General features: G+C 38.7%; 4 protein-coding genes and 1 non-coding gene across 23 annotated transcripts; 1 reads left to right on the top strand and 4 right to left on the bottom strand.

Moving 5' to 3' along the window:
* The first annotated feature begins 7989 nt into the window (after window positions 1-7989).
* CCNE2 (cyclin E2) lies at window positions 7990-21797 on the top strand. 6 transcript variants are annotated; one of them, XM_042973622.1, is made up of 12 exons: window positions 7990-8024; window positions 9921-9960; window positions 10055-10157; window positions 10237-10290; window positions 11226-11377; window positions 12481-12616; window positions 15033-15179; window positions 16208-16303; window positions 17585-17719; window positions 19296-19407; window positions 19885-20042; window positions 20418-21797. In XM_042973622.1, exons 2-12 carry the CDS (start codon window positions 9947-9949, stop codon window positions 20529-20531), a joined length of 1221 nt encoding a protein of 406 aa, XP_042829556.1. In that variant the 5' UTR covers window positions 7990-8024; window positions 9921-9946; the 3' UTR covers window positions 20532-21797. The 6 variants fall into 6 exon arrangements, with proteins under 6 accessions (XP_042829556.1, XP_042829557.1, XP_042829555.1 ...); XM_042973623.1 differs by lacking the exon at window positions 7990-8024 and adding an exon at window positions 8488-8727 and having other exon boundaries at window positions 10058-10157; XM_042973621.1 differs by lacking the exon at window positions 7990-8024 and adding an exon at window positions 8489-8727.
* A 94-nt stretch (window positions 21798-21891) lies between these two features.
* On the bottom strand, window positions 21892-74590 carry INTS8 (integrator complex subunit 8). 2 transcript variants are annotated; one of them, XM_042973617.1, is made up of 27 exons: window positions 74299-74590; window positions 72799-72973; window positions 70235-70399; window positions 69837-69908; window positions 68862-68913; window positions 66472-66654; window positions 62341-62448; window positions 60810-60965; window positions 59234-59334; window positions 58650-58791; window positions 53793-53863; window positions 53265-53440; window positions 51269-51402; window positions 49932-50042; window positions 45042-45243; window positions 41204-41325; window positions 36288-36472; window positions 35848-35881; window positions 34545-34601; window positions 34392-34453; window positions 31686-31804; window positions 30756-30859; window positions 29972-30022; window positions 27939-28012; window positions 27794-27858; window positions 27618-27661; window positions 21892-22011 (listed from the first exon to the last, which is right to left on the bottom strand). In XM_042973617.1, the coding sequence occupies exons 1-27, from the start codon at window positions 74426-74428 to the stop codon at window positions 21895-21897; spliced, it is 3012 nt and encodes a 1003-aa protein (XP_042829551.1). In that variant the 5' UTR covers window positions 74429-74590; the 3' UTR covers window positions 21892-21894. The 2 variants fall into 2 exon arrangements, with proteins under 2 accessions (XP_042829551.1, XP_042829552.1); XM_042973618.1 differs by having other exon boundaries at window positions 70235-70375.
* A 21493-nt stretch (window positions 74591-96083) lies between these two features.
* DPY19L4 (dpy-19 like 4) lies at window positions 96084-169491 on the bottom strand. Of its 8 annotated transcripts, none has more exons than XM_042973010.1 (19): window positions 162654-162769; window positions 158353-158463; window positions 150042-150166; window positions 147751-147841; window positions 146782-146903; window positions 146534-146679; window positions 136310-136433; window positions 132754-132888; window positions 129936-130067; window positions 129741-129839; window positions 129232-129305; window positions 123352-123510; window positions 122577-122696; window positions 116750-116870; window positions 114176-114232; window positions 110070-110152; window positions 105997-106129; window positions 98847-99005; window positions 96084-98586 (listed from the first exon to the last, which is right to left on the bottom strand). In XM_042973010.1, the coding sequence occupies exons 1-19, from the start codon at window positions 162667-162669 to the stop codon at window positions 98422-98424; spliced, it is 2172 nt and encodes a 723-aa protein (XP_042828944.1). In that variant the 5' UTR covers window positions 162670-162769; the 3' UTR covers window positions 96084-98421. The 8 variants fall into 8 exon arrangements, with proteins under 8 accessions (XP_042828944.1, XP_042828945.1, XP_042828947.1 ...); XM_042973011.1 differs by having other exon boundaries at window positions 147814-147841; XM_042973013.1 differs by lacking the exon at window positions 162654-162769 and adding an exon at window positions 152396-152411 and having other exon boundaries at window positions 158353-158431.
* A 751-nt stretch (window positions 169492-170242) lies between these two features.
* LOC122235177 lies at window positions 170243-170432 on the bottom strand. Its single transcript, XR_006213311.1, has one exon. It is a non-coding gene; the product is annotated as a U2 spliceosomal RNA (small nuclear RNA).
* A 4278-nt stretch (window positions 170433-174710) lies between these two features.
* On the bottom strand, window positions 174711-239094 carry ESRP1 (epithelial splicing regulatory protein 1). Of its 6 annotated transcripts, none has more exons than XM_042973439.1 (16): window positions 238625-239094; window positions 237983-238111; window positions 236612-236725; window positions 233466-233580; window positions 220793-220891; window positions 220601-220655; window positions 219058-219168; window positions 218815-218947; window positions 218674-218716; window positions 216218-216519; window positions 212912-213130; window positions 210491-210689; window positions 206215-206383; window positions 190901-191051; window positions 186108-186217; window positions 174711-175876 (listed from the first exon to the last, which is right to left on the bottom strand). In XM_042973439.1, exons 1-15 carry the CDS (start codon window positions 238754-238756, stop codon window positions 186143-186145), a joined length of 2046 nt encoding a protein of 681 aa, XP_042829373.1. In that variant the 5' UTR covers window positions 238757-239094; the 3' UTR covers window positions 174711-175876; window positions 186108-186142. The 6 variants fall into 6 exon arrangements, with proteins under 6 accessions (XP_042829373.1, XP_007073339.2, XP_042829369.1 ...); XM_007073277.3 differs by having other exon boundaries at window positions 210503-210689; window positions 238625-238782; XM_042973435.1 differs by having other exon boundaries at window positions 206215-206353; window positions 210503-210689; window positions 238625-238782.
* Between the last annotated feature and the right edge of the window lie 2070 nt (window positions 239095-241164).

Here is a 241164-nt window from a genome sequence, read left to right as displayed (position 1 = left end):
GCTCGTATTGTGCACCTATCCCTGTTGGTGGACGGTGGGTAGGTTCTGACAGCAGAAGAAAGGGAGAGGGAGAAATGCATGCTGGCTGAGTCACCAAAACAACAGCTACCACACAGAGGCCCCTGAAGGGAACACTGCAGCCATGGAAAAAGCAGGAACACAGAGAAAGAAATTGGCACGATGAGTTCCCGGGATGGTAGGTAGACCAGTTTGGCCGGAGCAGTGGTCACACCAGAGAGCTGGGAGGACAACCAGACTGTGGAGGGCTCTGAATCCTTGCCCATCGGCTCCAGAGCAGCCTGACAGGGGCATGTTGACAGCTTTGTTCAGAGTCTTTGCAATTCTCCTGAAAACCATTCAGCAACAAGCATGAAGGTGTGAAACTCCTCTACAAACTTACATCTTCAGAGAAATGAGGAAATGAGAAAGGTCCCAAACTTCATATTGTGTGTGGCGTCACCCCTGAACCAGCAGAGTGAACTACAATGTGTGGTTTGCCAGCTGCCACAGGGAAGACCAGAAACCGCATGGAGGTCCGGGTGGTGCAGGTCCCAGCAATCCACAGTGAAAATTCAACCCCAGGAGGAGAGGACCCAGTCTGGCTGGGAACTGCCATGAGCAGGACAAGGAAAGAGGAGGAAGAAAAAAATCAAGTGCCTGGAGGGCTCACAGGTGCAAGTTAGGAAAGAGTGAGGAGCGTGCTGGCAGGAAGGGCAGGGCCCTCGTTGTCAGGGGCTCCATCAGGGGAAGGAGCGGTCGTAGGAGGCCTCCTGAGCCAGGCTGGAATCCTAAATAAAGAGGAAGCCCAGCTACAGAGGCACCATGTAGTAAAGAAAGTGGACATCTCCGTGGGAACACCGGAGGGAGCCCTTGAGCTGAGAAACGAAGACAGCCTGTGGAGGAAGGCTTCCTCACTCCAGGCACCAGCATTCTCTTGCGAATCGCTGGTTTTGAAAAATCCAACGCATGTAACAATAAATGATAAAAAGTTGTAACTCAACATCCAGTCAGAGGCACCGTAAGAAAAACATCTGTACAAAGGTACTGTCAGAAAAAAATCTGAAAGGGAGTAGCAAAACTTTCCCGCAGACTATGAAAACTCATCAGAAAAATGTTGCCAAAAAGCAGAAGAAAAATTTAACCAATATCCTATTATAACATTTAAAACACGTAACCAGGCTGTGGCCATGCAAGAAGCTGAGGGGCAGAAATAACTCAAGGAAGGGATGGTCGGGCAGTAGAGGGCCACAGACAACAGGAAGACTTGAAACAGGAACTGGTAGATTTAGAAAATAAGAAAAACACAACGTTTCAGAAACCACATTACAAGAAACACAAGAGAGAAGAGGCATCACGCTAAAGGACACTGTGGAAAACAAGAAAAGTGAAGAAGATAAAATAGAAATAAATAAAATCATTAGAGAAGGCATGATAGAGAAGACAAAGGAAATCGCACAAATGTAAACTGAGAGTCCCTGAAGAAAAAAAAAAAAAACCCGAATGGAACAAAACATTTTAAGATACAGCTCAGTTTTAAGAGGGTTTGTACTTGGGGTTGGGTGGAGAGCTTGGGCCAGATCACAGAACTAAGTTTAGGAAGTAGGTGGGAAGGAAGGGCTGGAAGTCATCTGGAGGCTGCGGTAGCGGGCAGGTCAGGGGCGGCCTCCGCCAGGACCTGCCCCGCTGGGGCCTCCTGGGGCCCCTCCAGCACCATGCTGCCACCAGAGGGGGCTCAGAAGCTGAGTGAGCAGCTCCTGTTTCCTGAATCCTGATTCTGCCCAATCTTAACTAGTACAGAAGTACAGGCCAGGGGTGAAGGAGTAAATGAGATAAATACTTCAGGAGAAGCTCCTTAGACAAAGTTAGAAATCAGAGAACCAGAAAGTATGATATGATCCCGTTCATCTTCCTGACCCATCCCAAGGTACTATTACCTTTGGATAGTAAAAATCAATGATTATTTTTGCAAAATATGCTTTTATGCTATTCTAAGTATGTACCAGTAACTATATGTGATATTTGTTTCACATGCTTTTGAACTTTATATAAATGGTATCATACCGAATGTTACAATTTACTTTTTTCCCAAACATTATATTTTTGAAACTTATCCATTGTTGATACATGTGGTTCTACTTCATTTTAACTATAACACAGTATTCCATAATAGGACTATACCACAATGTATTTACCTATTCTTTTGTAGATGGACCTTTCAAAAAAAGTCTGACAGGTTTTGTTTTTGTTTTTTTCAAGTTTTTATTTAAATTCCAGCTAGTTAACATACTGTGTAATATTTCAGGTGTAGAATTGATTCAACAGTTACATACAACACCAGTGCTCATCACAAGTTGGTTATTTTATTTATTTCATATTTTATTTCGAGAGAAAGCACGAGCAGAGGAGAGGGGCAGAGGGAGAGAAAGAGAATCTTAAGCATGGGACTTGATCCCATGACACTGGGATCATGACCTGAGCCGAAATCAAGAGTCAGATGCTTAACCGAGTCACTCAGGCACCCCGTTATTTTTGTTTTTTAAATAAAACTAAAATATATACCTACTCTATGACCCCAAAATTCCAATCTTAGGTATATACCCAAAAGGAATGAATATGTTTGTCCACAAAAAAGTGTTCACAAGAATGTTCACAGCACCTTTATTTGTAACAGCCAAAAAATAAAAAATAAACTGGTGTATAGATACAGTGGAATACTACTCAGCAATAAAAAGAAAGTAATGATATATGCAGTAGCATGGATGAAAGTCAAAAACGTGTTAAATGAAAGGAGTCACACAAGAATATATATGTGTGTTGGGAATGCAAGCTAGTGCGGCCACTCTGGAAAACAATATGGAGGTTCCTCAAAAAACTAAAAATAGAGCTACCCTACGAGCCAGCAATTGCACTACTAGGCATTTACCCAAGGGATACAGATGTGCTTTTTCCAAGGGACACATGCACCCCCATGTTTATAGCAGCACTATCAACAATAGCCAAAGTATGGAAAGAGCCCAAATGTCCATCGATGGATGAATGGATAAAGAAGACGTGGTACATACATGCAATGGACTATTAGTCAGCAATCAAAAAGAATGAAATCTTGCCATTTGCAACTACGTGGATGGAACTGGAGGGTATTATGCTAAGTGAAATTAGAGAAAGACAAAAATCATATGACTTCACTCATATGAGGACTTTAAGAGACAAAACAGATGAGCATAAGGGAAGGGAAACAAAAATAATATAAAAACGGGGACAAAACAGAAGAGACTCATAAATATGGAGAACAAACTGAGGGTTGCTGGAGGGGTCGTGGGAGGGCGGATGGGCTAAATGGGTAAGGGGAACTAAGGAATCTACTCCTGAAGTCATTGTTGTACTATATGCTAACTAATTTGGATGCAAATTAAAAAAAAATTAATATATATGTGTGATTCCATATCACATATACACATATAGTACACACATAATATATATATACACATATAATACACATATACACATATAATACAATTTATATAGAATATGAAGTTCTATTACAGAGCTAGTAAAACCAATCTATGGTGGAAAAAAATCACAACAGTGGCTCCCTAATGGTGGTAGGTGGAAATGGGCATTGCCAGGGAAAGGAAGCTTCCGGGGGATGATGGTAATGTTTTATAACTTGACAGGAGTTTGTGTAACACAAGTGTATCCATTAAGAATGTATAGTTAGCATTTGTACTTTTCATCGACAGTAAGTTTTATCTCAAAAAACTAAACAAATATTGAATTCTGCTAATGCTATGTATGCATACTAAAGTATTTGAGGGGAAGTATACTGATATCTCCAGTTTTGTTGGAAATGCATGAAAAAATAAGGTGGAATAATGGATGGATAGAGGTATGGACAGACGGAAAGAATCTGTGATAAAGTAAGCGCAGCAAAATATTGATGGGATTTAGGTGGGGGGCATATGGCTATTCATTATAAATTCCTTTCAACTTTAATGGATATTTTTAAATTTCATAATAAAATACAGGGGAAAATTTTAACATTTAACCCGTCCAAAACCAACTCCTAATTTCATCCTGCCCTAAAACTGCTCCTCCCTTCATCTACCCAGCCCAGCACCAGTAAATGACACTCAGCTAGCTGTTCACTCTTGAGCTGTCCCTGTCCCATTCATCAAATCCATCACTACATCCTTTCTGCTATACTTTCAATATACATCCTGAATGCAACCACCTTTCATCACCTTGCCACCCTAGCCTGTTCCAAGCTGTCACTAGCTCTCACCTGGGTCACTCCAGTCCACTCACTCCTCTCCCTGCTGGCATCTCTTCTCCACACAGCAGTCTCATGGGTCATTTTTAAATGGGAGCATTTAAAATGCTGCCCTTCCTCCCTCTCTCACTACATTCCAGCCATACTCACTTCCTTGTCCATTAAATAAGCCAAGGTCTCCTGGACTTCCTGTTCCCCTGCCTGGAATGTTCTTCCTCCTTACCTGCATGGCTGGTTCTCTCACTTCACAGTTCTCAGATCAAATGTCACACCAAGAAGTGTTCACTGAACTTGTATCTAATGTAGCAACTCACATCACATCCCTTATGCTGTTTTTATTTTTCTTACTTCTTATTACTGCTACGTGTTTGTTTTCTATTCCCCCACCCCTGCCCACACACACACACACACAACTAGAATTAAGCTCCAAGGGGGCAGTGATTTTTGCTTCACTACTGTGTCCTAGTGTATGTTGAATTACTGAAATGGATAAAATGTCACCTCCTGAGTCCTTCCCAGATCACTTCCTACCTCCTACAGCTTAATAGTCTCCTCTGTCATATTCCGTTTTTTTCTTTTCTATATTGCTTAATGATAATTATTCGCTACACATTTATTCTGTCCCCCACCCCAGTAGATATATGAGCTCTTACAGATAGGGGCGATTTCTTAATTGTCATGTCCCCAGTAGTTAACAGAACAGTGTCTGGCCCTGAGCAGGCTGATCCACCCTGCATCCACCTGCCAAGTTCAACCTCAACCTAGAGCTTCTGGATTTCTAATACTGCCCTGTTTATCCCTGTTCTTTCTCTGCACTGTGGAGTATCACAAATCTTGCAGGCCTGAACCGACCATCTTTAAAGGGCTCTAGCTTCCACACCTTAAGATGCCTCTCTTCTCCCCCCAGACCTCTAGCAGGTAGCCAAAGGCAGCTCTCACAGAGCCAGGCTCTCTCTGTCTACTCTCACAGATACCAGATCATGAAGTCAGACACTTAACCCACCAAGCCACCCAGGTGCCCCTGAATCTAAAAACTTCTAAAAAAGAGTTGATTCATTTTTTAAAAACCTTATTATTCATTGGGAACAATTCTACCATCCATCACTCTAGCCTTAGAGAATTAAAGTTCTATAATGGGATATCCTATGCATAACTCAATTCAGTATTTACCAAGGTCCTCTTTGTATGCCTCTGAACTGCTGGGTAGCTGCTAGAAAAAGATGAACAAAACAAAATTCAAGGACTAGTTGGAGATAAAAGACATTTTCATAGGTAATTATTGTCCTGTGAGGTGAGCAGAACTGAAGAGCACAGAGGCAGGGATTTGGAAAGCTTTCACAGAAGGTACGGCAAAGAAAGGCATAGAAGCAAGAAATAAGTGGGCTGGGCCTGATTTTTTTAAACCTGTGCTTCTAAAAACCTTTGTTTTCTCCCTGTTTTTTCCTGAAAATGAAAGCACTGTAGAGGCCACTACTTTATTTACTATGGTATTTTAACTTTGCATGAACCATGGGGGAAAATACTTCAGAAAATGCCCAAATTTCTAAAATTATTACATGTATGTATGAAAGAATTTCATACACTTCAAAGTGAATTTTAAAACTAGGGTCAGTGGGAAAAGAGGGAGCTAAAGGAATGTGTAAAAATATGAAACAAAGAGGGGCACCTGGGTGGCTCAGTCGGTTGGGCTTCCGACTTCAGCTCAGGTCATGATCTCACACTCTGTAAGTTCGAGCCCCGCGTTGGTCTCTGTGCTGACAGCTCAGAGCCTGGAGCCTGCTTCAGATTCTGTGTCTCCCTCTCTCTCTGCTCCTCCCCTGCTCATGCTCTCTCTCTGTCTCAAAAATAAATAAAAAACATTAAAAAAAAATATGAAACAAAGATAACATATTGAAAGATGATGTCTATGGGGCCTGGCTGACTCAGTCAGAAGAGTGTGGGACTCTTGATCTCTGGGTCCTGAGTTCAAGCCCCCCTTGAGTGTAGAGATTAAGTTAATTAATAAAACTAAAAAAAAAAAAAAAAAAAAAAGACGATGTCTAAAGTAACTACCTAAAAGGACAACTACATGAACAAAACTCTGGGAAACAGCAATTTTATAATTCAGCTTTCTGTGTTATTCAGGATCCTTCAAACTCAATTTCTACAGGTGTAAATGAGTAAGGGAGGTGGACAGGTGAGCAAAGAGCACTGAGCATGTGCTCTGTGACAGTTACATACACAAGAGAGGGTCTCTAATACATTATCAAACGTAACCTTTAAAAAGAGCCTTGAAATGGGTGCCTTCTATCTTTTCCAGAGAAAATCCATGCTCAGAGGAATTCAGTAACTTGCAACAGAGCAGGGCTGGAATCTGGATCCATCTGAAAGGTAAACTCACCTTCTTTTTAATCCCACTTAACTATTGGTCAGGTACTTGTAACATGGCAGAATTCACCCTGTTGGTTTCCAGACAAAGCAGTCTTGAGATGGCTTCTAATTTCTCCTTTACTATGACTGTACTCTATTCACTTCCTAGTCAAGGGCACTTACCAAAGTACACTTCTAATTACAGTCTTGTTTACGGGTAATATATTAATTAGCCCAGTGCTGAGCATACAATACATACACCAAAGTTAATCCTACAAATATTAATCGACGTACCTAGTTTTCTGTACATTTTATCAAATTCATTCATTTAGGCCACACCAGTTTTGCTTATGTCAAGGTAACACATTTGTTGGAAGACCTCCCCTTTCTTACTATCTCTAAGCTTTACACCGAAAGTGTTTTGAGGTGACTGCGAAAGGGAGGCAACTCCTCCCCTAACGAGAGCGCCATCAGAAGCATTATAAATGGTATCAAGCTTCTGGGCACTGACAAGATTCTGGGCCTCTCCTAATTCTATGGCACCTGAGGCAAGAAAGACTCTTACTATTTCCTCAGGCATAAAGACGGGAGAAAAAGAATTACTTTGCCGGGGTCCCAAGGCTGTCGCATGAGTAAGAATCCAAAAGGAAAGCGTGAAAAAGAGTTGGCCTTGCGGGCCCAAAACCCCGCAGAGCAGCCGTTATTTCCAGGCTCCGCCGAACAGGCGGAGCGGCACAAAGGGCGCGGGGCGGGGGTGCGGGAGGGGTCCCGGGTCGGTCCCGGACGCCGCCTCCTGGTGCATCTCGGGAAGGGCTCCTGCCTGGGCCGCGCCGCAGCGCCAGCCTCGGCACCTGGGTCTCCCCGGACCTACCCCGGCGGCTCGCGCCGGGCCAGGGCAAAGCACCCAACCTGGTCGCTCAGCGTCCGGCCCGAGCTGCCGCGAGTTCCAAGGAGCCTGCGCTCGGCTCCTCCACCGCGGGGGTCTTTGTTCCCGTAGGCGTCCCCGCCCCACTGCTCCCGCCGCAAAACCTGTTTGCGAAGTATCAACGGCATGTCCTGCTGGGAGATGTCCAGTCTTGGGTCGCGATGGAGCGGGGCGGTAATAAGGGCAACGAGGGTTCCCCCAGGTTTAGCCATGGGGGTAGGTGGGAAGAGAACGAAACGCGTCGGCCCCGCCTCCTGCCATTATAGTACGGAGGCGGGCGGCTCCCTCCCGCGCGGGCAACTCGCGCGGGCTCCGCAGGGCGCGCTGGCGGCGGCGGGGCGGGGCCGGCCGGGCGGGCCCCGGGCGGGCACGTGGTGGGGCAGTTTTCCCGGTCAGACCCCAGAGAGCTGTGGGGTGGAATCCCGCCCCCGGCCCTGCTCTTGAGAGACATTTTACTTTTGGGGAACCCCGGAACTGCAGGTCCGGTAGGCAGGAAGGGAGGGTGAAGCCTAGCGCGAGCGTTTCCTGCGCGGGGACTTCGCAGTGGGAATCCGCCTGGCAGAGGCAGGGCGGCGGAGTGCAGAGAGACCCACCCCCGGGAGGCAACCGGGTTGGCGGAGCAGGGAGCGGGAAAACAGGGTTGATACGAACCTCTTCCGTCGGCGGGCTGGAGCAAAGTGCAAGACAGACATCCCTGAGTTTGGCTGTCCTGGGGCGCCACGGCTGGCCCCGGTGGTCCCAGACCCGACGGGCGGCACGGAGACACACGTGGCTAGCCGTGCGCCCGGCTGTGTTTACATTCTGCAGCCTCTCCACGTTGTGCTGCCGTCCTCGCCTCCCATTGGCCAGTTCGGCAGCCAAAGTGGCGCTCCTCCCTCAGGGGCGGGTCCTCCTGGTCCCGGCGTCTCATCCGCAATAACCGGGTTTCTTGAACACTTAGCGGCACAGCCACAGAGCACCACAGGATGGCCACTTCCTGGCTACTCTGTGCTCACCCATGTCGCCTCCACCTGGTCGTAAGCCGGGATTGAGCCGCTGCCCGACACTGAAGGGATCCGGGAGTTGAGGGCGGGAGGGAATTGGAAACTACTGGCGGGAGACGCGGAAGCAGGGCGGTGGGGAGCCGAACCTTGGAGGAGGGCCCTCTGAGAGACTCCCTCCCGCCGCCAGGCATCGCAGGCAGGTGAAGTGGAGAGCAGGTGAACGCGAACTGAGGGCCTAGGCTAGCAGGCCCTTGGCCTCTGGGGGTGGGCGGGCGCGGACTGAGAGCAGGGCGCGGCGCGCGGGCCTGCGGGGCGGGCGCGCGGGAGAGGGAGCGCGCAGTCCGGAGGTGTCAGTCTGAGGCGCATGCGTGCGGGGCGGGCCCGGCCCGGCCTATATATTGGGTTGGCGCCGGCGCCAGCTGAGAGAGGAGCGGTAGCGGGTCTAGCGGTGAGGAGCTGCTGGGCGTAGGGAGGAGTGAGGGAGGAGAGAAAGCCCCCAGGGCCGATTCTTCCCGCGGGCGGGAGCCTGCGGGAGGAAATACGGGAAGGCTGAGAATTAGGCGGCTGGGGGGTCGGGAGGATGGCTCCCCGCGTTCCGTTCCTGTCAGGATCTTTGGCAGGGGGCCGGGGAAGTGGCGGGGGTGGAGGGCTGCCCGAAGGGGAGGCCAAGGAAAATACCCTCATTGCAGGGGCTTCTCCCTCCCACCCGCGTTAGGGGAGCTCTACCGCGCGATAGAGGATCGGGGTCTGGGTCCCCTTCCCGGAGAGAAAACCTCCCCGACCAGCCCAGTTTTCCCCTTTCTTTAACTCGCTTTCCTTCGTTCCCACCCCTTATCTGGAGTCGGGGTCCCAGTGCCCCTCCAAGCGACAGGCAGGGCCCAGTGGGGCTGGGAAGGAGGGAACGGAGACTGAAGGACGTGACACAAGTCTCAGTTCCCTCCTCCCCCTGCTTCCCCGCCACCGCCGCTCTCCAAATTGGCGCGGAACCGGCTTCTCCACAGCGTTTCGCCTCCACAACCCCCTCTCTCTCTGCTGCTTGTCCAGGATGGAAGGGGGGGACGTGGGGGCGCTGCCCAGGCCCCTCTAGGAGTTATGGGAGAGAGGACGGAGGGCGCAGAAAAGACCCATTTGGGGGAGATCTCCCTCCTTGCTGGGGGTGCTTTGTAAATTCTCAGACACTCGCGTCCCGACTGTACGTTCAGTTGAGACGCAGGCATGTGTCCAAAATTAATCCCGTGAAATAACCATTGTAGTGCGTAAGACAGCACGGTGAAATGACTCAGGCCACCTCCTGAAGGACTCAGCTGTAACCCCTGAATGAGCATCTGACTGGCACCTGGGAGAATATGGGTGACAAAATATTTGACTCTCATTTTTCCTCTCTCCTCTCCAGAGCTTTCACACACCTGAAAGAAGAGAATGTCAAGACGCAGGTAACATTATTTGTCTTGTAGATGTGTTTAAAAGTTAGCTGCTGCGTTTGAAACTCTTGACTTATAAAACTTCCTTTTAAAAAATTCACTGTAGTAGCCGTTTACAAGCTAAGCAGCAGCAGCAACCCCAGCCCAGCCAGACGGATTCCCCTCCAGAAGCCCAGATAATTCAGGCCAAGAAGAGAAAAACAGCCCAGGTGAGTTAAGGGGAGAGGGAGGAGAGAAGAACTTCTTTGCTGGGACTTTAGTTTAACAGTGGTCTTTTCTATTTTCCAGGATGTCAAAAAAAGAAAAGAGGAGGTCACCAAGAGACATCAGTATGAGATTAGGGTAATGCAGAACTGGACTGGGGGGGGGGGGGAGTTGGGTGAAACGAATGCAGGACAAATAAAAATTGAATTGGGTTATTGCTGTGCAACAGAAAGATACCTCTGACACTTACTCGGAATGACCCGAGGTCAGCAGGAAGGTGCTGATCTTTAGGTGGTTTGTATGTGCCTAAATCCTACTACAGCTGCAGAGTAAGTTTGCCTTGAAGCAGCTGGTTCCTCTTTGTAAATCCCTCCCTCTTGGAATCGCCTGGTGCACCAGGGCCCGCCTAATCTGTCCAATGTACTGCTCTTTGTTCCCTCTCTGGCTAGTGGAGGGTCCTAATAGCTGCTCCTTTGGGCATAAATAGGATGTGAAGTCACTGACAGACTGGCACCCAGCCCCTTGCTACCCATTCTGTGTGTGGTACAGAGAACACTAGAGACGTGGTTCTCTTTGAAACCAGCATTGGTTGGGGAAAGGGTCCTTTAAATATTAAACTAATTGACTTTGGTTGATTCCATTTTTAAGGTTTTGCCTTATAGTACTCTGAAGTATGGGAGCAGGCTTAAAGGGTTGGGGGGTAGGGATGAGGGAGGAGCTTTTTATAAAACAAGGTGCCCTTGCTACTATTGTAAAAAGGGAAGAACTTCAGTTTTTTAATCTTGAAAGTGATAAGTGACCACAGATGAATTTTTATTCCTCTCCTCCCCCAATGCCGAATGTCTTGTATTTTCAGAATTATATTGTTTTCTAAAACACCCCACCTGTTAAAACTGTTTGAAGATCAGTAGGAGCTGTATGGCTTATTTATAAAATGTCAACTAGATTATCAGCAATGTTAACGATGGTGTTTGGGAAGAACTATAGTCGGTTTAGAGATATTAGCTTCTATTTATGAAAGATCCAAGACAAAAAGGTGATTTTCTATTGCACAAATTCTTCTTTAATGACAGAATTGTTGGCCACCTGTATTATCTGGAGGGATCAGTCCTTGTATAATCATTGAAACACCCCACAAAGAAATAGGAACAAGTGACTTCTCCAGATTTACAAATTACAGATTTAAAAATCTTTTTATTAATCCTTCACCTTTGCCTGATTTAAGGTAAGAATATTTTTTTGAATTTAATGTCAATTAAAATTGTACTAATTTAATATATTGTACTATTTTGAGTCCTATTTTGCCTTCACTATAAAAACATACAAAAATTGCTCTGATATTTATGCATGTATTATTTTGAGAATACTTTGCTGTTCACAAAGGATATGGGTGTTTAAAATACTGATTTTTTTAATTTATTTTCATTTCTTTGAATACCGCAAGCCTCATTAGAAGAGCTGAACACCTTTAAAAAAATTTTTTTAACATTTATTTTTGAGACACAGAAGACAGAGCACAAATGGGGGAGGGGCAGGCAGAGACGGGGGAAGACACAGAATTCGAAGCAGGCTCCTGGCTCTGAGCTGTCAGCACAGAGCCTGATGCGGGGCTCGAACTCACAAACTGTGAGATCATGACCTGAGCCGCAGTCACTTAACCAACTGAGCCACCCAGGTGCCCCCTCCCCCACTAAAAAAACCCAAAACTTTTTTTAACATTTATTTTGAGAGCTTGGAGCGAGACTGAGCATGAGTGGGGGAGAGGAGCTGAACACCTTTTAAATGGAGTTTAAATGATTTTTCTAAATTAAGATGGAAGCATTTTAACATACGACATTTTCATTTGATGTATCAACCGTATTTACTTCTTACCAAGCTTAGTAAGGTCTATATGTTTTTTAGTTAATGAATAGGACTAAGAGGTACAGCTTATACAAAGCACATAGTGTAGTATTATTTGGCTCTATATGCAAATTAGTGGACTAAGACATTTAAATTTGCCAACCTTCCCCTTCACTATACTCTGCCAGCCTCCACCACTTTAGGTGATTCTACTATTGATGATCTGTTTGGAGATGATGAGATTTGTCTCTACTGGGATTATATGCTTAAATGTTTAAAATTTCAGTGTTGCTCTGGGGAAAGTACTCTTGAAGTCTAGTCTAAGTTCTTGCTGTATAATTTCAAGCCTCTGTTTTTTCATGCTAAAGAACTGGTTTCTAAAGAGCTCCTTTCAAGTTCTAATTGAAAGTTGGATTTCAGTGTCTGAAAATTTATGTTGTATATTATGTAGGTCACATAGTGATTCTTTTCTACCCCTTTCCATAGTTGGGGATGCTCAAATGATGTTTGGCTAAACATGCTAAAAAAAGAGACTAGATATGTTCATGACAAACATTTTGAAGTTCTGCATTCTGACCTGGAACCACAGATGAGGTCAATACTTCTAGACTGGCTTTTAGAGGTATGTTCCATTAATACCTTTCTCTCTGTAGGATGGAAAAATATTTAAGATGTAAATGTGCTTTTCAGGTGCCCTTGGTATATTATTCATGGCCAGCAGCAAATATTTTTGGGGGGTCCTTACTGTAGTTGATGGTACCAAAATGGCAAATGTCTACTTTGTGAGAGTAAAATCCTAACACAGCCACTACATCCCATATAACCCAAACCCAATTAGGAATTCCTGGTACCTGTTAGTATTGCTGTGTACCAGGCACTAGGTGCTGAGGATAATCAAGATGAACAGAATATGTAATTGACAAGGTTTTACATTCTGCTATACAAAGTGAAGAACCAGGACTAAGCTTCAGGGCCCTCAGAAGTCCTTTTCTGCATCACCAGAATCCAAATTATGATTTGGGATCTTGATTTCTAAATCCTAAATAAGGAGGCTTTAAATATCCAGAAGTACCAAGCCCTCTATGCTCAATTGTTTCCCTTTATTATATACTTTTATTCCTTTCAGAAATACACTGTACCATTAATCTAAAGGAATTACAGTGATTTTGAAGTCCCTAAAGATCTATGCCCAAAACGTTCTCTTGTTTAAGCCCATTCCCATTCTTTGGATAATAATTCCAAGAATTTACTTGTGTTGATAACAAACCTATTTTCCTCCAGCCTTTGGATATTTGTTCTGTAGTCTCCCTGTGTTTAAGATAGAAATGAAGCATTCTAAGGGAGAAATACTCGGCTTTTTGGTGCAACAACGCGAGAGTAAATCTCAGAAGCTATCAGAAAAGTTTTTTTAAAAAGGACTATAAAATGGTGTTCTTTGCAGTCAGGTTATCTTATCTCTTACTCTGGAAGACAAGATTATATTTCAATCATATGGGTACAAGAAGGTGGTTGGGTTTTGACTTTTGGGAGTACCTAGTGATCATGGAAGCAACCTAAACACAATCATACAGATTTTTAATTTTTTTCCTTTTTGTTACATTGACTTTTTATCCAATCTGAATTGGATTGGACTGTCCAAACTTATTGCTATTTTCCCTTAAATAGGATTATATGCAAAACTGGGTAGAATAAACAGAGTAGAGCATTACATTCTTTTTCTTAGTATATCTTTTCAGTCTAGAAACATAAAGATAGGTTAAATGTTACCATAATAGTTTAAAGGAGAAAAATCATCAAGTCTCAATAGATGTGAAAGACATTTTTTGAAATTCAGTTTCTATTCCTCATTTCAAAATATGTAGTAAACTAAGAGATTTCCTAAACACATTATTAGAACTTATGTATTTCAGGGCTCCTGAGTGACTCAGTTGGTTATGTATCTGACTCCTAACTTCAGCTCAGGTCATGATCTCACGGTTTGTGAGATTGAGCCCCGAATCGGGCTCTGCACTGACAGCCTGAAGCCTGCTTGGGATCCCTCTCTCTGCCCCTCCCCTGCTCGTACACGTACGTGCTCCTTCTCAAAATAAATGAACATTAAAAACAATAACAAAACCCTCCTGTATTTCTATCCCTGTTTTCTCATCCTCAAAATGGGGATAATGGTCACTTTCTGGAGTTATTTTGAGAATTTAAAGCTTTGCCTATAATAAGTGTGGAAATGACAGACATTGCTTATTATTAAGAACAGTAGTGAAACATTTGGGAAATTCCCAGTACAGTCAGAAACAAGGGATGTGATCAAGACTTTATATGTCACCAATGTTGTTCATCCAGTTTTTGTCTATAAAAATTCTTAGCCAATGCAGTAAAACATGGAAAAAAGAAGTTAAAAAAATATTAAAGGGAAAGGTTATTTTGTCGTTAAAGGTCTGCCTAGAACAGTGAAGACCATCATTTAGGGCTGTTAGAATTAAAAATATAAACTAAGCATGAGAACTTACCCATTTATCAGCAATAAACAGGAAATTAATAGAAAAGTTTGCTCACAGTCAGTAAAAATGTAAATGAATCTGGGAATAAAGTCCATGTGGGGCAAAAAAATAAAACAATAAAACTAGTAAATGAGGATGGTAATAGATTCTTTTTATCCTATTAGTACATGTTAACATCTGTCTCCCTCCTCGCCCTTGCCCAATCTCAGCTTTGATATCCTAAAAAACAAAGTTGGGCTTAAAATTTCAGGGGCACCTGGGTGGCTCAGTCCGTTAAGCCTCTGACTCTGGATTTTGGCTCAGGTCCTGATTTCACACTTTGTGAGTTCGAGCCCTGCATCAGGCTCTGGCGCTGACAACACAGAGCCTGCTTGGGATTCTCTCTCTACCCACCCTCCCACTCCACTCCTACCCGCTCCCCCCACCACTAAAATAAACATTTAAAAAAAAAAAAGTATTCTAAAGACTGGTATGTTAGGATCTAACTTTCTAATTTGAAGAAATTCATCAAATGATGATGTAAATATTTGGATCCTTCTCTAGGTATGTGAAGTATACACACTTCATAGAGAAACATTTTACCTCGCACAAGACTTTTTTGACAGATTTATGTTGACACAAAAGGATATAAATAAAAATATGCTTCAGCTCATTGGAATTACCTCATTATTCATTGCTTCCAAACTTGAGGTAAGTTCTCAAAGTTTATCCACAGATAGATTTACCTTAAACTCTTTTTACATCACATCAATCCCTACAACTTTGGATATGAACTCTAAGATAAGTGGATTTATTTTTCCCCTAAAACATTTTTTGAACATTCTTGATTTGTATGGAGGGATAAATATACTTCCTTTTGTAGTATCTGAGCCTATTCTAAGTGTCTGGTTTAGATTCTGGAAATGTAATGTAGGCAAATAGTCCATGTCTCATTCTGCCAAACAAAATATACCAGTGTGGTCCCAATACATAATTATGGCACTTGGATTCAATAGAATGGTCTTTGAAAACTAACTGACCAATCAAATGAAATAAATAGCTCTGCTGGGTTAGAATAATGGTCTCTATCTGTGTCTGCTGGCGGTGCCAGGATAGAAAGCAACTCTTTTCTGGCCTGAGGTTTTCCTTCACACAATCTCCATCTGGTTTTCTTAAACAATGTATTTTGGATTATCATAATTTCTTTTGAGATTTTTGAAACCTTTATCATCTTGAGGGCAGGAGGAGGACTGTGAAACATGCCTTAGTTTCCTTGAATTTATTTTTTTCTTCCATATTTTTGTTCTGAGCTTTAAGGGCTATCTCCCAATCCTGCCAAATTTGGTGAATAATTTTATATTTAGTCTACCCTTCTCTGGAATTCAACTGTGTTTCAGGTAGCTTTCTAGACTGAAATCTTGATTTTTAGCCTGTTCTCATCTGTAACAGGCCTCTCTTCTACTCTGATCATTCTATTTGTTCTCTGGACTGTTCAGACCGACCTAATATTCTAGTTGCTTATTAACTGAAATTCAAGATCAAGCCTATGAAAATAAGTTTCAATGTAGTTGGCTAATTTCACCTCCTACATCTGAGAAACGTTATCATTACTAAGATTTAAAATCACTTTATGAAGCTGTCCTTAAAAACAAAGCCTGTTAAGTGGTTTCTGTAGAATTCTTTTTGTTTTAATCTCGGTCTCAACTACACCTAATGTTTTTTTAAAATCCATTTCAAAGGAAATCTATGCTCCTAAGCTCCAAGAGTTTGCTTATGTCACTGATGGTGCCTGCAGTGAAGAGGATATCTTAAGAATGGAACTTATTATATTAAAGGTATTAAGTGATTCTAGTTGCAGTTTTAGTAACTTAACAGTTAGCTACTCAATCTCAAAGAACACACTGTAAGTAGTCAAAACAGATTTCATTCAGCATTAAGATCCAGTTCAAAGAGGTTAATGCATCAATATATTGACAATGGTATGGATAAATGGGGGTGGGGGGGAGAATTTACTTAAGCTGTAGACCATTTTTCTGTGTCTTTCAAGTTTTCTATAATGAGAATATACTGCTTTAAAAGTGATTAAGGAAATGCTTTGAAAAGTATAATTACCATACCATGTGTATATATCAATGAATTCCAACAGTGACACTCAAATATTCTGATTTTCCCCTCTTCCAACAGAGAATGAGAATTATTTCACTGCCTTTTTTCCTTTCTATATGCCAAAAAGGACTATTAAGCAAAATGGTGGAGAAAAAAACCCAAAAGGTGTTTAATCAGGCTCTGAATTAGAGTAAAGGCTGAGTGTTAGCTACTAGAAAGTATGTTATTAAATTTGGACATCATAACTTTGTATACAGGACACACAAGAAAACACCACTTTCATTTACTGTGTTGTAAATTACAAATTTATGTCTTCTAAATTATGCTTACAGTCTGTAAACATTCATATTGATAGCTCTATTAGAATGGGATCTTGCTGGCATGTTGATATTGTTCTAACAATAAACTTACTCAGATTCAGACGTGAAGCACAGTATGAGGATGTAAAGAGAAGACGGAATTCTCTGCAATACTCTTGTTCTCCCCTAATTACTTTAGACTGCTTGTAAATGGTAAAGTCCCAAAGCTTCATGAAGAAACAGATATGATACATTAAGATTTGCCTTTTTTGTTTTGAACTTTTACATTTTGACCGGAGCCATTAAAGATCATGGAAAGAAAAAGTCTAGATCAGTTTTTGGAAGATCTGAATGGAATTCGCTTTGTTCACTGAATATAATTTTAAAATGGCAGTTTCAATAAAGTAGAGAATAGATTTGGAAGACCAGGGGCTGCAAGAAATGAGAAAAGAAGGAATGAATATTAGGCTCAATGAGCTTATTAAGTTAAGATAGAGAATAAAAAAGGGAACTAGATTAATAAACTGTAAAATATAAGCAGCTTTACATTTTGAAGTATCTATAAGTACTTTTAATAAAATAAGGGTCAGAATAAAATTCCTAGAATAGGCCTAAAGCAGAAAGCTTTTAAAGGACTACTAGTAAATTAGCTATATATTACAGTGTATATATACTTACATTTACTAACAGGTGTTTTCATACTATTAACAGGCTTTAAAATGGGAACTCTGTCCTGTAACAGTCATCTCCTGGCTAAATCTCTTCCTCCAAGTTGATGCTCTTAAAGATGCTCCTAAAGTTCTTCTACCTCAGTATTCTCAGGAAAAGTTCATTCAAATAGCTCAGGTATTTTCACTGCAGATATGCTAATGTTTATTGTAACTGTTTAGTGCATTTACAGTCTTAAATAAATTATACAACAAAAATCGTAATGAATTAAATTCACTCCTTAATTGACTAGAACAAAACTGCTGATGCATAAAATTCTGTTCCCAGTATTTACATTGCTTAATAATTCTAGAGAACAGACTTTAAACTTTCAGTTTAAATGTATTATGAGTACTCTTCATTCTTTAGGGGTTTAAAGTAGAGTGTTAAATACCTCTTTTTGCTATTTAGCAGCCAGCTGTCTTTAGTATGATAGGAAATTATTCTCTATGATAATCTTATCCTCATATTTGAACACACTGTACCTATTTTATACATTAGAATTAAGATTAGTTATAACATTTTTAAAAAATCTAATTTCAAATTATGCTTTTGTAGGCCAACATAGCAAATGTTCTTTCCTGCTTGCTTCTCGTATGTATCTTAAAGGTTGCTGTACTACCATATATAAGTGAGAAAAATCTATGTTCGAATTCTATGTAGAATATGAAAAGCTTACATAAGAAACTGAAGGAACTGTGGTATTTTGGGTTGGGTTTTAAATAACCTAGGTTGAAATTTAATTTGTATTTTAAATCTAGTAAACACCTTATGAACTAAAACTGAATTAGAATTGGTTCATTTTGTAAAACTTTCTAATGACGGCTTATTTTTTCTGTCAGAATTGCCAGCATCCTAAAGTATCATAAGCAGCTATCGCCTTTTGATAGAGAACAAAAATTTGATAAGCTAATAATTACTATTTCTACATTGTTTATTTCTAACTCTTCTCATGTTTCTACCTTCTGGACAATGGGAGCAAACATAATTTGTTTATTCCATGGACAGTATTACCTTAGCCTCTGAAATCTAGCCCTTTTACACAATTCTACTATACTCTTTATTACCTAGATTATTTAAAAGGCAATATAATCTCACTGTTTAGATTACAGTAAAGCAGATACACAGAAGGGAACATGTTTCTAAAGGATCATTCTTAAAATGTATCTTTCCTGATTTAAAATGTTCCAATAATTTCAGTAATCAGAACTAAATTTACAGACCCTTTATGATCTAATCTAGGCTAATCTATGATCTAATCTGTGCCTCTCTACCTACGCCCCTCTCCCTTTTAAAATAAGGAATGAAGGAAAGGAATTCCTTTGTTCTGAACTAGAGGTCCCAAGGGAAAGTAATATTTCATTTATCTTTGCAAATGCTATTCCCTACACCTAGAATACTCTCTACCTCCCAATCTTCATGGCTACTGCGTCTTTTAAGATTTCAGCAGCACAGGTCTTCCCCACTCTGGATTAGGTGCCTTTCCTACTGCTACACACCACGCTGCATCATAACAATCCTTGCCTATTCACTTCCTGGCTTGAGCCACCACTCTGAAGGAAATTATCTTTGGATCCCTGTAGTTTTAGCAATTCTTGGCACATGGGTCCACATCATAAGTACTCTAAAATTATAGCTGACTGATCTTTAGTAGCAACATTGATTACTCATCCTTTCTCCTAATTACATGTACGTTTGCTTTTTCCTTTGCTAGCTTCTAGATCTGTGTATTCTAGCCATCGACTCATTAGAATTCCAGTACAGAATCCTGGCTGCCGCTGCCTTGTGCCATTTTACCTCTATTGAAGTGGTTAAGAAAGCCTCAGGTAAGGCACTATATTTTGTTATCTTCTTACATGTTCACAAGGGACTATTAATTTATCAACTTTAGCTTCCTATTAAACAGCTTAAAATTTTAATGGAAAACATTAGGTTAGCAATTACCTTCTCTTTTGTTAGAAGTCCTTCCTCATCTTCAGTATATATCCATAAACAAAAAATAAGGTCAAATGGAATTTAAATCCGTTTGAAGTCAGTCAGCTTGGTCACTGCCCTGCTTTAAGAGTTCTTTGGGTTTTGACAACTTCAGTTTCATATGTAGAAGGTACGGGTTAAGAAGCTCTAAGTCTTTTTCTCCCACAAAATAAGTCACCTTATGAACAGTTATTAGAAGGCCAAAATCCAATTCTAAGAAGTTAAAGCAGATTAGCATTCTCAAATTATCTTTAAAATCGGAAGGACAAGCCAATATATTGACAATTTCTCTTGTAACCTTCACATTTTCCTAACTTTCCTCTATCTAGGTTTGGAATGGGACAACATTTCTGAATGTGTAGACTGGATGGTGCCTTTTGCCAGTGTAGTAAAAAGTACTAATCCTGTGAAGCTGAAGATTTTTAAGAAGATTTCTATGGAAGACAGACACAATATCCAGACACATACAAATTATCTGGCTATGCTGGTATGTTTCTTGTGGGGCTTTTCATTTTATATCTAGTAAGTTACTGAAACTAATAAGGATACTAGAAATACTTTAGGGCAGTGATACAAGATAGAAAGCTCTAATGGGCACACTGATGTCACAGCAAAATTTGTAGAATGTCTCAAGATTAATGCCAGTAGTCCAAGTAAGAGTTTTTTAAAAATACAGCTATATTCAGTTCAAACTGTTGCAACCTCTAGAATAGGACTAGTCATGCTTGCAAAGACATAAAGAGACCATTTCATGAGGTCTAAGTAGTCTCAAATTAATATCCAAGTCTGGTTTGACTTTGTTTTACTCTATCAGTGCTTTACCTTACCTGTTAATCTCTGCATGATTTCTTCACATGTATAGGATGAAGTAAATTATGTAAACACCTTTCAAAAGGGGGGACAGTTGTCACCAGTGTGCAGTGGAGGCATTATGACACCACCGAAGAGCACTGAAAAACCACCAGGAAAATACTAACGAAGGTTAACTAAGCAAACAAGTTGGAATTGACCATTGGTAGAATTTCCTAGAACTGAACTACTAAAGTTTTCAGGAAAATAGTGCTATGACTGTCCTAGCCAATTCAGAAGTTTCACTGCCATTCTTCGATTTTAAAAAACCACTTAAAATTGGCATTAAGGAAGAAATTCCTACATTAGCTGTTTAAACAGCGGGACTTGTTTACAAAGATGACTTCATTCCCAAGGTGACTGGATAGAAGATAGCCACGCTTTATGCCATAATTTTTTTTTTTTAATCCAGTATTACTGTGTTACCTTGATAAACTAAGAATTTTATCATTGGAGTTTTAGACTAGGTAAGTGCCACCTTAAAGGCGACATTGAGTAATACAATACTTTGAATCTAGTTTTTAGATTCTCAAAATTCATATTGTCTTGACTAGTGCAATTTGGTTTTTGAAAATAAAATTTAAACTTGTTTACAAAGATTTAGTTTTGTAATAAGGTGACTAATTTATCTACAGCTGCTGTAGCAAGCTATTATAAAACTTGAATTTTTACAAAAGGTGAACTTTAATCTGTTTTTTATTTCATCTGCCTTGCCATAACATTTTTTAACCAGTAAGGCTTAAATGAACATGGTGTTTAAACTGTGGTCTAAACAGGGGGAATACCAAAGAAATTTTAAACAAGATAAACGTGTAGCTCCTACTTTGGGCTTTGACACAGAGGTTGCTTTATAATGACTTTTTGTACATCACAATTTAAGTGAAAAAGTACACTTTCAACCTATTTATATGAGAAAGTCACTTTACTAACTCCAAGACATCCCTAAGGATTTTTTCTTAATTTAGTGTGACTAAGACTTTATTTATGTTTGCAAAACTGTTAAGGTCGTTTTTAAATTCCTACACTGAGTTAAGGACAAAGTGATAAAGCTTAACACTTGGCCTAAACTTCTGTTTTCATAAGGCAGAAAAAGTAGTAAATGTATACTGACTCCTAGATTATTTATTAAAAACAAAACAAAACCCTGACGTAAGAACTTGCTGTGTATAGACTAGCTACTTCTACATATTTTAGTTTGTTTTTAATGAAATTTCAACCTCGAAAGTGGGTCTAGTTAGAAAACAAAGCATACCAGATTGCTAGTTTATTCTCTTACTGGATACATGAATCTCTTCTTTTGAAGAAATTATAAATTTAAGCTGTGGTTATGGTATGAAGTCTTCTGTACAGTTTTTGTTTTTAAATTGTTTCAGTATTTTGTCTGAAAAGAAAACACCACTAAATGTGTAAATATGTATTATATAATCTAATACTGTTTATTTTTAGCCCATTGTTTAAAAAATAAAAATTAAAAATTTTTAACTAACTGTTTAAAAGTAAAGTTTTGCCATTGCTTGGAGAAACTTTTTTTTCCTTCTCTGCGCTGCCAGCTGTAACACTTCTTCTGGGTTGCTTGCGTTCAATTCTGTCTGACCGATGGCTTTGATCTTCCAAAACAGAAAGGTGATGTTATTACAGGTGTGGTCAAAAACAAAGTCTTGCTAGTATACATAATACAAAACTACCTACATGCTAACAAAGTCAACTGTAAATGATGGGAGGTGTAGAAGAAATTAACAAAGACAGACTCAGAGCCACTCTTAAAGACCAAATGCCTAGCCACTGTTCATGGAATTACAGTAGGTTCCCCCTTATCTGAAGTCCAGCATGGTCCAGAAGATGATCCTCCTCCTAACAGGTCTCAGAGTCCAAAGTAATCTAATGCTTTACCGCAATGCCTACATCATTCACCTCACATCATCCCAAGAAGAGGGAGTACAATATTTTGATATTTGTAATAATATTTGTAACATTTGTAACAATATTTTTAATAATTTATTACATAAATATCTATATATAGGGTTCAGTACTCCCTATGGTTTCAGGCATCCACCTGGGTCTTACAACATATCCCCTGTGGATAAGAAAAGACTATCTACAGGAACATTAATTCATGTAAGTTTATTTGACTAAAAATACCAGCAAATAAGCTCTACATATCATCCAACACATTTTTACAGTTAATTAACGCTCCTACAAAATAGTTTGAAAAATCAAAACTCATGTTCCAGGAAAGGCTTTACTTTTTTAATATGCAAAAACAGGTAGTTGCTCAGCATTATGATAGCCTATATAAGTGGTTCATTTCTTTCATAATTAGAATACCTCAGCCTACTAAAAATCTATAGTATAATCTGCCAAAGAGCATTTTGTTAGAATGTATTTTAGGATCTTAGAATTACCTTTAGATTAAAAGGCAATCTACATCTTTAGATAAAAAAAGAAAGAAGCCCAGGGGTGCCTGGATTGCTCAGATGGTTAAGTATCCAACTCCTGGTGTCAGGTCATTATCTCACAGTTCAGGAGTTCCAACCCCATGTGGGGCTCCACACTGACAATGTGGAGCCTATGGGGATTCTCTCTCAAATAAATCATGTATTTTTTAAAAAGAAACCCTATTATAACTTCTTTAAACAACAAAGACTAACCGTCAACACCGTTTCAACATGAAGGAGTGCATGTGGAAAAACCTAGTCATAGGGTATATGACTAAAGAATGATTTCCAACAGATAAAATAACACAAAGATGACTGGCTATAAAAATCCAAAGTATAAGACAGAAGTTGGAATTGGAGCCAGAGATTTGAGAGAAATAATGTACACTGTGGGTAGTTAAACCCATGAGTGGATGAGACTACCTAGAGAGAACGTAGGGCAATCTGAAAATAACCAAAGGACTAAACTCAGAGGAAACCAAGATTAAGGGGGAGACAGAGGGAGATGCTCATGAAGAAAAGGACAGAAGAAAAGGCAGAAGAGTCAGTGAAAAAAATTGAGAGAAAATAATGTCAGGGAAGCCAAAGGAATAAAGAATTTTAAGAAGTGAAATGTCAACAGGATAAAGACTGAAAAGCATCCACAGACTTTGATATTGGTGATCCTTGAGAGAACTGTTAAGAGTGATAACAGCAGAAGTCAAATTACAATGGGTCGAGAGCTTCACAGAACTGGGCAGAGAAGGGACAAGGGACGTAGAGGTACAGTCAAGGATGAAATAGTTTATAAGCTATGGGAGAGGCTGACAATACAGGAGAGGAGACAACCAATTAATGGTCACTGAACAGGTTGAATCAAAAGCCTAAAAACTTGCCTTCATCAAGGAGTAACATTACCAACAATAGTCAAACTATGGAGAGGGCCCAAATGTCTATTGACTAATGGACAAAGATAATGGTGTCTGTGTGTGTGTGTGTGTGTGTGTGTGTGTGTGTGTGTATACACACGTGCACGCACACACATACATATATATACATACACACACACACAGATATACATATACACGTACAATGGAATAATCGGCCATCAAAAAGAATGAAATCTTGCTATTTGCAACGACACAGAGCTAAACTGTATTATGCTAAGTGAAATCAGAGGAAAAATGCAACAGGATTTCACTCATATATGGAATTTAAGAAAAACAGATGAATATAAGGGAGGGGAAGAAAAAAAAGGGAAACCATAAGAGACTCTCTTTTTTTTTTTAAGTTTATTTTGAGGGGGGGAGGGGCAGAGAGAGCAAAAGAGAGAATCCCAAGCAGGCTCAACACTGTCCACGCAGAGTCTGATGTAGGGCTCAATCTCATGAGCTGCAAGATCATGACTTGAGCCAAAATCAAGAGGCAGGTGCTTAACCAACTAAGCCATCCAAGCACCCCAACCATAAGAGACTCTTAACAATAGAGAACAAACTAAGGTTTGCTGGAGGGAGGTGGGCTTAGATGGGTGATGGGTATTAAGGAGAGCCTTGCTGGGTGTTGTATGTAAGTGATGAATCACTGAATTCTACCCCTGAAACCAATATTGCATGTATGTTAATTAGAATTCAAATAAAAATTTGGGGGGAAAAAATATACGTACCTCTATGTTTATGTTTATAGCAGCATTATCTATAATAGCCCAATTAAGGAAACAGCCCAGTGTCCATTGACTGATGAATGGATAAAGATGATGTGGTATGTGTGCATATGTGTGTGTGTGTGTATGTATATGTGTACATACATATACGTATATGTATACATGTGTGTGTGTATATATATATGTATAATACAATGGAATATTAGCCATAAAGAATGAAATCTTGCCATTTGCAATGATGTGGATGCAGCTAGAGAGTAATATGCTTAGTGAAATAAATCAAAGATAAATACCATACGAAATACCTCACATGTGAAATTTAAGATACAAAACAAATGATCAGAGGGAAAATAGGGAAAAGAGAGAGAGGCAAACCAAGACACAGACTCTTAATTATAGCAAACGGATGGCTACCAGAGGAAAGGTGGGTGAGGGATGGGTAAAAAAGATGGGGATTAAGGAGTGCACTTACTGTGATGAGTTCATTATACACCTGAAGATAATATTACATTGTATGTTAACTAAGTTGAATTTAAGTAACTTAAAAAACCAAATACCCTTTCCTCCCTTAATAAATTTCCTTTAAAAAAAAAAAAAAAAAAAAGTAACATAACCTCCTACTAAGAGTACACTTAACAATGAGCACAGAGGTAGAATTTTAAGGAGGGATTTGAAGCTGGTACTTATAAGGCCACAATTCCCAAAACTACAACTCCCATGTGGACAGGAGCTGATAGTCTTTTCTGGTCTATTCCAAACACAGGCAAGGAAGTACGGAACAGGGAGAAAGGAGAGGGGGCTGAACACAGGAAATGTCTAAAATAGTCCCTGAAAAGAAAGCAGACCACTGACTGCTGGCCCATAACACAAAAGAGATAAGAAGCCAGCTAAGCTTTGAGACCATGGTTTGGTAATGGCACCACAGTTTATATGGTGGCAGGATTTTTTCCAACCAAACTCAGTGGCTCGGGGAAAAAAGCAAAATTTTTGAACCGATTCAGGATTGGAATATTTCCAGGTGAAATGAAAGACAAAAATGCAAAGATGCTGAATATACATTTTTTTTTCACATTTTACTTATTTAAGTAATCTCTACACCCAGTGTGGGGCTCGAACCCACGACCCCAAGATTAGCACACTCCAAGTGAGCCAGCCAGGTGCCCCAAAATGCTGAAAATATTGACCAAAGGGTAGCTTTGACAGTCAGTCATAGATAAGCAGGGGTTCCCAAACCTGGTTTGTCATAATCAGAACTGGCTGGGAAACTTAAAATTTGGATTCCAAGACCTTATCTCAGACCAGCGGAATCCACACCTCTTGATAGTGTACACATAGGTATTTGCCATATTCAAAGTGAGTAGGGAAGGAAGGGAAGCTGGGAAGGGGCTGACAGACTGGGGAAAAATTGGTCATTAACCTGAATATCTCACTGACCATGAGGAACATGGGAGCCAGGAAGTAAGAGAAGGATAAATTACTGGCAGATGGATCTTAGGTAGAACAATTCTGACAATAAGACACGGCTATGGGTGTGGGTGGCTGATGCTAAGTAAAGGTAACAATCAAACTTGGAAAGCTACGGATAAGGATGTTGGGTAAATAATCACGTATATTTTGATGCATGTGGAGGAATAACCAGTAGCTTGGTTAGATGACCTACTAAAGAGACAAGTGTAAACTTTTAAGGAGAAAGGGCTTAAAATGATACAAGTAGAGACGGTCTGGAAATAGCACTGGAGACGTGACAACTTCAGTATGCCTACCAGCTGTGGATAAGCTGGAAATGGAGAATGACTTGCCTCCAATCAAGTAGGCTGGCTTCATGTTCTTTTTCCTTTTGATTTTTAAAAAACATACTATTATTTTCCCCCTCCAAATAATGCCCATACAACTTAGTCCATGCAGAAAGCTTTAAAAGATATACAATAGCACATAATTTTGTTAGCATGAGCGAAAGCAACAAGAAAAATTATCTGTGGTGATACTGATGCAGCAAGTATTAGTCAAGTAAAAATGGCCATAAATTTATAATGCTTTGGGGCGCCTGGGTGGCTCAGTCCGTTAAGCACCTGACTCTTGATTTCGGCTCAGGTCATGATCTTACGGTTTGTGAGTTTGAGCCCCGTGTTGGGCTCTGCGCTGACAGTGTGGAGCCTGCTTGGTATTCTTTCTCTCCCTCTCTCTCTAAATAAACACTAAAAAATTTTAGAATACTTTGGCTTATAAGTCAAACTTAAAAACAGATAACTCATCTATCAATAACTACTGAGCATCTATAATGTGCCAGGCACCATTCTAGGTATCAGCTATGACAAAGCCAAGTTTTTGGTGGGGAAACAGCCAATAAATTAGCAAACATATAGTATGTCAGATGTAAATCAGAAGTATAATGGAGGACATTTTCAAAAGGGAAATGAGAAAAAGTGTTGGAGGAAAAAGGGTAGATAAAGACATGGCTATTTTATAAGATGCTCAGGAAATGATCACTAAGATGACATTTTTTTTTTTTAATTTCTTCTTTTTAAACATTTATTTTTGAGAGAGAGAGAGCGAGCGAGCACGAGCAGGGGAGGGACAGAGAGACAGAGGGAGACACAGAATCTGAAGCAGGTTCCAGACTCTGAGCTGTCAGCACAGAGCCCAACGTGGGGCTCAAACCCATGAACTGTGAGATCATGACCTGAGTGGAAGACTAAGATGACATTCCAGGAGACCTGAGGGAAGTTAAAGAATGTTTATAGAAAATAAAATTTCAAAGGCCCTTCAGGTGGTGAATGTTTTCAGCATGTTCAAAGAACAATAGGGCTAATAGCGTAACAAAAGTTAGCAAGAAAGTCGGATGGACAGCTAGAGGTCATATGCAGGCTTGTAAGCTATTATAAAGACTTTGAGATTATAGGAGATGGGAAACCATTCAAAGGTTTGGAGCAGAGAGAGGATGTGATCCAATATTTTAAAATAAAAGAGAGATAAAGCTCTAGATGAAAATAGGTCTGTTAAAAAGCAAACACTGATAACCAAAATCTGGCAGTAACTAGGCATACAAAATCTTTTTTTGGGGTGGTGGGGGGGTCCAAATCTTAACGACGGTTTAAAATCAGGGAAATTAAGTGTATTACTGAAGAAAGGCATAACTTACCGCAATTTGTCTTTTATCAGTTTCTCCTCTTTTATGATGAAGATCTAAACAAATCAGTTAAGAATAAATCTGATATTATTAAGTACCATGACAAAATCTCAACTGTTTATTTACAGTACTTTTTTAATTTACAGAAGTGAACTGTCCTAATATCACATATGTTGATGGAAGGATACAGGTCAAGTATTCCAAAATGGTAACGTCCCATATGTAGTCATAGTAGGAGTCCATAGCATCATGACTGAAAAACAGATTTTAGTTACTTCCTCTTTATTAAGCAGAAAAATTTCAACTTCATTTTATTTTAAAAATCATTCATACCTGTTTTGTTCCTGCAATGATTTAAAGGCTGTTTTGTAGTCAATTTCTCTGAGGAACTGACATAAGATTGCCACCTACATAAACAAAGAAAATGATTTAACGTAACCAGTGTCAACAAGGACTCTCCTGATTTGGGAGGCCTAATTTTTTTTTTTTTTTTTTAAGTTTATTTCTCTTAGTAATCTGTACACCCAGCATGGGTTTGGCTCTTTTGACTGAGCCAGCCAGGTGCCCCCGGGAAGGGAAATTTTTAATGATTCTTACATCAAGAACACACTAAAGAGGGCTGGCAGATCATACTGAGTAGATCAGCTCATAATTATGGATCCCATCTAATTTTTAATTACAAAAACCTTTACATACGCATCTGCCCATTTAAAAAAATTTTTTAATGTTTATTTTTGAGAGGAAAGAGACAGACTGCAAGTGGGGAAGGAGCAAAGAGAAAGGGAGACACAGAATCTGAAGCAGGCTTCACGCTCTGAGCCGTCAGCACAAAGCCCGACACAGGGCTCGAACTCACACACCAGGAGATCACGACCTGAGTCAAAATCAGATGCTTAACCGACTGAGCTACCCAAGGTGCCCCTGTCTGCCCAAGTTTTAAATGAATGATCTAAATAATAAATTTTTAGAGCTTTGTCCATTTTAAAAGCCCATTCAAAAAACTAAAAGGAATGGAAAACTGCGAAACAAAAGTATTACATAATGCCTTTCAAGGACATACAGAACCTGCAATCAGACCTGTCACAGCTAGTCCATTTCTCCACCCTCAGTCTCTGGCAACTGCTAATCTACATTCTGATTATAGATTTGCCTATTCTGGACATTTCATATGCATGAAATCATAACAAGGCCATGTGTATCTGGCTTTTTTTCACTCAACCTAATACTTCCAAGATTCACCCCTGTTGTAGCATGTATCGGCACTTCATTTGTTTCTCTGGCTAAATAATATTCCACCGTAGGATCTACCAAATTTTATTTATCCATTCCTCAACTGATGGACATCTGGGTTATTTCAACTTTTTGGCTATTATGAGTAACGCTACTGTGAACATTCGTGTGCAAATTTTTCTGTGGACATGTTTTCAATTTTCTTGGTTACAAACCTAGGGATGGAACTGTTAGGTCTAGGTCACATGGTAATTTTATGCTTCAATTTTTGAGGAACTGCCAAATCGTTTGGCAGGTCATGCCATTTTATATTCCTACCAGCAACGTATGAAGGTTACAATTTCTCCACACCTTCACCAATACTGGTTACTATTTTTTTTAAGTTTATCTTCAGAGAGAGAGAGAGTGTGGCTGCACGAGTGGGGGAGGGGCAGAGGGAGAGACAGAATCCCAAGCCGGCTCTGTGCCATCAGCACAGAGTGCGACATGGGGCTTGAACCCACGAGCCATGATTATCATGACGTGAGCTGAGATCAAGAGTTGGATACTTAAGTGACTGAGCCACCAAGGCGCCTGCCTTTCAATCACAGCCATTCCATTAAGAGTGAAGTGGTACCTCATGTGGTGCTGATTTGTATTTCCCTAGTGACTCACATGCATATCGACTCTTAAATATTAAAAAAAAAAAACCCACACACCTTAAAAATGCTTCTTTTCCATTTAGAAGGTTCTAAGACCAATGTTTTCTAATTCATACTTTCATTTTAGTTAAAATTTCCTAGAAAAAAAATTAAGGGGTGCCTGGGTGGCTCTGTTGGTTAAGCATCCGACTCTTGGTTTTGGCTCTCTGGTCATGATCTCATGGTTTCATAAATTTGAGCCCCACACTGGGCTCTGGGCTGACAGTGTGGAGGCGGCTTGGGATTCTCTCTGCCCCTCCCCTACTCACACTGCTTCTCTCTCAAAATAAATTAAAAAACTAAAAAAAAAAAAAAAATTTAATATGCCAAATTCTTAAACACCGTAAACTTAAGCAATTATGGTAAAGAAAATAAAGGCGATTTCCCAGTCCAATGCTTTATATTTACTGCAAATTCCAATATACATGAAAATAAACCAACATATCATAAACTAACCTGTGTGTGGCAATTCAGCAAAGAACAGCATTTTATCATTCGTTTTATTACCTACAAAAACAAATCCTGATTATTTTCAAAAACTAGTTAACACCAATTGTAACCAATGCACTGCTCTGATGTGGAATGGCAACAGTGGTGAAAACTGTGCGTATGTGGGAACAGCAGGTATAAAAAACTCTGCTTTTTGCTCAATTTTGCTGTGAATCTAAAAATGCGCTGAAAAATAGAATTTTTAATTAAAAATAACACATTACTAAAATATTTAAGATCTAACTTAAAAGCCACGTATTATAATCTACCATTTAATAGATTCTGACACCGATGGCATAAAACAGAGGAAAGAGTGATACGTATAAAAGAAAATGAAATAAATTTGAGATTTAGGAGATAGAATCACTGTCTTAAAGGCTGAATGGATTTCAGTGGGAGCCATCATAAAGAAAAGAGGATACTGAGGATTTGGGCTTGGTCAACTTAAATGGCTGAAGAAGGTGTTTGGTATTTTGGCGTGTGTGTGTGTGTTTTCACGTATGTGAGAAAAGGGCATCAGGAGGGAGACTGTAAAATAAAATGCTGAAATCAGTTTTGGACAGGTTGAGTTTTAGGTGTTTTGAGAAATCAAAGCAGCAATGATCTATGGGCACTGGAAATATGGAGAGCAATCAGGTCTAGAGCATTCAATTTACCACATATATGGAAATGAATCAGCTCACCCAAAAGGGGCCTGGGAAAAAGGAACATGTAAAGGTAGACAAGAAAGAGAGCCCACGCGACAACTTACCTGGTCTGTATAAACATCAGGAGGCACAGCCTTATTGAAGAAATCAGAACACACGGCTCCTGCCTGTAGGTAATAGTGAAGAGCTGCCGAATACTGGTTTGTTGCTGAAGCAGAAAATAGAGAATGACCTAACATTAGACATAACGGCCGGAAAGACAAACATGGACTCTTTTGTGAAGAGCAGGGTATGATTATTTCATGAGTTGACAAAAGCAGATTCAAACCACAGGGCTAGGGATAACACTTATCTGGGACAACACAGAAAAACCACATTTTTTAAAACTACTTTAAAAGAAGTAATATATTCCTTGCTTTCTAAAACTGATGAGCCAAAAATTTAGCACAGATTTCTTGTCAAACTTAGTACTGGAGGTATTTGTTTCCCAAATGCCCATACTAGAAACATACCTGAATTTTATGACGTAGTTTAGAATCAGTAAATCTATTTTAAACATAGATATTAAGATCTTGATAACAAATTCTTTGGAGGATCAGGATGAAAATGAGCATTAAAATTGGCAATTTTCAGGGGCACCTAGGTGGCTCAGTCGGTGGAGCATTCGACTATTTTGGCTCAGGTCATCATCTCATGGTTCGTGGAAACAAGCCCCGTGTTGGGCTCTGCACTGAGTGTGGAGCCTGCGTGAATTCTCTCTTGCCCTCTCTCTCTCTGCCCTGCCCCTTCCCCACTCACACACACACACTCTCTCAAAATAAATAAACTTAAAAAAAAAAACGTAGTCAACATAAAAATTCGAAGTATCTGAACCAAAGGCACAATACAGAAAATGAATATATAGCAATGTATCTAGGAAGAATAGACATCAAAAACAAGACCAGTTTAATAACTATTAGGAAAAATATGTATTTATTTTCACTTCTAAAAGTGCTACAAAAACAAAATGCAAAACAACCATACATCTCACTTACCAAAATAAATGTCTGCCTGAATAATTAACCAGGAATGGTTGTTTGGACTTATACTGAGGGCATACCGAACTAGCTCTTTCACTGTGATTGCCACAGCTTCAAAGTCCACTGACTGGAGGCTTAAAAAAAAAAAAAACAAAAAGACAACGAACATTAATCTCTATTTTGCAACTTCAAATTCCATGCACATTTATTAAAAACAAAAAGAGTTAGCCAAAATTTAAGTGACCATAAATATAATGCCAATTATTAGTAAAAGTAGTTTATTAAAACTATAACAGCTGAGTCCAGGAAGTATGAAGTGTGATAAGCTTCACTTTTTATAAGAAGTTGAAAACAAATCTGGTTTTTGTTTCCTTTTTTCCACCCAAATGTCACTCTTAAAGGGCCTGAATACTAACAATACTATGCAGCCTCGAGTCCACCTTATGACTTCTAGTGAGAATAACAAAGTCCCCTGGATTAGAGGCTTCACTCGGCCCTCACAGGGTCGGGGGCCACCTGTGGCAAGTGTACCACTTGAGTATATTCAAGTGCCTGTAAAGAAGCAGAGGAGGGGAGGGAACGGGGCCAGCCGCTGTGAGCCTCGTTAAACCTGGAAGTCCTGTGATACAGAAGTAGAGGATGGAGCTGTAAGGATAAAAGCCAGCCCAGCACACAAGAAACAAAGCTCACAGTGCCTATCTCCCGGAAGCAGTAAGGCACAGAGGTAGAGAACGTAGGCTCTGGATTCAGACACATAAAAGGTTCAAGTCCTAGCTCTGTCGCTTACAAGGTGAACTTGGACAAAGTCCTCCTGTTGCCCCAGAGTTAGATCTAACCATAATTCACCAATGTTCCCAGTGTAGTGGGAACAGAACTGTGGTATTATTAGCAAATACTCAATTATTCATTTACAGCTAAATGAGTTAAATTGGTTTGTGATTTTATAGAAATTTATAAAATGTTAACAAGAATTCGATCTACATATCAAACAACTGATCTTAACATAGCAATGCTCAATCCATACCATTCTCACACTATTCTTAGAGTTAATAAAAACTCGTGCTCAAGAGAAATACTTTTTCTTTTCAAACATTTAGTCACATTTTCTCTGTGTCAACTTACATTAAAGTAACTTTATCACAAAGGTAACAGTTAAGCCTATTACAAGCCAGTCCTTATAAACACCTACCTTGGAAACGTATTATTTTATTTAATCCTCACAAATCTGAGGTAGATACTCTTCTTATATCCATTTAATAAATGAGGAAACTAGCAAAGAAAGCAACTTATACAGGGTTTGATACCAGGTAAGTGAAGAAGAGGCTGGGACTCAAACTCCACCAATCTAGCTCAGAGCCTCTATGGTAAACTATTCTTTTGCCTCATTTATAAACACACACTGAAAATCAACCATTGGGATAAAGAAGCAACACCCCAGAGATGCTACCAACCATCAGTTAGGCAGAAGGATCTCTATCTGATTTTTGGACTGCTATGTAACATACTAAATATTACAGAAAAACCTGCAGTCAGAGAACCTGGCTGGCCCTGTCAGTAGAGCACATGACTCTTCTCATTTGTAAATTTGAGCCCCATCATGGGTGTAGAGATTACTTAAAACTAAAATCTTAAAAAGAAATCTGCAGTTACAATGTCATTTAGGATGCACATTTGCTTCTGAAGCATGGTGATCCTTTGGGAAACAAGCCTCAATATGAGGTCACTCACTCACTTTTGACCTTCCAAGCCTCTATAGGAGATGCACAACTGCTTTCAATCTCTAGGATTAAGATGAAAGCAAATTACTCTCATTCTATTGCCTGCTTATCTACCTACTAAAATCTTTTCTTCTTCAAAGATGCCACTAAGGGCAATAAAATAAGGCCTAGTCCTGCCCTTCAGGCACAAAGTAAAAAAAAAAAAAAAAAAATTGGGGGTAGGGAGGATAGGAAAAGTAACTTTTAGGAGGGAAGAAATGGGACTCTTGAATGAGAAGTTGCTATGTGTAGGAAAAGAAATATGTAAATGGTTTCTTCTTCCAGAAAAAGAACGTTTTCTTCTCCCCATATTACTGTGCTTTTCAGGAGATGAAAGAAAGAGGGAATATTTCTTAAAGTATCCAAGAACTTCTTAGTAACTAAAAGGGGTTGGGACCCTCTGACAGTTAGTGTTAGAAGAGACCTACAAAGAATAATTATAAAGAAGTCATTTTCGGGACGCCTGGGTTAAACAGCCGACTCCTGGTTTTGGCTCAAGTCATGACCCCACAATTCACCAATCCTGCATCAGGTTCCACACTGACCTGTGCTGACAGCACAGAGCCTACTTGGGATTCTCCCTGCTCTCTGTCCCTCCCCCACATGCACACTATCTCTCAAAATAAACTTTTTTTATTGATGCCCTTTTCATATAGATATTTATAAAAGAGGTAAGATGAAGGAACCCTAACAGAAGATCGTTTTTGCCTCGATGCTCTAACTCTACCCACTGACAAGTCATCAGGACCACTTAGGGATCTTTTGTTCAACTTAAGGCTGGTGTACCTTAGCTCTTAGAGTTATGCCTTATTCATTTTTAAGAAATAATTACTGCAACAGAGAAATGAAGTTGGCTGTAGAATCCTTATAGATTGCAGCCTTTTAGTGAAATTATTCAAGATTATCTGTATCAGGATGATCTCTAAATACATAAAAACTAAATTCAAGCTATAATACTTCTTACTTCGGGATGGAGGATGGCCAAATAGAAATATGTTCAGCTGTAATATCGTTCACGATGTCCTCCTAAAAAAAAAAAAAAGTGATTTTTAAGTTGATTTTTTTTTAAAGGAAATTTCTTTTGAAGATTTTTTTAATGAAATTATGAAATACTGACCCGAACATTGTGAAGTTTCACAAAGAGTGATAAAATAATAGTCAAAACCAAAGGTTCCTATGAGAAAGAAAATACAGAATCATTAAATACTATATATATTTAACATTCCTCCTGTCAACCTCAGGGATACCAAGGATTTTTTTTTTTTTTTTTTAATGTTTATTTTTGAGAGAGACAGTGTGTGAGCGGCGGTGGGGCAGAGAGAGGGAGAGACACAGAATCTGGAAGTAGGCTCCAGAACCTGAGCCAAAGTTAAATGCTTAACCAACTGAGCCCCTCCATGTGCCCCCCCCCACACAAAGTCAAAAGACTTTCTGTCAAAAGACTCTAGGGAGCCTGGGTGGCTCAGTCAGTTAAAAGTCCAACTTCAGCTCAGGTCTTGATCTCACGGTTCAGAAGTTCGAGCCCTGTATCAGGCTCTGTGCTATCAGCACAGAGCCTGTTTCAGATTCTGTCTCCCTCTCTGCCTCTCCCCCACTTAGCCAGCATGCACACGCACTCACTCTCTCAAAAAGACATTTAAAAAAAGATTCTTTCACTTTTGAAATCTACCATCTGCTTTAGTTTAAAGCGCACACTACAGGTCAACTTTATTTTTAATCTCATGAAAGAAGTCACAGCACACAATTACACAAAAATTAGCATATTTAGGTGACTGGCTTATGGTGCTCAACTCCTCAAATGACTTTTGAAATTGAGTAAATACATCTCTTTCCAATTAGTACTTCCAGCTAGCTCTAAAAAAATCAAATTTTTATTCCTTAAAATAATACTTAAAGGATGGAATCTAGGTTACGTCAGTAAATAAGTGTAACATTAATCCTATCATCAAAAATTAAGGCTAGGCTTCACACATCCTGCCCTATTATGAAAACTTCCTTAAAATTAAAAAAATACCTCCTTTGGGGCACCTGGGTGCCTCAGTCAAGCATCTGACTCTTGGTTTCAGCTCAGGTCATGATCTCAGTGTTTCATGAGTTCGAGCCCCGTGTCAGGCTCTGCTCTCACAGTGCAGAGCATGCTTGGGATTCTGTCTCCCTCTCTCTCTGCCCCTCCCCCACTCGTGCAGTCTGTCTCTCTCAAAACAAACTTAAAAAAAAAAAACCTAATTATTCACTAACACATGTTAAGATAAATGCAAAATAAACCTCTCCATTTAGACCATCCCATCTTCAGAAATGATCACTGAAGATAATGAGCACATCATACAGAGAGAGCACTTAAACAACCAGCATTTAAGCACTCAATATTTTCAGTCATATTTTACAAAAATAAGAATTAGATAACTTTTAATGAAACTTACCCGTAATTTTTTGATAAAAGAAAGTAGTTCACTCCTACAAAAAACAAATTTTGTACATATTTACTATCAGAAATTAAAAAGAAAGTAAATTATAGGTGAAGGTTTATACCTAACTCTCCAATTCTGCATGTATGAAAGAGTATAACATTCTATTGTCATAATAACCTAATACAATTTCTTCTGTCTTAATCACATGACTTCTTCAGTACTATGCAATCATAGACATCAACGACTTTGAACTCCAGTAGATATTAAATGGTTAACAATCTCTTAAAATAACATATAAATAAGAGGTATTTCCAAAGGTGACCATGTTAGTCCATCAGAGATCAGCACCAGAGAACTCTTACACTGTCCATCTTTAGGATATACAAGGATAATGGTAGATGTTCTTGAAACAGTACAAACTGAGTACAAAAAATAAACTGATAGAAACGTACCGGTACATTATACCTAATGTAGATTCCCTCTGCTTTATTAAACTAACTCTGCCATCATTTCCTCGTTTGTGTTGACTGGATACACTACAGATCTGAACAACAACTTCCCAAAGGTCTTTAGCAGTCCGTCTACTTTCTTTAGGGCCTGGAAGTTCTTTGCATGTAGCTGCTAAAAGCTGTCCAAGCTGTAACACGAAAAACAGAAAATACACAAAAGATAATCTGTAATATACGTGTAAGTTCTATTTTAAGGTGCACTTGAAGAAAGGATAGTGGCCCAAACATACCAACACGTATGTTATGCTATACCTTCCATCCAACCATGGAGGAATTTATTTATTTATTTATTTTTTTTTTTAAATTCTTTTTTCAACATTTATTTATTTTTCGGACAGAGAGAGACAGAGCATGAACGGGGGAGGGGCAGAGAGAGAGGGAGACACAGAATCGGAAACAGGCTCCAGGCTCCGAGCCATCAGCCCAGAGCCTGACGCGGGGCTCGAACTCACGGAGTGCGAGATCGTGACCTGGCTGAAGTCGGACGCCCAACCGACTGCGCCACCCAGGCCCCCCAACCATGGAGGAATTTAAAGTTCACTGTCTAACAGACTGGAATCTGACTGGGGAAGAGGATGCTCTGGTTCTGCCACATTATAAAGCTCACTGTTTCCTTCAACAAAAGTCTAATCAGGGCAAAAACAAGTATAGTCTAATAAGAACAAAACTGAGACAATGCAAAGAGGTATGTGATTTATTAAGAGTGTGTGATGGAGGGGCACCTAGCTAGTAAATAGCATGATCCCACTTAAGAAGGGGGCAGGGTATGTGGAGTATGTAATGCGAAGTATATATACACACACAATGTTAACTGTGGTAAAAGCCCAGAGGTGCAATTAAAATAGTGCTTTAACTTTACACACACTGTAATCATTTAAAAAAAAGTTGTGGTGGGGGAGGTGGTACAGCTGGGTGGCTCAGTCAGTTAAGCATCTGACTTGGGCTCGGGTCATGATCTCACAGTTTGTGAGTTCAAGCCCCATGTCAGGCTCTGTGCTGACAGCTCAGAGTCTGGAGCCTACTTCCGATTCTGTGTCTTATTCTCTCTCTGCCCTTTTCCCACTTGTGCTCTCTCTCAAAAATAAATAAATGTAAAAAAAATTTTTTTTTAATAAAAATAAATTTAAAAAATTCTTTTTTAATGAAAAAATAAGGGGAGAAATCTGGAAACTGAAGTTGGCAGAATAAGGGAATAAGATGTGGAACCACCTTTCTCTAAGAAAAATGGGAGCAACTGGGGATGGAGTTACTGATGTGAGGAAGAAGGAAGGAAGGACAGCTTACTGAAAGTGAATGATCTGAATAAAGGCGACTTTAAAAGGACCAAAAATGCTGGAAGAACACACAAATAAAAGAGTGGAAGGGCTAAAAGCAAAAGGCAGAGAAAAGACAGGCCCAAAATGCAGAGGAAAAAAACAGGCTTATGTCAAATTCAGTGTTTCTCTCTGTAATTTCAAAACAAAAGAGGGCCCCTCTATCCTTTGTTCATATTAACTCTTATACATCATTGCTCTTTTCAACAGTGAAGCGGCAAAGATCATTTCAAGTCCATCAGGAAAGCCCAGATCCCTAACTGGACCTAGAAAACATTCATAAGGAGGTCCCCATCACCTCAGGTAACTTCTTTAAGGAGGCAGCAGTATTATGACAAAGATGAAAACTGATACTTTTCCCTATTTTTTATAATAAAAAATTACAAACATGGAAAACTTGAAGAATTCAGTAATATCTGTATATTGGACTTACTGTGAATATTCTACTGTATTTACTTTATATACCTACATATGCTCTTTGTTAACTAATAAGCCACAGACACCACACCTCATCCCTAAAGACTATGTATCTTCTAAGGGCTAGAAGATTCTCCTGCGTAACCATAACTCCATGATCACACCTAAGAAAATTTATAACACTCGTGCTTCCTAAAGGTAGTAAAAACAATGTGAAAACCCTAGCTGTGCTATGTGAATGTGTTTTCTGTGCTGACAGCTCAGAGCTGCAGCCTGCTTCAGATTCTGTCTCCGGCTCTCTCTGCCCCTCCCCCATTGGTGCTCTCTCTGTCTCTAAAATAAATAAACATTAAAAAAAAAAAAACACAAGAAAATTAAAAAAAAAAATTTCATCTTGCATGCCTACTGAATACAAGTCTGCTCCATCAACTAAGACCACCATATATGCAGCTATTTACTGTAGTGCAATACAGGGCTAGAGTAGCTCCTTGTCTCCATTCATTTTCTGTTGTTAAGAATCACATGCTTGGTTGAGGTCACTGCACTAATTTACTTAAAAGTAAGAATTTTCAGAAGTTTTAGGCCCCAGGGGCATCTGGCCAGCTCAGAAAAAAACCTATGACTTGATCTCAGGGTCCTTGAGTTTGAGCCCCACACCGGGTATAGAGATTACTTTAAAAAAAAAAGAAAAGAAAAGGAAAGAAGAAAGTCTTAGGCCCCTCGAAGTCAACTGAATTCCACAAACATTCTTAAGCATCTACTATGTGTGGACATCAAATAAAGCACTGAGAATATAAAAAGTAACTGTCCTCAAGAAGCTCACTGTTCTATAAGAAGACAAGTGAAAAATAACTTATTACATAGTGTAAGTGCAACAAAAATATATGCCTCCCCAAAAGTAGCAGGACTACTTAGTAGCACAGTTCAAAGGTAACAAAGGAGAAAGTGATTTACTCCTTTGCAGAGAAAGAAATAAGGCTAAGCTTCCAAGAAACCACACCAACAGGCAAAAGTGGGAAGGGCATCCTGGCTAAGTGATTCACAGCACATGCTCAAGTGCAGAAGCAGAGAAAGCATCCTGCATAGAGAGCTGTGAGTAATGTGGAACCACGAGCACAGAACAGCAGGACAAGGAGGAAGAGAGAGCAAACAGAGGAAGAAGCACCTGCACCTTAAAAGGCCTTGGAGGCTACATTACAAACTTTGGTCTTTATCTGATATTACTACTATTACCACCGAGCTCCGTAAATCCTGTGCTTTTTCCGATATGCTAGCTACGCTGCCTCCTATCCTGATCCAAAGGGGAGACTATACAGTTCTGTGTTATTTCAAAAGGTCATATTTTAGCTACATGTTTAAGATTTTTCCCTTTCCTTTTGTGGTTACAGAATATTCAAATAAGTCAGAAAATAAAATGGAAAATAAACTGATTAAAACCACCTACTATTCCACTATCCAGAGATGGTAACTGTTAACATCCTTCTAAACTTTTCCCTATGCATATGTATATGCATTCCACGCCAAATTCCAAGTTTGGAAATTGCTCCAAATTATAGCATTTCCAAAACACGATCCCTTACTCTAGACCTCTTTCTCTGATTCCTTTTTCCCTGACATAAACAAGGGAGCACAGGGCCAAACTAGGAAAGGGGACACATAAACCCTAACCAGATAAGATGATGAAATACTTCAATGACTCTTCAGCAAGGTCACCACATATCCTTCCTCCTTTTGGGCGAGATCAGGGGGCTACAGGAAGCAGTGACATAACCCAGCCCAAGTTCAGGCAATTTCCAGCACAGTATCTCATACCCTTCCACACTGCAGGCCCTGAAACACGCACCCAGCCCTGCTGGTGCACAGCTCCACAGAATTCATTGCTGAGAAAAGCAAAGAAAAGCTACTGTACGGTCCTAATGCTGAACAACAAGCTATGATCCTAAGTGGAAATTACTGTCTTGGAACGAAATGGTTCTTTCATCTGAGGGTTTAGCAAAGACCAAGACTACTGGGCATAATCAGACAAGTATCCCAGATAGGAGGAACTCACATTTCAGAAAATTCAGTGAAAAAACAGATCTAATCCAATGTCTAAAATTCCAAAGAGAAGGATGATTCAAGTTATGAGATAAATTTTGTGAACAATTATAGAGAAGACAAAAAGGAGTAAAAATACAAAAGAAATCAGCAAATCTTCAAAGGGCTGAAATGAAATGATCTCAGTTTTTTAAAGGACATATAGGAAATTAGGAGGAAAAAACAACCAAAACAAATGTAAAACAGGGAGTCTTGCAAGAGTTCTCAGATAACCATTGACTGAAGAGACTATGTACTAAAGGTAAGAGGAGATAAACATAAAGCATACAAGCAATAAGGAAATCTGAAAAACCAAACGTACACACAAAGAAATGTTAAATCACTACATGTTTTTTTTTGTTTTTTGTTTGTTTTGTTTTGTTTTAACTGAAGACCAGAAAGGGAGAAAAGTCCACTGCTTGTTCAGGTACACATAATATTAACACATGACAAACATAGTCTTAGGGGAAAATTCAAGTTTCTGTTTTTATTTTCTCTATCCAGAAACATTTTCAGTTGCACAAGAGAGATATAATTAAGAAAGGTGAATAAACAACTCACCACCAATTCACTGAATGGATTCTTTCATTTGGGTGTAATTACTAACAAACATTTACATGCCCAAGGACCACGCAAAATCGAGAGGAGGAAATAAGCTCTAAGGAAGGGTCAGGTGCTCAGATGGAAAAAAGCTGGAAGTGCACCCCTCACATGCAGGTACACCCATGTATTCCAGAGGTTAACACTAGAGTTTGATTATACTGATCAAAACAAGAAGAGAACTAACCTCTCACTAGCTTACGGTTATACCAAAATGTCCGTTAACTAATTTTTGTTTGCATTCTCATGAACTACTGGACATTGAAAAAAATATCAGAGGGCAAACCCAAGCACCCAAATTATCTCAAACTATACTATTAACCACACACCAACAAACATTTGTCCCATCTTCCATTGTATCATAGAAATTGGACAAGTTGCCTTAGTATAGATCTAAAGAAACAGGTACAATGATCTCATCCTAATAATCCTTTTAGATTAAACACAAATTACCTTTACATATGGATTACTCTGAAGCAGAAATGCGGGAACTTGCAGTGTAAGGTATTCATTTTCCCTCCAGTTTAACATAAAAGCAACACATTCCTCAGCTATAACTTGACGAAGAGGAATATCTAAAAAGACAAAGAAAATAGTTGGAATTACCATCATAACATTAAAACAGAACAAAGCAAACATGTACTCAGATTTCAGTTGAACAAATTAAAAACAACAGTTACAGATGAAACAACAGAAAAATTCTAATGTTTTATACTTTTCTTTAGAAAGTTAAGGTTTCTCAGGGTGCCTGCGTGGTTCAGTCAGTTAAGCATCTGACTTTGCCTCAGGTCAGAGTTTGAGGCCCGTTTGGGATTCTGTGCTGACAGCTCAGAGCCTGGAGCCCGCTTCAGATTCTGTGTCTCCCCTCTCTGTGGCCCTCCCCCACTCTCTCTCTCTCTCAAAAATAAATAAAATGTTAAAAATTTTTTTTAAAAAGTTAAGTTTTCCCAACAACAGACTGAATGGTCCCTACTATTTACTAATTAACAAACTCACCTACTAAGAATACTTTACACTCTCTTGTGGAAGTCCGCGTTACCTGTCCTCTATAAAATTTGTAACCCAAATGAGCAGAGAATAAACACACAAAACAAGTATGATGGTACAGTATAAACTTTTAGCACATTTAGAGCACAGAAATAGCTATACCATATAATAAAACTAACAAATCTGAGTGAATGTATCATTTTAAATATTTCTTCTGATTAAAATGTAATAATAAGCATTCTATGAAATCATTTACTTTCAAAAAATATTTACTGTACCAAAAACATTTTTAGTTTTCAATTTTTTTAACATTTATTTTTGTGAAAGAAAGAGCGCACGCGTGCACGCATGGGGGAGTAGCAGAGAGAGGGAGACAGAGGATCCGAAGCCGACCCAGCACTGTGAGCAAAGAGCCAGATGTGGGGCTTAAAGTCACGAACCTTGAGATAATGACCTGGGCCAAAATCAAGAATCAGCTGCTTAACCGACTAAGCCACCCAGGCACCCCAGAAACAATTTTAAGCAAAAGTAATGAGAAAAAAAAAAAAATCACTCAGAACTTTTGGACCAAAAAAAAAAAAAAGTTTCGCACATCGTTTCCTTTGAAATAAATAAATATACCTTAGTATTAAATATGTTGCAAATTTTTGTAGCTCAAAGTATATAATATTCAGGTTTAAACATACTTCAGCAAAAAGAAAAATCCCAAAGAATGCTAAATAACAACGTTCACTTGAAATAGGGAGAGCTATCAAACTTCTTAGGTAAATATATTTTGTTTAGTCTTTCTAAAAAAGAAAAAAAAAACTGCCTATGGCTATTTGTTTACATCTCACCTTACCCAAAAGAGGATTTGCAACGACAAAGACAGGCATAGGAACACAGCAAAACAAAACATACTATTTGCATCACCTTCAAGAACAAAGACAGAAGTGAAACTGGTATCTCTAACACATGCAGGTCATTGAGTTCTTTACATTTTGCCAAAGGTAGACCACACAGCATTTGACTCCAAGGCTTCATTTATTCACCCACATTCCCCATTAATAATACAGCAATGGTTTGGATTTTTTTGTTAATTTTAATTTTTTTCAATCTTTTTTTTTTTTTTTCCCCATAAAGTGTATTTTGAGAGAGAGAGCATCAGCAGGGGAGGGGCAGAGAGGAGAGACAGAATCCCAAGTAGGTTCCATGCTACCAGCGCAGAGTCCCATGCAGGGCTTGATCTCAATGACCGTGAGATCAGACTTGACCCGAAACCAAGTGTTGGAAGCTTAACCAACTGAGTCACCTAGACGCCCTTAATTTTTTTTTTTTTTTTTTTTAAGAGAGAGAGAGAACGACTGCACCCATGTGCAGGGGAAGGGCAGAAGGAGAGAGAGAATGTTAGCAGGCTCCACACCCAGCATGGAGCCTGATAGGGGGTTCAATCCCACGAACCATGAGATCATGACTTGAGCTGAAATCAGACACTTAACGAACTGAGCCCCCAGGTGCCCTTTTTTATTTTTTGAGGGAGCATGAGTGGGGGAGGGTACAGCAACAATTCTTAAAGATAAATCAGAATCTAGGGAGAATTCTGATACAGCCTGAGAAGCAATGATTTGGAGATTAAACTTCCCTTTAAGCATCTGCAATATACAATTCATCATCTCTACCAGGCCTAGAATTCAAATTTGCTGAAATCCAAGGAACATAACTAAGACACGTGTCTCAACACAAAGTTACCTTTTAGTACAAAGTATTAAAAGTTAGGGAATTTCTCCCAAAAGACATCAGTGGTTTTAGAATAATTAATCTAAATAATTAATTTAGAAGAAGTAGCCCTTATTTATAAATGAAGGTTGGATTTGTTGTCAATGAAGACCACTTCCTCTTCCTTTGGATGCCTGGGTGGCTCAGTGATAAGTGTCCAACTTCAGCTCAGGTCATGATCTCATTGTTCATGAGTTCGAGCCCCACATAAAGGACTGCTTGTCGCTGTAAACATGGAGCCTGCTTTGGATCCTCTGTCCCCCTCTCTCTCTGTGCCCACCCCCTCCCTCATGCTCTCTCAAAAATAAACACACACACACACACACACACACACACACAAAAAGATCACTTCCTGTTCCTGATAGTAGAGCCAAACCAAGCCACGTTAACACCCTCTGTCTTTTACAGAGCGTATGCATTTAATTTGATCAAAATCAGCCCAGTATCACCAGGGAACAATTTTTTTCCCTAAAAAGAGAGGGAGGAGGTGATGGCAGATAACACCTTTTTGCACCCCTCCCTTATCCTGACCCATGGTTGTAATTTCTGCTAGAAATCAGAATGTATTAACAATTAACTTACTCCAAAAGACCCAAGAGGGCCAGTGGCCATTTCTGCTTTGACACATTACTAGCACCTTCCGTTACACTTCAATTTTACTGCTTACAGCTTTAAATGTGTATAGTATGATTTAATTACTCTAAAACATGTAAAATTAAGAAACTACTTTAAGTAAGATTTACATACAACAGAGATAATTTTTATGATAAGCCCTTTTCATAATGGCATATTTATACTTAGAGCTGGACACACAAGGTTTGTTCCTGAAGTGACAATTGAGTTCCTGACCCAGTGGCAACCATTCTGATTATTTCTATGATAGTAATGAGGAATTAAACTTTCAATCTGTACTTTCAATGACATTTTGATTCTTTAACAAAGTATCTTAAAACTGCAATATAATTTTGTAATGTGTTGAACAGTGTCCCCTCAAAATTCATTTCCACCTAAGACCTCAGAGTTTCCTCACTTGACAACAGGACCTTCACATATCTACTTAGTTAAGATGAAATCATACTGAATTAGCACACACCCTAAATCCAATAACTGGTGCCTTTGTAAGACACACACACACTCACACTCTCACTCCCTGAGAAGGCCACGTAACAAAGGAGGCAGAGATGGGAGTGAATAAAAGATTGCTGGGAGCCACCTGAAGCTAGAAGGCTTCTTCCCCAGAGCCTTCAGAGGGAGCATGGCCATGCTGACACCTTGATTTCAGATCTCTGGCCTTCAAAAGTATAAGAGAATAAATTTCTGCTGTTTTCATCATCTAGCTTGTGGTACTTTGTTATGGAAATTCTTGGAAATGAATAGTTTCCTACATTATCCTCAATGTTCTCAAGTGAACTCCACGACAGATTTCTGTTTTAGGAGAGAGGTAACTTTTTTATAGATGGCAAAAAGTCAAGCAAATGTTTTTTTTAGATTCTTCCCCACAATTACCTGAGTACTGTATTTCTGAACTTTGGCTTTGTGAAAGTCTTACCAGGAAGCCTCATTTCCAGATATCCTCGCACCCTACTAATAAGATCAGAAGGAGGTCTCTCTCCTGACTGCCCTGTTCCAGCTTCATGCGTATGAATATCCAAAAGCAGCATCTCATTCAGCATGACCTGACGGAGTTTTGGCGAGAACTCTGTTACCAACTCCAAACAAGCAGCAAACAACTGTTTGGCGTGGGAAAAGTCCTAGAGAAAGAAAGAAATCACTGGATTGCTTTTCCTCTGGAATCGAAAAATGTGCATCTTTGTGAGAACGGAGCAAAGAGAAGGAGGATTAATTTAAATGGTTAACACCGGATCTTGGAAAGAGGCCAGATTATCTTTATCATCTGTGTCACTGATTTATTCCAATACTTAATTCTTTTGTAGTCTAAAAAAAAATCCGTGGAATTTAAGAAACAAAAGAGATGAACACAGGGGAAGCGAAGGAAAAATAAGATAAAAACAGAGAGGGAGGCAAACCATATGAGACTCTTAAATACAGAGAACAAACTGAAGGTTGCTGGAAGGGAGGTAGGCAGGGGATGGGTTAAACGGGTGATGGGGATTAAGGAAGGCACTTGCTGGGATGAACATCTGGGGTTATATGGAAGTGATGAATCACTGGGTTCTACTCCTGAAACCAATACTATACATGAGCCTAGGGGATACAACATTGCTCAATGCCCTCTTAAAAAGTTTTATATAATATTCACTTCCTGATATAAGTGGTATGTTAACTAATTTGAATTTAAATAATTTTTTAAAAATATCCAATAAACAGCATAAAAATATGCTGTATTATCAAACTAGTTTTATATAAATGGTAAAACCAAAAAAACTTTCACATAATTATATACACATCACATACATACATTTTATATAAGCTACACATATTACATATACATAATGTATATTATATACCTATATGCCTATCTTACACATACGAGCCATACATGTTATATACATATATAGAATACACATAAATTATACATCTTCTATACATACGTATACACAAAATCCATATAGATTCCATGACAAGTACCCTTCTATACCTAACCTATCAAGAATTGGATCTTATACTCTTCAACAAGGTTTTACATTCTAGAAAAATTTTTTAATGTTTATTTTTGAAAGAGAGAGCATGAATGGGGAAGGGCAGAGACAGAGGGAGACACAGAATCTAAAGTAGGCTTCAGGCTCTGAGCTGTCAGCACAGAGCCCAATGCTCGAACCCACAAACCGGGAGATGATGACCTGAGCCAAAGTCAGACGTTTCGCTGACTGAGCCACCCGGGCACCCCAACAAGGTTTTACATTCTAAAATCTCTGTACACGACCTTAGTCCACATAATTGACTAAAAAATCAAACTCACTACAATCCAATCCCTTTCTTACACGTCCGCTTCTAATTTTTCCGAAGAGCAGTCTTTGTTCGTTCTCTCTCCCTCCCCACAGTTTTCTCCTTTACTCCTACCCCCATCACGATGAAGAAATAGCTCCCACTAAACAAAGACCTTCTAACTGTTCAACTGACTAAACACTCTTTAGTTATCTTACAGAACCCAGGGGCTACATCCCCGTGCTGCCCACTCCCTTGTGCCTGACATTCTCTCTATTCCCCTGGCTATCACGACTCCACCTGTGTCTGGTCCTCATACCCATCCTGCCACTGTTTCTGGGACACAATGTCGTATCCCCTAGGCTCTGTATATTCTCCCTGGGTGATCTCTGATGTCTCCCAAATCTCTATATCTAGCCCAGACCATTTCCCAAGCTTCAGGCTGTTTCCAACTGCAGGCCCAAACTAAACATTTTAAAATGGATAATCAGTCCTTCAAAAATGTTTTTCTACATATTCACAAGCTGGCAGAAACCTAAGCAGAAATCTGAACATCTCTCTCCATTCTTTTCTCCCTCTTGCCTTCCACAGCACATGAGGAAACAATCAATTCTAGATTTTACCTTCTTAACATCTGTCTGTTCGCTTCTACCCTAACACTTGTGCCACTTACTAGCTGTGTGACCTCAATTTATTACCTTTGAGTCTCTGATTTTTCACCTATAAAACTGAGCTAACACCTTCTACACAGTTGTGTGTGTGACCAATAAGTCAAAGAATAAATATATAAGAAAACTGCAGAACAGTCTCCATGCTCAATAAATGTTAGTTATTTTAGGGGTGGAAGGAGAAAAGGGGCTAATGGCATGCCCCATTATAAACTTTTCAACAGCTCACTACTGTCTAGAGCTGTACGTTCCAATATGGTAGCCATGAGCTACATGTGCCTACTGAGCATGTGAATTGTGACCAGTCCAAACTGGGAGGAGCTCTGAGCATAAAACACTGGATTTTGAGTGAAAACCTAGCACACCCATTTAAAAAAAAAAAAACAAAACTCACTAATTTTTATATTGCTTATTTGTTGAAACAATAGTTTAGATATAGTGAGTTCAAATGTATTAAAATCACTTTTGTACTTCTAAAAATGTGGCTACAAGAAAATCATAAATTACATATGTGGCTTGCATGGCACTTCCACTGGACAGTACTGGTCTAGAAATAGTGCTCAAACTTTAGCATGCATCAGAAATTACCTGGAGGGCTTATTAAAACAAACTGCTGTGCCCCATCTGCAGTTTCTGATTCAGTAGGTCTAAGTGGGGTCCAACATTTTGCGTTTCTAACAAGTTCCCAAATATAGCCAATGCTGCTAGTGTGGGGGTCAGACTTTGAGAACCTCTGGTTTACAGCACTATCTACAAAAGGTTCTTTGTTCAACGCCCTCTCAAAAAGTTTTATATAATATTCACTTCCTGATATAAATTTTTAAGCTTAGAAGTAAGTTTGGAGGGATGCCTGGGTGGTTCAGTCATTTAAGCATCCATCTCTTGATTTTGGTTCATGATCTCACGGTTCATGGGATCAAGCCCCATATCGGGCTCCTCGCCAGCAGCTCAGAACTTGCTTGGAATTCTCTGTGCCCCAACCCCGTACACATGCACTCTCCTGCTGTCTCACAAAATAAACTTTAGAAAATAATAACAATAAATAAAAAGCATTGTTTTAAGAAGAGTTTAAGGAGATGCTAAAGTGTAGTGCAAATACTTTTTGAATAATGAACTACATTATTTTTATTTTAAAATACACATGCCTTTAGGGATAGATCTAACAAAATACATGCAAGATTTGTATGCTGAAAATTACCGAACTTAACAAGGACATAAATAAATAGAGGCCTAAATAAATGAAGACCTATACCAAGTTCATGGACTGAAAGACATAATATTGTTATCAATTGTCTCCAAATTGATTTATAGATTCATTGCGATCTGAATCAAAATCCCAGCAGGCTTTTTTTTTTTTTTTTTCCAGTAAATACCGAAAAGCTGATTCTAAAATTTATATTAAAAAAGCCAAGGGGAGGGGCACTTGGCTGGCTCAGTTGGTAGAACATGCCAATCTTCATCTCAAGGTTATAAATTTGTATAAACTCTACACATTTGGTGTAGAGTTTACTTAAATAAAATCTTAAAAATAAATGAGAAAGCAAAAGACCTAGACTAGCCAAAATCATTTGCAAAGGAAGCCTTGACAGCACTTGGTTTCAAAACTTACTATAAAGCTAAAATATGGCCCCCCCCTTTTTTTTAAAATATTTAGAGAGAGAGAGAATGAAAAAGAGAATGAGAGAGAATGAGAAAGAGAGAGAATGTGAGAGAGAGCAAGAGCGAGCAGGGAGGGGCAGAGAGATAGAATCCCAAGCAGGCTCCACACTCCATTCGGGGCCAACATAGGGCTCCATCTCAGGACAAGGTCATGACCTGAGCTGAAATCAAGAGTTAGACGCTTAACCGACTGAGACACCCAAGCACCCCTCCCTCCACCTTTTTAAAGTAAGCTAGAAGAGGGCAATTGTGAAAAAAGAACGGAATGTGAAAAGGAAAAACAACAGGACACATGAACCATAAAGAGTTTTTCAGGCAGATCAATTTTAGGAAAGACAAGAAAAAAGGCTGGATACCGCTTCCCTTAAAACTGTAATGTCTAATGGGCACTGAGGAGAGCACTTGTTGGGATGAGCACTTTGTGTTGTATGTATCCCAATTTGACAATAAATTATATCTAACAAAACCAAACAAACAGTGATGTCTACACACTTGACTTCTAGCTAGAAGAGTGCTCATCTAGAAAAACCAACCACCTTAGCAATGCTCACGGGGTCTGTACAGGCTACATCTTATTTCCCCTTCTAGCCTCACTTACCAAATGATACTCTTAACATCAGCTTACTGCTTCCGGTCCCCTTGTATACCATCCTATTTCTTATCTTTGAGCTTTTCCACATGGTGCCATTCCCCCCCTTTACCTCACTAACTTATTCATGCTTCGGGCTTTAGTGCAGGATTTCTGCTGGAACTAAATTTGGAAATGCTATTAACCTGCCTATAGAATTTACTATACTATTACTCGTGCAATTTTACCATCTTGTATCATTTAACATTTCACTTAGGTCTCAACTTCCCAAACAGTTACAAACTCCTTGTGTAAAATAAACTACAAAAGTAATCTTAAGGGATTTTGTTTTGTTCTTACAGCCTGGAACACAATTTTACTAAGTTAATCCTAAAAGATACACTAAATAATTTTCATGGTCTCAAGGAATGGAGCAGTATCTGTATATCCAAGACCACTTTGGTACAGTTGTGAGGGTAGAGGAAAAAGAACCAAAACACCTTTTAAAATATCCTTTAAGAGCGGGGAGAAAAGACCCTTTAGGCCTAGGGCTGTATTTTTAAGATCAAGGAAAATATAGGAGATTCTGATTCCTGGGTTTCACGATAAAATTGATAAAGCATATTTTAACCAGTAATTGACATATGCTTTTACTCACCTTAACAGTACTGCAGTGTAAACCTTTGGCCAACAGAATGTAAACCAAATCTCTTGTTAAATTGTCTTTAATTCCCAGGATGACCCCACTATAAACAGAAGGTACTTCCCACTAGAAGAAATAAAAATACATAAATACACATGCACACAATACACACACAGAAAGCCAAATCTAGAGAAGAATCTTTCAATCATCTTCAATCACATTTAAAATAATCATGCAAAGATCACTTTCATAGAAAAAGGAAAATGACAGCTCTAATGAAATGTTAATCAAAACAGACATATTCACTATAAGCCAGTAATAAATTAAATGGGTTGGAACTTTCTAAAGGATAGTCCACAGGAAAAAAGAAGGAAAAAAAGCACGAGGACTATATATTAACTTATGTGATCCTCACCACAACACTATGAAGTAGGTACTATTAACCTCATTTTACAGATAAGAAAAGTGAAGCACACAGATGTCAAATTAACTTGCGCAAGATTGATTATACAGCTAATAAGTATAGAGGCTGGGATTCAAACTCAGGCATTCAGATCAGAACTCCCTCTATGCTATTCTACTTCATCTATAAAATGAGCACTAACAATGTCAACACTAATGATGCCCAACACTAATGTTCAGAGAAATTTTTCATTTCACTGCACTTTTGTGTTCAAATCCCATAAAATATACATGAATGCCCGGCTACTTTTCTCCTACATTTTCAGCAGAGCGGTACGCAGTGAGTTAGAAGTACCGCCATACTTCTCTCCTGCATACACGGACTCTTTCCCTGTAGCTTTAGCTCCGTTCCACTGAAATGGTGTTCGAAAAGCTATCTTCATCCGCACTTTGCATGCAGGAAAGGTTTTAAACACATAACTTCAGAATCAGGTAAATACATTAGCTGGGAATTTTTAAATGAACAGGTAAAGCCAGAAATGCCCTATAAAAAAGTTTTAATGAATCGGTTCCAACCTTTAGGTTTTAGACTTCAAGAGGGCATTAATAAAAACAAAAATACTCTATAAACACATAGGAAGTAGCAGCTACAGACTGCGTAAATATACCTTATACATACACTTACAGCTGTATTTAAAATATATGGAGATGCCACGACAATATAACAAACTTATTTTTAGAGGTTACGGATTTAAAAGTATCCTTTTTGACATTTTGTATTTTCTCCAACAATGGATGTTCAAAGTGTAATTATTGTCATGTAAAGGTCCTAATATTGTTGACAAATAGGGGTCTTTATTCTTAAGAAGTTCAGGGAATAACTCTTCTATTAAATTACATCAGAAAAAAAGAGTAACTTTCTTATCTGCTGTTGACAAAGCGTTTCTAACCTTGTTAGACACTGTCCAGAACTGGCGCTCTGAAGTCATACCATGTAATTCAATTAAAATCTGTCGAATCCTCCAGGGATCCACTGACAATATCAGCTGATGCTCCAACTGACCAATGTTGACACTTGCTGAGGCTAAGAAAGAAAGATTTGTTTCAATATGACAATTCAAAGGAATCCTACAAATATAAGAATAATTTGTTGAAATTGTGTTTAAGTATTTTATCTATAAGTGAAATACCACTCTCATCTTGAGAACTCAATATAGAGAATTTAATATAGTATAAATTATATATTAATTTTATCCTCACATAGAAAAATGTAACAATATGTATTAGGTCTGCATTTAATAAAGATGACACTATAAACGAAGACAAAAATTAGTAGTAACTGGGGGGCGCCTAGGTGGCTCAGCTGGTTACGGGTCTGATTCTTGATTTCAGCTCAGACCATGATCCCAGGGTTGTGGAATCAAGCCTTGCATCGGGCTGTAGGCTGACAGTGCGGGCCTGCTTGGGATTCCCTCTCCCCCTCCCTCTGCCCCTCCCCTGCTCACTCAAAATAAATAAATAAACTTAAAAAAATAAAATCAGTACCTGGCTATAGAAAGAACTAGGTGGGCTACATGGAAAAATTCACTTATGTAGATAGTCTCCTACTTTCAAACATAATGTGTTAACAAAAGCATGTATAAATATATTTTCATTTTAATAAATATTCTCTCAGTCACCCCCCCCCCCCACTCATGCTCGCTCTCAAAAATAACCAAACGTTAAAAAAAAAAAAAAAAAAATTTTTTTAAAGGGTGGGGAGGGAACCTCGCGGGCTCAGTCAGTTAAGCGCCTGATTTCGGCTCAGGTCATAATCTCATCGTTTGTGGGTTCGAGCCCCACATTGGTGCTGAAAACTCGGAGCCTAGAGCCTGCTTTGGATTCTGTACCTCCCTCTCTCTGGCTCTCCCCCACGTGCGCTCTGTCTCCCTTCCCCTCCTCAAAAATAAACATTAAAAAAAAAATTTTAAACAAACCCTAAAAATGTTTTTTAAAGGGAGAGGAAGAGAAGGAGGGACTGCCTTCCCAGAGAAACCAAAAAGATCATTAAAATCCCTAATTACAACTCAGCTTTCAGATAGTCTTCATTAATCCATCCCCAGCATTTTAGGTCTAATGTCATTTTCCTTTACAACTGGTCAACCAGTTTAAACGTAGCGAGGTTCACAGCAGCTACAACTCTGTTTTGTTAAACTGACTGAATTCGGTCTCATTTATATTAAGCTCTAAAGCTTGTGTTTCTTATTAACAAATAGCACTACGTTTTCTACTTGTATTTGTAAAATAAAAGCAAAAAGGAAAAAAAAATCATCAAAAAAACAAGGTAACAAATGGCAATGTTGCCCAAGTGGAAGCTTAGCCAGCAGATCACAGTGATGCAGGCTCAAATCCATGAAAGCCTGTACTTTCCCTGAGTCTCAGGACTCCCCTCCCAGCTCTTAATTGTTTTTAATTTTGAAAAAAATTTAATGTTTATTTATTTTTGAGAAGGGGGGGAGGGCAGAGAGAGAGGGAGACACAGAATCCGAAGCAGGCTCCAGGCTGAGCTGTCAGCACAGAGCCCGACAACGGTCTCAAACTCATAAACCACGAGATCAAGACCTGAGCTGAAATCAGATGTTTAACCAACTGAGCCACCCAGGCACCCCTCCCAGCTCTCATTTTACCTCCAAGAATGTATCAGCAATAGAACCTTGGTCTATTTTCACCAGCTAAAACTTTTGTATATCTAGGCCTCAATCTCCATTAAACACAGACTGAGCAGCATCCCAGCACTTCACTGCTTAGACAGAAATAGGACTACAGAAGACTGGTAAATTTCAAATTAATTATGGACATAAACATAAACTAAAACACATGAGAGGGCATCCTCAAATACACTGAGGGGCGAATATAACAGAAGTGCAAAATGTGCCAACATTTTTGCTAGCAGACTAGAGAGCTAACCTGGGATATCATAAAATGAAGTTACAGGTTTAATGCACAGATTTACTCTAGGGGATCTCTTCCTCATCTGATCAACAAGTAGCTTTCGTTCTTCATCTTTCAACAATGTAATGAAAAGCTCATGTGAAGAAATCATGAAAACATACTGCAGATCTTCCAACCCCAGACACACATTCCTAGATCAGTAAAAATAGTGTAAAACAAAAAAAGTTTATAATTTAGTTTGGGAAAAACAATCATATTAACGAATCTTTATTAATAAGCCATTTAACAAGCTACCATTTCATAAACTATGTAACAAAATTTGAAACAGATTTAAAAATTTTTTGGTCCTAAAATTGTGATGTCCATGTCACGATACACAAAAAGAGTAACAGAATTCTAAATTTTGTGTCACTATACAAATCTGAACTTAACTGGCTCTCAAATGACTGCCTATTTATAAGACATGCAGGACAAACACAAAAAGTAACAAAAGTTATTTTTCTCAGAGGACTAAATTCAAATTAAGGAGAAAAGGGCACTTACTTTAGAAAAGCAGCCATGTTTCCTTTCAAAGAATCTGAAGCTTTTTCTAAATTTATTGATCTTGAACACACCTAGGAATTTGAGTAATTTTTATTTGAATACTGGCACTTTTAAAAATGCACGCTACAGTCAGAAAAGCTTCGATTTAAAAACAACCAAATATTCCTTCTTCAGCCACCTATCAATCACAGATTTAGTTCAGTAATTTAAAAGATGAGACTGTGAATTAAGAATCATCATGGGGAAAGGGAGTGGAATGTGATCATTTCAACAACTGCTGTCATTTCTATGAAATAAAGAAGCAGCTATCTAGAATGGTATAGAGTTCTCCCAGAATGTATAAAGTACACTAACCAATTATATGAGGTGATGAACTCTGCAGCAGCTCCAGTCAGAAAAGTGAGAGAAGATTCATTTTAGAGAACTGAAGGATACGTAATGGCTAATGTACATAGACCCAACAATTAAGAGTAACCAAGGTTTTAAAATAACCAGTGAAATGAAAAGAATAACAGAAACTAGTCATGGAAATATCAGTTATTTACAAATAACAGTCTCGTAATATTCTGAGTTTATTCATCAGATTAGGATTTCTCCCATAGATTACTTACAAGAAGCCAAAATAAAGCAATAAGTATCAAAGTCCCTAACCTAAGGAAATTGTCAAATATTCTCTAACATGTTAACATAAAAAAATAAATCCTAGAATGTTCACAGCCGCATTATTCGTAATAGTCAAGAAGTGGAAATAACCCTAAAGCCCATCAACTGATGGATACACAAAATGAACAATGAATAGTATATCCACTTAATGGAGTATTATTCAGTCATAAAAAATGAAGCACTAATACATGCTATAACATGGATGAACCTTGAAAACATTTAGTAAAGAGCCAGCAAAAACAAAAACAAAAACAAAAACAAAACACCACCTATATTTTTGTTTATATGAAATGCCCAGCATAGGCAACAGGCAAATCTAGAGACACAAAAGTGGATCCGTAGATGCCTGAGGTTAAGGGACTAGGAGAAAATGACGGACGACTGCTAACAGGTAAGAGATTTTGTTGTGGGGTAGAAGAGGGAGGATGAAAATGTTCTAAAACTGAGGTGGTGGCTGTACAAATCAAGGCACACACTAAAACATCACTGGATTGTACACTTTATTTTTTTTAATTAAAAACAATTTTTTTAATGTTTATTTGTGAGAGAGAAAGAGAGAGACAACAAACGAACACGGGGGAAAGGCAGAGACCAAGGGAGACACAGAATCTGAAGCAGGCTCCAGGTTCTGAGCCATCAGCACAGAGCCCAATGCAAGGCTCAAACTCACGAACCACAAGATTATGAGCTGAGACAAAATTGGAAATTCAACTGACTGAACCACCTAGGCACCCTGGGTTGTACACTTTAAATGGGTAAACAGTATGATATGTGAACTATACCTCAATGAAACTGTTACTAAAAGGAAAAAAAAACTAATTTTTAAATAAAGTACCATACTCAGAAAGAGTATTGTAAAAGTACTATGTTCAAATGAACAGGTTACCCTAATAGCATATATCACATCTGAGCATCTTGATGTATAAAATATTTACACTGTAATAATTGTGCTCCACACTATAAATTAGTATTAATGATCGTAATATTAATAAGTAATAATATTAATAATACCCAAATATGCTTTTGTAACAACTTATTCATACATAGTGATGCACTGTAAACATGTCATGAAACAAAGGGAATAGGTGTTACTTTTAATAAGCGATAGAACAAATGTTAATTAAGCTCAATTCTTTACTTAGAACATGAAATAGGGGACATCTTTATGAATGCTGTAAACATTAAAAAAAACTTAATAAATATTTAGATTAAGTGTGCAAATTCTTTTTTTTGATCAGTTATTGTTTTCATTTCTTATGATTTTATTACTTTTCAATTTAATTTATTGTCAAACGGCTAACATACAGTGTGTAACATGTGCTCTTGGTTTTTGGGGTAGATTCCTGTAGTTCATCACTTACAACACCCACTGGCACTTGCTCATCCCAACAAGGGTTCTCCTCACTGCCCAGCACCCATTTTCCTCTCTCTCCTATCCCCCGCATCAACCCTCAGTTTGTTCTCTGTATTTAAGAGTCTCTTATAGTTTGCCTTAAGTGGACAAATTCTTATAAAACCTCTTAAAACTAATCAAGAAAAATATACTACCTCTCTGCCCCTCCCCTGCTTGTGCTCTCACTCGCTCTCTCAAAAATAAACTTAAAAAAGAAAAAAAAGCTTAGCACAGTAGTTGGAAACAAAATCATTACACAAAGTTCAATTCTACCTCTATGCCAATGCATAAATTACTTTCATTTTCAAGTTCATAAACCAAAAAAGACTTCTATGGAAAAAATTCTAAAGCTCTGAAGGACATCAAACAATGTCTAAATAAATGAAGAACTGTACCAGTTCACAAAATTCTCAATACTATGAAGATATTAACTTTTCTCAAACTGGTTTTTAAACATTACATAGCTTCAAACAAAAATCCAACAGGCTTATTTGTGGAACTTGACAATTTGAGTCTATGCAAAGAAAATGCAAAGGATAAGCATAAACCAATACAACTTTGAAAAACAAGGCTTATGTTTAAATGTTATCATGACAGGGATGCTGACCTGTGAACAAACAGAAAAGTGGTACAGAATAGATCCCAGTAACAGGCCCACACATGCATGGACACCTGGCATTCCATAGAGGTAAAGCACTGCAGATCAGTAGGGAAAAAAAAGCCTTCCAAAATAGTGGTACTGGACGGGCCCCTGGGTGGCTCAGTTGCTTAAGCGTCCGACTCTTGATTTTGGCTCGGGTTCACAAGATCAAGTCTGCATCGGGCTGTGTGACGACTGTGCGAAGCCTGCTTGGGATTCTCTCCCTCTCTGCCCCTCACCCATGTACGTGCATACTCTCTCTTAAAAATAAACTTAAAACAAAACAAAACAAAACAAAAAAAACTGGCGCTGGAAGAAATGGATAGTCATAGGAGAAAAAAATGACACCAGACCATCTACTTCACATGATACACAAAAACCAACTATAAGTGGATTAAAGACCTAAATGTGAAAGGAAGGCTAAGCTACAAAGCTTTTAGAAGATATAACACTATCTTCATGACCACAGGATAGGAAGCTTCCTTAAACAAGAGAGAGTTCACTAATCTTTTCCTTTATGGGAAAGACTGATAAATTTTATTATACTAAAATTAAGAGTTTTTAAAGCAATATAAAGAAAGTTAAAAGAGAAGTCAAACTCAGAGAAGATACCTGCAGTATTCAAAATCAGTAAGGGACAAAATACACGAAGAACTTGTACCAAAAAAAGACAAAAACAGACAATCCAAAAGAAAAAACGAGGCATTTCACTTGGAACAGGTACCTCAAAAGACAAAATTCATTATGAGCAAAAAGTGAAAGAAATGCTGCTAAGTTCCTTAGTAATAAGAGAAATGGAATTTGAAATCTTAATGACCTCATAGGTAAATTTGACAATACCAAGTGTTGACAAGGATGGTGACCAATGCATGCTGGCGACAAAAACACTGATATTAAGAAGTAATGTTAGAGATATATTTTCTGTAGACATCTGATACATGTGTACACCAAGATATACATAATGTTCCAAGCAGCAAAATAGCCATTTACATTATGTAAACAACATAAATGTCATAAGAACGGATGAATTGCACAATAGTCATGTTGTAACACAACAATGAAAAAAATCAAACTATAAATGCATACAACTTGGAAAAAAAGCTCATAAACCTGTTTAGTGAAGGAAAATTAAAAAAGTATTTTGTATGCTTTTATATCAAGTTCAAAACAAAGAATATTCCTTAAGGATGCAAAGGTGATACAAGTACAAAGAAAAACAAGGAAATGATCACAAAAGGCAGGACAGTGATTTTCTGAAGCAGAGATGGAGAGGGTTTAGTAAAGAGCATTAAAAAAAAAAGGACTTCTAGAGGGTTTCCTGGCTGGCTCAGTCAGTGGAACATGTGACTCTTAGTCTCAGGGATGTAAGTTCAAGCCCCCACATTGGGTATAGTGATTATTTAAAAATAAAATCCTTAAAAAAAAAAAAAAAAAAAAAAAAAAAAGGACTTCTAGAATGTTGACAATATAATATTTTTGAAACTAAGTGATATTAACTATGCTTATGTATTTCTCTCAGTATCTTTTATATTAAAACAGTTAAAGACAGACATCAAAAAACCCAACAGAAACACAGATTCTGGAGCTCACAGGAGAGGTCAGAATTATAATTTGGGAATGTTCAAAAAACAGATGACTGAAGCTTTAATGTTTATTTATTTCTGAGAGAGACTGAGACAGAATGCGAGTAGGGGAGGGGCAGAGAAAGAGGGAGACAGAATCCGAAGCAGGCTCCAGGCTCCGAGCTCCCAGCTGTCAGCACAGAGCCCGATGCGAGGCTCGAACTCATGAGCTGTGAGATCATGACCTGAGCCGAAGTCGGGTGCCCAACCGACTGAGCCACCCAGGCGCCCCTGATGACTGAAGCTTTAAATGAGAATAAAAAATGATATGAGAAGATGAGTGCACCAAAAACAGAACTACTATAAACAGAAACACTAAAGAGAGAGCAAAAGAGGTCTTGATGAAGGATGAAGGAAAACGCAGTAACAGAGAACGAGCAAAGAGCTCTGGCAGAAGAGAAGGTTGGAGAGTCTGTAAGCAGTATCAACTATTAGCAAGTCAGATGAAGACAGAAAAGAGGGCACTAGATTTGGCAACTAAGAGGTCACTGGTAAGCTTACAGCAAAATTACAAATCAAAAAGGGAAAAAATGTCTTACCTCAAGAAGAAAGTCTATTTTCTCTTTATTAGGTCTAAGAAATAGCTGGTTAAATTGAACACTAATCGTTCTACCTTCCAATATATCACGGACTGTGTTACAGGCACAGACTTTAAAACAGATTTCATCTAGAGCTTCATTTCTGTAGAATACAAAAGTAGATCTACTAATACATTCTCTTTAATAAAAAAAAAAAAAAAAGTAAGGTACATTTCACAAAACCAAAATCACTCACTAGAATGAGTTATTTATTCTTGAGAGGTAAGAGTTTAGGTTATTCAGGCGCACACGGGGTGGGGGGGTAGCGCAGAAAAGGAAAGTTTTTAATCTGTCAAGGGACAATTAAACTCCAGATTAGGTAACAGAATCAAATTCCACTGATTTCTGTCCCCCAAATGCTTTTACTAAGGATCAGATGAACATTAAAGTGGCTCTTCTGGCTATGTTAATTTCCCATATACTAACAAAGATGAAAGTACTGTCACAGATTTACAGGTGATTTGGAGGTCTATTGTTATACACCCAAAATGCATTTGCTCTTTTATTCAAAAATAAGAAGGTAGTTCTTCAATTTACTTACTTACCCCTGTTGAGCTTTCTGAAAGAGTTCCCTTAGTACTGACTGCCGGAACTGGACAGGTAAACTGAAGGTTAAGTTATCTTCAATAAAAATCTTTACTACATCCTACAACACAAGACATAAAATTGTATCCAATTCAAAAATCATGGCGAAGCTTGTTTACTTTAAAAGTCTTCCCAAAAAGAAAAAAAAGTCTTTCTACAATGGAAAATATATATTGAAGAAAATCATGAAAGTAACTTACTACAAAACTCTTTTCTAAAATATTAAAATGAAGATTGAGGGTAAAAATCTCACCTGCCCCCCAACCCTGCCTTTTTAAATTGAAGACTACAGACCAAAAATGAGAGGTGAAGAATCAATCGATAAGAGGAAATTCAAGGGGCGCCTGGGTGGCTCAGTCGGTTAAGCATCCAACTTCAGCTCAGGTCATGATCTCATGGTTCGGGAGTTCAAGACCCTCTTCGGGCTCTGTGCTGACAGCTCAGGGCCTGGAGCCTGCTTTGGATTCTGGGTCTTCCTCTCTCTCTGTCCCTACCCCACTCACTCTCTCGCTCAAAAATAAATAAATATTTAAAAATTTAAAAAAAAAATTTTTTTCTTAGAAATAAAGATAGGCTGTAGCTTTGTCATTTCATGACTCCTACTTTGAGTGAAGTAACATGAAGGCACTATTCATTTTCTAGCATGAAGGCTTTCTGATAAAGATTTCAAAAGTACAAGTTTTTTTTTAACATTTAAAAAAATTAAAAACATTTTTTTAATATTTATATATTTTTGAGAGAGAGACAGAGAGAGAGAGAGACAGAGAGAGAGAGAGACAGAGACAGACATAGAATCTGAAGCAGGCTCCAGGCTCTGAGCTATCAGCACAGAGCCCGACATGAGGCTCAAACTCACGAACCATGAGATCATGACCTGAGCTGAAGTCAAACACTTAACTCACTGAGCCACCCAGGTGCCCCTGAAAAGTACAATTTCTAATTCCCAGTAATTTTCATTACAAACCTAAAAATATATATCCACAGAAGGCAATGAACATAAACAGATTAATTTAAGTGTTTTCCATGGGTAAAAATCGAGACGATAACCAGGCTCACTGGTAAAGCAGTCTCTAGAATAGACCATCCAAACCTACAAATACCGCTTTGCTCATTTTTACCCCCAGTCTTACAGTGGCTAATAAGGCTGGGCTACAAAAGCCACACTTTCAAGTCAGACACCAGACTTAAGGCTCCATAAAACTAACAATTCTTTACCTGTAATTTTAAAAGTTAAAAGTCCTGCTTACAGTTTCTTGAAGAATTTACTTAACACAGGTAAATTCTATACCTTCAAGAAAAATTATCAATAATGACTCAACATCTCTACAGTGCACTGCTTAGACTTTATAACTTGTCACTTGATTCTCCTAAGACCTATGAAATGGGGTAATTATTACCATTTTATAGGCCAATCTGACAGTTTTACATGCCCCAAATCACACAACTGGTAAATGGCGATGCCAGAATTTAAAATGAGTTCTGTCTGTCTTCCAAAGCTTTCCAAGCACCCTATTACTTCCCCATCAGATATCTTACCTGATAGTTGCCAGATCTCAAACAAATATGGACTTGACTATATGGTGTCAACTGTTGAGATGTACTATCAGAAGAAGGTACAAGAACATCACACGCTTGACAATAGCCCGCTAACCGCTTCTCATCTATGGTACAATGAAGAGATAATGAACCTATCTGTAAAGTAAGAGGTATACATCATTATCCATCAATGTAACAGAAAACAATAGTATAGTACCCATTCAATGCATTTTAACAGTACAATAAAATGTAATGGAAAATTCAGGGCTGGAATTACCATAAAAAATGAAAAAGTTGAAAGTTTAGAGCAAGGGTCAGCAAACTATTGTTCACAGGCATTTGGCCTGTGGCCTATTTTTATACAGCCTTTGAGCTGAGAATCATACTTAAGGTTGTAAAGGGGAAAAAACATAGTAACAAATGAGATTATGCAACATAAACTGCATACAGCCCACAAAGCCTAAAATATCTACTATTTGGTCCTTTACCAAAAAGCCTGCAGACTTCAGGCCAACATACAAAAGGTAAACATCATCATCAAAGTATGTATAACAATTTAGACATTAAAAAAGAGTGAACACTGTTTAAAACAAGCTTAAAACATTAAAAAATATGTAAGAACAGAGCAAATCTGATGAGCTGCCTGGGCAAAGTAAAATGTGGATTCCCAAAAAATCTAGAATAGATTTAAAGCAAATCTCTTGAGCATTTAATCAATTTTTCTGAAAAGGAGAGACTGAAGTGGGAGTTTTTCTAGGCACCAAACAAAAACCTAGTTACATATTTTAAAATTCAGTTGTCAGAATCATAAGAAGAAAAATGCAAGTGATAAACATATGAAAAGCTCACCTTTACCAGGAATTAAGGAAATGTAAATGTGTTAAAGTTCGTGTATTTCACCCACCAAATTAGCAATTGGAGGAAAAAAACAAAAACAAAAACAAAAAAACCCTCACTGCTGATCGGAGTACTGAGAGAAATGTACCTGGAAAGCAATTTGGTTTTATGTTTCACAGCCTTTACAAAATTACTGACATGATGATTACTGACATTACAATTTACTGACATGATGATTCTACTTGTAGGAATTTAACTTGAGAGCATCTTAAAACCAAAAAAAGTCTTACGCTTGGAGACAGAAATATTATAGCTTTATGATAAATAAAAACAGTAAACATAAATGCCCAAACATTAGAGAAATGAAGTAAATCACAGCACATCTACATGAAGATCTTTAAATGTCTATTCAAAGATTTAAGCATGATAACAATATAGTATATATAGTTAATATAACCTTAACTGTATAAAAACAAAGACTGAAACCTGGAAGAAAATAAGCTAAAATGGCAAAAGGGGTAATTACTAGGCAGTAGTAATACAGATTTTCAAAATGCTTTTGGTACTTTCTAAAACTTGCCAAATGTACCACAATGAACATTTGTTTTTTTAATCATCAGAAAAATTAAACCCAAAAACATATATCGACTCTTTTAAGAACTAAATATTATGTGCCTGTTATCACTGTATTTACCTCTGTAATTAGTTCTTTGGTTCTAAAAAATTTTTCTCTGGCATTTTCATAAACAGCTGCATTTGTAGAGCCTTGCTGGAAGTATGCTGCACCCAAATCATAACACACCTAAAATGGTAATGAATACCAATTTGCTTAGTAAATTTTCATGAACTGAAGAGCTAACAAAACTCGAAATTATGTTTATCTCAGCAAAACACTAGTACATATACAGGAAAAAAACTGTATTTCAGCAAGCAATGGAATAGTCAATGTTCTTAGTCACAAGCAACAGAATCCAGTGGACTGATTTAAGGAGAAAACAGATTTAAATGGTAAGATTTAGGGTGGTCTACAGAATTACGTGGCCCAAGGATCGACCTTTGGAAACAAAAGGGCAAGGGAGGCAAAGAGCCAAGATAAGAGCCAAAACTGACCTAGTGAGTGCTGCGGTCATCTCAACACTGGACTCTTATCACCTGCAGCCACCAGCACTACATGCCAAGAGCAGCAGCTAGCTATACTCTTGCTCAGGCTGCCCCTGTCAACTAGATTTTACTGTCACCGTTGCTGCTACTCTACATCACGACAGATTCTCTATCATCTATCCTTCTTTCAAAGTGGGGGAGAGTAACTGCCTGGCCAGAGTGAACACTGAGAAAAATCTGAATTAATGACAATGAAAGGATAGAAAAAGACAACTAAAAAAGTACTAATAGAATTTGTGAATTTCTGGGACACCTGGATGGCTCAGTTGATAGGGCATGCGACTCTTGATCTCAGGGTCATGAGTCTGAGCCCCATGATGGGTGTGGAGCCTACTTAAAAAAAAAAAAAAATTGTGTATTTCTTCAAGAACCTTCTTCAATCGATGCCTAGACTCACTAAATGCAGAATTCAAGGACTCAGATTGTTTAATTCAACTTGAACATTTTATGGACAGGAATAAAGCTCAGAAGTGACAATGTCTGCTAAAAGGCATATAACCAAGTACTGGCAGAGCCCAGGCTCGAACCCAGATCCCTAAGGCTCCTAATATCCTGCCTCAAAAGTTTATTCTACACAGTGCTGACAGATCTGACTTTCTTAAAAAGTCTTCAAATTATCCCAAGTAGGATAAAATTCAAACCCCTTGGGCCCGATCTTTAACGATCTCAGAATCTGGACTAACTTCTCTCTTCAAAACTCTCTATTCTCCTCTATTTCAACCACACCAGTCTTCTCAATTCCCAATTCTTATCAGATCCTGGAAATAAACTTCACTCCCTATCTCTTATTTCCATCTACATCAAACCAGTCTTAGCAAACAGATACTTATTCCTCCTCTAAACTTCTAACCTCTAACAGTCTGATACACATCACAGAACTACTCTTTACTGATATGTATCATATATACACATTCTGTCCTCTTGAGCTAATCAAGATGAATTCTTCTCAGCCTGTAGGATACTGCTTCTTACTATTTAGTCCACATTAAATGTGTGGCTGATTTTCATTCTAGAGTGCTTCCTCCCATCTGGATCAAAGGGTAAGAAAGAAAAGAAAGAAAGGAAGGAAGAAAGAAAAGAAAGACAAAGAGAAAAAGAAAGAAAGAAAAAGAAAGAAAGAAAGAAAGAAAGAAAGAAAGAAAGAAAGAAAGAAAGACAGACAAGAAAAGAAAAGAAAGAAAGAAAAAGAATATACAGGTATTTATACACACACAGACATTACAGTTACATGTAATTCCCCTTTCCGGGCACACAGTACAAGATACCAAAAAGGTATTTTCAAGTATCACTATACTAACATTAAAACAAGGGGTTTTTTTGTGGGTTTTTTCAGTTTTTTTTTTTTAATTTTTTTTTTAACGTTTATTTATTTTTGAGACAGAGAGAGAGACAGAGCATGAACGGGGGAGGATCAGAGAGAGGAAGACACAGAACCTGAAACAGGCTCCAGGCTCTGAGCTGTCAGCACAGAGCCCGACGCGGGGCTCGAACTCACGGACCGTGAGATCATGACCTGAGCCGAAGTCGGCCGCTTAACCGACTGAGCCACCCAGGCGCCCCTCAGATTTCTTTTTTAAGAAATCTCTATACCCAAAGTGGGCCTCCAACTTACAACTCTGAGATCAAGAGTCAAATGCTTTACCAACTGAGCCAGCCAAGCACCCCCATTAAAACAAGTTTAAATTCTAGGCATGCCCGGCTGGCTCCATACAGCATGTAACTCCTGATCTCAGGGTATGAGTTTGAGCCCCACATAAATACATAAAACAAGTTTAAATTCTATAATTAAGAGGTAGTTAATAAGTTAAAACAAACAAAAAGCCTGATAACAAAGTTGCCCTGACAGCAAATATTTTCGCTTTTACTGGGAAAAGAATTTAAAGATTTTCCTTTAGAATCAGGTAAATTTTAGTAATGTAAAGAATGTGCTTTAAATATTAACGTGCTGGGAAATAAGTATTGCTACTAATTTGCCATTCAAGGCACAGAATTAGGACTCAGCTATATAATTAAGAAAGTATTTGAGGGGCGCCTGGGTGGCTCAGTCGGTTAAGCGGCCGACTTTGGCTCAGGTCATGATCTCGCGCTCCGTGAGTTCGAGCCCCGCGTCGGGCTCTGTGCTGACAGCTCAGAGCCTGAAGCCTGTTTCAGATTCTGTGTCTCCCTCTCTCTGACCCTCCCCCATTCATGCTCTGTCTCTCTCTGTCTCAAAAATAAATAAACGTTAAAAAAAAAATTTTTTTTTAAATACAAAAAAAAGAAAGTATTTGATAGTTTACCTAGCACACTGAGATGTTTTATTAACAGCTGTTTTGTTTTTCAGATTGTATCACCCACTAGATAGTGAAAATCAGAAACATTACCAATTATTTTTAAATAGACTCTGTGACTACAATATAGTACCATAAACCCTCTTATATGTAAGTTCCACTATTTAAAGATGTTCCCAAATGTCAATTCTCATTACTCCTATTCCAACTGTGACTGCCATCTCATCAGGTACTGAAAAAATGATTATCTTCAACTCTACAACCAGCTAATCTGAAAAGGCACCTCCCAACACGTTGTCATAGCTACTTCTGCCCATTTCAGGAATGGGAAACAGTGACTGAAGAAATCAGCAGGTGCCTGGACGGCTCAGTCAGTTAAGCGTCCTACTCTTGATTCTGGCTCAAGTCATGAACTCACGGTCCATGGAATCGAGCCCCACAACAGGATCTGTGCTATCAGCGCAGAGCTGATTGGAATTCTCTTTCTCTCACCTGCCCCTCTCCTACACGTGCACTCTCAAAAGAAATAAATACACTTAAAAAAAGATATCACGCAAGGGGTGCTTGGCTGGCTTAGTCGGTAGAACACGTGACTCTTGATCTCAGGGTTGTGAGCTCAAGCCCCACTTTGGGGGCAGAATTTACTTTAATTATTAATTTACTTAAAAAAAGAACTGCCTGTTTAAAAACAGAAGATGACGCGCCAACTCCCACAAAGAAGAGAATACAGAATATAAAACACATTATCTTCGTGGCCCTTTTTACGCAGTTTTTGAATATTTTAAAATTTGTTGTACCTAAGGTTCTCTGCTAGAAAGTGAGGAAGATGCAAAATACACGTTAAAATAGAGAGAGATTTCAGAGAGTTTACGATCCAGCGGAGAAAAAGACAACACAAATACGCAGTATCTCACAACAATATCAACTGAAAGCTTTCAAAGGAACTAGAGCCCAGAGTTACAGAACCACCTTCAATGAAGACCCTTGAAAAACTAGTTATTTTCTCTAGGGGCCAACATTTTTCAAAGTCTAGCATAGTATTTGTTTTGGGGTTCAGGGGTTTTTTTTGGTTTAATTATCTAACAATATGAATGAACTGTAGAATTGTTTACATACTCACTGCATTCTCAGTATTCAGAGTCTGTCTCTTAAACACAATTGGGAAACTATCTCAGAGACCATAAATCAAATGAAATTTCCCTTCCATTTCTTTCAGGAAAATTTCAAGTGAAGTCATAAAATTTACAAATTAATTATGAGTCAAAATTTTAATAGCATCTTAAGTCAAAAATCAAAAAGACAAAGGGAGGAATTCTAATTAAAAATACTAGAATGACCTCATGTAAGATTTTCCAAAACTTTGCCATGCATTGATTGAATATTGAAATAAGTACCTGGCACTGCATCTCCTCAGTTCTGATTTTCAATCCAGCAGTAGAACTCTCAGTTTCTCCATTTACCATGCCTGGCTCCATTGCCAACAAATCTAGTGTTCTCATTGTGTGGACATAAAGATCCTTGTCTAATTTAAGGGCTGCCTCTAGTACCAAAATAGAATCAGAAGCTTGCTCTTTTAGCTACAAAAATTCAATAAACAAATTATTAAAATACAAACATCACAGAAAACTAACCAAAATATATACACAGGACACTCAATAACTTGGTGTACTAAGCTATTAAAAAAATTTAACACAGCAAGAGTGCAATTAAATCTGTTGAAATAGTTAGATTTTTTTTTTCAACATTTTTTTTTTTTTTTTAATTTATTTTTGGGACAGAGAGAGACAGAGCATGAACGGGGGAGGGGCAGAGAGAGAGGGAGACACAGAATCGGAAACAGGCTCCAGGCTCCGAGCCATCAGCCCAGAGCCTGACGCGGGGCTCGAACTCACGGACCGCGAGATCGTGACCTGGCTGAAGTCGGATGCTTAACTGACTGAGCCACCCAGGCGCCCCTGAAATAGTTAGATTTTTAAAAATACAGTAAAAGTTCCTATTTAGAAATGAGAAAATACAAAGTAGAAAAGGTACCTTTTTATTTTTTTTACAAAACAAGATAAAAGTGCTCTAAAGATTTGCTTCCACTGATTTATTCAAGAAATGTTTATATGCATCAATGTGTCAGCCACCGTTTAAGTAGGCACTAGTAACAAAAATAAAATGATGCAGGGTTTTTTTTTCTCCACATTCAAAATACTACAGCATAATGGGGCGCCTCGGTGGCTCAGTCGGTTAAGGGTCCTGGACTCTTGATTATAGCTCAGGCCATGATCTCGTGGTTGTGAGTCAAGCCCTGCATCAGGCTCTGTGCTGACAAGAGGCTCTCTCCCTCTCTCTCTGCCCCTCCACTTGCTCTATGTCTCACAAAAAATATAAATAAGCATTCAAAATACTACACCACATTAACTTTATATAAATATAGAATGTTTCTCTCCTCTCCCAGCCCCTAGACTTTACAGTGTTTCTGGTGCACTGTAGGGGTCATGGAATTACAGAGATCATTTTTAAATTATGGAAACTCCCACATTTCCACTTTTATATTAACTACATTAAAAAAATAACTGCTATAGGGGTGCCTGGGTGTCTCAGTCGGTTGGGCGTCCAACTCCCGGTTTTGGCTCAGGTCATAATCTTCCGGGTTTATGAGATCAAGCCCTGTGTGAGGCTCTGCGCTGACAGCATGGAGCCTGCATGGGATTCTCTATCTCCCTCTCTCTGCCCCTCCGTTGCTCACACTTTCTCTCTCAAAACAAGTTAACTTAAAAAAATTCTTTTAAACAATAACTACTGTATTTTTGTGACTGCAAAGTAATTTTTTTAAATTTTTTTTATGTTTATTTAGTTTTTGAGAGACAGAGAGGACGCGTGGTGGAGAGGCAGAGAGACGGGGAGACACAGAACAGGAAGCAGGCTCCAGGTTCTGAGCTGTCAGCACAGAGCCTGATGCGGGGCTCGAACTCACAGACCAGGAGATCATGACCTGAGCCGAAGTTGGACACTCAACCGACTGAGCCACCCAGGCGCCCCTGCAAAAATAATTTTAAAATATAATACATGTGGGGGGGGGGGGGGGGAGGGGAAAGTGGCTGATGGGCATGGAGGAGGGCACCTGTTGGGATGAGCACTGGGTGTTGTATGGAAACCAATTTGACAATAAATTTCATAAAATAAAAAAATAAAATAACATAAAATAGAATAACATAAAATAGAATAACATAACAAAATAAAATAACATAAAATAAAATAAAACATAACATAAAATAACATAAAACAACAAAATAAGATAAAATAACATAACATAAAATAACATAAAATAACGTAAAATAAAATTACGTAAAATAAAATAAAACATAACATAAAGTAAAATAAAACATAACATAAAATAACATAAAGTAAAATAACATAAAATCACAAAACATAAAACAGAACATAAAATAACAACATAAAATAAAATAAAATAACATAAAATAAAGTTTTGTTGTAAAGAAAAATAAAATAAAATCTGTTAATTGTAAAATTTTGGGGAAAAAATATGAAGATATCATCTGTAACTGTGATTTCTCTTATCTGCTAAAGTATAAAAATTGAACAACAGAATTGGTGGTAAAGCACTACACTGAAAAGCTGTATGATTTACAATTGTTACCAAACTATGTTCTAACAATAAAAACCTATACATAACTGCTTCCAGACCCTGCCAACTCTTGCATATCTAAGGTTAGAGGAAGCATGTGAACATGCTCTGAATGCACCCCAGAAATGTGTAACTGATGCTGATACTCACTACTTTCAAAATATTTTCTGTTAGTTCTTTCTCCTGTTGCATCTGATTCATGCTAAAAGAGAAAAGATTGAGAAGTATTTAACATTTTTCAAGACTAAAAATTCTTAACTTCAGAGCATGATTCTTCAAAATGAGGCAGAATTTAAATAAAAATGTTAATACTACTTCTTTTCACTCTTGAAAAAACAAAAACTCAATTATGATGTTCATTTACCATTATTTTTTCATTTGCTTTGTGTTGAAAAAACAAAAACAAAACCCTCAATATAAGACTAAACCTTATTGGCAGCAAAAGCTCATTTCTATCAAGTTAGAAACTATGCTCTCTAGCTCCAAATTTGGGTAAGCTGCTAACCCAGAATTTAAGAATTAGGTTTAGGGGTGCCTGAGTGGCTCAGTTGGTTAAGCATCCAACTTTGGCTCAGGTCACGTCCTCATGGTCCACGGATTTGAGCCCCATGTCAGACTGTGCTGAAGCTCAGAGCCTGGAGCCTACTTCAAATTCTGTGTCTCCTTTTCTGTCTCTGCTCCTCCCCTGCCCGTGCGCTCTCAAAAATAAACGTTAAAAAAAATTATAAGAATTAGGTTTAAAACTCCACAGATGATAACTCTGGTAATTTTTCGTATTCTAAACTAATTTTACATATTAAAACAATTTCCCTACATACAGAACAAATATATCTTCATGTAAATTAAATGAAAAAAATCGTAATACTTTGGAGCAGGGGAATTAACACTAAGATGAAAGGCACAAGTCACAATGCATTCCTTTTTCCAGAGCTCTCTACTATAGATATCCAGAGCATTGCCTGATTCTGTCACCCTTCTAACTCCCCAAACCTACCTGCACGTAGGCCTTGTGCCCTCCTCTAACTCTACTCCTTCGGTACCAGAGGTTATTAAAAACATGCAAATAAAATTTTTTTAATTCTGATGACAAAAAGTGTCAACCAAGGGTCCCATCTGCCGACTTACACACTTAACTGAGGAGGTCCAGGTTTGGCCTGCTTGACAGGAAAACTGCTTTGAACAATTGTCCTAATTGCCCTGAAGGACAGACAAGAAAAAGAAAATTTAACACACTGCAAATGTCACTTAAATTATTTTTTAAGTACTACTTAGAACATTTGTTATTATAAATTAGCTGAACTTTCAATCGATATGGATAAAACCTTCATAAATCATCCACATTTTTATCAGAATGCTTTTCTCATATATGCAGTCATAATTTTCTCTACCATCAGACTCCCAGTTTCCAAGATCCTCCAAGAGCTCTCCAGGGTATAGGGGACCCTTAAAAGCACATCCCTGAAAGCCAGAGGGCAATTACACACAGGCTGCCCAACACATTTGAGGTCTATGAAAAAATTTACCATCTGTTGTAGAGAAGGATAGCCATGGCAGTGGTCGGAGGTAAAGTGGCCAGATCCATATCCACATGCTTTGTCCCAGGAGGAACTTTACTGATGCACAGCAGTTCATTTAGCAGCATATTCAATACTGGAACAGACAAACTTAAAGAAACAAAAGGTACACATCTGCATAAGAAGCATAAAATACACAATTCAGTATTTTCACTGAAAATAATTACATTGTTAAAGGACTAAATCTGAGGCTATTTTATTAATCTGTCTCAACAACTTGTATGAAAATATTAAATTTCAGGGGTGCCTGGGTGGCTCAGTTGGTTAAGCATCCAACTCCTGATTTCAGCTCAGGTCATGATCTCAAGCATGGTTCATGAGATCAAGCCCTGCATTGCCTGCTTGGGATTCTCGCTTCCTCTCTGCCTCCAAATGAACCTTTAAAAAAATACTACGTTTTTAAAGATTTTTAAAATTTTCTTTATGAAAACAACTTAAACATACACAAAAGCAGTCAGAATATAATGAACCCCCATGTGCCCATCATCTAGTTTCAACAATTATGGACTGATGGCTAATATGCTTTCATCTCTACTCTTGCTCACTTCCTCCCCTTCCCATACTATCATAAAGCAAATTTTTAACATTAAATCATTTCTTCCCTGTTTCAGAATTGATCTCAAAAAATTAATTCAACAGTGGCACGTGGCTGGCTCAGTCAGAAGGGCATGCAACTTGATCTTGGGGTTGTGAGTTTGAGCCCCACGTTGGGTGCAGAGTTTACTTAAATAAAACTTTTAAAACATTAACTCAATATAGTCACTGTATTAATTTCACATCTAAATATATTTCAGTTGGGGGTGCCTGGGTAGCTCAGTTAAGCTTCTGACTTCAGCACAGATCATGATATCACAGTTTATGAGTTCGAGCCCCACACAGGGCTCTCTGCTGTCAGCACAGAGCCTGCTTCAGATCCTCTGTCCCTTTCTCTCTCTCTCTCCTCTGCTTGTTCTCTCTCTCAAAAAAATAAGTAAAAATAAACTTAGAAAGTCTTATGGGGCATCTGGGTGGCTCAGTTAGTTAAGCGTCCAACTTCAGCTCAGGTCATGATCTCAAGGTTTATGCGTTCAAGCCCTGCATCGGGTTGTCTGCTGTCAGCACAGAGCCAGCTTCAGATCCTGTCCTCCTCTCTATCTGCCCCTCCCCCCACACATTCTTTCTCAAAAATAAACATTAAAAAATTTTGAAATACCTTACAAAAAGTTTTCAGTTGCTTATCAAATATCCCAGTGTTCAATTTCCAACTGCATCATATACATCATACTTTTTGGGTCCACATTACTACCTCTTGACAGGCCTCAAGTCTATTAATGTATAGCCTCAACTTAGATTAAAGAATTCTTTAATCTGGAGAAGGGTGGTGAAAACCAAGTGTTTAAACACTACCAGTGAGAACGTGAACTAGTACAACTCTCTTGGAATGCAATCTGGCAGTATACATCATGGGATTTAAAAATGTTTATACCACCTGAGTCAGCAACTTAATAATCTGTACTAAGGATGTAACCAAAAACTCAGATGAAATTTAATGACAAAGGTATTTAAGGCTCTGTGATTTATTAAAATTGAAAAGTAGAAACAAACTGAACATCAATGGAAGACAGTTAATCAATTATCCACATAACGGAATTATCTCCAAAAAACAAAATGGGGAAATGTTCATGTTACTGTTATATGGGAAAAAAAGAAACAAAGAAATCACAACAGTGTATATAGGTTAGGGTATGATCACAACTTTGTTTAAAAATATAGGAAGAAGGGTGCCTGGCTGGCTGTCAGTAAAGCATCCAACTACCGATCTCAGGGTTAGGAGTTTGGACCCCACAGTGGGTATAAAGAGTACTTCTAAAAAGTAGAGAGAAAAACAACAAAAACTACACAAAAATGTTAAAAGTACTTGTCTCCCTCCTCTATTATTTCTGATTTCTGAATTTTACAAGGTACTTTTTTTTTTGTTCTTTTAAGTAGGCTCCATACCCAGTGTGGAGCCCAATGTGGGGCTTGAACTCATGACCCTAAAACCAAGACCTGAGCTGAGATCAAGAGTCAGATGCTTAACCATCTGAGCCACCCAGATGCCCTTACAAGGAGTTCTTTTAAAATTGTGAGGGGGTGCTTGGATGGCTCAGTGTGTTGAGCATCCAACTCGATTTTGGCTCAGGTCATGGTCCCAGCGTCATGGGATCGAGCCCCACATCAGGCTCTGTGCTGACAGCTCGGAGCCTGAAGCCTGCTTCAGATTCTGACTCCGTCTCTCTCTGAGCCTCCCCTGCTTGTGCGCTCTCTCTCAAAAATAAACAAATTAAAAAAAAAAAAAAAAATGAAAAGGTGATTTAAATTCACATAACATTCAAATACTTTTTTATACCTTTTGAAAAACAGGTGCATATATTACCAGGAACATACAGAAATAGAAGTTGCATTTTAGGGCTGGTATCAGAAAAGCATATATAAAAATAAAACAAAAAATCTAAATAGTATTTCAAAATAAATTTCTTTTAAATCTTGAATACCTTTTCTCTAATATGTCTAAGTCCCACTTCAGATGTGCAGCAACTTTAAGAGCAAGTAGCTTTAAAATACGATTTCTCTTGTTATCAGGTGGAGGCTGCACCTGGTTTTGTTCATTTACTGAAGGTTTGGAAGCCTGTTCCAAAAACTGAACAATAAGTTGAACTGGTGCAGGATCTAGGGTTTAAAAGAAAATAAATTTAACTTTAACTTTCAATTACAAAGATGCGAAAGGTTTCACTATACTGGCTTTTGGCCACAAAAAAAATCCCAACAGCTGTGTAGTTATGATGACTAAGGAATATGATTTATAAGAGTGCTTAGGGATTACATGAAAGATCAGGAAGGGTGGTAAGTAAGGAGGAAGGGTGGTACGTAAGGAGGAAGGGTGGTACGTAAGGAGGAAGGGTTAACAGAATCATGAAGAAGAAAACACTTTAGAAGTAAGAACATGATGACTATAGATTTCCAGTTTAGCAAATAACCAATATCAATTAGAGGAAAGAGAACAGAGATGTCATCTTTGGAATTACTGTTTTAACAATTAGTGCGACCTGCATCAAATTACCTCTCTGCACCTGTTTCCATCAATGCAAATAGAGAATACCACCACCTACCTGTGATTATGAACACCGAATTAAATGAGATAACAGATGTGAAGTATTAAGCATGGCACCCAGAACATTCAATAAATATGAAAAGCAAAGAATTAAAGGAACATAACATCATACAGGTGGTAAAACTGCTTGAATGAAACCACTAAAACTTCTCCCACAGTTGTCTCCATCAGTTAAGGCTAACATAGATTCAACAAGCTACATCTGGATTTGAACTGTATCAGCAAAATACTATTCAAGAAACCTGGTCATACCAGTACCTCTTTCCAGAAATGCCTGCCGTTTCTCTCCTTCTCTAACAGCACCCACTAATTGGGATATTAATCATGATCATCATTAAACAACCATGTTACAAATGTATAACATTCCCTGCTCTCGGAGGTTTTCTCCTTTTAATTTATAGACCAACTTGGGGGAAAAAAATAATTAGGAGTCGGTAAAATCCCCTCGTTGAGAAACAAAACATTTAAATAAGAACCTAAAATATAAAGAATTAGCATCATGATCAGCACTAGAACAGCAATTACTCTCCGTCTCTAAATTGATCACAGCCCGGAGTTCCGTAGGGGTGTGTCAGATCCAGCCTCCCGGACGCACTCAATCTCACAAGACCACCTCAAAGGAGCTAAAACCGCAAACGGTAAAAGGACCAAAGGGGAGGGAAGCGGGAGGGCCTTTGTTTTGCGTTTTTAAACCCTTCCCGGCGGTGCCCCCGCACTGGGAGGCTTAATGTTTAGCGAGGGAACCCCGCCAGAGCTTGGCTCGAATTCGCGCCTCCTGGGCCCCCCAGCTATGTGGCCGAGGAGGCGCGGGTCCTGAGAGCCCGGCGAGCCAGGTGCCGGTGGACGGGTCCCGCTTCCCTCCGGGTGTAGGCGCCGCGCTTACCCGGGCAGGGCTTGCGCAGATGTTTCTCCAGCAGCGACTCCTCTAGCAGGAACTCGAACCAGCAGGTCTGCGGCGGGGTGCAGGGCCGGCTGGAGGTGGCTGCCTCCCGGTCCGCCGCCTCCGCGCTCATCCTGCCCCCGCCGCCGGTACCCCCAGGGACGCTTCCCGGCTCCAACCTGACACTCGGTCGCGTACCACTGGCCGGCGATTTGCGGAACCTCCGCGGGCGAGGCCCAGCTCAGAGCGTCTCGGAAACCCACACAACCCAAAATGGCGGCGGGGCCCAGCCTGAGCTGAGGGGCCTAAGCCCGCCTCCTTGCGCCAGCGCCGCGCCTCCGGACCAATCGTTGTTCGATTTGTAGAGAAAGAGGGCGGGACCAATCCGTAAATAACTCCTCGTCCTGGTTGCCATAGGAGACATCTAGCGAAGAAGCTGGATTGCCAGTGGAGTTTCCCCTTTTCCTGGGGGATTCTCAGCGAGAAAATGGAACAGTCTCATCTAGGATTACAGTGGACCTCGATGTCCTCATGAAAGACAGCGAACACTACATGTTTAAACGTGATCCAGACAAAGCTTGTCTTCTTCGGTGCTTTAATTTCCCTATTTCCATTTTCTAGATTTCTTTGCACTTAGGTCCTCTAGGCGGAGGCGCCCTGCTGTCTTGGGCACCTGCGCCCCAATCCCCTTACTCGAAGGATGAGAATGATGGCCCAGCTTTTCTGTTATTTTTCAGGACCATCTCTCAATATTTAGCGCCTAATTAATCCTTTTGATATACCAGCTAGGGATATTGTTAACCCCATTTTACTTTTACCTCCATTTTGTAATGTTCTTGTGTTTTTTAATTACCAATTAAAAGAGGAAAAAGTGTATTCAAAGATGGTGCACACGCCCTAAGAGCGTGGACTCTAGGTTAAGCTATTTAACCTCGCTGGACCTTTGTTTCCATATTTGTGCTTTATCTTAGGATTGATAAGAAAATTCAAGGCGGAGCTTGAGATAATACAGGTAAATGAATTAATATAGTTCAGCTTTTTAGACAAGGCCTGGCATCTAGAAGCATTGATAAATATTACCTGATCTCATATAGTGCTGTTTTTGCAAATTATTTTCATACAAGAGTCTAATTTTCTCCCATAAACAAACTCATTACACACCTTTTAACCAATGAAGAAACTGAGGTTTCAGAGTTATCATTTGCCCAAGATTTCCCAACAAAGAAGGGGCTAAACCACAGCTTTGATGAACTTTCAGTTGTACCCAGGCTGCTTCCACCATAGGATAGCAAGGATAAGATCAATCACTTATGGTCTTTTCCAGAATGAAGAAGGAAGGCATTCACAAGTTTTAAGAAAAATAAATGGAAGTAACTCCTCCCTAAGTGAAAGTAAATCCAAATGCTTCAGTGGCAATCATTGCCTTATTCTCTTCCTGCTCAGTCCTCTTTCTGGGCTGTGTGCTGCGTCTCCTCTTTCATTTTAGTGTTCCCTGGGTCCTGTGCCTTGCCCTCTTCTAACTATAGAAGCCATCCCTGGGTCACTCCCCCCCAACTCCTGCAATTCTGTCCTAGCCTCTAAAGAAATCATGTATTAGACTAATAAAAGCCTGAAGACTAAGAAGATACCAATAGGGAGATTAAAAAGTTATTTTCATGGAAGATTTGGTGTGTTTTACTCAGGCATAAAAAGATGAGGGGAGAAAGGATGGATCCCATGTTCCCCACTCCAGTGAAAAGGGTAGATTACCTATGTGTCGATCCTTTATCAGTATAGTGAATAGCTAAGGGACAGGTTTGAAATTCATGTTGGAAATGTTTGAATATGCATCACTTGCGGGGTGTCAGAATGGAAATGTCCAGAGGGTACTGAATTTTAGATAACTAGTATATAGGAAAAAAAAATCTAAGAGTATCACCCGCTCATTTGTGAACTCACTACATGTGGATACTGATTTATGCACTGTCTTAGTCTATCCAGGCTGCTATAACAAAATACCATAAACTGAATGGCTTGTAAACAACAGAAATGTATTTCTCACAGTTCTAGAGACTCAGAGTCCAAGATCAGGGTGCCAATATGGTTAAGTTCTAGTAACAACCCTCTTCTGGAGTGTAGACTACCAATTTCTCATGGTATCCTCAATCGACAAATCAGAAAGGGAGCAAGTTCTTTCAGAAGGACACTAATCTCACTCACTCATCTCAATCAGATGAACTCATCTAATCCTAATTATTTCCCAAATAAAGGTTCTGCCTACTAATACCATCAGTTAGGTGGTAGAGTTTCAACATTTCAACATATGAATGGCGGGAGCACAAACATTCAGTCCCTAATATGCATATTCTCTTATTCAAGCCCTGTGAGGTGGGTTTCATTATCATCTTCTTTTTCAGGTGATAAAACAGGCACAGAGATATTTTTTAAAACAGTTCCCAAGGTCGCATAGCTATTAAGTGCCAGATGCTAAGCATGAATTTAAGCAGCATGACCTCAGAGACTGAAATCTTACCCCATGCACCAAATATATACCTCTCTAAGAAAAGACCAAAAAAAAAAAACAAACAAACAAACAAAAAAAACACACCAAAAACAAAAACCCAAAAACCCAGTCCAATAGAAAACTGGGCTGAGGTCAGGAAAATGCAATCTACAAAAGAAGATATATGAATCCCAGATAAACACTGAATGAAATATTCAGGCTCATCAACAATCAATAAGCAGAGTTTGAAAAGTTAATTGACATGATTGCAGATTCCAAACTGCAACTAACCTTCTTTTTTTTTTTTTTTTTAATGTTTATTTATTTGAGAGAGACACACATACAAGGAGGGGCGGAGAGAGGAAGAGAGAGAATCCCAGGCAGGCTCTGGGCTGACAGCTCAAACCCACAAACCATGAGATCATGACCTGAGCCAAAATCAAAAATTGGATGCTTAACTGACTAAGCCAAGAAACGACTTTTCTTGAGTTTTGGTGTAGTGTCAAAGAAGAAAATCCATAATTATCTGAAAAGACTCTTAATGAGAGTCCATTTTCAAAAAAAAGTTTTAAGTAAGTTCTATGTTCAATATGGGGCTCGAACTCATGATCCCAACGTCAAGAGTTGCACACTCTACCAACTAAACCAGGCAGGCACCCAAAAATATTCCTTTTTCAACTACCTATCTATGTGAAGCTGGATTTTCTTCATATATTTCTACCAAAAGGACACATAGTACTAGTTTGGTACAAAAGCAGATATAAGAACCCACTGATTTCAATACATGAGAAAGAGATTAGCAAAAGTGTAAAACAAAGCCATCTTACCAGATTTTTTAATGAAAATAAAGTTATTTTGTATAAACTTATGTCAACATATAATAGGCTTATTTTTTTCCTTATTTGTATTTATTATCCATTATTTATTTATTTTAATTCCATTATTTATTATTTATTATTTATTATATATTTATTATATTATCATTATTTATTTATTTTAATTCCAGTGTAGTTAACACACATTGTTATGTTAATTTCAGGTGTACAAAATTATGATTCAACAGACTTTTTTATCTAAATTTTTAAAAAATGTTTATTTATTTTTGAGAGAGAAGAGACACAGAGTGCCAGAGAGAGGGAGACAGAATTTGAAGCAGGTTCCAGGCTGTGAGCTGTCAGCACATAGCCTGACGTGGGCTGGAACTCAAAAATGGTGAGATCAGACCTGAGCTGAAGTTGGATGCTTAACTGACTGAGCCACCCAGGTGCCCCAACAGATTTTTATTTTTGATGAATTCAGGATCCCCAGCTCCACTGGGCTATGCCACCATTTTGGATTGTGTGGGTTTCCAGCATGTCCTAAACCTGGCCTTCATCCCTAGATCCCTGAGGTTTTTAAAGGATTAAATATATTTTTAAAATATTTATTTTTATTTTTGAGAGAGAGACAGAGAGAGAGAGAGAGAGAGAGAGGGAGAGAGGGTGAGAGTGGGGGAGGGGCAGAGACAGAGGAAGACAGAGGATCCAAAGCAGGCTCCATGTTGTCAGCGCAAGGGCCAATGCAAGGCTTGAACTCACAAACTGTGAGATCATGACCTGAGCCGAAGTCAGACACTTAACTGACTGAGCCACCCAGGTGCCCCAAGAATTAAATTTTGTTTTAACTTCTCAATTTTAGTTTTTAATATGGTAAATATCAATAGACATAGCTCATAAATAAAGGCTCTTTATCAGTTATGAAACAGGCACTGTGCCAAGTATTTCACACACACCATCTCATCTAAGCCTCATAACAACCACACAATAAAAAGGTACTATTAATAGTACTATGCCCACCTTATAAATGAGAAAACAGTGTCTCAGAGGAGTTAAGTGACTTGCCCAGTATCATACACCTATTTAGTGGTAAAATAGGGATTTGAGTCCCTGTTTTATCTGATCGCAGAGTCCAAACTTACCATTCCATCAAAAAGATATCTTGCTGTTGACTTTTTTGTTTTTTAAATAGTCATAAGCCTACGAAAAAGTTGCAAGAATAATATAAAGAACTCTTACACCCCCTTTGCCCAGATGTCTCAGTTGTTAATATCTTACCACATTTTCTCCATCACCCTCTCTCTACAACCCCTCTGTGTATCACCCTGCTTCCTTAGATACCAACTTATCTTCATTTGGCCAGGCCTGCCCCAGTTTTAACAGTGAAAATCCTACATCCCAGCACCTCCTTCCCCTCCTTCCGGACAAACCCTAGCATTAGGCATGTTGCCTGTGCAACAGCACCCCCTCACTTTGCTTCCGGTTGCTTGGGTGCTGGGGGCTGCCATCTCTACTTGGAGAAGGAAGATGGGAAGTAAAAGGAGGATGGGAAGAGAAGCCTGTAGTTAATTATTAATTAAGCAAAGGGCCTGAAAGGTGCCAGAGTGCTTAACTCTAGCTAGAATAAGGGAAAATCACAAATTCAATGGTTCCAGACTTAGTAATATCATAAGCATGAGTGAAATTCTAGCAAACATTTTTACAATGATCATTATGTAATTACAGAACACCTTGCAAGGTTCATATGCTGTCTGTGTTCAACAATTATTCAAGTAGGAGTCTCTGTTTTATGCTGGTAATAAACTGCAGTACCTGGTCATAGTCTCCTCTTCCTTCTTTAGGAGAGTTTAAAGTATTTTCCCTTACATCCTCCCAGCATTCTGATTCTTCAGGTAGGTCACAAACTCTTCCCTTCTGAAATTTGGGCCACTGACAACACAGCATAGGAAACTAGAGCTGCAATGAAAAAAAAAAAAAATGCATAGAGATATTATTACTATTATGCAACCTAAAGATGAAGATGTTTTTTACATCATCTGAGAATCACATCAGTAAAAATCAATTTGAATTCAGTTCAGATGTTTAACTTTTTTTTTTTTTATTTTAACGTTTGTTTATTTTTGAAAGACAGAGAGAGACAGATCATCAGCAGGGGAAGGGCAGACAGAGAGGGAGACATAGAATCCGAAGCAGGCTCCAGGCTCTGAGCTGTCAGTACAGAGCCTGACACGGGGCTTGAACTCATGGACCGGGAGATCATAGCCTGAGCCGAAGTCGGATGCTTTACTGACTGAGCCACCCAGGCGCCCCACATACTTAATATTTTTTAAAAAGCAAATGCACTACAATTCAATATGAACAGCTAATTTAAAACTTTATTCAATAAGTATCTTGGGGGTGGGGCATCTGGATGGCTCAGTCGTAGAATACACAACTCTCATCAAGCGTTCAAGCCCCACGTTGGGCATAGAAGTTACTTTAAAACAGTGTTTTGTTGGTGTAAAGAACTATGTTAATGGTTACACTGCCATCTTGTGGCCTTTGGGGGTAGTGTCCATATCTACCGGTTGTACTAGATCACCTTTTCCTGATACTTCCCAGCGTGAAAGAAAGAAATATGACAGGAGGCTTATGCTTGGAAGTTATCTATTCCTTACATAAGCTATCTGGCTACATCTAACTGAATCACATCTTCAAAGAAAGATAATGAGTCCTTTACCTATCAAAAATTACTTCCTTACGCTTCTATTTATTTCCTCTAGGGACTTTGGACCAAGTAGACACCCTATTAGACGCTGCCATAACACTGCATGTCCTCATTCGGGCCCTCAACTCATCTTCTTGCAATTAATTAGCAGCCTAACTTCCCTGTTAGACTCTAAGCTCCTGGGAGGTGGGGCAGGGAGGAGCAGGAGAGTGGTTGCAGTGTTCACCTAGGTCAGTCCTTGGCACATAACAGGCACCCAATAAATACTTACTAAATAAATAGTTTGATTGAACATGTAGCACCTACATTTCACATGCATGCAAACAGTATAAACCAGAACTATAAACCTTTACTTAATCTCTCCTTTATCTGACCTACACCTTTACTAATTGCTCCTAAGATATGATTCACTGCTGTGGTCTATGTTTTACAAACAGCAGTGAACTTAAAGCTCTTAGAAGGCAGTGTTCATGTCATAAACTTCTGTCTTTGTAATACTCTTACAAAATTTCTAGCTGAATGGATAACTGAATGTAGAACCTATTCACTTAAGAAAAGGAATGGGTTTGGGGCACCTGGGTGGCTCAGTCATTTAAGCATCCAACTTCGGCCTAGGTCATGATCTCACAGTTTGTGGGTTCAAGCCCTGCATCGGGCTCTGTGCTGACAGCTCATAGCCCGGAGCCTGCTTCAGATTCTGTGTCTCACTCTGTCTCTGCCCCTCCCCTGCTCACACTCTATCTCTCTCTCAAAAAGTAAAATAAACATTAAAAAATTAAAAAAATAAATAAAAATATTAAAAAATAATAAAAAAGAGAAAAAAAGAAAAATATTCTCAGCCACATTCAACAAGCTTGAAGTTCACTGTGCCCAATAAACAACAAAATCCACAATGAACCTTCTACAAAAAAAATAATTCACTTTGTCATTCCAGCAAAACCAGAACTGCCAGAATTCCTTCAGATACTTCTCTGTGTATGGCTTTTCTTGTGTTTTCTAAGTAATCTCTACTCCTTCATATGCTTCTTTGGGAGCCACGTGACCTCGTGACCTCGGTCTGGAGGCAAGGTCAGCAGTGAGGCAGGAAAGAAGAGTACTCATGCTTTCTCCAAGCCCACACGGTGAAAAGGATTTCGTGTGGCAGACAGAGGAGTAGCAACCAGTTGTGATGTGTACCTGCCCATGCGCTCGGTGAACTCCCAATTCTTGCTGTCCAGAGGCAAGCTCTTTCAGTGAGCTGCACACCATGTGTGCAACTTACATTACAAGAGAAAAACAAAGGGCTGGGGACGAGGAACCACCAGACTGTCATGGGGAACTAGAAACCTCCATGCTGGAATAACTCCAACCCAGCAGCGCTATCACCAAGAGCCATGTCCCTTTTGCAAATCTTGGCCCTAACTAGGAGCAGGGCACGTGTTCTTTTGGTGACTTCTGTGCTGATAATAGAAGCAGGTCACTTCTGGGACCCTGACAGTCCCAGTGGTGTTCCCTCCCAAGAACGCCTGGGAGAACCAGGGACAGTCAAGTCTCCAAAAGCAGGCCGTCCATTGGCTGGTCAGCCGGCTGCCACATGCCTTCAATGCATGCACTAAGAGGCTCAGAGACTAACACTAGCTTGTGGTGGGCACTGAACCTGGAAGATCATAAGGATGAGGGGTTGGAAGCAGTCATCTCTGATCAGAGGAAGCAGGTCTACAGAGAAAATTGAATGCAGCAGACATACAAAGAGAAGCAGAGATAAGACACCAAGTTTAACTCCAATGAGAAAGAGTAGGTAACTGCTTGAAGATTTTTTAAAAAGTTTATTTATTTAAGTAATCTCTACACCCGTGATGCTCAAACTCATGGCCCTAAGATCAAGAGTTGTCTGCTCTTTTTTTGTTGTTTTTTTGCTTTTAATGTTTATTTCTTGAGAGAGACAGACAGACAGACAGAGACAGAGCAGAGCAGGGGAGGGGCAGAGAAAGAGGGAGACACAGAATCCGAAGCAGGCTCCAGGCTCCGAGCTGGCAGACAGAGCCTGATGCGGGGCTCAGCCTCAGGAACCACGAGATCATAACCTGAAACAAAGTTGGACCCTCAACGGACTGAGCCCCCCAGTTGTCCCAAGAGTCACCTGCTCTTCTGACTGAGCCAGCCAGGTGCAGCTTGAAGATTTTTTTAGTATACATTTCAGGCCTATTGCTGGGTATAGAATTAGAGATTCTGAGCAGTTTTGTTCCTACCCTGAGTTTCCTGTCCTCAGATTCCTGGAGATTTGTTTCTTTCCATGACCACGACAGTTTCTGTTCTTTGTAATCCCTAAAACTCTGGCATACCTCACCGTTGCCAACTCCCAGTGTGGGAAATTCCATCATGAGAATCCTGTCATATCTGTCATCCATCTCCACAAGGCATTCATTGGACAATGCTGCCTGTCACAGCACACCTGTGCACAACGCGTCTCAACCAATAGGACAGATGGTGTTGCCTCTGAGGACTGTGACGTATTCCTTGTTTTCAAGAGTCCAATTCCTAACTGAATATAAGACTCGTCTTATTGCCACAACATAGCAGTTCCTAAATGCCGATATAATAAACTTAATTAGATAGTATTAATATTACAACAACAAAATTCGCATAGAAATTCCTAGAACAATGGGGCGCCTGGGTGGCTCAGTCAGTTAAGCATCCCACATGGGCTCAGGTCATGATCTCATGGTTCCTGAGTTTGAGCCCCACGTCGGGCTTTCTGCTGTCAGCACAGAGCCTGCTTGGCATTCTCTCTCCCCCTCTCTCTCTGCCCCTCCCCTGCTCACTCGAGCTCTCTCTTTCTCTCTAAATAAATAAATAAATAAATAAATAAAAAGTAGGAGGTTTTAAATTGTGTTTCCTAGGGTTTGAAGTATGATCCAGCAGGATCTGCCTGGGAATACTCAAATCTCACTGACCAGCTGTGTTCACCTTCTCCTTTAAATGAACACAGTGAAAGAGACTGGCTCTCTAGACTGCATTCTCAAAGGGGTGATATCAGACCCAAAGGGGTGACAACCGGTCTTTGGAGGGGTATCAAGTTCTCTCTTTATGTGAAAACTACAATATACATTTAGCACATAAACAGACATGCAGTTTATGTCTGTTTTTTTGGAATGTAGGAGTTGGAATGCAGTTTTTTTGGAATGGGGCAGGCCATTCCAAAAAAGATACCTAAAAAGGCTTCCTAGAGGGCCATAAAAAGAACAAGAAGTTGAGAAACATTTGTTTAGACTCAAGCTAAATCCTGAGTTTTCCACATGGAATGGGATGGAGTAGAGAACATTAAACGAGATTGAAGCTGAAATTTCAATTCTGGATTCAGTTCTGGCACAGATGTGGAAAGTTGAGCAAATCAATCTCTCTGAACCTCTATTTTGAACCTCTGTTTCTGAACATCATTTCTAAAATGAGGATAACAATGACTTTTACAGGGGCTCCTGAGTGGCTCAGTCAATTAAGTGTCCGACTTTGGCTCAGGTCATGATCTCACAGTTCGTGAATTTGAGCCTGTATCAGGCTCTGTGCTGACAGCCCAGAGCCTGGAGCCTGCTTCCGATTCTGTCTCTATCTCTCTCTGCTCTCTCTCAAATATAAATAAACATTTAAAAAATTTTTTAAAAAGCAATGACTTTTATAGAGTTGTCATCTGGATCAAATAAAATTATGGATATCACTGTGCTTTGCCCTCATTCTTAAGCCCTTTCCTCTACCTTTCTGACATGCCATTGCCCTCAGGATCCATAGTATGGACAGTAACTACTAAGGTATTAGGACCAGCATCTTCTGAAAATATTATATAACTAAAGGAAAGAAGTATGTTTGAATACCATCATGAGTTTTGCAGTAAGGGCAGGAATTAGTCAGTTTCAACTATAAAATGAGCTAATTTACTATTATAGGCTACGTTCCTTTGGGCATTTGAGATTTTTGGAAAAACTATTCTGAGCAGAATTTTACAATTTTATAGAAGTTCTTGTTTAATTACCAATGATACAATTTACAAAGTTCATTCATTCATTCATTCATTCATCCACCTTGTCCTAAAAGGATTTAAAAGTGGCCTCATTCTCCAACATGTCACATATGGTCTGTTCACAAGCCCCTTAAGGCTACTGAGAGTACTAACCCCTTCCATGTACCTGTGGATACAATTCTATATCATCCAAGGAGTTCCTGTGCTTAAAAAAGAAGCATTCACTACTATTTGTGCTTTGTTGCTCACACGGTTGAATCTACATATGTAATAAACACATTTGAAAATTAATTTTTCTTAAATACTTAAATATTGGTTACAAGTTCATCTCATCAAAATGTGAACTACAAAATAGGGAAAAAAAGAATGTAAACTACTATTAACAAATTTAGCGTGACTGGTTCAAATATATTAAAAAGCAGTCAAACACACAAGAATTACAAAATGTATTACTCCTTACACTTAAATCTATTCTGAAATATTAGCATCATTCTTCTAATTAATTTCTTCATTTTCCCCCTATATGCCTTCCTAGGGTGACAATACTTGTTTTGCTACCTTGCTGAGTTATAGTAACACTTACTTCACTTTCCTCCTGGGGTTATAGGAATCGAAATACACAGAAGGAAAAGGGAGGTCACAGGTTTGAGGATGGGACCCAGATTGAGTTGCCTTTTCTTAGATGACTGAAATGCAAGCTACAATCATCTGGGTCCATTTTTATATTGGCCTTTGCTTGCTCATAAGACTTTTAAGCTTAATACCTTTCTCACAGGATATATGTACGTATACAACCATTTATTTATTTACACAAACTGATATCTTCCTTGAAATGAGAAGTTTCCAACAAACTTTGCACTATCCACCATTCTGGGTACGCTGTTTGCATCAATGCAAATTTATTTATGCTTCAATAATATCTCATGGTCTGTAGGATTATTTAGAGACTTCCCCTCCCGGGAGATGTGAATTTGGCACAATTAACGCCCTCTTGCGGACATTAGTTGACCCGTCATCTTCGAACGCTGCCTTCTTTTTGTGACCGCCAGTAATGATCAGTGCTTCCTTTTCTTGATGTAGGTTCTGCTATTTTCTGGGATTAATCTATATATCAAATCTATGACATCGTTTATTATAAGATGCATCCGACTTTTAGAGAAGTTAAAATGTGGAACTGTGCATTTTAGAATCATTAAATTATGATCTTGAATTTTTCTAGTTCCTCATATTCATTCTTCTTAACAGAAAGAGTATATAGCTATACATGACAGTCATCAACTTAATAGAATAAATGGAATACCTGTATATTAACAGTCCCTTATTTATTTAAACAACACAGGTTATCCTACTACAATCACATCCTGTCACATCCATTTTTCTTTCATATCACAACTGCCAAATTGTACACTTTGTATTGACTTTCCCGTTTGAGGATCATGATGAACTTTGGCCTATTATAGAAGTTTTTCAGCTTACTAAATTTACTATTTTCTTACTGATGTTCAGTAATTTGTGCTGAATTACATTTCTATTAGGCAATGCTAATCTAGCTCCATCTTGATTTTTCCCCCTCCCTCGGGTGTGAAATTAATTACCAGGAGTCCTTATTCCTTTGTTGCAGAAAACATTTTAAAAACCAAATTGGAATGAGGAGTGCCTGGCTGATTCAATTGGTGGAACGTGCAACTCTTGACTTTGGGGCTGTAAGTTCAAGCTCCACATTGGGTGGTAGAGATTACTTAAAAATAAAATCTTAAGGGACACCTGGGTGGCTCAGTCGGTTGAGCGTCTGATTCTTGATTTCAACTCAGGTCATGGTTCATGATCTCATGGTTTGTGCGATCAAGCCCCACATCGGGCTCTGTGCTGAATAAATAAGTAAGCATTAAAAAAAATTTTTTTTAAATATTGGACTGTTGATTCTACTTTTTTTTAGACAACAAGGTTTAATCAATCATGATACATTTCCATTATCTCAACTGTATTTAGCCAGAAAAGATCAGTGTTAGTTCTTCAGAGCCTCCTCCCCACCTGAAAAAAAATTTTAATGGGCATTTTCAAGTATTGATATCTATAGCAATATTGTACAGTTTTATTTTTCTAAAATTTTTATAATGTTTTGTTGCTTTTTTTAACGTCTTATTTTTTATTTTTTATTTTATTTTATTTTATTTTATTTATTTTTTTTTTATTTTTTATTTTTTTTATTTTTGGGACAGAGAGAGACAGAGCATGAACGGGGGAGGGGCAGAGAGAGAGGGAGACACAGAATCGGAAACAGGCTCCAGGCTCCGAGCCATCAGCCCAGAGCCTGATGCGGGGCTCGAACTCACGGACCGCGAGATCGTGACCTGGTTGAAGTCGGACGCTTAACCGACTGCGCCATCCAGGCGCCCCTTATTTTTTATTTTTGAGAGAGAGACAGAGCTTGAGCCGGGCAGGGACCCAGATAGGGAGACACAGAATCCAAAGCAGGCTCCAGGCTCTGAGCTGTTAGCACAGAGCCGAATGCAGGGCTTGAACTCATGAACCATGAGATTATAACCTGAGCCAGAGTTGGACGCTTAACCAACTGAGCCACCCAGGCACCTCTGTTGCTTTTTAAATTACAAAATCAATACATGTTTATGGCATCAAACTTAGCAAATGCAGAGAAGTGAAAAGAAGGAATTACCTATTGCCAATAATTCTACCACTTTGCCATTATCAACATTTTGATGTGCAAGTAGTCTTTGCTTTGCACACTAGTGCAGAACCATAGGTACAAACATGCAAGCTGAAATGATGCAAAAGTGAGCTCAACAATCAATGGAAATAGTTACTATTGTTCCATGATCTTTAATTTTTAAAACTTTGAAAAATCTTGCCAGAGCATTAAAAACTCTCTAACTGGTGGTTATAAATGAACAGGGAAGTAAAAGAATGGAAAAAGTAACATTTATTTAAACATTTAAACTATAAACATTAAAAACATTGGGAATTAAAGCATTTTATTTCTCCATTAAAAAACTTATCAAAAGTAGGGTTGCCTGGGTGGCTCAGTCAGTTAAGCGTCTGACTTCGGCTCAGGTCATGATCTCACGGTTCCTGAGTTTGAGCCCCATGTCGAGCTCTGTGCTGACAGCTCAGAGCCTGGAGCCTGCTTCAGATTCTGTGTCTCCCTCTCTCTCTGCCCCTCTCCTGCTCCTGCTCATGCTCTCTCTCTTTCTCAAAAATAAATAAACATTAAAAAAATAAAAAAACTTATCAAAAGTAGTTTCAGCAGTGCTTGTCTTCTCATATAACTCACCATATGGAGCAAGCATGTATTCTATTTTCACTAATTCTCATATCCCTTTCTAAGTTAGGATCAGCTTTTGTAATTTTATCTTTTGTGTTTTCAATGTCATGAACTATCTCTGAGAATTCCTTTAACATTAAGGGTTTGGGGTTTTTTTGTTGTTGTTTTGGGGTTTTTTTGGCTACTGTGACTTCCTCTGGGACATCATCATCTTTCTCATTTATATCAATATATTCACGAAGCTCCTTTGGCAGCATATCTGGAGTCTCTGAACAGTGGCAGTGTTGACACAGCCACGGTTAGATATTTATTCTATAACTTTATCTACATTTGGTTCAAATTTCATTCAAACATTATCATTTGGTTTCTTTGGTGTACTTTTAAAAAATATATTTATTTACTTATTTTTGAGAGAGAGAAAGAGACGGGGGTGGGGAGATAGAGAATTCCAAGTGGGCTCCATACTGCCAGTGCAGAGTCCGATGCAGGGCTGGACCTCACAAACCGTAGGATCGTGGCCTATGCCGAAATCAAGAGTCGGTTGCTTAACTGACCAAGCCACCCAAGCAACCCTCTTTGGTGTACCTTTATCTTCGGCCAGTTCCTTCTTTCAATTACCCATTTCTGTAAAATGTCACCTAGGTTTGTCACTGGGAGACAAAGAGGCAACATCATCACATGCTTTGCTGTGTGTAAACTGAAAAACAGATGTGCAGTTACCAGTCACAGATTTCGAAAGAAGTGACTGTGACAGGTATCTCTTATTCACATACCGCCTTGTGGTACTTTATGCAATCAGTTACTATACCATCATGTGAAATTTGAACCGTATTGTTGAAGGACTGGTGCTAACTAAACCATGGTAGTTGACATCACTGCTTATCAGAATGATGTAAAGCAAGGAAAGCCTACATATCGTTCCAGTCTTTTCTATTCAACTGTATGCATACTTTTTAAAAATTGAATCATCTTTGTGGCATATATAATAAATTGGCTCAACATCACTCATCCTAATGACCTACTACTGGCTTCGTAGGAAATCTAAAGTCTACATTTCTCAGATTCCCATCTAGAGCTCTGCATGTGACCTAAGGTCCAAGTAGAGGCTGTAAATTTTGTTCTAGAATAGTTCCATGGTGTGATTTTGTTTTTCCTGCCTATCTTTTTCTCAGTGTTCCTGAAAGCCTCCTTAGGCCGTAACACTACAGTAGTTAATACAGTGTGGTATTGGTGAAAGAATAGACGAATAGATCAATGGGACAGAATAGAGATGCACATATAATATAGTCAACTGCTCTTTGACAAAGAAGCAAAGACAACTCAATAGAGCAAAGATAGGTTTTTCAATAAGTGGTGCTGGAATATCCACATGCAAAGAAACAAACAAAAAACAAATATAGTAGCAGACCTTACGTACTTCACAAAAATTAACTTGAAATGGATCACAGGCCTAAGTGTAAAACACAGAATTATAAAACATCTAGAAGACAACATAGGAGAATACTAGATGACCTTGGGTATAGTGATGACTTTTTAGATAAAATACCAAAGGCACAATCCATGCAAGTAATAGTTGATAAGCTGAACTTCATTAAAATTAAAAACTTCTGCCCCGTGAAAGGCAATGTCAAGTAAATGAGAAGACAAGCCACAGACTGGGAGGAAATATTTGCAAAAGATGTATTTGATAAAGGACTGTTAATTTATACATGGAATTCTGCCCTCAGGAGAAATGATTTAATCAGAGCCTGACTGATCAGGGAGAAGGGAACTATCCAACCCCAGCCCACTCTAGCCATCCTGTCCCACCTAACTGGGAGTAAAATGAGAAGCACTTGTGAAGTTCACAGTCTAGAGCCACAGGCTCACTAAAAAACCAGGACCTGATCATAGGACTACAGAATGCCTCCCCTTCCCCCACCGCACTACTATACCAAAAGCCTATTTACAGCAATTCCTTTTACCCAGAGTATGCCTGCTTATCAAGAACAAATTACAAGACATACTCAAAGGCAAATAGCACAGTTTGGAGAGACAGAGCAAGCATTAGAACCAGACATAGGAGGGATGTTGGAATTATCTATAACTTAAAGGAATTTAAAACAACTATGATTAAAATGCTAAGGGCTCTAGTGGGTAGACAGCATGCAAGAACAGATAAGCAATGTAAGCAGAGAGACGAAAACCCTAAGATAAAAACAAAAGAAATGCTAGAGATCAAAAATACTGTAACGGGGGCCCCTAGGTGGCTCAGTTAAGCGTCGGACTCTTGATTTTGGCTCAGGTCACGATCTCTCAGTTCATGAAATGGAGCTCCAAGTTGGGCTCTGTGCTGACAATGTGGAATTCTCTCCCTTTCTCTGCTCCTCCCCACCCTTGCATGTGTGTGCACGCTCTCAAAATAAATAAACATTTAAAAAATACTGTAACAAAACTGGAGAATGTCTTTGATGGACTTATAGGTCATTACTTGGTCCAATACACTTAGATTTTATTTAATAAGCCGATTTATAGCGTTAACTTTTGCAGAATTAATTTCAAATGCAATATTTAATGGTTTTATTTTAAAATTTTTTAAAGTTTATTTATTTTTGAGAGAGAGTGTGTGTGCACAAGTAGGGAGGGGCAGAGAGAAAGAGAGACAGAATCCCAAGCAGGCTCTGCACCATCAGTGCAAAGCCCGATGCGGGGCTCGAATTTATGAACTGCAAGACCTGAGCTAAGATCAAGGGTCAGTCGCTTAACTGACTGCATCATCCAGGCACCCCAATATTTAATGATTTTAAAGGATAATACTGAATAGGAGCTGTGAAAGTGCTAATATTGCATTGATATTCAGAAAATAATAGCTTAAATTTATAAAACACTTGCTATGTGGCAGGAATTGAAACTTTTACTTTTCATATTTATATATATATATATATATACTTTTTTTAATATACTTTTTTTACTTTTTTTAATATATATGTATATATATATATACACACACACACACACTTTTTTTTTTTTTTTTTTGAGAGAGAGAGGGCACCAGTGATGGAGGGGCAGAGAAAGAAAGAGGGAGAATCCCATGATGGGGGGAGGGAGGGAGAGGGAGAGGGAGAGGGAGAGGGAGAGACAGAGAGAGAAAAGCAGGGCTCACCTGATGCAGGGCTTGAGCTCACCGAAGTGGGACTTGAATTCACAAACTGTGAAATCATGACCTGAGCCGAAGTCAAATGCTTAACAACTGAGCCACCCAGGTGCCTAAACATTTTTAAAAGTTTATTTATTTATTTTGAGAGGCGGAGTAGCTCTGTATTCTTGGCTGCACCCACCTGGAGTAGATTTGCCATCATTCTGAGCTGAGAGGAGCAGAGAACAAGGGAAAGAGAGACTCACAAGCAGGCTCTGCACTGCCAGTAGGGACAATTATTTTTTTAAAAAAACAACCATTTAAAATCTCTGGGAATTGGGGGCACCTGGGTGGCTCAGTCAGTTAAGCGTCCGACTTCAGCTCAGGTCACGATCTCGTGGCCCGTGAGTTCGAGCCCCGCGTCAGGCTCTGGGCTGATGGCTCAGAGCCTGGAGCCTGCTTCCGATTCTGTGTCTCCCTCTCTCTCTGCCCCTCCCCCGTTCATGCTCTGTCTCTCTCTGTCTCAAAAATAAATAAAACGTTAAAAAAAAAATTAAAAAAAAATAAAATCTCTGGAAATTGACCTAAAGACATATGGCAAATGAAGAAATATTTATTCAAAAAAACCTACTAAAACATGGTAAGAACAGCCACAGTCTGTAGCATTTGAACCCATGGGGCATTTGAACTACCATCCCCCCACTGTCCCCTCCCAGCTCAGAATGATGGCAAATCTACTCCAGGTGGGTACAGCCAAGAACCAGGGCTACCTCTCCCACTCAGTGCCCCATCACCCTGGGAGAGGCAGGCCACCGGAATTTCCCATTTCTCCAAGCCATGTGTTGTAAAGGCTGAATTCCAAGCAAGTGAGGCCAAAAGGTGGGCTACCTTCTTTCACCTGTTGACACAACTTGAACAAACCTTGTAGAATCTCTAAAAGTAAGAAAGAATTTTATCTGAGCCCAAGTTAGGACAGCCGTCCAGGAAACACACTGTTTACAGGGAAGGTGTTCGGGAGAATGAAGTTCACAGGGTTATATACTTTTTCACAACCTGTAAAAGTGCAAAAGACTATATAGATTTGCATATAGGCAGGAATCATAAGTTGCAGTGTAAAGGAATGCAGGAAGTAGAAACACTGATCAATAGATACCTCAAGGACGAGATGGCTTTCCTTTAGGCTACTCATTCACAAAGCAGATGTACAATGCGTGCACGGAGGGCCACAAATCAGGCTTTTGGTTTGAAGAAAGTTTATATACAGTCATGTTGACTTAAAAGGAAATCTAAAATGGCTTCCCTTGTATATCGGGCCTTTAGAGAGTTTTTCTCATGTCACACCTGATCCCCACTCTTAAGAGTAGGGACTCTAACTCAGGCATGACACACTGGCCATTCTCATCCCAGCTAACGTGTAGAGTGGTTTCCAAATTGGGAGTCAAGACCAGAGAGCCTATCATCCCCACCCAGAAGCCTGCTCCTAAAGTAGGAGTACCACACAGACCCACAATTCTGCCTACACTACCAGCTACAGAGCTGTGGCTTAGGGGTTTTTGCCCACGGAGAAAACCAGGATGTAAAACAGAGAACTCCACCGCTATCCCCAAAGGAATACACTTTATGTGAAACAGTGAATGTGAACACTTTATGTGAATACACTTTATGTGAAACTTTATGTGTAGGGAAGTTCAAGCCTAAGGGTACTCAAAACAACAGATTTTGGTGGAAAGCAGTTAAGAAGCCGGTAGCTTCATAAAAGATACAAGCTAAATCAGATCACAAAGTTTACCAGAGGCAAGGAGAGAGAGAGACAGCAAACAGCCTTCCTGGCATTAGAACAAACCACAATCATTGACCACCCTCCCCATTACCCCTTCAAAGTAGACAGGATTTAATTAGATCAGGTTGTGGCATAATTTATACCCCAGGGTATTGTTTTCAACAATAGAACAATCAGAGGGGAATTAGTGAAGTTTCACAACTGAATAAACATCAAGGAAAGAGACAGTATGGATCCCTGCTAAAACCACCGTCAGGGTGACTACGTATAATCAAGGCAGTGTTGTCCGAGGACCAACATCAGAGGCCCCATAATGTGTAGAAAACAGACATCACTAAAATAGTCCATCCAACACCAAGGAAAACACCAAACCAACTATAAGAACTGGCTCCAGGGGATGGGGGATTAGGGGGTAGGGAAACCAACATCCACTGTTACTATAAACAGAGAATATCAATAGAGATGGAAATTATACACACAAATGGAAATTCAGAAAGGTTCAAAAGTAGATTTGAATTGACAGAATTAGCAGACTTGTAGGTACCTTGATAGAGATTACGCAATTCAAAGAGCAAAGAGAAAACAATGGAAAAAAAACAAAACAAAACAAAAAACAAAAAAAACACACAACTGAACAGAACCTCAAAGAAATGTGGGTCATTATTAAACACACCAACACAGGTATAATAGGAATATAAGAAGTTCCAAACTTGATTTAAAGGAAATTCTTTTTTTTTTAATTTTTTAAAAATGTTTATTTATTTTTGAGACAGAGAGAGACAGAGTGCAAGTGGGGGAGGGGCAGAGAGAGAGGGAGACACAGAATCTGAAACAGGCTCCAGGCTCTGAGCGGTCAGCACAGAGCCCGACGCGGGGCTCGAACCCACGGACTGTGAGATCATGACCTGAGCCGAAGTCGGACGCTCAACCGACTGAGCCACCCAGGCGCCCCAAGGAAATTCTTAATGTATACAACCAAGAAGCTCAACAAACTCCAAGTAGGATACATGCAAGAGCTACTTCAAACACATCATAGTAAAAATGCTTTATCAGTATCAAATGTGATTAACAATGCAATCAAAATTAAAAGCATTTGTGCTTCAAAGGACACTATCAAGGAAGTGAGGCAAACCCACTGAATGTAAGGTAATATTTCCAAATCATCTATCTTATGAGGAATTTATATCTAGAATATATAAAGACCTTTACAATTCAATAATAAAGACAACCCAATTTAAAAATGGGCAAAGAATCTGAATGAACATTACTCCAAAGAAAATATACATATAGCCAGTAAGCACATGAAAATATGCTCAACTTCATTAGCCATGATGGAAATGTGGGTTAAAACCACAATAATATACCACTTCACATCAAGTAGGATGGCTACAATCAAGAAGCAAGGTAATACGCAAGTGCTGAAAAGGATAGGAAGAAATTGGAAACCTCACACATTATTGGAGGGATGGTTAAACTGGTACCGCCATTTTGAAAATCACTCTGACAGTTCCTCACTATAGTTCTAATAGAACCCAGAAATTCTCCTAGACATATTCTCAAGAAAAATGAAAACATATATCCACCCCCAAATTTTTACACGAGTGTTCACAGTATTGTTCATAATAGCCAAAAAGTGGAAACCCAAATGTCCAACAACCGATGAACGTATGAACAAAATGTGGTATATCCATCCATCTATGTGAAATGTCCAGAATGTACAAATATAGAGACAGAAAGTATATTACTAAGGATTGCCTAAGAATAGAGTGGTTAGGGGTGATAGCCAAAAGGTTTGGGGTTTCTTTCTGAGGTAATAAAAATATTCTAAACCTGTGGCGATAAGTGCACAATTCAATACTAAAAACTGATCAATTATACACTTTAAATGGGTGAACTGTGTGGTACATAAATTATATCCCAATAAAGCTACAACAAAAAAGATAGAAATAAGAGACAACTTAAAATTCTAAAAAGAGTTTTATTATAGAAACAAAACAAGGAGTGTAATTAAGCATGAAATAAATAATTTCGTTCTTGATAAAAGTATATTTAATGTTACAAAATCTGAAGTAAACTAGTTTATAACCCAACTCTTTTAAAGGATTTCTATTTATTGAAATTAACTTTTATTCTTTTGGAAAGATGTAACAGTTACAAGAGGAACACATTTAATCTGGTATACATTGTTATAGGTACTATGACTCAGAAGTCAACATACATAAAAGCAGCTGTATTCATCTTTGCTAAATAGCTGTACAAAGCTATTCACTTAAAATATTAAAAAGTTGTTTATGAGATATTTCAAGTTTGGATAAGTTTGGAATGCATGTTTCTATCTGATACCATTATTCCACTAAATACAGTGGTCAGAAGTTTAGTGTATCTCTTACAGAACTGCACATAGGATTACAGAAGCCAAGATTAAAATTTTGCAAATTCTAAGAGACATAAACAAGTGATTCAAAGGTGACTTTATGCTAAATTCAGCAAATCTGATTCTTCATTGCCCCTTTTTTCAACAGAAAACAAGTATAATTTTAGAAACCCTAATAGATGGAAAATAGTTGAGTTAAATATATTCTTTGCAATTTTCACATCTAATTTTACTTAAAGTGTTAACTCTAAACATTCAAAAAGCTAATAACGAGCCATTATTTCAATAAGAATTGTTTAACTTTACTCGCAACTTTTCAAAGTTGTAATTTTAATACATATTGGGATCTAAAACTATTAGCAAATGGCAACAATAGAGACTATATATTTAAAAAGTGGACAATTGAAGTGAGAATATATTGAGATGTACAGGAAGTAGTTATTTGCTTTACAAAAAGTTCTTAAATATACAGAATAATTCATAACACGTGATGTTTAAATATTCATGCATTTAAAATAAATCTACCAAAAAGATTGACCTACATACAACTTTTAGAAACCCCACCAATTTTATAAAGAGAGGCACTACTTTTTATCTATCCACTAAAGGCAATAAAATGTTTTAACAGTTCAAAAACAGGGTGAAAAAACAGTTGATTTCTCAAAAACAAAACAGTTTTAGTAAGATGGCTATCACTGTGCCCTTCAAGAAATTAAGAACCTATTTTTTTAAAGCCTATTTTCCAGCCCCAACTTGGAACACACTTTGACCTCCATTTCTGCTTTTCCTTAAACCAATCTGGAGTGTATGGAAGAGTGCCACAACATTGAGGCTCTGCGCAGTTTGGGTTAATGTTCTGAAAAAATATGCTGTCCATATACACAAAAAGTAATGAAGAAAACAGTCAGTTCTAAAGTATAATGCATACTTCCTAGGCTGTAAAACCCCACCAGTCTAACAAAAAGCACCAAGATGCCAAAGTGGGAAAAAATATAAACCAGCACAGAGTCAGTATCATAAACCATATCAATTAAGTTTTATTTGTTAGACTGTTTGGCATTTGGGAAGCTAAATAAATTAATTTAGCAGGCTAAAAATCCCATCGCTACCCTTACCAAAGATTTGCTTATTAACGAATTAAAGTCAATACTAAAAATAGCCTAGTGAGGAATTTTTCTCTGTGCTTAATGATGAGGAAACAGATACGAAATTATAGAAAAAAGTAGATAATATTTTTTGAAAATAAAAAGTAAAGAGAAATAAAGAAGTTAAGGCACTTATTTCCATGGTTTTGCAACATCAAGGGCAAAGTATGTTTTGTATTTCTTTGAGAAATTCCTTTCATCCTAAAACTGTAAACTTTGCTCCTTTCATAGGTTTTTATAACCTATGAAAATCTAACAACTGTAAGTTACCCAAATGGAATTACTTACAGAACTTTTGATCAGTTTTTACCCTACAAATAAGCAAGGAAATTAATAAAATGTTCCTCAAAGTTTCCTACTACTAGTTTTAACTATAATTAAAATAGAAGCTAATCTCTTGTATCCAATATTATTACTTCTATAATAAAGCTCACATTTTCCTTTTCAACTGATGCTGAATGAACAACTTATCATTTAAAAAATTAAATTAAAAGCTTCTCCAAATCAATTTTATTTAAGAAATAAATAAATTTGCTTTGGCAGAAGCAAAAGCAACTCACTAATATGTTTATGTCAAAAGCCAAAACAAAGTAAAAAAACACACATCAAAATGAATTCAGCATATTTGATAATATAAATCAATACAAATTCAATTAAATATTTCACGCTACATAGGTTATTCTATTTCCCTTTCAACATATGCAAGCTAACCCTGAAGTTACATTGTTTTACATGCTCTAATCACAAGGACTACCAGGTGACCCTTTGCTATGTACTTAGGTAACCAGAGTAATATTTTCATAAGGCTTGAAGTTCAGTACTAATGACTCACTATTAAGACGTGCAGAGAACCTGAAATGCCCTGCCTTGAAATATGTTAATTGTCAAAAATTATATAAAAGCATGAAATGAGAACCAAATAAAACTAGTACACCAGATATATGACACTGCCATCAAACAATTAATTCTGAAGCTCTAAAAAAGCAAAGCATCCTCAAGCTAGTCTAAGAGTGCATGTGCTTTTGCACTTAAAAAAAAAAAAAAAAAAAAAAGCCCCACATATATATACCCGAAAATAAGGATAATGAAAAGATGCTCCCTTCTAAAGTAGTAATTCAGAGTATTGAAACTGCAATTTTTACAACACTCTAACAAGTGAAAATTTTAAAAATCTATTCACTAAACATATGCATAAGGTAAAACTAAACATGCATCCCATCTTATTAAAATGATACATCTATCCTGAATCTCTTTATATGCCCCAATGAATCATTTAAGAATTTCTTTTAATAAATGATTAAAAATACAAAAACATTTAACCTAAAGGAACGTAGCATTTAGACTGTGAAACTGTGTTGTGAATTTTATTAGAATTGTCATTTTGTTCTTAATGTTGAAGACTGTACTATAGTTTCATAAATAACAGCATTTGTGTTTTATGGTAAACATATCTGCATGCAGAAGTATGTTTAATAGCCTCTGCCCCATCTCAGGAAATTGTTCGTTTTAGTGTTGTCATTTTAGTCATTAATATCAGAATATTCTCATTCTGATAAAAACTTAATTTTTTATTTAATACGTCAGTAGAAAATATGTGAATAGACTGTATACCCCATTGTACCCCTTTAAAAACCTGAACATTCTTTTAAATGTTTCAAAAAATATTTAGGTAACAAGAGTTACACTGTTTTATCATGATTAAATTGGTATTAAATTTATGGGTATAAGTGAAAAAAGCTAACCACTTAATAGTCATAAAATAATAAAATGCAATATTGTGTCCTCTATATTACTAAGAAAGTGCACATTTATATAAGCAGCAGGTGAGGAGAGCAGTATCATGGAAAATCTGGATATATCTTTATATATATCCTTCAAAATCATGTTCCTTTACACAATTTACACATTTTAATTTAAATGTCACATATTTTCAGCTAACATTTAAATTAATTTTTATTGTAATATTTCAATTCTATTATAAACCATGAAATACCTTCAGAAACTGCCTCAAGGGTAAGAAGAGTTCTTTCCTTCTAGTCTATAATTATGACATTAAATGGTATATTTATTAAATGTTATGTCTGAGAAATATACTCTGACCTTGAACATATTCAAATTCAAGACCTATGTTATGACAGAATGAAGATTTATGAGGGCAATTTTATAATAATTGAAAAGATAAAGTATTCAAAGACCATGTAATGATAAGGAAAACACCTGACTGGAATATTGTGGCAGATTTGACATTTTACCAAAGGACAGTAATGCTTGATGTTCTATTCTCGCAGAACTCTGGATCCAGTTAACAGCAGGAGGGGAAAAGCAGCAGCAACATTTCAAATGTCCATCCTCTGATTTCCAAAAGACACCATGTAAGTAGAAGAAAATCACATTTTACTTCAAGTGATATGTCTTTGAAATGAAGACTCTGCTATTTTCAAGACTGAAAGGATATCACAGTGTTGATTTTATATACAAAGTAGGATCTGTTCCAGTATACTCTAGTGAAGTAATTCACATATGGAGAATAGTTAATTTTGACTTCATGACAAAATCGCCCATATTTTGAATAGGTCAACTTGTCACCTTCTTCGCAAACCACCTGTCAAAAGGTATGAAACACCATATTAAAAAGTGTCAGGTCACGATCTCACAGTTTGTGAGTTTGAGCCCTGCATTGGGCTCTGCGCTGATGGCGTGAAACCTGCTTGGGATTTTGTCTCTCCTCTCTGCCCCTCCCCCGCTTGGGCGTGCTTGCTCTCTCTTTCAAAATAAAAAAATAAACTTTAAAAAGAGTAAGATTAAACTAAACTAAAAAGTCATTTTTGTCAAAAATATTTAACTTTTCAAATGATTACTTACGTGGCCATTTGCAATGTCTAATAAATCTTTAACCCTACAGCCTCTCATGGTTCCCACCTCATTGCAGATAGCATCCTCTACAATTAGGTAATTAGCCTTGTAGGATGTCAGTATTTTATAAATATCTTCAGCAGATCGCTTTGAATAGATTTGATAGATCTGGAAGAATATAATTAAAACAGTGATGTCAAAACATTTAAAATGTATTATTTGAAACTACACATTGAGCATCTACTATTATTTGGTATAAAGCACTATCTATGGAAAATAAAGATATTCACTAAGCCTTGATTCCTGCCCTTAGGAAGCTTATATTCATAATTCATTCACTTGCCACTGAATATCTTCTCTGGAGAAATGTCCATTCAAGTCCTTTGGCCATTTCCCCCCAGCTTTATTGAAATATAAGTGACATACAATGTTGTGCAAGTTGAAGGTGTATAACCTGTGGATTTGACCCACTTAAATATTGCAAAATGATTACCATTACAACATTAGCTGCCACCTCCACTGTGTCACATAATTACCATTTCTTTTTTCTGGTGAGAACATTTAAGATTTACTCTCTCAGCAACTTTCAAGTATGTAATATAGTATTATTAACTATAATCACCATACTGTAACATCAGATCCCCAGAACTTATTCATCTCATGACTGGAAGTTTGTACACTTTGACCAACAACTCCTCCTTCCCCTACCCTCTAGCCTCTGGTAACCACCACTCTACTCTCTATGAGTTTGGCTTGTTTAGATTCCATATGTAAATGATAATCAGAGTATTTGTCTTTATCTGACTTATTTCACTTAGCAATGGGCTTTGCCCATTTCTTAACTGACTTGTCTTTTTATTATTGAATTATAATAGTTCCTTTAATCTTATACCACATACAGTGTATTTTATACTCACTTATACATGAAATAAAGTTAGTAAGGTTAAACATAGTTTGACCACTGTTACAAAATACTAAATAAACAAGAATGCTTAAAACTCCTGTCTTGATTCCATGGTATTTTCCATTACAATTTTGCTGAACTTATAAGATAATAAGTTCTGGATCTATTAAATAATAAGCTTGTTCAGTTTTTCTGAGATGCTAACATTGGACTAGCTCTTGTTACAAAATACAAAATAACAGAATCACAAATGTTAGGCCAAAAGTATCACATGCTATTGTCCTGGAAATACTGAGATTTGATATCTAGATTGGACAAGATCCCAACCTATTTGATACTCAGCAGCCACCTCCTACATGTTATGATTGCTGTCATTCCAGCACCTTCAGGTCCAATGTCCACCAATATGATAGAGGTACTTACTGATATTCCGTGGTACACAGAATGTTAATAAATGCTTCTCTTTGCTAAATAGGTTTCAATGGGAATATTTCTATCCAGCCTATATCTATTTATTGTTTTCCACATACATTTTTTACTTTTAAATTTTAAGAAGCTGTAACACACTCATGGGGCATTAAAAAAAAAAATACTTCTAGGGGCGCCTGGGTGGTTCAGTTGGTTAAGCGTCTGCTTGATTTCAGCTTAGGTCATGATCTCTTGGTTTGTGAGGTAGAGCCCCACATTGGGTTCTGTGCAGACAGCATGGAGCCTGCTTGGGATTCTCTTTCTCCCTCTCTCTGCCCCTCCCCACCCCCATAATCTCTCTCTCTCTCTCAAAATAAATAAATAAACATTTTTTAAACATACACACAAGAAAACCACTTCTATGCAATGGCAACAACACAGGGTTTCTCGATCTAAGTACTATTGACATTTTGGGCTAGAGAATTCTTTGTTGGGACAGAGGATGACTGTTCTGTGTAGTGCTGGATGTTCAGCAGTATTCCTGGTTCCTACCCACTAGATGCCTGAAGAATTCCTCCTACAGTTGTGACAATCAATATGTCTCCAGACATTGCCAAATGTCCCTTAGGAGCATAATAGTCTCAGGTTTGAGAATTACTGGCCTAGGAATTATACAAAGATTAGTCACAGGTCATGAATTATAGATAGAATGCAATTCAAATGATATGGTCTCATTTATGGAGTCTGATTTGAATTTCAGTTTAACAACAAATTTATTCAGTCAGTACTTGCTGTGCACTAGACAGCAAAGAGAAAGACAAAGTTTTGAAAAGAAACATGGTTCCTATTCTCATAGTTAAGTCACATAAAACATAAAACTCTAAAGTGTTTAAATTTAACTAGAACCTAATTAAAAGTCTGACCTAATTATAAGTGATTCTGAAATTCTGTATTAGGAAAAGACCAATCATAACACAACAAAAAAACGAAAAAAAAAAAAAAAAGTTCAGGAATATGCTATATACATCTACATTCTAGGCGACTGTACCTTTTCAAAATGCAGCAAATACTAGACAAAGGCAGCTGTTGTCTCTCAGGTAAATCACACCCAGATAGATCTCCTCATCTCTGAACTCTCCCCTGCTTCAATCTGTTCTTTCTGCTGTGACCATAATTAACTCTCTAAAATAGATCTAAGCATTCCATTCCCAGGCTTATTAAAGGTCTCTGATAACTCCCAAATGCCTCAAGGGTAAGTCTAAATCCTTCAGCACGACATTCCAGGTCCTTTAGAATTTGGCCCTAGTTTATTTTTTTAGTTTCATGGCTATACAAATTTCATGGCTCATGTCATTTTTCATCCTGGAATCAATGCATTCTTTTTCCAACCATGTTTCTACTAGTCCTTCAAAGCCCAGATCAAGCCAATGTCTTTTATGAAGACTTGGATTTGTAGAGGCAGAATGGATTGTTCCTGCCTTTTTTTTTTTTTTTTAAAGAAGGCTCCATGCCTAATGTGGAGCTTGACCTCACGACCCTGAGGTCAAGAGTCACATGTTCTACAGACTGAGCCAGACAGGTGCCCCAATTATTCCTGCTTTTGCGCTCCTCTTTGTACTTTCTATGTTTCTATGTGTGTGCATATACAATTTAATAGTAAATCAGAACATAATAACTAATATTTAAGTCTTACTATGTTTCAGGCATAGTGCATTATCTCATTTAATTGCTAAATAGGTTTCAATGGAAATATTTCTATCCAGCCTGTATCTATTTATTGTTTTTCACATACATTTTTTACTTACTTTAAATTTTAAGAAGCTGTAACACACTCATGGGGCATTAAAAAAAAAATACTTCTAGGGGAGGCTGGGTGGCTCAGTAAGTTAAGCATCTGACTTTGGCTCAGGTCATGATCTCACAGCTAGTGGGTTCGAGCCCCACATCAGGTTTTGTACTGACAGCTCAGAGCTTGGAACCTGCTTCAGATTCTGTGTCTCCCTCTCTCTGCCCCTCCCCGGCTCATTATCTATCCCTCTCTCAAAAATAAGTAAACATTAAAAAAAATTTTTTTTAATTAAAAAAAAAGAAATGCCAGGGACCTTGTCTCCACCCCACCTTTAAAATTTTTTTTCTGTATTAGGGCACCTGGGTGGCTCACTCATTTAAGCATCCCGACTCACAACCAGAAGGTAAGAACTTATTATAATAACCAGATTCAGAAATTTGCTCAAAATTGAAGAAATTAAAGAAAACACAAATAAAAGGAAAGATATTCTGTGCTCATGAACTGGAAGAATGTTAAAACGTCCATACCACTTAAAGCCACCTACAGATTCAGTGCAATTCCTATCAAAATTCCAATGGCATTTTTCATAGAAATAGAACAAACAATCCTAAAATCTGTATAGAACCACAAAAGACCCTGAATAGTCAGAGCAATCTTGAGAAAAAACAAAGCTGGAAGAATCATGCTTCCTAACTACAAACTATATGACAAAGCTATAGTAATCCAAACAGTATGGTATCAGGATAAAAACAGACATATGGGGCACCTGGGTGGCTGAGTCGGTTAAGTGTCCAACTCTTGATCTCAGCTCAGGTCATGATCTCACAATTCATGAAATTGACTGTGCTGACAGTGCGGAGGCTGCTTAGGGTTCTCTCTCCCTCTACCCCTCCCCCACCCTCTCTCAAAATAAATAAATAAACTTTAAAAACAAAAACAGATACATAGATCAGTGGAAGGAAACAGCCCAGAAATAAACCCACACATACACAGTCAATTAATTTACAACAGAGGAGTCAAAACAATACAATGGGAAAAGGACAATCTCTTCAATAAATGATGTCAGAAAACTGCACAGCCACACGCAAAAGAATGAAACTGCACTACTATCGTACAGCACACACAAAACTTAACTCAAATGGATTAAAGACTTGAATGTAAGACCTGAAACCATAAAACTTCTAGAAGGAAACACAGGTGATAAGCTCTTTGATAATGGTCTTGGCGATTATTTTTTTGGATTTGACAGCAAAAGTGGAGGCAACAAAAGCAAAAATAAACAATTGGGATTACATCAAACTAAAAAACTTCTGCACAGCAAAGAAAACCATCAACAAAATGAAGAGGCAACCTACTGAATGGGAGAAAATATTTGCAAAACACATATCTGATAAGAGGTTAACACCCAAATTATATAAAGAGCTCATACAGCTCAATAAGAGAAAAAAAATCTGATTAAAAAGTGGGCAAATTATCTACATAGACATTGTTCCAAAATAGACATACAGATGGCAAACAGGTACATGAAAGGTGCTCAACATCATTCACCATCACAGAGATGCAAATCAAAACCGTAAAGAGATATTACCTCACAGCTGTTAGAATGGGTACTATCAAAAAGGCAAGAAATGAGAAATGCTGGCGAGAATGTGGAGAAAAGGGAACCCTTGTACTGGGGATGGGAAGGTAAAGTGATACAGCCACTATGGAAAACAGTATGAAGCGTTCATCAAGAACTTAAAAATGAAACTACCATATCATCCAAAAATTCCACTTCTGGGTATTTATCCAAAGGAAATGGAAACACTAATTCAAAGAGATATATGCACATCCATGTTTACTGCAGCATTATTTATAAAAGCCAACATATGGAAACAACCTGAATGTCCATCAGTGGATGAATAGATAAAATGTAGTATATGCGTGTGTGTGTATTTATAAATAGGAAATTATTCAGCCATAAGAAAGGATGAAATCTTGCCATTTGCAACAATATGGATGACCTTGGGATGCCTCGCTGGCTCAGTCAGAAGAACATGTGTCTCTTGATCTTGGGGGTATGAATTCGGGCCCCAGACTGGGTGTAGAGATTAGTACTTAAATGAATAAAGCTTAAACACACACACACACACACACACACACACACACACACACGGATGGACCTTGAGGATATTATACTAAGTGAAGTAAGTCACACAGAAGGGCAAATACTGTAGGATCTCACTTATATGTGGAATCTGAAAGCAAAACCAAAACCAACCAAACTCACAGATACAGAGAACAGACTGGTGGTTGCCAGAGGTGGGGGTGGGAGGTGGGTAAAATGGGTGAAGGGAGTCAAAAGCTACAAACTTCCAGTTATAAAATGTATGTCATAGAGACCTAATGTAGAGCATAGTGACATAGTTAGTAACACCGTACTGCACATTTAAAAGGTGCTAAGAAAGTAGATCTTAAAAGTTCTTATCATGAGAAAAAATTTTTTATAGCTATGTATGTTGATGGATGTTAACTGGACTTAATGTGGTAATCATTTTGTAATATATACAAATATCAAATCATTACATCGTACACATGAAATTAATATAATGTTATATGTCAATTACACCTCAATTATTTATTTATTGTAAAAATTTTTTAACCATATTTTTTAAGGTTTTTTTATTTTGAGAGAGAGTGAGAGAGCAGGGGAGGGGCATAGAGAGAGGGGCACAGGGGATCTGAAGTAGCTTTGTGTTGACAGCAGAGAGTCCAATGTGGGGCCTGAACTTACAAACTGTGAAATCATGGCCTGAGCTGAGTCAGACACTTAACTGACTCAACCACTCAGGCACACCTATACCTCAATTTTTTTAAAAAGGCATTGTGTGGGGCGCCTGGGTGATTCAGTCGGTTCAACATCCGACATCAGCTTAGGTCATGATCTCATGGTTTGTGAGTTAGAGCCCTGCATGGGGGACTGCGCTGACAGTTCAGAGCCTGGAGCCTGCTTCAGATTCTGTGTCTCCTTCTTTCTCTGCCCCTCCCCCACTCATGCTCTGTATCTCTCTGTTCTCAGAAATGAATAAACATTAAAAAAAAATTTTTTTTAAATAAAACAGGAATTGTGGAAATACAAAAAAAAGGGGGGGCGGTGGTTCCTGGCTGGCTCAGTTGGTAAAGCATATGACTCTTGATCTCAGGGTTTTAAGTTTGAGCCCCAAGATAGGTGTAGAGATCAGAAGTGTTGAATCACTACATTGTACACTTAAAACTAACATTACACCGTATGTTAACTAACTGGAATTTAAATAAAAACTTAAAAAATAATCTTAAAAAAAAAGGAAAACAAACTTGTTCAAGGTCACAGAGCTAGCACATGGCAAGAGTAGCATTTGAATCCAGGTATTCTAATTCCAGAGTCGTCTTCTTACAGTTTAAATTCTATATTGCTATATTACCTCCTTAGCTTACAGCATACTTAAAAACTACATAAAATTCTCTCAAACTGAAAAACAGAATATTTGGAATTTAGGTTCAGTTGGTCACTGCTTCCAGATATGAAGTTAACATTTACATCTGGACCAGTCAAAATAATACATTCTATTGTATTATTAGATATTGTAATGTTATACTAAGTTATTAATAACAGCCCATACTGAAAAATAAACCACAGTGAGACAGAACTTTAGCTTGGAAATACAAAGTGTATCAAGACATTAACTGACAGTCTGCCTGCCTTCGGTAATTTGATTCAGAACAATCATATTTTCCAAAGAATGTTTCTCTTTGTGAAATATTACAGATGAATTCCCTTGAAACTTTGTGGAAAATTAAATGTTTCTCCTAGAAACTTATCAATACCATTCATAAAATAAAGAACTTAGTATTTTAATTTTGGCTCTACTCTTGGTTAAATATATTACACAGCTTTTCAAAGACTAATGCTAATAATCAACTCTTTCTAAAATTGTTTGGATTTTCCTAGCTAACCAGGAACACATGCATCATTACAGAGCTATACTAAAATAGAAGAGGGATGTTTAAAAGATTTAAATGTGTAATCTAAAATGCCTTACATTTTCATTTCTCTTGAGAAGATCATCATCATTGTAAAGAGGTAAGCTGGTCACCATCCATCCCGTGCATAATTTAATCGCACCCATTAACTGTGGACTCCCTGCAAACACAGCTGCAACTGGAGCTTGCCTTCTGTAAAGAAACATAAAGATTTACACACTGAGAAGGTAAGTGTACTATTTAGATCAATGATTTATATCAACTATGAAACAGCAGGCAACTCAATCATGTATTGTATACTTGAATTTCTATATCAGCATTTGTTTCATTTATGAATTCAAAAAAAATAAGCACCTACTACGTGCCAGGAACTATTTTGAATGCTGAAAAATGGAAAAAAAATTTTAAGTTTTATTTTCATTTTTAAATTTATTTTGAGAGAGTGAGAAAGAACTTGAGAGCAAGTGGGGGTGAGGCAGAGAGACAGGAAGAGAGAGAATCCCAAGCAGACTCCATGCTGTCTGTGCAGAGCCTGACATGGGGCTCAATCCCATGAACCATGAGATCATGACCTGAGCCAAAATGAAGAGTCGGGATGCTTAAATGAGTGAGCCACCCAGGTGCCCTAACACAGAAAAAAAATTTAAAGGTGGGGTGGAGACAAGGTCCCTGGCATTTCTTTTTTTTTAATTAAAAAAACATTTTTTTTAATGTTTACTTATTTTTGAGAGAGGGATAGATAATGAGCCGGGGAGGGGCAGAGAGAGGGAGACACAGAATCTGAAGCAGGTTCCAAGCTCTGAGTTGTCAGCACAAAACCTGATGCGGGGCTCAAACGCATGAGCTATGAGATCATGACCTGAGCCAAAGTCAGACACTTAACCGACTGAGCCACCCAGGCACCCCAAGGTTCCTGGCTTTTGAGAGAGATGGGAAGGATATAGGCCAGGTGGTAATACTACTACTAAAAAATAATGCAGGGTATATATGATGACAGGAATTTACTACTTTATATAGTGTAATCAATTCAATGGTGACAGTGTGAATTCTCAAATTTATCCTTCTGAAAATATTAACCACCACAACCCAAATCTTTCCCAATCCATCCATCTCCTGCTTCTTCCCTACGTTTACCATGTACCTGTCTGCAGATAACACATGTAGGACTTCTCCACTTTGAACGATGATCCAAAGCCCCAGAAAGATGCCACTTACAAGACTAGGAAACCTAAAAGCAGATCCCAAAGGGTTGCTCCAATGTCTTCACTAACCAATCCAACCAATTCAACATTCAGCATCCACTTACTACACGCCAGAGTCAATGCCAAGCTCTGGAAATAAAAGATGGCACACAGCCACTGTCTTCAGGGAGCACCCAGTAATGGGGAAACAAACATGAAACAGGATGATTATACCACAGTAATATATAGAACTGCCTGATGTACAATGTCCAATGTTCAAGCCCCTATGCTTAAAAATAATGTGATAAATCACACACCCAGATTTAACTTCATCTTTTGTTAATGACAATGCAAAGCTATATAGTCAGTGTCCTACAATGGTAATCACAATTCACAAAAAATATTAATAGGCAATAAAGGTGATCTAAAGAAAACAATTTTTATACATATGAAATGTGTATTTACAGTAACAAAACCTTGTAATAACACCAATTTTCATTTCTATAAACCTATTCCTCATTTATAAAAACATTTTTGTCTCCCCCCCCATATTTTCCTGTTTTTTGATAGTGTTTCATTTTTTCATGTTTTATTTTCTCCTTCTATGTCTTAAACATTTTTCAGTGTAGTTATTTCATAGTGTCTACCCACAGGGTAGACTAGTTGTAAAATGGCTGCAATGATTCTTACCTCATACCTATGCTCTCAGAGCAAACAGTGGTCCTGGTCATGTGACTCGCTTTGGCCAACAGAACAGAAACATAATGTGAGCAGAAACTTTTAAAATGTTTGACATTGAGATTTTTCCTCTCTTGCTACTCTTAAGAACTCTATAACCACTATCTTCTAAATGAGCCCAGGCTACCTGAGCTGGATAATGAGAGGCCTGTGGCCAAGTCAATTCCATTCCCCCAGGTGATACCTACCCAACCTTTAGACATGTGAGAGAGGCCATGCCTGACCACTCAGTCCCAGAGCAGCTAGCCCAGACCAGAAGACTCTTCCCCACCCCCCACTCACTGACTGCCAAAATAGTGAAAAATAAGAAATGTTTATTATTTGCAGCCACTAACTTTTGTGGTAGTCTATTATGCAGCAGAAACCAACTCACATAAATTTTATTATCAGAAATTTCTAGAGCTCTGGAGCACATGGCTGGCATAGTCAGAAGAGCATGTGACTCTTGATGTCAGGGTCATATTGGGTATAGAGTTTACTTCAGTAAGTAAGTAAATAAACTAAAAAAAAAAAAAGAAAGAAAAAGAAAAATTGTTAGAGATCTAATTCTGCTGTTTATCACAAACAACAGCTGATCTCAGTGTGTTAGACTGTTTTGTCATGTGTTTTTTAATTTTAGAGCTCATCTTCATGAAGTCCTATTTGTGGAAACCTGTGTAGCCTGGGTTGAGAATATATCACACACTCTAAACCACACAGGACCACTTTTTATGATAATTTTTTGACTGGGGGTTTCTTGGATTAGACAAGTATAATTTCAAACTGCAAACCTGTGTGAATTCAGATCCACTGCCGCAAATTCAGAGGAGAGACTTTTGTTTGACTAATAGCTGAGGCCAAGGAAGATATGCTTTCCCTACTACTGGATGGCTATTTTGTGGGTCTATTCTATCACTGATAGTGTAGTCCTCTGAGTGTCCCTTAGTCATATGTGTGTGTTGAGAGAGGGAAAACAGGGTCTCAATTGCAATTCCCTGTATCCATAGGCCAAAGACCATATCTTCTGTCCTGTGTGGGTTTTAACATACGCATGGCTATTAGGGGCGCCTGGATGGCTCAGTCAGTTGAGTGGCCGGCTTCGGTTCAGATTCATGATCTCACGGTCCGTAGATTTGAGCCCCGGGTTGGGCTCTGAGCTGGCAGCTTGGAGCCTGGAACCTGCTTTGGATTCTGTGTCTCCCTCTCTCTCTGTTCCTTCCCTGCTCACATTCTGTCTCTCTCTCTCTCAAAAATAAATAAAGATTAAAAAATTTAAAAATATATAAAATAAAATATGTATGGCTATTAAAATTAAAATCTTAAATTTTGGTAAACTTCGTTAACAAGACTAGCAGTCCACCACTTATCCAACCCAGGGTAAAAGAAACAACCTCTTGACTATCTAAATAAAGGAATATTTGTTTCTTTATATTCTACATTTCTAGGTGTAGCATAGAAAGAGTCTCAAATCTCAAACTTATCAATGCTATATATATTAGCTTTTTATTTCTTTAAGTAAGGGGCTTGAACTCACAATCCAGAGATCAAGAATCACATGCTCTTTTTTTTAAAGTTTATTTATTTATTTTTGAGAGAGAGAGTGCGCACGCTTGTGAGCAGGGGAGCAGCAGAGAGAGAATCCCAAGCAGGCTCTGTGCTGTCAGTGCAGAACCCAACACTGGGCTCAATCTCATGACTGTGAGATCATGAACTGAGCTGAAATCAAGAGTCAGACACTTAACTGACTGAGCCACCCACGCGCCCTGAGTCACATGCTCTGACTGAGCTAGCCAGGTGCCCCTGAATGCTACTTTCTTTTTTTTTAAGTTTATTTTTGAGACGGAGAGCGAACGTGCACACATGAACAGGGGAGGGGCAGAAAGAGAGAGGGAGCCAGAGAATCCCAAGCAGGCTCCAAACTGTAAGCGCAGAGCCCAATAGCAGGGCTCGAACCCACAAACCATGAGACCATGACCGGAGCTGAAATCAAGAGTCAAATGCTTAACCATCTAAGCTACCCAGGTGACCTAATGCTGTATTTCCAATGGAGAGAAGTTCAATTAGAAAATCAGAATTATAAGTCAATCAAAAACTAAATATCCCTAAAAGCATGGGGCAAAATTCCAAGTTTTATGAGAACAATTTGGAAAAGGATTAATTTATTATTTCCCCTGAATTGATGAGATAGCATGCAACAATTGTTTAACAAAAGTGTTAAGCAGTTCAATTCTTACTTTATCCAGGTCATAAGTTCCACTGTATCTGGGTCATAAAATTCTTGTAGTTCCATTAGTTCTGTCATTAATCTTGGAAAAAACTAAAATGCAAAACAAAATTCCCAAAAAGTATGTGTAAGTATCCAAAAAGTTCAAAACTGCTCCAGAGTATTTACTACGAGACTAACGTAAGACAAACAATATTATAACATCATTCTCATGGAAAAAATATCATGGATCTTTTTACTTTCTTTCAGTGAGCTGCTCATTCTTCTCAGTCCAAATAATCTAAATAATCTATTTTATGGTTAATTTACTGCCTAGACTCAATAGTTTTATCATTACCAAACAATCATCAGTTTCATCTTTCAGGAACACACAATTAATTTAACAGGTTTATTGGCAATTAGTTTCGTGTTATACTACAATAAAGGATTTATATTATTTTATAAATATTCATATTTTGGAGTTGCCAAAACACTTTTTTTTTTAATTCCAGTGTAGTTAACATACAGTATTATATTCATTTCAGGTGTACAATATACTGTTTAAACAATTCCCTATATTACTCAGTGCTCATCAAGATAAGTGCATGTGTGTGTATTATATATATAATATATATATTATATATATATATTACATATACACACACACACACCATATCTTCTTTAGCCAATCATATATCAATGGACAATTCCCTATATTACTCAGTGCTCATCAAGATAAGTGTGTGTGTATATTATACATATATATTATTATATATAATACACACACACACACACACACACACACACCATATCTTCTTTAGCCATTCATCTATCAATGGACACTTAGGCTGTTTCCATAATTTAGCTATTGTAAATAATGCTACAATAAACATAGGGGTGCATGTATCACTCTGAATTAGTGTTTTTGTATTCTTTGGGTAAATAGCTGGTAGTGCAATTGCTGGATCATAAGGTAGTTCTATTTTTAATTATTTGAGGAACCTCTATACTGTCTTCCACAGTGGCTGTACAATTTGCATTCCCACAAACAGTGCATGAGTGTTTCTATTTCTCCATATCCTCACTAACACTTGGTTTTTTATTTTTGGTTTTTTAGTTGTTTTTTTTTTTATGTTTATTCATTTTTGAAAGACAGAGAGAGAACACAAGCAGGGGTGGGGCAGAGAGAGAGGGACACACAATCTGAAGCAGCACAGAGCCCGATGCGGGGCTCGAACTCACGAACGGTGAGATCATGACCTGAGCCAAAGCCAGACGTTCAACCGACTGAGCCACCCAGGCGCCCCTTTAGTTTTTTTTTAAGTTTATTTATTTACATTGAGAGAGAGAGAGAGAAAGAGAGAGAGAGAGAGAGAGAGAGAGAGAGAGAGAGAGAGAGAGAGAGAGAGAAAGGCAGAGAGAGAATCCTAAACAGGCTCTGCACTGTCAGTGTGGAGCCCAATGTGGAGCTCAAACTCACAAACCGTGAGATCCAGACCTGAGCAGAAGAGTCATGCGCTCAACCGACTGAGCCAACCAGGTGTCTCTGTAATTTTTATTTTAGCTCTTCTGACCAGTGTGAGATGGTATCTCATTATGGTTTTGATTTGCATTTTTCTGATGATGAGTGATGCTAAGCATCTTTTCACGTGTCTATTAGCCATCTGTATATCTTCTTTGGAGAATTATGTCTTCTGCCCATTTTTAAATTGGATTATTTGTTTTTTAGGTGTTGAGTTGTATCAGTTCTTTATATATTTTGGATACGAACCCCTTATCAGATATGTCATTTGCAAACGTCTTCTCCCATTCAGTAGATTGTCCTTTTGTTTTGTTGATTGTTTCTTTTGCTGTTCAGAAGCTCGCTATTTTGGTGTAGTCCCAAATAATTTATTTTTACTTTTGTTTCCTTTGTCTCAGGAAACATACCTAGAAAAATGTTGCTATGGCCAATGTCAGAGTAATTAATGCTTGTGTTCTCTTCTAGGATTTTTATGATTTCGGGTCTCACATTTAGGTCCTCAGTCCATTTTGAGTTTATTTTTGTGTCTGGTGTAAGAAAGTGGTCCAGTTTCATTGTATTGTATGTAGCTGTCTAGTCTTCCCAACAGCATTTGTTGAAGACTGTCCTTTTCCCATTGCATATGCTTGCCTCCTTTGTTGAAGATTAATTGACCATAAAATTGTAGATTTATTTCTAGGCTTTCTATTCTGTTCCATTGATCTATGCGTTTATTTTTGTGCCAGTACCATACTGTTTTGATTACTATAGCTATGTAATATAACTTGAAGTCTGGGGTCATGATACTTTCAGTTTTGCTTTCCAAGATTGCTTTGGCTATTTGGGGTCTTTTTTGGTTCCATACAAATTTTAGGAATGTCTGTTCTAATTCTACTGGTATTTTGATACAGATTGCATTAATTGTGTAGATTGCTTTGGGTAATATAGACATTTTAACAATATTTGTTCTTGTTTTTTTTTTAATAAGTTTATTTTTATTTTGAGAGAGATAGAGCCAAGCAGGGGAGGGACACAGAAAGAGAAAGAGAGAGAAAGAGAGAGAAAGAGAGAGAGAGAGAGAGAGAGAGAGAGAGAGAGAGAGAGAGAGAGAGAGAGAATATCTCACACAGGCTTTATGCCATCAGCGCAGAGCCTGATGCGCCCCACTGAGCCGCCCAGGTGCCCCCAATATTTGTTTGTCTAATCCATGAGCATGTGACATCTTTCCATTTCTTTGTGTTGTCTTCAATTTCTTTCATCAGGTTTTATCGTTTTCAGAGTACAGATCTTTCATCTCTTTGGTTAGGTTTATTCCTAGGTATCTTATTATTTTTGGTACAATTGTAAATGGGATTGTTTTCTTAATTTCTTTCTGCTGTTTAACTTCTCTTTCTTTCTCATATTTATTTATTTTGAGAGAGAGAGAGAGGATGAATGAGGGAGGCTCAGACAGAGAGGAAGAGAGAGAATCCCAAGTAGGCTCCGTGCTGACAGCGAGGAGCCCAATGTGGGGCTCAATCCCACAAACCATGAGATCATGACCTGAGCTGAAATCAAGAGTTGGGACGCATAACCAACTACGCCACCCAGGTGTCCCTTTTTTTTTCATTTTCACGAATGTGAAATCATGACCTGAGCCAAATCAAGAGTCAGACACTAAACCCACTGAGCCACCCAGGTGCTCCAATAGAGTTTCCTATATATAATATCACGTCATCTGCAAATAACAAAAGTTTTACTTCTTTACCAATGTGGATGCCTTTTATTGCTTTCTTTGGTCTGACTGCTATGGACTTCTAACTTCCAGTACTATGTTGAATAAAAGTGGTGAGAGTGGATATCCTTCTTTTGGTCCTGACCTTAGAAGAATACCTCTGTTTTTCAATACTGAGTATGATGTTAGTTGTGGGTTTTTCATTACAAAATGCTTTTTAATAAAATTTTTTTTTAACATTTATTTATTTTTGAGAGAGACAGAGACAGAGTGTGAGCGGGAGAGGGGCAGAGAGAGAGAGGGAGACACAGAATCTGAAGCAGGTTCCAGGCTCTGAGTTGTCAGCACAGAGCCTGATGCAGGGCTCAAACTCATGAACCGCGAGATCATTACCTGAGCTGAAGTCGAACGCCCAAACTGACAGAGCTACCCAAGCACCCCCCAAATTGCTTTTTAATATTATCACCTATTTATTCAGTAATGTCCTTTGCCAATTATAAACTGAATTAGTAACAGAATTAGACTGTAGAAAACTGAGGGGCGCCTAGGTTTATAGGACTGAGCCCTGCGATGGGCTCCCCACTAAAGGCGTGGAGCTTGCTTGGGATTCTCTCTCTCTGTCTCCCCTATTCGCACACACATGCACATGCTCTCTCTCAAAATAAATAAATAAACATTTAAATATAAATAAATAAATAAATAAATAAATAAATAAGGAAACCACAGAAAATTGCATCATGTGGCATTCTAAAAATGTTTTAACTCTTGTATTGTGTTCCTAATGGTAAAAAATTAGGCATACTAAGAATATCACACTTTATTTGCTTAGAATAGTATCTCAATATAAATATGCTACACACATGTAAATTTATCACTACCTTGTAAAGTACATTTTCATAATATAAAAACCTGTTTTTCTTACCTCTTTCCATAAGCTGAGACCTATTATAGTGGGCACAGCCATGCTCAGAATAAGAGCCTAAAATATTAAAACAAAAATGATTGTGGATACATTTCAGAATGTACTGGAGGTACTAGACATTGACTCCATGATCAATCACAGATTCTTAGAGTTATAAAATTTCAGAGAAACTGAAGTCAATGTGGAACCTAGGTTCACAGAGTGAAATGGGTGAAGATTAATGAATTTAAGACATATTAAGCAGGAGATAAAGTGAGACATACATATTTACTATATAAATTTAAGGCAGAACAGAAAAAAGGTAACACTTATGGTAGTATTTCAAATAATAAATCAATATTTGACAATTCTGCCAGGAATTTAAGTTATGAAGAGCTTAAAAGGACACTGCACTGTGCTACCTAAACAGCTAGCAACAAAAAGGCAATGAATTAACACAAGAAAAACACCAATACATATCAATATGCAAGTATGCTAAAACAAGAACATATAAATTCCTCTGGAAAAAGACCGGCAAAACACAACATGACTATTACTAAAGATAATTATTCATCATCCCTTTGCCAAAACCTGTTCTTCCTATTGTCCTGTGTCTGTAACCCTATTTTGGTAACCCTAAAATCCACAGTCACACAAACTAGAGAACTAGGAAATATCTATGATTTCTCTCTCCATACTAATGAAGCACCAAGTCTCACTAACCTTCTTTTCTAATTTTTTTCATTCCAGTATAGCATAGTATTAAGTGAATAGACCCCAGAGTCAGAAAAACCTGGGTGTAAATCATGATTTCCACATTTATAAGCTATGTGATCTCAAGCAAGTTATTTAACCAGATTAACCCTTAGTTTCTTTGTCTATAAAATACAGACAATAAAACTTAGCTGCTAGGGCCTTTGTAAGCATTGAATAGCACATAAAGTATTTTATAACAGTACCCGACACGTGGTGAACACTCAATATATTGAAGCTTTTATCACTTCCATTCACCATGGCCAGTACCTTACCTTCTTGGCTTGAATTTGTCACCCTCAAGTCTATCCTTCAAAGAATTATAAGTGTGAACTGAGAGAAAACAGAAGACTGACTCTCTCACACTCACACATAAACATTTCAATGATTTTTCTACTGCCTATAGGATAAGACCAAGTGTTACCGCATGATATTCAAAGGCCTCCATGACCTTACACGTCTTGAATTCCCCAATCTCATTTCTTGACCACTCTTATCTCACATTTTATGTGCCAAGAAAAGTAATTATATCATGCTTTTTCTTTGCCACTGTTTTTATTCCCTTTGATTACAACATGTTCTTTGCCTATCTATGTTTATTCCTTCTACCATGAATGCCCACCCTTTCCTTCCCATCCATCCAAGTAATAATTCATCATCTTTCAAATTTCAGATTGAAAAGTCTTTGAATCCCTAACAAGACTGAATTAAGTAGCCCTACTCTGTGTTCTAACAGTACCCTGTCAATACTTCTTATTATTTTTATGAATAGGAGACTGTAATCTACCTGATGAAATTAATTTGCATTGTAAGCTCACTGCACATAGCAGGCACAGTGAAAATGTTGTATTCACACTGAAAACATACAATAGTTTGCCTGGGTGGCTCAGGTGGTTAAGCAGTTAAGTGTCCCACTCCTGATTTTGGTTCAGGTCATGATCTCACAATTTGTGGAATTGAGCCCCACATTGGGCTCTATGCTGACAGTGCAAAGCCTGCTTGGGATTCTCTCTCTCCCTCTCTCTGCCCCTCTCCTGCTCGTTCTCTCGCTCTCAAAAATTAAATTAAAAAAACAAAACCAAAAAAAAAATTTGTTTAAACAATAAAAAAGAAAACATATAATAGTTCCACATCAAATCAAGAATGATATTATAAAAATTCTTTTTTTATTTTATTTTTTAATGTTTCATTATTTATTTTTGAGAGACAGAGCACAAACAGGGGAAGGGCAGAGAGAGAGAGGGAGACACAGAATCCGAAGCAGGCTCCAGGCTCTGAGCTGCAAGCACAGAGCCTGACTGGGGGGCCAAACTCACAAACGATGAGATCATGACCTGAGCTGAAGTCAGATGCCCAACCGCTCAAAATTAGTTCTTTTTTAATAAATTTTTTAAAAGTTTATTTATTTTGAGAGAGAGAAAGAGTGCATGCAAGCAGGGGAGGGGCAGAGAGAGAGAGAGAGGGAGAGAGACAGAATACCAAGCAGGTTCCACACTGGCGGCACAAAGCCCAATGTGGGGCTTGATCTCATAAACCGTGAGGTCATGACCTGAACTGAATGAAACCAAGAGTCACACACTCAACCAACTGAACCACCCAGGTGCCCCTAAAAATTAATTCTTGATAGCCTCTAACATTATTGATTCACTCGTATTTTTACCTTCTATTTTACTTATCTGCATTTAAATCAGAAATTCTAAAAAAAATTTTTTCCCCAGGATCTCTTTTTCACTTGTAAGTCATAATATCCTTTACTCACACCATTTCAATTGTATCCAATGTAGTTTCCATTGTGTAATTGAAAGAGAAACAAGTACTTAACACAAAATAACAATGACTCACCAATAATACTGGGTGTACTGTTCGTAATCGAAGCCACTTGAAAAGTGTCATCCAAAGTTCAGGAGAACATACACCAAATGCTGCTAACATGCATACATAAGGAGTCCAGAGGTATTTCAAGCTAGAAAAGAATGGGAGTCACATATCAGATATCCCATGAACATCATTACTATCTAATTTCTCTTTTTTTAAAGATTTCATTTTTTTAAGTAATTTCTGCACCCAATGTGGGGTTCAAACTCATAACCCCAAGATCAAGAGTCACATGCTCCACTGACTGAGCCAGCCAGGCACTCCCATTTCTCTTTTCTCAGTTCTTTCCTACTACCCATGAAAATACCACATGTTAAGGGAAAATGAAAAGCTTAGCCTCTAACTTTCAGCAACAGATTGTTATTCATTTCTTAAATAATCAAGAAAACATGCAGGTTACTAAAATGAAGATGAAATAAGAGCATTAATATAGATGAGAGTGTAGTAAGGTTGTACTCTTGGAGAAAATATAAACTGCTATACTTTTCCAGAAGGCAATTTGGCAAAATCTATAAAAATTTTTTTTTAAGTTTTTAGTTTCGGTTTGTTTCATGTTTATTTATTTTTGAGAGGGAGAGAGCAAGCATGCAAGCAGGAGAGGGGCAGAAAGAAAAAGAGAGAGAGAATCCCAAGCAGGCTGTGCACTGCCAGTGCAGAGCCCGACAACAGGCTTGAACCCGCAAGACAGGACTTGAGCTGAAATCAAGAGTTGGACGCTTAACGAACTGAGCCACCCAGGCACCCCAAAACCTATAAAAATTTTAAGTACTCCAAGACAACCCCATTTCTAGTAAGTTAGTCAACAGATATATTAGTATATGTATATAAAGATACAAAGGTTTTAACTGCAGTATGTTGTTTTAGTAGAAAAAAAACTAGAAACCTGTCCTTCAGTAGGTATTAAATAGTTATGAAAAACATAAAAGCAAAATGTAAAATTGCATTTTACATTTTACTATATACTACTATATACATTTTACTATATACTGCTACCCTAGCTTTTTGGTGATTTAAAAAAACGTAGGGGAACCCGGCTGGCTCAGTTGGTGGAGCATGCAGCTCTTAATCTCAGCGTTGTAAGTTTGAGCCCCATGTTGGGTATAGAGATTACTTAAAAATAAAATCTTAAGAAAAATGAAAACTGACTTGGACTTTGACAGAAGTAGCGTATGTATATATAGAATACATATTGCTAAGACAAAGGAACTGTATTAGTTTCCTCTGGTCAACCAATATTTCCTCCTAATTACCCCCATTCCTGCTATTCTTCAAGTCCCCCAGAATCAAAACTAGAGTCTGGTTTAGAACTCCAGGAGACACCATTCACGTTGAATTATATGTACATAACATTCCCTGGAACACCAACTTCCTGCTCTAGAGATTAGACCACTATGTCCAGTCCAATGATTTCTCTGCATCTATCTCTTCCTTACCATTTTATTGCAACAGCCTGATAATTAACATCTCTACCTTTTGTTTGTTTTTTAGTAATCTCTATATCCTATGTGGGGCTTGAACTTATAGCCCCAAGAACAAGAGTTGAATACTCTTCCCACTGAGTCAGCCAGGTGCCCTAACATCTCTACCTTTAGACTCTCTTTCAGCCAAATGCCAGATGAACCTTCTTCAAACATAATTACAAGACACTTTTTGTTATAGTCTCTAGTGGTTCCCCAGAATCTACTGAAATAAATGAAAACTCATCTAAATTTCAGGCCCCTCAAAAATACGGTGTTGATGCACCTTTTCAGTTTTTCTCCTAGGACTTCCCTAAATATGATTAGTGTTCTAGCCAGAGTTTGCATAACAATCTCAAGTGTTCCATTCCATAATGCACATAAGTTTCTCCTTCTTGATACAAGCCCATCCATCCTCATCTAGTGCTGCCTTAGGCTCTGATTCCCTTTATAGCCAGACCCCTTGAGGTCCATGCTTACTACTTCTTCCTGCCTTCTACTCTCTGATTATGTACTCCTTTAAAAACTCCTTTGACTTCTGAGTTGCAATTCCTCCTAAAGTCCCTCTGCCACAGTCCCTACTGCTACTTACTCAGTTTCCAATTCCCAAATATTTTAGTTTTGGCCCCTTTCCTCCATCTCTATGGCTACTCTTTTCTATATTCTATTATGACACCTTCTTAACCAGCTTGTCTTCCTTTAATCTTGTTTTCCTCAATTATTGCTGCCAGAGAGATCTTACTAAAAACAAATCTGATATAACATTTTTGTTTATTTCTGAAAGACAGAGAGAGAGAGAGAGAGAGAGAGAGAGAGAGAGAGAGAGAATGAATCCCAAGCAGGCTCTGCACTGTCATTGCAGAGTGCAATGTGGGGCTTGAACCCACGAACTGTGAGATCATGACCTGAGTTGAAACTAGGCATCGGATGCTTAACCAACTGAGCCACCTAAGCACCCCTGACATTTATTCTGTCCAGATTATTACACACACACAAACACACAAGAAAATGAACAGCCTGGCCAACCTCTATTTATCTCTGAAGGCTGTTGCCCCATTTAGGAAATCTTCCTTAAATTGACTTCCTCTGTCCACCCTCTACAACTGAGTTAGTACCTCTCCTCTTGAGTGATTAAAGCACCCTTTGTATACCTTTCTCATAGTACTTACTTTATTCTAACTCTTGGTTTACTTACTCTTTGAAACAAAAGAGTAGATTTTGTATTTCTTTAATCCCTACTGCCTACTTAATAGAGTGCTTGGCACATTCTGGGTGACTATGCTTATTATTTGCATGAACAGGTGGTCACAGTATTACAGGCCTAGTGAATAAATTAAAGAAGTAAAGATGAGTGAAAGAATAATGCATATTACATGTTCAAAAACAGGATCTTGAACTTAAAATGGTAGATCCAACAATGAAGAACGGTGAGGATAATAAAATGTTCTTCTGCAGAGAGAAATAAAACTGAGAGAGTACAAAGGGGGGAAAAAGGTAACGCATGCACCAAAATTCTAGTACTACAAGGCAATGAGATGAGAATCAAAACATGAATCACTTAGAATATTCATGGTTTAACACATTTCTTCATCCTACTTACTAGGCATTATGGAATGCTAACTATTAGTGTGAACCACCATTCTCACTTAATGTTTCAGTAAAAGATTCCCATTGGTCAGGGGTTTGGCAGTCTGATAAAGTGTACGGATGACTTATAAGAAAATGGTTTTATTTTTTTTAAGTTTATTTATTTAAGAGAGAGCATGCATGTGTGCGAGCGGGGAAGAGGCAGAGAGAGAGGGAGAGAGAATCCCAAGCAGGTTCCTTGCCATCAGCGTGGAGCCTAATGCAGGTCTCGAACCCGCAAACCATGAAATCATGACCTGAGCCAAAATCAAGAGTCAGTCGGTTAACCAACTGAGTCTTCCAGATGCCCCAAGAAAATGTTTTTATTTATTTATTTTTTTAATTTTTTTTTTTTTAACGTTTATTTATTTTTGAGACAGGAAGAGACAGCATGAATGGGGAGGGTCAGAGAGAGAGGGAGACACAGAATCCGAAACAGGCTGCAGGCTCTGAGCTGTCAGCACAGAGCCCGACGCAGGGTTCAAACTCACGGACCGTGAGATCATGACCTGAGCCGAAGTCGGACGCTTAACCGACTGAGCCACCCAGGCGCCCCAAGAAAATGTTTTTAAATGCATAAAGTACATAGGTCTACAAAGGAAACCAATTATACTGAAATATTGATATCAAATAATAAAAAGATTTATAATATAGCACATTTGTACTTATTAAGATGTTAAATGCAGGCCCAATAATAACTGTAACTTTGAGGTTGTGATGTGTATAGTATTTCAAGATAAAAAATTAATATAATACTTGAAAACAGCTAAGCTTTCTTTTTGGAAAAGCACCATGGGACTGTGATTCAGTATCTATATTCATAATTAAAGAAAATTTAACTTGAGAAATCTCATACTAGGATCAATACTGTTCATCTCTCCCTACTTCCCCTCTTATCCCTCTACCTCAGAATCTTAATGGCTCCTCTTCATGGCAGTGATTTATCTGATTTGTGTATTAAGAGGGAGAATTGAGCATATCCAGCTTAAACATTCTAGGCATCCATATTTTGTATCTTCCTTTTGCAAGATAGGTGTAGACAGGGGCATAAACTTACCAAGGCTCTACCCATTAAAGAGGGAAAGCCCAAAGTTTGAGGACTAAGGTCAATTTGGGGTGGCAAATAGTAGAAGCCCTTTGTTCACACATGAAGAAGTGGTCTCCAATGCAACCTTTATAGAATCAGAATCATTCAGATGATTGAAATGTATTTCTCATATATTTGGTCTTTGTACAGTCCCTGGCTCACAGCTCCTAAAATTCTTAGAATCTCCTAAGTGATGAAACTGGAAAGGTGTCTTTTTTTATGTTAATGATAACTTTCTGGAAGACACTCAAGGATGGGGCTGGTTGCCAGTGGAGCCAACCATGTGATTAGGGAGTTGGAACTCAGTCCCACTCCAAACCTCTGGGGAGGGAAAAGGGCCTAGAGGTTGAGTTCAATCACTAATGGCCAATAATTTAATCAATCATGCCTATGTGAGGCTTTTATAAAAACCCCAAAGGACAGGGTTTGGAGAGCTTCTGGGTTGGCGACCACATGTAGACCTGGAGAGAGTGGTACACCTAGAGATAACGGGAGCTCCGGACCCCTTCCTACAAACCTTGCCCTCTGCCGAGCTTCCATCTGGTTGTTCCTGAGTTATATCCTTTTATAATAAACTAGTGATCTAGTAAGTAAAATGTTTCCCTGAGTTCTGTGAGCTGTTCTAGCAAGTTAATTGAACCTGAGGAGGGGGATCTAAGAACTTCTGATTTACAGCCAGTTGGTCAGAAGCACAGGTAATAACCTGGATTTGCAACTGGCACATGAAGTGGGTTGGGGGCAATCTTGAACTGTGGAATCTGATGCAACCTCTAGGTGGACAGTGCCAGAATTAAGTCAAAGTGTAGGACATTCAGTTGGTACCTGGACAATTGCTTGTTGTTACTGTGGGAAAAGCCCCTCCTCAAATTGAAATTGAGTATTCAAAATCATTTTATACCCATGTGTCTTATTTTTTATCTGAGTCCAAACTTTAAAGGGTATCACTTACTGAACTCTTAACCTCACAGCACGATTTACCTCTATTTCATTTAACAAAGTTGTAATTTTATTTTTGTGTGATTAATATCTGTCACCTCCATTAGGCCACAGTCACATAAGGTTAGAAACTGTATGTCCACTTTTGCTTACCAATGTACCTTCAGCACCTAGTACAATGCCTGGTCCTTGGAAAACATTCAATAGTTTTTGAACAAATGAGTGAATAAGTAAATGTCAGTTCACTGTACTATAAGCACCTCTGTAAACTCCAGATAAATTAAGAAAGTTTGTAGATTTTGAGTTTTTATAGTTTCATAAATATATTCTTTTTTTTTTTTTTTAAGTGTTTTTGTTTTTGTTTTGTTTTGTTTTGAGAGAGAGTGCAAACAGGGTAGGGACAGAGAGAGAGAGAGAGAGAGAGAGAGAGAGAGAGAGAGAGAGAGAAACACACAGACAGACAGACAGAATCCCAAGCAGACTCCACAATGTCAGGGCAGAGCCCAATGCCAGGCTCAAACTCAGGAACCATGAGATCATGACCTGAGCCAAAATCTAGAGTCAGACACATAAACCAACTGAGCTACCCAGGCATCCCTCATAAATATATTCTTGAAAGTATCCATTTATTACCATTAGAAAGGACAACTGTTTGTAAAAACAAATAGCTCCAATAAAGTACACTTACCCTTCTATAACCATTGCAAGAGAGCCCAATAAAATAGTGTGAATCACATGATAAATTATTTCTGGCCTTCCTCCAATTCGTCCATCTTCAAGCGTAATAGTTTCTTTCAAGGACTTGCCACTACACAAAGGAAATGTTTTTTACTATTGAAAAAACATTTTTAAATAATCAAAGATCTTAAATTTTTTCAAAAAAAAAAAAAAAAAAGAAATACAGGTGGTTCTTGAAATCTGAAAGTATATTCTGATAGTGAAATGCCTAACTTATATACATCTCCAAGTCCTTGAAAGGGCTTTTAAGAACCTGAAGAAACTGACGCAGTGAAGACTAAATATGAAAATTCAGGAAATATGACAAAAAAGATTTTTAGGTTCCTTTTCCAAGATTATCACTTAACTAGTTATTGCTTTCAGCCATGACAAAAATATTTTAAAATAGTCTTGATAATTTAAAATCACTTACATTACTAGCTTCATTTAGGTTAAAAAAATTATTCTTACATTCAGTAAAAATATGACTAAATTAGTGAAGGAGTCTAACAGTTTAAATGAATATTATTCCTACATTAAATTTGTACATCATGTATTTAGATGTATAAACAAATTTGAATATTATCTGGTTAAGTTATAACGATATTGTACATGTTCATAACAAGAGAATGGAACTAGAAACTCTAAAACAAATACATAAATATTGGAAGGATACTAAAAATTGATAGTTTACGTATTTCCATAAGGTATTAGTTAGCAATGTGATGATTCTCATAGGTACTTACTTAATTCTCCTAAAAATAACTTGCATCATAGAAAGAAAACAAATAATTAACACTAAAACATAGAAAGGTAATAAAGAAGACTGTGTCAATCGCAAAAAAAAATCTTGGGATGGTGCCTGCAGGGATTCTTGACACAGGAGCCAATTCATTGTAAAATTCCTTGAGAAAACGAAAAGCATGATGTTAAAATCACAGATGTTATAAACTACTGAACATAAAAGTATTATCTCAATAAAAACATAAAACACAAAACACATTTCCTAAATTCACTTGTAACAGTTCCCTTTATAAATGAAGATAATAGCATTAGTAACTCTTCTCAACAAATTGCCCTAATAAATGTAAAACTGCTGCTTTGTATTATCCAGTAATGTGACCATCTCTAGAATTCAATATGGTTTCAATAGAGTTTCACTTTCTATTTTTATCTGGAAACAACAAAAAATTCAGCTGTCCAACCCTCCCATCTGCAGCGCTCAACATGGTAGCTACTAGATACAATGGGGCTATTAGCACTTGAAATGCGGCCAATGCAAATGGAGATCTACTTTAAGTATCCCGGATTTCAAACATAAAAAAAAATGAAAAAGGACAAAAGAATACAAAATAGCTCATTAGTAATGTTTATACTGTTTGCACATTAAAATATTTTAATAAATCAGATTAAATAAATTTATAATTAAAATAAAATTCCCTTGTTTCGTTTTACCTTTTTTAAAATTTATTTTACTTCATTTAAATTTTTAACGTTTATTTATTTTTGAGAGAGAGCAAGAGCGTGAGCCAGGGAGGGGCAGAGAGAGGGAGACACAGAATCAGAAGCAGGCTCCAGGCTCTGAGCTGTCAGCACAGAGTCCGATGTGGGACTCGAACTCACAAACTGTGAGATCATGACCTGAGCTGAAGTTGGATGCTTAACCAACTGAACCACCCAGTACCCCTCTTTTTACTTTAATTTTTTTTTTTTTAACGTTTATTCATTTTTGAGACAGAGACAGAGACAGAGCATGAACGGGGGAAGGTCAGAGAGAGACAGAGACACAGAATCTGAAACAGGCTCCAGCCTCTGAGCCGTCAGCACAGAGCCCGACGCGGGGCTCAAACGCATGGACCGTGAGATCATGACCTGAGCCGAAGTCGGACGCTCAACTGACTGAGCCACCCAGGCGCCCCTCTTTTTACTTTTTTTAATGTGGCTCCTAGAAAATTACATATGTGACTCACATTATATTATTGGACAGTCCTGTTTTATATGGATAAATGTAATTCAACTAGGACCCATTTTGAAAAATATTTCTTTTAAGTTTATTTATTTTTGAGAGAGAGAGCATGCACACGAGTGCGTCGGGGAGGGACAGAGAGACAGGGAGACAGAATCCCAAGCAGGCTCCATGCTGTCAGCTCAGAATTGGACATGGAGCTCAAACTCATGAACCATGAGATCATGACCTGAGCTGAAATCAAGAGCTGGATGCTTAACCCACTGAGTCACCCAGGTGCCCCACAGGACTCATTTGAAGACAGAAGTCATAAGATTTAACACAAAAACATTTCAAGCTATAAGAATCAAGATAAACTTCTTTTGACTCTAAGCTAAATATGATTAACAAGACTCCTGCTTATATATAGTTTTATCTGCATTCTCACATCTGACCCATCTCCAACCACCATTTTATCCTTAATCCTAACCCTGGGAAAGGAGCTAAGAGATGGAGTGATCTTCGGGAGAGCTCATGGGTGGCCTGAGAATGCCTGCTTCACAAATCACTGGGTTTAGAATTAAAGGTCAAAGTTTCACAATGTGTCAAGCAGCAATACAACTGTATCAAAGAGGCTGCTATCCAACTGTCTTGTATATATGATTGTATGATGAATTCATGTCTTTTTTATCTGCCTATTAAAGGTACTAATTCTGTAAGATCCAATTCAAATTTCAATTTCATGAATATTCTTCCATATCACCCAGTCTCAATCTTTCCTTCCCCATATTCCCATGGCACTTTACTTATCCTTCTATTATAGCACTTAATACAATTTGCTAGTTTAAGATTATAGGCATTTTTTAATAGCTCAGAATACCTGGCCTAGTATCGTGCGCATCCAATATTTATTAACATTTCTTTACTGGTTCTTGAAAGTCTGTCTCAACAGAAATGTTTCCTCAAAACCTCTTTGATCTTGGCCGCAGCAACATCTTACTCGGCATGTCTCCAGAGGCAAGGGAAACAAAGGCAAAAATGAACTATTGGAACCTCATCAAAATAAAAAGCTTCTGCACAGCGAAGGAAACAATCAACAAAACTAAAAGGCAACTGATGGAATGGGAGAAGATATTTACAAACGACATATCAGATAAAGGGTTAGTATCCAAAATCTATAAAGAAGTTATCAAACTCAACACCCAAAAAACAAATAAGCCAGTGAAGAAATGGGCAAAAGACATGAATAGACACTTCCTCAAAGAAGATATCCAGATGGCCAACCAACACATGAAAAAATCCTCAACATCGCTCATCATCAGGGAAATACAAATTAAAACCACAATGAGATACCACCTTACACCTGTCAGAATGGCTAATGTTAACAACTCAGGCAACAACAGATGTTGGATGTGGAGAAAGAGCATCTCTTGCACTGCTGGTGGGAATGCAAACTGGTGCAGCCACTCTGGAAAACAGTATCTAGGTTCCTCAAAAAATTATAAATAGAACTACCCTACGACCCAGGAGTTGCACTACTAGGTATTTAACCAAGGCATACAGGTATGCTGTTTTGAAGGGATACATGCACCCCCATGTTTATAGCAGCACTATCAACAATAGCCAAAGTATGGAAAGAGCCCAAATGTCTATCGATGGATGAATGGATAAAGAAGATGTGGTTTATACATACAAGGAAGTATTACTTGGCAATTAAAAAGAACGAAATCTTGCCATTTGCAACTACATGGATGGAACTAAAAGGTATTATGCGAAGCAAAATTAGTCAGAGAAAGGCAAGTATCATATGACTTTACTCATACGAGGACTTTTCGAGACAAAACAGATGAACATAAGGGAAGGGAAACAAAAATAATATGAAAACAGGGAGGGGGATAAAACAGATGAGACTCATAGAGAACAAACAGAGGGTTACTGGAGGGGTTGTTGGAAGGGGGATGGGCTAAATGGGTAAGGGGCATTAAGGAATCTACTCCCGAAACCATTGTTGCACTATATGCTAATTTGGACGTAAATTAAAAAAAAATAAAATTAAAAAAATATATATTAAAAAAAAAAAAAAAAGAAATGTTTCCTGACATTCTGGTGAACTACAAATCCTAATACCCAGTTGGCACATGTGAGTGTAAGGCATTTACTATTTATACCACCCATGTTATTAACTATACAAAAACTACCAAGTGAGATGTCAATATTCTTAAGAGACCTTACCTTATTCTTAAAACACCTATTATATTACCCAGTGAAACAAATCTAGTACCTGACATGCTGAACAAAGGGGCACTACATAACATCAACTAAGAAATGCTAGACAAAAGCAGCCCTTAATCCTATTTGTGAATTCTAGAGTTTTCCAAGGTTAAAGAAAAAGTCAGGGGAAAGGCTAGTCAATTATGGAGATCTATAACCAATTTTTCCTAATTGCCTGCTAAGTGTCAGGCCTATAAATATCCCTGAAAAAGACATGATCCCTGCCCTTACGGAGTATACGGCCTCTTATAGGATCATTTTACCTCAGTAGATATCCACACCTGACTTAACAAACTTCAGATTTCTCAAGTGTTTAAACCATGTCAAAAGCTTTATTAACTGTGATATAACACACATGAAATTCCATGCACAGCATCTAAAATCCCATGTAATCACAGTGAATTATAAGGTTCTAAGGTATATTAGAAGAACTAGAAAAATGTGTAAATTTTCTTTCTGTTATGCAAGTGGACTCCATCAGTGCATAAGTCATTTATTTCACTTTAGATTTAAAAAATGCATTTAACAAACAAAAGGTACATTATTCTCGAATTTAAAAGTCAGCTTCTGATCTAATCCACTATTATGACCCCAGAATGAGATTCTTTGCTATGAAATAAGTATCTTACTGCCCACCTCTTTTTGATGCAAACATTTTTAGTGGTTACAATTACATTGGTTCTTGGGGCGCCTGGATGGCTCAGTCGGTTAAGTGTCCGACTTCAGTCTAGGTCATGATCTCGCTGTTCCTGAGTTCAAGCCCCGCAGCTCAGAGCCTGGAGCCTGTTTCAGATTCTGTGTCTCCCTCTCTCTCTCTGCCCCTCCCCCACTCATGCTGTGTCTCTCTCTCTCTCTCTCTCTCTCTTTCGCTCGCTCTCTCTCTCTCAAAAATAAACATTTAAAAAAATTTTTTTAATTACATTGGTTCTTTATTTATTTTAAATCTTTAATTTATTCTGACTTTAGACTGTATCATTGTTCTGCATTAAGAGAAAAAATACTCTCAAATGCTGTCACACTATTAGGGTTTAAGTACATCTAATTTATAAAACACCTAAATGAGATTTTTTTTAAATGTTTTTATTTATTTTTGACACAGAGACAGACAGAGCATGAGCAGGGGAGGGGCAGAGACAGAGAGGGAGACACAGAATCCGAAGCAGGCTCCAGGCTCTGAGCTGTCAGCACAGAGCCCGACGTGGGGCTTGAACTCACAAACCGTGAGATCGTGACCTGATCTGAAGTCGGACGCTTAACTGAGTCACCCAGGCGCCCCTAAATGAGATTTTTTTAATGAGAAAAAATATTAATATATTTCTCCTAGATATTATAATTTTCCAAATTATTTATTTTCTAAGTGGTATGTAATTAAGTGTCTACTACCCCTTGGATTATTTTTGCTCTATATTTTCTTTTTTTTTTTTCTTTAAAAAATTTTTTTTAACATTTCTTTATTGTTGAGACAGAGAGAGACAGAACATGAACAGGGGAGGGGCAGAGAGAGAGGGAGACACAGAATCTGAAATGGGCTCCAGGCTCTGAGCTGTCAGCACAGAGCCCGATGCAGGGCTCGAACCCACGGACCGTGAGATCATGACCTGAGCCGAAGTCGGACGCCCAACCGACTGAGCCACCCAGGCGCCCCTGCTCTATATTTTCTTTTTTCTTTTTTTATTTTTTTTTTAATTAAAAAAAAAAATTTTTTTAACATTTATTTTATTTTTGAGACAGAGAGAGACAGAGCAGGAATGGGGGAGGGTCAGAGAGAGGGAGACACAGAATCTGAAACAGGCTCCAGGCTCTGGGCTTGAACTCACGGACCGCGACATCATGACCTGAGCCGAAGTCGGCCGCTTAACCAACTGAGCCACCCAGGCGCCCCTATATTTTCTAAGTGGTATAGAGTTAGACAAACTTTTTTAAAAAAATTTTTTAATGTTTATTTTTGAGAAAGAGAGAGAGAGGGAGAGAGAGCACACGTGCATGGGGGGGTGGGGGGGGTGAAGAAAGACACAGGGAGACACAGAATCTGAAGCAGGCTCAGACTCTGAGCTGTCAGCACAGAGCCTGATACAGGGCTTGTACTCACGAGTCAGGAGATCATGACCTGAGCCAAAGTCACATGCTTAACCAACTGAGCCACCCAGGAGCCCCTAGATAAATTTTTATATAATCTAAAACGTATTGGGGTGCCTGAGTGGTTCAGTCAATTTCAGCCGAAATTCCTAGTTTCGGCTCAGGTCATGTACTCACAATTTGTGGGTTTGAGCCCTGTGTCAGTATCTGTGCTAATGGCACCAAGCCTGCCTGGGATTCTCGCTCTCTTCCTCTCTGCCCCTTCCTGACTTGTGCATGCACTCTCTCTCTCTCAAAATAAATAAACTTAAAAAAATTAATAAATAAAACTTACTTAGTCATATTTAATCCAAATTTTACTTCAAGGAATTTCAGCATGTGCCCATTTTCTTTGTGTGGGACAAACATCTGGAAGTAAAAAACACTAGTTACAACAAAGAACTATTAGCTATGCTCATAGCAATATGTTTCTGTCTAGAAACTGAAAACACAGCAAGACTATAAAACAAAAAATATGAATTAAAAAGGAACTAAATAATACATGCTATAACTATGAAACAAGGAGACTTGACATACTCTTTTGAACACTTTTACTCATCTCAATTTACTCCATATATTACTTAATATTTTAAATGAAATGGAAAATAAGGCGTATCTTTTAAGCGTATCTAGAAAAGAATCAGAATCCTATATTCTCATGAAAGAATGATCATTGTTCAACTTGTAATTTTACTGTAAAAACTTTATTACCATGCTATGTTATTATGCTCATTAAAATTTAGCCCCGTACTTTCATTATTCAACTTGCTCTTCTACATGAATTTCAGACCCAGAGTTATTTACCTTCATTATAATATTCAGTGTCACTGTCAGAGTACACACCAAGTAAAAATTAATCACTTTCATTATTTTGGCTATAAAAGTTCCTTTTTTCACATTCAGCTGTGGGGAAAACAACCATGAACAAAGAAGTGAGGCATGAAAAATGAACAATTAAAAAATTTACCACAAGAATGATAAAAAGACAATTCTTATTACCTGAAGGCACTTAGCAAGCATTAAGGCTACTACTAAACTTAATAGAGGAGACACCAATAAAGCTGAATTCTCAAACTGCAGTAAATATCCCAGAAAGAGAGAAAATATATAGATTTTATAAACTTCATGAACCTGTTGAAACAAAATAAGATGAATGAGAATAAAATGAATCTTACTGTACATCTTTTCATTGGTTTTGTTTAGAGTAGATTATAAATAATTATTAGTATCCAATTATATTATTATAATCCAATTATAAAATAAATGCTCTACTATAATTTAGGATATATTATACAAATGTTTAATCTGTATTTTTAATGTTATGGTATGAAATGAATTTCTTATTTTCTTAGAAATAACTCTTATAAGCAAAGTAAAAAGCTTTAAAACCAAGGACATCTAAATCAGACTGAAAAAATCTTAGTCCCAGGCTCTGATTTAATTTTACTTGGCTTGCCCTGTTATTAAAATCCATCTATACATCATCAAACTGCATACATCAAAAATTATAACCTTTAGCAGCAGTTCCCAAACACCACCTAGTAAAAACATTGCCATGAAATGTAGCACCAGAGACCAGTATTTTTAGATTTGGTCCATTTAACAGTGAGCATAAGAAAGTCAAATTCAATATCCTAATAGAAGATCTCCTGAGAAAGTTGTTTGTCTTAGAAGATTTCTTTTCTAAAAAAAAAAAAAAAAAGATTTCTTTTCTAAAATTCAATAATATAGTAATTTTCTCTACCATAAGATTAATTCCTTTTGGAAAGGGAAAACTAAGACAAAATATAGACATTAGTTAGGGGAGGAAATCAAAAGACAGAGTATTAAAGGGAAAAGAAAAGAAAAGAAAATGAAAAAGAAAAAGAGAAAGAAAAAGAAAAACAGAACAAAAAATATCTGGCCTCTTAGAAGGCCAGAGCCATTAAGAAAAAGAAATACCTCACTGTAGGAAGGCTGAAACATTGACAGGGAGAAGGCACAATGGGATCTTCCAGGTGTTAAAAATATTCTACTTCCTGATTTGGGATGCTGGTTCTGGAGATGTGTGCTAGTTATTGAGTGACTGTCTCTTAGCTCCAAACCTATCCCTCTACCCACTGTCTTGTAATGCTGGGGTTGAGGACTCTGCTTTCTATGTCTCTGCTTTTCCAGTTGGCTCCCTATTAAACTCTGCCAATATGAAATGCTAGAGAGATAATAAGGCTGAAGAAGAAGGGAGGAGCTTGTGGCTTCCTGTCTGCTTTGCAGCTCCTGTGAGTATCATATCAGCAATACTTCTTCACTCCACTAGAGCAATTCCTTCCAGCTAAAGCAGCTAAATGCATGTGCAGCTTCTCCAACACTCGACAGACCAGCTGTAACACATTCTCTTGCCCCGGAGACCCCAGGGCCAGCTGGACAGAGCCCCCATTCTCAGAAGTCTGGGTTCCATTTCTCCAGTTCAGAGACTCCAGCAAAGCTGGGAGGCAGCCCCTCCTTAGAAGCTTAAGTTTCAGCTCCACAGGGGTTCCTCTTCTAAGTTTTGAAGTTTTAAAAACTCCAATTTCTCCCCTTTGCTCCCTCAACTCTAGTGGTGGTAACTGCTTCCTGCAGTTGCTTCCTGTATGATGCTTTTGGGTTCTTACTACCCTTTCAATTAATAAGATAATGGCATTGTATTTGATTAATGACTCTTTATGTTAAACACCCTCAATTCAATTAACCTAAATGTTGGTATTCATCAGGATTCTGGATCATCTAAATATATAGGATGAAGACAAGAAAGAGCAAGAAGACCCAAGAGTTTCTGGCTTGGACAACATATTAAATACTTAATAAATGTTTACAAATAAAAGATAAGAAAAGAGTGAAAAAGATAAAGATAAAAAAAGGAACCAAATATTGATGGGAACCTTTAACCACTGTAGGCAGTTATATAAACTGATAGAACCATTCTGGACAAAGACTTGGTATGTGGTTAGGTTGAATATGCATATATCCTTTGACTTGTAATTCCACTATGAAGTGTATACTCTAGTATACACTAGACTCTATACACTTATGTACCAGGTAAGAATGCTTATAGCAGCACTGGTCATATGGACAATAAACTGGAAAAAAACTGAAATGTCCATCAATAGAATGTGTAAATACATAAACATGAAAGAAATACAGGTCTTTACATCATCAAGAATGAATCTCAAAAGCAAATCAGACAAAAGTAAACAATACATTATTTTCAGCATGTTTTAAGGAATATATAGATAGGTGGTAAAAACCACAAGGAAACAGGAGGAAAGGATTAACAAAACTCAGGACAGTGAACCTCTGTTGGGGAGGGAGCAAGATGTGACTGGAAGCAGTTAAAAGCAGGACTTCTGGGTATTCAAATGCTCTATTTCTTGGCCTGGATGGTCAAACAGTCATGTTTTATTCTATATAGTATATTTACACAGCGTATATACACTCTTTTGTGTATATTCTATATTTCATTTTTTTTTTTTTTTTTTTTTTAAGAAATAGAAAGGGAAGGAGAAATGGCTCAAAAGAGCAGAAGCACATGGTGACTTTGGGTAAGCAGGCTGTCTTGAAGGGAATTTCGAAGTCCTTAAACGGCTGGGAGAATGAGTTTAACAATCTTTTGAGTACAAGTGTAAGTCAGAGCCTATTAAAACATTTCAAAATAATCCCACCGCTGCCCCCCAAAACAAAACAAACAAAACCCAAACAACAAAAATTTCAAAATAAAGCTTAAAAGCCAAATTACCTAAAGATACAACACTATAAAAATACTTATTCTCCGGATTTAAAACCACAATTTTAAAATTCAAAATACCTTCTCACTTTGCTCCAGTGAAAAACTATCTAGCAAGAACAGAGATATTGCTTGAAGAAATAAGAGATAGTGGCTGTACTCCCACATCATCATAAACGTGTAAGTTGAAGCACTCATCAACAAGTAGCAAAACCTCTAGGGAAAACAAAAGAAAGAAACTAAATATCAGTAGCTTTATTACTATAAAAATCCATGAGGTTGTTACCTCACAGTTGCAGCCCTGTTACTGGTTCAACTTTAAGCTATATAATTCTAGAAATTTTGTTTTTAAGTCACATAATTATTATTAAATCCTTACATAAACAATAAGATCTTAAATAAAACACAGAGATAAATAAATCCTCAAAGTTCAAAACCATATTGAGAATTTCAGGAAGACAAAGGGAAAAAATTCAGTACATTTTTCTTTTATCACAAGAGGTAAAGTAAAAAATATAAGACAACGGTGGCTTTTGCCAGACGTGTCGATGGGCTTTTGTATTGTGAAAGTAACTCCATTCACTCTAAAAAACATGTTCACTTCCAAATTTCCCTAAGAGTTTCCATTTAAACAGTCTGTTTATGTCTCAGCCTATTCCAAGGAAAGGAAAAAAGGAAAAAAGCCCACTGCTCTTTTTTCATTATTTCTCAGCAAATGTGTGCCCTTGCCTTTCCCCAGTGCTTGTACTGTCAATCATATAAAACTCTTTTTCCCTCTGCTAACATACTAAACACAAGGACTTCTTGTCCTTGCCTGGCTAAAATCAATTCTGTCTTTCCAAATGTTATCTCCCAAGTGATCCCTTAGTGAGAAACCCAAGTGTGACAAATCCATTGTTCCTTAGCATATTTCTAACAACCTCTACTTCCTCCAGGGATCTGCATTTTTATTGCCAATTCCTCCATCAGGCATGGTATCACATGACTTTGTTCTGATAAGAATAGCAAAGGAGAAAGGCAATAAGGGTCTAGTCTAGTCAAGAAACCTAAGATAATAGCCATGCTCTCTTCTAAAACTAAGTCTTTCAGGGCGCCTGGGTGGCTCAGTTGGTTCAGCATTCAACTTTGGCTCAGGTCATGATCTCACAGTTCATGAGTTCGAGCGCCGCATCAGGCTCTGTGCTGACAGCTTGGAGCCTAGTGCTTGCTTCAGATTCTGTGTCTCTCTCTGCCCCTCCCCTGCTCACGCTCTGTCTCTCTCTCTCAAAAAAAAAAAAAAACAAAAAAAACACACACTTTTTAAAAATTAAAAAATAATAGATTCCAAAATGAGAAATACTTCAGGCCGTCAGCAGATATAAAGATTTTCCAGCACCCTGAATAAGATTAAGACCAGAAAACAAAGTGTAAGACATGGAAAAATTCTATCAGTTGGTCAAAGAATACCAACTGCAAGGCCTAGAAGAGCTTAGCACTGATAGAACACATAAGCTTCTGCTCTTCATAGCACCATAGCTTTAAGAGAAAGTGTTCTGGAAACTTCTAATGTGGAACAACCAGAACTCTAATAACCAGATGTGAAACCATCATCCCCTGAGAAAACAGTACCAGAAATCAGGTCTAGATCCGGCCTAACTAACCTACTGGACATGTAGGTCCAGTACATGTAAAGCTACAGTACAATAAAGCAAATTACTCATGCCACGGGTTTACCCTCAAACTACTTTAAAGTATATACAGTGTGAAATAAGATAGAAATATATGGGTGTGTGTGTGTGTGGGGGGGGTGTTGCCTGAGTGGCTCAGTCAGTTAAGCCTCCCAACTTCAGCTCAGGTCATGATCTCACAGTTCATGAGTTCAGAGCCCCACATCGGGCTCTCCACTGTCAGTGTGGAGCCTGCTTCAGATCCTCTGTCTCCCTCTCTCTGCCTCTCCCTGCTCATGCATGCTCTCTCTCTTAAAAATAAACAAACACTTAAAGATTTTTAAAAAATATATGTCAAACACAATCTGCACAATTAGCTGTTTTTCCTTTCTTTGAACATTTTCAAAATTCTGTGCACTTTTGTCTATCCTTTACCCTGCTCACTTCATTTTCAACTATGCCTTTATTGTTAACTATTTTACACATATTACTTGACACATTAAATGTATTTCAGTAATCAACCACAGATATGTCTACATAGCTCCAAATAACTGCACAAAGATCTGAGCTTGGACAGATTGATGCAACAGGGATCACAAGATCTAGCCTCAAGAATGGGAAGCAAACTACCAAATATGTGATTAAAATACACATCCTATTCCAATACTACTCAGCAATGAAAATAAGCAAACTATTGACACAATGCAATAACTTAGGTGGATGTCAAGGGCATTAGGCTAAATGAAAAAAGCTGATCTTGGGGCACGTGAGTGGCTACGGAGCTTAAGTTAAGCTTCCGACTCTTCATTTCGGCTCAGGTCATGATCTCCCAGCTGGTGAGATGGATCCCCATGTCAGGCTTTGTGCTGACAGTACAGAGACCGCTTGGGATTCTCTCTCTTCCTCTCTCTCTGCCCTTCCCCTGCTCATTCTCTTTCTCCCTCTCTCTCTCTCAAAAATAAACATTTAAGGGGCGCCTGGGTGGCGCAGTCGGCTGAGCGTCCGACTTCAGCCAGGTCACGATCTCGCGGTCCGTGAGTTCGAGCCCCGCGTCAGGCTCTGGGCTGATGGCTCAGAGCCTGGAGCCTGCTTCCGGTTCTGTGTCTCCCTCTCTCTCTGCCCCTCCCCCGTTCATGCTCTGTCTCTCTCTGTCCCAAAAATAAAAATAAAATAAATAGAAAGGTTGTAGCTTCTGCAAAAAAAAATAAAAATGAAAATAAAATAAAATAAAAAAAACATTTAAAAAAAAAAGAAAAAAAGCCAATCTTGAAGGATAACATACTATATAATTCCACTTGTATAACCTTTCAAAATGACAAAATCATTGTGATAAAAAATTAGAGCTGTGGTTGCCAGAAAAACAGAAAATATGCGGTGCTACCATAAAAGATAACACTGCTGCCATTTGTAGTCACTATATACATCTTCATTAATATTTTCTTAACTTGCAATGACTAAAAGCTATCAATATTACAGAAAAAAATGGTAAAATAATGAGAGATTAATTTTCAAAATAATAAACTCTTCATTTATTTGTCAAGTAACTGCACTGAAACAATACAACATCTCCTTTCTCTTAAAAATAATTTACCCGTCAGGGGCACCTAGGTGGCTCAGTTGGTTAAGCATCTGACTGTTGGTTTTGGCTCAGGTAATGACCTCATGGTTTCGTGAGTTCAAGCCCCACGTGGGCCTCTGCGCTGGCAACACGAAGCCTGCTTGGGATTCTCACTCTCCATTTCTCTGCCCCTCCCTCACTTGGCACTGTCTCTGCCTCTCTCAAAATAAATAAATAAACTTTAAAAAATAATAATTTACCCGTCAATCTGACTAGACTAATAGTGTTATAGTAAGACTCTGTAAATATATCCTTTATTATGTAGTAATTAGGCTTCACTGAATATCACTGACCTGTTAATATGACTAACTTTAAAATTATATACATTTGCAATACATCAAAATTAACTGTGACAAATAAGTTTGTATCTTACCTCTCCGTAAGTATTTAGGTTGCTTTTTAAATAGCCTGTAAGTGCAGCAATTTGGCATGCAAAGTATGGCAGTGCCCAGTTTTCTCTTAAAGGAATGGAGTATTCAATTCTTGTTGTATCTACCCTAAAGTAAACCACAGATGAAGAGCAAAATATCAAGACATTATATTTATGTAACACTGTACTTTTCAAAGTACTTTCACACACATGTCATTGTTCTCTGTAACAATCCTGTGAGGTAGACATAGACAGAGCCACTACGGTCTATATAGCACCTGGAGCAAATTAAGCATCTCATTCAACCCCCCTTTCCTCCCTTCCAGGAAGACTCAGTGTGGTTGTACACTGCTTGAATAGATGGGCAACTGTGAAAATTTGAAAAAGGCTTTCTGCTCTGAGCAGATACGCCTCATGTTAAGGCACACAACTTGTCGTAGAGGACACTAGATTTCAGTTCCTACCCTTTCTTCCCTTAATGAGATAGATGGCTACTCTTCTCTAGAATACAATCTGCATTACATAATTAGCAGGCCTGACAGGCCCAAGGTTCTTATCCTCCCTTATGTAAAGAATATGAAGTTCAGAGAGGTGATGTGACTTAATCAATGTCATATAGCTGGCACAACTGGGATTACAATGCATCTTCTGATATCTAGTTTAATAATCTTTTCAATCAGCAGTTCCCAGGAATTACCATTACAGTAATCCTTCACGTGATATATCCAGAAACCCTTAAATGCCAAATACAGAATGTCTTTCCAGGCTCTTCCTAGATTTCTTCTCAATCTGCGCTACAGCATGTTGTCTCCTGGGCATATCCTCACACCTCAAGAGAATTACCTTTCCAACAATCACCAAATTTAGGACTCGCGCTCAATGTTTTTTTTCTACACAGAAACAAAGGTGCTACTGCTTTAAAATTTTTGTGAAAATTGTTGTATTAATTCTCCTAAATAATAGAGGTGAATGTATTTGCATGTAAGTTAGTTCCATCAAACTGTGATATAGGATACTTCTTAGCAATGAAAAGGAATGAACTATTGATATGCCCAATATACATGAGTCTCAAAATAATTATGCTGAGTTAAAAAAAAAAAAAAAAAAGACCAAAAAGTATATGCTATATGACTTTATTAAGTAAAATTCTGGAAAATGAGGGGTGCCTGGATGGCTCAGTTAGGTTCAGTGTCTGATTCTTCATTTCGGCTAAGATTGATCCCGGGGTCATGAGATTGAGCCCCATGTTGGGCTCCATGCTGAGTGTGGAGCCTGTTTGGGATTCCCTCTCTATCTATGCCCCTCTCCCCCACTCTCGCTCTCTCTCTAAAATAAAAAAATAAAAATAAATTTAAAATTCTATAAAATGAAAACTATAGTGACAGAAAGCAGATTCCTGGTTTTCTGGGGACAATGGAAGTTAGTAGAGGTGAGGTAAGAAGAAGAAAGAAGGAAGCGTTACTGGGAGGCACAAAGAAACTTTTGGAGGTGATAGATATGTTTATTACATTGATTTTATTGATGGTTTCAAGAGTGTGTCTAAATGCCTGAACTGATCAAACTGTATACTTTAAATATGTACATTTTATGACAGTTATACCTCAGTAAAACAGTTAAAAAGTATTATAAGAAAACTTGTCTATGAATATATATGTGATTGAATACATATATATGAAAAAAACAGGATCATACATGAAGATCAAACAAAATAAAAGCTGTAAATATTAACTTAGCAGTATATCTACAGCTTAGTAAACGGTATTAGATCTTGGCTCTTTTATAATTCTGTAATGAACCACTTTTCACTTAATATCTAATGAGCATCTTTCCATAACATATGTATCAATAAATACAGTTCAAGAATATTTAATGGCCAGGACACATCATTGTATAGATTTATCATTAACATAACCAATTTCTATTGTCATACACTTACATTGTTTCAGATCTTATCTTTTACAAAGAATTTTAAAACATGAACCAATGTTTCTGTATAGTAATTATTGGTTTCACTATTTACTTTTAACTCTAATCCATTTGGAATTTACTTTAGTATTGATGCAACAAGATTTCTTTTCCAGATGATTATTCCAATACCATTTACTGAATATCATGTATTTTAAAGACCATCTATTCTCATATAATATTATCTCTCAGAAATTATGAAAGTTAACTCTCTAAAGACAAATAAGAGATTCACATGTCATAAGGCAGGACGTGGGGAGGAGGGAGAGGATATCAGCCACTCCATCAGCCCAAAATTGGGAAGCTGGACCCAGCAGTCACCTTTCTGAAGGTTTACTCACTATCCCTGCCTAAATCACAGATCAGTACAGTGAAAATCTTTAAAACTCTGCACTGGAAAAGGGGAGTTGTTGCAACACAGACTGAGTAGGATCTCTGCCAGTTACCCTCTTCACCTACACAAGCCTCCCCACTGCTACCTTGCTGAACAGCTGAGCTACTCTCTCTTGCCTTTACCATGTTTGGTCCTTGTGAGGAACAGAAGGCTAATAGTAGGAAGTAAGTGACTAAATCAGATGAGACCCACTTTTTCTCCCCCAGTGGCAGAGTCTAGAGCAGCACAAACCAGTAGTTTAAAATAATAACTAGTTAAATCACCTAGGATGCATAGGCCTATTGATACATTCACAGAAACCAGGAAGCCCTGGTTTCATTTTCAATTTTCTTTCTTTTTTTAAAGTAATCGCTACACCCAATGTAGGTCTTGAACTCATGACCCTGAGATTAAGAGTCACATGTTCCACCAACTGATCCAGCCAAGCACCCTTTGAATTTTCATTTTAGACACGTCATGGTATAAGCCTAATCTGGATTTCAGTACTCGCTTCCATGTTTGTGTTAACAATGTAGTTGGCAATAGGGCGCCTGGGTGGCTCAGTCGGTTAAGCGGCCGACTTCGGCTCAGGTCATGATCTCGCGGTCCGTGGGTTCGAGCCCCGCGTCAGGCTCTGTGCTGACAGCTCAGAGCCTGGAGCCTGTTTCAGATTCTGTGTCCCCCTCTCTCTGACCCTCCCCCATTCATGCTCTGTCTCTATCTGTCTCAAAAATAAATAAACGTTAAAAAAAAAAATTTAAAAAAAACACAAAACAATGTAGTTGGCAATATAGCATTACTTCAATTGGCTTGAGTTAATGGCAGGGGGAGAGATGACTGTAATACTAAATGATGTACTGTCAAATAAAAACAAAACGATGTCATGATCACTATGGTAAAAAAAGAAAAAAAAAAAAAAAAGATTCCATAGTAGACAAGAGAGCAACATGATGAGAAGTGAGTCATCTCACAGTACCCAGCTGTGTAGGTTTACCATATTCAAAAGAACCTGCTGGAATGGTACCATATTTACACAGATAGTAGAAATCTGGTTTTAGCAAAATATCATTTTTTATGTTAAATTTATCTTTTCAGTTAATATTTTGCTGGTTCATTATTTCATTAATAGATTAGTTTCAGTTTTATTTATTTAAAAAAATTTTTTTTACATTTATTTATTTTTGAGAAACAGAATGAGCCAAAGCGTGAGCGGGGGAGGGGCAGAGAGACAAGGAGACAGAATCTGAAGCAGGCTCCAAGCTGTGAGCAAGCGATCAGCACAGAGCCTGATGTGGGGCTCGAACCCACAAACTGTGAGATCATGACCTGAGCTGAAGTCAGATGCTCAACTGACTGAGCCACCCAGGTACCACGATTGATTTCAGTTTTATAGTAGCATAAGTGCTTTTAAGTATATGGAGCATTACCTAGTTTTGTTTTATATGTAAGTAGCATTACAGAATTCAAATTATTTATGTCAGTACATGGAATCCATGAGAATTAAGTTTTAAATATACAGAACTGAAGTCCAAGAAATGCTGAGTCGGATAACATATAAAACAGTTTGGTATGTCAATGTATAATGTGTGAAAGATGAAAAACATTTACACAGTATCAGTATAACTTCCAATGGCACCATATTGCCTTGCACTGATGTATTACAATTAACCTAACCATTCTCCTATATTTGTATGGTTTTCTAATTTTTCATGTTATTTCCCTCCTTTTCTGGATTACTGTCTTGTGATGAAATGGAATTCTTGGGGAAGACTACCACCTAAAATTTAAAAAGCTTGTACCTCCATGAGCATTCTGAGTATACCAATACCATCACAACAGAACCAGCATCATGTGTTACCATTATTTTCCGTTAGCTGTACCTCTACGTCATGGATATTTCCTTGCACCTAACCTCTTTATTATTACCAATGTACAATTACTTTTTTGGGGGCCAAAGACTAACTTTAACATACATTTTTTTTAAAGGTTTATTTATTTTTGAGAGCGACAGAACGTGAGTTGGGAGGGGTAGAGAGAGAAGGAGACAGAATCCAAAGCAGGCTCCAAGCTCTAAACTGTCAGTGCAGAGCCAAATGCGGGGCTCAAATCCACAAACCACAAGATCATAACCCGAGCCGAAGTCGGACACTCAACCGACTGAACCACCCAGTAGTACACTTAATCCTACACATTTCTTCTTTGTTCTTCAAATATAAATATGTTTTCACTGAAAGTGATACCCAGGTATATATTTGTAGATGAGAAGATCAGTAGGACTCTTCCATATTGTTTATGTGTAAAGCCTGGTTTTGGTTACCCTATTTTGGTGATCACGTCTGTTAAGAGGGAGTCATTTGCCACTGAGTTTTCCCTCACTACTGTCTATACAGTGCTGTTTCCTAAAATTTCCTCAAATTTTCTAGTATGCCTACATTTTTTAGTTTTATAATACTGCTTTTCCCTTCTGGTGTTAAGAAACAAGTAACACAAAATACAACTAAGAACACTACGAATAATCATAATATAATGGAATGACTAATACCTTTTTATACTTTTCTAGGTATTCATATATAAACTCTAAAGCTGCTGAATAAAAAAAAAGCAAGTTATCTTTCACAGCATTAAAATATATTTTCCAGTATAAAATATATATCAATAAAAAATGAGCGAAATGCAAAACAAATAAAAGCTACTTGTTAAGAATATTTTAATTGCCAAAAGATACATTTTAGCAGAATATATCACAAATTTTCTACCTAACTCCTGCTCTAGGTACCCAGGATACAATGTATCATTAAATAAGGCAATTTCCTTACAATTCTCACTAAGAGCTCTAAAACACTCTTATTTGGGGGGCACCAGGGTGGTTCAGTCCACGCTGAGAGCACAGAGCCTGCTTGGGATTCTCTCCCTCTGCCCCTCCCCTGCTCGCTCTCTCTCTCAAAATAAACAAATGAACTTTAAACATGTGGCAAGGAGTCTTTAATGCCATTATTTTTACAAGGAAAAATTGCCTGGGCTTCCCCTCTTCAAATTTCTGATGAAGATAAAGATAGATCTAGAAATTAAACAAAATGAATATTAAAAGTTCACTGGTGGGTGCCTGGCTGTCTCAGTCCATAGAGTATACAACTCTTGATCTCAGGGTCATGAGTTTGAGCCCTGTGCTGGGGGTGGAGCCTACTTAAAAAACAAAAAGTTCCCTGCCTATAGTAGCCAGTCTCCAAGATGGTCTGCAATGGTCCCTGCCTCCTAGTATTAACACCCTGTGTAGTTACTTCCCATAATGCACCGGAGTTAGTCTGCATGATCAACAGAATATGGCAGAGTAACGTCCTATCATTTCTGATAATTAAGTTTTAAAAGAGATCTGGAGGGGCGCCTGGGTGGCTCAGTCGGTTGAGCCTCTGACTTCGGCTCAGGTCATGATCTCACGGTCTGTGAGTTTGAGCCCCACGTCGGGCTCTGCGCTGACAGCTCAGAGCCTGGAGCCTGCTTCACATTCTGTGTCTCCCTCTCTCTCTGACCCTCCCCCGTTAATGTTCTATCTCTCTCTGTCTCAAAAATAAATAAACATTAAAAAAAAAAAAGAGAGATCTGGCTTCCACTACGGCACACTCACTCCACACTCTTTTTGGATCACTCACTATAAAGAAAGCCAGCAGCCAAGCTGTGAGCAGCCCTATGGTGAGGGGCTTGTGTGTTGAAAAATTAAAGTCTCCCGGGCCAACAACCAGCTAAAGAACCGAGGTTTCTTGTAAAAAGTCACATGAATGAGCTTGGAAGTAGATGGTCCAGGCCAATCAAACCTTCAAATGTTTATACCCTTAAACAACTCTTGACTGCACCCTCATAACAGGCTCTGAAACAGAACCACCCAGTTAAGCCACTGTGGATTCCTGACCACCAGAAACTGTGACATAATGTTTGTTTTAAGCTGTTAAGTTTTAGGGTGATTTTTTATGCAGCAATAACTAATACATCACATACTGAAGAAAACAATCCTTTTATTATTTTAAATAATGCTAGTTTTATACTAAATACATTTCATTCTAAAAAGCAAGACTTTCTAGACCTAGTCTATGAGTTCTGAAATACTTTGGGCTATTAAATTTCTAACAATGAATTCTAATAGAATGAACTCTAATAGAATCTTTTTTTATATAGGTTTATTTTATTTTATTTTTATTTTTGAGAGAGAGAGAGAGAGAGACAGACACAGAGCATAAGCAGGGGAGGGGCAGAGAGAGATGGAAACACAGAATCTGAAGCAGGCTCCAGGCTCTGAGCTGTCAACACAGAGCCCGACATGGGGCTTGAACTCACAAACCATGAGATCATGACCTGAGCCAAAGTCGGCTGCCCAACCGTCCAGAAGCTCCAAGAGAAAGAGAATCTTAAGCATGGAGCCACTCAGCGTGGAGCCCAACCAGGGCTTATGGCCGCTGAGATCATGATCTGAGCTGAAATCAAGAGTCTGACACTTAACTGACTGAGCCACCCAGGTGCCCCCTGACTTTCTAATAGTAACTGTATTTAAAGGCAACCAAAGAACCTTCATTAATAAAGAAAAATTTTACCTTTTGAAGAATTAAGAATCTAGCTAATGAAAATAGAAACATATAATTTAATAAACCCTAATGTAATTACTAATTTCAGCAGATTATCAACTAGAGTTACAACCCTTAGGTAAATGGTTAACATTGAAAAGGGCACAGATTATTTTCTAGTCACACTATTCAATGAAGAAATCTGACTGTCATTCCCCAAAGCAGCAATCTCAGACTCACTAGGGGCAGGCCAAGTAAATACCTTGTAATTTTTAATATCATGGAACACGAAAAACATACCACCTATGATATATTCTAACTAGAACTGTTTACCTTGAACTCATCAAGCCTTTGGATATAACTTCCAGGTTATAGAAACACAAGGAATAGAGGGAAAAGCTAGATGACACCACAGGAAGCAACAAGAGAAATCCATAAGGTGGGATATTCTGTAGGATAACTGACTTGGTCTCTTCAACAGAAAAAAGGGATGTTAGATTTAAAGAGAAGTAAGGAGGGGCACCTGGCTGGCTCAGTCGGTTAAGCATCTGACCCTGGTTCAAGTCATGATCTCAACAGGTTTGTGAGTTTGAGCCCTGCATCAGTCTCTCCACTCTCAGTGCAGAGCCCACTTGGGATCCTCTGTCTCCCTCTCTCTCTGCCACCCCCTCACTCCGCTCTCTCTCTTTTCTCAAAAATAAATCAACATTTTTTTCTTAAATCTTGAAAAAAAGAATTAAAGAACATAACAACCAGATGCAATATGTGGTCCTGGATTAAATGCTGGTTTGGACAAACCAGCTTTTTGGGGTATTCTGAGGTCAACACGGGTAAGAGGTAAGATAAAAAGTTATTGAGGGGTGCCTGCCTGGATGGTTAGTCAGTACAGCATCTGACTCTTGATCTCAAGGTCCTGAGTTCAAGCCCCACATTGGGTGTGGAGCGTACTGAAAAAAAAAAGTTATTGAAGTGGAGGGGTTCATTCGGTAGAGCACGTGACTCTTGATCTCTGGGTTGTGAGTTCAAGCCCCATGTTGGGCATAGAGTTTACTTTAAAAAAAAAAAAAAGTTCTTGGAAAGGTAGACTGCTGAATAAAGAAAGCAGAATATAAAACAGTATGTGTAATATATTTCATTCTGACAAAAAAAATACACACACAAATACATACACTATATACACATACACATACATACTCACATAGAAAAAGATCCAAAAGTATAAACACCGAGGTATAAACAATGGCGAGTGATCTCCAGGTGGTGGGAATGTAAAGTTATTTTGTTTTTGCTGGTTTTAATTTTCCATAACATACATATACTGTTTTTGTAATAATAAAGTTTGGCTCATTCCTGTTTTTAAGAAGAAATATGTTTAGGGGCACCTGGCTGGCTCAGTCAGTACAGCATATGACTCAATCCTGGGGCTGTGAATTGAAACCCCATGTTGGGTATAGAACTTACTTTAAAAAAATAAAAAATAAAAATAAAAAAAAGAAGAAGAAATAGGTTTAAGCCATAAAGCTGAACAGCTATACTTTAAAACTTCTAAGGAAGATTTTTAAAATATGCTTTATATCAAATTATTGGCAGCATATGACCCTAAATATAAACAAAGCCCAGTAAGAGATATAGCCCTTAATGCCGAGTCTCAATAACTTGAAACGTATCATATTTTTTATTTGGGAATTGCCAAAAGAAAATGTTGTAGCAGAAGAAACGTTTCATTTTTTAGAAATTTAGTCATGATGGGGCGCCTGGGTGGCTCTATCAGTTAAGCATCCAACTTTGGCTCAGGTTATGATCTCATGGTTTGTGAGTTCAAGCCCCACATCAGGCTCTGTGCTAACAGCCCAGAGCCTACAGCCTGCCTCGGAATCTGTGTCTCCATCTCTCTCTGCTCCTTCCCCGCTCGTGCTCTCTCAAAAATAAATAAATGTTAAAAAAATTTTTAATAATAAAAAAATAAAAATTTAGTCATGATAAATGTTAGGGGAGAAAAGTGCTATGGAGAGAAAAAATACCCATAATTCAGAATTAAATTTTTGACACTGACCAATGCCAAGAGAATTTTTATGTCTCAAATCAGCTCTCCATTTCAAAGAAACCCCATTGCTTATTCTCTTTTTACTTACTATTAAAGAACTGAGACTGCTCTGATCACCAAAAGGGATGGATTTACTAATTCAAAGCACTCTGTGACAGATTAACACAGAATCCTTATCTGTGGTGGTTAACTTAATAGCGATATATCTTGGGTACCCAGGGGGTTTAGTCGGTTAAGCCTCTGACTCTTGATTTTGGCTCAGGTCACAATCTTGAAGTTTGTGAGATCAAGCTCCGTGTTGGGCCCCACGAGGACAGTGTGGAACCTGCTTGGGATTCTCTCTCTCTCTCTCTCTCACTCTCTCTCCCTCTCTCAAAATAAATAAATGTTGAAAAAAAAAAATAGTGATCTATCTGATGCCTCTTCTTTCTTTTCATGAAATCGTGTCATCAATTTTAAATAAAAGAGGAAAGGGGCACCTGGGTAGCTCAGTCAGTTAAGCATCTGACTTCCGCTAAGGTCATGAACTCAAGGCTCATGACTTTGAGCCCCACACTGGGCTCAGCTCTGCCAGTGTGGAGCCTGCTTAGAATTCTTTCTCTCTCTCTCTCTCTCTCTCTCTCTCTCTCTCTCTCTTTCTCTGCCCCTCCACTACTTGCATTCTCTCTCTCTCAAAATAAATAAAAACTTAAAATAAATAAATAAATAAATAAGTAGGGAAAGAAAAGGCACATCCATATATGCCAATGTTACTAAGTCTGAAAATACAGAGATACAAGGTGAGTTTATTCGCCTTCAATTGTTGCATAACAAATGACCACAAATGTATAGGCTTAAAACAACACAAATTAGCTAAAAAACCTACCCCAGTTCCTCTGGATACTTTGCTCAGGGACTCCCTAAGCTAAAATCAAAGCACCTGCCAGGGCTGCCATACTCATGCAGGGCTTGTGGTCTTTTCACAGGTTCGCTGGTTGCTGGCAAAATTCATTTCCTCCTCACTTCAATCCAGCAACAGCACGGCAACCTGTCTCATGCTTCAAATATCTCTGACCTCCCCTTCTGCACCAAGTGGAGAAAGATCTCCACTTTTAAGGGCTCATATGATTGTATCAGGTCCACCACGTAATCTTCGTATCTTAAGGTCAACTGTGCCATGTAACATAACATAACCAGGAATGATATCTCATCCCAGGTTGGGATTAGGGTGTAGAATATTTGGGGGATGGCATTTTTAGAACCAAATACCACAGCCATAAAAAACTGTAAAACTTAATTAAGAAAACATCTTTTACCTGTTAATAATGAACCATGCAACAGTAAGCATTCCTGCTAGCCATGTTCCACTCATAAGCCAGCTTGTAACAAATAAAGCAGTAACGTATATTCCTTGCAATCCAAAAACAATGCCAATATAGAAGTATACTGGCTCAATAATCTCCTAATTGGCAAAAAAAAGAAAAGATAATAGAACAACATTAAATAATGTTAATGATTCATAAACATGTAAGAAAATAAATATTAAAGTCAAAAGAAAACATACATTGCTACCAGTTGCTTGATACAAAACACTGGCGATAAGTTCTGGATATAGAGACATTTGCTGCACTGCATTTATAGTCTTCAGAGATACAGTTTTGTTATTGTGTGTCAATTCATAAACACCTAGAGACAGAAAAATTTTTCTCCAGATTATTTATTCTGCTTTAAAATAATTAAACATGTCAGAGGTCATTAAATATTTTAAGTTATTAAGAAAAATCTCAAAATACAATACACTGTGCCTCATTTTTCCAATGTCTTTATTAAGTATAAAAAAGAGTAATACTTTTTTTAATAATTTTTTTAATATTTATCTAGTTTTGAGAGAGAAAGAGAGACAAACAGAGAGCAAGCAGGGGAGGGGCAGAGAGAGAGGGAGACACAGAATCCAAAGCAGGCTCCAGGCTCTGAGCTGTCAGCACAGAGCCTGATGCGGGGCTCGAACTCACAAACTATGAGATCATGACCTGAGCTTGAAGTTGGACACTTAACTGACTGGGCCACCCAGGCACCCCTAAAGAGTAATACTTCTATTCTGAGACAATTTTCCACATTCAAGTGCTCACACATAGAGCAATGTTTTATTTTAGAAAAATGTTATTAAAAAAAATTTTTTTTAATGTTTATTTATTTTTGAGAGAAGGAGACAGAGCATGAGCAGGAGAGGGGCAGAGAGAGAGGGAGACACAGAACCTGAGGCAAGCTCCAGGCTTTGAGCTGTCAGCACAGAGCCTGATGTGGGGCTCAAACTCATGGACCGCGAGATCACGACCTGAGCCGAAGCCGGGCGCTTAACCAGCTGAGCCACCCGGGCGCCCCTAGAAAACATTGTTATTAAAAATACAAATGTGAGGGGTGCCTGGCTGGCTCAGTTGGTAGAACGTATGACTCTTGATCTCAGGTTCCTGAGTTTGAGCCCCACGTTGGAGGCAGAGTGTAATTTAAAAAGATACAAATGTGGTTATCATACCTCTTTCAAATGAGGGCGCTTTTAACATATCTTTATAATAAGAATAATAAATGGCACTGTCACCTTGAAATGTGATTTCTCGTTCGAGTTCCTAAAAGAAAATGAAATGATTATTTAAATACCAGTATCCTAAATTTCAACTGTAATCTTCTTTTTCTCTCGTCTTCTAAATTAATGCTATGTATTTATCATTTTATTCAAAGACATGTTTGAATTGTCCTTTAATCATTAGTGGTCACATTAAGGAGGTTAAACTTTTCAATAATCTGGCAATCATTTTAATGAAACACCTAAGGTTTAAAATGGATCGTAGGTCATAAGTCATTTACCTATTACATACAAGGAAAAGCAGAAAAATGCCCTAAGGACAGCAAGAATAGTAAGGCAGGTAATAAAAAATGATGGTTAAGGTGTTAAAGTGCATAAGAAAAAGATAAGTTTAAGAAGAAATCAGTATTTTCTATTGCTATTCCACTTCCTTATGTATCCAGAATTGCAAACTCTTAACTAGTATTTTCAAGAGCAGCAGACACCTAATCAGCGCTTTTCAAATGAACTTCCGGAAATGTAAGTAAATCTTAAATTTCCTAAAATTGGGCTATACAGAGCCAAGAATATAGGTAATTCAAAAACTCTGAAAAATTGTGCATTTCAAGATGAATCAAGGTTTCATAAATCTATAGTCTTTGAAAATGCAACTTCTTTATTTTCATGAATATTTATCAATTAATACAAAAGATATCAGACCAGCTTCCCCAAGATCTGATCAACAGAACTTGCTAAGATATAAATGAGTGTTACGTAAGAGTTCTATAGTTAAAAAAATAAATAAATAAAATAGTTCTATGGTTAAATGAGTTGTGAAAAGGTCGCATGAAAGAAAATTAGTGGGTTTCTTTACTGCAAGACTTTTAAGAGTTTCAGTATATGTTATGCATGGTGAATCTCAAAAGAGAAAACCTTTCCCATATCTATTTGACCAGTGAATTTTTCCCCCTCATTTGGAGTTCATTAAATATATTTCCTTAAAATGATTCTTTATGAATGGAAACAATTTGTTTCTAAGATTTCAAAGATGTAAACTTTTGATCAATGCTTCTCAGATTTAATGTGCATATGAAACTCCTAGAGATCTTATTAAAAGATCTCTGATTAGATTCTGATTCTAAAGTAGGGCCTGAGAATCTGTGATTCTGAAAAAGCTCCCAGGTATTGTCAATGTTCCTGGCTTATATACAAGGTTTTAAAAAACAAGGTTCTTGATGTATGCCTTCTATATTTTCAAACCTTTGGTTGTTCTCAATTCTGCCTATAATAACACAACTGCTTGGAAATATTTTGAAATACTGATCCCAGACACTCCCCAGTACCCCACCTAAGAGTCTGTGAGGGAGGTTATGTTTTGAAAGCTCATCAGATGACTTTATTGTACATCCAGTATTGAGAACTACTAATGGTTAATCTGCATAACATTTTCAAGGAAACAGAGGATATACTACCGTAATAGCTTTTGTCAAGACAATACAAATAATTATTCAGCTAAATGTTTTGGTGGGATTAGGTCAATCAATGGCTTAAAAACATTTAGTCAGTTTGACGAAGGCGACGACTACTACTACTACAAAACAGCTTGGACCAAAAAAGAAAAGTCTCCAGAGTCAAGTGATAACACTGTGAACTTTGTCAACGCATATTAAAGATGTATCTGATTGTGAAGTTAAGTCTGAGAACAAACTTATTCAAAGGCTAAATTATGAATTAAGTAACTATAGGGCCTAAAGAGTGTGAAATGCACATGACTTAAAACCAAACATTAATCATACTAATATGTAAGAGACATCTTAATAAATACTGTCATGCATGTTAATCATTTCCAATCCCCCACAAACATTCTAATCATGTCATCTAAAAATTAAAATATTTTACTGCTGAAACTTCTATAGACTGTTTCTGAAATGTAAACTCCATAAACTAAAAGACTGACTAAACTGTAACATTTCACGGTCTTCAAAAACTCCTGATAAGCTAGTTACATGAAGGAAAGTACCCTTAGTTTAGAAACCCATAGTCTCTATTCTATGGCCTTGAAATATATTGTATTACATTTTTCAAGGTTGACCCTGTGACTATGTTAAAACAGCTTCTACACCATTTTGTTTCTTATGGCTGTAAATAAGAAAGCACTTTTCATACTTATCATACATATATTTTGGCTCCCTGTAAAACACATTACTTAAGTTAAAATTAAATACTAAAACAACTTCCATATGCTCAAAATTCTTTCTTCTTACCTGCCTGTTGGAAAACCAGAATTTCCGTTCATGGTATGCTGATAAATACAGAGCATACATCATACCACTAGTAACTGCTGCAAGACAGCCAATGAAAATCTTTGCAAAGCGCTGAAATAATACATCTGAAAAAGCATATTAAAAGTAATCAGATGTAGATGATATTTATATTTATGCACTTCTATTTTTAAAAAGTAACCAACTCTAACTCTGTTCTTCCTCCCCCAAACCTAGAACCTTAATCTAATGAGAAAAACAGCAAATTCCAATAGAGGGGTATCCTAAATATACCTGACCAGTACTCTTCAAAACTGTCAAGGTCACTAAAAACAAGGAAAGCCTAAAAAAATTGCCACAGCCAAGAGGAGTCTAAACGTAATGTCAACTAAACGTAATGTAGGATCCTGGAACAGAAAAAGGACATTAGGTAATAACTAAACAAATCTGAATAAAGTGTGGACTTTAGTTAAAAATACTGTATCGGAGCACCTGGGTGGCTCAGTTGGGTAAACCTCTGACTTTGGCTCACATCATGATCTCATGGGTCATGAGTTTGAGACCTGCGTTGGGCTCTGTGCCACAGTGTGGAGCCTGTTTGGGATTCTCATTCTCTCTCTCTCTCTCTCTCTCTCTCTTCCCCCCACCCCCCCCGCCCCTCCCCAGCTTGCTTTCTCTCTCTCAAAATAAATAAACTTAAAAATAAAAATAAAATAAAAAGAAGTGTATCAACATTGGTTTGTTAATTATAACAAGTATACCATACTAATATAAAATGTTAATAAGAGGGAAAACTGTGTGGGCAGAGGGAGGGTATAACAAGGGAACTCTACACTATCTGTTCAATTCTTCTATAAATCAAAAAAGGTTTCAAAAATTAAAATCTATTAATCAAAAGAAAGAATAAAAATAATGTACTACGAAATATCTAAAGGAAAGATAGGGGTTCATTCAGAATTACTATTGATAGCTTTTCCTTATCAAGGAGTTTTTTTTATTGAGGAATAATTTACATATTATATAGCCATTTAAAATATATAATTCAATGATCTTTGATGATTATGTATTTAAAACATCATATACAACTGTTACATATATATATCTACTTCTTGATGAAACAACATAAAACACATTTGGATTTTCTACACACAGGATGATTTGGTCCTGCTATAGCTATTAGGTATAATAAGGCATAAGGGCCCAAAGTCCAGTGTTCTGTTACTGAATGACTGACAGGTCTGTAAAAAACTCAACTTGCTGATTTGTTCGTTTAGCTAAACTAAAATCTTAACCATTTTCAAAATATTATTTATTTATTTAAAAAAAAAATTTTTTTTTAACATTTATTTATTTTTGAGACAGAGAGAGAACATGAACAGGGGAGGGTCAGAGAGAGAGGGAGATACAGAAGCTGAAACAGGCTTCAGGCTCTGAGCTGCCAGCACAGAGCCCGATGCGGGGCTCGAACTCACAGACAGTAAGATCATGACCTGAGCCAAAGTCGGCCGCTTAACCGACTGAGCCACCCAGGAGCCCCCAAAATATTATTTAATAAATACTAGTTTTCATATAATACTAAAGACATTAAGCAGACTAAATAGTTAGATATCACTAAGTCAAGGCACCTGGCTGGCTCAATCAGTAGAGCATGGGACTCTAGATCTCAGGGCTGTGAGTTCAAGCCCCATGTTAGGTGTAGAGATTACTTTTAAAAAAGATATCAGTAAGTCTATGAGAATTATATTCAAAACGCTTTAGAAACACTACTCAATAAATCAAATATTAGTATCAGTATAACAAAATCATTTTAAAATTACTGTTTTCAGAGGCACCTGGCTGGATCAGTCAGTGAAGCGTCCAACTCTGGATTTTGGCTCAGGTCACGATCTCACAATTCATGAGTTCAAGCCCTATATCAGACTCTATGCTGACAGTGTGGAGGCTGTTTGGGATTCTCTCTCTCCCTCTGTCTCTGCCCCTCCCCTGCTTGCTCTCTGGCTCTCAAAATAAATAAACATTTCAAAATAATAAATAAAATTACTGTTTTCAACAGCATGTGTAAAGCATTTGGCCTGGCACATAGTAAGACCTCAGTAAATACTAGCTATTATTGTTGAAATATATGTGCAAAAATATATAAGATAGTCATTTAAAGCAATGTTGACATAATATGAACTATAAAAAACTGGTAAGGAAACTTATCAATGGTGGCAGTTTAACAAAAGTTCTTCCAAGTTTCTGAACATGTATCTCTTCCTGTTTTTTTCATTAAGTCTTAGATAATGGCAAATTAACCCTAATTATCTGGGGCTATTATAAAAAGTATGTAAACCAAATCCTACATATAAATGTCTTACCTTAATACTAAATATGCTGTTTTCAAAGTTTTTTGTGAAGAGTCAAAGATGGAATAAAAAAAAAAAGAGCACTACATAAATGTCTGTATCAGTAACACAGGTCATAGTTAAGTAATATTTAAAGCTAACGAAAAATCTAATGACGTTAGGAAAAGAAATTTAAGATTCAATTTCACGAAAAGTTAAAAAAAAAAAAAAGGAAAGAAAAGGAGAAGTATAACTGCATTGAAAAAAATATAAGCAATACTTGCCAAAACTTTTAAGAGTAGTTCTATCTACTGGCATTATTCATATATTTTATTTTTATTATACTTTTCTCCATTTTCCACATTTTCTGCCCTAAAAATATATTTTTGTAGTCAGGGGGAAATACTATTTTATAGTAGTTATCTCTAGTTATCTCTAGATTGTTTAATCTTTCTTATATTGTATTTTCCAAAATGGTTTAAATAACCACTCTATTAGTAAGCTTTGCTGTGATTAAAAAAAAAGGTACCTCATATTATTAGTGGCTTACAAAATAAAGGTTTAGTTCTCACTTAGGCTACTTGTTGGTATTGGGTCTGCAGTGACTCTCCACCCAATTCCAGACTTCAGATTAGCTGTGGTTCTTCTTGGATCTTCTTCAGAGTTCCAGATTGGGGTCAATCCCTATTTGAGACACGCTATTCTCATGAGGAAAAGAGCAGAACAGGCAGAGCATACAATGCCTCTTACAGTTTCTGGTCAAAACTAGTACAGTGTTGCTTCTACTCACATCCCATTGGTCCACGTGAGTCACGTGGATAAGCCTGACAATGAGGTAGTGAAGTAAACACTGCTTCAGAGACTGCGCTCCAAATCACATGGCAATGGGAAGGAATGGATAATTCACTTTCGTGAAGGGAGCAAATATGTGGGAACAGTAAAAGAGTCCACCAGGGTCTGCCCCACTCATCACAAACACTCATTTCCTGCCCAAAGGCAAAACACTCTCACTGCTTTTCAAGAAAAACATCCTAAGAGCAGCTTATTCAGCTTGTTTCCTGCATGTATACATCATTTTAGGATCTGAATAGTTGCATCCTCTTAAATTTAGGCTGATAGTTCTTTTAACAGTACATCTCTCTTGGGGTGCCTGGGTGGCTCAGTTAAATGTCCAACTTTGGCTCAGGTCATGGTCTCATGGTCTGTGAGTACAAGTCCCACATCAGGCTCTGTGCTGACAGCTCAGAGTGAGGAGCCTGCTTTGGATTCCGTCTCCCTCTCTCTCTCTGCCCCTCCCCCACTCACATTCTGTCTCTCTCTCTTTCTCTCTCAAAAAACAGATAAACGTTAAAAAAAAAAAGCAAACAAAAAAACAAAACAGTACATCTCTCAAAAGCTTAGCAGGCAATTCTCCTAGATATTTACCTAACAGAAAAAAAAGAACAAATGTCCACAAAAATATCTGTAGAACTATGTTCACAGAAGCCTTATTCATAATAGCTAAATACTGAAAACTACTCAAATGTCCAACAAGAACAAAATAGTTAGAAAATTACAGCAACATGAATGAATCTCAAAATGATTATATATATATTTTTTTAATTTTTTTGAACATTTATTTATTTTTGAGACAGAGAGAGAGCATGAACAGGGGAGGGTCAGAGAAAGAGGGAGACACAGAATCTGAAACAGGCTCCAGGTTCTGAGCTGTCAGCACAGAGCCCGACGCAGGGCTCGAACCCACGGACCGCGAGATCGTGACCTGAGCCGAAGCCGGACACTTAACCGACTGAGCCACCCAGGCGCCCCAAAATGATTATATTTTTAAAGGATAAAATGCTAAGTGAAAGAATCCAGACACAAAAGCACACATGTTGTATGATTCCACTTACATGAAATTCTACAACATGCAAAACTAATTAATCAATATTGATAAGTATCCGAAGGGTGGTTGTCTTGGGGGGGTACAGGGAAAATCTACTGGAAGGGATACAAAGAAGCTTTCTGGGATAACGGAAATGTTCTGTATCTTGTTAATTGGACTAAGATGTCAAAACTCATTTAATAAAATACCTAAGATTCTGGGCATTTTTTTTTTTTTTAACGTTTATTTATTTTTGAGACAGGGAAAGACAGCATGAATGGGGGAGGGTCAGAGAGAGAGGGAGACACAGAATCTGAAACAGGCTCCAGGCTCCGAGCTGTCAGCACAGAGCCCGATGCGGGGCTCGAACTCACGGACAGTGAGATCATGACCTGAGCCGAAGTCGGATGCCCAACCGACTGAGCCACCCAGGCGCCCCTCTGGGCATTTTTCAATATGTTAACTATACAGCTATACCTCAGTGCAGTTCCAGACCACTACAATAAAGTGAATACTGTCATAAAGTGAATCAAATTAATTTTTTTGGTTTCCCAGTATATATAAAAGTTATGTTTACACTATACTGTAGCCTATTACGTGTGCGATAACATTACATCTATAAAAACAACATACCTATCTTAACTAACGCTAAAATAAGCTAACCATCGCCTGAGCTGTCAATGAGTCACAATCACTGATCACAGATCACCACAAGAAATACAATGATAATACACTGCAAGAATTACCAAAATGTGACACAGAGACATAAAGTTAGCAAATGGTGTTGGAAAAATGGAGCCAATAGACTTGCTTGCCACTAACCTTCAATTCATTAAAAAAACAAAAAAACAGGGGCGCCTGGGGGGTTCGGTCGGTTAAGCCTCCAACTTCGGCTCAGGTCATGATCTCAGGTTTGTGGGTTCGAGCCCCGCATCGGGCTCTGTGCTGACAGCTCAGAGCCTGGACCCTGCTTTAGATTCTGTGTCTCCCTCTCTCTCTCTGCTCCTCTCACGCTCTATCTCTCAAAAATAAATAAACATTTAAAAACAAAAAAACAAAACAGAAAAAAAAAAGATATCTGCAAAGTACAACATGAAGCACAATTAAAGGCGGTATGCCTGTACCTTAATTTTTAACAGTTAAATCACTTATTTTTGCAAAGAAAAAAACAATTTTGTTAGCTTTTTACCTACTTGATTCTATTCAGTTCCATGTTCCAACAACTACACAGTAGTCCCCCTCCCCACTGTCTGTGGGGGATATATTCCAAGATCCTTAGCAGATGCCTCAAACTGAATTCTAGTAGTGAACCCTAGATATGCTATGTTTTTTCCTATACATACACACCTAGGATAAAGTTCAATTTATTAATTAGACACAGTAAGAGATTAACAATAATAGCTAATAATAAAATACAACTATAACAATATGCTGTAATAAAAGTTATGTGAACATGGTCTCTCTCTTAAAATATCTTATTGTACTGTACTCACTTTACTTCTTGTGATGATAGGAGATGATAAAATTCCCATGTGATGAGATGAAGTGAGAAGAATGACAAGGCATTGTGAGTGTGACATAGCATTACACTGCTAACAGTACATACTTTGACAATACGTCAGAAAGCAGATCATCTGCTTCCAAACTCTGATTGACCAGATAACTGAATCCATGGAAACTGAAACTACTGGATAAGGTGGGGGACTACTGTAAACACAATTTTATTTCTAGATGAGTCTTGGGAAGGTTTAACTACATGTATTTGAGCTTTTGTAGAACCACACTCTATCTTACTTTATCCAACTGAAAGGATTTACTAGGAAATACCTTAATGCATTCATATATTTTAACAAACTATGTGCTGACAGCCATGCCCCTGATTTAGTCATTGCCCTGAGGATTTATCTTAATCAGCCTTTGTTACTCAAAGTATTTCTCAATTTTCTCGATTTTACTAGCTGAAATAGTTCTAACTCAACACTACAAGTCCCAGAAATTTTGGATTCTCTATTTTTCTCTTCCTTCCCGTTTGCAAATAGGCCAAATCTGTTTTAAATTCATCTTTCTTGTAATCAAATGCAGCTGATAACCAAGGCACTCTAGTAACATTCTGTTTTATAATCTTGTCACCTAAAATAATAAAAAAATTTAGTATTAAAATTGTAACTCTTCACAGGAAACAGATACAAATGTTTTGTCACTGCATAACATGGATTATTATTTTTCCAGCTTCCAAAAAATTTTCTTGCTGCTAGCCCCTAAACTAGTTCTGTAGATGACCCACTGCCTTTACCTTATTTGAGAAAAAATATATAAATGTGCCTTCGACTCTTTATGGGCAAGAAGCAATTTGAGAAGGCATTTCAGTCCCTAAGGATGGCATGTTCTCCAAAGCCATCTTCATATATGGTTCAGCAGGATAACAGAAAAGGAAGGACCTCTAGAGGGTGGACTCAAGGACCACACAGAATAATGAAGCTACTCCCAAGGTAAACAACTAGGGCCTAATCAAGAAACATCTCTACACCAGAGTAAGAAGACCTCATATTTATCTTGTAGGATTTCAAAACTGCTATGAACCAGTGGCTGATGTACGTCTCTCACTCTTCCTCTTTCTGAGGAAAGAAAAGTTAACATAGCATAGCAGCTCTACAATTACTTTGCCAAGAAAGGTCTGCTTGCAAGGTAAACTCTGCTGGAACCTGGGAACTTGGATTTCAGGAGGGTTATCACCATTCTCTCATGTTAGTTTACTGTACCTGACCTGTTTGTATAAACAATGTGGTTCATGCTCATTGCTTTCCTTCTGGGAATCTAGTTTGGGTATGTGGTAGGAAAAGGTATGGCGACCAGCTAACAGTAAAAACTGTGCAGGCGAGCCAGGGTGGCTCAGTCGGTTAAGTGTCCAACTTCAGCCCAGGTCACAATCTCACAGTCCGTGAGTTCAAGCCCTGCATCAGGCTCTGCTCTGACAGTGCAGAGCCTGCTTGGGATTCTCTCTCTCACTCTCTCTATGCCCCTCCCCTACTCGCACTCTATCTCAAAATAAATTAAAACACACACACACACACACACACACACACACACACACACACACACACACAAATTCTGTGCAGAGCCATTAATGAGCTTCCCTGGTAGACAAAACTTTACAAATGTCACAATTTGATGCTTGAAGGAGTTAGCACATCTTGTGTAACTCCATTAGGAAAGGAATCAGGGAAGCTTATGCCTAGATCTTACAGATTTTAGCCCACAGACCTTTTCCCTTTGCTGATTTTGTTTTGTACTGTTCACTGTAATAAATCACAGCTGTAAATATTCTGAGGCTGCAAGTCCTTCTAGCTCATCACCAAATGGGGGTGGCCTTGGAGACCCCTGACACAGAGCACAAAATTTATCTTTTTAATTCATGGGTCTCTGGACTAGAATGAATCATAGCTGGCCCTGAACAAGACCTTGGGCCTCAAGACTGATGCCATGACCGGGTAAGACTGAGTGTCTTCCTGGGTCAGAGAGGTAGTGAGAGTATTTTGTCTGACGGAGAAAAGCAAATATTTATGACTAAAAGGACAGAATGTGGTAGACTGTTATTATTATTCCCACTTATTTTGTCCTTTCTTATAGAAAGATTATTCATCTCTGCCCACTACCATGTGACTTGCAATGCATCCCTGTAGTCAGAGTATACTTCTCCATCTCATTGTCTGGATTAATTATGTGACTTATGTGACTTGCTTGGGTCAACAGAATGTGACTACAAGTAGCGGTGTGCCAGTTCAACAGAAACTTTAAGAGACACCGAATGATTCTGCCTGTTCTCCCGTTCTTTTCCTCTGCCATAAGAAAACCATATCCCAAATAGGGGCTGTTCCTTCAAGATACATGAAGCTAAACCAGCCAACCTGCAGCCACAACACGTAACATTAGTCAGAAATAAGTGTCTTTTGTAAGCCAGTGAGATTTAGGGCTTGTTCTACAACAAAACCTATGAAAGCTGACTGCCAACACCATACAATTAATCTCAAAATAGGCATAAACATTTAAAACATTAATATAAAATATACTACCTAATGTATAAAAAAACATTTTTATAGTAGCATGAAAACAAATTTATCTAACTTACGTTTTGGAGCTCTTTCAGGCATTGGAGTATCACGAATTTTCTCTTCTTTGGCAGATTCCTTATTTTCTGAAGACTTCAGCTTTCTTCTCTGGCGCAGTTCTACAGTTGGTCCTTAAAATATTTAAGAAGTTATTGCAACATGTGTATCAAGCTGTTCTAATCTGTAATCCAAACGAATTCACTTTTATTATAATAGGGCAATGAGTCACATAGAGATCTTTTAGTATCAAAGATAACTTTTTTCCACAATTATTTTAGCACTTCTTGAAAAACAATCTTTCATACAAAAAAAAAATTTAGGTTCTGTCTGCCATCTGTGCTTTCAGAGTCCTAGTGATAAATCAACAAGCTCTTCTCCTGAGATAATGTTATTTTCAAAATATCCCAAAATAAGTAAACTCCTTTCTAGAATGACTGGGGAACAAGGTGTTATTTAATACATTAGCATAATATTCTAGTTACCTGAGAATATCACATTCATCATTCAAGGATTAACCATTTTTTAAAATTTGAATATAATAAAATACATTGATCATAAAATTATACTTCATTTTTAAAATAATCCTGCAAGCTCTGCAGAATTTCACAGTGCTGTGGTATTGTCATTGTAATAGATTGTTTTATAGATTTAGGTATTAGAAATAGGCTGAACCTATAAATATCCCTGTATGTGGGAAGTTGTCAGAAAATTTCCCAATATTAGACTACCCCTTCTATGTCTGACAAAAAATGTAAAGCAGAAAGTACCTCCAAACTAGTAAACTAAATTCCAAATGAAACAAGAATTTACTATATTCAACCTAACTACGTTTCCTTCCTAGAATTAATTATCTTATAGAGTCGACTATGACTGTCGTGTAGGTGCAGACTGTCCTCCCAACCTTATAAGATGGTTCAAGAATTTATTTCCTTCTTAACGGAGCAGAGGAGAGTTTTCTTTTCTCTTAGGAATGACTTTAGGCTATGAAATGTGAGCCTAAAAAGACAAGTCACAAAAGGAAAATGAATCAGCTACTGTTGATCAGATGAAGGGCTCTACCTTTACAGTGGAGGGGCACCAGGTTGGCTCAGTCGGAGGAGCACGTGACTCCTGATCTTGGGGTCATGAGTTTGAACACCATGTGGGGTGCAGATATTACTTAAATAAATAAAACTTTTAAAAATTCCTTTAAAAAAATCCTCTAGCTTTACTGTGGAAAATGAAAAAACAAATACACATTTTCTTAATTTATTTTTTTCTAAATGTCTATACCCAAATGGTGCTTGAACTCATGCCCCTGAGAAACAGAGCTGCATGCTCTTCCAACTGAGTCAGCCAGGTGGCCCTATTGGTTTCTGCTCAGATCATGATGTTCATGGTTCATGCTGACAGCACGGAGCCTGCTTGGGATTCTCCCTCTCTCCCTCTCTCTCAAAATAAATTAAATAAACTAAAAAAAGAATTTGTCTTCCCCTGCTCTGTGATAAAAGAAAAGTTAAAAGCACCCAACAAAGGGCACCTGGGTGGCTCAGTCGGTTAAGCTCTCCCCCACTTGTGCTGTCTCTGTCTCAAAAACATTAGGAACACCTGGGTGGCTCAGTCAAGCATAAAACTTTTCTTAAATTCTTAAAACATTTATTCACTTTTGAAAGACAGAGACACAGTGTGAGCAGGGGAGGGGCAGAGACAGAGGGAGACACAGAATCCGAAGCAGGCTCCAGGCTCTGAGCTGTCAGCACAGAGCCCGACGTGGGGCTCAAACCCACAAATCGTGAGATCATGACCTGAGCCGAAGTCAGGCGCTTAACCGAGTGAGCCACCCAGGTGCCCCAAGCATAGAACTCTTGATCTCAGCTCAGCCCATGATCTCATGAACCATGAGCTCTTTGGTCACGGCACAGAGCCTGCTTAAGATTTTTTCCCTCTCTCTCTGCCCTTACATGCACTCTCTCTCAAAATAAACAAATACATATTTTTTTTAAAGTCAAACTAAACGAAAATGATAACATAAAGGGGCACTTAAGTTGGTTAAGTACCCAACTCAGGCTCAGATTACAATCTCACAGGGAGTTCGAGCCCTGCATCCAGCGTTGTGCTGACAGTGCAATGCAGAGCCTGCCTGGGGTTCTCTCTCGCTCCCTCTCTGTCGGCCCCTCCCCCATGGTTCGTGCACACACTCTCTCTCTCAAAATAAGTAAATAAACTTAAAAAATAAAACGAAAATGACAACATAGCCACAAAAATAACCCAATATTTCAGTCTCTGGTCCAGCAACCTTCACATGAGATAGTGAGCAGAGCTACAAATAGGCCAGCAAATGTCCATCCAAACTATTCCACATGAACTGCTGTATTCAAAGTTGTCACTTGTTTGTTCTAACATTTCTTTCAGGAAGCCTTAAGTATGAACAACCTGAGGCTCTACTGCATCAAGAAAGACATTTTTCATAAGATGAGATTCTCAAAATCATGTACTTGGAGTAACAGTGGGACAATGAAAAGGATCCAAGTGAATGTGAATGATAACAAAAAAGGGATCTAGGGAAGATATGGATACAAGTAAAATACACCATGTAGACTAATTTTAAGATAATATGTATTTTGAAAAAATTTAGAGGGCCAAATAAACGTAAGGCACACAAAATAATGCCTAGCACACAGACATGTTTGCTATAAATATCATTACTAGCATTATTTTAATAAATAAGAATATAATTATTTATTGCTGACTATTATATCCCAGCACCTAACATAGTAGGCACCCAAATGTTTACAGAATTGAAAATTTTGTTGAATGAAACTATATTTTAAGAAAACTTCAATCCATTAATTGTTCCATTTAACATGTATTTGCTTACCTGTAATTCTACAATGAAAAATCATTTTTCCTTTTTTATCCCATGAGTAAATTTTACAGAATAGTGTGGTATTGATTTAATTAAGTGTAACTATAATATCCTAAAGCAATTTCTCATTTTGCATGATGCAAACTATTAAAGACTTTAAGTATTGCAGTACTTTTTTCCTGCTTTAGATTAAGCATGAAAGGGCTCATGGAAACATACAAGCTAGCTTATCAACCTACTCCACAGATTTGCAAGTAGTCAGAAAAGGAAAAAAAAATCAAGAAATGTTTTAAACTACTGCAACCAAAAATAAAACCAAGGTAACAAATGGAATTACTTATCCCTTATCAACTACAAACAGCACTGGTTTTGAAGTTGTATATTAGGAAGAGTGTCTTAAATTTAGATCAGCTTTAACACTCTGAAACCTCAAAAAAGAGGAGGCAGATAATGAAGTCAGTGTGAGCATAGACAGAGACAAGGCAGAAAGCCAAAGAGCAATAAACAATTTTTTAAATATCACTTTCCACCGAATTCTTGAAATTCCCTCCTTGCACTCTTGGTTCAATAAAGGTTTAAATCTAAATGAGATCACATTCACAACCGCACTCAAGGAAGTAAAAAGTCATGTTTCCCACCAGGATGCAAAATCTAACCGCTCAGTCAAGGGACACCATCAAATAGATCTCACGGGTATTATGAAGTTGTTATGCCATGAATGCGTCCTGTGATATCTATCACTAGCTGATCAATTCCTCCAACTCCCCAATTATCTCTCATACTTATCATTTTAAATATCACTGAAGAGCTTAATTTTCTTAACATTGGCCCTGTGGGGGCATGGAAAGCTTTCTCCGGCCCACCCACTTTCACCCTCAAAGCACTCGTGGCTTCCTAATCCTCCCAAAATACTTACACCCTTCAGCCTTTACCACCTCCCCCTAACCTGTAAGTGACCAGGCCTTCTTCAGTTTCCCCTCACCAACCCCCGCCTCTTTCTACACCCTAGGCGTGCGGCTCCTCTCGCCCTGTGACTTCATATTTATCAGCGTCCACAGACCTCTGAAGAGGGCACTCAGAATGAGGGGCATTTGTTTAAACACTCTCACTTTCAAATATGCACTCAGTGCCCAAGCCTCCATCTTCTAAACCAAACTATGCTCCCCACCCCATTAATTATCTACTAGTGGCCTCCCCTCTCAAGCACTCCTCCCACCCCCAGCTTTTTCTCTACCAGCCCGATTCCCAACTTTAAGCTCCACCTTTGCTTCCCACTGAGGCGGACAAAACTTCAGGCCACTCACTTCGCTCCCAAATGTCCCCGCGCCGCCGCCACCCCGCTTCTTCCCGCCCCCCACCCCGCGCGGCCGCGGCCACTGACCGCCCGCAGCCCAGGCCTCTGGGCCCCTCGCGCCCCCGCCCCTCTTTCCCGCGACCACGAGCGACAGTTGGCGCGCTGGACCCCGGGGCCGTCACCTTCTTCCTCCGCCATCGTCTCCGCGGAGGTCCGGGCGCCCCTCAGGCTCCCGCGCGGCCCGGAGTCGCCGGTCCTCAGCGTCGCCGAGCCCCTCGGCAGCCCCAGGACAGCTCCCGGCCGCCGCGCCCCCACTTCCTGACCCGCCCCCCTCCGGTGTCGCCGCCAACCGCGTCTCCCCGGGCTGCCCGGGAACCAGAGAGCCGAGAGCGAAGGGCAGCCGGAGCGTTTTGCGGGCGTGCCTGGGCCTGCGCGGGCAGGAAGGGGAGTCGCCGCGGGTGGCACCGCCCACAGCCCTCGCTCCGGGCCCGCTCGAGCAGTTTGCCGAAGCCCCTCCCTTCGCCCGCCCCTTCCGAAAGGTGGGAGCGCAGGGGGCTGGCCGAGGCTTTTGTCTTCCGACTCAGTCGGAGAATAGCGTCGGCCACATCTTCCAGATCCGAACCCCGTCCGCGCCCCATTTTACAGAGAGGAAGCTGAGGCCCCCGAGATGGACTGGAGGCCATCTGGAAGCCAGGGCTCCGAACTCCTCTCGGTACCTGCGTGCCGGGTGATTTCAGGCAGCGGTAAAACGCTCTGGATGGCGCTTCGGTGTAGTAGGCCACGTGCTCATTACAAGAAAGCTTGTGCTTGGAACTTTGTTTTTAACTCCCCAAACTGGTTGGACAAATGCATTTGCGTTTCAGGATATTTAAAGAAACAGTAATACGATGGTCAGTGGGAGGAGCGGATACATTCAGATATTCCACAGCAGCCGAACATAGTTTTAACTTGTTACGCTGTTTATATCTTTGCTTGTATTACGGCTGGCATTCTCCAACAAATGCCAGGAACTTTCCCCCAACAATACCCAGAAGTAGATTTAGATGAGAAAATGCTCATTTTAGAGCGAGAGAAAGAAGCACAAGAACTCGCTGAAGTCATGGGGTAATTATGAACATCCCATTTATAGCAGGCATGAAGATTCGCCTAAGAGCGCCTTTGTCAAGTTAGGATATTTGGAGAGAAGCTATCGTTTTTCAGTGCTGTGCAAAAACGGTTCCAAGAACTCTTTTTATGGCTTTGGTTGCCTATACATAAGTCTTGCCCTTAAACAACACTGGACCAGGAGTTAGAAACGCGGTGGAGGTTGCCAGTGGACCAGAAAAGACCCAGATCAAAGGACAGAGAACAAAATGTATGGTCCTTGAAAACTTGAAGCTATGGCAGGGCCCATGCCATGGACAGCAGATACCAGAGCGCTCTCCTTATTAGATGAGCTTCATTGCAAGAGTTCCATCTCATGGAAAAACAGTTTTTCTGAGAGTCTTGAGGTGATGATGACCATTCTTCCTATAGTTCCTTCATAATCATCTCAAGGTGACTGATGGGCTTAATTACAAATGTGCCTGCTCTAAACAGTAGTGGATAGAAAGGAAAAACAGCTTCTTAAAATGAAATGAAAATATGAAAGAACAAAGATCATTATTCAATCTTTAGATAGATAACCAGTGGAATCATGATTGTGTTTGTTTCCTAGTAGAAACATTGTTCTTCCCTTGAACCCTAAAACCTCCACATAAGGATAATGAGAATGGAGCATTCTATTTCCCCTCCATCTCTCATTTTGCTTTGAGAGAAATGGACCATTTTGTATTCAAAATATATACATAATCTGAAAAGATAGAACCCAAACTGCTCAAGATATTGCCTTGCAGTAGGCATTATATCTGAGTTTTCAGAAGGCCAATCCATTATTCTCTAATACCAGCTGCTTCCAGATGGCAATGGGCATGGGTATGGATGCATAGTCAAAAGATCACTTCGAGTTCAAGCCCCGCATCAGCCTGCTTAGGATTCTCTCTCTCTCTCTCTCTCTCTCTCTCTCTCTCTCTCTCTGTCTCTCCCCCCTGCCACCTCCTCTGTCTCTCTGCCCCTCCCCTGCTCATGAGCACACTCTCTCCCTCTTTTTCAAAATAAATGAACTTAAAAAAAAAAAAGCCCCCAAGAACTTAGCTACTTGAAATCAGATACAGGCAAAGTCTATTTCATCAACATTCTTCTGTCAAATGCTTCATCTTATTATTAGGAACAGAACAGAAATAGAAAATCCTTGTGTAAGTTCAGCTTTTCCTCTCCTAAAGATACGGAATTTTGTTTTTATTATATAATAAAGTCTCAACTGCACATTGGTTAACAACATGTTTATATTATTCTCAAACACCATCTCCTTTGTGACCTCTTAACCAAATGGGATCAATTCATTTTTGAAACAGGTAGCACCCTGACCACAGTTATATTCTGGCTTGTATTTTGGTCATGTTTGATCCCCATACTTTCAACTCTTTGAAAACACTTTGTAGACAAATATTTTGGGAATTGACTTAAAAGTTGTTGATAATAGCAAGTATTAGCTGTGGGTGTGACTTAGAAGACCAACATAAATTGTGTATTCTACACTATCCATGAGAACTATCTCTTGATTTGAAGCTGTTTTGTTCACTAGTTCTGATTGTGATTTTGGATTAGTGTGAAATTTTACCCCCTGTACCTCTTCATTAAAAGGGAGTCAGGGTTGAGGTGCCTGTGTGGCTCAGTTGGTTAAGCATCTGACTTCGGTTCAGGTCATGATCTCGCAGTTCATGAGTTCAAGCCCCGCATCGGGCTCTGTGCTGACAGCTCAGAGCCTGGAGCCTGCTTCGGATTCTGTGTCTCCCTCTTTCTGTGCTGCTCCCTTGTTTGTGCCCTGTCTCTGTCTCTCTCTCTCTCTCTCTGTCTCTCAAAAATAAACATTAAAAAAAGTTTTTTTAAAAGGAAAGGGAATCAGGGTTACTCCTCAGTTGTTTCTCACAGAGGCCTCACTTATTCCTCATTGTTTGAAGCTGTGCTTCCATGCCTCCTGAATACATTTTCTCTTTTGTCAGTCATTGTAAGGATTTGCTGTCTTCCTCTTCCACTGATCAGGAGGGCTACAATCATGCAAACCAACAGAGTCAAACTGTGAACGCTATAGTCCTCCCAAGGGAGATACATTAAACAATCTATATTACATTTAAATATTTTTTGTGGCACCTGGGTGGCTCAGTAGGTTCAGCATCCGACTTTCAATTTCAGCACAGTTCATGATCTCAGGGTTGTGGGATTGAGCCCTGTGTCGAGTCCTGTGTTGAGCCCTACATCAGGCCCTGTGCTGACCACGGAACCTGCTTGGGATTCTCTCTTTCCCTCTGCCCCTCTCCCACACTCATGTGCATACTCTTGCTCTCCCGAAAATAAAATAAGTAAATAAATATATTATATTTTCAAAATTTTATTTATTTTGAGAGAGAGAGAGAGAGAGGGAATAAGTAGGGGAGGGGCAGAGAGAGAGAGAATCCCAAGCAAGCATTGCACTGTCAGCGCAGAACCCTATGTGGAGCTCCAACTCACAAACCATGGGATCATGGCCTGAGCTGGAACCAACAGCTGGCTGCCTAACTGACTGAGCCTCCCAGGTGTTCCAAAGTAAGTAAATATTTTTTAACTAGATATCTTAGGACATTTTCTAAACTTCAGTTTTTTCTAGTGTTAAAACTCCTCTAGAAAGAGATTTTTGACCAAATTGGTCATATGAAAGAATACTCATAAATTAAAGCAAAACATTATTGGCATTTAGTGGTCTATTACTGAAGATTTCCCCAGCAAACTTCTCTTTTGGTAGACACAGTTTGCTGACTTTGTACCAAGATCCATTCCTCTTTTCTTTCAGATAGTATGCTCTCTAAATATTTGTGAAATTGAATTATATATTAAAGGCGCCAGATAAAATGCAGAACACTTTTGTATAACTATGTCTCATGTATTATTTGGGCCATATTTAATAAAAATTATCTATTTATTTGAAATTCCCATTTAATTATCTGATTTTTTTTTTTATTCAGTTTGACTTGGTGTTTTGTTTGTTTCCACTAATTCCAGTAGCCCTATTTACATGGATTGAGACGGCCCCATTTGAAGCCATCTAGCATTGACTGCTTTCAGGCCTCTGGGAACGTGTAATTAACAGATTAAATTCTTTCTTATGATAGAGGGAAGGCAGTTAGATAGCAGGTGGACTCTGAGTACCTCAATTGAACTAATTCAGAAAAAAAAAAAAAAAAGAAAAATCTGTCATTTCTAAAGTCCCAGCACATGAAGTTGCTCTGCTGTTTTGCCATCCTGGCTCAGGCCAGACCTGGATGGGCCTAGTCCAGTCCTGCAGCTACCACTGAACTACTTCTCAAACAGCCAGTGCGGATGATTTACCAGGCATCTCAAGACCTGCTCTGCTGGGCACTAATCACACTTCCAAATTATACGTATCTTAAATCGAAAAGAGCACAATGATTTTGTGGGGGAAACTGTTTCCCTTCAAAAATATGACTCAGTTGGGGCACCCGAGTGGCTCAGTCAGTTAAGCAGCCGACTCTTGGTTTCGGCTCGGGTCATGGGCTCCCGGATTCATGGGTTCGAGCCCCGCATCGGGCTCTGCGCTACCAGTGCAGAGCCTGCTTGGGATTCTCTCTCTCTCCCCCTCTCTCTGCCCCTCCCCCACTCTTACTGTCTCTGTCTCTCTGAAAATAAATGAATAAACTTAAATTTAAAAAAACAACAAAATTATGACTTAGCAACATAACAATTCATGTGTAATAGAGAAATTGCCAAAACATTTATTTATTTTTTTAATTTGTTAAATGTTTGCTTATTTTGGAGTGAGAGAGACAGAGACAGAGCATGAGTGGGGGAGGGGCAAAGAGAGAGGGAGACCTAGAATCCGAAGTAGGCTCCAGGCTCTGAGCTGTCAGCACAGAGCCCGATGCGATGCGGGGCTCATTGAACTCACCAGAACCGTGAGATCATGAACTGAGCCGAAGTCGGACGCTTAACCAACTGAGCCACCGAGGTGACCCTATATTTTTAAGTACCGTGAAGAAATCAATTATGACATGATTTAAATACAAATATATTTTTAAAATCCTATTGGAATCCTGAATAAACACTCTGGCTGAGAATAGGACTCTGAAGATCCAGTAGCACTATATGTCCATAGATGGCAGACGCAGCCGAAAACGTCATGTTTAGGTAAATTTTAAACAAAACTCACTTTGGATGTGTACTTTGGATGTGTACAATGTACAAAGTGACTCTCTGAATTTGTACTTCAAAATAAAAAGCATACCATTAATAACTGCATTAATACTGACGTCTAAACATTTTTAATGATGCTAAAGAAAAACAACTTTTAGGGGCGCCTGAGTGGCGCAGTCGGTTAAGCGTCCGACTTCAGCCAGGTCACGATCTCGCGGTCCGTGAGTTCGAGCCCCGCATCAGGCTCTGGGCTGATGGCTCGGAGCCTGGAGCCTGTTTCCGATTCTGTGTCTCCCTCTCTCTCTGCCCCTCCCCCGTTCATGCTCTGTCTCTCTCTGTCCCAAAAATAAATAAAAAAACGTTGAAAAAAAAATTAAAAAAAAAAAAAGAAAAACAATTTTTACTGTTTTGCAACATTTTATTTTTTTAATGTTTACTTATTTTTGAGAGAGAGAGAGAGTGTGTGTGTGTGTGTGTGTGAACAGGGGACGGGCAGAGAGAGGGGGGACAGAGGATCCAAAGCAGGCTCCATGCCGACAGCAGAGAGTACTCGAACCCACAAACTGTGGGACCTGAGCCGAAGTCAGATGCTTACCTGACTGAGCCACCAGGTGCCGCTGTTTAGCAACACTTCAATTTATAAAAATTCTTAAAACTGTATAGAATTACTTTTTTTAAAAAAGAATCACATTAGTTTTCCTCTTTAGGAATGAACATAAACTTTTTAATTCAACAGTTATTGTGTACATATTTCAAAACTGGCTAGTCACTAACGATACACTGGGAAGATACACACTGCCTCGATGAAAGTTACAATTTAGGCAGTTGATCTCAGTGAATCAGAAAAGACCTCCCTGAGAAAAATATTTCTGAGTAGCAGTTAGTGAAAAGAGGAATAACAGAGGGGGGAAAAAGGTATTTCAGACAAAACCCACAAAAAGCTAGAAAAAACAACAAAATGTAGCACACGAGGGGAAGAGTGCCCTGAAAAAAAAAAGGCTCAAGAAGTAGCAGGAGGCATCCCATGCAATACCATGCAGTCACACATGTGTCGATTTTTTCCAATAGCAAATGGGAACATTTAATCAAAAGATTTTAACGGGGCACCTGGATGGCTCGGTTGGTTTTTTCTTGGTTAAAGACTCTGGGTTTTGGCTCAGGTCATGGTCTCATGGTTTGTGAGTTCGAGCCCCGTGTTGGGCTCCACACTGTCAGTGTGGAGCCTGCTTGGAATTTTCTCTCTTTCCCTCTGTCTCTGCTGCTCCCCTGCTCATGCTCTCTCTCTCTCTCTCGCTCTCTCTCTCTCTCTTAAAATAAATAAATAAACTTAAAAAATTATTTATTAAAAAAAGATTTTAGGAATATATAATCATTGTGTGTTGTCACACACATACAAAAAATAAAGATGCCAGGAGGAACCTGTTGGAGGCAACGGATGTTTGTGACATCAGTTGTGGTGAGTGTGTACTTAATTCCAAACTCATCCAAGTTGTGTACATTAAATATGTACAGCTCTTGTATCTCAATCATACCTCGATAAGTGCTTTTCTAAGGAACATGTAATCAGATCTGTGTTTATTTATTTTTAATGTTGATTTTTGAGAGATAGAGCATGAGAGGGGGAGGGGCAGAGATAGAGGGACACACAGAATGTGAAGCAGGCTCCAGGCTCTGAGCTGTCAGCACAGAGCCCGATGCGGGGCTCGAACTCACAAAGAGAGATCATGACCTGAGCTGCAGCTGAACACTTAACTGAGCCATGCAGGTGCCCCAGATCTGTGTTAATTTAAAAGGTGTTTTTTTTTTTTTTAAAAACATTCTGCCAAGAGAGGAAAGCAGAATTTGATGCAAGGACTCCAGTATTGAGGCAAAAACACGTGAAAGAGGAAGTTAAAGAATGACTTTTTTTTTTTTAACGTTTATTTATTTTTGAGACAGAGAGAGACAGAGCATGAACGGGGGAGGGTCAGAGAGAGAGGGAAACACAGAATCTAAAACAGGCTCCAGGCTCTGAGCAGTCAGCACAGAGCCCGACGCGGGGCTCAAACTCACGGACTGCTAGATCATGACCTGAGCCGAATCGGCCGCTTAACCGACTGACCACCCAGGCGCCCCAAGAAGGACTTTCTTAACTTTAACATTTGGTGGTACAATGCATGGTTTCCTGAAGTAAAAAGAATACAAGGAGTATAACCATAATGCAAGAGTACAAGCAGGTTTTTGGTCATAGATAAGTTCTATTTTAAGCATGTTGAATTTGAATTGCCAGGGGAGATGTCCAAATGGAAATGTCCATTATAGTGTTGAGTATAGAAGTCTGTGGCACACCTGTGTGTGTGTGGAAGAAAATGAGTTTGCTCAGAGAATGAATGGGTGGAAAAGGTAGCTGAGGAAGGAACCATGAAAAACACCTCCAGGTAGGGAAGGATGAATCACAAGGGAGGCCAGAAGCAGAGCAAGCCAAGAATTTCACATTGATTTTCTTTTTTTTCCCCTACTGTTGTCCCTGAGGGGGTGCACCGTTCCTGGAAGTACTGCAGTAGCAAGTCGATGGGTGGAGTGGACGGAGCAAGCTGTTATTCCATCTCCCACTCCAAAACCCCATTTAATATATGGTCCTCCGATATAGGACATGCCAGATATTAAACTGATGCAAACAGATACTACATTCGATCTTAGCCAAAAGGCCGAGAAGCAATTCATATTTTTTAAAGATTATTTAAGTAGTCTCCTCCACACCCAACGTGGCGCTCAAACTCACAACTCTGAAATCAAGAGTTGCGTGTTCCACTGACTGAGCCGGCCAGGAACTCCTACATTGATGTTTTTTTTGTTTTTGTTTTTTTAATTTTTTTTTTTTAACGTTTATTTATGTTTGAGACAGAGAGAGAGACAGAGCATGAACGGGGGAGGGTCAGAGAGAGGGAGACACAGAATCTGAAACAGGCTCCAGGCTCTGAGCTGTCAGCACAGAGCCCGATGCGGGGCTCGAACTCACGGACCGCGAGATCATGACCTGAGCCAAAGTCGGCCGCTCAACCGACTGAGCCACCCAGGCGCCCCGATGTTTTATAATTTTTAAAAATTTTTTTGTTTTTTAGTTAAAAAAATTTTTTTAGTGTTTATTTTTGAGACACAGAGAGACAGAGCGTGAACAGGGGGAGGGTCAGAGAGAGAGGGAGACACAGAATCTGAAACAGGCTCCAGGGTCTGAGCTGCCGGCACAGAGCCCGACGTGGGGCTCAAACTCACGGACCGTGAGATTATCACCTGAGCCAAAGTCAGACGCTTAACCGGCTGAGCCACCCAGGCGCCCCTGTTTTTTATTTTAGAGAGGGGAGGACACGTGAGGAGGGGAGGGAGGGCAGAAAGAAGAGAGAGAGAGAGAGAGAGAGAGAGAGAGAGAGAAATCTCAAGCAAGTTCCATGCTCAGCAAGGAGCCCAATGCAGGGCTCAGTCCCAACCCTGGGATCATGACCTGCGCTGACATCAAGAGTTGGACACTCAACCGACTGAGCCACTCAGACGCCACTACATTGATTTTTTTTTTAATGTGTTGTTTGTGGTGTTTAATTCTTTTTTTTTTTTTTTAATGCTTATTTATTTTTGAGTAAGAGAAAGCATGAATGGGGAAAGGGCAGGGAGAGAGGGAGAGAGAATCCCAAGCAGGCTCTGCACTGCCAGCACAGAGCTGGATGCGGGGCTCGAACTCACAAACTGCGAGATCATGACCTGAGCCAAAACCAAGAGTAGGACACTTACCTGACTGAGCCACCCAGGTGCCCCTTAATTCTTTTTATTTTTTATGTTTGTTTATTTTTTTTTATTTAAAAAAAATTTTTTTTTAACATTTTACTTATTTTTGAGACAGGGAGAGACAGAGCATGAACGGGGGAGGGTCAGAGAGAGAGGGAGACACAGAATCTGAAACAGGCTCCAGGCTCTGAGCTGTCAGCACAGAGCCTGACGCGGGGCTCGAACTCAAGGACCGCGAGATCATGACCTGAGCCGAAGTCGGCCGCTTAACCGATTGAGGCACCCAGGCGCCCCAATGTTTGTTTATTTTTGAGAGAGAGAGTGTGTGTGAGCAGGACAGGGGCAGAGAAAGAAGGGGTAAAGTATCCAAAGTGGGCTCCGTTCGGACAGTAGCGAGTCCCATGTGGGGTTCAAACTCACAAACTGTGAGATCATGATCTGAGCCACAGTCAGGTGCTCAACTGACTAAGCCTCCCAGGTGCCTGGGTATTTAATTCTACTATCATACAGGTTTCAGTTATAAAACACTAGCTCAAACTCAAGTGTGCAACCAGCAGCTTTGTTACCATTTACATTCACTTTTAGAACAGCAACAATAGGCAGCTACGAATTCAGCTGCTGAATTAATGCATTGCTGGCAATAAAATAAAAAGGCAGACCAAAGGGGGTAAAAAGGTGGACCAAAGGAACATTACGAAGCCCTACTTTGTGACACTGTAAACAATGAACTGTGTTTGTGCAGTGCTAGGAAAAAGCCAAAGTGGATAAAGGAGCAACTATGAGAGTAGTAACCCTATCAACCAGTCTCCAAATCTCACTTAATTTTTCAGATCCCTTCCTTTACTTTCTGTGCAACCATGAAGTTTTTTTACTTGACCTATGCTTCAATTTCCTAGTCTATTAATAATAGTTGTACCTACTATAATAGGTTATTGTGAAGATTCATTTAACCAATATAATGCTTATTATCATTAACAAAATGTGTTCTCAGTGATTGTTTTGTTGTAGTTTATGGTATACTCTTCCAATATAATGAGTCCTAGCTTGGTTTTTGGCTTTAAATATCCCTCCACATTCCACATAATGGAATTGTGCTGAACCACATTGAAATAAAGACAAAAGTGAGGTCTAAGCTTGGGCAAGTCAAGTAGTTTGCTTCTGAACCTTTTTTCCTTAGGTTCACGCCTTGGGATCTTGGCTTTCACGAATTCGCAGTAAAAATGAAAAAAACCAGTTTTCTCCCTATGGCACCCATTTAGTGGTCTTACTTGCAAATTTCATCCCGGTGGCCTTCTGGTCTTGAGTGTAGATCATCTCCTGCCTAGTCTGTTTCCTTGTATTAGCACATAGACTATAACATGAATAGATCATAGATTAGATCCAACCTTGAACCAAAGACATCCATAAACAGATGTCTTCAGTTCAGTTCGTCTTCTACTCTTTTCATCAAGAACAGCACCTCCTACAGTGGCTCAATTTAAAAAAAAAATATTTAATGTTTATTTTTGAGAGAGAGACAAAGTGCGAGTGGGGAAGGGGCAGAGTGAGAGAGGGAGCAGGCCAGAGCAGGCCTGGAGTTCATAATTGTTGAAGCTGGCTAAAGGGTACAAAGTGTTCATCATTCTACTTTTGCAGGTTACCCACCCCTTCCAACCACTGCTGGGGAAAGCAGGGAAAGGAAGAGAAATTGTGTAATCAACTATGATCCTAAAAGATGAACCTTTAAGGTATTTTATATATTCTGGTCCTCTTTGCCCTCATCTTGTCTTCCTTCCCTTACTCAGTTCGACATCCTATTTTTCTTTTCTGCCATGCGAACGGCAGCTACACGTGGGACAATTTCAAGGAGGTAAAGACAAATAAGTTCAGCACAGGCAACTTTGTTTTTGAAGGCAGGGAATAGACTGGGCAATGTCAAATGCCTGCCAGAGATCATGAACATGGGTCAGAATCTCAGCTTGTCTAGAGAACTCTACCACCTCCTTACAGATGATGTCAGACACACCCAAAGGTGAAGTACAAACCTGAAAGCAACAGCTCCATTTTTGTAAATGATATTGGCAAGGACTGGGACTTTCCCACGTGAACTAAATTTCATTCGGTGAATGCTTAATAAGGGCTAATTGAGTGAATAGAAACGTGCTAAACAGAGGGAAACAGAGGCATACTTCCTGTCCACAAGGTTATAACCTAAATTCAGAACTGATACACTTGAGCTCTGTAACAAGATTATATATGTCAAGTGATACTGACAATATATACAGCTCTGAAGTAGCACCACTCAGGAAAGACTTGAAGAATGGATAGAATTTGATTTGAAGGGGTGCCCCGGTGGCTCAGTCAATTAAGAGTCTCCAATTTTGGCCCAGGTCATGATCTCATGATTCTTATGAGATGGAGCCCGAGATGGGCTCTGCGCCGATAGCAAGGATCCTGCTTGAGATTCTCTCTTCCCCTCCCCTGCTCTCACGTGTGCACACACATGCTCTCAAAATAAACGTTAAAAAAATTTTTTTAACGTTTATTTTTGAAGGAGAGAGAGAGAAAGTGAGAGTGTGAGTGGGGGAGGGGCAGAGAGCGAGAGGGAGACACAGAATCCGGAGCGGGCTCCAGGCTCTAAGTGGTCAGCACAGTGCATGACACAGGGCTTGAACTCACTAACTGTGAGATCATGACACCTGAGCCATCCAGGTGCCCCTAAGCATTTTTTTTTTAAGTTTATTTATTTAGAGAGAGAGAGTGCGAGCAAATCCTTATAGCAAACTTAGGGAAAAACCTTACCACCTCAGGAAAAGATGGCTTACCCACACCCTTTCCATGACCCTAACCGTTTCAGTAATAAAAAAGAACACACACTTTGAGATTAGACAGGCATGTTTTATTATCAAATGTAACAATTCTATGAAAACTCTCAGTAGTATTGTAGTTAAGTATTACTATCTTTAAGGCTTTCAGAGCTTTGGGCAGACAGCATCTTAAGGCATCAAGTATAAACAACTCTTTTTCTGATCCTAAGTGCCAGTTGTCACCAGTTTTCACACAAAAAGGCTTTCTGTTTTTTCTTTTTTCCTACTGCAGTTAAAGGGCCATTGCTGGTCAAGTGAAGAGGGAAGGTTTGGCTCTCCATTCAAGGTGTTAATCAAAGTAATGCAAAGTAAATAAAAAATAGCAGCCACATAAATCTGCATGGCATTGCATCCAAGCCAAGGACAATAGGAGGAACTTAAAGACACATGTGCACTTACTTAATCAAATCCTGTTTTCCTCTTTGGAGTTCCATGAGGCAGCAGTACTAGCTAGCTAGTGTCTAATATTGCACTTTTGTAGCATACACACAGCTAAACACATAGTGCTAAACGCTGACAGCATCAGTAACTGCTCTAACCGCTTCAGTGTTTACCTCTCAGTCCAGCATGCTGACTCTAATCCTATGCTTTTAAAAGTTTTAATTATTTGACAGGTAAGGCATTAGAGAGAAAGGTTTAAGGCTATATCTTAATATATACAAGCATTCACTTCAGTTAGTATATTGCTTTCTAGAATACACTGTTCAAATATTCTCATTTTGCGATATTAAAAACTATGGAATAGCTCTTATTAAAGTCCAAACCATCAGTAATGGGAAAAGTACAATATAAAATAATACATTTGAAGCCACAATGTTCAGTTACAGTTTAAACTAGAAATTACTAGCTACACATAGCTGCTTCATTTTTGGTTTTGCATTTTGGCCCCTAGTTCATTATTTACAACTGGTACCTGCTGAGAAAAAAGATGCAACTTTTAAGCCATGTATGTTTTGCAGTGGGTGTACAGTATCTTCTGATTTATCCCCAAGGTGTTTTAAAAATCATTTTCATTCGTTTTTAACTGTAAGACACCATGATGGCCAAGATAGTGGGAGAATAGTTTTATTCCTTAAGTTTGTGACTCAAGTATTCCAAGATCTTATTCTTGAATTACTTAGTAAGAGGGCACACTCGTGCAGAAGATAGGGAGATGGAGATAGAAAAATGGAAACACACAAATGAAGCTTCCACAACAGAGTTCCTGATGGAGACGGTAGACACTAGTATTTTTTGTCCAAGACTTAAAACTTAGGAAACACCTATGATGCCACGTTAGCTGGAAGTATTAGAGTCACTCAATTTCCAATTCACATTTTAAATGCCTATTTGCAATCAGCAAGGAGCCAGGCATGCTGCTTGCTAGAAGGATTTGGCTTCATTGGCTCAATTTTTTTCCTCTACCAAAAGATAGGGCACAGGCCCACGGTCCAATCACGTTTGCTGAAAATACTGCAGCCTGAGTGTAGACAAACTTCCCCTGAAGTTGCTAGAAGTGGACATATCTGACGGTTTCGGGATCACCATACATCTTTCAAACACTGAAAAAAACAACACAAGACAATAAAAGGAAATATTACAGTCTCTAAATTGTCAATTATTGGCAGCTATAATAAAACGATTTCGAATTACAAAAGGCCCCCCCCCCCAAAAAAAGCCTTAAGGGAGTCCACAATTTTATTTTACACATAGTTGGGATTCCTTTTTTCTTTTTCTTTTTTTTACATTTTTATTTACTTTTGAGACAGAGAGAGACAGAGCGTGAACGGGGGAGGGTCAGAGAGTGGGAGACACAGAATCCGAAGCAGGCTCCAGGCTCCGAGCTGTCAGCACAGAGCCTGACGCGGGGCTCGAACTCACGGACCGCGAGATCATGACCTGAGCCGAAGTTGGTTGCTTAACCGACTGAGCCACCCAGGTGCCCCCCCCCTTTTTTTTCCTTTTCTTTTTAATGTTTTATTTATTTTTGAGACAGAGACAGAGCATGAGCAGAGGAGGAGCAGAGAGAAAGGGAGATGAAGCTGTTATTTTACACATGGTTGGGATTTCTACAGCAAGTTCTCAAGGAGCAGTGTTGGCAGATGAAATTTATGTGGTAACTGGCATTCCCACAGCTCCCTCCCTTGTGTTACCATGTGTTGATGATGTGTATGTTTGCACCTCCATACTTTACTCAGCTCCTTTGTGGAGTGACTATTTCACAATGTCTATACATACAGACATTCCTCAGTCTGGGTCCTCAAGTTACAACAGCATTTTTTTGTTTTGTTGTGTTTTTAATTTTTATTTGGAAGAGAGAGAGAGAGAGAGAGAGAGAGAGAGAGAGATAGAGCGTGCGTGCACACATGCAAGCTGGAGAGAGGGACACAGGGAGAGAGAGAGAAACCACAAGCAGACTCTATGCTCAGCACAGAGCCTGACATGGGGCTCGATCCCATGACCCTGGGATCACAACCTGAGCTGAAATCAAGAGCTCAACTGACTGAGCCACTCAGGCACCCCATCATAGCAATTCTTCTGATATTAAGAGGCTTGATACCATTATTAAAACCATTAAGACAATTTTTGAAAATTAAAGTCTAGTATAAGTAATTTCAAATATGAAACAAAAATATTTGAGTCAATAAGAAGCAACGAGGCATGACATTACAGGAAACATCAACTCTTTCAGTGAACAGTTGATAGACAACCTTTATGTGCATTCATCTGCACAACCATCCTATAAAGATTACCATGCTATCCCCATCATACAGATGGAGAAACGGAGGCACAGAGCAGTTAAAGTAGTCATTGGCAGGTCCAGAATTTGAACACAAATTGGTTCTGTTATGCTATTTCACTTATACACCACACAAAAACATACATACATACATTTATTGTGTGAGAGAGAGAGGCGGAGAGAGGGGGAGAGAGAGAAAACAAAGCAGGCTGTGCACCATCAGCACAGAGCCTGACGCGGGACTCGAATTCACGAGCTGCAAGATCATGACCTGAGTAAAATCAAGAGTTGGTTGCCCGACTGACCGAGCCACCCAGGTGCCCCACCACACAAAAACTTTAAAGTGAAAACTTTTGGCATTGTGCATGCTTTCACAAGTAGATGAGAAACTGGACCGCAGATAGACATAAAAATGGTTCTTCAGAGTCCAGATCTGTTCATATGGCCAGTTTGAAATCATGGTCAAGGTTAGATTTGCTTTAATAATAGACTCTAAAATTGATACAAATTTAGAATCAGGTATTTATAAAACAGGGAAATACTTGTTAGAAATCATTCTTAAAATGTGGTTTACAAAGTGACTGTAATTTAGTACTTAGTGTAAAACACAGGACATGCAAGTTTCCCCTTGGTTACTAAGTACAAATAAAATCTCTATCAATGATCTACCAACACAGTTGTCCAAGATCTACTATATTCTTCTTTTGGCAATAGCATCTGAATTGTCCTTAAATAACTGACTGTCCCATGACCTAATCTTAAGCCCATAATGAAGCAACTTTACAACGGAGCCCAACAAGTGACACAGACATGGCCAATCAGAGCCCTGCATGTTCCTGGCCACAGTGCTTTCTGAAATGGACCTAAGCCAGGCCAAATAACCTCAATTCCTGGCCTGCTTCTGGATTTAAGATGGAAGGATGTAAGCCAAGAGTTGCTGGAGGTACCCTACAGAGACAGTTTGGAAAGAGCAAGCCCTTGGATCCAGTCAAGTCAGTCAAACATGGGCCTGTTATCAGTCAATAAATAAAACCTTTCCCATTCCCAGCTCATATTATCATTCTAATAAGAAACCAATGTAGACGCTGAAAATTATACCTTCATATTCTGTGAAAACGTAGAAAAGTCTGAAAAAAATGAAAAGTTTAGCTTTCTCAAGCCTGTTTTTTTTTTCAGCTTATTTTGAGAGAGAAAAGCAAGAAAGAGTGCACGTGCATATGGAAGGGGCAGACAGAGAATCCCAAGCAGGCTCTACACCCTCAGTGTGGAGCCTGATATGGGTCTCGAAGTCCCTGAGCTGAAGTCAGATGCTTGACTGAGCGACCCACTCACCTCTGAAGCCTGCTCCCCCCCTTTTTTTTTTTTTAGTGTTTATTCACTTTTAAGACACAGAACATGAGCAGGGGAGGGGCAGAGAGAGAGGGGGACACAGAATCCGAAGCAGGCTCTAGGCCCTGAGCTGTCAGCACAGAACCTGATTCGGAGCTCGAACTAACAAACCGTGACATCATGACCTGAGTGGAAGTCGGACGCTCAGCTGACTGAGCCACCCAGGTGCCCCTTGCTTTTTAATCCCAGTAGTATCCAATGGAACTTTAGTGTTTAGTAATCAAACTTTAGACTTCAAGCTGTTAACAAAAGACAAACCCCACAAAACCTTCAACTCCCCCTCAAAAAAACAAAAACCCCCAAAACAAACAAAAAACAACCAATGTTTCCTATTTTCCCTTAGCTGCAGAAAAAAGTAAAAGTACAAAGAAACTATTATGCAAAGACAATTTTGAAGTTACAACTGCAAATATTCACAAATCTCTTTCCTTTCCAGTAAGATCTGTGTTAAAAAATGTTTTATTTTGTACACGGACATTGAAAGTACCATGTACAAAGAAATCATTTAAGAAAACTGGATTTCACCAACTGGGGTTACATCTTATGGAATGAAGCTAAACCCCTTAAAAACCCGCAATTCTGATTAGTTGTAATATTTTATTTCCTTGTAGTAATTTTGACATCTCTTTTCTAAAAAAACTGTCATTTGTGAGATTTCTTTGTTAGGACAAAGAAATAGTTTCTTTTTCCTTATATAATAGGTAAGATAAAACCCATAACTCAGATTCTTTAATCAAAGAAAAATGTTTTGATAGCATTTTTGTCACTTAAATCACTAATCGGCATTTAGGTAGCTGTTGCTGCCCACTATTATAAATACTAGCTGAAAGAGAAAGAAAGTAAAATCTTGTTTCATTTTAAAATCTCATTTACCCAAGAAACATCTTGAATATTTTAGCCAGAAACTAAAATATTAGTCACTATATTGGTCCAAGCAAATAATTATATAATACAAAAGACATATCATTTTTTAAAAATTTAAATCGCAGTTAACATATAGTGTAATAATTTCAGAAATAGAATTTAGTGATTCATTAGTTACATACGACACCCAGTGCTCATCCCATCTCAAATCCTCCTTAATGCCCATCACCCATTTAGTCCATCCCCCACCTCCCACCCCGCCAGCAACTCTCAGTTTGTTCTCTGTATTTGAGTCTTTTATGGTTTATCTCCCTGTTTTTATATTATTTTTGTTTCCTTTCCTTTATGTTCATCTGTTTGTATCTTAAATTCATCATAGGAGTGAAATCATGTTTGTCGTTCTCTGACTTATTTTACTTAGCATAATACACTCTAGTTCCATCTGTGTTGTTGCAAATGGCCAGATTTCATTCTTTTTGATCACCGAGTAATATTCCAGTACACACACACACACACACACACACACACACACACACACACACACACAGAGCCCATCTTTTTTATCCATTCATCAGTCGATGGACATTTGAGCTCTTTCCATAATTTGGCTATTGTTGATAGTGCAAGACAGATAATTTTCGAACTACAAAGTAATCTAAACTATATACTTAAGAGGCCAGGTATAAAAGATACTCTCCAAATGAAAGCTGCATGGTTTTTGTTTGATTGTTGGGTATTCTTTTGTTTTTCCTTAAAACCTAGCTGTTGTGAAAATACCAGGCTTAACACATCACAAGAACTTCCAAAAATACCCAGTATAGACAAAAGTTCTCACAAAAAAGCAAAGGAAAATGTTAACACTTCATCTTGGACCTCCCTGCCTCTAGAACTGTGAGAAATTAGAGGTTTGTTATTTATAACACACCCAGTCCATGGAATTGTGTTACGGCAGCCAGAATGAACTAAGACATTCAGCAAATGATCAAGATTACACCGCCAGTAATGTTATGTAGGTAATAGCATCCCAGATATTATGTGATAGGATGCACACTTCACCTCCATGGTATTATTCTTTCCCAATACCCATTACCCCAGTATTATTGCCAAAAAAACATCTAACAAATTCAAAATCAAGGATAACCCACAAAATACCTCAAAAGCAGAATACCTCAAAACTGTCAAGGTCATGAAAAATAAGCAAAGACTGAGAAACTAACATGGACTAGAGGATACTAAGGAGACAGGCCAAATAACTGCAACATGGATTCATAGAGTGGATCATGGAACTAGATCATGGAAATGAAAAAGAACATTAATGGAAAAATTGGTGAAATCTGAACAATGTCTGGAGCATAGATAATAGTCATCAACATTGCTTCTGTATTGATTATAATCATATAAATAAAGTAGTTATTTGTCTATATGCATAACTTTATAGTTTGTAAAACTTGCATACGCTCATTAACCCACCTGATTCTTACCTAGAAAAGTTGAGTCACATATGAAGAAGTGATGTTATGTGCATTTTACAGAATAGGGAAATGTTACCTCTGAAGAACTGTCTCTCCATATGTATGCAAAATATGTTTATAGCTAAGCATTTGTTGACAAATTTATGAGCTGGTCCTGCCCCCCCCCCAACACACTAGGAGAGTTACACTTGGAGCTTATGGTGAGGGAGTTGGGGGTACAAACAAGAACTCTGGCCTTTTGAGGAGGCATTTTTTTCCAGACAGCCATCAAACCTCCTTCCCAAGAGGGCACCTTCAACAGCTTGTGAGCAGTCGTTGGGGATCTTTTATGATAAAAAAAAGAGGCACACCTAGAGTAATTCTTGGGTTAGCTGACAAATGTTGGCTATACAAGAAGGCAGAATACTTAAACTTCTTTATCAGACCTTATCATGGGCTTTGGCTACCTTTATCTGACTCCATAACCAGTAATGGCATCATGCTTTCAATAAATTTTTCAAGTACTGTTACTAGTTTCCTGTCATTGCTGTAAAAAATAATGTAATTTGATGACTTAAAACAGAAACTTCTCTCACATATCTGGCAGCCAGAAATCAAGGTGTCAGCCAGGATGTACATCCTCCAGAGGACCTAGGGAACAATTCTTTGCCTTCTCCACCTTTCAATGGTTGCAGGTGATCCCTGGCATATGTCTGTATTATTTAAATCTCTGCCTCTATGGTCATATTGCCTCCTCTTCTCCTGTGTCCATCTGGTCTCCTCCCCATTGCCCTTTTTTTTAAGTAGGCTCCATACCCAGTGTGAAAGCTTGAACTCATGACCCTGAGATCAAGAGTCATGTGCTCCACTGACTGTGCCGCCCAGGTGCCCCTATTTCTGCCTCTTTTATAATTGCATTAAGGGCCCACCCACATAATCCAGGATAAACTCCCCTCAAGATCCTTACTTTTTTTTTTTTTTGCCAGATGAGGTAATAGTCACAGGTTCCAGGGATTAGGATGTGGACATTTATTTGGGGCCACCATCCATCCCACTAGAAGTACTTACTCTGCCATGCTCTTATTTGCTTAGTAGAAAAGAGCACCAAGACTGAAACTCAAAGTGATGTATCTTTAGTCAGCTTGGTCATTAACTGTAGGACTCAGAAAGTTACCCAGCCTCTCTGGGTTTCATTTCCTCATCTGTCACATGGAGCCATGGGTACGTGCCCTGATGCCTCACGGTGCTGCAATGAGACTTAAATGGCACTGGAGATATAAAATTGCTTACAGAGCATAAGGCATTCTAGTGATATTTAAGAGACGACTAGTGATGATAAATTTGACTATTAATATAGATGATGAGAAAAAATATATAGCCACACGAGAAGGTTAAAGGGAAATAAATGGGGTCCAAATTGCATAAGGATGTACAAAAAAGAATCCGAAAGAAAATATTCATTATGGTTATTTCTGGAGGGTGGAATTATTAGTGACTTCTTTGCACCTGTCTGTATGTTCCAAATTCTTTCCAATGAGCACACAATACTTTTATGATCCTTACCTCCCAGGATCGCTGAGATCATTAAATAACTGATAACTTAGCCAGGTGTTTCATCCAGTACTCCATGTGAATTTTTAAAAATTTCAATATAAAAGTAGATCAATCTGATTTTATAATAATAAATGCAAACACCTGGATTTTAACAGAGCACCTGATATTTCTATCATGACTTCAAATATATAAACATAAGATAGAATCAGAGTTGAGTAATGGTTATAGTCAAGTTAGGACATTTCTCATATAATAACAAAAAGCTCTGAGGTGCCTGGGTGGCTCAGTTGGTTAAGCATCCTACTCTTGATCTCAGATCAGGTCATGATCGTGCCATTGGTGAGATAGAGCCCTGTATGGGGCTCTGCACTGACAGCCCATAAGACTACTTGGGATTCTCGCTCTCCCTCTCTCTCCCCCTCCCTGTCTTGTATGTGTGTCCATGCACACATGCTCTCTCAAAGTAAGTAACATTTTTAAAAAAGAACAAAGTTCCACGTCTAGTCATTTCTTCTTTTTCTTTTTAAAAATTTTAATGTTTATTTATTTTTGAGAGCATGTGTGCAAGCAGGGGAGGAGCAGAGAGAGAAGGAAGGAGACGATCTGAAGCAGGCTCCCCACTGTCAGCACAAAGTCCCACGAGGGGCTTGAACCCAGGAACCCCAAGATCATGACCTTGGGAGTGCCTGAAGTCAGACACTCAACTGACTGAACCACCCAGTCACGCCTCTAGTCATTTCTCATTCAATACGTTCATTTTATGATATAGAAGAGTATGCTTATCATGTTCATAAACAGCATTAAGAAGTTGAATAAAGAACATTTCAAATGACGAAGTATGGATCAAAAAGACTATCAAAAGGCTAGAATAATGTGCTCTCATTCCTGTGAACTAAACTAGAAAATATTCCATACCCACTGCAAAGTACCTGGGCACAATGTTCTTTAGTACCCAAGATATCTTGAAATCTCACAGAAAATAGCAGAGAATCATCATTTCCATCCCAGAACTGGGGTTTCTACAACTTCAGAATGAGAGCCCAAGACCCCAATTGTCATTTCTCAAGGACAATATTGTACTATTGGCAACCACACTTTCCAATTTAGAATTCATATAGTTAAGGCCCATAGGGTCCTCAGCCATGAAAATGGTAACAAAATTTTATTTTATTTTAATGTTTAATTTATTCTTGAGAGAGAGAGAGAGAGAGAGAGAGAGAGAGAGAGAGAGAGAGACAGACAGGGAGAGAGGGAGACACAGAATCCGAAACAGGCTCCAGGCTCCTAGGTGTCAGCACAGAGCCCAACACGGGGCTTGAACTCACGAGCCATGAGATCATGATCTGAGCCAAAGTCGGACGCTCAACTGACTGAGCCACCCAGGTGCCCCAGTAACAAAATTTTAAAGTGGCATGCCAGGAAACCAAATCCAACAACAACAACAACAAAAAATGAAGGAATTAAGTTACAGCAATTCCTGACCATGTCCCCACAATGCCATCTCTAAGGCAAGCTCACACAGAAACCCAGTATCCTCTTTTTCCCTTCCAAGTATGTATGTATGTGTGTATTTTTAAAATGTTTATCTTTGGGGCGCCTGGGTGGCTCAGTCGGTTAAGCGTCCGACTTCAGCTCAGGTCATGATCTCACAGTCCGTGAGTTCGAGCCCCGCATCAGGCTCTGTGCTGACAGCTCAGAGCCTGGAGCCTGTTTCAGATTCTGTGTCTCCCTCTCTCTCTGCCCCTCCCCTGTTCATGCTCTGTCTCTCTCTGTCTCAAAAATAAATAAACGCTAAAAAAATTTTTTTTAAATGTTTATCTTTGAGACAGAGAGAGAGAGAGAGAGAGAGAGAGAGAGAGAGAGAGAGAGAGAGAGGGAGAGGGAGAGGGAGGGAGGGAGGGAGGGAGGACGGACACATGCAAGTAGGGTAGGGGCAGAGCAAGAGGGAGACAGAGGATCTGAAGTGGGCTCTGTGCTGACAGCAGAGAGCTTGATGTGGGACTCGTACTTATAAACTATGAGATCTGACCTGAGTGGAAGTTAGACGCTTAACCCACTGAGCCACCTGTGTGCCCCACCCCCCCCCCCAGAAGTTTTTATTTAAGTTCAAGTTAGTTAATGAAAGCCAATATCCTTTAAGAAAACGTTACCAATTAAAAAACTATTTTCAAAAACTATCAGGATTCCTTTACTCTAGATTTAGACAATGAACCTTAAAAACATTATGCTAATGGGGGTGCATGGGTGGCTAAGTTGAGCGTCCGACTTCGGCTCAGGTCATGATCTCGTGGTTGACAAGTTCAAGCCTCGCGTCAGGCTCTATGCTGACAGCTCAGAGCCTGGAGCCTGCCTCGGATTCTGTGTCTCCTTCTCTCTCCACCCCTTTTCTGCTCATGCTCTGTCTCAAAAATAAACATTAAAAAAAAATTATGCTAATGGAAATAAGCTAATCATGAAAAGACAAATATTAGGTTATTCCATTTTTGAGTTACCTAGAATAGTCAAATGTATAGAAACAGGAAGTAGAAAGGTAGTTGCCAGGGTATGAGGGAAGAGCAGAGTGTCAGTTTGAGATGATGACAATAGATGGTGGTGATGGTTACAAAATAATGTGACTGTACTTAATGCCACTGAACCATACACTTAAAAATGGTTAATTTCATGTTATGTATACTTTACCACCATTAAAAAAAATGAAATGGGAAAAAAGTCCACTCAACAGAATTACCATAGGACTCTGTGATTCCACTCCTAGATACATACCCAAGAGAATTAAAAAACAGGTACTCAAATCTTTGTACGTAAATGTTCATATCAGCACTATTTACAATAGCAAGAAGGCAGAAACAACTCAAATGTCTATCAAAAGAGGAATAAATAAAAAATGCGGTCTATCCATACAATGGAATGTTATTAACTATGAAAAGAAAGGAAGTACTGATACAGGCTCCAACAAGGATGAACCTCAAAAACCTGTGAAGTGAAAGAAGCCAGACACAAAAGGGCCACATATTGTAGGATTCCATTTTTATGAAATATGCACTAAAGGCAAATCCACGCAGACAGGAATGGTGTTTCCAGGGTCTATGGGGAAGGAAAATAGGGAGATATGCTTAATGGGTTTGGGGTTTTCTTTTGGGGTGATGAAAGTGTTTTGGAACTAGATAGACGTGGTGGTTGCACATGTTATGAATATACTAACTGCCACTGAATTGTATACTTAAAAATAATGATAGATTTTAGGGGTGGCGCCTGGGTGGCTCAGTCAGTTAAGCGTCCGACTTCGGCTCAGGTCATGATCTCACTGTTCGTGTGTTAGAGCCCTGCATCGGGCTCTGTGCTGACAGCTCAGAGCCTGGAGCCTGCTTCTGATTCTGTGTCTCCCTCCCTCTGCCCCTCCCCCACTCATGTTCTGTCTTTCTCTCAAAAGTAAAAACATGTTAAAAAAAATTTTTTTTAAATGGTAGATTTTGTTATGATTTTTACCTAAATTAAAACAACAAAAAAGCATACCCAAACTGTATTCCACATAAATCTAGCAAATGAATTTCTAAATTGACAAGTTTTCCCTTACCCCCAAATAACATACAACTATGATCCATAAATGTTTCTAAGATACTGTCTCCTTGGATGACACACTGAATTCCAGTCTCCCATTTCTTCCAGGATCTCTGTCACTCCTACATCATACTAAAGAAAAGGGGGAACTTCTTACGCGACTCATAAAAAATACATTCAGATTCTCGATCTCTATTTGGCCCTTTATGATTGAGCTTTCACATCATAGCACCTTACCTTCTTTTCTGAGGATGGTCTAACTGCTGGGGCCCTTAAATACAAACCCATTCTTTGGGTAGAGTCCTGGCCTGGTCATTTGTGTGTACAAGTCCATCATCGGCTGCGTACTACAATGCAAGTTAGAACAAACAGGATCGTAAGATGGACAAACTGCCACTATGGACGATTAGCATTTCAACTGAATAGATCTACGGACAGTACTATACGACATTTAGAATGTAGGAAACAAGCTCAAATGCTGGTAAGAGCCACATATGTAACAACTAATCCCAAGTCACCACTTCCTACTTAATAAAACCTTCTTTTAGGGAAGGGGTTAGTTAGAGTGAACACAGGGATAAAGAACCCATAACACAATAAACAACAAACACATCAGATCGTGCTAACAGTACAGTTTCCATGATATCACAGGTGTGACTAGATATAAAATAGTTTGAGTACCAACTATTTGCAAAGTATTGTCCAATAAGCCCAGCATCTGCAAGCAACTCTGTGAACTTTAAATATTGTATTTGTAATATCAACCTAATTCTCTCAGGCAGACAGCAGATAAACATAATAGCGGCGAGAGGCTTAAAGAGATACTGATTAAAGTCAGTATTCTGAGAAAAAACAAAAACTAAAACCATTAAAAATGCAAAGCATTAACAGTAAAGGATAAAACAAATGGCAAATCAAGTTATAAGAATTATGTAAGGAGACCAGAGAGTCCAGAATAAGAGGCCCATCAAATATAGATACAGGTTTATTTTCACAACCAGAATGACATTCTCCTGATCAAATATTTTCATGGTAGTTTGTCTTCATGTATTCAGTCCTCATTCTATAAATCTCATTTACCAAAATGGGCCCAACCCAGGCACTTTAACTTTATAAAATCACAGAGTTTTAAAAAGTTTACCTATTTATTTATTTTAGTATTCCCTACACCCAACGTGGGGCTCGAACTCACAAATCTGAGATCAAGGGTAGCATGCTCTTCTGACTGAGCCAGACAGGTGCCCCTACAAAATTACAAACTTGACAGCAGAACCCATGTCCTGCATTTTGTTTTGGACATCAGAGTTCTTCCCTTTTTGTAAATCCTTGCCCTCTCTGGCTTCATATCCCCTTCCCCACTACCACCAAGTGTGAAGTATAGAAAAATTACGTCGAAGTAGAAGGAATTTTGCTAAGGGTAGGAGAAACATATATCCAAAAATTATGTTTAAATATAATGTTTATAGGAAATGACATATGCCATTATCTTGAGATGTTTTTTAGAAGGCAGAATCGGAAACTATCAAGAGATTTCACTCAACCAATTATTACTAAGTATTTGCTTAATTATATGAATATATTACATAACCAGAAATAAAACGAAAACCTCCCAATACATCAACAGCAATGAATACACTGTAAATAAAGATAAATACAAAATATACTTAAGAGAACACAGTTTTAAGTCACACTCTACTGATTTTGTCTTATGGTAAATCTATACCCAATCTGGATTCCTATAGCTAGGGACTATTACCAAAATAATTGAGGACAGAAAAAAATAAGAAGACACAGACTCTTGGGGCACCTGGGTGGCTCAGTCTCATAAGTATCCGACCCTTGATCTCAGCTCAGGTCATGATCTCAGGGTCACGGTTTCAAGTCCTGTGTGATTCATTCAATCAAGCTTGTGATTCATTCTCTCTCTTTCTCTCTTTCAAAAATAAATAACTTAAAAAACAAAACCATTAAAAAACAAACAAACAAACAAAAAAATAGACATGGACTCTCAAAGACTGAATGTATGAGCCTTCATGTAAGAGTGATATAAAATTAGGATACAAAAGATTTTGGATTTTGTAACTGCCTTAAAACTCAAATTACTAAAGACATTGGAATAATTTGATATACTTAATTTGATAAGTGAGGTTTATATATAATCTTTTTCTTTTCTTTTTTTTCAAGGAAGCTTTATGCTCAATGTGGGGCTTGAACTCACAACCCTGGGATCAACAGTCGCATGGTCTACTGATTGAACCAGACAGGTGCTCCTAGTTCCTATGTAATCCTAATTGGTTGATCCAGGTCATGAACTCCAGGAACTTCAGCAATGAAGGCCAAATTCCTTGAGATCAAATAATTTTGTATGATCTTCTTACTTCTGATTATACCAGATAACTCTACTCCAGCCTTCAATGATTCCCTAGAAGATACTAGAAGATAAACTGCTATAAACTGAAGTTATTTTATCTCAACTTTGAAGCACATCAATCTTGTAGCTATAAATCTAGAAATAACTGCTTTTACTTGTTTCTGGTAGAATACCCACAAAAGCCAGCCAGAGAACACTTCATAATAAGAGCAATTTTGCTTAATCTCACAACCAATTTATGTGTATGACCTCTTAATTCTAGTCATTGCAAAGCTAAATGTTGACCAGTCAAAACAAAATAGAAAATTAATTGACTTCAAAATAGAAAATCAGCTGACTTTTAGAACCTGAAACTCTGCTTGTACTTTCCAGAATTGGAAAACACTGGGAGAAAACACAAACTCAAAAGTTTATTAAGCAACCTCCTCAATAGCCTTCAGTAAAATTCTCTATTCCTTTCAGAATCTCATGAATCTTATGTGAAGTTTAGAGTAACTGTTTCCCCCCCTGCAAGAGCTCCCAATAGGCAGCATAATGGTTTAGGGAAGAAGCAAAGTATGTACAATAGTCCCCCTTATCAGCAGTTTCAGTTACCCTTGACTGACCAGAAGCAAATGATCCTAACACAATCCTAACACTACATCACGATGCGTACGTCATTCACCTCACTTCATCTTACCACACAGGCATTTTATCTTTTCACATCATCACAACAAGGGTAAATGTAGTACAGTAAGATATTTTGAGAGAGAATGACCACATTCGCATCCCTTTTATTACAGTTCTGCTTTATTATTGTTAATCTCTGTCTTTGAATTAGAATTTATCACAGGTAGGTAGGGATAGGAAAAAAGAAATTACAGGGTTTGATTCTATCTGCAATTTCAGGCATCCACTGGGTGTCTTGGAATGTTTTCTCCCATAGATAAGGGGAAAAGATCTACTGATCTCTAAAGACCTCTTACTTCCGGTATGAATGTGTTAAGCCAGGCAATAACAAAAAATAACTTTTGTCTAACTTTCATTAGATATTCTTCATTTGCCAGAAAATACACTTTTAATTTTAAAAGCCCATAAGAACATTACAATAACTTGGTAGGCTTGGGGCATCCCCACGGAGATAATTTTATTTATTTTTATTTATTTTTTTTTTAATTTTTTTTTTAACGTTTATTAATTTTTGAGACAGAGACAGAGCATGAATGGGGGAGGGTCAGAGAGAGGGAGACACAGAATCTGAAACAGGCTCCAGGCTCTGAGCTGTCAGCACAGAGCCCGATGCGGGGCTCGAACTCACGGACCGCGAGATCATGACCTGAGCCGAAGTCGGCCGCTTAACCGACTGAGCCACCCAGGCGCCCCCCTTTTTTTTTTTTTTTTCCCCCCACGGAGATAATTTTAGACGAGCTCCACAATCCTCCAGGATTCATGGACGCCAAGCTTGTAAACCCATTCCAATGGTGAAACAGACTCTGTAGGCATAATCCTTACAACTCTGTACTGTAAATGCTCAAGGCCTATTTTAGGTTTGATGATTATGTCCATAAATACTTCTCGGCTCTAGAGACTCAAGCAAAGTTCAGCTTCAAGAAGAAAGATAATTTTTGCTATTAATACAATAAAAGAGTTTCAAGATACTGATTTTTAGGTATTGCAAGAAAGGAATTTGGGTTCTAGGTAATTATGTGATTCGAGGAAAGAAAGGTCTCTGCTCAGAGGAGATGGCAATGAGGAGATTTTGCTGACTCTTACAGAGCTCTTATAGAGTTTACCAAGAAACATCTCATTTCGTAACTTGAGTCGGAAAACAATTGATGGACATAGGCAGTGGCAGAAAAAGTTGGTAAGAGCCAACATTCGTTTCACAAGAATTATCACAGATCATTTCATATAAGGCTCACCAAATATCCTACAGCTCATTTTAATGAGTTAGCATCTAAAGATTCATTGAGTCTCCTTTGTTTTTTCCAGGTTAGGTAGAAAGGCCTTGACTACTTTTTACATACTCAAATTGCATGTTTAAGTATTTTTTTTTTTTTTTTTTTTTGGGTAGTCAAGAATTAGAGGAAAACTCCTTCTTAGCCAATCCTATTCTAGATGAAAAGACCCACATTGCTGTGTGCCCTGAAGAGCTTTCCCAAAGTAGCCCAATTTTCAAAAAGAGCGCCAACAGATTATGTTGAGACAATTAGAGTAGCCTGGAAAAGTCCTAATCTTGTCAAATGGGTGAGTTTGAAAATAGCACTCAAGGGGTGCCTGGGTGGCTCAGTCAGTTGGGCATCTGACTTCTGCTCAGGTCATGATCTCAGTCCATGAGTTCGAGCCCCGCGTCGGGCTCTGTGCTGACAGCTCGGAGCCTGGAGCCTGCTTCAGATTCTGTGTCTCCCTCTCTCTCTGACCCTCCCCCGTTCATGCTCTCTGTCTCAAAAATAAATAAACATTAAAAACAAAAAAATTAAAAAAAAAAAAAAAAAAGAAAAAATAGCACTCAAAACTAGTCCCCCTGACTTTGCCTCTGGTTCTTTTTGCCTCTATAAGCAAACCTATTAGCATATGTACACATGAGGTTCAGAAAATCTGCTCTTTCCTGGCTGCATTCTTTAGGCAAATCAACTTAAGTAATAAGGGCACTGTGTATTTTCTTCTTCAAGCTACTGACCTGGTAACCTTGGAAGAAGTTAAGAATTTCCTTAACTCCAGTATTGTAGGCCAGGCCCTGCATTCTGACCACCGTGCCAGGCTGTGGAGGGACACCGCTAAGATTAGCAGCTGTAGGGAAGTAGCCAAGACTATTGGGCGAACCTGGGGGGCTAAAGGGAGAGAAAGCACAGTGAACCAATAGGAATAGACAATGTCCAATATTTATTCTAAAAGCATCAGTTATGTAAGGAAACAGACTTCCTCAAGGTGATCTTTCTTAGAATTCTCAGTTATCTCTCCCAAGACAGGTAAGAATACCATAGCTAGTCTGTCCCACGTTTCCACAAAAGTCCAAAGTTGAAAAGCAAAAGGGTTAATATAGACTTAAGTGCAAGTCTTCCCCAGAGATCCAGTTCTGAGATTCTTAAAGGGACAGGAAAGAGAGAATTAAGCCTTCGTAGTCACTCAACCACAAAGCACCACTTCCAAAGCCCAGCTCATTGATGATTAACTGGGTAGTTGCCAGGAATAGTTAGGCATGAAAATGCATGAATTCAAAGCACTAATAGGAACCACAGCCACAGTGACCAAAAGGAAAAGAAAAAGAAAAAAATCCAAAGTTATTGCTCCAAAGAATAGACGGTTCTGCCCACATATACAAGCAATTGTACAGCATAAAACACAAAGTACTATAGCACTCATGAATTAGTTCTTCCAACCTTGATTGGAAAAAAAGGTAGCCAAGTGGGTAAATTGGAAGGGATGCATAACAAGTTAAATCAATCACCATTAACACAGAGGGAAAATTGATGCTTGTGTCCTCTCCATGCTATCTGCAGCAATTACCTCCAAGAAGAACAAGCCAAGTGAATACATAATTATTCTTTATGTGGCAACGCAAGTGATTACCATATTTTGAAATTAGTTTCACCCTACCCCCCTACCCAATTTGTTTTCCATCACAGTGGCCAGATACCCATAATTGAAAATACATAGAGAAAAATTATAAAGATGTTAGTAGCTTAAGGATCAATAAAGACCCACAGCTTTAGATTATTCAATCTTCTAAATCTAAGTAGGTAATTATCCAACTTCAAAGACCAGTAAACACATAATGGAAGGGCTAAGAATCTTTGAGATTATTTATCCTACATAATCCTAACTGATGGGTTAATAGGAATGGTGCCAGATGTGCACATAGTTCCAGACTCCATTTTTTTTTTTATTAGTACAGAAACTTTGAGCAAGTCACTTAATTTCTCTTCAATTTCATCATTTGCTAAATGGGGATAATAGCACTTTCCTAGTTTCACAGAATTGTTCTTCGGATTCAATAACGTAACATACCAAGTTACTCCATAAATCATAAAATAATTTGTTACCTCATTCTTGTTATTTCCATAACCATCATTCCATTTCATCATTTTTAAAAAATCAGAGCATGAAAAAATATTAAAGATAGTTGGGAGATGTTTCTACCTTTGTGTGGGGAAAGTCTATTTAGAGACTAACAGTCAATCTATATGCAACTATAAGAGCAGATACAGAGGGAATGCTGAAATTTATGCCTGAGTAGAACTTTAGCAATCACTCAGACATACCTCATCGTTTTTACAGAGGTAGAAACAGAAACTAAGAGTTAAATTATTTCCCAAAGGTGACACAACTAGTTAGCTCTTCACCAAAACAGAACCACCCAGAGTTTTTAACCACCATTCATTCAAAGACCATATTTGCTCATGTCAAATGCCTGATAACTAATTCTCAAAAACCACCAAGACTTCTCTATGTATTTAATTGAGTAACTAGGTTTTTCCTACTAACTAGTAGAGTCAGATTGTTCCCACAGTATACAACTTACTTCTATGACTCTGTCCTGGCACATTCTATACCTTTGGCTAAAGATCTCCTATAAATTAAATCCAGGTGTCTAGTACCTTCAAAATACAAACAAGACAAAATAGATAAAAATTATCCAACTAGAAATGTAACATTATAAGTGACACTTATGTTCAGTATCTATAAGGTAACACCTACTTTCAGGAAGCCTAAACTCGGAATCACATCCTTATTTTTGCACTAGGATTTCTGCTGTACACAAGGCATCTTAAGGAAAATTAAATTATTGTGTATGTACCTGACAGGAAATGAGAATAAGAATTTTCTATCAACCTAAATGCAAAGGTCTTTCAGATTATTGAAATCAGAATCAACAAAAATAATTTATTAAAAAATGACAAGATATTGACAAGGTAAACCTCTATGTAGAAAATAAAAAAGAATTTACTAAAAACAAGGTAGAAAAAACCAGTCCAGCAAGGTAACAAAATACAAGATCGACACATATAATAGATCAATTGCATTTCTATACACTACAGTGAAAACACAAAAATGAAATTAAGAAAGCAATTCTATTCACAATAGCATCAAAAAAAAAAAACACTTAGGAAAAAAATTTAAAAAGGAATAGTTAGACTTACTGAAAACTAAAAGACATTACTTGAAAACAAAAGATCTAAACACAAGGAAAGACAGTCATGTTCATAAACAAAGGACTTAATATGGTTAAAATGGCAGTCTTGTCTAAATTGACCTACAGATTCAATTCACAAGCTATCAAAATCTCAACTGTTTTGTTTTTTTCTACAAAATCAACAAAACTGAACCTAACATGTGCACAGAAATGCAAAGGACCCAGAAGAGCCATACTCTCTTGAAAAAGAACAAAGCAGGAGTTATGTTTGCTAAATTTAAAACTTGTTATAAAACTACAGTGATCAAAATGGTGTGATACTCCCATAAGGGTAGGCAATGATCAGTGGAATTGAATTGGGTGGCCAGAAATAAACCCTTACATTTATGGTCATTTGAATTTTGACAAAGATTCCAAGACAATTTGGTGAGGAAAGAATACAAGCAAACCTTGAAGATGCTGTGGGTTTGGTTCCAGACCACTGCAATAAAGTAAACATCACAATAAATAGAGTCAAATGAATATTTTGGTTCCCCAGTGCACATACAAGTTTTGTCTAGACTATGCGGCAGTCTACTAAGTGTGTGCAATGCCATGAGGTCTAAAAACACACCTTAATTTAAAAATAACTATTTTGGGGGCATCTGGATGGTTCAGTTGGTTAAGCGTCTGACTTTGGCTCAGGTCATGATCTCTTGGTTCATGAGTTCGAGCCCCACATCAGGCTCTGTGTTGACAGCTCAGAGCCTGGAACCTGCTTCAGATTGTCTCCCTCTCTCTGCCTCTCCCCTACTCACACTGTCTTTCTCTCTCAAAAATAAACAAACATTAAAAAGTTTTTTTAATAACTATTTTTTAGAAGTTTTAAATTTTTATTTACTTATTTTTTACCTTAGAGAGGGAGCATGAGTTGGCAGAGAGAGAGAGAGAGAGAGAGAGAGAGAGAGAGAGAGAGAATATCTTAAGCAGGCTCCATGCTAAGCATGGAGCCAAACTTGGGGCTTGATCCCACCAACCCAGAATCATGACCCAAGCCAAAATCAAGAGTTGGATACTCAACCGACTGAGCCACTCAGACGTCCCTAAAAATACTTTATTGCTAAAAAATGCTAGGTATCACCTGAACCTTCAGCTAGTTATAATTACTGATCACAGATCATAACAAATAAAATTATAGAAAACTACAAAATATTTCAAAAATCGCCAAAATGTGACAGAAACGAAGTGAGAAAATGCTGTTGAGAAAATGGTGCCAACAGACTTGCTTGATGCAGGATTGCCATACACCTTCAATTTGTTAAAAACAAAAACAAAACAAAACAAAAACAACACAGTACCTAGGGGCACCTGGGTGACTTTTTCAGTTGGGCATTCAACTCGATTTTGGCTCAGGTCATGGTCTCCCAGTTTGAGCCCCACATTGGGCTCTGCACTGACAGCATGGAGCCTACTTTGGATTCTCTGTCTCCCTCCTCTCTCTGCCCTTCCTCTGCTCGTGCTCTTTCTCTCTTTCAAAAATAAATAAACATTAAAAAAGAAATACACAGGGGCGCTTGGGTGGCTCAGTCGGTTGATTGTCTGACTTCGGCTCAGGTCATGATCTCGCAGTCTGTGAGTTCGAGCCCCACATCAGGCTCTGTGCCGACAGCTCGGAGCTCGGAGCCTGGAGCCTGCTTTGGATTCTGTGTCTCTCCCTCTCTGTCTCCAGCCCTCCCCCACTCATGCTCTGTCTCTCTGTCAAAAATAAATAAACATTAAAAAAAATTAAAAAAAAAATACACAGTATCTACACAGTGCAAGAGAGCAAAACACAATAAAACAAAGTATGTCTGTTGTCTTTCCAATACATGGTGCTGAAATAATGTAATACCCACATGCAAAAGAATGAATTTAGGCCTCTACCTCATGTCATATAAAAAAATTAATCCAAGTTGAATAAGACACCTAAATTAAGAGCAAAGATTACAGAACTCTGGGGCCCCTAGGTGGCTCTGTCAGTTGAGTGACTGACTCTTGATTTTGGCTCAGGTCATGATCTCACGGTTCATGGGATGGAGCCCTGCATTGGGCTCTGTGCTGAGAGCACAGAGCCTGTTTGGGATTCTCTCACTCACTCTCAAAATAAATGAATAAACTTAAAAAAATAAAGTAAAATTACAGAACTCTTGCAAGAATATGTAGTAAATCTCCTGAAACTTGGGTGATATATTACAACAAAACTGTAAGTGAGAAAATAAGACACTGATAAATTGTACTTCATCAAAATTTAAAACTTTTGTGCTTTAAAAGACATCATTAAGAAAATGAAGATAAACCACAGACTGAGAAAAAGTATTTGTAAATCACACCTTAATAAGGTCTCTCATCTAGAATATATAAAGAAATCTTACCACTGAAAAACAGTAAGGAGACTAATCCAGTTTTAAAATGCACAAGAGATTTGAACATTTCTCCAAAGAAAATATACAAAAGGATAATAAGCACATATGAAGATGCTCAAAATCAATAGCCATTAAGGAAATGTAAATCAAAACTATAATGAGAAAGCAAATCCACACCTATAAAAATGACTAAAATAAAATCAAGTTTAAAAGGTTGTGGAGAGGGGCGCCTGGGTGGCTCAGTTGGTTAAGCGGCCGACTTCGGCTCAGGTCGTGATCTCGCAGTCTGTGAGTTCAAGCCCCGTGTCGGGCTCTGTGCTGACAGGTCAGAGCCTGGAGCCTGTTTCACTCTCTCTCTCTGACCCTCCCCTGTTCATGCTCTGTCTCTATCTCAAAAATAAATAAACATTAAAAAAAAAAATTAAAAGGTTGTGGAGAAACTGAACTCTCACACATTGCTGGTTAGAAATGTAAAATGGTAGGGCACCTGGCTGGTTCAGTTGGTGGAACATTAGACTCTTGGTCTTGGGTTGTGGGTTTCAGTCCGAAGTTGGGTATAGAGACTGCTTAAAAATAAAGTCTTAAGGGGTGCCTGGGTGGCTCAGGTTGTGATCTCATTGTTTGTAAGTTTTAGTCCCCCCCTCAGGCTCTCTGCTGTTGGTGCAGAGGCCGCTTCAGATCCTCTGTTTCTCTTGCTCTCTGCCCTTCTCCCACTCGTGTGTGCTCACACACTCTCTCAAAATAAATAACATTAAAAAATTTAAACATCATTAAAAAAAAAAACCAGAAATCTAAAATGGTGAAGCTCCTTTGGACAACAGTTTCGCTCTTTCTCAAAAGTTAAACTTAGAATTAATGTATGACACAGCAATCCCACTCCTAGGTGTAAACCTTATACTAGAAATCTGAAAATTTATATACATGCAAAAATTTGAATGTAGAGGTACACAGTACCATTATACTTAATAGTCAAAACACCTTCAAATGTCCAACAAGTGATAAATGGACAAACTAAATGTCGTAAATCCCTACAATATTATTAGCCATAATATTATTTAGCCATAAAAAAGAATAATGTACTGACCCATGCTACAGTATGAATGAACTTCAAAACATGCTCCATAAAAGAAGCCAGGCACAAAGACCACATGTGGTATGACTTCATTTATATGAAGTATCTGGAAGAGGCAAATCCATAGAAACCAAAAATAAGTTGGTAGTTCTTTAGGGATGGGGTTACGGGAGAGAGTGAAGGGGGTAGAAGGGAGGTAAATAGGAGTTTCTACTAATGGTCACCAGGTTTCTTTTTGGAGTGATAGGTTATTCTAAAATTAGAATGTTATATTATCTAAAAATTGGATTATAAAACTTGTAAAATTAGCAGCACAACTCTGTAAATACACTAAAAATTGAATCACACATTTAAAATGAGTCAATTTTCAAAGCAAGAAAGAGTATCCAATGGAAAAAAGACAGTCTCTTCAGCACATGGTGCTGGGAAAGCTGGAGAGCAACACGCAGAAGAATGAAACCACTTTCTTACACCATACACAAAAATAAACGCAAAATGGATGAAAGACTTAAATGTGAGACAGGCAACTATCAAAATCATAGAGGAGAAAATAGGCAACAACCTCTTTGACCTCAGCTGTAGCAACTCCTTACTAGACCTGTCTTGGAGGCAAGGGAAATAAAAGCAAAAGTGAACTATTGGGACTTCATCAAGATAGAAAGCTTCTGGACAGCAAAGGAAACAATCAACAAAACTAAAAGGCAATCGACAGAATGGGAGAAGATATTTGCAAATGACATACCACATAAAGGGTCAGTATCCGAAATCTATAAAGAACTATTCAAACTCAACACCCAAAAAACAAATAATCCAGTGAAGAAATGGGCAGAAGACATGAATAGATACTTCTCCAAAGAAGACATCCAGATGGCTAACAGACACATGAAAACATGCTCCACATCACTCATCATCGGGGAAATACAAATCAAAACCACAAGGAGATACCACCTCACACCTGTCAGAATGGCTAAAATGAACAACTCAGGCAACAACAGATGTTGGAGAAGATGTGGAGAAAGGGGAACCCTTTTCCACTGTTGGTGGGAAAGCAAACTGGGTACAGCCACTCTGGAAAACAGTATGGAGGTTTCTCAAAAAATTAAAAATAGAATTACCCTCTGATCCATCTGTTGCACTACTGGGTATTTATCCAAATGAGACAAAGATGCTGAATTAAAGGGGCACATGCATCCGAATGTTTATAGCAGCACTATCAACAATAGCCAAATTATGTAGAGTCCAAATGTCCATCAACTGACAAATGAAGATGTGTTACATATACACAATGGAATACTACTCAGCAATCAAAAGGAATGAAATCTTGCCATTTGCAACAACATGGATGCTGAGTGAAATCAGTCAGAGAGAGAAATATATGATTTCACTCATATATGGAATTAAAAAAAATTTTTTTTAATGTTTATTTATTTCTGAGAGAGAGAGACAGAGTGTGAACAGGGGAGGAGCAGAGAGAGGGAGGCACAGAATCCAAAACAGGCTCCAGGCTCCGAGCTATCAGAGCCTGATGTGGGGCTCGAACTCACAAGCCATGAGATCATGACCTGAGCTGAAGTCAGACGCTCCACCGACTGAGCCACCCAGGCGCCCCACTCATATATGGAATTTAAGAAACACAACAGATGAACATAGAGGAAGGGAAGGAAAAATAAGATAAAAACAAAGATGGAGGCAAACCATAAGAGATTTTTAAAAATATTTTTTTAATGTTTATTTATTTTTGAGAGAGAGAAGGAGACAGAGAATCTGAAACAGGCACCAGGCTCTGAGCTGTCAGCACAGAGCCCAACATGGGGCTCAGACTCAGGAACCGTGAGATCATGACCTGAGCTGAAGTTGGATGCTTAACAGACTGAGTCACCTAGGTGCCCTATAAAAGACTCTACTGCATCGTATGTTAATTTGAATTTGAATAAATTTTAAAAAATAATAAAATGGGTCAATTTTATAGTATATAAAGTGCCTCAATAAATATGAAAAATCATAGCATTAACTTTTCAGCTAATTGAATTAAAGACCAATTTACAGTCAATGTCTGAGATATTCAATGCCTTTCATGGAACATAAATTACTGAGTTATAAAAAAATCTTAGGATGTGCCTGGCTGGCTTATTTGGAAGAGCATGAGACTTTTAATATTGGGGTTGTAAATTCGAGCCTCACATGGGGTGTTAGAGATTACTTAAGTAAATAAAACTTTAAAAAATTCTAAGTCTTTTATCAGATTCTGTGTAGATTAAAAAACATGAAAGATAAGAGAAACAAATTTCAACATAAGAATAGCTTCAAAATATGTATGGATTTCTCTGCCACAACAGAATAAGGAGAACATAGAAATTATGTGCATTTGGTTTATGGTAGTAATTTAGAAAAAGACAAGAAATTCAAGCAGGAAATTTTCTAACCACTCCAATTAAGAACATAAAGGAGACGGACGCCTGGGTGGCTCAGTCGGTTGAGTGTCCGACTTCAGCTCACGTCATGATCTCGTGGCCCGTGAGTTTGAGCCCGCGTCGGGCTCTGTACTGGCAGCTCAGTGCCTGGAGCCTGTTTGAGATTCTGTGTCCCCCTCTCTCTGCCCCTCCCCCACTCACACTCTGTCTCTCTCAAAAACGAATAAACGTTAAAACAAACAAACCATAAACAAGAGCTACCCCTCAAAAGCAGATTATACTAGTAACTCATCTTAATCTTTACGTTCAATCGTTACTGTTTTGGGTTCTTGCTGCCATTATACCATTAGTGAGGTTTCAGATTCTCAAGTGCAAGTGTTTATCAATGTCTCATGCGTATAGGAGGTCCACAATGTAACTTCTACTCAGAAGCCACAAAGGTTAAAAAAAACTGATAGGACTAAAAAGGTAACACTGAACTCAAAGGTCCTGTGGCTGGAAAGATTGTACCGTAGGCACATAAGAAGGTTGCACTTGAGGGGCATCTGAGTGGCTCAGTTAAGCGTCCAACTCTTGCTTTTGCCTCAGGTCATGACCTCAGTTTGTGGGATCAAGCCCTGCGTTGGACTCTAGTTTGACAGGGTGGAGCCTGCTTGGCATTCTCTCTACCCCCCTCAAAATAAATAATATTAAAAGAAAAAAAAAAAGAGGGAGAGACTGCACTTGAGCTGGGTGCAACCCCAAAAAGAATGAGGGGAGGCAGAGGAAATGAAGGGAAAAAGAACACAAGAAGTAAAGACATTATTTATGACCACTTGCTGGGACAAGCTGCACTGAGACAGTGTTAAGAAACTGCTTAATGAAACACATGAATAAGTATATTATAAAGCTGTTGAAGATTCCCTCCACTGCAGTACTCCATGTCTTCTCTGTTCAGTTAAAACCTTTTTCAAACCCAATGTAGAGAAAACCTATATTTCTCTGAGAAGTTATGACTTCCTTTCCTTTGAAGTTAGGAGTTTTGAATATAGGTTTCCTTTCATCTGACTACCTGCTCAGAGTTCAAGATTGTTATTCCCATATCAATAGCCTAAGAGTCTATTGTCAAGACTACCCAAACATTTCTTTTCTACCCTTTATTTTCCCAGATTCGAATTTATATCTAATTTTGTAATACTCAATGTATTTGAGTAAGCCTTACAAAAATTCTTGCAGAACAGGGAAAGATATATGAAAATACTGGGGGCTGGGGCGCCTGGGTGGCTCAGTCGGTTGAGTGTCCGACTTCAGCTCAGGTCATGGTCTCGCGGTTTGTGGGTTTGAGCCCCGCGTCGAGCTCTGTGCTGACAGCTTGGAGCCTGGAGCCTGGAGCCTGCTTCGGACTCTGTGTGTCTCTCTCTCTGCCCCTCCCCTGCTCATGCTCTGTCTCTGTCTCAAAAATAAATATAAACATTAAAAAAAAATTAAAAGAAAAAAAAAGAAAGAAAATATTGGGGCCAGGATGCCTACCACATCAGAACACTCATAATACACAACCTGTTGAAAACAAGCCTCATAATACCCTTCCTCATTTACTAATTACAAACTACTAAACATTGGTAACACAAATTAATGTCATCAGAGGACATTCAAAATCAAGGTAGTCATAGTGTGACAATATTCTTAATTTGAAGACTTGCCAGATTTCTCTGGAAAAGAGAAATCAAAGCATTATGTAGTCTGTTAGAGAAATAGGTTAAGTGAAAAGATTCATGAAATATTCTCCCCTCTGATGAGTTACAACACATTAACCTAGGAAATATTCCCTTGCCAAAATTATTGCACAACCTTTGTAACAACATTCATCAACACCACAGTGTTACAAAGACCATGTATTTGGAAGTGACTCTTTGAATTCCAGCAAGGGTGAAGTCTGGAGTCAATTTTCATGTAGGAAATTTTTGATCTGACTTGACTTTTTCATCTGAAATCAATAATCTCAAGGTTAATTTTCAGCACTGTTTATGAATTTTGTGTGGTAGTTGCCCATACTCTGATTATTACACCTGGGCTCTTCTTAAAGACTAGAAGGTAAATGTTACTACTGGGAGAAACTAGGTAGGGTGTATAGGAGATCTCTCCCTACTATTTATTACAATTGCATGTGAATTAAATTATACTTCTCTCAAAAGCTAAGTTTGAAAATATGAAATATAGGCATCTCCCAGAGGCTTGGTATTTTTTTTTTTTTTTTTTTTGGTTCAAATGCAAAGAATTCCAGAATAGAATACAATAATGCTGTACAACAAAGCAAACAGTGCAGAATGCCTCAATATTACTAAATCTACATTGCTTAGGTAGAAATAAGCTGATTGTATAACAAATGGTTATCCCAGGAAAGAAATAATCTCTACCACCCCCAATCTTTCACATGGGCATGCAAATGAAGCACACTCATGAATAAAATAAAATATCCCTTGTCCTCTTTCTTGGTCCAAGGAATATGTTACTTTTTTAGTGTCCTACAAAAGGTGAGGTGATGCATACAAAGACATTTATGTTAATCTGGCTTTTCTTAAATTAGATGGCATTGAGTTAAAAAGCAGATTTTTCACCAGTGCTACAGCTTTGATGCAAAGGAGAATATGCTTTTCCTAGAAAACTGAAAGATCAGAATAAAAGGTGGGACTTCATGTAACTGGAGAGGAAAAGGTGTGATCTAACAGAGTTGTGAGTGGTAAACAGGGTGGGCGCGAACATATCGGCCTTTCTAACTTCTTTGTACCCTTGGCTAAGCTCTAGGATACGAAGGAACTGGAACTGTCTTCCAAAAAGAGGGGAATTGGGGGTGCCTGGGTGGCTCAGTAGGTTAAGTGTTGGACTCTTGATCTCAGCTCAAGTCATGATCTCACTGTTTGGTTCATGAGATCGAAACAGGCGTGGGGCTCTGCACTGACAGTGTGGAGCCTGCTTGGGATTCTCTCTCTCCCCTCTCTCTGTCCTCCCCTGTGTGCTCGCTCGCATTCTCTCTCTCAAAATAAACAAACTTAAAAAAAAGGAGAAGAAAGAATGTCCATAAACAGAAAATAAAAACCACATATGCTTTTATTTCACTTACTCTTCATGATGTTATTGTCACAGCCACACATTTAAACTGCCAAAAACTTATTTAGTATTAAGTGGTTCATGGGGCCTCTGGATGGCTCATTTGGTTAAATGTCCGACTTCAGCTCAGGTCATGATCTCGAGGTTCGTGAGTTTGAGTTTGTGTCTGCTGTCAGCACAAAGCCCACCTCGGATCCTGTGTCTCCCTCTTTCTCGGCCCCTCCCCAGCTCGAGCGTGGGCACGCTCACACTCTCTCTCAAAAATAGACATTAAATAAACAAACAATTCATGTTTTCTCCTTAAATTGTTGCTCAAGAAACCCAAATCCTTATGATAAAAGATGCCATATCTCAGAGCAGTAGCCACTGGAGAGTTTATCTTCAAATTTTTAAAGAGAGCAAGTTAGAGACAAAATAAAGACAAATGCTCTCGAGCTGAAGGAGACCACTGACAGCACTGACTTTGCACAGGGTTACATACATACTCCATCAGCTGCTCTATACCAGAAAGAGTCCAGGTTTTGTTATGTTCCCAACAGATATCACACAGAGGTACTAAGTAATAGTTTGCTCAGTTAAATTGAAAGTCAAAAACAGTTAAAACCAGGGTGCCTGGCTGGCTCAGTCAGTAGAGCATGCAACTCTTGTTCTCATGGTCATAGGTTCGAGGCCCATGTCAGGGGCAGAGAATAGTCGAAATAAAATAAAAATAAAAATAAAAATAATAATAAAATCTTAAACAGTTAAAACCAATCACTTCTTTTTGAGGGACATGCTTTAAAAATTCTGCAAAATACTTGGCATCTTAAACTCTTAAAGTAATGAACACATTAAATTAATTTCAAGTCAAACTGACATATTTTATAAAAAAGTAGGGAATTTAAAAATCTTTAAAAAGAGACACAAACTCCAACACTTCTAATTAATATCCTTTTTTAGCCTCACAGGTGCTCTCTTAAGACTTCCTCCATTTATCAGGGAATATGGTCAAAATATACATGAAAGCTTACGCAGCAATTTTTCAATAACCTCAAATGCTTTATAGTCATGTCAGATTAGAGTTTAGTGGTATTATTCCAAAACTGTGAACTATTTTATAGTTTTTTGGAATTCATTTTTAAAAATTGTTCTAGATTTTGCAGTATAAATAAGAGGACATTCCCATGTTTCAACACCTTGTTTATGTGGGCAATTTCATTACAATTAGGGAAATGTCAATTAAAATAATGAAATATATCAGGGGTTATTTGAAAGTATTAACTTAAATTTAATACACATGATCTTTGATTAAAAATTTCATTTCTGTGAAATTGTCCTACAGAAATAGATGTACTTAAAGATCAATACAAACTTTAATAGAGAACAAATTTTTTTAAATTTTTTTTTAAATTTTTTTTTTGAGAGAGAGTACAAGCAGTGAAGGGCAGCGAGGAAGGGGGACAGAGGATCTGAAGCAGGATCTATGCTGATAGCAGCGAGCCCAATATGGGGTGTGAACTCACGAACTGTGAGATCATGACCTGAGTCAAAGTCAGATGCTCAACTGATTGAGCCACCGAGGTGCCCTGAGAAAAATTTTTTTAAATTAGAGGTCTAAAAATAAAGGAATTGTTAAATTCTCATGTATTTTCACCCTTGTGACATCATGCGGAAGTTATAAGAATGAGGTAAATATATAAATATTGCTTAGGGAAAATGTAAAGGACATAATGGCAGGTTTAAAAAAAAAAAAAGGAAAGAAACAGGTGCCTGAGTTGCTCAGTCGGTTGACTGTACTGTCTCTTGATGTTAGCTCAGGTCATGATCCCAGGGTTGTGGGATCAAGCCCCCCAATCAGGCTCTCTCTCCTTTTGCTCCCCTTCCCCACTCTCTCTCCCAAAAATAAAAAAGGAACAAATGAGCAGTACATGTTAAGTATGCCACACTATTTAGAAATGCAAACATATGTGTGTATTCTCAAACCAATAAGAGTGATTGCTTCTGGACTTAGAGGTTTATAAAATGGGAGTCTACTTGTACTCACTATATTTCTATACTCTTAGACTTAACAAGAGGACCTTACCAACTTTAAAACTACTAGAAAAAAATTAACCTACAGGCAAGGGCATGAAATTACAGGAGCTATCAAGCCATAAATGTCAGTTCCTCCTGCCTTTGAGGTTTCCATTCAAGACTTAAGTTCCCATCTTACCACGATAGCTAGCTATTTCTAAGGGATTCCTTCTTTTCATAGGATCCAGCTTACAAGTCAACAGTGGAATCGAATACTCTGCAAATGTATTCTAGAGTTGAGAAATAGCACCCAAAGGAACAATGCTTTTTCACTCCTGACATTCTGATGGTGTAGACAAAGATCTTTCTTATAACCAGAACCCACTACTACCCAAGTGATTGTCACAGGGTCCAGAGAAGGTGACAGACTGGGACTCGGCTGGGCACCTGACACAGTACTCAACCATGAACAATCATTCATGCTTCTGAGCTTCTTCAAACCTTCAAAAGATGGCCAACTGACTATTATTGCTTCCTCCCTATTCTTCCCCACTAGAATAAAGAATAGCTGTGGGGCACCTGGGTGGCTCAGTCGGGTGAACGTCTGACTCTTGATTTTTGGCTCAGGTCATGACCCTGGGGTTATGGGATGGAGCCCCATGTTGGGATCTGAACTGAGCATGGTTCTCCTTAAGCCTCTATTTCTCCTTCTCTCTCTCTCTCTCTCTCAATCCCCCTCTGCCCCTCTCCCCTGTTCATGTGCTCTCTTAAAAAAAAGAAAGAAAAGAACATGTATAATAACATTAGTGAATATTTTTAAAATGCCTAATTAAGTAACAAATGTAATGAACTGTGGTTACAAGCTTCACCGCTAGAGATTCTACAGTTTCTGCTCCATTCTCAAAAACTAGATGGAGAAGGAAGAAAACTACAATGTGACATGGCAACTATGGGGATCGGATAGGTAACTTCCAGATCACTTATCAAAAAACTTCACTTACATATTGGTGGACGTACTCAAAACATGCAGTCAAATAGCTTGGGAAGGAAAAATAAGGCCTGGGATAAGTTAAAAATTTTTGAGCAATATTGCTTGCACCAAAGTAAAATTTTATTCTAATAACGTGAACCGGTTACTGGCTAAACAGTTTTTTTGAAAAGAAAATTTAACAAAATTTTGAGATGTCATTATACATCCAAGTTAGATTCACAAGCAATCAGACGTGAAAGGGACTTCAAAAATTTGGTCAATCTTACCATATTTTAAGAACCAGAAAACTTAAGTGACTTGCCCCAGTTAGAATAAGAGCTGAGACTAAATCTCAGGTCTCCTAACTTCCAGACCAACAGCTTTCTCTCCATTATACCTCCTGCCTTCCAGAAATTGAACAGAACTCAAAAGAATGAACTGGATTAAAAATATGTTGATTCCAAGAAAAGTACTGACGAATCTCATCTTGGACTTGTTAGTACTGGTTTGGGGTGGGGGTGGGGCGAACAAAATACAAGTTCTCTAAAATTTAAAAGTTTTTATTTATTATGGGCCGACATATGAATTGATGCTAATTAAAAAATATAATTGTTCTTATGGATTTTCCTGTTTTAAAATCCAGTTACATGATATTGCCACGCTGTTGTGATACTTACAGTGCTACTTACTTATGGTCCTAAGACAGGAGCAGGAAACAAAGGAAATTTGTCTCCGTGAGTAACCTAAAAGATCCTGCTGTCAATACGTGGTGAAAAAATAAACTTATTTTGGTCTCGAAACAACCTCTGTGGTCAGAGAGATAGGACAGAGGCTGCTGCCCGCCATCCTAACCTTCAATGGCAGACAATATTCTTTTGTGAACCCAGGCACTGGCCATCAAAGGAGTCCTTTGTTTCTGTCCTTCGCTTCCACTTCCACCCGAGCCTCACCTGGGGTAGTACGCAGTGTAGTTCATGAAGAGCTGGGTGCCCGCTGGATAGTATGCCGTGGAGGGCTGTAGTGCTCGTGGATTCAAAAGCACAGAGGGCTGATAAATGGCAGCTTCGGTAGGAATAACCGCTGCAGGAGCTGGAAATGTGTAGGAGGGAGGAGACAGGCCTAAATAAGCAAAGAGAGAGACTTTAAGACCTATTTGTCACAACTGACACATGTGCTAACACTAAAGCCATAAGGTCAGCGTTCCACACATCCATACATTTTGAAGAGACTAGCTCTTTGTCATCCCAAGCAGCTTTTTTTTATTATTGCATAGATTTAATATTTTCTGAATTCTTTATAACAACGTGAACTTTCTCAAATGTGTAATCTTCTACAAATCTGTAAAAACATTTTTAAGGTTGGTAATTTTTTGGTGAATCTTCAACTCATCAATCGTTGAAACCTGATCCTTCATACAAAATTTGATTAAAATGTCCAAATAACTTCCTTTTGATTACACAGATAACACCTAAAAATAATCTCAAAACCCGAATACCTGGAAATTGGGAGAAACCAATTAGCAAGTGAACTTTTACGTCTTTTCAACGATTTCATGACGTGATTTTTTTTAAATGTTTGTCTATTTTTGAAAGAGAGAGAGAGAGAAAGAAAGAAAGAGAGAAAGAGAGAGAGAGAGAGAGAGAGAGAGAGAGAGAAAGAGAGAGAGAAAGAAAGAAAGAAAGAAAGAAAGCAAGAAAGAAAGCAAGCGAGCAGGAGAGGGGCAGATAGAGAGGGAGACACAGAATCCGAAGCAGGCTCCAGGCTCTGAGCTGTCAGCACAGAAGCCGATATGGGGCTTGAACCCACAAACCACGAGATCATGACCTGAGCCCAAGTCAGATGCTTAACCGACTGAGTCACCCAGGCACCCGATTTTTATTTTCTACTCTTGAGTGCCAGTTACTACAAACTAACCCTTTGAGGAAACAAACACAGGACTCACATCTAGCATAACTTCAAATTAAAAGCTGGGTTGTTGTTGTCCTTTTGAGAGCTATGCTGTTCTTTCATCTTATTAACTACTCTGTAGTAAGCATGAGATGCAAATTGTTATGATAAAAACAACTTAACCAGTTCCATGCATTATGCCCAAGCATAGATGACACCAGAGTGAATGGATCTAAGAATAGATTAACTGCATTATTTCCACCTAAACAAAACCCAGAAGGTGGGATTTGAAGCTATCTAACTTTTTGGACCTGTTTTTAAAAACAGACAACAGAGGTGCCTGGGTGGCTCAGCTGGTTGAGCATCTGACTCTTGATTTTGGGTCAGGTCATGATCCCAGGGTCCTGGGATGGAGCCCCACATCAGGGTCTGTGCTGAGTAAGGAGTCTACTTAAGATTCTCTCTCTCTCTCTCTCTCTCTCTCACTCACTCACTCACTCTCCCCCTCTGTCCCTCTCCTCTGTTCACGCATGCTCTCTCTAAAATAATAATTAAGTGGGGGAGAGGGGAAAGTGGGTGACGGGCATTGAGGAGGACACCTGTTGGGATGAGCACTGGGTGTTGTATGGAAACCAATTTGACAATAAATCATATTTAATATAAAAAAATAATAATTAAAAAAACCAAAAGACCACATGTAACCTGAAAAATAACTCTCAAGAAATATATGTTCAAGGCTTCCAAGCATCAGCTGATAAAAAGCTCAGTTTAAACAGAAAATAGAAAAGGATGAAATTCTATTAACTTCCAGTTATTCAACATCTTCCAGGCCCCATAACCCTTTTAAATCAGACTCATTACTAGACAGTGGCTTTATCAAGCGGGATGAATATAACTATCCAGGCCATCTGCACCCGACAGAAGAGATAACTGAGGGGTGGCCTGAATTTGGAATTCCTGACTTTAATTTCTACACCAGGAACTATCTAATATAGTTTGCAAATAACAGAGGCCCAAGGGATACCTTTTCACAGGAAAATCTCTATTGTCTTATGCTTTTCTTAAAAGTTTCTACACGTGTATGGTGATGAGTAAGAGTCTGAGTGGGGGTACATAAACCAAAGACCAACATATCGACCTCCTATTCAACTTTTAGGTATCTCCTTCATAATTCAACAAAAACTGTGATGCATGTTTGGTCCTTAATGTACATAAATTTTAAAATTATGATTCCTGGCCTTCAAGACTCCACAAAAGGGCAAACAGAACAAATTGAGGCACTAAGTCATACAGAAAATTATAAAGCTTATGCCTATATCTTGCTTTTGAACTATCAAGTAATTCATTATGTGACAATATAAAGAAAGGTAGAAATTTTTGATAACAAAACAGATTAGGCTGCCCGGATTTGGATTTTCCTCAATTGAAAAGAGCTATTCTTATACCCCTAAGAGAAAATCAGATGTATACATTCATAGATTAGAAAAGTGGAATTCACCTTCCAATGTTCAACTTTTTGCAAAAGTTAAAATTTCAATGAACAAATTAATGTTTTAAACTTTAAACCACTGAGACTGTAGCAGCATTTCTTTCCACATTGAACAAGAAACTCCTCAGTGGGAATTTCCAATCACTATTTTAACTTCTTTAGTCATTGAGAGTAGATAAAAAATATATGCAATTTCCCTAAGTTTTTTGGTTGCTGTAAAAATAGGAAATCACCTAGAGTTGGCAGGGAAAAAAAACTCCAGTAGAACAGGCATAATATTACAATGTATTGATTAGAATTCTTTTATTTTTTATTTTTATTTTTTAAATGAGTATGTCTTCCACTTGTAAGTAGTTAATTTGGGTTAAAATTTTTGAAGAATATTAAAATACATGGAAATCTATTTTTACAAAAAAAATTTAAATTTTTTTCTATTATTTTAGGACTTGTAGGAGGAAAGGGGGAAAAATGAAGTCTTAAGAAGAAAGTCTGTATTGACCAGTTTTCCACTAGGAAGAGAGAAGTAAAAGCAGAATAACCACAGCAGAATAACTTGGGTTATACACCACGAAGAAATTCCCTTATCTCACAATGTTTGATAACATTATCACTAAAGGAAATTGAAAGTTACTGATATTATCAGTGGTTTATGGACAGGATACATAGGACTAAGATTACTTTAAGATACTGCTTAAACCCAATCATAAGTTTTCAAAACTTGATAGCCATTAGTCATCAACTCCTATTCACCAACAGCAAGCAGCAGGTAAATGGAATATTATTAGCATTTAGGAAGTCCAAGGGGGAAAAAAAGGATTAAGCCCCACCAAATCTTCTATGAAAAATACTTTATCAAATAGTTTCATTGGTAAAGATACTCTTTATTAGAAAGCGATGTCCTAACACTCCTCATTTTATTGGGATCAAGCACATAATCCAGTTTGCTTTCTCAGTCATCTTTGAACTACATTCCAAGTGCTACATTCTTTGAACATACCCAGTATGACTCCTAACAAGGTATGTCTTATTCAAAAGTGAAAACTGTGTCAAAAAGATTCAAGTTTTAACATAAGATCCCCAAATGTCCCTCACTATCCAGAACATGGTTTCCAGACTAAAGGGCTTATTCCTCTCAAACAGGATTCCAGATGGCTTGCACCCAGGTGCCAATGAGCAAGAGCATGGCTTGAAATTAAGCACTGATCCTGCGATCCAATGGAAACTTTGGCTAATTTATTTACGCATTTATGTGTATATATATATATATGTGTGTGTGTGTATATATACATATATATATATATATATTTTTTGTTTGTTTTTGTTTTTGTTTTTACTAACTTACTCATTACAGATATCCTGGAAAGCAAGAGAAATGCTCCCCAGGTTGTCCTTTCCAAAGACATACTTAATGCTCAAAAAATTAAAAATGCAAAATGGGCATCAATCACCCTTCTAAAAAAAAAAAAAAAAAAAAAAAAAGCAGAAGGAAAAGAAAAAGGATCCAGCCATATTTATTTTACCTTTAAATGCGTATTAAAATATCTACATAGCCAGGTTGCCTCTCAGAGTCAGTGCTTATCTTGAGCACACTAAGCTTCAGAAATCAAGTGCTTATCACTGGAAAAGCAAGAATATAATTTGAAAGGAGGTATTCGTAGCATCTCTAATTATGGGTGTCCACAACCAAGGTCTTAAATGATTACCAGATACTACCGATTTCAGATGGGAAAGCCTTATGTAACCATCTCACCTGCCTTAGAAAGAACCAGGGGCACAGAAAGTTATGAAAGCAGCTTAAGCACCTACCAGCATATAGCGTAGAATAGCGCCAAGACCCAAGAAAAACTTACATGGTAACTTACATGGCGGTGGGGATAAGCCATTTCGATTTAAAGTGCCCCCCATTAACACAAAGTTCATCTCCTCAGCTGAACACTGAAAGACTTCAACATATCTGTCCTTCATGGTTTTTTTATGACACTTCTGTGCAGCCATAAATGCTCTGTCCGCAGACTTCATCTGGATAAAGGCATCTCCTGATGGGCGGCCCTGAGCGTGTGGGGGAAGAATAAAAACAAAAGGAGACTGTCTCCTTCAACAAGGAAATGGTTGCTTACAAAACATGCAAAGTGACAATCACCCATAGTACAGACGTTTTAGCCACAAAATCTGGGTGACAAGTGTTGTCTACTGAAATCTGATTCGCATTTCATCACCTAATCACCAGAATGGCCCATAAAACCTTGGAAACAGTTTTGAGGGCTTGTAGCTAAAAGTGATCCTTTCTCATTCCTATTAGTTAGTATCAGATTTACAGGGTTTTGAAAGGGTCTCCTTGTAACTGTGGTTTCAAAGTATAGGATCGTATATTGGGTTTTGCATTTCTGAAAAACCTCATTAAATCTTATTTGATTGAGAAAAGCTAGGAATAGAACCAGTATAAGAGCTTTATGTATCCTCCTACAAGAAGCTGACTAAACCAGTGTTCTCTTTTGGCTCTCAGTTGTCTATCATTGACCTGCAACATCCCTTTCCCTTCTCCCTGAAGCCTAGGTTGTGATGTGGGCTTAGGAATAGAGAAGGGGGATAAGGAAACGGGAGATGCAAAGCACCGTGGGAGTTGGTGAAAGCTGTACTAAAAGTCTTGCGTGGGAGCCCTTCTTTCATCTCTTCCCTGGCACCTCCATCTTAAACCTTGGTCAGACAGGTGTTTATAGATACTTCCTCTATTACTAATAGCTTGCTAAAAATCCTGTTTAAAACCACACTAGATTTCTGTTTCACAGAACCAGAACACCTTGGCTTTATTTAACGTGGACATTTTGTGGGGGAGAAAAAGACACAATCAGTTTTTAAGATTCCTTTTTTATGGATTTCTTTAAAAATCTCTAAGGGACTATGTGGTGCAAATTATAACCATGCAAGTTACCATAAGAGTTACCATACCAGGGAAATTAGGGATACCATGGAAACCCAGTCCAAGATGGAAACCTAACATCTTTGAGGCAGCTAAAAGCTTGTCCATCATTAAAGAAGCATTTCTCCCAAGTGCAATCATAATAGGTCATGTGGGTCAATAAGAGACAAATAGGTCTACTGTGGTTAATCAAAGAATTATAATAGCCCCTAGGTTATTAGAAATGGTGCTCAAAGAGAAACAAAATAATCCCCTGGTGATGCTGAATTGTGGGGAGGTTTTATTTAAAACGACTCCCCCCAGTGAAGCATGCTGAGGGTATGTAAGATAAAAAGTTGCGTAGCTTAATATTGACATACGAGTAAGAATGAGCATGTGCTGGTGTGGAAACCCAAGCCAGAGGCTCAGGATGTTTTCTGATTCCTCATCCCCAGAGGGATGTACTTTCCAGTGGGACAGGATTATGGTTATGAATATGACCAAATCTCCACATGAGAAGAGAAAGCCAGAGACTAGCAATTTAGAAAAATGTTGGAACTTCCAATACAAATCTAGATTTAAACCATAATACTAAGAAAACATTTTCAAAAATTCAACTTTGCTTTTAATAGAGAGTTCCAAAATTTTAATTAGAATTACTTGGCTTAGGGGTTTTTAGAAATTTTGTCCTGCTTATAATAGCACACAATGCTGGTAAATTATTCAGCAACAAATAGGACTAATTTTATTTAACCAAAAATCAAAGGACACCAAGCCAGGAACTACTGCTAATATACTCATAAGTATACTTGTATACAGTTAGAATTTGGTTCCACTTTGATGGAGACTTCTCTACAATTCATTAATACATTTGAGCACCTGTTATGATCACATACTGTTCCAGGTGGTACATACACAAATCCTTACTAACTTCGCATTTTACTAAATGTCATTTGAGGTCATACATATAAAATAAGCCATTTCTAAACAGTCTATAAATATAAAATACTCTGATGCACAGACATGCTCATTGGTTTATATACAGTCTATAATCGCTTTCACACTACAACAGCAGAGCTCAGAAAAATGTTGTATGAGACTAATAATGTATTTGTCTCCTTCCTGAGGCAAATAATTTGACCGATATAAATAATGATGGAATCAGAGCTGAATTTAAATTACCAGGCTAATGATAGCATTCTTTCTGGAGTCCATTTTAAAGACCTCCTCCATTTACAGTTAAATCTTTCCTTAAAGACTTACTACACAGCTGATGAACATTTGTACATTTTTTCTTTTTTTTTTTTTTTTTTTACTGGAAGAGAGCCTTTGATCATAAAAAAGCAAGTCAGCATTCGATAAGTAACTTTCTTACCTGGTGATTCAATACCATGTGAACCCCATGAGTTCGAATATCTGTGGAAAACTCCCCCAGAAAGTCCAGGATGTCCTCAATTGTAGCCGCATAGGGAAGACCTCGAAGGCGTATACAGTCTCTAACATTTGTAGGGGGCACAAATTGCTGAGGTAGTACTGGAATAATGGGAGGGGTTGGAAGTGGAATAAGAGGGGCCGAAGAGAATCGATTCAGCACCTATACTCAAAGCAAAAGAGAAGTGATTTAGAGCCTTACTCTTCCAACATGGTCTGCAAACCAGCACCAGCAGCGCTGTGGAGTCTGTTAGAAATGTGTCTCCTCAGCTCCAACCCAGACCTCATAAATATGAACCTGCATTTTAACAAGATCCCCAGGTAATTCATAAGCATATTAAAGCTTGAGAAGCACTTATGGAGAAAGGGATCCATGCTTTTCAGCTGGGAAAGCATGATCCCTACTTTTGTCAGATGTCTGCTGAGGCATGTGCCACACACAACACGCTTAGATTAAGGACTTGTCTACTGGACAAGTACATCACTGTCTCAGGACACATATCCTGAGAGTATGCTGCTTTTATAAAAACCAGACATATTGCTAAATGTGGACATTTGTAGCAATCTATTAGATTTCATTTCACCAGGCACAGTGTTTCCCTTAATACTGTTACCACATTCTACCTCCAAACTCAAGCAAGAGAATGACATAATAAAGGAACCACAGGTCAAACAATGACTCTGGATTATATAATGCCACATTTATAATAACGTATAAAGCCCAAAACAGAATAACTGGTAATGTAAAAATGAAAGAAAAAAAATCATTTGGTGACCATCAAAATAATCAGTTGTCATGTGAATTTGTGATAGTAGCAAGACAGAACATCTTGACTATCTTTTTTTTTTTTTTTTGATGTTTATTTTTGAGAGAGAGTGCATGCGAGTGAGAGCAAGCGGGGGTGGGGAAGGAGAGAGGTGGACAGAGGATCTGAAGCAGGCTCTGCATGGACAGCAGTGAGCCCGATGCAGGACTTGAACTCATGAACTGCGAGATCATGACCTGAGCCAAAGTCAGATGCTCAACTGACTGAGCCACTCAGGTGCCCCTTGACTATCTTTTAAAGTCATGGAATTCAGCTATCTTGACAATGAATGAGAGGTCAGGTATATTTAGGAGAAAGGATTACTGCCAGGCAAAACCTTATTGTAAGGTTCTGGTCTACTTTTGTTTTAGTTTAGAACATGCCTACTTGTTTATAATACTAGAAGGTCCTTGTGCAACAATGTGTGACATCCCTAGGTTTTCTGAACTTACTATGGTAGCCTTCATCATCCTATAAACTGGAAATATAGAATCAAAACCCTCCCCAAAAAATTGTTCTGATTTTCTCACTCACACCCTGTCTGGTTGCTATCTAAGTAAGAGGTGACAAAAATAAATACAAACACAGCCAAATAAACTTTAAAGAGACAGCAAGATTTAAAAAGAAAAAAAATAAAAAGAAATTATACAAATAATGTAACAAACATTACAGGATGAACATGAAAATAAATATAGTTGTAGACAAACTCAGGACAGGACATGGTCAGGCACCTTCCAATAACTGCCAAATAGGAGGTGAGCAAATAGTTATTGAATGAAATGATTACTTGTATGAGTATGAGAAGATGACAGTGCAGAGCATATGATTACCTCAGCATTTCTTAAATAAGTCAGTAGGATGGGGTTAGAGAGGAAGCTCATCTATAACCAAAACCACATTAAAGTCATACAGAGGCAGCATACTCTATACCCAAACCAATCAACATACAGTAGCCAAGGCCCTGGAGTAGTCTGTTCTAGGCCAAGATTTCCATGAAACTTTTCTTCCAATTAAAGATCTAAAGTCTCATTTTCACCTCCTCTGGTTTGGCACTGATGGATGTAATATGTGAAGCCTCAAGCACATTTAGTATATTTTAGAAATTCAGAGTTTATGATACTAATTTTCAACAAGGTACAGAATTACTTAAAGTAGAAGTATGTTCATAGATTAGGGTTCAAGAACAGGAGGACATCAGGATGCAGAACTAGCTCGGAATGTCACCTCTGTTCACTGTAGGTATAAAAACATGTTGGTATTCTACCAGGTGAAACGTTCTTTTCAACTTTGGGCAATGATGTCAAACCACAATACACAATGGGCTTTGCAGAAAAAAGCTGGACAAAATCATTTTATGAACTCATAGAAATAATAGTGGAGTCAGTGTCCTAATTGCTTGTGAAGAGGACAAAAATGAATCATTAAAGTGACTCTGTTCTACTATGGGACCCAAGTAAAAGAAATTGGAAGTCCACATGATCTCAGATACAAGGAAAAATGAACAGACCCTTGAAGACCATTCAGCTGGTAAGTCAAGAATAGTCAAAACGCTTGAAACCCTGCAGATGGCTTCATGCCTGGACCATGTGGGGCAAACGATTGTCCCATCTGTGCCTCAAAAACAACTCTGAATTCTGGAAGGCAATAACAGGACAAAAGGGCACTTCATGCTGTCACCAGCAGTATGGAACTGAGTAAGCCTTTTGGGAAATAAATTTGGTAAGTTATTAAAAACATTAAAAGCTCACACCATCCAGTTCTAAAGAAATCAACCAGAAGTTGAGTTTTATAAGCATGTTTATCTAGAAATTTCTTATAGGAGAAAAAAACCCCAACCTAAATGTACAATGGGCTCTCTAAATAAATCATGTACCTTTGAGACATATTAAAAATGGAACTTTTTAGACATGGGTAAACTTCCAAGATATGGAAGTTTTTTTTCTTTTTTCTTTTTTTATTGGTAAGAGACTTTTCGTTTTTTTTTAAGCTTATTTATTTTGAGACAGAGAGGGAGAGCACACGTGTGAGAGGGGGAAGGGCAGAGAGAGAGGGAGAGAGAATCCCAAGCAGGCTCTGACTTGTCAGCACAGAGCCTGACTTGGGGGGCTAAATTCCATGGACCGGAAGATCATGACCCGAGCCAAAATTCAGAGTTGGACACTTAACCAACTGAGCCACTCAGACTCCTCAAGATACGTAGGTTTTAAACAGAATATAAAGTTTATCTATAGCAGTATTCTAATTATATAAAAACATAGTATTTTTCCTATGCATATAGAAAATAACAGTGGTTATCTTTTAATTATGGAATGAAAAATTTTAAAAATGCACTTACACTTTCTGTATTTCTCAAGTTTTATTTTAGCACAATAAATAATGTAGTCTTGTTCTTGGAAATAAATAATAAATCACACTAAGCACCAAAATGTTCTTAAAAAACCAACCTGCTGGACTTCAGCTGCTGTGCTTCTGAAGAGTTCAATGTATCTTTTACCCAACAAGTCCTTATGCTTCCTCAATGCATTCTGTGCATATTCCTCACAGGCAAAGAGGACAAAAGCATCCCCTGTTGGCCTACCATCTGGGTAGGTAACGAAAAGGATGCCTTCCTTCCCCCCAGTGATGGGGCAATGCTGTCCAAAGAAGGCCACCACTTCATCAGCTGTGGCCGTGAAAGGGAGCCCCCGCATGCGGACAATGACTTGATTTTCCTTGGAGAGAAATTGAGCTACCTCATTGGACGTACCTAGGGAACACAAATACCAGGAAACATGGGGAGAAATGGTTAAGACATCAACTTTACCAAATTTAAAATGGCAAAATTCTTGGCAATGTCTTGAGTTTTTAATTAAAATTCACACTCCCACTGAATTCATGACAACATCCCAGGAATCAGAATTCTCTTCCCACAAGTTTGAAACTTTTCCCCTACCGTTTTCATAAAACACCTGTTAACTTAGGAAGGTGGCCAGACAGTTAAATCATGCACCAACCACTGTATTCTTCTCACAGAGAGGCAGTAAGTCATTATGATAGGTAAGGGCATTGGTCAGGGAGCTAGAATGTCTGGGCCCAATCTTGACTTTGCCATTTACTAGGTTATGACTTTAGTCAAGTTTAACCCCTATCTTTTAGTATCCTCATCTAAAAGTGGAGGTAAAATTACCTACTTCATAAATTATGATAATTAAATAAGTTACTATACATGAAGCACTTTGGTGACTTTTGTTATTATTTTCCTGACTATGTTTTATTAAGAAAGTTTCAAAAATAATCAAGTTAAGGGAAGTATAATGAACATACATGGCAGCTAATTTCAAGATTTATCAACATTCTGCCTGACATAAAGCATTTTGTACAATATTGCCACATAGCAAATATTCAAATGCACATCTACCACCAACATGGAGCTTTAATTCACAAGCCCTAGAACAAGAGTCACATGCTTTACTGGCTGAGCCAGCCAGGCACCCCAGGAACATTTTCCTTTAAGAGCAAACTATCATACTACCTACAAGCCATGAAATCCCAGGCATGAACGTATTAGTTAACTTTGCTTCTTCAATTTACAATATTAGCTATCATGGAACCTCAGAGCCATAGCAACTCCAAATGTATTTTATCACCAACCAATATCAAACATCACTTTGGGATTCTGGAAGCACTATTAAATTTGAAGCTCTGAATTTGGAAGCCTTCGTTTATCTAAAGGAATAAGTGCCAGAATAGAAATATACCAGCAAATTGAAAACAGGATGTTTTTACTACAAGTTCAACAGTTGCAAGGATTTTAACCAGGGCTATATAATGCAGAGATACAAAAGTTCTCTATATTTAAGTAAAAGTCATCCTAGTATATATTTGGCAATAGAAGATTTTCAAAAGCCTCTTAAAAGGTCTACCTACATTCTTTGATCCAACTATCCTAATTTTAGAGAGGTATCCTAATGAGTGGTATATTCAGAGACAAAAATATTCACTGCAACATACTTAGCATGAAAAATTGGAAATAAGCTTTTAATGCCCAACAGGGGTGTTTTTAAAATAATGTATGGTACTTAATACTGTATAGTAGTTAACATATAATAGTTACATGGGAAAATATTTATAATATACTAAAAGGAGAAAGTTATAAAGCTGTATGAACAGAGCAATAAAAACTTACAAAGTAGTTTTATGTATAGAAAAAATCTGTCAGACAAACCATAGTTAACATTTTTTATCCATTACTTACAGCTTTTAAAGTAACAAATTACTCAATAATTAGATAAATATCCGTTCCCATTTCTTTTTGACCATAGTACTGCAAACAAAACACTACATATTCAAACATATTAGAGCAAGAAAAGTACTATGTTTTTGGTCATTGATGAGTTAAGGAAGCTTGAGAGAAAAACTATAAGCAGATATACAACAATTCCAGGTATTCTGGTGTGGTATTCTGTGACTGTTTCAAAGTAGTTTTCAGACTATTTAATTTCTTTCAAGAACTACTCTCTTCCTTTGTACAAGACTTTACAATGACCCTTTCACCTTTTTATGATACTATTTTGTTTTTAAAGGTTTTATTTTTAAATGATCTCTACACCCAAGATGGGGCTTGAACTCACAGCCCCAAGATCAAGAGTCACATGGTCTACTGAGTCAGCCAGACTCTCCCATATGTTACTATTGTTAATGGCTATTTAACTACAGTTGGTTGACTCAAGCCTTAGGGTGAGTGTATACATTTAGTCACTGATACCATATGGGTCTTGTTTCCAACTTATAAAAAAAAAAAAAAAAAAAAGTCAATTCCTTTGTTTCTTTAAGCAATAAATTCATGACCCTACTTATTTATTCTAGTATATAAATAAATTTTAGATTCTTCTTATAGCCACATTATATAAAAAGCACTCACCACCAGCAATTTTAAGAAAATCTTCACCTGTTGCTTTGTAAACCTAAGAAAAGAAAAGGGAATTAATTAAATACAGTTTCTGAGCCTTCCAACATTAATATTCATTCAAGATGCCAAGGATCTCAGATTGTGAGGACGTACCTCAATGTACCGGGTCCCCATGTGATGTTTGTGCCTCTGTAATGCTAGGTCTCTGTGTTCCTCACTTACAAACCTAACCAGAGCTTCTCCATTCCTTCGACCCTGGGCATTCAGACAAAGTGCTGCACCTCCCCTTTGAAAAGGACAGACAGCAGTGGGGGAAAAACACAGTGAGGAAAAATGGTAGGACACCCATTATCCCTTTGGGATTACTAAACAAAATAGAGATTAAAGAAAACCAACTTGGCAATATTGAGTCCTTTGAAGAATCTTGCAATGTCTTGATCTGAAGACTGCCATGGTAAACCTCTCGCCCGGACTATGGTGTTGTCATCAATAAGTTCCATCTTGCTGCTGTGGGTCAAGCAAAACTTCAGTTTGCATAATTAGCACTAGGGAGTCCAAACTATTCCCTCCTACCATTTTCCTAGTTACACATAAGGTATTGTTTGGTGTTCAGACAGACTTGTAATACTGCCTCATTTATTTCAGAACCTCAAAAATTATCTGGGCACTCAGGGCGCCTGGGTGGCTCAGTCGGTTAAGCATCCAACTTCAGCTCAGGTCATGATCTCACGGTTGGTGAGTTCGAGCCCCGCGTCAGGCTCTGTGCTGACAGCTCAGAACCTGGAGCCTGCTTCAGATTCTGTGTCCCCCTCTCTTTGTGCCCCTCCCCTGCTCATGCTCTTTTTGTCTCAAAAATAAAGATATTAAAAACAAATTATCTGGGCACAAAGTATTCTTTAGGTGGTTCACTATAGAAAGGAAAGTGCCAAAGCAGGTCCCACACCGGTAGCTCACTCAACAAACCATCTATCAGTGGAGTTGCTTGCCTGCTTGCCATAAACTCAAAAGGACCTAGGATCAAGTCACAGAAAGCAAAGTTCTCCTGATACCCTGATAGCCAGTAAGTTCCTAGAACCAAGAAGAATACGTTTAAATTTATTATGAGATCTGGCCAGTATACCAGTGGAGTTTAAATCCAGTTTGACAGCAAAAGTTAAGATCTGCATAAAGCTGACAATTAACCCACATCAGGAATGTGTGCATGCAGTCAGAACACTGCCATTAAAATATCTCCCCTATCAAACAGGGGAGCCATCAGAGTGTTTATGGAAATGCATGGGAGTTCCCACACCTTAATGAGTCATTTGCAAATCACCTATTATATATTTTAACACCTTTTGATGTGCTATTCCTCCCATATTCATATTTCTAATAGTCCTAGGACACTTTCGGAATGAGTCACTTTCTCCCCAACTAAATAGGCCTCAAAGTCTCTCGCTGGGCAAAGATGTCCAAAGTTTTTGCTCACTTCAGGCAGCAGGCAATCTCAGGGATTCGCTGCTGTGATTTACAAACCGTTCTGTCATCAGAATGAGATACCACCATTTCATACTTCTTGCCAGTTATTTCCTTTGCTTTAAAGTAGAAGTTGATAGAACATACTTAAAATTATCTCCGTAAGGGCCTTGTGAACTCTTTTAAAGCCTATGATTTTTCCTTTGGAAGTTCTCTGGTGAGAGGATGAATAGTTCTGAGAGGCTAAAGCAAGAGTCACAGATACAACACCTATGGGTCATAGTGACTAGAGATACAAATATTCCACTTAAGTTTAATGCCAACATCCAAGCTCACTTTAAGATACAACTTTCTTTTATAAATAACGTAATATTTTTAACAATGGATAGCCAAAAGGTTTAGTGAAGTTACAAGAAGAGTTAAATATCACAATATGAATAAAACAAATTAAAAGGCTCAAACCGAATACCACTCTAGTACTTACCAAGTGCCACTTTCAAATTTGTAATTTACTCTCTCTGGATCTGAAAACCTATGATCTAAAAATGAGAAAACAGAAGTCATCATTTTACCTATTAGGAAGACAAAGATATGGCAGGAGATTTAAAAGTATACATGAGGGAAAAATGGCAGGATCAAACTCTACGTCTGCAACTGTTAAAACAGCAATACTTACTATAAGGCTCTGAAATCATTGCTAAAATTATATTCCCCATATCTTCAACTTGAGAGGCTCCATACCGGGAGACTGAACTATTCTTCTCAAGGTTTAAACCTGGGATATTAAGTTAAGGAAACATTTTGAGGAAGTAACGTGAGGTTGCTTCTAACCCCAAATTAAACTTACACAGAGCCAAGAAGCCAAGTAAAATACATCTGAGATCAAGAATTATTTGAAATGACAGAATAGTTGCTTCCTATCAGTCTGGACTTCACCCACACTTTTTGGAGTCTCCAATTTCCCTCTTGGGCAAATATATAAAAAAATGGCCTAATCAATCCTATCCTGAGGCACGACTAGTAATAAAATTTCTATTTATTGAGTAGTAGCAAAGGCATGAATACTAAGCACTTTCGTTTAGTTTCAAACTACCTAGTATACACCAAAGTTAGTAAACCTCTTCATCCTATTATCTTTATAGCACATCCAAGGCAGTGATCATACTGACTTAAAGATATGGTTACATCTAGAGATGCCTGGGTGGCTCAGTTGGTTAAGCATCTAGCTTCGGCTCAGGTCATGATCTCATGGTTCGTGAGTTCGAGCCCTGTGTCCAGCTCTGTGCTGACAGCTCAAAGGTTGGAGCTTGCTTTGGATTCTGTGTCTCCCTCTCTCTTTGCCCCTCCCCCACATGAGCTCTGTTTTTCTCTCAAATAAACATTAAAAAAAATTTAAAGATATGGTTACATCTCTCTCTCTCTCTCAATAAATAAATATCCCCCACTCTCTCTCAAATGAATGGATGGATGAGTAGGTAGGCAGGTAGGTAGGTGGATAGATAGGCAGGTGCCTGGGTGGCTCAGTCAGTTAAGTGTCTGACTCAATTTCAGCTCAGGTCATGATCTCATGGTTGTGAGATCAAGCTCCACATCAGGCTCTGCACGGGGCATGGAGCCTGCTAGATTCTTTCTCCCTCTCAAAGGAAAAAAAAAAAAGATAGTTACATCAGTCAAGATCATGAGGCATCAAAAGGCTTTTTAAGGCTGTTTGAAAAAAAAAAAACAACTTCAGATTAGTGATGACACTATTTCTATGCCACCTTTACTCAGAACTTCCCTACCAGATTTATAGAGCCATATAGTATAGCCTTCTTAGATGGCAGCAAATGCTTGTCCTTTGAGAGTAAATTTGTAGAAAGAATTCAAATACTCAGAGCTAACAAACAATGGCTAATATGCCTCTCAATCAAGTGAATACATGCTTTGAGCAAGCCAGGATACATGGATTTTGAGAAATGCATGGCTTAAGTTGGGTTGGAGAGTGGGACCAGAAGAGATTTACATCAAGTTTTACAAATTTATAATCTCTCTAAAAGAAGCATGTATCTTTGACAAAATGGTTGCTTAAGAAGTCATTAAAATGTTTAATTTTGTTATTTCTAAGTTTCAATACTACAGTCATACTTTGTATTATGTATAAATTTGCATAAATTTCATAATATAGTACACAACGTATACAACAGATAACACTGTGGGACCTATCTTTCCTCCAATTTGAAATGAAAACAGCAATCTGGGTGGTTGTTTGCCTTTATTTTAGTTTTCTAACTGGTATTTTATAATAAGGGTAAAAAACGAAGACAGACATTAAGAAAAACTTCAAAGCACTACTTCACAGCAATCAAAGAGGATACAAGATTCAAACAGTTCAGAGAGCCTGACTTCCACCAAGCATTATAACCAATCATCTGAGGAGTTAATTCAATGAGCAATAAGTATCCTTTTCCATTCAATTAAAAATCCCTTTCCATTTCATCCTTCCACAAGCTCCACCCCCCCTTCCTCCTTTCTTTCTCCACTAAAGAGACGTTGTTTTCCCACGGTGCTGTGCAAATTCACTTTGTGTTGCCCCTCATCCGGCTACATTTCTCTGCAGTTAAATATACTACATGTAGAAATGCAGGCATATGTTCCTTGGCAAATTACTTAACCCTACTAAACTTCAGCTTATCTGAAAAGCCAAAGCTGTGATAATCTTTACCTCCCTGGGCATTTTTGTGAAGATTAAATGAGATAAAACAAGTCCAAGGCACAAAGCAGGCATTATAAAAAGCGATGTCCTCCCCCTCATCCTAGAACCCTTGGGTAACCAACTTTCATAACCCATAATAATCACACTTTGAGAGTCACATTTATGACCAAAATTCTGAACTCACCAGATGCCTATTTGTATACTCACAGGATAATCATCAAGCTGAAATGGTAATTTCTATACTCCCCACCCCCGAATCCCACCGTTTACATCATCTAGTGATGAAATAAATGTGCTGACCCCTCAGGAATTAGAAAATCAATCCCAGGAGATGGATGCTTCCACCTGAGCAATGACCATGGAACGGGTCATTAAAATGATTATCAGGGCACCTGCTTGGCTCAGTAGAGCATGTGACACTTGATCGTGGGGCTGTAAGTTGGAGCCCCATGTTGGGTGTAGAGATTACTTAAAAATAAAATCTTAAAAATAAAATGAAATGATTATCCATGGAAGGTATACAGTAAGTATTAATCCAGTGTTGTTTTCAAAAAGTACGACAGGACAGAAACAGTAGAAACAAATGATGAAGATACTCTGGGGAGACAACTGCCCTAAATTTTCTGGGAAGGCAAGGGAGGGGGTGAGGAGGGGTACTTTAAGAATCCTTACAGAACTAAGAAGGACTAGCTGTGACTAGCCATAGTTTACCACGCAAACCCTGCCACTGAACAGTCCCTTGAAACCTTGCAATTCTTTTTTAATATTTAAGTTTATTTATTCATTTCAAGAGAGACAGAATGAGAGGGGGAGGGGCAGAGAGAAAGGGAGAGATATGATCTCAAGCAGGCTCTGCACTGAGTGCATGGAGCCCAGATCCCAGATGCGGGGCTTGAACTCATGAAATGCGAGACCACGACCTGAGCCAAAACCAAGAGTTGGATGTTTAACCAACTGAGCCACCCAGGCACCCCTACAATTTCTTTTTTTTTTTTTTAAACGTTTATTTATTTTGAGAGAGAGCGCACACGTGCGAACGGGGGCAGGGAAGATGAAGAGGAGAGAGAGAATCCCAACTCAGGGCTTGATCCCATGAACTGTGAGATCATGGACCTGAGCCAAACTCAAGAATTAGACACTTAACCAACTGAGCCAGCCAGGCACCCCTGGAACCCTGCAATTAGAATAATTGCTTTTGGCCTTGTCAGGGGCTACGATGGAATCAAGAGAAAAGTATCCAAGAAATGGAGACCAATCCCACTGTATAAATCACTTTTATTTCAACCTTGGCACTATTGGCCAAGACAATTCTTTGTTTGGGTTGGGTGGGTGGTGGTGCATAGGGTGGGGATCCTGTGTACTATAGGATTTTTACTAGCATGCTGGCCTCTACCCACCTGAGTTCTGGCTAAAAATATCTCCAGGCATTGCCAAATGTCCCCAAGTGGGCAAAAATCACTCCAGGTTGGGAACCACTCGTATAGGCTAATGGTTCCCAATTGTTCCAACTTCACCCCTCACCATCCACTGAATGATCAGAGAAAGTTGTTTTTTTTTAATTTTTTTAAACATTTATTTTTAAGAAAGAGACAGAACGTGACCAGAGGAGGGGCAGGGAGGGAGACACAGAATCTAAAGCCAGTTCCAGGCTCCGAGCTGTCAGCACAGAGCCTGATGTTGGGCTTGAACCCAAAAACTCTGAGATTATAACCTGAGCCAAAGTTGGACACTTAACCGACTGAGCCACACAGGCACCCCTAGAAAATTTTTATAATATAGGAGACCATTACTGAACAGAGTTTCAAGAAAATTGGCTAAAAAAAATCCCATGTAAGGACCTGTACAGTGCTGTATCAAAACCCCTATCAGTAAATACACACACACACACACACACACACACACACCCTATCTTAGGAAATGAAAGAAAAACATTGCAAGAGTCAACCCTTGATGGTCAGCCTGTTTTTGGACGATCAAAAACAGAAAAATGGATTTTACATTTTTAGGATTATAAAAAGAAAAATATGAGCAGAGACCATATGTGGCCTACAAAAAGTATAAACTATTGACTATCTGGACCTTTACTGAAAAAGTTTGCTGACCTCTGGCCTAAACGAAGAGCGATTGCTTGAAGATGGCCAAAAAGCAGAACAGCACAGGAACGTTTACCACATCACAACATTCTATCCCCAAACAGAATATTGGTTGAAATCAAGCTTTGAAGGAATAGGAATGGGGAGAGTATATTCCATTCAAACCACTGTTTTCTCTCTCCTATAAAGAGGTTTCTAGCCTTCTCACCTTTCCTCAGTTAACTAGTCTATGAAGCTCTCTTATCTTTCTAATCCCCTAACCAAATTAGACCATAGGTAACTCCTACCCAGCAACAATACCCTCCCTAACTGCTCTAGGCTGCAACCGTCAATTTAAGAGTTGATTAGATATTACCATTCTCATAAAATATTTCTGTCCTCAACTGTACTGTATATTTCCTAAGCACAGGCCCCTACCTCCTTCTGTTCTCTATCCATCTATCACAGCACCTATCATTTCCCAGAATCTAGTGACATAAATGATGACATTTATTAAACATTTCACACCCCACACACACTGTTTCCTCCAGTTTTTGCAATGGCCCTACCAGATAGATAAGAGTAAAACCAAACAGATGAAGAAACTAGGATTTAGAGAAGTTCCATAACTTACCCAGTCCACTAGCTCGTCTGTAAGAGAGCTGGGATTACAATACAGCTCTGATCTGACTATGCGTACATAATTCCCTGAACCAAGAGAAGCAGCTTTGCTTAATTCATTTTAAGCAATACTTTATGAGAGATTTTCTAAATGTATATATCAAAGTCAAGTGAAAAAAGATCAAAAGTAAAAATGTAAAGTATCCTGTCTGTGTAGACAAAGATTGGTAGATGAAGGATTATTTACTGAATTCTGCATTTAAAGTAGGAATATGTTCTAGACATTTGGCTAACTTGGTTCCACATAACACGTCCCAACATGTTTCCCTTCAAGACATCACACACCAAGGATCAGCAGCTCTAAGCTCCTGACAACTTTTAAAAGTCACCCAACCTCCTGCATGCCCAAACCTAAACCAAAACTCACACACACTTACACACACAGACACCCTCTCTTCAAAAGGCTTGCTCAATCCATAATCCTTACCAGAATTTAACATGAATGACAAATAAAGAATAGCAAAAAAAAAAAAAAAAAGTTTTAGTACCAATTCTTTCCTCTATCAATTCATAATTATATATTGAATTACTTGCTGCACGTCTGATCTTGAGGAAAGGAAAGATGAGTCTATGCCCCTTGATTTATGGCTCATCATGCAACTTACTCACTCTGCCCTCGAGGCAACCACAACAGCACGAACAGGCTCAGCCAGCTTTACAAATGAGAAATGCCATGAGGAAATGAGGAAGGGTAAAGCCAGACATGGTGGGGACAAAACTAACATTTCAGGCTACAACTGAGCAAAGTGCTGCATTTACACTGAGCTTACAGAAGTCCAGCTGTTGCCTTCATCTGAGTAGGGGGAACATTTTCCTTAGCACTCTTTTCAGTGAAACAGATTTCAGGATTTGACCCAAACTTATACCATAGCTGAAGGTGGAATTCAGAGTGTGAGATTTTAGAGTTCATCAATATTAGCTAACTCTCTCGGGGCGGGGTGAATCACCAAAAACTCGCCACTATTAGCTTATCCAGCCAAAAAGTTACCTTTTCTGACTGCTTAAAAATACACATTTGGTTATTAATTTTCACTTTTAAGTAACCTCTTTAAGCTAAAGCTACATTATAATCGCATCCCAATTAGAAATTCCAACCCCACGCCATTTTTTCCTGTCATAGGCCCTTCAGAAGACAAGTTTGTTTCCTCCCATTCTATTCTTACTCTTTGATTTAAAACACCAATTGCCTAATTGCCAGACATATTACAATAAAATACCTATGCTAATGAACAAAAAGAATAACAAACAATATGGCAAGAGAAAAGTTGGATTAGTATTCCAACAAAGAACTGAATTTCCTACAATTATGTGAAGGAAAGAAGGGAAAAAGCAAGTGATAAATTACCCTTGAGTTCCATAATTAAAAAAAAATAGGCTCTGTAAGTAACCTTTCATACTAAAGTAGGCTTTGAAAAAAGCAAATCAATGGGGCGCCTGGGTGGCTCAGTCGACTTCGGCTCAGGTCATGATTTTGTGGTCCGTGAGTTCGAGCCCCGCGTCGGGCTCTGTGCTGACAGCTCAGAGCCTGGAGCCTGTTTCAGATTCTTTGTCTCCCTCTCTCTGACCCTCCCCCATTCATGCTCTCTGTCTTAAAAATAAATAAACGTAAAAAAAAAAAAAATTGAAAAAAGCAAATCAAGAATGCCACTGTCAAACAGAACTAACAGCCAAGGCAACAAAAACTTTTTCATACCAGTAATAAAATGCTGGAAAAAGAATCTAAAAACCCATAGTTTTCTAACTGTATTTCCAGAAGCTTACTCTTTCCAAGAAGGGAAAAAATAAGACCGATCCTAACGAATATTACTTCAGGAGGTATTATTTTAACAAAACACAAAACTGATGACTCAATTGTAATCTCAAAGAAATAAAATAGAAGTATGGGCTGATGCCACAAAAGAGTGAAAATGTCCACTTTAGAAAAAGACACGTATGTGGGATAAACAAATTAGGAAAAGAGAGACTCTATGGTAACAAAGTCTTCTAACGCCATCTAAAACAAACCAAAAAAATTATCCTGAAATTCCCAAACTCCGATTTTAAAAGTAAATTATTTTATAATTAAAATAACCACACAAAATTAACATAACTCTGAGTGCTGGCCAAGAATATACAGTATTTCTAGTCACTTACTACAGACCACAAACCAGAGTATTTGCGGATTTGGCTCATATCATGCCGATGAGATGCCAAAGATAATTTTCCCCCTCCAGTGAACAAGGTCAACTACTAACCTAGCTTAACTGTACACTTGGCGATATTTAAAATCCTTTTCATACGCAAAAAAGTACCAAGGAGGATTTGGTACTTCCCTCCCCCTTTTAAGAAGGGCAATGAAGGTTTATGCAATTGGATTTATCAGAATAAGCGAGTAAGTGCAGAATGAACCACACACACTATTTACAACTGGAGAAGCTAAGTTAACCTTGAAGATTAGCTGTACTAACATGTACCTGAGGCTTTAAAAGGTCTATATCCAAACTCGCTCAAAGTTAAAAAAAATTTTCAAGTGTAAAATAGTTTAAATAAGGTCTTAAATCAACAAGGAAGTCCTTTGAAGCTGTTTTTCTTCATCCCCAACAACCTGGTGAGGTTCGAATAATCACAGCAACATTGGAAAGTGTGTGAGAGGCCAGGCACTGGCTACGTGTTTGCATATACTATCTTCTTCTTTTTTTTTAATGTTTATTTATTTTGAGAGAGAGAGAGCATGAGCAGGATAGGGTCAGAGGTGGGGGGGAAGGAGGGAAGGAGGGGGGAGAGGGGGAGCGAGAGAGAGGATATCCCAAGAAGACTCTCTGCCACCAGCACAGAGCCTGACACAGAGCTCAATCCCCTGAACCAGGAGGTCATGACCTGAGCAGAAACCAAGAGTCAGACACTCATCCAACTGAGCCATCCAGGTGCCCCTCTTATTATTCCTTATAATAGGCATGGCCATTTTAAGATGGGGAAAATGAAGCTAAGAGGTATAGTAAATTCACCCCCAATAAATCTGACTTGAGAGCTTGTGTTCTCAACCATTCTGCTGGTAAGGCTTTATCTTGATCTTTAATATATGGGAAAACAGGCCAATATCACTGTGTTAGCACATGCATACACACATACAATCCTTCACCCTCATCAAGAAGTAGTGAAACAGGGGCACCCGGGTGGCTCAGTTGGTTAAGCATCTTGGGGTTCATGAGTTCAAGCCAGCACTGGACTCCGTGCTGACAGCTCAGAGCCTAGAACCTGTTTTGGATTCTGTGTCTCCCTCTCTCTCTGCCTCTCCCCTGCTTGTGCTCTGTGTCTCTTTCTCTCTCTCTCTAAAATAAACAAACATTAAAAAAAAAAGTGATTGGGAGAACATGAGTATGACACATTTATTAAAAAAATAAATAAGTGGTGAAACACACACACCCCTACTAACCCTTGGACAGGCAGACAAGAGTGGTTTAGTGCCTTTTTTTTTTTTTATCCTGATAATAGAAAGCTGTACTAGTGAAATGGCATTTGCTAATAATAAACAGCACCTACGGATCCAACTGGATAAAAATTTTACAAAATTTCTATTCACTCCTCTTTCTTGCTGAATAGTTCAACACGTGCTCAGGAAACACAGAATATAAACTTACAAGGGAGATCATCTATTTTAACATGTAACACCACCTTCAAGTGAGCTCTGTAAATTCTAGAATATTACCCCCTAGTTAAGGAGCACGGTTTTTACCTCAGAAGGACTCTGGCTCAAATGCTGACACTTCTAACTCTAAGCCTCAGTTTTCCCAGCTGTAAAAAGGGGGCGACACTCCCCCACTGGTTATGAGGCTGCTGGAGGCACATACAGTAAGCACTTAACTCACAAGTGCTCACTGCTCTCCTTACAAGGCCAGACTTCATTAAAAAGTTCTTGCCAAAGGCTAAGTACAATAAACAAAATGGAAGAGGTCTTGATTAATGAAAATAAATTAGTTCATGAACAACAAAGCAAAGAAAAAATAGGTTAAGAAACCAAGAGGAAGTAATTCCATCCACCACTGGGGGGAAAATAGGGTTCTTTTTTTTAAATGGATAAAAGAAGTCATTTATACAAATAGTCCCATAATCGAAAGGTCTTTTCCACAGGAGAAAACTGTTTCCAAAAAAATCTAAGATAATTTCTTCCAAAAATAAAAAATAAAAATTGAGGCCTCAATCCCTATTTCACACCCTCACCACCTCACCTGATTAAATAAAAAGCTTACAAAATGCTACCCATCGTTCATCTGCTAAATGAGGTCTTCTTGTCTGCTGAGACTGCATAATTTAAAAAGCAGGTAACAAAACTGCAACTTGAAGAACTCAGAGAGACCCAACAACTAACACCAGAAGTGGTCTCAGAACCAACACAAAGACAAAAGAGGGAAATAAGCACTAAAATAAGGACGAGAACCGCACTCAAGAAATTCCTAAACCCTTTCTTTTATCAAAGTGGTCATACTTTTTCATTTACATAGCTCCTAGTGGTTTACAAAGCTTTCATTTGGGAATACCTGAGATCAAAGTAAAGCTTGGAGAAGGTAAGTAACTTTCCCAGGAAAGTAAAGCTACGTATTCTCTTACTTGTTCCTTTCCAAGGGTTGGCAAGAGCCTCTCCCTCCCTTGCTGGTTTACCTGGTCCAACAGGTATTCATTCCCTCAGGAGCAAATGACTCTCCATCTACTTGGCAAAACCATCAAGGATGTGTAATGACCATCTTTAGGTTTCCAAATTCAGTGTCATTTCCATATTAGAAAGGGAAATATTTAGTGAACTGAAAGAACTCTTTGGTCCAGACATTGTAGAAATCCTATGCATAGATAAGGACAAGTAGATAGTCATATTTGGTATGATTGTTTGTGTTTTTTAGTTTATTTATTTGAGAGAGAGAGCATGAGCAGTGCAAGGGCAAAGAGAAAGAGAGAGAGAAACCCAAGCAGGCTCTGTGCTATTAGCACAGAGCCTGATGTGGGGCTCAACTCACGAACCATGAGATCATGACCTGAATCAAAATCAAGAGTCAATGCTTAACCAACGGAGCTACCCAGAAGCCCCATTATGACTTTTTGAGCTGGGAACTTTGGTGGTCTAGTCAAGGAAATAATGATTCCTCTGAATAGGAGTCATAAAATAACTCGTCACAGCTGCAATGTAAAATAAAAACCACTGTTAGGAAAGCTTAAGATTTCTTATCCATTAAGTGGGGAAAAAATATGCAGATAAAACATTAATAAGAACATTTAAGATTAAAATCAATTTTCTGATTGGTAATAAAACTATAAATCTAAGACTTTTCCAATGTAAGCCCAAAGGAAGTAGGATATAATTAAGCTATTTAAGAAACAGAAAATAGTGGGGTGCCTGGGTGACTCAGTTGGTTGAGCTGACTCTTTGTTTTGGCTCAGGTCATGATCTCACGACTTATGGGATCGAGCCCAGCATCAGGCTCTGTGCTGACAGTGTGGAGCCTACTTGGGATTCTCTCTCTCCCTCTTTCTCTGCTTCTCCCCTGCTCATGCACTTGAACATACTCTCTCTCAAAATAAATAAACTTAAAAAAAGAAAAAAAGAAAATACCTTAGTTTTTCCAATGAATGCATTACTAAAGGGCCATGAGATCATACTCCAAGTGTGATATGTCTGAAATGGAGTCCAAGTTTGCTTTATGCACAATTTCTTTGTTTACTATAGTCAAATATTTCTGATTTTCATCTTCATGGCACTTGAAAAAGAACCACCAACAATAGTTTTAGAGCTAGGATTAACATGAATGACAAGAAAACAACAATTGTCATAGCATCCTATATCTATTTACTTAAATGTCAGATAATTCAGGGGTGCCTGAGTGGCTCAGTTGGTTGAGCATCCAACTTCGGCCCAGGTCATGATCTTCAGGTTGGTGGGTTCGAGCCCCACATAGGGCTCTGTGCTAACAGCTCAGAGCCTAGAGCCAGGTTTGGATTCTGTGTTTCCCTCTCTCTCTCTCTCTGTCCCTCCCCTGCTCATGCTCTCTCTCTCTAATATAAAAACGAAAAAAAATTTAATGTCAGATAATTCAATTTTATTTTATAAAGTACTATATACCAGTGCAAAGCAGAGAGCAAGTAAAAAGTCCAGATCACCACAATGAAAATGCTTACTAATAGCCCCAAATTTTATACACGTGAAGGTCACAAGAAGCCAAGGAGAAAAAAAAAAAAAAAAAAAAAAAGGATGAACTTTTAATAAATTTTCCCTGAACTGTCAACACACTGAGAAAAACCAAAAAACCCAAATATAAGCATCTCTTGCTTGTAGCTGTGGAAATTTTTACTACCATGTGACCTATAATTACTAGGGGAAGATTTTCTTTGCTAAAAGAGGATACTGAATTGTCAAGGATAAACAATTCTTAATATACTGCCTTTTCTACTCAAATTGTCTTTTTCTAAATTAAGATAACTTTATTAGACTTTCCCTCCATCTATTGATTTTTTGGATCTCTTTTTGTCTACCTTAGACTTCCCAAACTCCAAAACTGTGAGCAAATAAAATTTCTGTTGTTTAAGCCACATAGCCTATATAGTATTTGTCATGGTAGCCCTAGCAGGCTAATACAGCATTCAAACCAACAAAACAATCAGTAAGAATTTTTCTGGTGTCCAAACCTTTTAATTCTTATAAAAGTTCCCTCAAAATGAGCTTACTACATCCATCTCCCAGCACTACTAGGGACGCTAAAGCAAATTTCCAGCTAACTACTTCCAGAAAGAAGGTAGACATAATGGGTTTGACCTGCTTACAAGGGGTTAAGAAAAACATGCAAACATTTTCCAATCAGGAAAGGAAATTCTGAAATAAAACAAGAATCAGGCTTTGGCTCCTAAAAAGTGAGAAAGTTTAAGAATAAACATCTATGACCCACAGGTTCCTGAAAGAACTTAAATGCAATTTTAAGTTTGTTCTCATAGTGGCTTTGGGTAAGTTGCCCAACCCTTCTATTACTCAATTTCACATCTGATGTTAGCACATGACTGCTTATTAGTTAGCACTTTTAAAACTTACTGGATGGAAGATGACGAGTCAGTCATTCATGACTACAAGATTTGTGATTATAAAATTTACTTTTAGGATACATATTGCATCAAATATGCTATTTTGGTAATGAAAGGATTTTGGGGTAAAGTCCCCACCTCATTGTACCATCTCAAAAGAGGACTCATTATAATCACCATATGTATTTGAGAAACCCAAGGAGGGTTAAAAGAAATACCAATGAAACGTTTGTAAAGAGCATATATTCCGCTATTTAAAAAAATGCATATCCATTTGAAAGGTGTCAAAATAAGCCCTAAAACAAAGATAATCAAGAATAAGTGGCCTTGGAATCCGTTATCAAAGAAGGTAGTCTTCACATTCTTCATCAACCAAAAAACCAAAAACACTCCCATAATGTGAAATGGAAATCTATTTTAGATATGTTCAACTCACAAAAATCCAACTCTAAATCCATCACACTAAATCAGTATTTAAATTAATTAAATCATAACTTTGAGGGACGCCTGGGTGACTCAGCTGGTTGAGCATCAGGGTCTTGATTTCAGCTCAGGTCATGATCCCAGGGTCATGGGATCGGGCCCTGTATCAGGCTCCGTGCATAAGAATAAGATTCTTATTCTCTCTTTCCCTCTGCCCCTCTCCCCTGCTCGTGCAGGCGCTCTCTCTAAAATAAAAAAAATAAGCATAAAAGCTACTTTGAAAGATGTCTATAACTGTACTATTAGTTCTTCCTAGCACAGTAGACAAATTTTGGACAGGTCAATTTCATTCATACACTAACAAAAGGATTTTAAAGTTTCCTGAATTGCCATTTTATCTGGAGCTACCTTTTCAAAGGATTCTTGGGTAATCACTTAAAGGATACACTCTGTCATTGCTGCAACATCCAGTTTATCAATATCAGGTGAACCAGGGCAACACTTCTTGAATTCTTTTCGAAGATCAAAAAAGGAATAGAAGCATTCAGGCAATAATACATTCTGAGGAAGGACAAGGTAGACACTGTTAACTCAATGAATTTAATGTTTCTCTAATAATTAGGAACCTAAGAATGGCATGGAGTATATTTTACCAAAATTAATTTTTAAAATTAAATATAAGAGTGACTATTTTCTAGTACTGTATTATATCCTATATACAAGTGTCATGGAAAAAAATTATCTTATTTTAAGGCAATAGATTACATTTGTGTTCCATTACACATTCCATTCAAAACACTTCTGAAGCTATATTTGGGCTGTCATACATTTTCTAATTGATAAAATTACACTCTTTTCAGCCATAATCATTTCATACAGTCTATATTTTCAGGCAGCAACATTAGCCCTCTCAGTTCTCATAAAGATGCTTATATTTACAGTGTCTACCCAGATATAGGATTCAGTTACAAAACATAGTTAAATACTAGGCTCATATAACACTCATATTTTTATACTAAAATCAGAGCAAGATAGTAAATTCCTGATTACCTAAAAAGCATGATTTTGTGCCAAATTATAGTCCCACATTAGTTTTGTGACCAATATTCTAGCTATACCTGAGAACTCAAATTAGACTCAAAAACAAAAAAAAAGATATCACAAATCTCAAGGGTAAAGAAGAAATAGTTACCTACTGTTCTTAGCTACTAGTACTACTCTCGTACTTATTAAGCAAGTTCAACTGTCTGGGCAAATATTGTACTAATGCATTTTTGTTTCCCTTTGTAGGAAAAAACCCCATCAAATAACTGTCAAAGATGAATTTTTTAAAACTGAATTTAGATTTTTCTTACAATTTCAAAATAGTTTCTGCTGATTTACTGGGAATTTCTACCTACTTATACATTAGAAAGTCAAGGAAATAAAGACTTAATGTTTGCAACCATAACATTTATACAATGTCTCTTTCTATTCAGATTTCCTCATTGGATCTATCAGATGTACACCTGTTCATTAAATTAAATAATTAAATATAATTATTTAATTAAAATAGATGTCTGGCAGGGGCACCTGGCTGATTCAGTTGGTAGAGCCTACAACTCGATCTCGAGATTGTGAGTTCAAGCCCCATGTTGGGTGTAGAGATTCACAAAAAAATAAATAAAATCTTTAAAAAAATGAAATAGATATCATTGTACCATGGTCAGAGTTTTCAAAACAGTTACTTAAAAAAATGGTGAAACCTTCAGGATTATCTACAAAAATGTTCATTTAAAACCTGTTGATAACTCACATTTTACAATAAAAGATTTTAAATAGCTGTATCCACTTAAAAATACTTAACATTTAATTCCTACAAAAGATATTGATGTTATACTAATTATAAAATAGGCTAAAAAGTGTGTGTAGTATGAATGCTCCTTATAAAAATGAGGCTTTTCTACAAAAACCTGGAAGAATATTTTCAAATATGTTCATATTAGAGAAAAATAATAATATTGTTTTCTGAATGGCAGGATTATTTTGTTTTACCATTTTCTCTCCCCCTTCCCCCCTGCCATGAATAGAATTCCTTTATGATACTAAATTAGTTTCTGGTTTTAGGATACTAAGTTGGTTCAGGTTTCTTTATGAAAATCCTAATAGAAGTGATTCAGGAAAATGTCTCAATTGTTCTCTGGAGGTTTCCCCACATTTTAAAGCAGCCCATCTAAAATAACAAAAACAGCTGTTTTCCTCAAGCCAAATAGGGAAAGTATTAAGTTTTATCCCCTCCAAAAGAATTTGAAAGGGGAAAAAAAAATCCTCATATATCTATTTCTGGATCAAGGGGATAGCAACTGGTCTAACATTTAATTAACAAAAAACACTCTCCGTGGCCACCCCTTTAGCCAAGTTATTACAAAAGTTGCTATAAGAGGAGTGATTTTCTCAACCTTTAAGATCTAGGAACTTGAGTTTCTCCCTTGAATTTTTGAAATTGTCATCATATATTTAACTCCTTTCTTTCCATTTCCCTAGTGAGGTAAAAAGAAAAATCTGTACTGACTAGTCACTATACTTGGGACATCAATTGTCAGTCTGAATCTTTCTTTGAAGACTTGCTTCATCCAGTTTCCTGAAAATACTTCATCTTTTCAAGTTCAGTATTTGCCTACCACAATAAAAAGTTACAGCTCAAACTAATTAAGTTGATAAGATCAACTATATTAGCAATGATTGGCCACATTGGGGCTGCCCTCTGCTGTCTCCATTTCCCCACAGCCCCTCAGTATTCTTCCCAGAGAGGAGTCACATTTTTACAGTAAGATTATGTTTTTTTTCACTCCATACCCTTTTCTATGTCAGAAAGACCAGCAAAGGTAAAAGATGAAGGCTGACCCTACTGTTATGATACAGTATTTAATTAGTTTTGAATATTTACTTTAAGTCAAAGTGCAGTATGCTATAATTAATGTTTCACTAGTTATATGACTAGGTCTTTACACAGTACAAAGCTCTTTAATGAAATTAGTTATGATTAACAAGGTTTAATTAAACTATTTTTCTTTGCTCCTTCCTTTCTAGCATTTTCTACAGAAGGGAATATTACAATGTCTTAAAATTTAAAAGTAAATGTTCTCTCCTGCCTACCTGCTGTTACTTTACATGTCAAAATTCAGCTAATATGCTTAGAAGAGGGGGAATGTCAACCATCTCAAAAACAACATAAAACAAAAAGAAAAACTTTTGTTAAGTCACCAGAAGGTATCTATAAAATTACTGCAGTCTCAAAGATCTCTATTAAAGGGTCATGATTTTTTTGTGGTAAAATATACATAACACAATATTTACCATTTTAACATTCAATAATATACACAACACAATATTTACAGTTCAGTGGCATTAACTACATTTCACACTGTTGTGAAACCATTACCACTATTCCTCTGTTATCTTCTCAAACTGAAATTCTGCCAGGAAACAATAACTCCCGACACACATCTTTTTTAAAATGGAGAAACTTGGATAAACCATGGGGGGGAAAAAAAAGCCTCCAGTCACCCCCAAAGGAAGGTCCAATCATTCTCCGAGAAGCCAGCACTCTTACCTTCTTGGAAGCCTCGGGATGCAAGATTTGCCTGACATGAAGCTGCCCGTCAGTACACAGACAGAAGGAAGTTCCAACCCCAATATTCAGTTCATTGCTTACTGACTGGTTAAACTGTAAACAAGACACAGGGATGCAACTTAAGCAGGATTTACAAACTCCGGCAAAGTGGCCCCACGTGTTGGTAACCAACGAAAACCACGCTGCCATAAAAGAGGACACCAGTGCTGGGGCAACATTAGAAAGAAAGGCTCCGTTCCCACAAGCTATCTAGAATCCTTTGGATTGGCAAGCTTTCCAATCAAGCCACAGTTCACCCGCAGGAGAATTTAGTATAGACATTCTCCCTTCAGTGCCCCCGTCTACTTTTGCGCTAAATCCACATTCAAGACTTTTAAGTCGGGTCTCGTTTCATCAGCAGGTTGCCTTCAGATTACATCATTCCCTGGTGTTATTTTATGTTCGGATGTTTCAAGATTAAGAAAGATGCCAGTTTCTGATAAGCAAAGGTGGTTAATGGGTATACAGACCTCTGGGAAGTCTGGCAACACTTTCCCTGGAACACAATCCCAAATGATAACTTTCCCCTATTAATTCGCACCTCGTGTCCTGGCGCACAGGCCAAGAGAGCACCGGACACGCACCTGTGCACAGGTGTTTAGCGCCCCGCCCTATCCCTGATCCAGTACCCGTCAGAACCAGGAAGCAGCAGGTTTTTAGGTCACCTCAATTCTGTTAAGGGGGTTCCACCAGTTTCACAGTGACCCAACGATCAGCCCTACGTCTTCGGGTCTGCAAGCCCTCCCCAGCTAGGATCAAAGCCACTGAAGAAGTAATAAGGGAACCCAAACCGTGCCTTTAGGAGTTCAGAAGCTTGAAGCCAAGCAGGCACCCTCAGCTTCCCACTGAACTGGGGCCGTCTCTGGCACGCCTCGCGGGGCCCACCCGCTCATCTACACTACAGCGCCCTCTGTCCTAGCGTTGAGCCACACACCCAAAGCCCCGCAGAGGACGGGCGCGTCGGGCGTCTGGGCCTCGGGATGGGGGCGCTAGGATTCAACCTCTGCTCCTCATTCAATTGGTAAAACCCGACTGCTCCTGAAGCCCCAGGAAAGACTCGAAAACTAGCGAGTTTGGGCCCACGACGCTAGGGGCTGGGAGGCTTGGAGGAGCAGCGACCTCCTCCCAAGAGGTCCACCTCGGCCTCCAAGGCCGGGTTTCCACCCACGCGGTTGGGCGTCTTGCCACTCTGCCCCGGGGATGTGCGTGGACCGGCCGGCGAGGGCGTGGGACCTGGTGTGGCTGGGCTGCCTTGCGGGGGACGCCGGGGTGGCCTGGATAAAGGTGGACCGCGCGGCCCAAGGCTGTCACCTGTCGAAGGGCTTGGTCCAGCTGCGGCGCGGAGGACAGGCTTTCCGCGTCGATCTTCGTTTCTTCTTTACAATCCTCCGTCAGCTCCAACTGATCCGGTCTAACTAGCACTTCATGCAACTGTCCCACCTCCAGGGCGGAAAGAAACTGGGGTCAGTTTCCCCCTTCCTCAATTTGGAAGCCTCCATATTCACCCTCCTTCCTCGCTCCCCTGCTGGGGCGGCCAGCGCGGCTGCAGGGGTCTGGCCACAGAATCAAAGCTCACTCGTCGCGAGCGGCTCCGGTGGCAGAGAGGTCGGCACGGCCCTGCCTCCGGCCCCACCCCCACCCGGATCAGGTCGGAAAGGCCCAGAAGTGGGAACCCGAGCCCCAAGGATCTCACCCCGGCTCCGCGGGGCGTCCCCCGACGGGCAGAGAACCTGGCTCGGCTGCGCCCGGCCGCTCCACCTGAGCCAGATTTCAGATTACTGAAACGGTTCCCAGGCCGTTGGCCAACAAGTTTGGTTTTACTCTGGATTCTGTAGGCCTCGGGTCCAGCCTCATAAGTGGCTAAACGAGAGCACTTGTTTACCGACTCTCCAAACTTCTACAATAAACTTCTTGCCCCACTCCTATCAATTGGACAGAAATCTGGAGGAATACCTTCTTGTTGGCCAGATCCACGACTTTCCATAACAGCAGGATCAGCTCCTTCTCATCCGAGCCCAGCTTGGCCCCGGTGGCCCCAGCAGTGATCCCAAAAAGCACCACCAAGTAATCCGGAGACGCCGTCATGACGATAGGTGGGGAGGGGGAGAGGGGGGTCGGGAGGCGGTGAGGCGGGGTGGAAGTGAGAACGAGAAAACCCGTGCTAAAACCTCTTCCAAGAGAAAAAGAAGAAAGAGCGCCCGCCCCCCCCCCTCCTCGCCGCCGCCGGTGCAAAAGGCGGTAACCAACCACCCTAGCCCACACCTGGTCGGTGCTCCACACCCTGCGCAGGAAGGGGGTGGGAAGGAGGGCGCAGGAGGCCAGCCCTTTTTGTATTCAATTGCCCGTGCGTCTATGCAAAAAGCCAGGAGCTGGGCTGCACCCCGGGTGGAGCGCGCAATGGCTGAAAGCTTTTCTGTTTTGGGATGTGGCTCTACCTGCCCGCCCCTTCCCCCTCCCCCACGTGGTGCAGGTAAGAGACACCTGGCGGCGCCGGCCCATTGGCTCCTTCAAACTACGACGTGGCAGCGGTGGGGGTGGAGGCCGCCTGGGGAAAGGGGAGGAGGGGGCGGGAGACAATGGCTGGATGAATGGAGACAGGAGGGCGAGAAGGAAGGAGGGGGAGACGTGAGGGGCGGGGAAGAGACGGTTGCCACCCGAAGGGTAGCCGAGGCCAGACGGGAAAAGGGTGAGGGGTGAAGGGCGCGGAGGGGAGGGCCGGAGTCGCTTGTGGGGGTCACCCCTTTGGAGGTAATCGAGAGGGATGGGGGGCATGGAAAAATGTCGACTGTGGGGGAACTAAGCCGGGGGTTCTAAAGGGTCAAGGGAAAAGGCCTGGCGCAGGGAGGAGAAAAGAGGCCAGAGGTGAAGCCTGGGGTGCGGAGCTGCTCAGGGCGCGGCGCCCCAAGAGGGCGAACCGCGGAGGGAGGCACCGGCCAACCATAGCCGGGAAGCGGCAGGGGCAATTGCCAAGCACCGGGAAAGCCGCTCCCGAGCCCCACACACCTTTAAGTGCAAACAGTAGGTGAAACCTTGTGGGCCCTCCCTCTCTCCCGGCCAGAGCCCAGGCCCGAGCTCCTCCAAACCCCGGGACGCTACCCACCTTCTGGGGACACAGCCAGACGCCCGGGGCAGCACACCCAGCCACCAAGTTTCGCCCAAAGGCGCAGACGCTGCGCGCTACGGAGCACGAGTCCCCGCGAGGAAATTTAGGCACAATGGACCCCACTTCCTTGTCTCTCTTCTACTTCTTAATTGCCACGTCTTGTTTGGTTCTGGCTGCTAGCTTGAGACTAGAACCTTCTCCATGGCTGGGCCCACAAACTTTGTTTTGCTCTGGGCCCTAAATAAAACATACACACTAATGTTTTCCTAAATCAGGCCAAAGCAAATTTTCCCTCAGTTCCCAGCTCTGACCCCTACGTCCCTCCTCATACCTTTGCCTTTGTACTTATGTGTCGATTTGGCCAACTTTGCGAGCAGTTTCCCTTCTCTAGCTAAGCTAGGTCTGCACAGAGGCTTATGCGCCCACTATCGCCACCCAGACACCAAGTCAGAAGGCAATGTGGTTGGGACCTGTTGACGTGGGAGAGGAAAGAGCCAGAGGTGACGTTTCCTGGAGTTTTATGTTTCCAACTTCTCTATTATTGGAGAACCGAAATCGGTCCGAAGTATTACTTAGTTGGGCCCAAGGTATCCAGCCCTTTGTGTTCATGGTGTGAAATCAGGCAAGCATATATATAGTCACTGCCGGAACCCGCTCCGGGTACAGATCTGAGAACCTGTCGGGATGCGTGTCCGGGAAGGCGGGAGAGCGCGCTTTCCCCGCCGCGAGGCAGCGCGGACACAGTGGGGAGCGGCTGAGCGTTCCGGGGGGCAGGGAGGAGGGAGTCTGAGGACCCAGGGCCGCGCCGCTGCGTTTCCCGGCAGGACTGTGCGGGCGGAGGCGCTGCCGCCCGCGGCGCAGGTAGCAGCTCGCGTCCCCAGAGAGCGGGCGGAGGCTGGGGCTAGGTAGCGCTTCACCGGCCCACGAGGGTGCTCGGGGCCATCCTCGTCCGCAGCTCGAGCTCCAGCGGCGAGTGCTTTCAGTTCATGGACCGCAGAGTGCGTGGTGGGGAAGGCGCCCCCCGCGGTTCTCGGCGGGCTCGCCCCTCACCCCCGATCCCCGAGCCGCGCTCCCCGGCCCGCAGGCGCTGCGGGGGCAGGGACTGGGCGCGGAACAAGACAGGGAGGGACCTGGAAAAACCACCCAGATTGCATTGCAGTGGGCGAGGCCGCCGGAGGAGCCGGTTCCCCCGAGCCGCCTCCCCGCGGGGCGTTCTCGATGCGCGGTTCCCAGGTGCTCGGCTCTGCCTGGGCCGGGAGGTGCCGCCTGGAGGGGACGCGGGGCTGGGTGCGTGGCCCCTGCGGGGCGGACCCGAGCGCGAGCCGCAACCGCCCGGAGGCCCAAGGCGGGACGGCGGACTGTGGCTGAGAAAGTGGTTAGAACGGCTCTG

This window comes from Panthera tigris, chromosome F2, assembly GCF_018350195.1.
Source record: "Panthera tigris isolate Pti1 chromosome F2, P.tigris_Pti1_mat1.1, whole genome shotgun sequence".
NCBI lineage: Eukaryota > Metazoa > Chordata > Mammalia > Carnivora > Felidae > Panthera > Panthera tigris.
The sequence above is the reverse complement of the archived record's forward strand: the minus strand, read 5'-3'. Positions and strand labels throughout refer to the sequence as shown.

Excerpts from the sequence above, each read along its gene's own strand:
- CCNE2 (XM_042973622.1), top strand. Across the intron at positions 10,291-11,225 it reads GACATCAGTATGAGATTAGG|AATTGTTGGCCACCTGTATT; the intron begins GTAATGCAGAAC and ends CTTTAATGACAG. Across the intron at positions 17,720-19,295 it reads AGTTCATTCAAATAGCTCAG|CTTCTAGATCTGTGTATTCT; the intron begins GTATTTTCACTG and ends TTCCTTTGCTAG.
- INTS8 (XM_042973617.1), bottom strand. The coding sequence starts at position 74,428 with ATGAGCGCGGAGGCGGCGGACCGGGAGGCAGCCACCTCCAGCCGGCCC. Across the intron at positions 70,400-72,798 it reads TTAGACATATTAGAGAAAAG|ATGTGTACCTTTTGTTTCTT; the intron begins GTATTCAAGATT and ends CTTCTTATGCAG. Across the intron at positions 31,805-34,391 it reads TGGCCATCCTCCATCCCGAA|CCTCCAGTCAGTGGACTTTG; the intron begins GTAAGAAGTATT and ends TTTTTTTTTAAG.
- DPY19L4 (XM_042973010.1), bottom strand. Across the intron at positions 129,306-129,740 it reads CACTGAATATTATAATGAAG|ATGTTTGTCCCACACAAAGA; the intron begins GTAAATAACTCT and ends TTTTACTTCCAG. Across the intron at positions 98,587-98,846 it reads TAGACATTGCAAATGGCCAC|GTGGTTTGCGAAGAAGGTGA; the intron begins GTAAGTAATCAT and ends ACCTTTTGACAG.
- ESRP1 (XM_042973439.1), bottom strand. The coding sequence starts at position 238,756 with ATGACGGCGTCTCCGGATTACTTGGTGGTGCTTTTTGGGATCACTGCT. Across the intron at positions 236,726-237,982 it reads TGGACCAAGCCCTTCGACAG|TTTAACCAGTCAGTAAGCAA; the intron begins GTGACAGCCTTG and ends TCTTGTTTACAG. Across the intron at positions 186,218-190,900 it reads ACTTCTTCCAAGGTTACCAG|TACGCAGCCGATGATGGACT; the intron begins GTCAGTAGCTTG and ends CTTGCATTGTAG.